This window comes from Chrysemys picta, chromosome 3, assembly GCF_011386835.1.
Source record: "Chrysemys picta bellii isolate R12L10 chromosome 3, ASM1138683v2, whole genome shotgun sequence".
Classification (NCBI taxonomy): Eukaryota; Metazoa; Chordata; order Testudines; family Emydidae; genus Chrysemys; species Chrysemys picta.
Window position 1 is genome coordinate 185,480,424 of NC_088793.1, and position 288,358 is coordinate 185,768,781.

At 43.1% G+C, this 288,358-nt stretch overlaps 1 protein-coding gene, 1 long non-coding RNA gene and 1 pseudogene across 12 annotated transcripts; all 3 read left to right on the forward strand.

Annotated features, from left to right (window-relative positions):
* Window positions 1–2,953: 2,953 nt before the first annotated feature.
* CCDC85A (coiled-coil domain containing 85A) lies at window positions 2,954–185,791 on the forward strand. 11 transcript variants are annotated; one of them, XM_065589608.1, is made up of 6 exons: window positions 2,954–2,998; window positions 8,796–9,720; window positions 151,405–151,481; window positions 173,235–173,354; window positions 178,944–179,042; window positions 183,722–185,791. In XM_065589608.1, exons 1-6 carry the CDS (start codon window positions 2,996–2,998, stop codon window positions 183,809–183,811), a joined length of 1,314 nt encoding a protein of 437 aa, XP_065445680.1. In that variant the 5' UTR covers window positions 2,954–2,995; the 3' UTR covers window positions 183,812–185,791. The 11 variants fall into 11 exon arrangements, 8 of the variants coding, with proteins under 8 accessions (XP_065445680.1, XP_065445681.1, XP_023966630.1 ...); XR_010599938.1 differs by lacking the exons at window positions 2,954–2,998; window positions 178,944–179,042 and adding exons at window positions 4,307–5,385; window positions 158,251–158,444; XM_005309005.4 differs by lacking the exon at window positions 2,954–2,998 and adding an exon at window positions 4,307–5,385.
* A 4,966-nt stretch (window positions 185,792–190,757) lies between these two features.
* On the forward strand, window positions 190,758–193,860 carry LOC101933280 (probable transmembrane reductase CYB561D1; annotated as a pseudogene).
* A 44,621-nt stretch (window positions 193,861–238,481) lies between these two features.
* LOC135982073 (uncharacterized) lies at window positions 238,482–254,565 on the forward strand. Its single transcript, XR_010599281.1, has 4 exons — window positions 238,482–239,165; window positions 249,414–249,521; window positions 252,700–252,748; window positions 253,546–254,565. It is a non-coding gene; the product is annotated as an uncharacterized LOC135982073 (long non-coding RNA).
* The last annotated feature ends 33,793 nt before the right edge of the window (window positions 254,566–288,358 follow it).

The window sequence follows — 288,358 nt, forward strand, 5'->3', positions numbered from 1 at the left end:
CTGTGACAGTGATTGCAGGATTCTGAGGGGTATATGCTATCCAGCAGTAAATGTCTTATGCCAGAGCCAGTCTTGCTTGTGACAGTTTGAGACTGTAACCACATGATCCACCATTATTTGCAAAGAGAAGAGAGAGAGTCTCAAGTACTTTCAGTGTGCTTTCAAGAGCAGTGGGCAGAACCCCCCTTTTATAGTCCTAAGCAGTATTGAATCACAGAATTAGAGGAGCTAAAGGCCTCTTAGCATTTCTCTCCCTGCCTATGCAGGATTGTTCTGGAGGGACTGGATGATGTAGTACAGTGAATCCAGTAGATTATCCACCAAACAGGTTCAGTTCATCCACTTCTGCCAATAGTAAAATTGAGATACATCAGATTACCTTACTTGGTGAGGAACATTGATGGACTATAAGGCTACACTTTCAAATCATCCACAAAAAAGATTAGTCCTAGTACAGGGTATTTACTTTTTTAGGGAAACTGGAAAATGTTTGGCTCTCACAACTCTACAATCACTCTCACAGTGTTGGGCACTTGGAATCTGAAATCCCAGCTAGCAATATATTGCAGGTGTACATAACTTCCCACAAAATGGTGTTGTAGCCAATTACACCAGATCTGAATTTGGCCCATAATGGTAAATTCTCTCTGTAAATGAAGGGTCAGGGCAAAGTGTATGAAATGCAGCTTTTTGTTGCTGGCAGTCTCAAACAAACAATTTCATTTGCTCCAGTAGAGAAAACGGGAGTACTAACAGGTAGGATGGTTTTGTGCAGTTATATTTCAATTTAAAATAGTTTATATAAATGTGTTTTGAACATTGGTTTCAAATCTCACCCTCCCATCACATTGTTCATTAGACTTCAAGGTTGCAAAATCTGAGTATCTTGGTATAGTTTGTAATGCACTGTAGAGAACAGTTCTGCTTGGCCAGGGGTCTAAGTAGGGTAACAAGAATAGAAGCAGCAGCAGCAACAAACAATAGTAATTAATCTTTAGCACTTACACAGTCTTGTTCGTGGAAATCAGTTGTAAAATGTTTAATGGAGAGAGTAATTAACCATTGGAACAATTTACCGAAGGTCCTGCTGGAGTCTACATCCCTGATGATTTTAAAATCAAGACTGGATGTTTTTCTACAAGATGTGCTCTAGGACAGTGGCTCTCAATCTTTCCAGACTTCGGTACCTCTTTCAGGAGTCTGATTTGTCTTATGTACCTCAAGTTTCATCTCACTTAAAAACTACTTGTTTACAAAATCAGATATAAAAATACAAAAGTGTCTCAGCACACTATTATTGAAAAAAGTGCTTACTTTCTCATTTTTACCCTATAATTATAAAATAAATCAATTGGAATATAAATATTGTACTTACATTTCAGTGTATAGTTTATAGAGCAGTATAAACAAGCCATTGTCTGTATGAAATTTTAGTTTGTATTGACTTTGCTAGTAATTTTTTTCTTTAACCTGGTGTAAGACTAGGCAAATATCTAGCTGAGTACATGTACCCCTAGTTGAGAACCACTGCTCTAGGAATTATTCTGGGGAAGTTCTAGATCAGTGGTGGACAAATTTTTTGGCCCATAGAAAGCTTAGAAAATTGGAGTTGGGGTGCATGAAGGGTGAAGGTTTCGGCTGAGGGTGCATGCTCTGGGGTGGGACTGGGGATGAGAGGTTTGGGGTACAGGAGGGTGCTCCGGGCTGGGATCAAGGGGTTTGGAGAGCAGGAGGGGGATCAGGGCTGGGGCAGAGGGTTGGGGCATGGGGAGAGGCTCATGGGTGCAGGCTCCGAGCAGCACTTACCTCAAGCGGCTCCCAGAAGCAGTGATATGTCCCTTCTCCAGCTCATACGCGGAGGCATGGCCAGGCGACTCTGAGCACTGCCCCATCTGCAGGCACTGCCTGTGCAGCTCTCATTGAAGCGCTGGAGGCGGCCATTGGAGCAAGTAGGAGCCAGAGCTGGGCCATGACATGGCTTTTGGGAGCTGCGTGGAGCGGCCCCCGACCCTGCGCCCCGGCCAGAGCACTGGAGCGGGGCCGAGCCGCGTGGTGCTCTGGAGTGGGGCCAAGCTGCGTGGTATGGCCCCAACCCTGCATCCCAGCCGGAGCAGGGCTAAGCCCTGTGTTGCGGTCCCAGACCAGTGCCCCCGCCGGAGTGCCAGAGCAGGGCCGAACCACATGATGCAGGCCCTGACCCCACTCCCCAGTGGGAGCTTGCAGATCAGCTTAAAATGTCTCACTGGCCGTAGTTTGCACACCCCTGTTCTGGATGTTCTAGATCAGAAGTTCTAGACCAGATGATCACAATAGTCCTTTACCGGCTTAGAATCTATGGGTCATTCCTTGAACGCCAATGACTCCTTCTCACCTCTTTGGGGGACAGATATCTTTTGCCCAGGGTTGGGATGAGGAGATGAGGCACTGAGGGGGGAGGGATAGCTCAGTGGTTTGAGCATTGTTCTGCTAAACCCAGGGTTGTGAGTTCAATCCTTTAGGGAACTGGGGTAAAAATCTGTCTGGGGATTGGTCCTGCTTTGAGCAGGGGGTTGGACTAGATGACCTCCTGAGGTCCCTTCCAACCCTGATATTCTATGAGATTAAGTAAAGTTGGTCAGTCTTCGATTCTACTACTTGCTCCCCTATCTCTCCCGACAATAGCTAGTGCCCAGGCTGGTAGCAGCTCCCAAATGAGGAATACCGCCCCTCCCTCCGTCCCCCTACCTTGCCATTGTAGGGGCCAAGGCTGGCTCTAGGCACCAGCAAAGCAAGCAGTTGCTTGGGGCGGCAGATTTGCAAGGGGCGCAAGAATCCAGCATGGAAGCTAAGAACCAACAGGGGCCCCTGGGAGCTGTAGTTCCTTGGTTAGTTTCCTGCCTATAGAGCCAGCCCTGGAGCAGGGAAAGAACTATATTTCCCAGCATTCCCTTGGCCACTAGCAACAGGAAGGGGTGTGGGAAAGGAGTATGGAACTGAAATCTGCAGCTTGCTGTGAATGGTAGGAACAGAGCCAGCTCTAGGTTTTTTGCCGCCCCCCACCTGCACTCCCCTGCTGCTCCAGCCCTGGGCTCTTCCCCCCCCCCCTTGCTGCCCCAGCCCTGGGCTCTTCCCCCCACCTGCACCTCCTGCTGCCCCAGTCCTGGGCTCTTCCCCCCCCCCCCGCACTCCCTGCCACCCCAGCTCTGGCCCCCACCCGCCCCAGCCCTGGACTCTTCCCCCCACACACATCTCCTGTCGCCCCAGCCCTGGGCTCTCCCCCAAAGAAGGAATTGGGGGGACTAAATGGATGGTGCACCTCTCTATCTGAAGCCTAGCAAGGGAGGTATGTGGATCCCACTAGAATTTAAAATGAAAAGTAAGGGAGGGGAGGCTCTGGACCTGGGCAGCTTTACATACAGTACCAAGCACTTAGGAGGATTTCCACTTCTGAGCCATGGAAGCAGAAATTGACTTTTCCTCTCCAGATATAGCTAATATTCAGAAATGGAATCTAGCACCTGCCTTCCAGATTTGAACACCCTCAAAATTCAGGAGTGCTCAAGCTCAATTTGGGCACCTGTTACTTCATTTCCCCCAAATCAAATATACTGATCCACTGCAACTTGCTGTAGAAAAAGTAGAATAAATTGAGCAAGAAATGCTTCCCAGTGGTTAGTAGGACTGGAATTGCTATTTTCAACAGCCATTGCTTTTTTTTTTTTTTAAAGTTTTAGTTTTATTTGTTTAAAAGAAAGACTGTGATAGTGCATTCCCCATAGAAACAAAGAGTGGAACAAAAGAATAATAAAGGCACCTCAACTTTTCTTCACTTATGTAGGACAGTCTTATAATGTGCATCCAGATATCCTCCAGTCACACAAGCTGAAAATTGTTCCGCTTTACTGCAGTTCTGTAACCATATGGGAAGCAATCCTGTCTGTGTTCTGTGCATCTCCAAAATTCCTGCTGAATGACCCGCCCTGGGAGCGAGTTACCAGTGACCCAGGGCTGGGGCAGCAGGGGTGTGCAGTTGGGAGGGGGAGATCCCAGGGCTGGGGTGGGGGGCAGCCAAAAATTTTTTTGCTTGGGGCAGCAAAAAACCTAGAGCGAGCCCTGGTAGGGGCAGGGCATTCAAGAGGGCTGAGAGGAGAGCGGAGCTGGCCGAGGAGCCCGCTGTGTGAAGCCAGTTGCACAGGCAGCGGAGTCATTGGCATGCGGCAGGTGGCGCCTGAGAGCCACGCTGGACTGTGGCTGGCGACTCCCTCCCAGTGGGCTCGCACATGGCACGCGCCTCTGTGAAAAGCCGCGCGCCGCTCTGGGTCAGCTCACTTGTGCCGGGAGAGCCTCAGCAGGAGGAGCGGCCCGTGAGTCTCCGGCTGCTGCTGCTGCAGGCGCTCCAAAGCTCCGCCGCCTTCCCCTTCCAGCCCCGAGTCCGATGCAGCCTCAGTGTCGCCCAGCGGGTACGCGCCGAGGAGGCATGCCAAGGAGCGGGGCGGCGGCAGCGGCACTGCCCTCTGCCTGCATCCCTCACCCTTACTGCTGCGCGGGCAGAGGGGGCGAGAAACCAGGCACCAGAAGCTGCGTCTGCTTTTAAGAGGCGTTTCCCCCTTTTCCCCGCGGGATCCTGGTCCCCAGCCTCCCGCCCTCCCCGTCCCATCCACTATGGTGCTTCAGCTTGGGACTTTGCACCCCTGTTCCTGTGCATGGCTCCATTGCGTGCCGGAGGAGAACTCGGTACCGTCAGAGCCCTAATTAGGAAGGATGGCTTCGGGGGATGAGCACAGCCTCAGGAGCGGCGAGGAGAGCCAGCTGCAGCTGACTTGCTGAGGAGGGTGTGATCCCCAGGCTGGCTGTGGGGGTCCCCCAGACTTCAGCCCACCTCCCCCGCTCTGTCAGGATCTGCGGTCCGGGTCCGGAAGATCCCCGCCTTGTATCAGCGCAGCAGCAGCAGCACATCGCGGCCAACTTGCTGGGAGAGAGCAGCCCCTGGACTGGGTTTCGGGGCTCCCCCCTCTCTGTGAGGCGCTGCTGTCCGGGCTGAGGAGCCCCTCCTCCCACTCCCTGAACCCAGCCGCAGCAGAGCCAGGGGCTGACTTGTTGGGGAGCGGGCAGAGCCCGGGCTGGCTTTGGGGTCCCCTCGTCTGCTGCCGGGGCGGCCGCGGGCAGGGAGGTTGGACTTGAGCTGCCACCATGTCTAAAGCGGCGGACAGCGGCGGGGCGGTCCCAGCCGAGGACCTGTCCAAGGTGTCCGACGAGGAGCTGCTGAAGTGGAGCAAGGAGGAGCTGATCCGCAGCCTGCGCAGGGCCGAGGCGGAGAAGATGAGCGCGATGCTGGACCACAGCAACCTCATCCGGGAGGTGAACCGCCGCCTGCAGCTCCACCTCGGCGAGATCCGCGGCCTCAAGGTGAGGGGCGGGGGCAGAGGGGGCCGGTGCCGCCTGGCACTGGGCAGGGCCCCTGCGCCTAGCCCGCTTCAGGTGCGGTGCTGGAAGGGTTTGGCTGCGGGGCTGAGCCCGCTGCCCCTGTGGTCTGTTGGTCTGTTCTATGCTTGGAGCAAATAAAATTTGGCAAGTCTCCTGGTGGTATTTTGCGGGAAGGTTTGGAGAAGAGAAGCACAGATTCCCCATGAGGTTAGGGGGATGGGGAATGATGAATGTGTCTCTCTCCCCCACATCCCTGGACTGGCAGAGGGCCTTCCGTGGGTTCAGGGATCTGCCCTTTCAAACGGGGGGGGGAGGGGATTTCCTATCTGCATGTGCATCATCCAGGGACAATTCCCCTACCTACCCAAATGTTTTTACTCAGTCATTATGTAGGTAAATTCTCACGGAGGGTTGATAGGTGTTTGGACAGAGTAAAACCTGAAAAAGGATGGCTGGATTCAGCCCACAATGAATAGGAGTTGCTTCTTTAAAAAAATCACTCAACTTTTATCTCCTCCCTAGAGCGTGCAGGAAACAGAAATGGCAAACTGTGTGCAGGGTGTAGAATGAGTATATGGTGCAATGTACATCAAAAACTTTTTTGTGGTGATGGGTACCTTTGATTCTTTGAATTCTTGCCCTCAAAATGTATAGATTTCAGTAGGTTTAAATGTTCTCATTTCAAGTGAAAGGATAAAATATATGATGCTGGATAGATTAAAAGATTGTTGTTTTTAAGATTTCCTGACTGTCGTGTTAACTCTATTGCTGTCTTAAGATTGTTTCTTACTTTATCAATAAAGCTTCTCACCAGGCTTCTGGGAAGCCTTGATCATTTTCAGTGTGCAGCACATAGTATTTATGCTTTCCAATCCTGGGACAGATTGTTGGAAACCTCTCTGATTTTGGGTTCACCAATACCATGCTTTGATTTCTTTAGTGAGAGCATGTCCTCTGATTAAACACTAATATTTTTCTGATTCCCTCCTTTAATTTTTTTTAAAAGCCAATTGCAGTTGAAACTCTTCTCGAGCAAGATGTTTTAACAAAATCTATCAGTTGGGCATATCTTCAGAGAGTTTCCACTTTTTGACGTGCTGTTTCTGTTTTAAGACCTGATCCAACCATTCTAAATGGAATATTTCCATTGACTTCAATGGGAGGCAGATCAGGCCTGTAATTATTTATTCCTAGATGTTTTAATGTTTTCTGGGTGAGAGGCATAATCACTCATGGATGCTCACCCTGCCTTTGAGAACTGCGGCTGTGTCATAGCTACAGCTATGATGTAACATGCCAAAGCTGTTATATGGAACAAAAATTTACTCCAGTTGGGATTTATATAGTTTATATAGCTCACAAACACTTTCCATCCTGTTATTCTGAGGGATGAAATTCTCAGGGAGTTCATTAACTGAGTTGAAACTGAGGGGTTATGAGGGGGTAATGAGAAGAGACACATAGGGAGAGGTATGGACTTATGAAATATTATCTGGGGAAGTTCTTGTCTGACAAAGTAGAGCAGATGCATACAGTTAGCCCATATTATGTACTGTGGTTAAGAAAAACCTCTTCTAATGCGCTAGAAATGGTGATTGATAATGGTGTAGAATAAAACAGAAAATCAGTGAGAGAGAGAAGACTTCATTCCCCTCCTCATATGTCCTGTTCTGCAAAGCATGACTAGACCTGTTTCCACTTTGGCGGTAAATGACATCTGTCTGCACTTCAGGAGGTGCTGGGGTCCCATCTGATGATACAATTATCTTAGTTAAAATAAAGCTAAGGTTCTAAATTACAAAAGCAATGCAAGGAAATGCAGAGTTTAGGCTGTTACTCTCTCTGCTGCTCTCTCCCTTGGTATTGCAGGGGTGTGGTTAGAGTGTATGGGCTTATATACCAGGTAAGTTTAATTAAGAAACCACATTGGAATGTGATAGTAACTTATCACTCATTCCCTATCTTAACTCTGAACTTTCTAAGCGATACTTTTATTTCCCCTTTTTTCTTCATATTTTTGAACTGGGACTTGAAAATGAATTTTCTTCTAATAATTCATAGGCCTGCTTTGTAATGTTTTAAGTATCCATTGTAGATGTTATTCATTACAGAAGCCTTCTTCTCTCTTTAAAAGCTTGAGCTTAGTTTCAGAAGGCTACATGGTTGTGATTTTCTAAGGTGTTTAAGGGAGTTAGGTGCCTACTCTCCACTGAATTTCAATGGGATTTGGGTACCTAGCTTCTACATCTTCCTTTAAAAATCTGAGCTTGTATAAACATTGCTGAATAAACATCCTTCTTTGCTACTAGGAAACAAAAAGAAAAAGGATTTTCCCTAATGCTAAAACATCATATGTGTAATTCATCTCTGTATTTCAAATAATACAGAAGAAAGGAAGAAGAGGGAAGTATAGGAAATGTATTTAAAGCGTGAGCATTTACAAAATAAATATGTGTCACAAATACACAGAATGTTACAAAAGCATTAAAAGGTGGAAAAGAATACCCTGAGTTGCAAATGATGAATATAATCATAGGCCAGATTATTAAAACTAGGAACAACTATAACGAATGCTTTTGCATCATGTCCTGCTATAGCAATATGGCCGTTATGTTCTTATGTTTTTGAATGTTTTTATTTTAGAGCATGAATGTTCAGTAGTTAGAGAAGGGTATGGGGTTTGTACTTCTTAGTCTTCTTTGAATTGAGACTATTAAGAGTTATTTATAGGAAATGATTTCATTTCAGAATGGCTGAACCAGTCTGGACTAAATCAAACCTGATCAGATTCTTTTGTCCAAAATTGGAATCAAACCAAATGAAACCCCAAACTCTTTTGTGCTCTGAAAAGTATGATTTTATATATATAAACCTTCCTTCAATCATCTATCTAGATATCTAGATATAGATTAGATTATAGATATAATAAAATCAAAGTATAATCATATATACAATCATTAATGCCTCTACACTTCCTGTTATTCAGCAATAACACAAAAGAGGACATTTCATGATAGTGGAAATCTTCTGAGAGAAGCTATGATAAATATATTTTTTCTATCGTGTTTGATATTAAAAGGTTATAGATGAGTTTTGGTAAAAAATTGAACTTTTCACACCATATCTGAAATTAACCTCTGAACCTTTGAGATTCATTCAGTGAGATGTTTAGTTTTGTGCTGCCTAATGTCTTTGTTTTACAGAAACATCATGCAGTCATATTAGGCCAATCGTACATACAAAATTGATTGACGTATGCTGATTGGAGCAGGATGGGGAAGTTAGATGACATGTCTCTAACAGCTCTGCTAATCGGCTTATGTAATGTTAACATTAGAATGAATATTAATTTTTAGACACGTCTCTCTAATTATTTTCTCTTTCTTTTAAAGGATATCAATCAGAAGTTGCAAGAAGATAACCAAGAACTGAGAGACCTTTGCTGTTTTCTGGATGATGATAGGCAGAAAGGCAAGAAGGTATCACGAGAGTGGCAGAGATTGGGCAGGTACAGTGCTGGGGTTATGCACAAAGAGGTTGCCTTATATTTACAGAAACTGAAAGAATTGGAAGTGAGACAAGAAGAAGTGGTTAAAGAAAACATGGAACTGAAAGAACTATGTGTTTTGCTGGATGAAGAGAAAAGTGGTGGAGCAGGCAGCAGGAGTTCCATTGACAGCCAAATCAGCCTCTGCCAGCTAAATGCAACAAGTACTTACATACGAGATGTTGGTGATGGGAGCAGCACCTCTAGCACTGGAAGTACGGACAGTCCAGACCATTATAAACACCATCCAAATACTAGTCCTGAACATCTCCAAAAAAGTAGGGGTGAGGGAAGCCCGGAGCATCAAAAACATAGGAGTGTTAGCCCAGAGCATCTCCAAAAACCTAAGAGTTCTGGAAGTCCCGACCACCAGAAGCATCTAAAAGGACCAAGTCCAGAACATCATAAAAATGTTGGCAAAGGTAGTCCTGAACAGCAAAAGCACACCAGTAGTAGTCCAGAAACTCTTCCAAAGCACATTTTAAGTAGTAGCCCTGAACATTTTCAAAAACATAGACCTAGTAGTAGCCCAGAGCATCAAAAGCACAGCAGTGGCAGCCCCGAACATCTTCAAAAACACACATTGAGTGGAAGCACAGAACATCTCCAGAAAGTGAGGGGGACAAGCCCTGAGCATCTCAAACAACATTATGGGGGGAGTCCGGAGCATCTCAAACATCTCAGTGGAGGCAGCAGAGAAGGTACCCTCAGAAGACAAGTAGCAGATGATATGTTACCTCATCACAGGAGTGTATACAATGGAATGAATGGTGGGTCAATATATTTACTGAAACTACATTAACAAAGACTACTGAAGTCGATGTAAGATTATACCAGCCACTTTTGAAAAGAACAATTACATGTAATGATAAAGCCAATAAGAGCTAGATATTATTATTATTATTTCATTATGAAGTGAGGCAGGCATAATGTAGCCATTCAGACATCTATCGGCCATTAGACTTAATAGATAAGTAAGGGATAATGCAACCATGTCACTTAAGTGTGTAAATGTCATGTCTGTGACAGATTAACAATTCTAGTCCCTGATCCTACAATGATAGTTATATAGACAGACCCTTATACCTATGTGGAATTACATTGAAGTCAGCTATTAGATAATAACAACTTCTGGTTAGGTCTGAGGCTGACTGGATGTGAGCCACCTATTTAAAGTTGAAAGCTTCCCCATCTCAGTGCCAGTTTCCTGCGCCCGCCCATCTTCTAGTTAAAAGATGAATCAGATAGCTTCCTGAAGGCCGTTACTTGGCCATAGCCCCTACAGTGTCCCAAACCCTATAGTTGGTATATATCTATTAATGAATTGAAAATAAAATGAACAGGATTAGAGAGAATTTTAAGTATTTTTTTCCTGCTCTTTAGTGTTCCAACTCCGGAAGCACATGCTTAAGTATCTTTCTGAATTGAGCCCTTGGTATTTTGGCAGGAGAAAAACATTATGGAAGCATCCTATAGAAATTAATAGACTACAATACCTTTTAAAATCAACCTATAGAACTCAATAAAATAGTCTACCTCTTTTATAGAATGGATGAAAAACCCATCTATAAATTCTATAGATCTTTCCAGTAATTTCCATAGAATCTGCTTGATTTAATTCCTTTTACATTCTATATGATGTTTTCATAAGGGAGGGCCTGAGTCTTAATTATGCAGTTATAAAACCCATTCCTCACCTCTTCTTACTCTGATTTGGAGTAGGGCATCCTACAACTCTGCCGACAATGGAAATTTTGCCTGAGTAAGGGGCTGAGGATAGGGTTTATAGGCCCCAGCTCTGAAAGGCCAGAGCCCTGCACCTGCATGGAGCCCATTGACTAAAATGGAACTCTGCACTGGCATAAAGGTCTTCCTGTGTGGATCTGCTTTTAGGATCAAGGCCATAATGAATTACATGCCTGGGTTGCAATCCTCATCAGCTTGTAACATTGCTCCCTCAAGTCAATCCATTTATAAATAATGCATGACTTACAAGAGGGTTTCGTTTATGAGATGACCTACTCCTCAGGCCTGTGGACTGGCTTATTCCTAGTGAAGTGTGGATTCACAACACCACCAAACCCCGAGGGATGGTTAAAATATGGAGATTTCCAATTAATTTTTAAAACAATTAATTAAAGTGAATATTTGAAAAATGAGAATGTAGATTTAAAGATATAGACATTTAAAAAACTTCTTATGCTTTATTAAAGTATATTTCCTTTTTCATTCAGTTTATTTCATTTAAAATGAATGAAAAACATTGAACCTCATAATATTTTAATGTAGTGATACATTTTCAAAGGACCTCCTTATTTGCAACCACGTTATTCGTGAATCTATCTACTTTGATACCTTAAATCATTTCTTAGCACACCCAAATATATATTTGCATGCTTGCAGACATAGATGCAGGTTTTCTGCGTGCAAATGGCCATGCTAACTAATATTCTACATACAAATAATCAGATCCCTTGAAAATTTGGCCAAGTTATTTCCAATGAAACTAGAGAAGTTGCAGGTTTAAACCTGAAGTGATTGGCATCTCTTGAGTAAAGTATTCCAGCTTTCCACAATTTGGACTGAAGTCATAATGAGCTGAAGGGAGGAGTTTGGGAGTCTCTCTGTTAACTGTTGAGCTGGATCAGACTTTACGTCCACTCAAAATGCTCCTTCAATCCTGCCCATTATCTAATCATGTTAGTGGAGGCCTTTGGTGCTCAAGGGCCTTCACTGTACTTTTCCTTTGTTTTTGTATAATATGACTTAAGCGTGAGTTAAGTAAGGTAATTGTGAGGTTCACGTTTGAAGTTAGTCTGACCCTGGGGCCATAGAAATCAATGGCAAACTCCTAATGACTTCAGTAGTGCAGGATTAAACCCTCTAAGTTAAAATTTAGGTAACTTTTCTGCTTCCGAACTATACTGTAACTGTTTTGTCAATTACTCTAAAAAAATTGCAAGATAGACATTGATAATAAAGAACTACATTTTCATAAGTGGCCTGTAAATCTGTGTTTGCACAATTCTATGCATACTGATACATGTGTAAAAAGCCTGCACATTTGAGTGCAGATTAGAGAATTGTGAATTAGATTACCCAGAATTTGAGTGCAAACTCAGGTTTTACATGTGCAAAGATGATGCAATTTACAAGCATGAATGTAGAGGGCCCTTGTGAAAACTTGCCCCAAAACATAGTGGAATAGAATAAAAATAATGCTATAATCATTGCATTAAAAAAATCAAACTTGTTATAGGTACTTGGGATCCTGTGTGGGTTAGATAAAAATCTAGATAAATTTCCATCTCAGTACAAGACAGCATGTGTTTGATCAAATATCAATGTATAGTGTATCTCATTGCGATATTATTTGTGACTATCATTTGTTTGACCAACAGGAATAAAATGTTTATGTTAGCGTATGATGAATAGAAAGGTTTAAAATCAATGGAAAGATACCCATTGACTGCAGTGGGCTTTGGATCGGGCTGTAATTCTGCCTGATGCCAAACCATCCTGTGATGTGCAATGGTCTCTCAGTTCTTACTGACTTCAGCGGGAGGTGAGGTTAGTTAGTGCTTTGCAAGATTGAGCCATATGTAGGGCTAGAAATTGTGTGTGTGTGTGAGAGAGAGAGTAAAATTTGGTATGCATATTACTCTAACATTAACATTTTGTGGATTTTTTTCTGCAGTGGGGACATGAACATCATTATTTCTGTAAAAACACAAAAGAGAAAAATCCTAACATACACACAAATGTTTGTTCCTTATTACAGTTGCGTTGTTTGCTTTGGATGTTGTTAATCTTTTACATTTATACTACAAATTTTGTCTAAGATTTCTAATTTGGCAGTTTCAAATAACATGGGCCTGAAGCAACATAGCAGATTATGGTCATGTCACTCTTATGTGACAGTTACCAGCCTGAACACAAAATGAGTTGTTTTTTTGTGGATATAAATCCATTTCCAATTTATAAATTGTGAAAAAATAGAAAATGCTTAGAATTAGAGGTGCTCCTTTTTTTGCTGAACATTATTTTGAAAAAAATGTATTATGCAGACTTGAAATGGACTAATTGCTCTTGGTATTTGGAAAGCACTTTTGTAAACAATCAACACATTTCTAGTCAAATGAAAGCTGCTATAGGTACTTTTCTTGCTGTCCAAAATTCTGCTGTCATTAATACTTGCATCACCTCTGATAGAGCAGTATAGTTAGTAGCACAGTTATGATGGCAGAATTTTGCCCTACTATATGTGTTATAATAAATACAAAAGGTATAAAAATAGCTTAAGAGTTTGATTGAAACCGACAAACACTGTGGAGTTAAGGCTGTTTTAGTAGGCTATTATAGGGGTAGCTGAATTGTATGATATTAAGTAAATATGCTGCAGTGTGTGGAATGGTATGTGTTGTAATTCTTAAGGCCTAGTTTTCTCTCAGATGCATGCTTAGGGCTCCCACTGAAGTTAATGGGAGCTGCTTGCACCTGAGAGCAGTATTTGTAGGCACAATTGGATAAGTAAAGGATGTTGTGTGTCAGCTTTAAGTTTAAATTTCTGTTTCCCCCCTCTTAATGCCAAAATATGATTGCATTTTGATATGTTTTTCATGTATTAATTTTCAAATTCTAATGATAATATTGTAAAAGTTTTAAAAAAGTAGAAGATAGGAAAATGTTCTATACATTAGGGTTACCATATTTCGAGCCTCCAAAAGGAGGACACTCCACCGGCCCCCGGCCCCACCCCCAGCCCCACCCACGCCCCAACTCCGCCCCTTCCTCAAAGTCCCCGCCCCAACTCCGCCCCCTCCCCTGCTTCCCGCGAACATTTGATTCGCGGGACGCCTGAAGCAGGTAAGGGGGGGTATGGGGGGAGGAGGAGCGGCCCAGGCTGCCCCCCCCTGGCGTTTCCAGCCTGGGCCGGCCCCCGGCCGAGCACCCCCTGGCCCCGCCGGCCCCCGGACTCCCGGCCGAGCATCCCCCCGCCCGCTCAGCGGCCCCCAGCCCCGCCGGCCCCCCGGCCCGGTCAGCACCCCCCGGCCCGGCCCCCGATCCCCGGCCGAGCACCCCCTGGCCCCGCCAGCCCCCAGACCCCCGGCCAAGCATCCCCCGGCCCGCTCAGCACCCCCCAGCCCCGCCGGCCCCCCGGCCCGCTCAGCACCCCCGGCCCGGACCCCGGCTGAGCACCCCCTGGCCCCCCCGGCCCGCTCAGCACCCCCCAGCCCCGCCTCCGGACCCCACTTCTCCTACCTGGGCTCCAGCTGAGCTGCTCCTCCCCGCTCAGAATGTAAGAGCCGAGCTGCTGGCTTCGGGCAGCCCTCCCCTGCCTCAGGACCCAGAGCTGGCTGGGCACGTCCCTTCCCCGGCTCCAGCTGAGCTGCTCGGCTCCGCCCCCTCAGACTTACAGAGCAGAGCTGCAGGAGCCAGCGTTACCGGCTTCGGGCAGCCCCCCCCCCCCCCGCCTCCGGACCCTGCACCGCGGGAGCAGCTCAGCTGGAGCCGGGTAGGAGAAGTGCCTGGCTGGGGGCTCGGGGTCCGGAGGCAGGGGGGGGGCTGCCCGAAGCCAGTAGCGCTGGCTCCTGCAGCTCTGCTCTGTAAATCTGAGAGAGGAGGAGTGGAGCAGAGCCACAGGGGGAGAGGAAGTGCCGGCCATTTTCCCGGACATGTGTGGCTTTTCGGCAATTCCCCCCGGACGGGGGTTTGATTGCTGAAAAGCTGGACATGTCCAGGAAAAACCGGACGTATGGTAACCCTACTATACATTCCACTGAAATGGGTCCCCTCATCTGCTCAAAAGTTTTGTGTGCTTAAATGCTCTGCTGAATTGGGGCCGGAGAGTAGAAATTGGCCCAGTGTTTGTAACTGAAAACCAGGGCCGCCCAGAGTATTCGGGGGGCCTGGGACAAAGCAATTTCGGGGGCCCCTTCCATAAAAAAAAGTTGCAATACTATAGAATACTATATTCTCGTGGGGGCCCCTCTGGGGCCCGGGCAAATTGCCCCACTTGCCCCCACCTCTGGGCAACTCTGCCAAAACATATACTTCATCTTAAGGATGTTAACCGAATACAACATATGTTGTAACAGTTAATATTTTACAGTGATCAGTCTTAAAGTGTTCTGCTTAATGATCACAGAACTATTTGCGGATAAGAAGACTGCAGAAATTATAGGACAAAATAGCAATGGTGAAATAAGTTTTACAGTAAACATTTATGGATTCTAGAAATAAGGTATGACAATCTTTAACTCTGACATAAGTATAGGTATTATATATGTCCCTCTATATAAATTAATATGCTTTGAGAGCTAGTAGTTTGAGTTGTTTTTTATTCTAAACGGTTTATTGTAAATCTCCCGTTTTCTGAATCTGTTTTAGTCTGGACTTTGATTTTTGTGTCAAAGGAAAATATCAAAGGCTTTTAGAGCTGCCTCTTGCTTCCTGTTGAGGTTATTAATGAGCCAAAGTAAAAGTGCTGACTAGCACTAACTGGTACATACTGCTGGAGGTATGGGAACTCATGTACAGAACAAGTGCAGCAGTATTTGTCTCAAGCAAAAATATTTGTAGGTTAAATGGACACACATCTTAAATTATGAACAATTACTGTTATAAATATGTTGCTTTTTGAGGAAAGACAGTGCATAGCAGAACATACTGCTTGTATGTGAACGAGCACAGAAGAAATTGCTCTGTGTCTTCAGGGAGAAAAGGTTGAATGGCAATACTGCAACTGATTTAATTGTTGTCTGATGGTAGTATGCAATGGCCAAAGAACAAAGCAATGGCATATGTTCTTGTGCAGGTTTATTTAAGGTAAAGTAACCCCCTTTAAAAAATCAAAGTTTTATCAGAGTCAGCACTCAGTGCTATTTAAGCTGCAACAATTATTTTCGTATACTGAAAATAGGTAATCATTTTGGTGTCTTAAATACTATGGTGTGGTAACTTGTTGGTAAATGCAGCCTTTTTAATGGAAACCACTGTACTCCTGTCAGTAGGGGTCTAATCTAGCACTACTTACTCAGGCAGGTAACCCTTACTCTTGCGAATAGTTTTGTTGACATCAATGGGACTATTTGGATGGTTCACATGAATAAGAGTTTCAGGATCAATCCAGTTTGACAGAACTTCTACTTGTCTACTTGTATGACGAGATAACTGGCTCTGTGGATGAGAGGAAAGCAGTGGACATGTTATTCTTTGTTTTTAGCAAAGTTTTTGATACGGTCTCCCACAATATTCTTGCCAGCAAGTTAAAGAAGTATGGGCTGGATGAATGGACTATAAGATGGATAGAAAGCTGGCTAGATTGTCGGGCTCAACAGGTAGTGATCAATGGCTCCATGTCTAGTTGGCAACCGGTATCAAGCAGAGTGCCCCAAGGGTCCGTCCTGGGGCTGGTTTTGTTCAATATCTTCATTAATGATGTGGAGGATGGCGTGGATTGCACCCTCAGCAAGTTTGCGGATGACACAAAACTGGGAGGAGTGGTAGATATGCTGGAGGGTAGGGATAGGCTACAGAGGGACCTAGAGAAATTGGAGGATTGGTCCAAAAGAAATCTGATGAGGTTCAACAAGGAGAAGTGCAGAGTCCTGCACTTAGGACGGAAGAATCCCATGCACTGCTACAGACTAGGGACTCAGTGGCTAGGCAGCAGTTCTGCAGAAAAGGACTTAGGGGTTACAGTGGACGAGAAGCTGGATATGAGTCAACAGTGTGCCCTTGTTGCTAAGAAGACTAACAGCATTTTGAACTGTATAAGTAGGGGCATTGCCAGCAGATCGAGGGACATGATCATTCCCCTCTATTCGGCATTGGTGAGGCCTCATCTGGAATACTGTATCCAGTTTTGGGCCCCACACTACAAGAACGATGCGGAAAAATTGGAAAGAGTCCAGCGGAGGGCAACAGAAATGATTAGGGGGCTGGAGCACATGATTTATGAGGAGAGGCTGAGGGGACTGGGATTATTTAGTCTGCAGAAGAGAAGAATGAGGGAGGATTTGATAGCTGCTTTCAACTACCTGAAAGGGGGTTCCAAAGAGGATGGATCTAGACTGTTCTGAGTGGTACCAGATGACAGAACAGGGAGTAATGGTCTCAAGTTGCAGTGGGGAAGTATATGGGTATCTACATGACTAGAATATGTTGAATTTGTTATAACAACAAAAACATTTTTGTGGGCTAGTGTGGTTAATGCTGGAGGTGCAGTTTGTAATATGAAGATTATGGAGCTTTTGGTTAGCTTCGTGTTACTGGAAAATTTGTGTGTAAACACTTTGGAGAGAATTGTAAGTACTGCCTTACATATTGTTAACCACACTGGAAATATTTTATTTATGCTTTAAATGTTTTAGTATCTGGTGAATCATCTTTCCAAAAATGACTCCATATCTTAATGTTGGTTTATAAAGCGGTCTAATCTAGTTTAAACAGTTGTCTGTATGTACTGGCACATCACCACTCTGATTACTAAAAGTTTAAAGATTGAACTGGGAATCATACAATAGCTGATACAACAATGCACATAAAAGTGGGAATCGCTACAAATGATTGCATTTAACAGCCCTCCATCCTTACACCAGTATAGATAAGAGCAGACAACAATGAAACATGCACAGTGCATGAATGCGCTATGTCCAGGCTGTATGCCTGTATTTCTGAAATGCTAGTAACCTTTTCTGAAAGGGTTCAGCTAAAAGTTCAGCACTATGCAAGAGGCACAAAATAAAGTGTGTAAATTTTTAAGACAGGCTTTACTGTAAGCTAACGAGAAATACCCATTTTAAGCCAACATTGGCCAAATTCCAAAGTTTATTGTTTAAGTTGGATAGTCACGCAAAGAAAAAATTTGGTGAGATTTTCATAAGCACTCATTGGCGACCTAACTCTGCTCCCATTGAAATCAATGTCAGTTTTATCATTGACTTCAGTGGAAGCAGAGTTAGGCCTACAGAATGATGTTCGAAGGAGATGTGGCCATGGTATTTTGGCTCAGCCAGCAATAATTCTTGTGTTGGGCCTTTGGAATAGCCCATGTCTGAATGCATGCACTTTCTCCATGCACACTGTGGCCTTATTTGTTAGGCTAGTATGGAAGAGGGCCCAGACCTCACCCCTGGCCCTTCTTATTTCATAGAATCATAGAATCATAGAATATCAGAGTTGGAAGGGACCTCAAGAGGTCATCTAATCCAACCCCCTGCTCAAAGCAGGACCAATTCCCAGCTAAATCATCCCAGCCAGGGCTTTGTCAAGCCGGGCCTTTAAAACCTCCAAGGAAGGAGACTCCACCACCTCCCTAGGTAATGCATTCCAGTGTTTCACTACCCTCCTAGTGAAATAGTATTTCCTGATATCCAACCTGGACCTCCCCCACTGCAACTTGAGACCATTGCTCCTTGTTCTGTCATCTGCCACCACTGAGAACAGCCGAGCTCCATCCTCTTTGGAACCCCCCTTCAGGTAGTTGAAGGCTGCTATCAAATCCCCCCTCATTCTTCTCTTCTGGAGACTAAACAATCCCAGTTCCCTCAGCCTCTCCTCATAAGTCATGTGCTCCAGACCCCTAATCATTTTTGTTGCCCTCCGCTGGACTCTTTCCAATTTTTCCACATCCTTCTTGTAGTGTGGGGCCCAAAACTGGACACAGTATTCCAGATGAGGCCTCACCAATGTCGAATAAAGGGGAATGATCACGTTCTTTGATCTGCTGGCAATGCCCCTACTTATACAGCCCAAAATGCCATTAGCCTTCTTGGCAACAAGAGCACACTGTTGACTCATATCCAGCTTCTCGTCCACTGTGACCCCTAGGTCCTTTTCTGCAGAACTGCTACCTAGCCATTCGGTCCCTAGTCTGTAGCAGTGCATGGGATTCTTCCGTCCTAAGTGCAAGACTCTGCACTTGTCCTTGTTGAACCTCATCAGGTTTTTTTTGGCCCAATCCTCTAATTTGTCTAGGTCCCTCTGTATCCGATCCCTACCCTCTAGTGTATCTACCACGCCTCCTAGTTTAGTGTCATCTGCAAACTTGCTGAGAGTGCAGTCCACACCATCCTCCAGATCATTAATAAAGATATTAAACAAAACCGGCCCCTGGACCGACCCTTGGGGCACTCCACTTGAAACCGGCTGCCAACTAGACATGGAGCCATTGATCACTACCCGTTGAGCCCGACGATCTAGTCAGCTTTCTATCCACCTTATAGTCCATTCATCCAGCCCATACTTCTTTAACTTGGCGGCAAGAATACTGTGGGAGACCGTATCAAAAGCTTTGCTAAAGTCAAGGAATAACACATCCACTGCTTTCCCCTCATCCACAGACCCAGTTATCTCAGCATAGAAGGCAATTAGGTTAGTCAGGCACGACTTCCCCTTCGTGAATCCATGCTGACTGTTCCTGATCACTTTCCTCTCCTCTAAATGTTTCATAATTGATTCCTTGAGGTCCTGCTCCATGATTTTTCCAGGGATTGAGGTGAGGCTGACTGGCCTGTAGTTCCCCGGATCCTCCTTCTTCCCCTTTTTAAAGATGGGCACTACATTAGCCTTTTTCCAGTCATCTGGGACCTCCCCCGATCGCCATGAGTTTTCAAAAATAATGGCTAATGGCTCTGCAATCTCACCTGCCAACTCCTTTAGCACCCTCGAATGCAGCGCATCCGGCCCCATGGACTTGTGCACGTCTAGTTTTTCTAAATGGTCCCGAACCACTTCTTTCTCCACAGAGGGCTGGTCACCTTCTCCCCATGCTGTACTGCCCAGTGCAGCAATCTGGGAGCTGACCTTGTGCGTGAAGACAGAGGCAAAAAAATCATTGAGTACATCAGCTTTTTCCACATCCTCGGTCACTAGGTTGCCTCCCTCATTCAGTAAGGGGCCCACACTTTCCTTGACTTTCTTCTTCTTGCTAACATACCTGAAGAAACCCTTCTTGTTACTCTTAACATCTCTTGCTAACTGCAACTCCAAGTGTGATTTGGCCTTCCTGATTTCACTCCTGCATGCCTGAGCAATATTTTTATACTCCTCCCTGGTCATTTGTCCAATCTTCCACTTCTTGTAAGCTTCTTTTTTGCGTTTAAGATCAGCAAGGATTTCACTGTTTAGCCAAGCTGGTCGCCTGCCATATTTACTATTCTTTCTACACATCGGGATGGTTTGTTCCTGCAGCCTCAATAAGGATTCTTTAAAATACAGCCAGCTCTCCTGAACCCCTTTGCCCTTCATGTTATTCTCCCAGGGGATCCTGCCCATCTGTTCCCTGAGGGAGTCAAAGTCTGCTTTTCTGAAGTCCAGGGTCCGTATTCTGCTGCTCTCCTTTCTTCCTTGTGTCAGGATCCTGAACTCGACCATCTCATGGTCACTGCCTCCCAGGTTCCCATCCAGTTTTGCTTCCCCTACTAATTCTTCCCTGTTTGTGAGTAGCAGGTCAAGAAAAGCTCTGCCCCTAGTTGGTTCCTCCAGCACTTGCACCACGAAATTGTCCCCTACACTTTCCAAAAATTTCCTGGATTGTCTGTGCATTTTTTTTTGTTCATAGCCAGGAATCAGGAATCCTTCAGGAGTATAGCAGTGGCAGCACTACAATGTCCTCGTGTTCAGGGAATATAAGGGATTGAATTTTGACTGGTTCCTGTGGGACATAAAGGGTGGGAGAAAGCTTATTGCACCTGTCTCTGTGCACCTTTGCACACCCACACAGGGCCAGCACAGTCTGGATTGACCTACATCAAGCCTGTTTGCCATCAGTTTCGCATCTCCACTTTATATGTATGGTAGTTGTGCTCATGACTGGTGGCCGAAATTGCACCAATTCAGGTTTTCTCTGATTTAAATAAACAGTAACCCTTTTAATTTGAGCATCAGACCTAGGGAATTGTTCTGTAAGTGCTGTAATGATTCCTGTCTGGGAATAAGAGAACAGTGGGCTCTGCAGTGTTACAGTATGTCTTAACCATACCTTTTAAGATCATGTAAAAATTTAATCTTGAGATTTATATTAAGGTTTATTAATGTTATACACTCCTCTCTCTCTGCTTCTGTCTCTTCCTTATATGTTTAAGGAACATGGTAAAACACATAATATAAATAAATGGATATGAAGCAATGGCATGTACTCGCATGGAATATTGTGCTTAATTTTGGTTCCCATACCTTGAGGAGGTTACAGCAGAGATGGGAAGCTTCAGGGCAGGACAACAAAGATGGTGGGGGAGGGGAGGGGAAGTAGAACTTACATAAGAGGAGAGACTGCAAAAAGCTAGGATTAATTGACTTTGAAAGGAAAAGAGTTGAGGGGACTTACCAATATTGAGGTAGATAAAATTACAAAGAGTATAGGAAAAGATTTTCAAGAGGCACAAATTGGAGTTAGGTGTCCAATCTTCATGGACTTCTAATTGGTGGTAGGCCTTTAACTGCCCTTTATGTCTTTGTAAACCTTCCCCAGAGTGAAAACAAACACTCCTCCTGTTGTGAACTGCCCCTCACTGTGAGATGCCAGGTCACTCAGTGAAGTGAATGGCAGGAGAGCATAAACCACATAAAATGAACCTTCCATTAAAGCAAATGCTACTTCATGCAGCGTGTAATCAGCCTCACCACAGGAGTTCACAGAGTGTAATACCCTAGCTGGATTTAAAAGGGGGCGAGTGACCAGCCATTATACGTGTTGTTATGCATGTTAAAATAGGGGTAGTTACACTTTGTGATTCAGGGCATCATGATGCTGATTGTCTCAGGCATTAGGAAAGAAATCTGCTCTTCCTCCATGTACAGCACTGTACAATTGGCTGGGGGTCTGATCCACTCCCATTGAACTCAATGGAAATTCTTGGGAGTTGGCTTGGCACCCAGGTGTCAGATGGATTTGTTGAAATTTCTCTGAAAACACAGACATGAGACCAATACTTGTTAGCCTGGTTGTCTGACTGGTGTGACAAATCCTATATCCTAGAAATTTTATTATCTAAGCCCTGTTTGGTCCCATGCATACTGCATCCTTCAAGAGATCCACGGACTACCCTGTATGTGATGGGAAAATGCCACCTAAGCAATATTTACAAACCATCTAAGGGCTCCACCAGTTCAACAGGAAAGGTTAGCAGGAGGGGAACTAAAAAACCAGGTGCTTGTGTATCTGGAGAATGGAGTTTAGCAAATAGTAAACCTAGTATATCTCATGAGTAAAAGGCCAGTGACATCTGCTAGAGCCAAAGGTGTCCCTGAGAATTCCTAGGTCCTGAGGACATTAATATTTGAAACCCCTTTAACCTTATACAAATGTTTTTCCTCCACTCTTCCTCTTCTTTTTCTTCTGCTTCACTCCCATCCTTTTCTGCTTTTCCTATGTGTCCCTGTCAGGCCTCCTTCCTCACTCCTTCTCATCTGTTGCTGTGCTGAATAAAAGTTAAAAAATATTTTGCCATCTGCTTTTTCTTGATGGGCTACTTCAACAGTAGTCCTGTCCTGTAGCAATACAGCCACTCTGGTCTCTGCTTTGCATGTGTTTTGTTCCTCACTATGAACTATTACTGTGTCCAGCAGCTGCTGCAAAGGCCCAGTGGCACCAAAGTGGAATCACTGATTATTAGAATGAGTGGGAATCACATCAAGGAAATAAGGCACTTTTAAAAGTATGCTTTATTTGAATTAACTTTCATGACTGGTGGACCCTCTGAGTCATTGTCACTTTCCCCAGGTGGGTATGGCTAGAGCTAGGCATGTTGCAATTATACAGAGGTATCTGCGCAGTCCTATCAATTCCAGACCAGCAAGTGCCCTGATGTTCCCAGTGTTTTACTTTTGCAGAACAGAATCTAACAGCTGTGCAGATTGTCTGGGTCATTTGAGGTGTGTGACTATCCAACTCATTTCAAGTATATATTAGAACTTAAATGAGGTTTGAAGACAGACTTCCAGAGGTGAAAAGCTAGCATATTAAATCACTGTGCCATGTTTAGTAGCACCTTTACACTTAGGCAATCCAATTCTCATTCAAATCCACTGACTTTGCTGGGATGACACTTGGGATGCATTTGAGCTATAGTTTCTTAATTGATTTTTATGTTATATTTTGATTTCAGATTAGTGACTAGGACGTTGTTTCAGCACCCATTGAAGTCTATGGAAAGGATCATTGATTTCAGTGGGAACCATCAGGAGCTTGGAGGATCTCCGAATGTTTGTCTACCTGAAGTATGCAGTAATATTTTGGGGCTGGGAGGGAAGGTCTGCCACAGCTCTTGAACTCTTAACTCAGTCCTTTATTCAAAGGAAGCTCCTGTTGATTTCAGAATTGGGTCTTATGCATCACGTTAAACTGAATTCTGGGTTTCTGTGTTGCAATGTAAAACATGCTTTTTAGATATATTTTGGTGATTAAATTGTCAGACTGTTTGAGGTCTGGCTGTTTTAATGCAGATCAGTAATATTATCATAATTCTACATAAGTGGTGCTTGCTTAACCTCTTCACTCTCTTCAGATTTATAATGCACATTAATCAAAAAGCCTCTTTTCTTTCCTTCTGCGTATGCTAACAGAATATTTCTTACTGCCCTGTTGAAATAATAGAGCCTTAAAAGAATGGCTGCCAGATGTAATAGGACCTGGAGTAGAATGGGTTAACAATGAGTAATGAGGAGCCCAAGTGGTCAGGTAAAGTGGAAATGAAAATACCGGCAGCCTGTGTTTACCATTCAAATGTAGAAATCATGCTGTACAGATGCTTTCTGGTGTTATATGGTGTTTAGGGATTCCAAGAATATATCTGTTTAGTGAGGTGTAATAAAATTGTGCATGCCTAGTTTTCATTGCTAGAGTGATTTTGTTTATTGGTTTTAGAGCTAGCAAGCATTACCTTAATTACTGAGCCAGAGAACTGCTAGGCTGAATTTAGTTCTTTCATGTCACATACAAAGATTTTTTTCCCTACCAAGAGAGCATTCAGCATTATGTTCAATTAGTGGTCTTGAAATAAACATTGTCCAGGTGGTGCTACTTGAATAGTTATAGTGTAGTCTCCATGAAGAGAATCAACTTGGAACTCAAGTTGCTCAATTTCTGAACGCTGCTGCTTTTTCCAGAGAGTAGTACATCTTCAAAATGCCATGTTCTAACTGTCACAGGATCAAAACTGATCCATGCTATGATGGGTCTGTGTGCAACCTTGCAATCTTGGATTTTAAGACTGTAGGAAGGTATATTTTCTAACCTTCAATATTTTTGTCTTTCTGAAGGTGCTTTGGAGTTTGGAGTCTCAAATGGAAAAAGGGTAAAATGCTGCACAATGGCATTTTGGGAAAATATTTTTGATAGGATGAGACTCCTTAATCTCTTAAACCACAGTTAGCACAATTCATTGCCACAAGATACCATTAAGACTAAGAGCTTAGTATGAATAAAAAGAGGATTTGCCATTTCTTGGGATTTTGACAACATATAGAGCTACAATAGTAGAGATGAAAACAAACAAACAAAAACTTCAAGGGTTTTGGAAGAAACCAAACCCTCCTGCTGGAGGGCATAAGCCAACCTCTGCTAATGGAGGTTTGGAGGAAACTTCACGGTGGGCTTATTCCATGACAGCCTACTACAGGGTATCTTGCATCTTCCTTTAACATAGCTGGTATTGGTCACTGTTTGAGACAGACTATAGGACTAGATGGATCCACAATGGAAATTCCTGTGTTTTTAGGTTACAGTTTTTGAAAAACGGCTCTTTCTTTTACCATACCTACGTGCATGTTTGTGATTTGTCTACACACTGGTTTTCTGGCTGTGGCCACTACATCACTGATGCTAGAGCCCTCTATTACAAAGGTAAAAGCATTTGTAAGTTATCCAGCAGTGATGATTTGGTTACTTATAGATACTTCTGGGGGAATTTTGCACCAAAAATTAAAAATTCTGTGCACAATATTTTAAAATTCTGCAAATTTGATTTGTCAAAATAACACTATATAATCATTCCAGTTTCAATTATTTTGATAATTTATTTCAAAATACCAGTCAGCAAGTATGTCTGTAACAATACAGACACACACAAAAAAAAATCCCCCAGGAAGAGTTAAAGAAACCTCTACAACAACCCAGTTCCTGTTTCTCTGCCCCCTCTCCTGCAGAACCCAGTCATGGAGTGCCCCCCAGCCCAGACACCCGTACCCCTGACCCCCAGAGAGTTCCCTGTCTTTTAACCAGTTCTCAGTCCATTAAAGGATCTTCCCTCTTATCCCATGACAACTTAATTTATGTAAGAACCTTTGGTGAGGGACCTTGTCAGAGGCTTTCTGGAAATCTAAGTACACTGTGTCCACTGGATCCTCCTTGTCCACATATTTGTTGACCCCCTGCAAAGAACTCTAATAGATTAGTAAGACATGATTTCCCTTTACAGAAAGAATGTTGACTTTTGCCCAACAATTTATGTTCTTCTATGTGTCTGACAATTTTATTCTTTACCATTGTTTCAACTAATTTGCCCGGTACTGACGTTAGACTTAGCAGTCTGTAATTGCCGGGATCACCTCTAGAGCCCTTTTTAAATATTGGTGTTACATTAGCTATCTTCCAGTCATTGGGTACAGAAGCCGATTTAAAGGACAGGTTACAAACCATAGTTAATAGTTCTGGAATTTCACATTTGAGTTCTTTCAGAACTCTTGGGTGAATGCCATCTGGTCCCGGTGACTTGTTACTGTTAAGTTTATCAATTAATTCCAAAACCTCCTCTAGTGACACTTCAATCTGTGACAATTCCTCAGATTTGTCACCCAGAAAGGACGGCTCAGGTTTGGAAATCTCCCTAACACCCTCAGCCGTGAAGACTGACGCAAAGACTTCATTTAGTTTTTCTGCAATGACTTTATCGTCTTTAAGTACTCCTTTTGTATCTAGATCGTCCAGGGGCCCCACTGGTTGTTTAGCAGGCTTCCTGCTTCTGATGTACTTAAAAACATTTTGTTATTACCTTTTGAGTTTTTGGCTAGCTGTTCTTCAAATTAGTTTCTTTAAATCTTGTATCTATATTGATATTACTTTTTGAGGTAACTAAGCAAAATAGTAGTCTCCAAGAAGATGTGAGATCTGGATTGGAGGTGTGCCCACTAGGTTATTTTGATCTCAAGATGTAGTCTACTATATGAAAAAGTTTGTAAACATTTGGATAGCAATTGGTCTTTTATTTTGTCTCAAGAGAGACTTGAAGGGGAAGGGATAGCTCAGTGGTTTGAGCATTGGCCTATTAAACCCAGGGTAGTGAGTTCAATCCTTGAGGGGGCCATTTAGGGATCTGGGGCAAAAATCTGTCTGGAGATTGGTCCTGCTTTGAGCAGGGAGTTGGACTAGATGATCTCCTGAGGTTCCTTCTAACCCTGATATTCTATGATTCTAACTCTGTGAAGTTCAAAAGCTTGTCCCTTCTACCAGCAGAAGTTGGTCTAATAAAAGATCTTCTTCAAGTGCTTGCTTGTATCAATTCCAATTAGGTGTGCACAAATGTCGGAAGATTTTTACCCTAGCAACTCTCGGTGGGTCGGCTGAGGCGCCCCCTGGAGTGACGCCGTTATGGCGCCCGATATATGCCCCTGCCGACCCAGCACCCCCTCAGTTCCTTCTTACCGCCCGTGATGGTCGTTGGAACTGTGGAGAGCTGTGTAGCGGACCTCCTCATCCCTAGCGTTCCTCGTTCTATTGCTAGTTCCTTAGTGTAGTTGTAATTAGTTTAGTAGTTAGCAAGTTTATAAGTTAGTAAATTTAGTGTATATAGTTGTAGATAAGTTGAGGATTCAGGGCTTATCCCCGTTCCTCTCACCCGGTACCGGGGCTCATGCCCAAGGCTCCAGGCTTCAAGCCTTGCACGGCTTTCCTCAAGCCTATGCCTATTGGAGACCCCCACGACTCCTGTCTGAAGTGCCTGGGGGAAGCTCATCAGCCTGACAAGTGCCGTATCTGTAAGGCTTTCAAGCCTAGGACGAAAAAGGAGCAGGACTTCAGATTAAAACAGCTCCTGATGGGAGCGATACTTAGCCCAGTGCCCCTGGCACCGCATGCAGATCAGGCACCATTGGTCCGCAGCGTGCCTCCGGCACCGAAGCGTCCTGGTCCTAGTAAGGCCCCTCAGCACCAGACAGCTCTGGCCCCGACGCAACAAAAGCCTGCTGCCCCCCCACAAGGGCATGCACCTCCTGCAGTCCCGGCAGAACAACTCGCCACGCCGGACCTGACCACAAACGCCCCGACTCCAGCACCGTCGATTCTCGAGCCCCAAGCGCCATTGAGTCCGGTGCAGATCAGCTCCCCAGTGCACACTGTGGTTGAGCTGGGCCTGCCATCGACCCTGGAGACTTTCTCCACCGCTTACGACCTGATCGCATTGACTGAGCCCGGACCCTCTCAGCCTCTGGCACCGCTGGTATGGGCTGTCCAATCGATTGGGAAGCCCTCATTCATGTGGCCTCCTCAGCAGAGTGAATCAGTTCGGCACAGCTCAAGGTCCCGTTCCCGGTCGTGCTCCCGGTCACGCAGATGGTCCCGCTCTCGGCGCCGCTCGCAGTCCCGGCACCGATCTCCATCTCGGCACCGGTCGGCTTGCACTCGGCACTGCTCCACGTCCCGAAGCTCGCCCTCTCAATACAATCGGTAGCGATCCAGCTCCCGGCACCGATCCTGGCACTGCTCATTGCGCAGCTGGTCGCGGCACCGCCTGCACCGTCGATCTTCATCGAGATCCAGATCGACCTCTCGGCACCGCTATGACCATTGGTGCTGCTCCAGGTCACGGTACCACTCGGGGCACCGGTCCCTGACCCCCAGATGTGCACCAGTGGACGGTGCCGCGCCACCTCAGCAAGTGCGCTCGGCACCGCCATGGCCTTCCCATCAGAACTCGGAGTCGTCCCAAGAAGGGAGCGCCTATAATGTCCAAGACCAGGATGCTGATGGTGCAAGCCAGGGACAGGACGAGACACATGGTCCCGACCAGGGTCCACCAAGCCCAAGGTGGTCCCTCAGGTGCCTCTCGCTCAGCTCATTCGGAGCCTAGGGTGCCTGAGGCAACGGTTAGCTGTCCTCCCCCGATACAGTTAGAGACAATGGCTTTACCACCTGAGCAGGCCGATGTCCCTCCAGTCGTGGACCTTGGACAACTGGACCCGCCCCAGCCTGACCTTCCCCAGGACCCACTGGTCCAGGGACTGTTGTCCTCATCTTCGCCTGACGAGGCTGTGGCAGGCACGTCCTTCTCTGGCCCTCCACCCATAGACCTGCGTGCTCAACAGGACCTCCTTCGTAGGGTGGCACAGAACATGAATCTGTAGGTGGAGGAGGTGGCAGAGATTGAGGACCCAGTTGTGGACTGTCAGCTGATGTCCCCACCCAGGTAGTTTTGCCCTTTATTAAAACTATCCAGGCCAATGCCAATACTATCTGGCAGTCCCTGGCGTCCATCCCTCCCACAGCGCAGGGGGTGGAAAGAAAAGACATGGTGCCAGCCAAAGACTACGAGTACTTGTATGTGCACCCCCAACCTTGCTCCCTCGTGGTATAATCCGTAAACAAGAGGGAAAGACGTGGCCAGCAAGCGCCCGTCCCTAAATCCAAGGGCACCAGGCGCCTGGATTTATTCGGGTGTAAAATTTACTCCTGTGGTGGACTACAGCTCAGGGTAGCTAACCAGCAAGCCTTCCTGAGCCGGTATAATTATAACACCTGGAACTTGATGGGGAAATTCAAAGAGGTGGTTCCCCAAGAGTCCAAGGAAGAGTTCGGATCCTTGCTTGAAGAGGGCAAGAAGGTGGCAAGGACATCTCTGCAGGCGTCTTTAGACGCAGCGGACTCGGCTGCTAGAACTCTACCCTCAGGGGTAGCCATGCGACGTATTTCCTGGCTGCAAGTGTCCGGCGTCCCACCGGAACTGCAGCAGACTATACAGGACCTTCCCTTTGAAGGACAAGGTCTCTTCTCGGAAAAGACTGGTCCCACACTGCAAAGTTTGAAGGATAGCCGGGCCACCATGCGCTCACTGGGTATGCATACCCCAATGACACAACGTAGGCCCTTCCGGCCCCAACCGCAGCACACTTACCCCAACCCTCGACCGCGACAAGACCCTCCTAGAAGGCATGGTTGCAGCACTAGGAGGCGTCAACCTGGTCCGCAGTCAGGCCAGAATCAGGGCCACCCAAGACCACCAGACAAAACTTTTGAAGCCGCGCTGGAGGACGGAGCACCAGTCTCCTCCCAGGATCCTTCCCTACCTTTCTCCAACCGCCTCTCCTTTTTCCTCCCTGCGTGGTCCCACATAACATCAGATTGCTGGGTCCTTCGCACGGTGAAAACAGGATACCACCTTCAGTTTCTTTCGCCCCCTCACCTTCCCACCCTCCCTCCCTGTCCCTCTTCAGGGACCCTTCTCACGAGCAACTCCTCTTGCAGAAGGTACAAAGGCTCCTGTCTGTTGGAGCGTGGAAGAGGTACCAAAGGACTTGAGGGACAGGGGGTTTTACTCCCGCTACTTCCTAATCCCCAAGGCAAAGGGGGGGCTTCGGCCCATCCTAGACCTACGCGGACTCAACAAATTCATGGTAAAGTTGAAGTTCCGCATGGTCACCCTGGGAACCATTATCCCATCCCTGGATCCTGGAGACTGGTACGCCGCCCTCGACATGAAGGACGCGTACTTCCACATAGCGATCTATCCGCCGCACAGGCGGTTCCTTCGCTTTGTGGTTGGACACCAACATTTCCAATTTGCTGTCCTCCCCTTCGGCCTGTCCACAGCGCCAAGGGTCTTCACAAAATGTATGGCCGTCGTAGCGGCCTGGCTCCGCAGACATCAGGTCCAAGTGTTTCCGTACCTCGACGACTGGGGTCGGTCCGAGCTACAGGTGCGGTCTCACATTCGCTTCGTCATCACCTGCTTCAGGCAGCTGGGCCTGCTGCTCAACACTGAAAAGTCCACTTTAGAGCCGATCCAAAGACTAGACTTCATTAGGGCAGTCCTGGACTCGAATCTCCCCAAGGCTTGCCTTCCACAGACCTGCTTTCAGTCCAGGATGACCATTATCCATGGCCTCCAAAGCTTCCCAACCTTGACAGCACGCATGTGCCTCGGTCTTCTGGGCCACATGGCCTCGTGCACCTTCGTGACCAAACATGCCAGATTACACTGGTCTACAATTTTTGAGAAGTCGTCTGCTTCAGAGATAAAATGTGCTATTTATTATGTATTTTGATGTGCTGAATTCAAATATCACAATTAAAACAACTGATTGGCTACTGTTTCTAAGATATTTAAATTTTTACATTTTATGTCTATGTATATTGTGTAGATAGTAGAGTTTTAATCATAAATTGTAAACCTAGGTCTTTTCATGTGTTTATGGTTGCTTTACATGATAATATTTCACCTATCCTGTTTATGTATCAGCAAAAGGGTTATATCAATAAAATTTATTATGAAACAAAAGGCAAAAAACTATTATGTACATAGTTTAGTCCTATTCAGTGTCTACTCGGCGCTTCTTGGCTTGTCTCTTGTATTCATTAAATGGAGCATCTCTTGTCACTATCCAGCAATAGTCTACAAGCATTGATGGGCTCCATTTGCCCTGATAGCGTTTCTCCATTGTTGCAATGTCCTGGTGAAATCGCTCGCCGTGCTCGTCGCTCACTGCTCCGCAGTTCGGTGGAAAAAAATCTAGATGAGAGTGCAAAAAATTTATCTTTAGTGACATGTTGCAACCAAGGCTTTTGTATGCCTTGAGGAGGTTTTCCACCAACAACCTGTAGTTGTTTGCCTTGTTGTTTCTGAGAAAATTTATTGCCACTAACGGGAAGGCTTTCCATGCCGTCTTTTCCTTGCCACGCAGTGCATGGTCAAATACATCATCTCGAAGAAGTTCATGAATCTGAGGACCAACAAAGACACCTTCCTTTATCTTAGCTTCACTTAACCTTGGAAATTTTCCACGGAGGTACTTGAAAGCTGCTTGTGTTTTGTCAGTGGCCTTGCCAAAGTTCTTCATCAGACCCAGCTTGATGTGTAAGGGTGGTAACAAAATCTTCCTTGATTCAGCAAGTGTTGGATGCTGAACACTTTTCCTCCCAGGCTCCAATGACTGTCGGAGTGGCCAATCTTTCTTGATGTAGTGGGAATCTCTTGCACGACTATCCCATTCGCAGAGAAAACAGCAGTACTTTGTGTGTCCACTCTGCAGACCAAGCAAGAGAGCAACAACCTTCAAATTGCCACAAAGCTGCCACTGATGTTGGTCATAGTTTGTGCACCTCAAAAGTTGTTTCATGTTGTCATAGGTTTCCTTCATATGGACTGCATGACCAACTGGAATTGATGGCAAAACATTGCCATTATGCAGTAAAACAGCTTTAAGACTCGTCTTCGATGAATCAATGAACAGTCTCCACTCATCTGGATCGTGAATGATGTTGAGGGCTGCCATCACACCATCGATGTTGTTGCAGGCTACAAGATCACCTTCCATGAAGAAGAATGGGACAAGATCCTTTTGACGGTCACGGAACATGGAAACCCTAACATCACCTGCCAGGAGATTCCACTGCTGTAGTCTGGAGCCCAACAGCTCTGCCTTACTCTTGGGTAGTTCCAAATCCCTGACAAGGTCATTCAGTTCACCTTGTGTTCTGAGGTGTGGTTCAGAGGAGGAGGATGGGAGAAAATGTGGGTCCTGTGCCATTGATGGTTCAGGACCAGAAGTTTCATCCTCTTACTCTTCCTCGTCTGACTCAAGTGAGAATGATTCTGGTGTATCAGGAACCGTCAGTCCTTCTCCGTGGGGTACTGGGCGTATAGCTGATGGAATGTTCGGATAATGCACAGTCCACTTTTTCTTCTTTGACACACCTTTCCCAAGTGGAGGCACCATGCAGAAGTAACAATTGCTGGTATGATCTGTTGGCTCTCTCCAAATCATTGGCACTGCAAAAGGCATAGATTTCCTTTTCCTGTTCAACCACTGGCGAAGATTTGTTGCACAAGTGTTGCAGCATATGTGTGGGGCCCACCTCTTGTCCTGATCTCCAATTTTGCAGCCAAAATAAAGGTGATAGGCTTTCTTAACCAAAGTGGTACTTTTGTGATGCAGAAGTCACTTCACCACAAACATAGCAGAAATTATCTGCATGGTTCACACAAGTATGAGGCATCTCTGCTCACTTTGGCTAAACAGAAATGTGTCCCTTTGCAAAATCAAACACTGACAAATAAAAGAGCACGACACTGTATGATTTCTAGAGCTGATATAGGGCAATTTGTTCAGCAGAGTGATGTAAGCTTTGTTATGATTGCATCATCCATGACTTCTAGGAATAACATGATGCAATTCATATCATGTATGACGCAATACCAGTTTCAGATTGCATCATTCATTGTTTTGCCTAAAAAGCAAGTACTGTCCAAACCCAGTCATAGATTTATTCATAGATCCAGTCAAAGATGTATTTTAGTCATTTCAGGTTTAAATTGAGATCCCTTCCCTTTATAACTCACTTATCCTCCGCCATTCCCAAATCAAGGGTCGTATATACTGACCCAATAGCATATCTTGAAAACTAGAGCCAATCAACAATTTTAAGCATCATTTTCATTCTTAGTGACCTAGAATTAGTAAAGTTTGACTACATTTATTTCAGAAGCATTTTGGCTGTAGAGCAGTGCTACGCCTCCGCCCGCTTCAGATCTGGCTCTCGTCAGTGTACCGTCCAGGCTGGGACAGTTTGGACACAGTACTCACGGTGCCTACGAAGGTATTGTCCTCTCTGAGTTGGTGGCTAAATCCCAACCATGTTTGCGGGGGAATACCATTCCATGCACCGCAACCTTCTCTAGTCCTCACCACGGATGCGTCCTCCCTGGGCTGGGGCGCTCACCTCGCGGACCTTTGCACTCAAGGCCTCTGGTCCGCGCAGGAAATATCCCTCCACATCAACGTCCAGGAACTGAGGGCAGTGCGCCTGGCGTGTCAGGTATTCTTTGAACACCTGCAAGGCCGTTGTGTCACTGTCTTCACAGACAACACAACGGCCATGTTTTACATCAACAAGCAAGGCGGAGCACAGTCGTCCCTACTATGCCAGGAAGCCATTCGCCTCTGGGAGTTCTGCATAGCCCAATCAATCTACCTGGTGGCGTCATTTCTCCCGGGAGTCCAGAACACCTTGGCAGATCGCCTCAGCAGATCCTTTATGACTCACAAGTGGTCAATATGTCCAGACGTCATTCATTCCATTTTCCGGATGTGGGGGTTTCCCCACATAGACCTCTTCGCCTCCCATGAGAATCTGAAGTGCCAAGTGTTCTGCTCTCTCCAGGGTTCGCTCCCCGGGCTCCCTGTCAGACGCCTTCCTGATACCGTGGAAAGACCAGCTGCTCTACGCCTTCCTTCTGTTTCCGTTGGTCCACAAGGTCCTTCTGAAGTTACGCAGGGACAAGGCCCGCCTAATCTTGGTCACACCAATGTGGCCCAGACAACATTGGTACACCACACTCCTCGATCTGTTGGTGACCAAGCCAATTCCTCTCCCATTGTGGCCAGACCTGATCACGGAGGATCACGGCAGGTTATGCCATCCGGACCTGCAGTCCCTTCATCTCACAGCATGGATGCTGCATGGCTGACACAATCTGAGCTGCGCTGCTCCAGTTTGATGCAGCAAGTCCTATTAGGAAGCAGAAAGCCCTCCACTAGGTCCACATACCTAGCCAAGTGGAAACGCTTCTCCTGCTGGTGTGCCCTGAAGGACGCTGTCCCCCTACAGGTTCCAATACCTACCATCCTAGATTACCTCTTGTCACTCAAATGACAAGGTCTAGCGGTATCACCTATCAAGGTACACCTGGCAGCGATTTCAGGCAAAAATGGCTGCTCGATTTTCTCCAATCCCATGGTCAACCGGTTCCTCAAGGGTTTGGAACGGCTGAATCTGGAAATCCGTCATTTGACCCCTACGTGGGACCTCAACCTCGTCCTCTCTAGACTCATAGGTCCCCCCTTTGAGCCGATGGCCACCTGCTCCCTTCTGTACCTTTCCTGGAAAACAGCTTTCCTCATCACTATCACATCAGCGAGACGAGTATCGGAGCTTCGAGGTCTTACATCGGATGCACCATACACGGTGTTCCATAAGGACAAGGTACAGCTGCGACCACACCCCGCCTTCCTCCCTAAGGTGGTGTCTGCCTTCCATGTCAACCAAGACATCTTCCTTCCGGTCTTCTTTCCAAAGCCCCACGCTTCACGACGGGAACAGCAGCTACATTCCCTAGACGTTCGCAGGACTCTCGCCTTTTATATCGAACGAACTAAGCCCTTTAGAAAGACATCCCAGATGTCTGTAGCAGTAGCAGACCGGATGAAAGGTCTCCCGGTCTCCTTGCAGCGAATTTCGTCTTGGATTACGTCTTGCATCCGTGCGTGACTTGGCGGGTGTCCCGACTACCCGGCTTACTGCCCATTCTACTCGGGCTCAAGCGTTGTCCTCCGCCTTTCTAGCTCATGTGCCCATACAGGAAATCTGCAGGGCAGCGATTTGGTCATCCGTACATACCTTCGCTTCCCACTATGCTATAGTGCAACAGTCCAGGGATGACGCAGCATTTGGTTCAGCGGTTCTTCAATCCGCAACATCTAACTCCGACCCCACCGCCTAGGTAAGGTTTGGGAATTACCTAATTGGAATCGATATGAGCAAGTACTCGAAGAAGAAAAGACGGTTACTCACCTTTGTAACTGTTGTTCTTCGAGATGTGTTGCTCATATCCATTCCAAACCCGCCCTCCTTCCCCACTGTCGGAGGAGCCGGCAAGAAGGAACTGAGGGGGCGCCGGGTCGGCAGGGGCATATATCGGGCGCCATAACGGCGCCACTCCAGGGGGCGCCTCAGCCGACCCACCGAGAGTTGCTAGGGTAAAAATCTTCCGACGATCGTGCATGCGGCGCGCGCACACCTAATTGGAATGGATATGAGCAACACATCTCGAAGAACAACAGTTACAAAGGTGAGTAACCGTCTTTTACCTCACATACCTCATCACTTTAATAAAATATGTGCAGATTCACAGTGAATAGAAAAATTTTTGTGGTTCAAACTGCATCAGGTTTGTTACAGAGCTAGTGTATTTTCAGTTCCCTATTTTGCTATATACTTGCCTATTTTGGAAAAGACTGTTGGAAAAGGGGATGGGATGGATCACTGTTTTGTTTTTTACCCCTATGATTCAGTGAGTACATTTCTCAGAAAGCCTGGTGTATATTTCTCTTACATCTGATCTGTATGAAATTTGCACTAGGTTATCCTGAAGGGTATTACAAATAATGCTGGCTGATGGAGGAGAAGAGACTGCAACATTTATAGTGTAGTTCTGTAAAAATCTAGTATGATTTTAAGTGGTGGTTTAAATTAGTCAAACACAGCAGCATTTAAAACTCTGTTAGGCATAACAGAGATTTATTACAGTTAATGAAAGGCTAATCAAAGCGAGCCCTGAGATAAACAGTACAACAAAGCAAACATGAACTAGTATAGTAAATAAAGAAGACCCAGTAGACATTTAAAAGACTTTGTGATCTTGGGAAGCACTCAATAAGTTTTCCAGAACTCCTATGACATAGCTTAGATTTAAAGTTTAAATGACATAGAACCAACTCGTTCCATTTAATCAGCAGAATCAGATTTGCCTTCCACGTGCTTCCAAATGTTTGGCTTCATGGCCCAATGCCTATGGCTGCATAGCTATGTTTCTTTTAGTGCATCTGTTTTTATGGGCTTATGAATTGTAAGGCTCTCCCTTGATCATTGCCTGGAAGTTTTAGAAATGTGAATTTACAACTAAGACCTAACATCTGTGGTGCTTTTTGAAACATTTCTGGACTGATTTGCTACCAAGTTACTCACATTTAAATAAACCTTACTTACGGTTGGGGTAATACATTGCTTGGTGACTCATATTCTATGTTGGTTTAGGATAGGAGTCTCTTTCAGTAGAGAATTTTACAGTGGATGAATCTAAGGATTTTAAAAATGCATCCCATGATTTTTGTTGTCTGAGGTCAACTGAATACTGAATACTGAAAAGATTGATAGATTTCAGAAAATATTGCCCAACTATGGATTATGTAGTATTTCACTGGAGTTAGTTAAACAAAACCAGTAAAACTAAACCTGTTGAAACAAATGTAGTGGGGCTAAAATTGGAACATTCTAACCTAGTTCCTGCAGTGCTCTTTTCAATGACATAATTTAACTGTTATTTTAGTATATTGTTTTCATTTCTGTTGTGGGACTTTGAATCATTTTAGGGTTTGCTATATTATTAAATCCATAAAAACAATGAAACATAAAACAAAGCATTCCAACAAAGTTTTTTTTCCTAACCAGATCTCGAACCACCAAGACCAAAGGCTCTGCAGTCTTAACTAAACAGCAGAAGACACCAGAATCAGTGTCTCCTCCAGGTACAGGTGCTTAGTATTCTTTGATTTATTCCTTGTTGGAACTTGATAAGAAATGAGGCCTGATACACTCTGCAATCAATATGCGGAATGCTACATTTCATCTAGTTGCTACTACAGAGCAGGTGTATAGTTTGGAGAGCTACGTAGACAAAGAGCATCTTGGATATATTCAACCAAACTCTGTTAGCTTTTGGGTATCTAGACTCATATCTCTTTTCATTTCCATATCAAGGTACTAACATGGAAAATGAGGAGAACTCATCTTTTAGAACCTACTGAAAAATTGTACTCAAGCTAGTAAAGATGAATCAGTGGATTAACTGAGAGCACGAAAATGACTGATCAGACTATTTTGGAATCACAGCTCTCAGAGTTATATCACCTCAAGACACCCAGTCATCCTGGTTTTGTTGAGAATTAGTTGGATAGTGCCAAGTCAATGTGTTGATCACAGTCCTGCTGTTACATCCAGGATTACAGACCCAAGGGACAGAGAAAAGATACTTGTGGAAGTCTAACAGCAAAAAGAGATTCTGGATAAAGGGAGCTGTGTTATCCTCTTTCTTGACATTTCTGCAACAATTCAGATTAAACAGAGGGTTTTTTTAAATACACACATAAACATTTATCAACAGCCACTTGGAAATGCATACTGTAGATTGTGAAACTAGGAGTCTGTTTCCAGGACAACACATTTTTATTCTGGTACTCTGTCATCTGAAGGTTTTTTATTTTAAAGCCAGCAAACTCAGTTGCTGGAAGGATTCTGATATCCATTTATACAAGAGGGTTGTTTGAGTGACTGAATTATATTCCAATGTGAAATCACTATTTTTTGCTTTGAGAACAAAATATTGGTTTGAATGTACTAATGTGCAAGAGCTCTATGTTTTATTAATGTGGCAAATCTCAGTTTTGTATGTTTCTTGTTATTATGGTTACATTTGGAAGAGATGTTTGTCAGCAGTTTGTCAGCAACAGTTTGTCAGCAACAGTTTGTTGCTGTTAGATATCAGTCTTATCACTTCCTTGCTCTAAGATTTCAAATATCTGCATAATGGAAAAATAGAATTAAATAGGTGACATTTGCCCCCAAATTTAATATTTTTAATAACATACTTTTACAAACCCTCAAATTATTTAACATTTCAGTGAATTTACATGAAATTCCATTTAATCTCCCCTGTTCCCCAGAAATTCTCTGCCTTCTTTGCAACCCCAAAATACGGAGTACTAATGAATGAGAACATGAAATTGAAATTGGCTGGAAAGAGACTACACTCCAGAGTGAAACTGAATGTATTTTCATTGTCCTAATTGAGAGAAATACGAAGAGTCAAAACAAACAGCACTAATAGTGAGAAATGTTGTGTCTCAGAGAATGAGGAGCTCCCTAAATCAAAACACTGACTCATCCAGTATTTCTTCTTTCCCTCTCATGGCACTCTAACCAATCTCCCCATTACTGTCATCATAATTGGGAGGGGCATTCCTTATGTGAAGCTGCTAGGTAGACAGACAGCAGACAGATGACATTCTCTTTGTTTGTCTCTCTTGATCTCACAGTGCTTTTTGCACTGTGACAGGCTGGTAGTGGAATGGAGAGATAGCATAAGTGAGGAGAGAGGCCGGTGGCACACAGGCTAGCCTCTTAGGGAGGGCAGCAGCAGGCCAAAATCAGGAGATGGTTTGAGTAAGTTGGGAACACAGGAGTTTGTGGCCAACTCTGGGAACTTTACAGGTGTAGACAGTTTTACCTGTGGTTATCAAAGCTGCTTTTATTAGTTACCTTCAGGAAAGGGCTTCCCAGGTTGGCCAGAGCAGAACAGAAACATTTGGCCATGACTCCTTTTAAGGTGATTCCTCAGTTCATGATGAAGCTTCCCTTGCAGCAGGATGTCTGGATATGTCCTGAATATCTGTTGTGCAATTCCTCCAATGTCATTATCATGAGCTTGATTCCCATGCATGACAATGAAGCCAGGCAGTCAGAAGGCCTGATTCTTATTTAAATTGTTCTGGCAGTGTAAAGGAGCTTCAGTGTAAATGAGAATAAGGCCCAGCGAGCCTGCTTTAAAGGAAGGAGTTATGTGGGTTTGGTGAATAAAAGGGTATTTCTCCCATCAACATCACTGTCACAGTGGCAGCTATTGGGCTCAATTCACCCTCACTGGCATAGGGAAAAGTTACATGCGCCTGCCTGTGCCAGCAGGGACAGCTGTGCCCCAGAGGGTTTCACTTTGGAGGATGAGCATGCTACAGGTTTCCTCTGGAGGAAGGCTGCTTTAAATTAAATTGGGGGCAGAGGAGCCCACTGGCAAAGGCTCCAGTGTGCTGGATCAGTGTGCTAGATCAGTGCCCCAACCATGATCCGTGCTTCCCATTTTGGGAACATGCTAGCCAACTGCAGAACTCACTGTGGACTTTCAACCACCCTAGATTATTTTGCCTAACCAAGGGCTGAGTCTAGCTACTGGATTAATAGGAATTCTACAGAGCTTCTGGGAGACTGCAGCTGCCTAGGTTAATTTCAACTGGATTGAGCATTTAATACTGTAAGTAGTAATGCCATCCAATCCTGCATTGTGAGCAGAAATTCTGTTAAAATATTGGTGTGATGGTCTGTCTGTTTCCTGTAGCAGAGATTGCTGAGGGCAATATTGGTTTATATTACAGGTTTTGCCATAGTTTGTGTTTTTGTGTGTTCAATAATAGATGCATGGAAGTAAATTGTCCTTGATAGCTATTCCGATAATGCTTGGCATTTTACTGTGTGCTGTTTTCTTTCAAGGTTTCTTTCAAGGTGCTGTGTACTTCCTGGCACCTCCTTGAGTGCCTCAGCTCTCTGAGAGATCAGGGCACTGCACACCAGTTAGGAAGCATTCCTTACCTGGTAGGATGGGGCCATTATAGCAGTTCAGCTCCTGTATCTTCTGTTTGCTCAATAATCCTTGTTTTTGTAAAGCCATCTTTTTTTAAAAGTATTGTGCAGAAAATTGAAAAATAAAAGATCAAGCAGCTACTGAAATAAACACACAATGTAGTATCATCCCCAGGGTAATGTCTACAGTGTGTTTAAGCAAAACAGCTGGCAAAAGTAGGAACTGAAAATCCCTAATATATTGGTCATCAGACTAATCTCGTTAATTAATTTTCTGGCAATCAGCAATTGTAGTAAGTCCGCTCCCTTCAGCCCCAGGATACATCCCCTGACCTGAAATTTGCTGCTCTGATTCTAATTGTATAAACTGACTGCTGCATTCCTCAGAGACCTGTTGAGCTGCTGACAGGCTCAAGTGAACACTGCGGTCTCCTGGATGGAAACAGTTGCAGTGGCCTGGGTGATTGGGGCACTGTAGCTTTGATTGTTTTTTACACCTGTGGCTTGGATGCTGTGACGAGCGATCTGAAAATCCTCTCCTCTTTTATGCCTTTTAGTTGCAGGCCCCAGTCTGCAAAGAGTTGACATAGGCATAACCTGAGGGTGCATATGTGTTTCAGGACCCGCTCTGTACCTGAATGAAAAAAGATATGAGTCCATTACAGTGTCACCTGGGGAGCCTTGGCTTCTAAGCTCCAGCTCGAGAAACTCATACTTTCAACTCTGAAGTCCCTTGTTAAGTCCCCAAGAAGGTGGCCATCAGACTGGTATTGCACAACTTTAGTTTGTGAGTGTTGATTTCAGTAGAACTGCTTGCATGCATAACATTATGTATGTGCGTAAGTCTTTGTAGGGTTGAGGCCTTGATGTTTCGATAGAGCTGCTGGTGAACTGATAAATCGAAGCTAGCCAGCTTCTCAGATCTAATCCTTTTCATCAGTTGATTTCAAGCGCTTTACAAAGGAGTTCAGTATCATTATCCCTGTTATACAGATGGGGAATCTGAGAGTGACTTGCCCAAGGTCACCCAGCAGCAAAGCTAGGTGTGGAACCCAGATATCCTGAGTCCCAGGCCAGTGCGCTGGCCACTAAGCAACACTATCTCCTCTTATAGGTCTTTTAAAGATAATATCTTAGGGGAAATAAAGCTTTACTATCATGCATAGAAAACCTCATTTTTAATCATTATCATGATATCAACATTATCAGTGTGTTTCCTTTTAAAATTAGTTTCTTAGGGAGATCTCTTTTTTTGCTAGGCCAAAGGGAAACTAAGCTACTTTCTAATTTTTGATGCAGAAAACCCATGAATAGATGGCAATGTGCTTGTAATGAGATTGTCTTAAAGATCCTTGCTCACAAGTAAAAAATGCAATTTAAGGCCCTCTCTCTCCCAAAAATCTTAATAAAGAAAGAATTGATGCTTTAAGTAAAAATTGGTGAAAGGATTACATGCTGTGATCATGTTTGCGAAGGCAGCTTTAATTTCTAATCTTGTTTCTCGTGACCTGTTTTTCATGTTACAGTGTAGTGCAACAACCTTAGTAATTGTACTACTACTATAGACAACTTCTGGTGGCTGTGTAAATCTTAGCCTCTGTAGTGACTGGTACTGTAACACCTCCTGTTATATGTACAGAAAGATACCGCAATTATTGCAGGTTCCTGTGATGTTTAATGTTGAATTTTTAATGGAATTTTTTATTATAAAGCCTGTTTGAGTGCAATTTAATCTCTCTAAATCATCCATAGATTAAATCTCAGATGAGGTTCCATTACTATATTAATCCTACATAAAAACTAGTGCAAACATCAGGTTATGTGTCCTGAGCATGATTTACCAACATTTTTGATGGTCTTTTAATTATCTATTTCTTAATTAGATTAGTCTGATTATTGACTCCTTGAAATATGTGCATATTTTAAGGATCACAAGGCAGTAGTTTTTCAGAAAGACTTCATTACGTTTTGTTTTACAGTCAGTATTTCTTGCAAGCTGAAGTGTAGAACAGATGGTGTCACTTATGATGTAACACTCTTGGATAAAGGTCTTTGCTGTAAAACATTCTGCAGAGACATATAATTTTCTCCTGTGAAAATATTCCTAATGTATTTAGTCAATTTTATAATAATAGTGTGGGCTTAAAGCATGTGTGCTACTAAAAACCTTTTACTGGGTATAGGTCAAATAATTAAATCATTGCCCCAATTTAAGATAAAATGAACAATAAGTGGTTAGAAGTTTAAAGTGCCTAATCAAAAAATAAGTAGTTTAATACAGACAGTGAAAATAGCACAAGAAATCAATTATTTTTAGCAAAACGCACATAAGAAATTCTCTAAGAGTCAAACTATCAAGGCTCATACCTCATCATTTTACTTTTAAGATAAATGCATTTGATATGGAAATCACTGAGAGACAACCACCATGGGACCCCCAATGTCATTTGTCAGAGAAGAATATATGTGATTCCTTCTTGTTTTGTGTTCAGTCTAGTTTTAAATATCCGAAGTGATAGTGCTTCTGCACTGCATGAGCATGTTCAGCTTGAGTTGTCAGTGAGCCATCCAGGTTGAAACCTCAGAGAAAGAAATTTAAATATACAGGACTGGACAGGCAGAGACTGGTCAGGCATGGGGAAACAGATTTGAAAGCCATCAGAATAAAGATGATAGTTAAATTTATGTGAATGGATGAGGTTGGCCAAGGCCAAGCAACAGAGTGGACAAGGACAAAGCCCTGTAGGTCCTTTGCAGAGGGAGTGAGAGAGAAATCATCAAAGGATACACTGAAAAGGTAAAGGGAAGGGAGTGGGGGCAATGAAAGCCGAGGGGGGACAGAATGTCCTGGAGAAGGGGGTGATCAACAATATCAAAAGCCATGGGAAGGTTGAGGCTGGAGTACAGGTGGGAACTTTGTATGCGGGGTAGGGCAGAAAGAGGAAATGGCAGGAATCTCACAGTGGTGGAGAGGGGAAATTGAGTGATATCAGGGAAGTCTCCTGTTGATAGAGAAAGGGGATTGATTTGGAGATATGGTAGTTCAGAGTGGAGGTGTAAAGAGACCTGTTGATTGCCATACTACTTATGAAGATTTCTAGGATGGACACTGCCTGGTATTTTAAAAATTAAAGCTGTACATTGTAAAGGAAATGACATTAAATGCCTTCCTCTGATTGAGCAGCTCCAGTACTTGATGAGATATTCTTTTGCTTCTCAATAATGTGATAGCCTTGTTTGTACAGAAAGTCTAGCACAGCTAAACAGTAGGTGGGATTATGTCCGTTTCTCTCAAAAATGCTGACAGACAATGCTCCTGTAGCTTCTGAGGTTTGAATTGTTAGTGAATACAGAATTGAGCCTAGTTCATTCCCTATATGCAGGATGGGGTTTGTTTGGAACTAGCCACCAGCTATATTGTTCAGTTCAGGCATGGATTTTTAGGGTTTTTTTTGGAGGGAGGATTTCAATTATGATGTTTTGGTCATTTACAATAAGAAATTAAAATTATACTGTTCTGACGCATATTGGTACATATGTAAATATGGAATTAACAGTGTTAAGCAAATTATTGTATGTTGACCATATATTGTTATATAATTAACATTTCCCTTTTTTTTAAAGTTATTTAAGTACAGCTTTAATATGGTGTGTGTTTTTGCTTGTATAATAACAAAACAAACTTCATATTAATGTAGGCATAGATCTTAATGCAGCATGTGTAAATCTGGAGATTATGGCATTTTCCCGATACACTTCATTTTGTTATTATACAAGCAGAGCTGAATGCTCTTTCTCTCTCTCTCTCATTGTAACCTGTCTATCCATGGTGCAGATACAGTACTTGTTTTTAACAGGGCTACTGCAGGCACTCCCTGTTCAGAGGTATCTTGCATTCGCCTAGGGCCGTTTAAAACCATTATTCCTTTTGGAACCATTTAGAAATGTTACATTCAGGACTGGCTCTAGGCACCAGCAAACCAAGCATGTGCTTGGGGCAGCACGATTCCAGGGGCGGCATTCCGGGAAGTTTTTTTTTTGCTTCCGCAGTTGCGCTCTCGGAGGTTTTTTTTTTTTTTTGGCTTGGGACAGCAAAAAACCTAGAGCTGGCCCTGGTTACATTGTGCTACTTACTGGCTTTTGCCCCATCTCATGATGATAATGATAAATAATGAGTGTAATAGAACTAAAGAACTATCCTTCATTAAAAACATTGCAATAATTAAAAGAATTAAAATAGTAAAACTACCTTTGAAAAAATAAAATCAAAGGGATCTAGAAAAAACAAAAGGGAAAAATGGGTAAAAGGACAGAGAGACATGAATATAGGGTCCACAATTCTTACAGTAACAAATAAACCTTCATAGCAAGAAGTTTTAAGGTGTTTTATAAAAGTCAGGGAGAGCTTGATGGAAATGGATTATAGGGAGAACCAATTCCCACATTTTAGACCCACCCTAAGAAGCAGAGGTAGGGAACTTAAATGATGGCTAGTGCCTGACCACAGAGACCCACCAACCTGAGGCTGAAGCTAGAATTGACTTTGAGACCATTAAGGGCTTTAAAAATCAAGGGTGCTATCTTAAAATCAATCCACTGCAGCAGGCAGCTGATGAGAAGCACACAGGGTGGCCCTTTCATGGTAATAGTAGCTATAGCCAGAGGGCATATGTGCTGTCCTGGCTGCATTCTGAACAAGCTGCCAGGACTGGAGAAACCCTGCTAAGTGAGGATTATAGTAACTGAGGCATGTGATCCTGAGGACAAGTGTTGCGGTTGTGAGGTCCTCACAGGATAAAGAGGGACCGGCAGGCCACCCCCCGCGGCTTGCCACCCCAAGCACGCGCTTGGTGCGCTGGTGCCTGGAGCTGCCCCTGCTCATTACTGTAATCCTGGCCCTGCCTTCTTCCACAGCCTTTCATAAAGCTACCTAGAAATAGCTTTCTAGTATTTAAAGAGGAGTTAGCAGCCGTGTTGACCACTAGCAGTTGGGAATTCCAAACTATGGGCTGTTTTCTGTTCTAGGAGTGCAGGAAGTGACATGGAGGGACCCAGCTACGTTCCCTCTTAAGGGCTCCTAGCCAGCACACACTGCTTTACAACCTTTATGGACATTCCCTGTTGGCCAGTGTAGTGGGAGGTTAGGAGGCCTGCTCCCTCCCTTACCTCTCCCTGACCGCTAGTACCTGTGGGAGTGCTAGGAAAGAGGAGGTCCTACTTTCCCATTAGAGCTCTGATCAGCTCCTGTGCAGGGGCATGGAGAGGGGGTTCTGTGTAGGAGCTGGTCAATGTCTTTATATTAGTAGCCCTAGCAGAGGAGTAGCCTAAAGCTGAAAAGGCTTACAGGAATTGAAGAGTCAGAGGCTGATTGAGTCAATTAAAGAGTGACTTGCTACAGAAAATTCCATCCAGGTGATCAGTTACCCTTTTGTTCCATTGGAACTATCGATTCCAGCATCATCAGGAAAGGCAGAGTGGGGCGCTAGCATTTTGGAGCAGTTATACCTAGGATTACGACCTGACCAATATTTGACCATCCTGGCTGCTTTTCTATGGATTTGCCAGTTGCCAGAAAAATAATTAAATCTGCTGGGTTATTTATGTGGGTCTAAAGATTTGCATTATTATCACAATGCACTGGGATATCTAATGTTAAAAGTTTCTGTGTCCAGGTAAAGATGCTGCAGTGTTCCCACGTCTTCAGTAAGAAAATGATGTTATCAATCTTATCTATATGTGTGTTCTCTCTGGATTCTATATATGGCTGTTGAAGGGGGAGGGAGGTTGCGGTGTTACCTTGTAGAGGGTAGGGTGTGCCTTTTTTGCATTTCAAAGGTGGTAACCTTAGTTATACTCTACCAAGTGACTCACTCCTTTAAACCCCCATGTGACACAGATCAAATTTTTTACATGTACAAAACTGGATTTTCTAACTGCTAGCCCTGCGAACTCAGCGTGGAGTATCCCAGTGTCAGACTTAGTTCTTTCTGGCTTGTACATCACAAGTAATACAAATTTGCCAACTGGAACCTGGTTAACAATTCTGATGATAATGTGCAAGTCAGGAAAGAATTAGCTTATTCTCCCTTTAGCAGTATGGGCTCTGCAGTATAAATAGCAAAGAGTGGTTAAAAACTAGTTTGTGTTTCTAGGAACTTAGTATGGCCTTCATCACTGCAGAAGCTGAGCGCCTTATAAACAGTGACAATACACCTGTGAGGTAGAGCAGTAGTGTTATCCCCAAGAGCTGGTACGTCTGCACTGGAGAGTGAGAGAGAGAGAGAGTTATAAGAGGTAATTTCCCAAGGCCCAGGTAGCATTGTCTGTTTTAGAGACATCATTCTTCTATTGTGAGGCTAGTGCTCAGGCATGTGCCTTCTCCCTATTCCTTTATCAAAGGAGGCGTAATTGGGCCCTGAGTATCAGTAGCATTGTCTTCTAGCTCAGAAAAAATACTGAGAAGAAATAAACTACACATTTCCTATTTAAAAATAGATCTGACCTGTCAAAGAAAAGCTAAATGAACAGAACAGTGAATGTTAAATTTGCTCTTAAATAGTGAATCACTTAGGGCCAAATCCTACTTGCCTTACTAAACTAAGTATTCCAATTACAGCAGCTGGTACTCTACTCATATGAATAAAGTGTATAGATTGTACTTTTCAGCATGCTCATTCTTTGATTGAAATATATAAATTTTACTTTAAAATCTTCACTATAAATGTAAGATGCTATGTAGTTTCAGAAATTTTTAGCAGCTGCCTATTGCACTGTTATAAATAATTAACAGCACATTCATCATAGATGATTCAGATTACTTGCCTGTCTTTAGTATCAGTTTGACCTTTAAAGTATTCTTCTGCAGTTGGATTGTAATTTAAAAACAACACGTAAAAGTCTATTTGTCAGTCTCTTTCAGACATTTCCATGTTCCCTATATATTATTCAAATAGCTTTGGTTTATTTGGGAGAATATCAATAGTATTTTTTAACAGTGACTTATTTTGCAGTGGGTGTTACAAGAAATTTTGTTTTTGATCTCTAACAGCCTTAAAAGGTCAGCAAATATATTTACTAGTGTTTATTCTGAAATGTATAAAATATATCATTTGACGAAAAATGTAGACTTGAAGAAAAATGTAGTACATTAATCAATGTGCTGTGAAAGGAAATATTAAATTGAAAATGTTATCGAAAATGAAGATCTTGGCCTTCGTGGAAAAAGTTTGTGTTAGTCACTCATTTTTCTTCCAAAAAGTAGAAAATCAGAAATATTTCAGCATATTGTTAAACTATTACCCAGCATGAGCAAAAATTAGTAAGAGGACAAAGTCTGTAAGACAGATTGCCTATTAAAGTTAAGGTGAGCAAAAATACTAATCTCAACAAATGAGGCATATATAAAATTACTCCGCTTGCACAATGATGGGAAAGTGATGATATTGATTAATATGGCCTGCTAGAAACTCTGTAAGGCATCAAGATATGAGGATCTGATTAGCATCACTTGCATTACCGTATTAGGAAATGCTCCAGGGCCTAACACAATGGAAGACTGATGACAGAGTCTAATGCTCCTCTGCAGCTTTCTAGCAGTTACATTATCCAGCAATCTACTGCAGTTTTTGAGTGCAAATACTGATTGAACTGGGCAGACTTAGGCAGACAAGCAACCAGAAAATGTCTCCCATAATGCACAAAGCCTTAAATGGAAGCACAGATTTGTAATGATAGGGTTGCCAACCCTCCAGGATTGGCCTGGAGTATCCAGGAATTAAAGATCAATCTTTAATTAAATGTCATGTGATGAAATCTCCAGGAATACATCCAACCCAAACTGGCAACCTTATGTAATGAACATTTTTTAATGTGCACTGACCTTTTAGGAATATGCACTATTAATATAAAACTTAACACAGAAAGCTCCTGTTGCTGCTTCCGAAGACCAACACTTTTCCTCTCTTACCTGGACTATTTTCTCATTATGTGCAAAATTCTAGAAAAGAATATTAATGTTGTAGTTTTTCTTCCTCTGAGAACAGGAGAACTCACTTTGGTATCATATCTAGGATAAGCTAATCTAGTTAGTGAAAGAATTTAGGGCCTGGTCCTGCATTTGTTTATGCAAGTAAGGATTTGAGGATTCCTATTGAGTCCACAGTCTCTTAGACCAGGGGTCGGCAACCTTTCGCACGTGGCCCATCAGGGTAATCCGCTGGCAGGCCATGAAACATTTTGTTTACATTGACCATCCGCAGGCATGGCCCCTCGCAGCTCCCAGTGGCTGCGGTTCATCGTTCCTGGCCGGTGGGAGCTGTGGGAAGCCGTGGGCTACGTGCCGAAGATTGCCGACCCCTGTCTTACTCATAGACTCATAGACTCATAGACTTTAAGGTCAGAAGGGACCATTATGATCATCTGGTCTGACCCCCTGCATGCTGCAGGCCATAAAACCGTCCCTACCCCTTCCCTGGACTCTGCTGTTGAAGTCCCCAATCCTGTTTTTAGTGACTGCAATCGGCAGAGACTCTCCTGCTAGAGATCCCTGCCCCATGCTGCGGAGGAAGGCGAAAAACCTCCAAAGGCTCAGCCAATCTGCCCTGGAGGAAAATTCCTTCCCGACCCCAAATGTGGCGATCAGTAAGACCCCGAGCATATAGGCAAGAGTCTCCAGCCCGACCCCGTTAGCCATTATACTATTTACCCACCATTGCTTGGCTTTCCTTGACTACTATGTTTTACCATTAAACCATTCCCTCCATAAACTTATCTAACTTTATCTTAAAACCAGACAGGTCCGTCGCCCCCACCGTTTCCCTCGGTAGGCCGTTCCAATATTTCACCCCTCTGACGGTCAGAAACCTTCGTCTAATTTCAAGTCTGAACTTCCCCACGGCCAGTTTGTATCCATTCGTTCTGGTATCCACGTTAGTACTAAGCTGGAATAATTCTTCTCCCTCCCTTGTATTAATCCCTCTAATATATTTAAAGATAGCAATCATATCCCCTCTCAGCCTTCGCTTTGTCAGACTAAACAACCCAAGCTCCTCTAGTCTCCTTTCGTACGACAGCTTTTCCATTCCTCTGATCATCCTAGTGGCCCTTCTCTGCACCCGTTCCAGTTTGAGTTCATCTTTTTTAAACATGGGAGACCAGAACTGCACACAGTACTCCAAATGAGGTCTCACCAGCGCCTTGTACAACGGAAGCAGGACCTCCTTATCCCTACTAGATATACCTCGCCTAATGCATCCCAAGACAGCATTGGCTTTTTTCACCGCCACGTCACATTGTCGACTCATAGTCATCCTGCGGTCTACAAGAACCCCTAGGTCCTTCTCCTCTTCCGTTACTTCTAACCAATGCGTCCCCATCTTGTAACTAAAATTGTTATTAGTCATCCCCAAATGCATCACCTTACACTTTTCACTATTAAATTTCATCTTATTTCTGATACTCCAATTCACAAGCTCATTCAAGTCTCCCTGCAGGATATCCCTGTCCTCCTCCGAATTTACAATGCCTCCCACCTTCGTATCATCTGCAAATTTTATCAACCCACTCCTGCAATCGGTTCCGAGGTCAGTTATAAATAGATTAAATAAAATGGGTCCCAAAACCGAACCTTGAGGCACTCCACTAGTAACCTCCCTCCAACCCGACAGTTCACCCTTTAATACAACCCGCTGCATTCTCCCCAGTAACCAATTCCTTATCCACTTCTGGATTTTCATATTGATCCCCATGTTTTTCAGTTTAACCAATAATTCCTCATGGGGTACAGTATCAAACGCTTTACTGAAATCCAGGTATATTAGGTCCACCGCATTTCCCTTATCTAATAAATCCGTTACTTTCTCAAAGAAGGAGATCAGATTCGTTTGGCACGATCTGCCCTTCGTAAAACCATGTTGTAATTTATCGCAATTGCCACTACCCTCCAGGTCCTCAACTAGTTTCTCTTTCAGAATTTTCTCTAACACCTTGCACACTACAGATGTTAGACTAACAGGCCTGTAGTTACCCGGATCACTTTTTTTCCCTTTCTTGAAAATAGGAACCACATTAGCTATTCTCCAGTCTAACGGGACCACCCCCGAGTTTACAGATTCATTAAATATTATCGCTAACGGGCCTGCTATTTCCCGCGCCAATTCCTTCAATATTCTCGGATGTAGATCGTCCGGTCCTCCCGACTTAGCCCCATTAAGGCGTTCAAGTTTTGTTTCCACCTCGGATACGGTAATCCCCCATCCCGAATGCCGCTCTATAGTGGTGCTAGTAACCCTAATACCTTCATTGGCCTCATTAAACACCGATGCAAAATATTCATTAAGATATTGCGCCATGCCTAGATTGTCTTTAATCTCCTCTCCGGCAATAGACTTCAGCGGTCCCACTTCTTCTTTCTTTGCTTTCTTCCTATTTATGTGGCTGTAAAACCTCTTACTATTGCTTTTAATTCCCCTCGCTAGGTCCAACTCTACACGGCCTTTGGCCTTTCTCACTCTATCTCTACATTCTCTGACTTCACTTAGGTACATTTCCTTACTGATCCCTCCCCTCTTCCACTCTTTATACGCTTTCTGTTTTTTCCTAATCGCCCCTTTGAGTCGGTCGCTCATCCAGCTCGGTCTAAATCTCTTGCTTAGTAATCTTTTTCCCTTTTTTGGAATACAGGCCTCCGACAGCTCATGCATCTTTAACTTAAAGTAATCCCAGGCTTCTTCTGCTTTTAAATCCATTAATACATTTGCCCAGTCCACTTCCCTTACCAGTCCCCTTAGTTTGTTAAAATTGGCCTTTTTAAAATTATAAACCCTAGTCTTTGATTTAATTCTGTTACTCCTTCCATGTATTTTAAACCGAATTAGCTCATGATCACTGGAGCCCAAATTGTCCCCTACTACCACTTCCTCAACAAGGTCCTCACTACTTGCCAGAATCAAATCTAAAATGGCCTCCCCCCTCGTCGGTTCAGTTACCACTTGATGGAGGAATTGATCAGCAAGCACTTCTAGGAACATCTGAGCCCTGTTATTGCTACTAGCGTTTGTTCCCCAATCTATATCCGGGAAGTTAAAGTCCCCCATAATTACACAGTTTCTGTTAGTAATTACTTCTCTAAACACATTAAATAGTTCCTTATCCATATCCTGGGTCGATCCCGGCGGTCTATAGCACACTCCAAGCACTATCCCCGGAGAGGCTCTAGTAGTCCTATTACCCAGTGTGAGTATTGCCCAGACAGACTCTGTGTTATCTAATCCATCCACTATTATTTCTTTACAGTTTATTTCACTATTGACATACATGGCCACCCCCCCACCTTTACCTTTGTTCCGGTCTTTCCTAAACAGCGCATACCCCTCCATACCTGTGTTCCAGTCTTGACTGCCATTCCACCACGTTTCCGTTATTCCAACGATATCCGGTTTCAGTTCCTGGACCAAGAGCTCCAATTCCTCCATTTTATTACCTAGGCTTCTGGCATTGGTGTATAAACACCCTAATGTATGTCGTTTAGCCCGTCTCCCATTAGCAGCACTATATGTTGCGGGCCTCCTTGTGTCCGTCCCCCCTGTCCTTCCTATGTCCAATCTCATCTCCCTGGCTATGTCTCCTCTCCTTTTACTCACCTTTTCCATACTGGAATCTGGCGTGGAGATTAACTGTGCATCTCCCAACCGTCTCCCCAAACTTCCTAGTTTAAAGCTCTTTTGATTAGATGAGCCAGCCTCCCTCCCAGAAGTCTATTTCCTTCCCTACTCAGGTGAAGCCCATCCCGCGAGAACAGGTGTCTGTCCCCGAAAGCCTCCCAGTGGCCATACATCCCAAAGCCCTCCTTATAGCACCACTCCCTTAGCCAACTATTTATTCTCACAATCCTATCAGCCCTTTGCTGCCCTTCCCTCGGAACAGTCTTAGACTGTTACAGAAACAATGTTGGCTGCATGACACCATAGAAATACTAATGGGCTGGGCCTTAAACTGCTTATTATAGGGGAACCTGGTAATGACTCCTATATTTAGGTTGCCTAATATTTTCCATTGTAAAGGAAACTTTTCTTTGAGAAGGTCTTGCATCCTTACTGATTTCAGCAGGCCTGTGATACTCAGCAGGGAGCATTTCCTTCTTCTACAGAATTGCGTTTTCTTTGTCCTATGAAATTCTACTCAGGTTTGCCTGAGTGTTAAATATCACCATTTCCCTCTCTCTGTTGAGTTCCTGCCAGCCTGCCCAAATCTTTGAACGTACCGAGGTCAGGCTCATGCTGCCGCCAAAGCAGCAGTGGCAGCAGCTCCCACTACATGGAGAAGACCAGGGAGCTCTCAGAACAGCTGTAGTGGAAGGAGGAAAAAAACTCACTGTGCTCCCCCATCCCTCCACTGTAAACACTAAGACCCAACATATGGCCATACTGGCACATTTACTTCCCACTCCTTCTGAGGTCACCACATGGGGCAGGAGAGAGAGGTTGATCAGCTGGGCTCCCCACAACTATGTTCTGGACTCAGCACAATGGCACTAGAGGCCAATCTCTCCCTCATGGGGCAACACATAGGAGAGGAACTCCCCAAACTGTGGGAGTGGGGATGGTGGTAGAGGGGGGAAGGAAAGAGTAAGGCTAGACTGGACTTATTCTTTAGTCCTGGCCATTCTCTGGGACCAGCACCAGGATCTAGCAACCAATTGTCACCTCTGGGAAAATAATGTTCTCTTGCTGCCTGTTCATCTGGTTGGTCCTGTAGCTCAAGTGTTACAGTACTAAAGGTTCATACCTCTAGCCTGATGATGATGTGCAATAGGGGGTTGTTAGAGGTGCACATAATAGAATTTGTTTTATCTTTTTCTTAAAAACCCCCCCAGGAAATCACACAAACACTTACACACACAAACCTATGATAAATAACATTATTTAGATTGAAAACTCAAACACTCAAAAGCTAGGAAAAACCAGAAGTAAGGTACCTTAATTCGGACCCTTTGTGCATCTGATACAGTCTTTAATTACATGAGGACATGCTACTTTTTCCACAGGACTCCCGCCTTATTCAGTGCACAGGATAGATGTGCAAGGGAGCAGAATTAAGGTTGAATAGGAATGCATGAATGTGGCTTTTCCTAACTTTTGAAGATAGGTTTAATATAGTTTTTTTTTCAGTGTGTGATATATTTAATGGTTGAAATAAACAAACTGTAGTGTCTGTGACAGGTTCCGGATTGTTAGCCTGAACTGCCCCTTAGAAAAGTTAGTATCTATATTATAGCCACTGCCACCAATGGTAGCAGTGGTACTGAGTTACTAGTGTAGTTGAGAGTCAGGTATTATTAACACTGTGCTATGCTCTGTGCCCCTGGCTGTGGGAGCTGCTGGTACTTCTGAGGAAGACCTCTATAGAAATCATATGGACCGTCCCGATGTGCACAAAAAATAGCACATATGGCAGGCGAACAGCTTGGCTTAACAGTGAAATCTTCGGTGAGCTTAAACACAAAAAGGAAGGTTACAAGAAGTGGAAACTTGGTCAGATGACTAGGAAGGAGTATAAAAATATTGCCCGAGCATGCAGGAAGGCCAAAACACAACTGGAGTTGCAGCTAGCAAGGGATGTGAAGGGTAACAAGAAGGGTTTCTACAGGTATGTTAGCAACAAGAAAAAGGTCAGGGAAAGTGTGGGACCCTTAATGAATGGGGGAGGCAACCTACTGACAGAGGATGTTGAAAAAGCTGAAGTACTCAAAGCTTTTTTTGCCTTGGTCTTCACAGACAAGGTCAGCTCCCACACTGCTGTCCTGGGCAACACAATATGGGGAGGAGGTGAGCAGCCCTCAGTGGTGAAAGAACAGGTTAAGGACTATTTAGAAAAGCTGGACATGCACAAGTCCATGGGTCTAGATCTGATGTGATTACAGAGTCATTGGCCATTATCTTTGAAAATGTGTGGTGATTGGGGGAGGTCCCGGACGATTGGAAAAAGGCAAATATAGTGCCCATCTTTAAAAAAGGGAAGAGGGAGAACCTGGGGAACTACAGAGTGGTCAGCCTCACCTCAGTCCCTGGAAAAATCATGGAGCAGATCCTCAAGAAAACCATTTTGAAGCACTTGGAGGAGAGGAAGGTGATAAGGAACAGTCAACATGGATTCACAAAGGGCAAGTCATGCCTGACCAACCTGATTGCCTTCTATGATGAGATAACTGGTTCTGTGGATATGGGGAAAACAGTGGAAACAATTCCTTTTTTTTAGCAAAGTTTTTGATACAGTCTCCCACAGTATTCTTGCCAGCAAGTTAAAAAAGTATGGATTGGATGAATGGACTGTAAGGTGGACAGAAAGCTGGCTAGACTGTCAGGCTCAATGGGTAGTGATCAACGGCTCGATGTCTAGTTGGCAGCCAGCATCAAGCGGAGTGCCCCAGTGTTCGGTCCTGGGTCTGGTTTTGTTCAACATCTTTATTAATGATCTGGACGATGGGATAGATTGCACCCTCAGCAAGTTTGTGGATGACACTAAGTTGGGGGGAGAGGGACCTAGACAAATTGGAGGATTGGGCCAAAAGAAATCTGATGAGGTTCAACAAGGACAAGTGCAGAGTCCTGCACTTAGAACAGAAGAATCCCATGCACTGCTATCGACTGGGGACCGATTGGCTAAGCAGCAGTTCTGCAGAAAAGGACCCGGAGATTACAGTGGATGAGAAGCTGGATATGAGTCAGCAGTGTGCCCTTGTTGCCAAGAAGGCTAACTGCATTTTGGGCTGCATTAGTAGGAGCATTGTCAGCAGATTGATGGAAGTGATTATTCCCCTCTATTTGGCCCACATCTGGAGTATTGCATCCAGTTTTGGTCCCCCCACTACAGAAAGGATATGGACAAATTGGAAGAATCCAACGGAGGGCAACATAAATGATCAGGCGGCCGGGGCACATGACTTACGAAGAGAGGCTGAGGGAACTGGGCTTGGTTAGTCTGCAAAAGAGAAGAGTGAGGGGGGATTTGATAGCAGCCTTCAATTACCTGAAACGGGGTTCCAAAGAGGATGGCGCTAGGCTGTTCTCAGTGGTGGCAGATGACAGAACAAGAAACAATGGTCTCAAGTTGCAGTGGGGGAGGTCTAGGTTGGATATTAGGAAACACTATTTCACTAGGAGGGTGGTGAAGCACTGGAATGGGTTACCTAGGAAGATGGTGGAATCTCCATCCTTAGAGGTTTTTAAGGCCCGGCTTGATAAAGCCCTGGATGGGATGATTTAGTTGGTGTTGGTCCTGCTCTGAGCAGGGGTTTGGACTAGATGACTTCCTGAGGTCTCTTCCAACCCTAATCTTCTATGATTCTTCTATGATTCTATCTCTGATGGGTTGGAAGGGGACGTTGTCACTTAAGCTACATTAGAGTCATGAGACTTAGATAACCAGATGACTTTTCACCTAATGAAAACCTCCTTTCCTAACTGAAAAATGACAATATAAGAACGATAAGAATGATCACGTTGGGTCAGACCAATGGTCCAACTAGTCCAGTGTCCTGTCTTCTGACAGTGGCCAGTGCCAGATGCTTCAGAGTGAATGAACTGAACAGGGCAATTATTGAGTGATACATCTCCTGTCGTCCTGTTGGTCCTGCTTTGAGCAGGGGTTTGGACTAGATGACTTCCTGAGGTCTCTTCCAACCCTAATATTCTATAGTTCTATGGCTTTATCTTCACTATGGATCAGAGTAAATGGAACAGATTCATGGAGAAGTTTGCATTCCATGTGCTGCTGCTGGTTCCAATTCCAACACTTTCTCTTCAGGTCTTGACACATGGGGATGAAAGTATTTTAAACCTTTTTAGAACAGCGTGCCACTATAGGGATCTGCTGGAAAGACAAAATGACCAACCGTGAGGTTCTCCAAAAATCAAATGCCACAAGCATCGAGGCAATGCTGATAAAAGACCAACTATGCTGGGTTGGACACATCATTAGGATGCCTGAACATCGACTCCCCAGAAAAATTTTCTATGGAGACGTGGCACAAGGATATCGGAATCAAGGCCACCCCAGAATGTGCTACAAGGACAGCATCAAGAACATCATACACTTTGATACAATAAAACCAGATGATCTCGAGAAGGCTGTGTCAACTAGATCAGCATGGTGACACACAACACTCAGAGCTTTCTAAGCCTTTGAAGAGGATAGAAATAATCGATTGTTAGGTGCAAGAGAAAAGCATCATATCACTGCTATAACTACCAAGATGCTCACCAATGACTTTGTCTGCCTGATCAGCTCAGATCAGCATACGTGTCACGCTTTGGACTTCAGAGTCACTCCAGAATCAACAAAAAGAGAGAGCATGAAAAGAGGGAGGCAGCGGGGAGGCAATGGGACACTACACTCCTAAAAATGTCTGTGTAGATGGGGAGGCACCGCTTGGGTGTGTAGAGAATTGTGCTGGGCATATATCCTAAGGTTATGGCTTGTCTTTACTCACATAAGCAAGCCACACTGTCTATACTGCTGTTTATACCTATTGCTAGGCGGGTGTGCAGTGCATATACTTTACACGCCACCGTAAGTGTAAATATTGCCTTAGGGTATGTCTTCACTACTTGCCATATCGGCGGGTAGCAATCGATTTATCTGGGATCGATATATCGCTTCTCATTAAGACGCGATATATCGATCCCCGAACGCGCTCACCCTCGACTCCGAAACTCCACCAGAGCGAGCGGCAGTAGCGCAGTCAACGGGGGGAGCCGCGGCCACCGATCCTGCGCTGTGTGGACCCAAGGTAATTTGATCCAAGATACTTCGACTTCAGCTACACTATTCGTGTAGCTGAAGTTGTGTATCTTGGATCGATCCCCTCCCCAGTGTAGATCAGCCCTTAGTGAGAGGCAGGCCCTGCCCTGAAAAGCCTATGTTCTAAACAGACAAGACAGACGAAGGATGGGCGATGAAGCAGGAAGCTTTTTTTGTTGTAACAGTAACTTTAGAAAAGAGCCAGAGATCCGTTAAGTTTGTCAGCCATACCTATACAGTCTGGAAAACCCACTGTACCTACTTTATTCACTCTCCTCATTTTGGCTGGAGACCCCACGTTGCAAAAGTATATTGACCATAGACTCCAGAGGATCTTATATAAGCCTACTTATGCAGCAGAGTTGGGAATTTACTTGGGCCCTGAACACAGGGAGGGGTATGTATGTGTGTGTGTGTGTGTGTGTGTGTGTGTGTGTGTGTGTGTGTGTATTGCTCTTACATGGCAGCCTCACCACATGGTTAGATGCTGGGTTATTTTTATTTTTCCCTAGGAGTATATAAGAAAAGAAGTCCAGTGTAGCTAGAATGATTTAGAACATGGCAAAACAGGTTGAATGCAACAGTACAAAAGAACAGAATATAGGCATTTAGTGGAGGATCCAGATGGCTCATGCTGCCTTGTTCTTTCAGCACTGTAGAGCTGCTTAAAATGTGCTGCTAAGCATAATCAGAATGATCCATCAGGCCAGAGACAATGCACATTACTCAAAAGTCAAAAATGGCTTAGTAGTTACATTTTTCTTATGTAAAAAGCAACAGAGGGTCCTGTGGCACCTCTAAGACTAACAGAAGTATTGGAGCATAAGCTTTCATGGGTGAATGCCCACTTCATCATCTTATGGTCCTCTTTTCTAATATATTAAACTTACCGTGCAAGTTGCCTAGCATCTTAGAGCCCAGTCCTTCAAGCATTTGCGTATGTGCCAAACTTTAAGCACATGAATGGCTCCATTGACTTCAGTGGGACTTTGCTCAAGTGCTTAAAATTAAGCATGTGTGTAAGTGTTTGCAGAATTGGGGCTTTGGTTCTTGTTTTAAAGGGCAGAACTGTGCAAAATATTCATAACAAAATTGGAATCACAAGAGACTCACCTGCACTGGAGGCCTTGTCTCTGGCTTGAAACTCAGGCCATGTTCACAGAAAGATTTCAATTAAGTTTGGCTTTTGGAATCTGTATCTCATGAATTGTGAAACAAATTCATGTGGATCAAAACCATAGAAAATGTTGTGAGAATCCCTGAGAAGAGAAATGATCCAGTCTTGTATAACTCTAGTAAAGAGCACAGACCCACTAATGCTAACCCTAATGAAAATTGACCACAGCATTTAACAGCATCTCAGTGTGACTCCCTTATTCTGCTGATCCTTGGGTGCACTGCCACATCCAGTTATATTAGTAATCTCAAAAGTAGTAATAAGATGCTGCACTTGTTACAGGTTGAAAAATAAAGAGTGTAATTAGTGCACTAGCAGACAAATAAGCAGCACTAACTCTGAGAAAAAGTTCCAGGTCCTTCAGACATCTCCTAACTTCTTATCTTTCCTTTGAGTTGTCCAATCACATGGCTATTAAATTTGCAGCTATTAAAATATGCTGAAATAGAGGTAGGGGTGAATATTGTAAGATGTAATTTTTCAAAAATTTCAGCCCTTGCAAATGTTTGAAGAGAGGCAAAGAGGTGAGGCTTTCTGAAGATAATACACTGAGCAACACTGTTATCAAGTGTCCGTTCCTTAATGACTTGGATATACAAAGGAGTAAGGTGGAATAAGAACACCCTTACAGTCCTGCACAGGCTACCCAAATGTTTGGTTCTAACGTTAGGAGTAAGTGGAGCTAGTTGCCTGTTTACTACTTCCTGGGTGAGGAGGAATAGGGAATGGTGAACCTTTGACTGCACCTCTTTTTCTTGAGGCCAGAGTGATCAAGCCAGCATCAGGTGATATATATGCCAGCAGTAGATTACTACACCCTTCCCACCTGCCTGGCAGCCAGGAGGAAGTGGAACTAAGCCCTGGTCTACACTATAAGTTTAGGTCAAATTTAGCAGTGTTAGATTGATTTAACCCTGCACCCATCCACACGACAAAGCCATTTTTGTCGACTTAAAGAGGTCTTAAAATCGATTTCTGTACTCCTCCCCAATGAGGGGATTAGCGCTGAAATCGACATCACCAGGTCGTATTTGGGGGTAGTGTGGATGCAATTCGATGGTATTGGCTTCCGGGAGCTATCCCAGAGTGCTCCATTGTGACCGCTCTGGACAGCACTCTCAACTCAGATGCACTGGCCAGGTAGACAGGAAAAGCCCCACGAACTTTTGAATTTTATTTCCTGTTTGGCCAGCGTGGCAAGCTGATCAGCACAGGTGACCATGCAGAGCTCATCAGCAGAGGTGACCACGGAGTCCCAGAATCGCAAAGGAGCTCCAGCATGGACCGAATGGGAGGTACTGCATCTGATCTCTGTATAGGGAGATGAATCCGTGTTATCAGAACTCCGTTCCAAAAGACGAAATGCCAAAATATTTGAAAAAAATCTCCAAGGGCATGAAGGACAGAGGCTATAACAGGGACCAGCAGCAGTGCCGTGTGAAACTTAAGGAGCTCAGGCAAGCCTAACAAAAAACCAAAGAGGCAAACAGCCACTCCGGGTCAGATCCCCAGACATGCCGCTTCTATCATGAGCTGCATGCAATTCTAGGGGGTGCCCCCACAACTACCCCACCCCTGTATGTGGACTGCTGCAAGGGAGTCTCACGCAACAGGGATAAGGAAGATGATGATGATGAGGAGGTTGAAGATAGCACACAGCAGCCAAGTGGAGAAACCATTCTCCCTGACAGCCAGGAACTATTTATCACCCCGGAGACATTACCCTCCCAACCCGGGCTCCCGGACCTTGAAGGCGGAGAAGGCCCCTCTGGTGAGTGTACCTTTGTAAATATAATACATGGTTTAAAAGCAAGCGTGTTTAATGATTAATTTGCCCTGAAGACGTGGGAGGTATTCGGGGCCACTAAAGCTACTGGAATGCAGTCAAGCAACATCCGTTCTTTATTTCTCTGTGTTATCCTCAGGAGAGTGATATCATTCATGGTCACCTGGTGAAATAGGGGAATTTTATTAAGGGGACATTCAGAGGTGGCCGTTCCTGCTGGGCTTTGTCCCTATGGCTGAAAAGAAATCATCCCCGCTGTTAGCCACGCAGTGGGGGGAGGGGTGAAGCGATCATCCCAGAGAATTGGCTGTGAGGGGAGGTTTAGTTGGGTTTGTGCTGCATGTTAACCCGAAAACCTTAGCCCCTCCTTTTAAATGGCCAACCCATTTTAAATGGTCAACCCAACTCTCCCTTTTTTTCCTCACGCAGCTGCAAATGTTTCAGCACTACCACTGTCATCTCCGTCCCAGAGGCTAGCACAGATAAGAAGGTGAAAAAAATGCACTCGCGATGAAATGTTCTTCGAGGTCATACAGTCCTCCTGCACTGAAAGAGCCCAGCAGAATGCATGGAGGCAAACAATGTCAAAGTCCAGGAAAGCACAAAATGAATGCAAGGACAGGAGGGACGTGCGAGATGAGAGGTGGCGGGAGCAAGAGGAGCGGTGGCGGCAGCATGATGAGAGGAGGCAGGAGGCAATGCTGAGGCTGCTGGAGGATCAAACTGATATGCTCCGGTGTATGGTTGAGGTGCAGGAAAGGCAGCAGAGCATAGACTGCTGCTGCAGCCCCTGTGTAACCAACTGCCCTCCTCCCCAAGTTCCATAGCCTCCTCATCCAGATGCCCAAGAACGTGGGAGGGGAAAGGGGGGCCTCTGGGCACCCAACCAGTCCACCCCAGAGGACTGCCCAAGCAACAGAAGGCTGCATTCAATAAGTTTTGAAGTGCAGTGTGGCCTTGTCCTTCCCTCCTCCACCACCCCACCCGGTGCTTCCCTCCTCCACCATCCCTTCCGGGCTACCTTGGCAGTTATCCCCCTATTTCTGTGACTAATTAATAAAGAATGCATGAATTTGAAACAAAAATGACTTTATTGCCTCTGCAAGCAGTGATCGAAGGTGGGAGGGGAGGGCGGTTGGCTTACAGGGAAATAGAGTGAACCAAGGGGGCAGGTTTTCATCAAGGAGAAACAAACAGAACTGTCACACCGTAGCCTGGCCAGTCATGAAACTAGTTTTCAAAGCTTCTCCAATGTGCAGTGCACCCTGCTGTGCTCTTCTAAACGCCCTGCTTTCGGGCTGCATGTAATCAACGGCCAGGCGATTTGCCTCAACCTCCCACCCCGCCAGAAACGTCTTCCCCCTTACTCTCACAGATATTGTGGAGCACACAGGAAGCAGTAATAACGATGGGAATATTGGTTTCGCTGAGGTCTAACCGAGTCAGTAAATTGCGCCAGCGCGCTTTTAAACGTCCAAATGCACATTCTACCATCATTCGGCACTTGCTCAGCCTATAGTTGAACAGCTCCTGACTACTGTCCAGGGTGCCTGTGTATGGCTTCATGAGCCATGGCATTAAGGGGTAGGCTGGGTCCCCAAGGATAACTATAGGCATTTCAACATCCCCAATGGTTATTTTCTGGTCTGGAAAGTAAATCCCTTGCTGCAGCTGTTCAGACAGACCAGGGTTCCTGAAGATTCGAGTGTCATGTACCTTTCCCGGCCATCACATGTTGATGTTGGTGAAACGTCTCTTGTGATCCACCAGTGCTTGCGGCACCATTGAAAAGTATCCCTTTTGGTTTATGTACTGGCTGCCTTGGTGCTCCAGTGCCAAGATAGGGATATGGGTTCCGTCTATCGCCTCACCACAGTTAGGGAATCCCATTGCAGCAAAGCCATCCATTATGACCTGCACATTTCCCAGAGACACTACTCTTGATAGCAGAAGCTCAGTGATTGCGTTGGCTACTGGGATCACAGCAGCCCCCACCGTAGATTTGCCCACTCCAAATTGATTCCTGACTGACCGGTAGCTGTCTGACGTTGCAAGCTTCTAGAGGGCTATTGCCATGTGCTTGTGAACTGTGAGGGCTGCTCTCATCTTGGTATTCTTGCGCTTCAGGGCAGGGGACAGCAAGTCAAAAAGTTCCATGAAAGTGCCCTTACGCATGCAAAAGTTTCGCAGCCACTGGGAATCATCCCAGACCTACAACACTATGCAGTCTCACCAGTCTGTGCTTCTTTCCCGGGCCCAGAATCGGTGTTCCACGGCATGAAGCTGCCCCATTACCACCATGATGTCCAAATTGCCAGGGCTCGTGCTTTGAGAGAAGTCTGTGTCCATGTCTTCATCACTCTCGTCACCACGCTGCCATCGCCTCCTTGCCTGCTTTTGCAGGTTCTGGTGCTGCATATACTGCAGGATAATGCACAGTGCTCATAATTGCCGCAGTGATCTGAGCGGGCTCCAGGCTTTCCGTGGTATGGCATCTGCAGGAGAGCAGAGTGGCAGCAGAAGCGTGACGATGGTTTGCAGCCCTATTGTACAGTCTGCTGCCAGCAGCACCCAGGACACAATAGCGGCGGCTGAGCTGAGCGGGCTGCAAGCTTGCCTTGGTATGGCGTCTGTGCGGAAAAAAGGCGTGAAATGATTGTTTGACCGTTGCTCTCACGGAGGGAGGAGTGACTGACGACATGTACCCAAAACCACCCACGACACATTTTTGCCCAATCAGGCAGTGGGAGCTCAACCCAGAATTCCAATGGGTGGTGGAGACTGTGGGAACTGTGGGATAGCTACCCACAGTGTAATGCTCCGAAAGTCGACGCTAGCCTCGGTACTGTGAACGCACCCCGCCGACTTAATGCGACTTAATGCACTTAGTGGGGACACACACAATCGACCGTATAAAATCGCTTCCTAAAAAATTGACTTCTATAAATTGACCTAATTTCGTAGTGTAGACATACCCTAAGAGGAGTGTCTGAATCATGATACCTAGCAAGGTTACTCTGCAGATGGAGCCAATTCACACCACCCTTTGCTGAAGGCTGTGCCTAAAGCCACAAGTCACCCCTAAAGTCATCCCTCCGATGAGTTTTTCAAATAATGCTGTGTTTAAGTTAGCAGGGTGTAATTAAAAAGAAAATCTGAAAAGTTTCTTAACAGTTGAAAACTGCCTGTCCCCCATTTTTGGATAACACAAGAATGACTGAACAGGTTTTCATGGATTTTTCCAAAATAATTCTGAGAAAATGAATGAAAAGGGGTGTTTGGATTGGAAGGGCCACCTCACTATTAACTGTCACATTGTTAGTGTGGCACTATGACATGGTGCATAAATGCACTGGAAATCCCCAAAGGACCAGAACAACCAGTAGGAAAAATCCTGACTCCACAAAACTGTGACAAAGCAGTATAGATTTGTTTAGATTTGCTGTTTGTGCATGTACTATGGAAACATCCATCCACATTTGATTAGGAGGAAGAAAATCCAGCATTGACAATACATTTTGAAAATAATGAAAGCTTCTTATTACATACTGTGTCTTAGTGATACAGTCGCTTAATAGATTAGGTCTTTAGCTAAGGTCTGAAAAACAATTCCCTACAGTTCAGAAAACAGATTGAGGATTTTTCCAGTCATTTATTATAAGTTTCTTGATAATTTTCAAAAAACATACTAACTAAATAATCTTACAAAGACAGAAAGTTGGAAAGCTTTCTTAAAAAAATTGTAATGCATAGAAAAAGTCATGAGGCTAAAGGCTAACACACAACCTGATTACCTCTAATCTCTCATCTTGTCTAAATGGTAATTCTGATAAATTTAACATCAACCAAAGACACTGTGGGGGTGGAAACCTTTCCTGGGAAATGCCCAAGAAGAGAAATGGATTTTTGAGTTAGATGAACAAAATTAAAAACAAATTTATTTTCAGTTCTTAAAAATTAAAGTTTAGAGGAGAGATCCTCTGCCTGGAGAAAAGACTATGGGCAGGTCTTCACTACGGGGGGGGGGGAATCGAAAGAGATACGCAAATTCAGCTAAGCGAATAGCGTAGCTGAATTCGAACTTTCGGAGCTGACTTACCCCGCTGTAAGGACGGCGGCAAAATCAACCTCCGCGGCTCCCCGTCGACGGCACTTACTCCCACCTCCTCTGGTGGAGTAAGAGCGTTGATTCGGGGATCGATTGTCGTGTCCCGACCAGACGCGATAATTCGATCCCCGAGAGATCAATTTCTACCCGCTGATTCAGGCGGGTAGTGTAGACCTAGCCTATGATAGTAGAAACTAGTTTAGTGAATGAAGATTGGAGACACTTAAAAAATCCTTTTGATGAGGCACAAAAAATTGCTTGTCAAAGGGATAATTAAGTTTTTTTTGTAACTCAGATTGCAATGTAAAATAAAATATGCTTCGAAAGAGGGGCCATATTGATAATAATTCTCTCTGCATTATGGGTAGTTCATGCTCCATGTATTGTAGATTTGGAATTCCCCATAAAGAAGATTGTTTTTTTTTTTTAAAACAAATGATTTGTGCTTCAAAGGGATAGTTACCAGTATAACAAAGTACCCAACTGAGTAAGCAGTTTGATACCTAGACTATAGTGTTGGTTAAACAAATAAACATTGTGACCGGGTACACAGGGTATATTTGAAATTACAGAAATTAGTGATGTAAAGAAGAAATAACACAAGGATGTAGGCAGGACGTTGTTATAGTGATAGGCAGAAGACCATGCGTGTGCAATAAATCAGTTTGTAAACAAGTTCTGGACAGACACTGGTGGACCAAACTGTGTATAGAGCTTGAAGTGTCATTGTTGTATGTGAGTAAGCACATAAGGCATTTGGTGTCATATGTCATAGTCTGTCATATTTCATGGGGCTGGAATAATGTCCTGTTAGTTTGCAAGGGTGGTCTCTGCTTTCCCTTTAATATTTTTCTTAAGCACTTGTTCAAAGTGCCAATATAATTGAATTGCTTTAGATGTGGTCTTCTGCCAAGAGTAGAACAGTATTGTGCACCCTGGGTCGAATTCAGCTCCCAGCCCCAGTGCCACTGGTGTAACTCTACTGAAATCTCCTTTACTCCAGCTGTGAATACTGTAACTGAGGGCAGACTTTTGGAAATACTATGCTCGTAAGTAAAGAGGTTGCATAGATGGTTGTTCTCTTTGTACTGGTGTCCATGTATTTCAAACAAATGGTGCTGGATGAGAAAATGTCATGTTGGGGGTACCTGTTCTTGGGTGCCTTGGAGAGAAGGGCTCTGACCTCAGTGAAGGCTAAGTCGCGACAGAAGTAATGGATCATCTATCAGATCATTGAAGTCAATGGAAAAAACTGCCACTGATTTCACTGGTTGTTGGACTAGGTTCTCAGACAAGAGCGAAAGGGGTTATGAGCCCTTTCCTAAACATTGCCATGAAGGAGTTGGTGAATATGGGCATGGGGAGAGCCAACTATGCTGAGGAATTCTTGGCTTTATAGGGGAAAATGAAAGCAAACAAGAGTCCGCCATAGAAATAAAAACGTAATTATACCAGTTGTAAAAAAATATAAGTGCTTGAAATAAGCAAAGAAGTCCCCATTTTAAAAATAGTTTTTCTAAATATTTCTAGTAGCGAATGCCCACAGACTCCCTTATGTTGACCTTTGGCCTTTTACACTCACCATAAGCAATATCTCAGGTGCCTTATACTATAAACCATGGTTGCTCAGAGTGATGCATGTGAAATACGGGCATTTAGCTGAATTGATCGGGCATCAAAAGAAAACAGCGTAGGCCAAATCCTCAATTGGTGTAAATGGACATAATTCCACTGAAGTCAGTGGAGTTACTCTGGTTTACACCAGCTGAAGATCTGGGGGGACTTCTCAATTAGTAGAGTCTGGAATTAGTCTTTTGCATGCACCTGATTTGTCAATCATATTTGGAAGATGATATGTCCAGAACATAGTCCTGAAGGTACTGAAAAGGATAAAGGGTGGGGTGGGGCCATGTATTTTCACAAAACATCCAAAAGATCATCACTGTCTCAAAAGCAGAAATAAAATTACTACTCAGCATGAAACTGACTCCTTGGGAATGAGAGTGATGTATGTTTGGAAGACTATGCTGGTAGTTCCAGAATGTTTTACTTAGGTTATTCATTACCTTCTTTTTGTTTGTTTTCTGTGAGACATAGTGTGACAGGTTGGATCACAGAAACCCTCTTGGGAGCTGCCACGCTATGTGCCAAGACTACTTCTGCCGCTGCTTTCCCTGCCAGCTCGGGACCCCAGCACCTTGTCTTGCTGAGCCAGACATTCCCGTCTGCTCCAACAAAGACTCAGGGCCTGAATTACTTGCTCCAAAGCTGCAGGTTTACCTGAAAGCAGCGAACAGAAGTGTTCCTGTCTTTAACACTCAGATGCCCAACTGCCAATGGGGTCTAAACCCAAATAAATCCGTTTTACCCTGTATAAAGCTTATACAGGGTAAACTCATAAATTGTTTGCCCTCTATAACACTGATAGAGAGATATGCACAGTTGTTTGCTCCCCCAGGTATTAATACATGCTCTGAGTTAATTAATAAGTAAAAGGTGATTTTATTAAATACAGAAAGTAGGATTTAAGTGGCACCAAGTAGACAGACAGAACAAAGTAAGTCACCAAGCAAAATAAAATAAAACGCACAAATCTATGTCTAATCAAACTGAATACAGATAAGATCCTCACCAGTTCCAGAATGCTCCCTTTTACAGACTAATCTTCTTTTAGCCTGGGTCCAGCAATCACTCACACTGTCCTTTCTTCCAGTTTCTTTCAAGTACCCTGGGTAGTGGAGAGGCTCTCTCTTTAGCCAGCTGAAGACAAAATGGAGGGGTCTCCCAGGGGTTTAAATAGATTTTCTCTTGTGGGTGGAGACCCCCTCCTCACTTCTATGCAAAGTCCAGCTCCAAGATGGAGTTCTGGAGTCACCTGGGCAAGTCACTTGTCCATACATGACTCACAGTTTCTTACCAGGTAGCAGCCATGGGTCACATGCTACCTTGAAGGTCCTCAAGTAGACTTCTTATGTGGGTTGGAGCATTCCAAGAGTCATTGTCCTTTAAGTGTCTCTTGATTAGGTACTTAACTTCAACATTCCTTGCTCCAGGAACTGACCAAATGCTCTACTAAGGTTATTTAGAAATCAAGCCAGTACACAGCCAATATTCATAACCTCGAATACAAAAATGATACATGCATACAAATAGGATTAATACATTCAGTAGATCATAACCTTTACGGAGATATGTTACATGGCATATGTAGCATAAAACACATTCTAAGCATATTTCCATAAAGCCTTATAAGAGGTACCGTCACACACAGAATGGCAAAAGTAGAGAGAAAATTTACTCTGGTACTAAGAGCTTGTTGGGTAGAAATCTTTTGTGATTTGTTTGCATAGGGATCTGAGCTTTGTTCTTGACAATGAGCTTTTGAAAAGAGACATCATATTCTTTGTTTCTCACCATAGTTGTTACTACCAGTGTGGGAAAAGATTAGGGTAAATAGAGAAGGAAGAGAGGGAAGAAAACAGTGACAGTTCTAAACATATGCCTGTTATGCCCTTTAGAACTGTAAAATAATAGGGATGATCAAGGGGGGATATTTCCTGGCTCCTAATGAGGTGTTATTTGTATTCCTCTTGTGACAAATACAGAAGGACCCCTAGGATTATGGGAAGAAGGGACACAAGAACTTGGGAAATGTTCAAAACTCCTCTTGAGAAAATGAAAATAAAACTGAATGGCAAATTTAAGATATGGGGGCTGTTCCTGCTCCCATTGAGGTCACTGGGAGTGTCACATTAGCTTCCCCTGGAACAGGATCAGGTCACGCTGTCTGAGATACTGTGATCTCTACTATTTGTATTCAGTTCACTGCTGCTCTTAAAAACTCTGCTTAACTGGATGGAGGTTTAATTAACTTCCGTGTTGAATATAAATATCACAGTAGTCACATGGATCAAATTGAATTTCTTTCCTGAAACAGGATTTCAGGGCTCTGCATTTTGCTTGCTGGCATATTTATCTTGTAAGAGGAGCTCTCCATCTGTAATAATTGTAATAATATGAGGTATGGAATGCTGCATCACTCTATACTGTACTGTGGAGAAAATGATTTTTGTGGCTCCATTCTACATATTGTATATTGATGGTTTGTGAAACAAAGATCTAGACAAAGAAGTGTCAAAATTACACAAATGTGGATATCTGGGGCCAGACTCTAGCCCAAGACACACACACACACACACACACACAAGTTCCATGCACATGAATAACCAAGGGCACAATTTAGCCCTCATTCTTTACTTTAAGTAAATTAATGGATGGTTGTTAGTTAATAGACATAAGCTGGTTGAGAGTGTGCTAAAATGGCTCCATTCTCATGTGACAGCTTAGTGGATCAGGAATTATATTTTAGCTTTTTACAATTTGGACGTGGTAAAATCTTGTGCATCTTTCTGCTTCTGCTGCTGCCGCCTTCTGCTCCTCCTCCTCCTCCTCCTCCTTCTGTATTCTAGATCTCATTTATTTCACTAATCAAAATACAGTCCTTTTTTCTCAATAGCAAGCTATACAAAATGACGATGTGATGGAAAGGGACATTTCCAAATGATGCTTAAATCAGCATTTGCATTTAGCTTAGACAGTTGTCTGGGAGAGAATCTAAATGTGGCAAAATTGCAAAGAGTTCACCTATGTAAGGGCTTCTTGTGAAAGGATTTTTAGAACAACCTTGAAGACCCTCCCCAAATGGGAAAATCTCTCTCCCTTCATTTCCAGATTATACCCTAAAATTGTTTAGAAAATGCAAATGTGTACTAATCGCTTTCAGTATCGTTGTTGTTGCTGCTTGTATGGTGTTACAGATGTTTAACATACAAGGCAGAGCTACTGTTCTAGGCTAATTTGAAGGCTGAAATAAAAGATAAGTTCTGTAAAGTTTAATTGGCTAAACTGTAGAATGTGATACTACCAATTCAATTAGTATATAAGTAAAAGGGTGAGCAGAGGAGAAGATGCCTGAAATCATTAAATTATGTTTGCTGAGGTAGAAAGTTTCAGTAGCTGAAATTGTTAAATAATTTTCTAAAAATCCAGTATGTACAAGAAATTGAGCAAGGTTTGATTTATTTTAAGCTCAGGTGAATATAATGTGAAAACCTATTGCAGGTTCTTGGAACTAGCCAGAGACCGCAGTCAGTTTAATAAAAGATACAGATACTTGTACCATGATAAAGTGTTGCTTCATGCATGAAATAGATGTCCTAGTTCCGTGTCAGTGATTTGGTGCTGTATTGCCCTAAAAACGTGCAACCAACACGCAGAATCAGTTTTTAGTGGATTATTCACTTATCACTTGTTTAGTTTGCACACTCTGGGATGTTATTTGATTGAAAAAATGACTGAAATACACTAAGAACGAAGTAAGAAAGATTTATTAAAATGTACTTTTCACAGCTATAGAACTTCAATATTTTCCTTGAGATATTTTAGGAACCCAGTCTTGTAGCCTTTTATGGAAGCCTGCTAAAATTAACATTGTGGCTTATTTTATTCTGATTCAATTTCAAGGTGGTGGTTCTGTTCTTTAAAGCCCTCAATGGGCCTAATTTGAACTCTCTCTGGGCAATCCACCTCATCCTGTGGGATCCCTCATAGTGGCTTCAGTTACTGGGACACTCATAGCAATCCTTAGTTTGAACTCTAGGGATTTGGGGGCAGAGCATGTGATGGACCCAGGGTAGTTAAACACCCACCTGCTAGAGATCAGGATGAGCCCAAGTTGTGCCTTGTTCTGAGCGTATTGTAAGAGCCATCTTTATACACTAGCTATCATGCAGTCCAGAGTGGCAGAGGGGCTCAGCAACATCTTCCTAGACAACAGAAACCAATGGCTGAAAATATGCAAAGATGGAGAATTTAGGTCCTATATGTCAATGCCCTTTGATTAAGGCCCTACCAAATTCATGTCCACGAAAAACGCATCATAGACCGTGAAATCTGGTCTTTTGTGTGCTTTTACCCTATAGTATACCGATTTCACGGGGAAACCAGAGTTTGTCAAATCGAGGGTCCTGACCCAAAAGGGAGTTGTGGGGGGGTCACAAGCTTATGTTACGGGGATCGTGGTATTGCCACTCTTACTTCTTTGCTGCCTTCAGAGCTGGGTGGCTGGAGAGTGGCGGCTGTTGGCCGGGTGCTCAGCTCTGCAGGCAGCAGCACAGAAATAATGGTGGCAATACCATACCATGCCATCCTTACTTCTGCACTGCTGCTGATGGTGGTTCTGCCTTCGGAGCTGGGCTTCTGGCCAGCAGCCGCCGCTCTACAGCTGCCCAGCTCTGAAGGCAGCGCCGCCACCTGCAGCAGCGCAGAAATAAGGGTAGCAGTACCACAACTCCCCATACAATAACCTTGTGACCCCCCACAACTCCTTTTTGAGTCAGGACCCCTACACTTACACCACCGTGAAATTTCAAATTTAAATAGCTGAAATCATGAAATTTATGATTTTAAAAATCCTATTACTGTGAAATTGACCAAAATGGACTGTGAATTTGGTAAAGCCCTACCTATGTTATATTTAGCTTCTATAATTTTTTTTATGTTCTACCTATAGTGACTACTGGCATGTTGATACATATAATATTTTAAAAATGACAACAAATAAACATCACAATCAAGGCATTCCTAAGCATCTGAAAATTATTTAAATGTGGACTTCAGTAGAAAGCAAGGTCTTGTCAGAACTCAGTATGTCCATGTGTAAGTGTGCAGTGAAATTAACATGTGTGAGCAGATGAATATGCTTATGTTTAATGCAGCTGTACTACCTCAAGCTATACTTTACTCATATTTTATAAGCTAAGCAGGGAGAGGCAGGGTCATTACTTGGATGGGCATCCTCTAAGGAAAACCCGAGGGCTGCAGGAAGGAAGTGATGTTGGTAATGCAGTACACAGCATTTTTCCTCTGAGTCAGTATTAAACATGATGAGAGTAGAGGATGAGAGATTAAATTGAAATACTTCTTACTTTTTGTTTTAAGTCCCAGACACTTTTTATGAGAATGGGAGAGTTTTCCAATGTTTTGTGTCCATACATTAACATGGATAATTACATTTTGCTTACCCACATTTCCCCTGTAAATTTTAACTGGATACATTATCATTCACTTCTTGTCATGAACTCTTGGGCAGTGCAGCAGTGTGCTATTAATGGTTACTTTTATGCAAAAGGCTGGCAAAATGGTTCAGCTATATCTAACTAGCCAAATTTTGTTCTTGGTTACAACTCCATTGAAGTCGTGTTTCCAAAATTATAGCAGAATTTGCCAGGTAAAGCTTGATACTAGTCTTCTTTATATTGACAGAATGTGAATGATCAAAAAAGGTTTGCTGAGACACTGAGCCTCCTGCAATTGTATTGCTACAAATCTTTACAATATCTTAATCATCTCAGATAGTGTTCATGTTAAAAATTAAACTACTTTTGTTCCATCCCCAATTCCCTGCCACAATCCATTATCAATTTTAACTTCTAAAGATTTTATATAACCATAAGTAAAGTGTCATCTGAGGCTGCAAATTGTCCTTGACTATGTCCGAAGGAGAACTCCACCTTCCTGAACTAATTGTTTTTCCCTCTTTCTTTGACTGGGTGCGTCACTGAAATAAATGCCCTGCACAGGTTTGTTCTTTCTCTGTCTTGAAAGCAGTTTCCAACACAGAACTGAAAAATCTTTTAAAAAATAATTTCAAAATTTTTGCGTTAGGTTTCTGCCCTTCATGGCTGGTAAAGTAAATAACCATACTGTAATTATGCAAACCCCTGTGGTCAATTATATGAGCCAATGTACCTCCATCTGACTCTGATCCGAAGGTATATCACAACTGATTATAGAATCATAGAATATCAGGGTTGGAAGGGACCTCAGGAGGCCATCTAGTCCAACTCCCTGCTCAAATCAGGACCAATCCCCAACTAAATCATCCGAGCCAGGGCTTTGTCAAGCCTGACCTTAAAAACCTCTAAGGAAGGAGATTCCACCACCTCCCTAGGTAACCCATTCCAGTGCTTCACCACCCTACTAGTCAAAAAGTTTTTCCTAATATCCAACCTAAACCTCCCCCACTGGAACTTGAGACGATTACTTCTTATTCTGTCATCTGGTACTACTGAGAACAGTCTAGATCCACCCTCTTTGGAACCCCCTTTCAGGTAGTTGAAAGCAGCTATCAAATCCCCCCTCATTCTTCTCTTCTGCAGACTAAACAATCCCAGTTCCCTCAACCTCTCCTCATAAGTCATATGCTCCAGCCCCCAATCATTTTTGTTGTCCTCCGCTGGCCTCTCTCCAATTTTTCCACATCCTTCTTGTAGTGTGGGGCCCAAAACTGGACACAGTACTCCAGATGAGGCCTCACCAATGTCGAATAGAGGGGAATGATCACATCCCTCGATCTGCTGGCAATGCCCCTACTTATACAGCCCAAAATGCTGTTAGCCTTCTTAGCAACAAGGGCACACTATTGACTCATATCCAGCTTCTCATCCACTGTAACCCCTACGTCCTTTTCTGAAGAACTGCTGCCTAGCCATTCGGTTCCTAGTCTGTAGCAGGGCATGGGATTCTTCTGTCCTAAGTGCAGGACTCTGCACTTCTCCTTGTTGAAGCTCATCAGATTTCTTTTGGCCCAATCCTCTAATTTGTGTAGGTCCCTCTGTATCCTATCCCTACTCTCTAGCATATCTACCACTCTTCCCAGTTTAGTGTCATCTGCAAACTTGCTGAGTGTGCAGTCCATACCATCCTCTACATCATTAATGAAGATATTGAACAAAACCGGCCCCAGGACCGACCCTTGGGGCACTCTGCTTGATACCGGCTGCCAACTAAACATGGAGCCATTTATCACTACCTGTTGAGCCCAATGATCTAGCCAGCTTTCTGTCCACCTTATAGTCCATTCATCCAGCCCATACTTCTTTAACTTGCCGTCAAGAATACTATGGGAGACCGAATCAGAAGCTTTGCTAAAGTCAAGGAATAACACGTCCACTGCTTTCTCCTCATCCACAGAGCCAGTTATCTCATCATAGAAGGCAATTATGTTAGTCAGGCATGACTTGCCCTTGGCGAATCCATGCTGACTGTTCCTGATCACTTTCCTCTCCTCTAAGTGCTTCAGAATTGATTCCTTGAGGACCTGCTCCATGATTTTTTCAGGGACTGAGGTGAGGCTGACTGGTCTGTAGTTCCCCGGATCCTCCTCCTTCCCTTTTTTAAAGATGGGCACTATATTAGCCTTTTTCCAGTCATCTGGGATATCCCAATCGCTATGTGTTTTCAAAGATAACACTGCTCTACAGCCAAAATGCGTCTGAAATAAATGTAGTCAAACGTTACTAATTCTGGGTCACTGAGAATGAAAATGATGCTTAAAATTGTTGATTGGCTCTAGTTTTCAAGATATGCTATTGGGTCAGTATATACGACCCTTGACTTGGGAATAGCAGAGGATAAGTGAGTTATAAAGGGAAGGGATCTCAATTTAAACCAGAAATGACTAAAATACATCTTTGACTGGATCTATGAATAAATCTATGACTGGGTTTGGACAGTACTTGCTTTTTAGGCAAAACAATGAATGATGCAATCTGAAGCTGGTATTGCGTCATACATGCTATGAATTGCATCATGTTATTCCTAGAAGTCATGGATGATGCAATCATAACGAAGCTTACATCACTCTGCTGAACAAATTGCCCTATATCAGCTCTAGAAATCATACAGTGTCATGCTCTCTTATTTGTCAGTGTTTGATTTTGCAAAGGGACACATTTCTGTTTAGCCAAAGTGAGCAGAGATGCCTTGTACTTGTGTGTACAGTGCAAATAACTTCTGCTATGTTTGTGGTGAAGTGACTTTTGCATCACAAAAGCGCACTATGGTTAAGAAAGCCTATCACCTTTCTTTTGGCTGCAAAATTGGAGATCAGGACAAGAAGTGGGCCCCACACATATGCTGCAACACTTGTGCAACAAATCTTCGCCAGTGGTTGAACAGGAAAAGGAAATTTTGCAGTGCCAATGATTTGGAGAGAGCCAACAGATCATACCAGCAATTGTTACTTCTGCATGGTTCCTCCAGTTGGGAAAGGTGTGTCAAAGAAGAAAAAGTGGACTGTGCATTATCCAAACATTACATCAGCTATACGCCCTGTACCCCACAGAGAAGGACTGCCGGCTCCTGATGCACCAGAATCAGTCTCACTTGAGTCAGACGAGGAAGAGGAAGAGGATGAAACTTCTGGTCCTGAACCATCAATGTCACAGGACCCACATTTTCTCCCATCCTCCTCCTCTGAACCACACCTCAGAACACAAGGTGAACTGAATGACCTTGTCAGGGATTTGGAACTACCCAAGAGTAAGGCAGAGCTGTGGGCTCCAGACTACAGCAGTGGAATCTCCTGGCAGGTGATGTTAGGGTTTCCATGTTCCGTGCCCATCAAAAGGATCTTGTCCCATTCTTCTTCATGGAAGGTGATCTTGTAGCCTGCAACAACATCGATGGTGTGATGGCAGCCCTCAACATCATTCACGATCCAGATGAGTGGAGAGTGTTCATTGATTCATCGAAGACGAGTCTTAAAGCCGTTTTACTGCATAATGGCAATGTTTTGCCATCAATTCCAGTTGGTCATGCAGTCCATATGAAGGAAACCTATGACAACATGAAACAACTTTTGAGGTGCATAAACTATGACCAACATCAGTGGCAGCTTTGTGGCGATTTGAAGGTTGTTGCTCTCTTGCTTGGTCTGAAGACTGGATCCACAAAGTACTGCTGTTTTCTCTGTGAATGGGATAGTCGTGCAAGAGATTCCCACTACATCAAGAAAGATTGGTCACTCCGACAGCCATTGGACCCTGGGAGGAAAAGTGTTCAGCATCCACCACTTGTTGAATCAAGGAAGATTTTGTTACCACCCTTACACATCAAGCTGGGTCTGATGAAGAACTTTGTCAAGGCCATTGACAAAACACAAACAGCTTTCAAGTACCTCCATGGAAAATTTCCAAGGTTAAGTGAAGCTAAGATAAAGGAAGGTGTCTTTGTTGGTCCTCAGATTCGTGAACTTCTTCGAGATGATGCATTTGATCATGCACTGCGTGGCACGGAAAAGACGGCATGGAAAGCCTTCCAGTTAGCGGCAATAAATTTTCTCAGAAACAACAAGGCAGACAACTACCGGTTGTTGGTGGAAAACCTCCTCAAGGCATACAAAAGCCTTGGTTGCAACATGTCACTAAAGATACATTTTTTGCACTCTCATCTAGATTTTTTTCCACCGAACTGCGGAGCAGTGAGCGACGAGCATGGCGAGCGATTTCACCAGGACATTGCAACAATGGAGAAACGCTATCAGGGCAAATGGAGCCCATCAGTACTTGCAGACTATTGCTGGACAGTGACAAGAGATGCTCCATTTAATGAATACAAGAGACAAGCCAAGAAGCGTCGAGTAGACACTGAATAGGACTAAACTATGTACATAATAGTTTTTTGCCTTTTGTTTCATAATGAATTTTATTTATATAACCCTTTTCTGATTTTTAAAGTGTTACATAAACAGAACAGGTGAAATATTATCATTTAAAGCAACCATAAACACATGAAAAGACCTAGGTTTACAATTTATGATTAAAACTCTACTATCTACACAATATACATAGACATAAAATATAAAAACTTAAATATCTTAGAAACAGTAGCCAATCAGTTGTTTTAATTGTCATATTTGAATTCAGCACATCAAAATATATAATAAATAGTACATTTTATCTCTGAAGCAGACGACTTCTCAAAAATTGTAGACCAGTGTAATGGCCAATGGCTGTGCAATCACATTTGCCAACTCTTTTAGCACCCTCGGATGCAGTGCATCGGGCCCCAGGGACTTGTGCTCATCCAGTTTTTCTAAATAGTCCTGAACCACTTCTTTCTCCACAGAGGGCTTGTTACCTCCTCCCCGTGCTGTGCTGCTCAGTGCAATAGTCTGGGAGCTGACCTTGTTCGTGAAGACAGAGGTAAAAAAAAAGCAATGAATACATTAGCTTTTTCCACATCCTCTGTCACTAGGTTGCCTCCCTCATTCAGTAAGGGGCTCACACTTTTCTTGACTTGTTGTTGCTAACATACCTGAAGAAACCCTTCTTGTTACTCTTAACATCTCTTGCTAGCTGCAACTCCAAGTGTGATTTGGCCTTCCTGATTTCACTCCTGCACGCCTGAGCAATATTTTTATACTCCTCCCTGGTCATTTGTCCAATCTTCCATTTCTTATAAGCTTCTTTTTTGTGTTTAATATCAGCAAGGGTTTCACTGTTAAGCCAAACTGATCGCCTGCCATATTTACTATTCTTTCTACACATGGGGATGGTTTGTTCCTGCAACCTCAATAAGGATTCTTTAAAATACAGCCAGCTCTCCTGGAGTCCTTTCTCTCTCATGTTATTCTCCCAGGGGATCCTGCCCATTAGTTCTCTAAGGGAGTCAAAGTCTGCTTTTCTGAAGTCCAGGGTCCGTATTCTGCTGCTTTCTTCCTTTCTTCCTTGTGTCAGGATCCTGAACTCGACCATCTCATGGTCACTGCTTCCCAGGTTCCCATCCACTTTTGCTTCCCCTACTAATTCTTCCCGGTTTGTGAGCAGCAGGTCAAGAAGAGCTCTAGTTGGTTCCTCTAGCACTTGCACCAGGAAATTGTCCCCTACACTTCCCAAAAACTTCCTGGATTGTTTATGCACCGCTGTATTGCTCTCCCAGCAGATATTAGGGTGTTTGAAGTCTCCCATGAGAACCAGGGCCTGTGATCGAGCAACTTCTGTTAGTTGCTAGAAGAAAGCCTCATCCACCTCATCCCCCGATCTGGTGGTCTATAGCACCCTTGTTGCTCACACTTCTAAACTTAATCCAGAGACTCTCAGGTTTTTCTGCATTTTCATACCGGAGCTCTGAGCAGTCATACTCCTCTCTTACATACAATGCAACTCCCCCACCTTTTCTGCCCTGCCTGTCCTTCCTGAACAGTTTATATCCATCCATGACAGTACTCCAGTCATGTGAGTTATCCCACCAAGTCTCTGTTATTCCAATCACATCATAAGTCCCTACCCGGGCCTTTTCCTTCCACAGGGAAGATGGACGAGAACACCACTTGCACCTCAAACTCCTTTATCCTTCTTCCCAGAGCCACGTAGTCTGCAAAAATGACCGCTCGAGGTCATTCTTGGCAGTGTCATTGGTGCCCACGTGGAGAAGCAGGAAGGGGTTGAGATCCGAGGGCTTGATGAGTTTCAGCAGTCTCTCCGTCACATTGTGTATCCTAGCTCCTGGCAGGCAGCAGACTTCTCGGTTTTCCTGGTCGGGACGGCAGATAGGTGACTCAGTCCCCCTGAGGAGAGAGTCCCTGACCACTACCACCTACCTCCTTCCCTTGGGAGAGGTGGTTGTGGAACCCTAGGACAGTGCATCTCATGCCTTCCAATGGGTGGAGTCTCCTTCTGCTCCCTTCCCTCAGCTGTATCATCTAGTCCCCTCTCTGCATTAGTACTGGTGGAGAGAACATGAAAACAATTGCTCACCTGTATCTGCATTGCTGGTACATGGACGCTCCTCTTTCTTCTTCTGGAGGTCACATGCTGCCAATTTTCTTCACCGTCCTTCTGTCCCCGCTGCACCGCCTGCTCTGATTCTTCAGAATGTTGTGCCCGTAGAAGCATATCCTGATGTCTGTCCAGGAACTGTCTGTCACTGGAAATTATTGACATCATTCTTGTTTAACAGCCAGTAAACCCAACAAGCCAAAAAATACCCCCAGTTCTGCTCGGTTAAAACCCCTCATGATTTTTTTATTGTCATCTTGGATTTATCAGAGTGATTAGTGTTTGGGATTTCATGACTACATCTGGCTTGCCTATCTGATGAACAGCTGTACTTATGAAAGAGACAGTTTTCTTAATGAGCCCTTGGCGTTCCGGTCTTCATCCTTGAAAAAAGTTGTAAAAAATGAATGAATATTGATAGTGCAGTAAATTCCTGTGTGTGTTAAAGGACTTAGCTGTGCAGTCACAAAACAACGATTTCAAATTAATGACTTCTGAACTGCAAAGTAATGAAACTCAAGTTATGGAAAAAAATTTCTATATTAGAGAAACTAATTCCAGGTTACATCTAGCTTTTTTTGGTCTCTGCCTGCAGTCATACTGTTGTGGGCTATTTAGGAGATCTCATAAATTAAGCTGAGTTCAGCCATGCTAGTACTTGAACATTACCATGTTTTTGTCCTAGTGGAGGAAACTCAGCTGGAATCAAGGCATCATTCTGTTTGGGAATAAAGATGGCCTTAAGGTTAAGGCACTGGTCTGAGATTTAGGAGCTCTGGGTTCACTTTCTAACTCTATCATAGACTTCCAGTATGACCAAATCACTCGGAGTTGGATTTTGGAAAGCATCCAACATTGATCTAACGCTGCTCCTATTGAAGTCAATGGTAAAACTCCAAGGAGAGCAGAGTTAGGCTAACACTGAATGCTTTTGTAAGTGCTATCCTTGATCTCACTGTATATCAGTGCCCCATCTGTAAAACAAGAGTAATAATCTTCCTTTTTCCTATCCTAAAACTGTCTTGTCTATTTAGACTCTTCAAGGCAGGGACTATCTCTTAATAGGTGTTCTGACAGTGATTAGCAAAATGGGCCTCTGATCTCAGCTGAGGATCTAGGTACTATCTTAATACTGATAACCACAACAATTTTGCCTCATACTAACATGATGATGTGTTAAAATGTCATCCAGCCGCACAAACCTTAGTAATATTCCCAAATCTCCAAAAGTAATTTTATGACTTGTTACCATCCTGCAAACAGCACTTTGGGAAGCGGGATCACCTCAGCAAAATCAAGATGGCTGGCAATCAGCCCAATCTCTATGGAACATCTCTGTGCTGCATGAAGCAATACTGGTGGTTTAGTAGGTCCATCAGAGTCAGGGCTGAACCAATTCCCTAGTAAGGTGGTTAGAGGTTCTGTACAGCTGGAGGTACCATTTGTTACTCTAGATGTACTTCAATGGTTGTAGATGTGCCCCTTGTATATAACTGGTTTGAAAGTTTTAATGTAATTTATATGGGTCCTACAGGCCAAGCAACTATAATAGGAAAATAACTTTTTGGACAAGTACAGAATGTATTATCAGGAAAATATGTAAATATATTATTACTTTTTGTAATGTAAATAATTCTTAAAATTGAAACTTCTGAATTGGTGGGAGACGTTTATGAGAAAGGGTAGAATGAGAGGAGACAATAGCATCATAGAAATGCAGGAATTGAAGGGACATCGATAGGTCATCTAGTCCAGTCCCTTGTTCTGAGGCAGGTCTAAGTATTATCTAGACCATCTCTGACAGGTGTTTATTTAACTTGTTCTTAACCCTGCCCCCCAATGACCGAGATTCCACAACTTCTTTAGGTAATTTGTTCCAGTGCTTAACTACCTTTACAGTTAGGACGTTTTTCCTAATGTCTAACCTCAATCTCTCTTGCTGCAATTTAAGTCCATTACTTCTTGTCCTGACCTCAGTGGATAAGGATAAGGAGAACAATTTATCACTCTCCTCTTTATAACAACATTTTATGTACTTGAAGATTGTTATCGTGTGCCTCCTCAGTCTTCTCTTCTCCAGAGTAAACAAACTCATTTTTTTCAACCTTTCCTTGTAGATCATGTTTTCTAGACCTTTAATCATTTTTGTTGCTCTCCTCTGGACTTTCTCCAATGTGTCCACTTTCCTGAAATGTGGTGCCCAAAACTGGACACCATATTCCCACTGAGGCCTGATCAGTGCTGAGTAGAGTGGAAGAATTACTCCTTGTGTCTTGCTTACACTCCTGCTTTACATTCCAGAATAGTGTTTGCTTTGTTGCAACAATGTTACATAGTTGACTCATATTTAGTTTGTGATCCACTATAACGCCAGATTCTTTTCTGCAGTACTCCTTCCTAGGCAGTCATTTCCCATTTTTCCTTCCTGAATTATGTACTTTGCATTTGTCCCTATTGAATTTCATCCTATTTATTTCATACAATTATTCCAATTTGTTAAGATCATTTTGAATTCTAATTCTGTCCTCCTAAGTTCTTGCAAATCATCCCAGGTTGGTATTGTCCACAGACTTTATAAGTGTACTCTCTATGCCATTTTCCAAATCATTTATGACTATATTGAACAGAACTGGACCCAGGACAGATCTCTGTATAGGACCCCACTCATATGCCCTTCCAGCTTGACTGTGAACCATTGATAAGTACTCTCTGTATATGGTTTTCCAACCAGTTGTGCACCCACTGTATAGTAGTTTTGTCTAGGCTGTATTTCCATAATTTGCTTATGAGAAGGTCATGTGAGACAGTATCAAAAGATTTAGGCTATGTCTACACTACTAATTTTTGTTAACAAAAGTGATGGTGACACCCAAAAGTCAACATAATAAAAATTGGACTCTCATGTTCACACTTGCTCCCTCTGTCAGCAGATCGCACCCACAATAGGGGCACCATCATCAACAGTGTGTGCATTGCACTGTGGGTAACTATTCTACAGGCCAGCTCGACACCTTATGTTGCTATGGAAGGCAGAGTGGATCGCATCACAGCACATCTTGGGACCTTACTAAATGTCCCATGATGCATTGCTTTGTGTCCTAGCAGTCCATGGGCTTCCAGCTTTCTTTTGCAGCATTTTTGCAACAGTCCTTCTTTGCTATGCGGTCAGGATAGGTATTGTGGGATACCTCCTGGAGGCCAATGAAAGTGATGAAATCAAGCATGGTGTCTACACTGATACTTTGTCAAGAAAAATATAGAGGAAAAAGACGTAAAGTCTCTTGTCAGGATGGATGTATTTAGTCGTCAAACTGGGCATTTTTCCCGACAAAAGTCTCATCACAGTGTGTATGCACTCACTGTTTCGTTGACAAAAAGCAGTTTTTGGTGACAAAACTTGGTAGTGAAGACATGGCCTTACTAAAATTGAGATATATCACATCTACTGCTTCCCCCCATCCACAAAGATTGTTAACCCTGTTATCACTTTCCTAGTTTATCGTCTTAGCTGAATCCCTCAAAGGATTTAGTCCTGGTGGGTAAAATTATCCTCTCACATGTATATACAGGGCTCCCATTTATGCCAGTGGGACTTGTGCGCATGCATTCATGAGCAGAGTTTGGTCTATTATGTATAGCTGAGGGTACATTATTCTTTTATTACATTTATACTTTGCACAGTATGCTTCATCACCGGTTTTTCCTTGCTGAAAAGATAAAGAAGTGGCAACCATCTAGGAGGAAGGTATAGTACTCTGGACATACTCTTTTGCTAATGATAGAAATGATGCATCCTGTTAACTCATTTAGGGAGGAAATCTGTCTTAAAATTGTTCAAAGAGTTCACTGGGGAGCTAGAATGTATTGTGCAGTATACTTGTGCTTTAACTGTACTGTGGAAAGTTTACTGCAGCTGTATCTTTACTTGTTATTGGATCATTTCAGAAAGGAACCAGAGATATACAGAAAGTGACATTACTCAGTTGACTGTTTCTAGACATCTCAGTTTCTGGAAGCCGTGGTGTGTCACCTCAATAAATGTTTCCACTTTCCATCATTATAGAGAAATAACAGAGTATGGCAGGATATTTTTATTATTGTATTTTCTTGGCATGAGAAGACCTTGAATGTGGGTGTTTTTGTTTTTGGATTTGTTTTTATTTTTGCTATGGTGTAAGGAGCCCTAGAGCACAAGGCCAGCGCCAGGATCACCTGAAGCAGTAGCAGAACTGAGTGCAAATACAGCAGTTTTTTGGGCCACTGAAGTTTTGCTTGCATTGTCTGCTGTTGAGGGATTTCTTATGTAGTGTTGTATTGGGAAAGTGCTCTTGGTGTTTCTTTAGGTCATTTTAATTTTAATAATGTCTGTAGATTGTGTATTCAGAATGAATTAAAATCATGAGTCTTTGAATGTGCATCAAATGGTTTGGGTAGATGTAAGGAGTGGCAGGAAGCGGTGGGAGTGACATTTCTCTGACAGACAAATATTTGGATGTTCAACTCCATTTAATGCTGTTCCGGTCAGGGTAGGGGAAAGGGTACTGGAATGACCGTTCAACCCCTTTTCTCAGAAAGAGAGAATATATGGCTGATTAAGCCCCAAATAACAAAACAGATGCTGATAAATTTGGTCTAGCAAGTGAATTAAGTTATCAAAACCACAGCAAAGTTCCCGTTTGATTTCAGTGGGAGAGGATTTCACCTAAATATCCTATATCCTGGTTCTGGACTTCTGCACCTGTGTAAACTGGCTTCCTTAGAGTTGGAATGGTTACTTATACTTGAACTAAGACTACTAGGAACTGGAAAAACAGCCCTGCCCCCCCACAGTGTTTTCTTTCAAATACACTGCATCTAAAGTTTTTTCATGGTCCCAGCAGGGTTTATTGTAGTTGCAGTGTAGTAATCTTAGCAATGCAACACTTTTTAGGCACAGAACAAAGAGACATGTACCTTTGAAAAGCTTGTGGGACACAACATGAGGGAAAAGGAAAGTTAGATGCAGTACAGGATTGCAAACTGCATCTTACATTCTTTAGCTTTGTACAACTCTGATATTTCATAGAAGAGGCAAAACTCCAGTGAACTGACTGGAAGGTACACTAGGCCAAAACCTGTTCACTGACACCAATGTACATTCAGAATAACTCAACTAGTTAGAATGGAGTCACTTTGGATTTACACTGATGTCACTGAGAGCAGATTTTAGTCTATGTAGAGAATTCAGAGAAAGTATCAGGTAATTTTATTCTACATTTTTAACCCGGAATGATGGAAAATAGAGAGTTCTTATAAACAGAATACCCAGAAACATTTGAAGTTACCACTTACATTCATACAAATAGTTTGATTTTTTTTCCTGAAACTAAATAAAAACCTTGCTACACTGAAGTCAACAAAATCATGAGTTTTTCAGGGAGGCTGAGAGTTAAGAAATGCAATGTACAGCTTCAGCAGGAACCAGATTAGATAAGCCTGATAAAGGCAGGAGGATAATGAAAGAAGCACGAGCAGGGGTAGATGGGCATCATACTCAACTATTAGTTGAATGAGTGGTTAAAAATGAGGAAACTGTATTGGAGTCAAGGTAGGGGAAGGAAATCAGCAAGATGCACTGTGACAAGAGCAGGTAATGCTCAGTGTGTGTGGAGAGAACATTTCCTTTGAAGAGCAGTAAACAGCATTATTTCTTCTGGCAAGTACATTGTGAAAATCTAAAACAGATCCCTTTACAAGAACACAATAAAAACAATGAGGGTGATGTTAGCATGGACATAAATGCAAGAAATTAATAGCAGATGCAAAGAAGGTGAATTGAAATAGAAATTCATAGCAATGGAGGATCTTATGGTTTGAGTTACACAAAGCAAGCTGGAGCTGCACCCTGCATTCGAGCACTAGAAAAAGAATATTCTTTCCAGAAGGAGTGGAAAGAATTCCACTGCAAATGTTAAGTATCAATATGTGGAAATTACTCAGCAAAATTCATCATATGAAAGATCTTCAATCACAGTAGATCAATAATTGCTGGAAGGTTCAAGCAGTGGATGCCAAAGTTGGATACTAAGCTACAGTAATATTGGAGATGTCATGTTGGAGGAGCTAGAGTGCATGTAAAATGTCTGAGAGTGTGTAGGGATGAAGTGGGTATTGATAGCACTAACATTTTGGAGAGTCATTTCATTTAGCTAAATAGAGTCTTGCTGAAATCAAGTAATTTTGCATACACTTAAGATTTTGGAGAAGGAAGGGGATAAAGATGAAGATGTCAGTTTGATGTTTACCTAGCCCAGTTTTCCTCTGACAGTAACTTCTTCATCTCTTCTTTCTTCCATTATAAGTGAGTCTGAGTACAAAGTTATTTATTAAGCTAACTGTAGCAGCAGCCAGCAAAACAGGGCTCCTTTGCTTGTGTATAACTGGTTTTTTCTTACTGCATTCACCCTCTAGTTCTTTTTCTAAAACAAAGTTGTTAAAATAATATGACAAATAATTCTGAAGAAGCTACAGTTAGGTAGGAAGAAAATTAATAGACTCCAAGGCCAAAAGGGACCATTATGATCATCTAGATTAACTTCCAGTATGATACAGAAAATAACTTTGAGTAAATCATTTTGAACCTCTAGACCTGCATTTCCTTTAGCATTGCCAGAGTACGGGTCAGAGGGACAGAGAAGAAAAAACACGATGAACTAAATTCAACCATTGCATGTCCCCTGCAATTATGGACTTGATAGTCACAGGTGCCAGCTTTTTCCTTTGCCTGGGGGTGCTGAGTGGGTGCCTATGGATAGCATAAAATATACCATGCTGATCCTAGTTATTCCCAAATACTGTATAGCAGTTAAAAACGTTGAAAGATTATATGTGAAATCCTTAGCTAATATAAGCTGGCTTCCACTGACTTCAGTGGAGCTGATTTACTTCAACTGAAGACATGACCCTATTTTTTGGAGTTTGGCCAATACTGAGCATTTCTGAAAGTCCCACAGTGAATGTGTGTTTTGTGTGAATGTGAAAATTGCTGGTTTTAGAATTCAGAAATTTACACATTGATCTTGGAGTGACTTTAACAGCTTTATTCCATGTGGTGCCTAATTTTTAAAGCTGGTACAACTGATGGGCCCCCAAAGTCATGCTTGCCTATTCGACCCATGAAACGAAGATGTACTTGTGTATGCAGATCAGGTAACTGCACACCTAACTGTCTTTTGGAGTGTGTACAAATGCCCCTTGACTCATCTAAGCGCGTGGCTTTGTGGGGGCATTAGCTGTGCTCTGGCTTTGAAGTCTACTTGCCCTACCATAATGTGCAGGTAGACTAAAAAAGACTATGTGCATATTGTGTAGCCTGATATACAAGAAAGGGCTTATTATAAATGCAAAGCTGATTAATACTGCAGCAGGAATGCATATGGACATTAAAGATAAGAGGCGTCAAATTGAGGACATACCTTCCCATTTTTCAGCATTTAGCTTTGGGGGTATAAAAACTAAGGTAGTCCAACACCAAAACTTTCTTCATGGGTAATATAGTTTTAAGTAATATGCTCATTTGGGATCATTTAGCCTGACTCGAAAATCTAGCGTGATGGTTTTCTGATAGATAGTCTGTATCCAGGCCTTTCCTGAGGATTTATGAAAAAATGCCAGTGTCACTTTCGTTTTTGTAAGCTGCATGCAAACTTGCAAGAAGAATGAACTATATTTCAGTTTTTACAGGATTTTTATCAGTTGCTGTTTTATTGGATTAGTGAGTTAACACCATTCGTATTCAGTTTTGTGCCTTAAAGGTTTAAAAGTAATGGTTAATAAAAGAGGGCGGGCACTTTTGCACTTCTCAAAAATGATAAAGGAAAACTCCAAACAAGACAGGAAACACCTATGTTGGGTTAAAACTACGTCTGTCAATTAATCGCAGTTAACTCACGCGATTAACTCAAAAATATTAGTCGCGATTAATCGCAGTTTTAATCGCACCGTTAAACAATAGAATACCAGTTGAAATTTATTAAATATTTTTTTCACCTCATACCAGTACTATAGTGCAGTGTCTTTATCGTGAAAGTGCAACTTACAAATGTAGATTTTTTTTTGCTATGTAACTGCACTCAAAAACAAAACAATGTAAAACTTTAGTGCCTACAAGCCCGCTCAGTCCTACTTCTTGTTCAGCCAATTTTCGAGACAAACAAGTTTGCTTACCTTTATGGGAGATCATGCTGCTTATTTACAATGTCACCAGAAAGGGAGAACATGCATTTTTGTCGCACTTTTGTAGCCGGCATTGCAAGGTATTTACGTGTCAGATATGCTAAACATTGATATGCCCCTTCATGCTTTAGCCACCATTCCGGAGGACATGCTTCCATGCTGATGACGCTTGTTAAAAAAATAATGCTTTAATTAAATTTGTGACTGGACTCCTTGGGAGAGAATTGTATATCTCCTGCTCTGTTTTACCCACATTCTGCCATATAATTCATGTTATAGCACTCTTGGATGATGCCCTAGCACGTTGTTCGTTTTAAGAGAACTTTCATTGCAGATTTGACAAAACGCAAAGAAGGTACCAATGTGAGATTTCTAAAGATAGCTATAGCACTCAACCCAAGGTTTAAGAATCTGAAGTGCCTTCCAAAATCTGAGAGGGATGAGATGTGGAGCATGCTTTCAGAAGACTTAAAAGAGCAACACTGCAATGCAGAAACTACGGAACCCGAACCACCAAAAGAGAAAATCAACCTTTTCCTGGTGGTATCTGACTCAGATGATGAAAATGAACATGCGTCGGTCAGCACTGCTTTGGATTGTTATCGAGCAGAACCCGTCATCAGCATGGATGCATGTCCTCTGAATGTTGGCTGAAGCATGAAGGGACTATGAATCTTTAGTGCATCTGGCTCATAAATATCTTGCAATGCCGGCTACAACAGTGCCATGTGAACGCTTGGTCTCATTTTCAGGTGACATCGTAAACAAGAAGTGGGCAGCATTATCTCTTGCAAATGTGGGGAGGGATAGCTCAGTGGTTTAAGCATTGGCTTGCTAAACCCAGGGTTGTGAGTTCAATCCTTGTGATTTGAGCATTGGCTTGCTAAACCCAGGGTTGTGAGGGGGGGCATTTAGGGAACTGGGGTAAAAATCTGAATGGGGGTTGGTCTTGTTTTGAGCAGGGGGTTGGACTAAATGCCCTCCTGAGGTCCCTTCCAACCCCAATATTCTATGATTGGCTGAACAAGAAATAGGACTGAGTAGACTTGTAAGCTCTAAAGTTTTACATTGTTTTATTTTTGAATGCAGTTTTTTTGGTACATAATTCTATATTTGTAAGTTCAACTTTCATGATAAAGAGATTGCATTACAGTACTTGTATAGGTGAATTGAAAAAATACTATATCTTTTGTTTTTACAGTGCAAATATTTGTAATAAAAATAAATATAAAATGAGCACTATATACTTTGTATTCTGTATTGTAATTTAAATCAATATATTTGAAAATGTAGAAAACATCCAAAAATGCTTCAATAAATGGTATTTTATTATTGTTTAACAGCGATTAATTTTTTTAATCGTGCGATTAATCACAATTTTTTTTAATCGCTTGACAGTCCTAGTTAAAACAGATCAGCCAGTATTTTACAGGTAATGGGCTAGATTTAGTCCATGTCTAGGTTGGATTCTACTAGCATACCTAAGGCCTGGGGTCCCCAGCAGTGAAATGTTGGCCAGGGGAAAGTTTTGATAGGACTAATGGGTCACAACTTCCCTTCTGCCAGGGGGCTTGCAGACAGCCAACAAATGTGAGCAGAGCTGGCTGGCGAAGGCGGTGCAGTCAGGGTAGTAGTAGGAATTCTCTGACTCAGCATATCCTAGCTTCATATGCTATGGACCTCATCGCCCCCAGTGGATATCGCAGCCATGTGCTCCTTGGCAGAAAACCAAGAGGAGTGTAAGTGGTAGCATCATGGTATATGCTTCCCCAATGAATCTTCTCTGGGGGCACAGAGAGCCAGACTTGAGACCAGTAGGTGTGACTTAGAAGTGTATCTATACAAATGTGACTTATATAGCCAAATATTCCTAGGTATTCTGTCTCATTTGGGAGGCTATGAATTTGTATGTACTTGTGTAGAAAGTGCTGCTTATTTGTATTCAGCATATTTTGGTTTTGTATTCAACATAATGTATTGTCTCTGGTGTAAGATACATTACCTTTTGTTTGTAAATTTCACTTGGCACAATGCTGAACACAGTATATCATTTCCCTATCTGCCTCCAGATAATAATTGTCACATGTCTGAAAATTCATAAACCAGAAGGATAAAGGGGATATAAATACAAGCAAAGTGTAGTGACAAGATTTAAACCAACAGGATATAGGATAGGAACAAATTTGTAAACTACAATCTCAATTTTTGTTGCCCAAATAAGAAAAAGTGTCTTTTAAAATAAATGACAAAAGCATGCAAAGAAAGTGGCATTCTGTAGCAGCAAAACAAAGGTAAAAAAATATAACTCAGAGCTAAATATTGGGGGTGTAGAGGTAACAATAAAACCTATATGAAGAATTAAAGAAATAAATAAAGACCAATAAATAAGAGGAAATGTAAAACGGGTGTCTTAGGGACCTTTGTGAAAAAGAAGCAAACATCCTTAGGAATAAGGCTGTAAAGTATGTAAATTCTTGATAGTGTTTGCTTAACTGGCAGAAGTATGCTTGAAAAAAATTCATCAGCAGCACTAATTTATTCAAAATCAGCTTACCTGAGATGGCAAATTTGTCAAATTTCACTTGAATTTGATGTGGAGTTATGGTATTTTATTAACCAACAGAAATTAAATTGTTTAAATATTGCAGCATAATGACCTATGGGTTTCATTTCTTGCCAGTGCTAGTAATAGTTTTTCTTTTTTTTCATGACTTATATAATGAATTCAGTGGGGATATGCATACTCTTCTCTGTTGTCATAGAAGCTTCACATCCACCTCGTGATTCAAGGAAATATGTCAATATCTTCCCCCTTTCTATGAGGATATGTAGTGGTGGGAAAAGAGTGGGACTCTTGAATTGTCAACAATTAAGCTAATTACTTATGGTAGCTAGATAATAGGATAAATGAAAAATGCTGCATGTCATGTACTAGACATGCTTGTAAGAAAGTGACTGATATTAATTTCCATGTTCTCAGTAAGTTAGAATTGTGAAAATAGGTGTAGTCATTCATTATGGGCTGCTGAATGCAGCAATCTCTTAGGGTACCTAGGAATAATCCTCTAATCCAGTAGAAGTCTGATCCTGAACCTATTGAATTCAGTGGGAGTTTTGCCATTGACTGCGATGGGCTCAGGATAAGATTCTAAAATGGCACAGAATCTTCTTGGTGATCTGAGAAGCATGTTTGGACTGTGATATCTCCCTTTCTTATCAAGGGGAGCTTCATGAGAACCAGGGACCCTCTATGGAAAGGGAAGACAACAATGCACAGCTCATTGTAGAGTCACACAAGACACTCCTTCCTTTTAGGACTATGTGAGAGTCACAAACTCAGATTTTCCCCCATGTTAGCGTGTTTGTTGTGACACTGCAGGGCAGGCCTGGGGGTTGTTATTTTATTATTTTTATTCTAATCCATGAATAGCTGACTGATTTGTTAACATAATGCTGTTTGCTTTTACTTTTGTACCACATACATTTAAATAATTTGCCATGTCCAAAGTGATGTCAAGTGTCAAGTGATGTCACTGGTCTCACAACTTTGTAATCAATAATGTTTGTGTTATTGAGCCAAACTTCACCCTTTTCTTCCCTTCTCCTTGCCCTGCCTCCTGGCTAATGAAGACACCTGTAATCTCTAACTGCACAGGCTTGCTGAATGACAATTCCCATCCTCCTTCATTTGCTCTAGTGTTTCCAGCAGGCAGGTCCATACTTATAACTTTTGCTTCCCACTGTTTGCCTGACAGATTTGAGTTTGGGCCCTCAAGCAATGGTTCAAATTGCACATAATATTCTGCTCCTTAACTTATGTACTCAACTTCATATTGTTGGGAATTGGATCAACAGATTCAAGTTACTTTCTGAGGGCCAGATTGTGTCTGTATGTGCTGGTTCAGAGGGGGCAAGGAGCCCCTTCCATTTCCCAACCTGATATAATCTCTGCTCTGAAGGTTTGGGGAAGGAGGTGGATCTATATCCCCTGGAGACTTCTCCATACAAGGATTCCCCAGCAGGGTTGATAATCCAGATTCCATAGTCTTTGCAGCACCGGAGATGTACACGGGAAGGCTTGGGACAGTGAATCAGGCCGCATATGTTTTACCCTTGCACCCACCATGCTGCAGCTGGCCACAATCACTTCAAAGCAAAAATAGGTGATATAACCTTGATATAACAGGCATTAGAAACTTGGTGAAATGGCAAAATTCAACAAAAAACTGTATTATCTGGTTACAAACTATACGAGAAAGATAAACTACACCAAAGAGGTGGGGACTAGTGTTGTATGTAAAGGATTTCATAGAATCTAATGAGATAACTATTGTGAGTGGAGAGAACCACACAGTTGAAACTATATGGATACAAGTCCTAAACGATAAGAAAGTAAACATATTAGTAGGGCTGTACTATTGGCCTGCAGTTTAAGAAATAGAAATTGAGCGCACAGTGTTGAAAGAAATCAATGAGGCAGCAAAATCTAATAAAATGGCAATAATGTGGGACTTCAACTACCCACCAGTAAAATAGTCAACCGTCAGAATGGGACAAAATTTAGTGAAACAATTTCTCGACAGTTTAGGTGTTCACTTATTGGAACAGTAATTTCTAGAGCACATATGAGGAGAAGCTACTGTTGACAATTATAAGTAACAGAAGAGCTAATTCAAGAAGTGATAATAGCTGAGCCACTGAATAATAGTGACCACAATGTAATTAGGTTCACCATCCAAGGGAACCAAAAGTCAGGGAACCAAAAAGTGACACAATTGCACTAAACTTCAGAAAAGGAGATTTCATTTTAATGAGGCTAGTCTAATAGGCACTAAAGTTAAAAGTAAGGGAAGTAATATCCGTAGAAGTGGCATGGATAGTACTTGAGGAAACAATAATAATAAGAGTCTCACAAAGCATGTGTAACGCTGAACAAAAAGGGAACAATGAAGGCAAGGAGTAAATCAATATGGCTAAATGGCAAAGTTGAGAGGCTATTCAAGCCAAGCAGAAATCCTTCAAAATTTGGAAATCTGACCCTAGTGAAGCAAGAGCATAAATTACAGCAGGCAATATGCAAGAAGGAAATTAGAAATTCCACTTGTGGGCCCACTGGAATCTCCAGAGGCTACGGAACAATTAAGGAAGGCAAGGGCATCACTGAGAAGCTAAACAATTTCTTTGCATCAGTCTTCACCACAGCATGTTGGAGAGATACCTGCCTAAGACCTGCACTTTTCTGATAATAAAGATGAGTTATTCTTGGAAACTGAAGTTTCAGAAGTAGTAGTATAGGAAAGAATTGATAATTTCAAAAGAAATAAAAGTCACCAGGCACAGGTGGTATATCTAGGAGAAATATGAAGAGGCTGAATTACTAATACAGATATCCAATCACTCATTAAAATGTTCCAGAGGACTGGAGAGTAGCAATTATTGTTCCTATACTTAAAAAAGGTTCTAGGGTTGATTTGGGAATTATAAACCAGTATGCTTTACATCTGCACCTGGCCCATTGGTTTGCACCTGGCCCATTGGTTGAAACAATAATTAAAAATAAAACAACAAAACTCCTGGAAGATAATGCAAGTTTTCTGCAAAGGAAAATGATGTCTCACTAATCTCTTAGAGTTCTCTAAAAGTGTTAATAAAGTAGTGGATAAAAGAGCACTGATTGACATAATTTATTTGGACTTCCAAAAGGTCCTGCAGAGGAGGCTATTAAATAAACTAATCGTGTGAGAGGCTTGGATCAAAAACTGGCTAGGAGACAGAAAGCAAAGAGTAGGATTAAATGGTCAATTTTTATCATGACAAAAGGTTAACAGCAGGTGCCTCAAGATTCTGTACTAGGTCTCGTGCTATTTAATATATTTATTAATAATCTAGAAGGGGGAGTGAGCAGTAAGGTAGCAAGTTTTGCAGATTACAAAAAGTTACTTAGGAAAAGTCAGGGCCAGAGAGGACTGTGAGGCGCTTCAGAGAGACCTAACCAAGCTAGATGAATGTGCAACATTATGGCAAATGAAATTCAGAGTTGATAAATACAAAATGATGAACATTGGGAGGAAAACTGTGAACTACTCATACACCTTATAGGGTTCTAAATTTACTGCATCAACTCTGGTATTACCTCGGTATCATTGTAGACACTCAGTGAAGAACGCTGCTCAATGTGGTCAAAAAAGCTAGCAAGATCTTAGAATGGGAGAATATTGTAATGCCTTTATATAAATAAGCCAGCCTCTTATTTATCCAACATCTGTCTAATGCAGGGTTTTTACACTTTCCATTGAAGCATCTGCTACTGGCCACTGTTGGAGATGGGATTCTGGACTAGAAGGATCTTGGGTCTGATCCAGTCTGGCAATTCCTATGTTCCTGAAGCAGTTTGATTGTCAATCATAAGTGCTAAATATTTCTTCTTTAGTGTCTGTGGACAGCAGCAGCAACATTAGCATCACTATATAGACTTCCCCAAACTTAAGGGGTGCTGGAATTTTTTTTTTTTGTAGAGTCCATCTACAGAAATAACATAGGGCCAGACTCCTGAAAGTGCACACTCATTTTTGTATGCATCTGTTAACAATCTGGCTGTGATGGGATTTACAGACCCCAGGCTAAACCACAGCAAGACCTGGAGTAGTACTGGGTGGGTAGGTCCCACCCCGCAGCAGCTGCAGGGCATGCTCCAGGTGGAGCTACAGGATGTTCCAGGAAGTGAGGCTGATGCCTGGAGCTGTGGGAAGAGCAACTGCAGTACTTGTGCGGCCACTTTACAATTAGTAATCAGGACCCTCCACCCTTTGGAGCTGGGAACCAAGGAGAGGCCAGAGGAGTGGATTATCCCCTGGCAGGCTAAACTGCTACAGACTGTGACCACGCCCCAAATAGAGGTGCTCCTGCCCAGTAGGAAGCGATCCAGCAGGGAGTAAAGTTTGGGATTGCTGGATGAAAAATTTCAGAGCAGCAGCCGTGTTAGTCTGTATCCACAAAAAGAACAGGAGTACTTGTGGCACCTTAGAGACTAACAAATTTATTAGAGCATAAGCTTTCGTGGACTACAGCATCCGAAGAAGTGGGCTGTGGTCCACGAAAGCTTATGCTCTAATAAATTTGTTAGTCTCTAAGGTGCCACAAGTACTCCTGTTCTTTTTGTGGATGAAAAATGAAATTCACTTCAATTTAGGCTTAAACAGTTTCGTTTAGCTCTTATGATGTATGTTTTAAAGACAATGCTATTATCACTCATGAATTACAATATACATGCAAAACCAGATAAGACAAAAAGGTAAATGGTCAAGTTGCCTTTCTTGGGGACAGTGTGACTCCTTTCAAATCTCTGGTCTCTGCTATGTTCACTCCGTGTCTTCTCCACTCTCTTATTGTCAAACATCTATCTTTTATCCCTTGTTCTGTAACTTTGTACACACTCAGTTTACCATGTTACCTCATCTGTGTGCTTATCTACTAGAAATCCCTAATTTCCCCTGCATAAATCACAATAACTATCCTAAACTAATACATTTTCCCCTATCCTGATAAAACTTACTTTTATCTGTCTGATTTCCAACCCCTCTCTTCTCTGCTGTCAACCCCACTGGCTCTTGTCTTATAGCAGTTATTCGTTCTTCTTATTGGTCTGTTTACGTAGCCTTGGGTTTTTACTTGTTAGCTTGTCTTGTTGGGGGGAGGGAAATACACCTGGAGCTAACAACTCCCTCTTGACACTCTGCTTCACCTTGCTATTTTATACTTCAGGCACACAAACCAGTTTCATATAGTACACTGCCCTGATGCTTTTTCTGCTAAGTTCTGAAATGCTGCAGCAGCAGAGAGACATAAAAAAGCAAACATTTCGTTATATTTTTTATAATACTATAAGTTATATTAATTTTTCTAACATTCAGTATATAAGAACAGCCATACTGGGTCAGATTTTTGGTCCATCTGTCCCAGTATCCTGTCTTCTGACAGTGACTGGTGCCAGATGCTTCAAAGGGAATGAACAGAACACAGCAATTATTGAGTGATCCATCCCCTGTCATCCAGTCCCAGCTTCTGGTAGTTGGTAGTTTAGTGACACCCAACCAGATGTGTCCCTGACCATCTTGGCTAATAGCGACTGATCCTCCATGAAAATATCTAATTACTTTTTGGACCCAGTTATACTTTTGGCCTTCACAATATCCCATGTCAGTGAGTTCCACAGGTTGACTGAGTGTTGTGTGAAGAAGGATTTCTTTTTGTGTTTTATAAACCTACTTGCTATTAATTTCATCAAGTGACCCCTAGTTCTTGTGTTATGTGAAGCGGTAAATAACACTTCTTTATTCACTTTATCTCCACCTTTTCATGACTTTATAGACCTCTATCATACACTCCTTAGTTGTCTCTTTTCCAAGCTGAAGAGTTCCAGTCTTTTTAATTTCTCCCCATATGGAAGCTGTTCCATATCCCTAATCATTTTTATTGCCCTTCTTTGTCCCCTACTTTGCTCCCATCCTCCCTCTGTCATGACAGAACCCTGAGGGAAAAGGAAGGGATGCACAAAGAAGGGGTGAGGCCTTCCAGAACAGAGAGATTACAAAGAACTGTGGAGCAACAGCCTGACCACTAGGCCAGCTGGGTTTCAGACTGACCTGCTACAGTGGACTGTTATTTGTTATGAGAAAGATTTTAAATAAAAATAAGCACATAACGAAAACAGTGAAGTGGCCCAGTAATAGTATCTGAAGCTCAGAGGGAAGGCAGCATTCATTACACTTGGTTATTATGTGCTAGGATCAAACAGGGCAAATGTGCTGGGATCAAAGGGGAAGAAGTACACTACGTAACAGATGCTTTTTAAAAAATTATACACTCAAATGATGAGGCGGAGAGTAATCTGCACTGCTCCATCTGGCAGCTGTGAGGAGAAAAATAACAGCACTTGAGAACGTTATTAATTAGGGCTGAAGTGGGCAGTTTCAAGTACTGCAAACTTCTAAAATAAAGACCAATTGGGGAACTAGTGAGTACTTAGCCTGGAGTGGCTTCCCAGAAGCTGCATTCAGGGAGTCAGACTGAGCAGCCAAACAAATAGTGGTTGACATTTCATGTCAGTCATAAGTTGGTTATAAAACAGATGTAAATGGTAAAGTAGGATAGTGTGCACCTATTTGGCATTCAGTGGGCATGAAAAACAATGTGCCAGCGGGGTGTAGTAGAATAAGCTACTGCCAGGAGGTAAAGAATACCCGCACCCCAGCTAAACAGGGAAAGTTCCAGTATTACCACTTATCCTGTTTTACTGAGTGATTTACACCCGTTCTATACCTATTCCACCACATTGCCATGCTGAATTTGGCATTGAGATTTCCTTTTAAACCCATCAGAGTTCTGCCCAGATAGTATATAGCAGGCAGAAATGTTTATTGTTGTTAAAGTAAATATATTAATTTTGTTATTTTTAAAAATACCATTGTGGGCCAAAATCTGTTCTCAGTATGTCCTATACAACCATATTGGGGCAAATTCACCCTTATGGTATTTCCACTGACTTCAATGGACTTACTCCAGAGATGTGTTTGGCCTGTTGTCTTGAGGTGTGACTGAGGGCAGAATTTGGCCCTCTGCCTGCACATTGAAAAGATTACAGCTGTTACAAAAGCCAGGATTCCCCTGGGATTCAGACTGGCACTAGATGGAGTGAGGACATAACTTTAGTTGTGGCTATTTTATGTTGGTTGCAAATTAAATTATATGATGACTTCCAGGTGTGTCCTCTTGATGTATGTGCTATGGAACCCTAGCCTGAGCTATTTTTCTGCTACAGTCACAACTTACTGAAGGTCACAGCCTGAGAGCAATATCCAAACATGCTGAGGAATGGTGAAAACTAAATTACTCAGATATCACATTGTGTCATTTTCTGCTGCACTGGCTATTGCTCCTCTGCCATCCTCTGTCAGTCTCTCTGACCTTTTGCCTTTGCTTTTGCTTCTTCCTTATAGGTGTCTTGTTGGAGTTCCCTATGTATAATTGGATGTATTATTATTAGCTAAATTGTAGCAGTGCTCAGAATGTTCCAGGCACTTGCCAAACACAAAGGAAGACAGTCTCTGCCCTGAACAATGCACAGTTTAAAAGACAGAGACAGAAGAATGGCAGTGGAGAGGTATACAGCAGACAAGCAAAGTGGTCAGGGAAATGATAAGTGCACGTCTTATTTGTAACATATTTGTTTGTTATGGATTTTAATTTTGTATATAGTTTAAAAGTTAAATATACTAAATTCCTGTTCTTCCTCCATAAATCAGCTCTTGCCCTTTCTTCCTTCCCTGCCCCACAGCTGTTCCCAGGTTTAGTCCCTGCAGTTCAGCACAGAGTAAAGAAGGGAATAAGTAGAAGACTTTGTCAGCTAGTTACTTGTAGGTGCTGTGGAAAAAGGTCTTCAGGAGGGATTTAAATTCTTGTCTGGAAAAATGAAAGCTTGGTGTTTGTTATTTGTCATCTTCTAGAAATGTAATAAACTCTAGGTAAAAGTCTGGGATATTACTATCCTCAGGTTGATAAAGCCTGTGCAGAAAGCATGCTCGCACCTTTAAATTACAAATGTGCAGCATTATAAACAAATCATGTGGAAGACAAGTTCTTATAACTTTCATCTCTTTCATTTATGATGCGCAATATCCTGCCTATTATTAAACAACCTGAAATGTGGCTAATAAAAATTAAAGCGGAATCTATTGGCATTACCCGAGACCTCCTACAGCCCTGGGTTCTCTGAATTCTCATTATGCCTAACATTACTATCTGGGAATGATGTTAGTATCAGTCAGACATTGTTTCCAGAAGCATCCCCCCCACCCCTCATTATGGTACCTCAAAACAAAAAACAGATACATGGATATAGGTGTTGTGAGCAGATACTTTCCAGTGGTGGCTCTGAGTATAAACAGAGAACATCAAACAATAAATTGACCCTAATCTTATCTCTCACTAGAAAAAAACTTCAAGAACCTTCTCCATGGTTCAATTAATACAGGGGGTGGCATTCTAGCCTCACAGGCATATTCTTATTTAACACCCAAGGCATAACTCTAATAAATGTCCATTTACTGAGATGAAAATGCATGCTGGCATGTGCCACTGTTCATCTCTGCTGGAAGTAGAGTGAACATAACATAAGAATGGCCATTCTGGGTCAGACCAAAGGTCCATTCAGCCCAGTATCCTGTCTACCGACAGCGGCCAATGCCAGGTGCCCCAGAGGGAGTGGACCTAACAGGCAATGATCAAGTGATCTTTCTCCTGCTGTCCATCACCACCCTCTGACAAACAAAGATTAGGACACCATTTCTTACCCATCCTGGCTAATAGCCATTAATGGACTTAACCTCCATGAATTTATCCAGCTCTTTTAAACCCTGTTATAGTCCTAGCCTTCACAACCTCCTCAGGCAAGGAGTTCCACAGGTTGATTGTGCGCTGTATGAAGAAGAACTTCCTTTTATTTGTTTTACACCTGCTGCCCATTAATTTCATTTGGTGGCCCCTCGTTCTTATATTATGGGAACAAGTAAATAACTTTTCCTTATTCACTTTCTCCACATCATTCACGATTTTATATACCTCTATCATATCCCCCCTTAGTTTCTTTTCCAAGCTGAAAAGTCCTAGCCTCTTTACTCTCTCCTCATATGGGACACAAACCAGTTTCATATAGGACCTGTTCCAAACCACTAATCATTTTAGTTGCCATTCTCTGGACTTTTTCTAATGCCAGTATATCTTTTTTGAGATGAGAAGACCACATCTGTATGCAGTATTCAAGATGTGGGTGTACCATGGATTTATATAAGGACAATAAGATATTCTCTGTCTTATTCTCTATCCCCTTTTTAATGATTCCTAACATCCTGCTTGCTTTTTTGACTGCAGCTGCACACTGTGTGGACTTCTTCAGAGAACTATCCACCATGACTCCACGATATTTTTCCTGATTTGTTGTAGCTAAATTAGCCCCCATCATATTGTATGTATAGTTGGGGTTATTTTTTCCAATGTGCATTACTTTACATTTATCCACATTAAATTTCATTTGCCATTTTGTTGCCCAATCACTTAGTTTTGTGAGATCCTTTCTGAAGTTGTTCACTGTCTACTTTAGTCTTAACTATCTTGAGCAGTTTAGTATCATCTGCAGACTTTGCCACCTCACTTTTTACCCCTTTCTCTAGATCATTTATGAATAAGTTGAATAGGATTGGTCCTAGGACTGACCCTTGGGGAACACCACTAGTTACCCCTCTCCATTCTGAAAATTTACCATTTATTCCTACCCTTTGTTCCCTGTCCTTTAACCAGTTCGCAATCCATGAAAGGATCTTCCCTCTTATCCCATGACAACTTAATTTATGAAGAGCCTTTGGTGAGGGACCTTGTTAGAGGCTTTCTGGAAATCTAAGTACACTATGTCCACTGGATCCCCCTTGTCCACATATTTGTTGACCCCTTCAAGGAACTCTAATAGATTAGTAAGACACAGTTTCCCTTTACAGAAACCATGTTGTCTTTTGCCCAACAATTTACGTTCTATGTGTTTGACAATTTTATTCTTTACTATTGTTTCAACTAATTTGCCTGGTCTGTAATTGCCGGGATTACCTCTAGAGCCTTTTTTAAATATTGGCGTTACATTAGCTATCTTCCAGTCATTGAGTACAGAAGCTGATTTAAAGGACAGGTTACAAACCATAGTTAATAGTTCCGCAATTTCACATTTGAGTTCTTTCAGAACTCTTGGGTGAATGCCATCTGGTCCCGGTGACTTGTTACTTTTAATTAATTCCAAAACCTCCTCTAGTGACACCTCAGTCCAGGGCCACCCAGAGGGGGGAGAGGGCAAGTGTTGGAAGTAATGTGAGTCACACTGCTCCAGGAGTCAGAGGGGTAGCCGTGTTAGTCTGAATCTGTAAAGAGCAACAGAGGGTCCTGTGGCACCTTTAAGACTAACAGAAGTATTGGGAGCATAAGCTTTCATGGGTAAGAACCTCACTTCTTCAGATGCAAGAGGAGGAGCACTGGGGAACATTCTGCCTCAAGGAAGGCAAAATACCTCCCAGAGCTCCTGGACAACCCCATTGAGACAGTCACCTTCGCTTCCCACTGTTACTTACAAAAGGGCTAGAAAGAATCGGGTTCTCTAAGAGTCATGTATTTTTCCCTCTGGATAAATGATTCCTTATAGTGATGATACAGGCTGTGAAGCCAGGCTTAATGAACCTTAGATCATCCTAGAATGCATCCCACCATTACTATTTCATAGTTGAAACTGCTGTGGTATGTATGGGAGAAAGAACACATACGTACAACAGGGTTGTAATTATCAGCATTAATATAATTTACAAATAAAATATTTTTGTTATTACAATTTTACTCTGACTAATGGAGGCAGTAAAAGTTTTTCAGCTAATGCAGCAGATTTTTCCTTCACCCAGATAAAGTCTTAAGGAAAATAGCACCATGACAGAATAGTATGGTGAGAATAGCTTAGTCTGTTGCCAAAATGAAATGAATAGCCAAATCAACTAAATGGAATGCTATACTTGGGATACATTGCTTGTCTCTATGAAAATGCATATAAATGTTAATACAAAGTGACTGATATAAGAGGATGTGAATGTGATATGTCACAAAATGGTCAATGCAGAAAGATGCAGTTTTCTTAAATACAAATGGGGGTGTGACGGGGTTGGGACTCATCCCCTGGCGCCTCCTACTGGTCGTCTCAGGAATTAGCTCTGTCCAGTGGAGTGCCCCCTCCTGGTGGTGTCCCGTCCATTGTCTCACCCTCGGTTGGCGTGTGGACCTGCGTCGCTCTCCGGCTTGCGGCGTCCTCTTCCGGACCACTGCCCTCTGGCAGTGCCCCTTAGTCCATCCATACCCCCTTCCGGGGGGGAGGTGTGTGTGTGTGTTACCAGGAGTCTTTGCACTGGCCTCAGTGGCGTGCCACAACCCCCAAGTCCCTCTTGCGTCAGGGGGCAGGTAGCAGTGTGACTCAGCCACTGCTCCACGGCTCGGTGCAGCACAAGGGGGAAAAGGGGAGACCCAGGCCCGCCTGCTACTCTGGGTCCTGACCCAGGGACCCTCTAACGGCAGCCTCTCAGCCCTCCTTCTCTCCCCTTGCCTTCAGCCTTCCCTGGGTCACTTCCCCTCTGACCCCATTGCACTCTCTAGGCCCTTCTACTCAGGGCCAGCAGGTATCAGACTGAAGCTCCCATCTGCTTCCCTGGGCCTGGCCTGCCCAGCACTGCGCTGTCCTGTGTGCTGGTCTCTTGCTCAGGAGACAGACCTTCCTCCCTGAAGGTCTAGGACAGACTGACTCTCTTCTCTCAGAGCAGCCTTTTTATAGGGCTGAGCCTGGCCCTGATTGGCGGTCTCCAATCCGGGCCCTGATTGGCTCGCAATACGCCCTTCTCTTATTGGCTGCCGGGCTGCACAGGCCTACTGGCCTGCTGCAGCCCCCTCTAGCATGGGGGTGGGGCAGACACTCCACCACAGGGGGAAAAGATTTTATAAGGAATATCACGTGAAGAGAAAATCACTTCCACTTAAAGAACTATCAGGTAAAAGAGATATAGACTCTGCTACGATGAGACATGTCTAGTTGTATCCAGCTTTGTAAGCCATTGGATGATGTGAAATTGTGAATCCACCTTAAAATTAATAATCACCAAGGATACTTTAAAAAGTTTTTCCCATTTATTTTAATGTTATTTACATATTTGTTAGTTTGTTGTTCTATTTCTCACTAGTATTTAAATTAATACTTGTTATTTGGGCAATGGCTTCTATTACCTGTGGTCTGGTTTAGTACATTGAGCAAATACAGATAATCACACAAGTCTAGAATCTGCCCGTGAGCTCTGGGGCTGTGCAGGGGAGGAAGGACTCCTCTCAGGCCCATGTGTGACTGCATGAGTCTTGCCTAGATGGTGGCCCCAGGTCTGGGGTGGAGTGAGGAGGGAACAGGAGCTGAATGTCCAATGCGTCCCCCAACACTCCCCCATGTGAGTGTGTATGTGTGTGAGAGGTATAGGAGTGGACAGAGCTATGCTCCTGCCAAAGGAGGGTGGTGCGGTATAAAGATCTCGAAAAAGGCTGTGGCAAAAGTACGCCTGACTGAGAGCAAGAGGAGTTTCCCTCTGAGACACAATTCCTTTCCAAGGCCCCTTGTGAGGCAGTGCAGTTATAGGCCACAGGGGCTCAACTGATAGAACCAAAGAAAGAAAGATAGAGATGTTTGAAATACAGCAAATAGTCCCCCTCAGAGTAAGCTGGTGGCATTTTATTTCCTCTCAACCTTTTACATCTAGATTATAAGATCTTTTGGGCCCTTTTTCAGCAAGGTCCTTAAGCATATGCTTCACTTTAAGCATGAGTCATCTCATTGAAGTCAAAGGGTACCAATGGTTTAAGTATCTTGCTGAATCAGGGCTCATGGCAAGACTGTTTCCTGCTTCTGCTATATATGTGAACAGCACTATGAGGCTCCAATCCCACGCTCTGCTTTCTTTCATTGCAGCTGCTGTTAAGCTTTTGGAGTGTGTCACTTCTATTGTGTTTCATGGGATTGTGGAATCCATACTGGTAGTTTGTTCTTCCAGGTCTTCAGTGTATCTTCCCAAGCCCGTTACCTTTGTTGTTACACTGTACAATGTAGAGTTTACATACCCCACTCCTTTTTGTAACTTGTTTGTTTCCCTTCCGCTTGCACTGGAAGTTCTGGATGGTTGCAAGTCACAATTCTGCTGGCACATCCAGGTTTTATGAGGTTCTCTGAAGTTTGGTTTACAGGTATTGCTTGTTTCACTTGCCTTGTCTTCATCAGGCATTTATTTCTTTGTTCTCTCCCCTCCCCTTTCCTGGGGTGTGTGATCTTATCTGTTACTAAATTAGTTCGATTTTGGGAAGAAGCTCTACCTAGAACACTAACAAGCCTGATGGCACCCACAAATGTTGTTAATTTGCTTTCTTTATGGAAGATAGGTGGTGGAAAAGGGCCCACTTACCCTTATTAGTCACCAACCTAGTCTCAAATGGAAGGAACACAGATTCCCAGAAGACATAAAATGGTGTGTGTATAACATGCTGGGTGGGTTGTGTTTAGCTCCAGCCAGCGAGGTCGCATGACGGTAATTGGCAAAATCAGAAGCCGGTGAATTACTCCTGTTCAAAGCAACAGAGGGTCCTGTGGCACCTTTAAGACTAACAGAAGTATTGGAGCATAAGCTTTCGTGGGTGAATGCCCACTTCATCATCTTGCGTCTGATAAAGTGGGCATTCACCCACGAAAGCTTATGCTCCAATACTTCTGTTATTCTTAAAGGTGCCACAGGACCCTCTGTTGCTTTTTACAGATTCAGACTAACACAGCTACCCCTCTGATACACTACTCCTGTTCAGAGGATCAGTAAAACAACAGTTTATTGCAGTGCATAGATGGCTACCCTGAATCATCTTGTGCAATTGCAGGATGGCTCTGGTGGCAGATGCAAAAGCTGCATACACCCAGTGTTCCCATCAATCCACCTGCTGCATAGCTGCTCTGAATGACTGGTCCAAGAATACATAGCAAATTAGTGGTAAGTGCAATAGAACTCAGACTCGCTGGATAAAAAGATTTTTGCTGTTTTTGACATTTGTTTCCATTTGGATGCAGAATGAAACCTAGACCATTCGAAATATTTCATGGAAAAACCAAGAGCTCTCCAATTCAGAATAGCCAATAGCTCCATGGTCAGGGCATTCATATGGGAGGTTCAAGTCCCTGGCTTAGCTGACTTTGAACAGGGTCTTGAACCTGAGTATCCCACATGAGCAGTCTAACCACTGGGCTATCTGCTATCTGGGTTAGATTGGTTTGACTTTCTGGTTTTGACCAGAAATTCCATCCTGGACCAGAGAAATGGTTTTGCCAAATTGGTACTTTCCAATGAAAAAATTGTTTGGTTGATAAGTTTCCAACTAGCTCTAAACATAACATGTTGCTGTTGGGAAAGGGAACAGCAGCCTACTGTGACTGGCAGACTATGAGGAGGGTCTGGTTCTTTGACTGCAGTACTTGCTTAGGGGTGATGGATTCTTTCATTTAAGCTTCTGTTCTGGTGTTGGGGTGAATTAATTAATTTGCGTGAGATAGGCAAACAATTTTTATGCCATTAAGTGGCCATTGGTAGAGAGCATTCTGCATTTTTTTCTGTTCCAATGATAGGGATCATGTGTGTTCAATTTCAGTTTCATTTCCAGTTTACAGGGTTTCAATGTTCATCTGTGCTTTTACAAGAATCAGAAATTCTGATCTGGTCAGATATCCCCAGATGAATGACATTGGCTTGGAGACAATAGGATATTATGGTCTCATAAGTCTGTTCGATGCAATGTGATTTTTTTTTATCTTTCTCTGAGGTGAAAAAGATTCTTAAATCAAAGTGATATGTATTGTCATAACATTGTTTGATATGATAGCTCTTCCTCAGTAGGGCCACTACTTTGCTTAGCTTTGGGAAGAAACTACAACACTGCCTCTTTTCTGTGGTAGTGATCAAGGTTAGCAACTATCAAAACTGCAAGAAATTCTCTCTCACTCCTAGCCCTTTGGCTAAATTCACTGATGGAATCAGAAACCATAACACAATTGAAATCAATGGGGTTATGCTGACTTAAGCAAGCCCTGAATTTGAACATTGCTGTCAACTTTCAAGAGAGCAGAATCCAGAGTTGCAGTGCAGTGAGTTAAACTGTCCCCACACGGTTCTCCTTTTGAAGATTCATGAGGCCACAACATGGATATTCTGTGGAACTCCCACTTGGTAGCATGGAAAATTCAAAAAAGTAATATTTTCATGTTGCAACAAAAATAATTAGTTCCTTCTGTCATCTCACTCAGCTCCACATAATGGCTCTGACAGGACTATTTCACTATAAGAAATCAGAGTCTAAAAATATCAAAAACAGATAGCTGTTGTTAAATAGATATTAGGTCACTTTTTTTTACTTCTAAAATGTAAATTTAGAAACTCATTAAATTGTGGTCCTCCTGGATTAGACATTTTAAAACAACTGCAGCGATTTCTCTGAGGGATTTTAAAATTTTGTTTATGTGATTAAGGACAAAATTAAGGGCATGATCCAAAGCCCATTAAAGTTAATGGAAAGACACTCATTAATTTCCAAGGGGCTTTGGATCAGATCTTAAGATTCTTTTTTCCAAAAAAGTTTCTTAACTTACATATTGGGGAGGTAATAACCTAGTATTACTTTCTAAAGGAAAACATGGCACTGATTCAATTTGGATGAAATATATTGTTTGTATACAGTGGTTTATAAGGCTCTAAATCTTGTAAATGCATTTTTATGTGTAGTAGGAGGCACAGACATTGCAGATGTAAGCACTCATCCTCAAAAAAGCAGTTCCTGTTAGCAGGTAACTTTCATTTAAGGCTCAGTTCAACTTGATTTAAAAGCAGAAGACCCTACACAAAGCTACAGAGGCAGAAAACATGCTCCTTGCCTGGTCAGATAATTAATCAAAAAATTGGTTGCTGTGACAAAATTGGTTCAGAACCAATCAGCCAACATATTCAAAAGTTACCTCTGATTTTGGGTTCCTCAGTGCTTGGTTGTTCAAGATGGCTTAGCGTGTGCACTGAAAGACTGAAGCATTCAGAATCAGCAGCTGTTTTTGAAAATTTTGGCAGCAAATTTCCACCGACCTCATTTTTAGATATGTTTTTTGCAGCTGAGCTCACAAATGCAAGTGATAAAAATCTTGGGAAGGAGTCTGTTCTCTTGAGATTTTCACCTCAATTTTACAGACTCAACGTTTGCTTAGTTTGGAGATGTTTCAGATAAACATCTTTTTTTTTTTTTTTTTTTAAATGGAGATATCCTATCTCCTAGAACTGGAAGGGACCTTGAAAGGTCATTGAGTCCAGCCCCCTGCCTTCACTAGCAGGACCAAGTACTGATTTTGCCCTAGATCCCTAAGTGGCCCCCTCAAGGATTGAACTCACAACCCTGGGTTTAGCAGGCCAATGCTCAAACCACTGAGCTATCCCTCTCCCCTGCTGTTCTTATGGATTCTTATTCAAACCCAAACCTTAACTTTCAACCATTCAAGTTAACTCATTGCTACTTATGACTTCCATTTACACTAGAAGGACAAAAGAGGGAACTTTATATTGATGCTTATGTCATTATATTGATTTTTACGTCAGTCCTTATGCACTTGAGTGCTGTGCAGCAGTGCACAAAATAAATATACAACCAGGGTGGTATTCAGCTATATTATTCACATTCTTCATCAAAGGCTCCATGCTTTTACACATGGTGAGCATGACTCATCAGATTTGTCTGCACTGCTCAGATAGCCCTTCCTTACCTTTTTCTTTCATGGTCTTTCAGCCAAAGCAAGTTGGATATTTAAATACTTTTAGAGCCACTGATAGTAAATAATAATGATCTGAACAAGGATATATTTTTGAGTACATTACTGCACTAAAATTCGTGCAAAAGTGTTTCATGTGAAGCTCAGATTTTTGTGATTTGCATTAGGCGGAGAATGAAACAACTCTTAACCCTGTAAATTGAAATGCTTATATAATGTAGAAATTTACAGTTCCATCATCATCTGTGGCACTTTTTTCCAAGCTCAGTGTTCTACCAGTGACTAATTTCACATATAGAGATTCTTGCACTTTCCGGGTGGTGTTGGTGCCTAGATGTTCCATGAAGCCTTATTTTGTAGAGAATATGAGCTTGCCACACAGTAATGAGTCACTTAGCTCATTTTAAGTTTACTCATTGTCAGAATATTCACTACCATTGATATTCCAAGTGAATCTGTATAGGGATTATTGACATAAGGTAAGTTAATCAGTCCCCTTATTGTGAAATAAGTTAAACATGGGCTTGTGTGCCTGCCTCAGTAATACGTACAGGTTACGTATGGCCGTTCTTATGTTCTTATACAGAATGTACCAAGCTAGAACATAAGAATGGCCGTACTGGGTCAGACCAAAGGTCCATCTAGTGCAGTATCCTGTCTACCGACATCGGCCAATGCCAGGTGCCCCAGAAGGAGTGAACCCAACAGGCAATGACCAAGTGATCTCTCTCCTGCCATCCATCTCCACCCTCTGACAAACAGAGGCTACGGACACCCTTCCTTACCCATCCTGGCTAATATCCATTAACGGACTTATCCTCCATGAATTTCCCTTTACAGAAACCATGTTGACTTTTGCCCAACAATTTATGTTCTTCTATGTGTCTGACAATTTTATTCTTTACTATTGTTTCAGCTAATTTGCCTGGTACTGATGTTAGACTTACCAGTCTGTAATTGCCGGGATCATCTCTAGAGCCCTTTTTAAACATTGGCGTTACATTAGCTATCTTCCAGTCATTGGGTACAGAAGCCGATTTAAAGGACAGGTTACAAACCATAGTTAATAGTTCCGCAACTTCACATTTGAATTCTTTCAGAACTCTTGGGTGAATGCCATCTGGTCCCGGTGACTTGTTACTGTTAAGTTTATCAATTAATTCCAAAATCTCCTTTAGTGACACCTCCATCTGTGACAATTCCTCTGATTTGTCACTTACAAAAGCCTGCTCAGGTTTGGGAATTTCCCTAACATCCTCAGCCATGAAGACTGAAGCAAAGAATCCATTTAGTTTCTCCACAATTACTTTATCGTCTTTAAGTACTCCTTTTGTATCTCGATCGTCCAGGGGCCCCACTGGTTGTTTAGCAGGCTTCCTGCTTCTGATGTACTTAAAAAAACATTTTGTTATTACCTTTTGAATTTTTGACTAGCCGTTCTTCAGACTCCTCTTTGGCTTTTCTTATTACATGTTTACACTTAATTAGGCAGTGTTTATGTTCCTTTCTATTTACCTCACTAGGATTTGACTTCCACTTTTTAAAAGATGCCTTTTTATCTCTCACTGCTTATTTTACATGGTTGTTAAGCCACTGTGGCTCTTTTTTAGTTCTTTTACTGTATTTTTTAATTTGGGGTATACATTTAAGTTGGGCCTCTATTATGGTGTCTTTGAAAAGCGTCCATGCAGCTTGCAGGGATTTCACTTTAGTCACTGTACCTTTTAATTTCTGTTTAACTAACCCCCTCATTTTTGCATAGTTCCCCTTTCTGAAATTAAATGCCACAGTGCTGGCTGTTGAGGTGTTCTTCCCACCGCAGGGATATTAAATGTTATTATCTTATGGTCACTATTTCCAAGCGGTCCTGTTATATTTACCTCTTGGACCAACTCCTGCGGTCCACTCAGGACTAAATCAAGAATTGCCTCTCTCCTTGTGGGTTCCTGTACCAGCTACTCCAAGAAGCAGTCATTTAAAGTATCAAGAAATTTTATCTCTGCATTTTGTCCTGAGGTGACATGTTCCCAGTCAATATGGGGATAATTGAAATCCTCCACTATTATTGAGTTCTTAATTTTGATAGCCTCTCTAATTTCCCTTAGCATTTCATTGTCACAATCACTGTCCTGGTCAGGTGGTCGATAATAGATCCCCAATGTTATATTCTTATTAGAGCATGAAATTACTATCCATAGAGATTCTATGGAACATGTGGATTCGCTTAAGATTTTTACTTCATTTGATTCTACATTTTCTTTCACATATATTGCCACTCCCCCCTCCCCCTCCCGCACAACCTCTTCTGTCCTTCTAGGTACTTCTAGAATTGTATTTGCATTTAATTTAACATGAAAATAATATTTCCAGAAGCAAACTGCAGCATTAAATTATTCCAAATCGTCACAGGTTTTCCATTTTAACAGCTGGATATTTACATGCTTCATTAATGTTATATGTTAACATTGCTTATAGCTACTAATGTTAATTTATTAAGGGATTGTTGGTACACTCGACTTTGACCTCTGGTGACCTATATTCACATTCTGATGGGGGTCATGAGTAAATTGAATTTTTTCCTAATTTCCAGTTATGCACATCATAAAACCACTATGCGCTTCAGTAAAGTGCTAAACAATCAGCAGTTTTCATTATACTACAAGGAAAGGAGTGATGCAAGTAAGGATTATCTAGTGCATTGGCAGAATAGTATTTGGGAACTTGCACTATGCATTGTGTCAAGACTACTTATTAGTCCATATATTTTGTGAACCTTTAGTGAATGATGTTTACCCTATTCTGTTCTGATTTTTTTTTATTTATAATATACCTACATCAAAGCAGAGCTTAGGCATTGTATATATGGTTCTGTCAGACAATAATTGGGCTTTATAATTAGATAACACAATTATTGTGTGAAAGGACCATAGTCTTCACAGCTTCCTCACTGAGTGCTTGGCTTCTCTTGTTACTATTTCGTTCAGTTTGTCTCTGGCGAGCACTGGGATCATGATTGTGCTGCAGGGAGGGAAAACATTTTGCACTTTACTTACCCCCTTGCACATCCATGCACCAACCTCCAGTTCCACTAACCAATGAAGGCCACTGGAAGTGCCTATACACCTTCAGAATGTCGAGCTATATTGAGTGCTCTGCAGAAACACAAACTTTATTTTCATTTTAAAAAGTAGCTACTATGTATATGCACCAATCGTTTTCCTCTAGCAAAAATGACATAAGGGTTGCTAGCATTTGGTTCTCCTGGGCAGCAGTTGCAAGATGTCATGGTCCTTCAGATGACTATTTCCCATTTAAAGCAAACTCTAAATACGTATATTGAAAAACAAAGAAGCCATTATAGCAGCTGTCACAGTACATGGGATAAAAAGTTCCTAAAATATACATTTCCAGGGTAGTCTTTGAAGGTTTGGAAGAGCTCTTTTATGTTCAAATCAGTAATATGAGGTACATTTTAGAATTCCATCCATGCACTGGATAGTGTACACTTTTGAGAGAGGACATACAGGAATGATTTTCTTTTCCTCTCTCCCCATTATTACACTATCTGGAAGGGAAAAGAAAACTTGAGATGAAGGTGTATTAAAATGAAAAAGTTCATCCCATTATGCGTAAGCACAGAGTTATTTGAACATATTGTAACTGATCAAAGCAGATTGCTGCTGAAATCAGGGGAGTCACAGACAGAAATTAATTTATGGCTCCTTGTTTTTCAGACCATAGACCCAGTTCTGCAAGGTACAATATGATCAGCCCTACTGAAGTCAGTGGGACTCCGCTGGAGTACAAGTGCTATTTGAAAGATCAGGGCCTATAGCTGGCTTCAGTTAGATGCATTGGGCCAGTTTAATCAGTTCCATGATACGTTCTGTAATTATATAAAAATGCATTTACAGTAGTTGCTGTTGTAAAGTCAGTATTTACCCAGAGTTACTGCAGGTATTTCAATATATCTAGAATGGAAAATAACTGTGGCATTTCAATTGTGTAAATGTTTACTTCTTAATGGCAGCTCCTGTAAGAAGTAATTTGGTAATCATTAATTAATAGGTTTTTAGAACTGTTGTCTCTGCCTGAAAGCAAGCCTGTGAGTGCAGTGTGAATTGTGTTGATAAATTGCATAGTCAACTGCTTGACCACACTTTGGTTTGATATGAAATATACTCAAGGGGCCAAATAACCAATTTTAGTCAGGTTTATTGCTCTAAGCCAATAATAATATAGTTACAGGACAAAGATTCTACACAATACCAATCCCCAGGAAGCCTCTTTTGCAGCAAAGTTACGTTCACCTTATGCAGGAGATATGTTCCCCAAGTTATAAATTTTAGCTGGTATTATTTATATGATGATTTTACTAGTTACACATTGTGATGCTCTGTACCTCCGGGGAACACCCAGCACCCCATGTTCATCCTTATAAAATGATTGTGTGGTATCCAGTGTAAAGTTTGTCATGTCAGGTGTCTTTGGAAGGTTAATGAGGCACTGAGCATTCCTGTCATAGTGATGTTATAGTAATTGTTGTTACAGTAATGTTATAGGTTGTAATTTCATGTATATAGTTATGAGGCTAGAAATGTGTCCTCATGGCTTAAAACAGGCCCAGACAAAATTCTCCAAGAGCAGAGGGGCAGTTCACACCTCATCAGGGCATGTATGGGACAAGTCCAGCTCAACCTATCAGGAACAAAGGACACAGGCCTAGGCAGCAACAAAGGATCTGTTGGACTCTCAAGTGAGTCACCGCCCTTCCTTTGGTCAGTTTGGACTACGATGAGGTAATGATCACCTGATCCTGAAGGGGGGGCAAAGCCAAGAGGGAAGAAATAACATGATAAAAGGGAGAGATGTTTGCCATGCTCTTCCTCTCTCATCCACCTCCATCTACAGACATCACCACCAAGCAACTGAAGTACTGATCAAAGGGGAGAGCCTGGCTGAAGAGCAACCAGCCAGCCTGGTGAGACGCATCTAAGTTTGTAAGGGCATTGAAAGTGTTAAGGTCAGCTTAGAATGTGTTTTGCTTTTATTTCATTTGAGCAAATCTGACTTGTTGTGCTTTGACTTATAATCACTTAAAATCTATCTTTGTAGTTAATACATTATTTTGTTTATTATTCCTGAAGCAGTGAGTTTGGTTTGAAGCATGTCAGAGACTCCCCTTGGGATAACAATCCTGATACATATCAATTTCTTTGTTAAATTGATGAACTCATATAAGCTTGCAGTGTCCAGCAGGCATAACTGGACGCTGCAAGACGGAGGTTCCTAGGGTTGTGTCTGGGATCAGAGATATTGGCTAGTGTCATTTGGTTGCACAATCCAAGGAGCAGCTTACATACCAGAGGCTGTGCGTGAACAGCCCAGGAGTGGGGGTTCTCACAGCAGAGCAGGGTAAGGCTGGCTCCCAGAGTCAAGGATTGGAGTGACCTAGCAGATCACCGGTCCGGATAACACCAGAGGGGAACGTCACACACATCTCTTGACATGTTACTAAAATCCAACCTATTTGTCCCAGTTCCCTAACTTCTTGTTCTGTTCCTTCCTTATCTTTGTTTTGGATACTAGCATTTCAGGTACTGGTCCATGGAGGTACTGCCCTAGCTTGTACTAAGACATAGAACAAATGTATCTTGATTTTGAAAAGTTTCCTGTCTGCTTATGCCCAAGTTTACTTAAAGGTGTTATGGGATACTTAGCATAAGAGAACAGGATTGTAGTAAAGATACAGGCCAATTTAGAAGTGCTATACTATTTGTGCTTAATGCTACTTGTGCTGAATGCATACTAACGTATATAGGGTGTGGCTAATAGATATTATCAATCTTATATATATTGACGGGGCAAGGCCAGATGGCTATAGAAAAGTAGTGGGAGATAGATATATTAGCCTCAGGCTAAACAAATCCCTGGTACCAGGATAAGTAAATGGCAGCAGCTCCAGATCCATTAAGATACCTGGGGCCAATTAAGAGCTTTCTAGAAGGCAGGGAGGACGCAAGGTTGATTGGCTGGCTGAAACTAGTTAAAAGCCTCCCAGTTAGTCAGGTGGGCGTACATGTCAGGAGCTGTGAGAAGTTGCGCTGTTGGAGAGACTGAGCTGTACACACCATATTAGGCACAAGGAAGGAGGCCCTGAGGTAAGGGTGAAGTGGAGCTTGAGGAAGTTGGGGCTGCTCTGGGGAAGTAGCCCAGGGAATTGTATGTGTCCTGTTCCTAAAAGGTCAGCTACCATAGGTGATACTATTAGGGTCCCTGGGCTGGAGTCCAGAGTAGAGGGCAGGCTCGGGCTCTCCCCCTTTGCCCTCCTGATTAATCACTGAGACTGGGAGACAACAGAGACTCTGCAAGGGAGGATAGCTTCTCCTCACCTTCCTCGCTGGCTTATGATGAAAATGGCTCAGTAGACTGTGACCCTTGTCTCTAGAGAGAGAAGGGTTAAGTAGAGGGTCACAGTGAGCCTCTGAGGCTAGCGAAATCTGCCAGGAAACACAGGACCCATAGAGACAAGGACAAAGCTTTGTCACAACATATATAGATAGATTAGATATATGGTAGCCAGCATATATTGGTCAACAATTGAATACAGTAATAAGGTGCACTAGTTTATTTGGTTTCAGTGGTGTTACACCAGCAGTGAATTTGTCCCTTATGGGTAGCAGTAATTTGATCTTGACATATTTTTTTTAATAAGATGCACTGATATTTCATGCACCATGCGTCTGACAAAGTGGGTATTCACCCACGAAAGCTTATGCTCCAATACGTCTGTTAGTCTATAAGGTTCCACAGGACTCTGTCGCTTTTTACTGATATTTCAGTTGACCTGGACTCATGGAAGATGCCTCCCCCACATGCTTAGATACTTAGGGCAAGATTCTGATGCCCTTAGGAATATCAGTGAAATCAATGGGACTACTTGAGCAGAAAGGTGCCAATCCTGCAAGTTACAATGCACAGGTAGTTGGTTCTCTGTACCCATACAAACCACCACTGAAATCAGCTTTGGTTTTACTTGCAGAATCAGCTCAGAAGGTACTACTTAGCATGAGTAAAAGTGGCAAAATCTGGCCTTATTAATTAATTATAAATAAAATTGCTGTTAAAAGTGTGCCTGTAAAACCATTTACCCAGAGTTAGCATGCCACATGACCATGATATATCCTATTCTCAGGAAAATACCTTCAGTATATCAGATACTGTGATGTGGAAACGCTGGGTAAATGGTGGCTTTTTAATAGTCACTTCTGTAAATGCATTATTATCTATTGTGTTGGATCACATTGTGGAGATGTGTTTAAATTATTTTCTATAAGTGCTTTGTATCTGCTATAGTCTCATCTATTAAGTATTTTAAAATAATTGATACATGACTAAAGTATGTTCTAATGAAGTTTATTTATTTAAAATTTCTATTAATAATTTCTTAATTATTAAATTATTCATGTTACTTCAATTTTACATGTTACTGAATATACTCTGCCATAATATGCAGCTACTTTCTCCCTGTACTGAGGGCAAGATTAATACTGAAACATTATGCATAATATCCAGTTCTAACAAGAAAAATAGGCATGAATCTCTATTAATTCTCAGTCCTGTTGCCTGTTTTGACTTTCCTGTCTTTAATACCTTCAAAGTGAAAGACCTGCAAATACAAAATTTTGTCCTAAATGAATTAAAATTCGTAAGCAATATACATTTTATGCTATAATTTTGTTTTGGTAAGAGCTATATCCACATAAAGGGCAAGGTTTTCAAAATTGCTCAGTGTTAGTCTAACTCTGTTCCTATTGGAATCAGTAGGAACTTTAGCAGTAGTGTGTCTTAAGTGGGTCAAAAGTTCAACAGAGACACTTTCATCACACCAGCTGTAGGTGATCTATTGGGGGAAAGAAACAGAGTATTGCAGTATATGTGACACAGCAGAGCTACATAAATATATATATTACTGTATAAAACATTTATCCTGTGTTAGTAGTGTTTACATTTAATCATTTTTATTGTATATTATGGGAGCCCTAATCAGTGCATTCTTGGAAAACAGATACTAAAAAATCTTGCAAGCGCTGCTTTTCCTGGAGTGAGATAATATTTGTCTGTAGTATGCATTAACAAAATGTGTTTGAGTGGAGGACACGTTGCAATAAACACATTTCTGCTTGTTTTACATGATGGTATTTAAGCTTTCTTAGGCGATCACATTAAAATAAATGATGAACACAATAGTTAGTGGTTCAGCAAGGCCCAGAATTCATTATAGCCCCCAGACTGAGTAGCTGGGGAGAGGCTCTGTGGGTAGTGTGAGAAACCTTACTCTCCTTAGTGTAGAGCCACTATGGAGTATATCCACAGAAGCTACTTCAGCCCAATCCAAGTCCGTAATCAAGAAACAGTCCCGTTGGTCTGTTCAATAGACATCATGACATTGTTTCAATCACTGATTTCACTATAGTTGTAATTTGTAGAACTCTTGTGGTTTTCTAAAACAGAAACAAGCAAGACAACAAAGAACACAGACCTTGTGTCTTTCTATATTCAGAGGAGAGATGCTGTTTCTCACCTCTGCCTGTGCTAAATAATTCAAATTAACTAATCAAAACCAATTTGGCACTCTCTGCTGTCATTGCATATTAATAAACTGTCTGAGCAGATTCCCATCATGGCTTATTTATGACTGGACCATTGTTTGAACTATTTTATTGTATAGGGCTGGATCAGTCAAGTGTCCTTAGATCAGTGTTTTCTCAATGACTGGTCTGTGAACTGACGCCAGTCCCTAAGATCTCCATGACACAGTTTAGGAAGACAACAAGTCAGTTCCAGATATCAAAAAGATTGAGAAATGTTTAGATCATTCATGTTTAGGTCATGGTGTCTAAAATATGTGGCCTAAATGGCTCCCTTCCATGGAGGATTTAGTGAGGTGAACTCTGTGTCTATGCATTACTTCTTCCTTTGAGGTGGGAGGAAGCAGTGAGATACATCATAGATTTATGATTGGGACTCTGAAGGTGGTGGCAGGAGGGAAGTCTGTCATATAGGAGTTCTTCCTCTCTCCAGCCTCAAAGTCCCACCTCAGTCCAAGAATACCTACCCACCTGGTGTTAGTGTGGAGTGGTTTCTAGACATTCCCAAAATGGCAAAATGTGATATTACCACCTTCTTTCATTGCTGTTGGGGCTATTAGCTTCTCCTTTATTCCCTTTGCCCTGTGCAGCACAAGGGAGCACCTGGGCCTTTTGTTATCCACATGTGGAAGGGGCAGTATCATTTCCCATAGCAGAAGTGTTTTTAAGACATTTTGAGAAGAGGAGCACTTCCATAAGGTGACAATCAGCTTTGAAAGTGCCCCTGTAAAGATAAGTTAAAAGTGGAGCTTGAACCATGTGTGTGCCCTTTGAAAGCATGCTTTGGTGCAACTCGGCCCAGATTCTCCCTTCCACTTCCTATCTTATCCTATCAGTGTTTCTGCTCTCCAAGCCTTGATCACATCCACACCATAAGGAAACCAGCATGCTCTGCTTCAGAGTAATATCACAAAAGAGACTTGTGTGGGAAAGTAGCTTTATAGTTTCCATCAGCTCTTCGCTGGCTTTTTCATTAGAAACAGTTTGAAATTTTCTAGCATCTCTGCCATTCAGTGGCACAGTTTTCAAGCTGAAACTTCAAAGTTGGGCAGGGTAGCATTTGCAAAAAATGAATCTCTGGTCAACAGCTGACTGCAAATGGAAAGGCAAAGAAACAGCCAAAACAGCAAAGACTCGGTGTGAATGACAGGTTATGGAGCCAAAGATAAAACAAATGGCAAAAAATAAGTAAGGCCAAATGTTGCTCTCATTTATGTCATTTTTAATCTCCAAAGCTCAATAGAGTTACGCTAGATTAATAGTATTGCAAGTGAGAACATAATTTGGCCCTTAAATGAAAGGGACATATAATTTAGATCCCTAGTATAAAATTAATCTTGGCACAAGTTACACTATTATTACTAAAATCTCCTATTCTTAAAACTGCATAAAAAGTTTCACACTTAGGGTACGTCTACATTTGAGCTCGGTGGTGTGAATCCCAGAGGGTTCTGGGCATGCCACCCTGGCTATACTGCTGTTTTTAGTGTGCTAAATCCAGGAGAACTAGTGTAGAAATGTCTACGCAAGCAGGGAATCGCACCTCCCAGCTCAAATGTAGCCATAGGGTGAAACTGTCTATCTAAAATTAAAGGTAGATATTGACTAGTAGAACTGAAGAGACTGATGAGTAGAGAGTACTTTATTATAAAATAATTTGTCCAGACAAACACTAAGAAATCACTGTTTTGTTTAGGTGTATATTGTGTAATAGATATTGGCATGATCACATTTGACCATACAGATCTAGGCCCCAGTTATGCAACGTCTTGCAAATGAGTGGACTTCTGCTCTTGCACAGAATTGCATTGACTTCTCTAGGACTCAGTGTGGGCTCAGCGGTCTGCCTGCATGCCAGAAAATTGCATTAGAATTCTAAGCTGGAATTCCTTCCACATACAGTACAGGTTAAAAATCCACTTTGAAAATCTCAGGCATATTAAGTTTAATTACACACACATTTTCAGAGGAATAAAATGATGTATGATTGATTGCCCTCTTCAGCTGTACAATCATTGCAGTAATGCATTTGATTTGAATATAGCAAGCCAAAAATTTCGGCTGAAATTTTAAATTCTGCCCTCACTTTGCTCCCACTTTCCCCAATTGGCAAGCACGGGTCCTCTCTGGCCTCCTCTTTATGTCCTTGTCCTAATGGGCTCTACTTCACCCCTTCCTTTCCTTTCTAGTGAGGAGTAGAGCCCACCACAAGTTCTTTATCTTATTTATCTTTGTGTTTCTACACTAGGTTGTTAAGAACAATCTGCTCTAAGCGCTGTACATAGCTGTGATGCCCCCAGAGTGGACTCTGAGAGTCAAATGCCAGCACCAGATTACTTCCCTCTCCATACCAGCCTCGCTGCGCTGGTTGGTGACTGCATCCTGTGCAGGAGTGCGGAGTAAGATACAGAATATTCAGAAGATTTGGGCCCAGTTTCTGCTAATTAGATTACACGCCTGCCCATGACACTGATCTTTAACATAATATGACCTGTTTTTCTACTTAGAAAAATATGGATGTAGTTAATGCTGATGCATTGGACAGAGAGATAAAAGAGGTGAACACAGACGTATAAACAAGGGGACAGAACTTTATATCTGCTTTGAATTTTTTAGGGCAAAATGCCATAGTTCAATACATTCCTTCTGTACTAATTGTTATGGGAGGGAACCACAAATGAAAGTAGGCTAACAATAGAATACATGTTTAATTATATTATATACATGTTTAATGATAAATTCTGAACAAAAACGTGGTTCATATTGGTAAAAGTAGCAACAGAGGGCCTGAGTCGGCCCTCAGATGTATGCATGCAACGACTTTTAAAATTGAAAGCAGAGGTTCTCAAACTGTGGTCCATGGACCACCAGTGGTCCGCGAGCTCCATTCAGGTGGTCCACAGTTAGTTCCCTCTAAGGTGCGTGCCTGGGCGGCCGCACACGAGAAAATGAAGGGCCACCCATCTACCTAGTTAGTGGAGCCGCGCAGCTAATTAGGTGCCTGGACCCTGGAGAAGATGCACATGTAAAGTGAGGTGGTGGCCTTGGGGGGAATAGGAGGTAGGTGGGAGGGGGCAGTGGGGTGAGAAGAAGGGGTGGGGGGAATTTGGGATTGCAGGGCTGCAGCGGCCAGAGAAACAGGTGAGTTTCCCCAGCTGCAGGGCTGTGGCTGCTGGGGAGAGATGGCCCTACTTCCCAGCCTCAGCTCTGTGGCTGCTGTGGTGGGGGAGAGACCCCGCTCCTTCCCAGCTCCAGATTGGGGGCTGCTGCAGTGGGGAAGAGAGGGAGAGACCCCCCCCCTCCGTCCCAGCCCCAGATCAGGGGCTGCTGCAGTGGGGTAGAGAGGGCACATCCATCGCATTAGAAAGGTAAAACTACTGATATGAAAATATGAGTTGTGTGCTTTTATTTGTAGAACAAAAAAAGTTAATTATTATAACTTTTTTTTATATAGTGCTTTTATCCAAAGCGTTTTACAATAGTTAGCTAATGGTACAAATAACATTTGGAAAGATCATTAAGTGGTCTGCTGAGACTCTCAGCAATTTTCAAGTGGTCAGCAGAAAAAAAAAAGTTTGAGAACAACTGGTCTAAAGGCCATAATTTGGCCCATAATCTGTTAACAAGTTGATTTATTATAAATCTACATTTGCAGTGTACAGCGAATACCCTAATGCTCTACAGAATAAAATACACACATGCACACACCATAAAAATGGGCCTCTTGCAGAACTGGATCCCTGTGTACAGGTGGAAAATGTACAATTAACTTGTTAACCAATATCTCTCATATGTTGCATCTATAGGTATTTTCCTACATATACAGCAAAGTACATATTTCTTCTAGAGATTTTCCTTAATATATCTAACATGGTAAAGGCAAACTTTGTTAAGCATGACAATAGTTGCTGTACTTTAATGCTGATTTTACTACAGTATATGATGGGAGTCAAGGGATAAAACTTCTTACTGGGATCATTGCCTGTGTTTCAGTGTCCTATGTACATTATGACTTTCCCTATCAAATAGAATATTCTGTAGTTCTCAGATCATTACAAAACATTATCTTGGTTAAAACCCTCTAAAATGCCTCATGAGACCTCATCCAAAATGGGGATTTCCTGAAAATTGTGGAAGATTTTGTGTTTGATGTTTTTGTTTCAAAATGTAGAAGGCTCAGTAAAGATCATTCCTTACTGCATTTCAGTAAACACTATACCAGCATTAATTAATTAAATATGTGGTCTTTGTTTGATTTGGTGATGTATGTGCTTAACATGCAGTATGTAGTAGGTGATGTATCTTATTAGATTAGTGGTAAATTTAATTCAGTATATGATGCATATGATTCAATAGTCAATGTTTTCTGATTTAATAACAAAATGCCATTGGTTTGATAAGTGACATACTTGATAACATTAATCAACAACTTTAGGATTGAGACATTTTGTACTGGATACATTATGATTTTAAAGGAGGAAAGACTTCAAGAGGATTTGTAGTATGAGATATTCGGTGACATATATGATACTCCTTCAGTATCTGTTTCCCAGTATGAAAAACAAGTTTTACAAGAAAATGTAAACAAAGTATTTTAAAACTTAATGTATATTCATGCACTCTTGAGTTGCTATAATATTTCTGGATTCTGAATTGGAAGGAGATTTGCATTCTTTTTCATGTAAAGGCAGTTGTCTGAATCAGCAGATTTGGTAGAATGCTTTTACAGCTGGAAGATAAAAGACAAAGTAAATGTATAATTATTATAGCCCTGTAGGCTGATTTTTACAAGAATAATGGTGGTTCCCTGTCTTAGTGATGAAGGACTTTTCTTTCTCTACCCTTTGAGTGTTTTACACATTGTAATGTAATTGCTACTGGATAAGTGAGCACAATACAATACACAGAGGCCAGCATTTTTCCATGTTCATTAATTTTGGATATCTGTTTGTGGGTGCCTGACTTGAGACGTCTAGAAGCTGATTTTCAAAGATACTGAATGCCTGCAACTCCTCAGAAATTCAGGCCTTGATGTCAGTGGAATTCATCTTATGGGCCGGGAAATCCACTGCAAGACAGGTGGAATTTGAAGACTTCAGGGCTGTGGATTTTGTCATTTGGCAGAGTGCATAGAAATGGATGGTTAATCGCATGATGAAATTGCTACCATGTTTAGCTCTAACATAGCTGCCTTGCTGGAGTGTCTGCAGAGAAGCTGAGGATTAAATAGATGCGGAGAGCTACCTTCTTACTACTAGAGAAGGTCCCTCCAGGTCAGGTGTAAGGCACATATGGTACAATAGCTTTGAGAAGTAAGCATAGATGCTTATCTGTTTTGTGGCTAAAGAGGGCTCTAGCAGCCAGAGCCTCTCCTCTCCTTCCCCCCCCCTCAACCCTGCAGCTTCAAATCACTGGCCAGGCAGCCTCCTGCAGCTCTAGAGCTCCTCCTTCCTTCTCCCCCTCCCCTGCTGCCCAGCGTGCCGCTCCCTGGGGAGAGCCAGGGCACGGCTGTTCTAACCTGCTTTTGCAGGGGGGAGAGAACTGCCCCGCAGCAGGGAAAACAGAGTTTAGCTCCTGTCTAGAGCCCCGGTGTCTGTTTCCTCACGGGGCACTAGTCGTTCCCTCGCTGGAATGGAGTGGGGGCAGAGGGAGGGTGACTACGGGGTACTTGACCGATGAAAAGGACGCCTGGCAGCAATAGCCATGCCCAGCCTGCTGCTGGGCACTGGGGGATAGATTTTGGGGAAGATTTAAAAAAACAGCCCCAGACAGATGATGGTTAGAGGCTTTGGGGGGTCCACCCCATTAATGTCTTCTGAAGTCTCCCCACCCCCAGGCCCTCTGAGCCAGTTGTGGCTGTGTCCAGATGCCCCCTGGAGTGTGCTGCGGAGCGGCATGGTAAGGGAGCCAGGGGGTTGGAGAAGGGGCAGGGGGGTTCTGGAGGGGGCAGTCAGGGGACAGGGAGCAGGGGGGGTAGATGGGTTGGGGGTTCTGGGGGGGGCAGTCAGGGCACAGGGAGTGGTTGGATGGGCGTGGGAGTCCTGGGGGTCTGTCTGGGGGCGGGAGTGTGGATAAGGGTCGGGGCAGTCAGGGGACAGGTAGGGGGTAAGGTCCTAGGGGGGCAGTTAGGGTGGGGGGTCTCAGGAGGGGGCAGTCAGGGGACAAGGAGTGGGGGTGGGTGGGTTGGGGATTCTGAGGGGAGCAGTCAGGGGGCGGGAAGTGGGAGGGAGTGGATGGGGGCAGGGTGGGGGTGGGGCTAGGGTGGGGCTCCCCCCCCCCCCGTATCCTCTTTTTTGATTGTTGAAATATGGTAACCCTAGGCGGTGGGGACTCAGAAGGAAAAAGGTTGAAAACCCCTGAGTTATGCTGTACTTTTACTTGTATGCACACACATGCAAAGAAGTGAAAAGAAAAGGATCGCAAAGATACCAAGAGAGATTGCATCTGAATGTGACATTTTTTGTAAGCACAACAGGCAGCTTGTCAGACCACACCAGGTATGGAAATATGTTTCAGTTTGCAACACATTGTTACGTTGTCAGCTTAATAACAATGAGTTTCACAGACTCTGGTTAGTGATACTGTTGACTAGGTTTCTAAAATACTTCATATATTAATCCCACTATTTTAAATAAAACATTGTAAAATATCACACAGGCAGTAAGTATCGTGCTGTAATAAATGTGACGTCTTAAGTTCTATAATTCAGCTATGATAGATCTTTCAAACTAAAATATTTTCAATTGTGATTTTAATGCTCTCATTTAATACTCTGAAAGGCAGTTACTAGCTAAAGGAATGAATTAGCTATGTGGCATTGTTAACAGCAGGTATTACACGTGCTATTACATGAGCCACTATCAGAACTTTAGAAAATTAGGAAACCTCATTGCATAGTCAATTACTGTGAAACAATAATGTTTGTTACCCACAGTTAACAATTTTATTAGCCAATGCTTTGATGCTAAATTTGAGGGATCACAATACTTCAGAAGAAACTCTTGTCTGTAGTCATGACTATTTTTGAGGGTCGCCGTATTAAAAAAATCAATTTTTCTGTTTTGGTTTATAGTCAATTCTTTACCAGTTATAACGTAAGAAGCATTTTGCTCAGTGGTTAAAAAATTAGATTAAATAGACAAGATGACTTACCCAAAATAAAAAATTATTATTTATTACTTATTTCCTCTCTGCTTTTACTTTTTTCAAACATCTACATTCCTTTGGCTTCCATAGTAACAGATTTGTTTCATTTGTTAGTTTAATTTGAGGTCAAGTTTTCTCTTTTTTTCCCATTCTCTAAGCTTCAAAACCAAATATGAGCTTATTTCTCAGTCGCTTCCTAACAAAAGCATGTGGGGACAAAAGTTCACATCTACTGAAAACTGCTCCTCCTATATCTCCCCTACTTTATATTCTTACAAGAGCTGAGCAAGGACTGATATTTACACTCAATACACAAATAATAACCTGTCTTTATTAACATGTAAAATAATTCAGTGATTATTATAATAAAATCAACAGAAATGATTGAATGATTACAGGGCATATATTGCTTACGGAATATCAGTACATCAAGCTAATAGAGATCAGTTGAAGATAAGTGTTCATATGTTAGGGACTGGATGGCTCTGGAAATTGATAAGGGGAAACAGGTCCTTTCACTCTTTGACTGCTAGTTTAAATCCAGTAGGTGTCAGCTGGGACTGGATGCCATTGCTGTTCAGCCAGTGTCTTCTCCGTGGCCATTGTGAAACAAAAGGCTGGTCTCAGTCTTGTTATATCAATAGAGAAGAGTCCATGTAGCAAAAACCATCATGATGCTTTGGCACCCTTGCTTGAAGTTTCAGCACAGGGCCAAGTGCTGAATAAGCTTGGAGACTGAGGCACAGTAACAACATGCCATGGTGAAGATGGCACTGCCAAAATTATATCTATTCTCTGGTCAGTAGAGGATGTTACTTCCAGGGCTGACAGTATGTCACCTTTCACAAGCATTTAACCTCGGTATTGCAATATCACAATGGTAGGTGCCTTATAAAAAACCCAGATCTGTCTATCTGTTCAGGGTTGTGTTCTGGTCATCACAGTTTGAGTGCCTCACAAGTTAAGGAGAATGGAATAGTGAAATCTCCAATGGGCTTCATAGGGCCTTTGGCCCCTGCCCCTTCTCAGCTTATAAAAAGCATTGCTTGGGGTAGGGATTTTTGGGGAGATGGGTGCACTTGTTGAAAAGACAATACTTAAATTCACTCACAGTTGTAAGGAATTATCTAAAAGGTGATTATTGTCAAGGACTTAAAGGCCACAAAGCACAATGCAATGCCCCTTTGCTCAATATACAGCTAATAGGCCCCGTTGCGCACTGAGGGTAAATGCTGCAGTTTAGCTTGGTGTGTAAAGAATCTATTGTAACTTTGAGCAATGAAGTTAGCTGTATGATATAAGGATGATGTGAAGGCTTCAAGGATCTTGTGCTAGTCAGAAAAAGAATCCGTCTTCCTAGTCTTAAAAAGAATCTATCTTCCTATAATAATTTCCTTCTGATTACAAAGTATATTTTGTGTCTATATTATTTTTGTCTGTCCATTAAAATTTTAAACTCCATAGAGCAAGGAGTGTCTTCCTATGTTTTGTGTATGTGGCTAAGTACAAAGTCATGGTATAACAAGTACTGTTGGAAAACTCAGCCATCTGTGCAGACTGGCTCAATGGGCATTCCCTTACCGCAAGGAGCAAAGCTAAGCCCAGGAATATTGTGAGTTATTGAACCTGGAAAGAATCCATCCATGGACCTTTTTGTAACAGTCAGGAATGGGAAGATGTAGACATTGAGGTGGAAAAACTGTCAGTCACATACTTACTTTAGCTTTGCAGCCTATGTGGTGTCTTAAAGAAAGGTGTCAGAGAGGCCTGTTCTTACACCCTTTTGTGCTGGCTTTTTTTTTTCAGTAAAAGAAGCAAACATAATTCAGATTACTACTTTTCTAGCCCCACTTGCTCCCTTAGTGACTGATCATATGAAGTGCTGAGTACTCTAATGGTAGTTGAGGGCACTTAGCTCAAGATCTCGTAGGAGCAAGTCCTGAATTCTCAAGTCAAGGAAATCTTGGCTATCTGTAAATCTGCAATTTTCCATAAAAGAGCCATTCCCTCATTCAGACGTGGTCTGTCAGTGCTGACAGCTAAGAATCTAGTCTTCGACAGAGTTGGAGGTGGTGATCAGTTTCTGTTCTGCCTGATAATTCTTCTGCTTCAGTTGTTATTGCAGAGTCTAGTTGAAGTTTGTTTATGCTACTGGAAAAAAGTAGGCTTGTAATCTCCCTCAGACATTGGCATGTTTCCAGGAAGAAGAGTGTTTGCATGTCAACTGTCTCAGGGATTCAGTGTGTAGTAATTGCTACTATTAGAGGAATAAGAGAGAAGGACATTTGTTTAGTCTCCCATCACCACATACTGAGATTTTTTTTTCAGTCTGCATTAGGAATCTTTATTTTTGTTGAGCTCTTGACCAGCAGTCCTCAACAAAGGACTACTTGCACATGATGAGTAGACCAGGGTCACGCAAAAGCCTGCCCCTGAGTTATATGCCCCAATTTTTTGCCCCTGTGGAGTCAGAAACAGCTCCCAGTTAGACTCCTGTTTAGGTGGAAAGGTTTATTTTTGGGTGGGAAAAGTCCACAGTGAATTTCTATGGAGGAGTTTTTTTGCTTGGGGTGCTGCCTCTTACGTTTCTTAGGAAGTTTTCAGATGCATATGAGATTATTACCAGAGCATGAAAAATCTCTGTGCTGTGAGGCAAATTTCTACTGCTGACAAGAGCCAGAAAAACAGGAAATTTAGCGCTCTAGTTCTTGACAGGTAGCCCTTCAGCCTTGTACTGAGAGCGGTCTCTGCCCTTCTTGTGTAAAACATGATGTAGAAAGTGGCTGGGAATGAGAGAAATGGGTTTCCTGGTGCTATCCCACAACTACAGCACACTCTGTGGATGAGCATAATAGCAAGGCCCTTCCTACCATTGAACTCAGAGACAACCGGAGGTGATGTAGGGAGACTGAAGCCAGCAGCCAAACCTGATGACACCACAGTAAGCATTGCCACAGGCACCAGTGGATACAGCATTGATGCAATGGGAATTGCAATAATTCTTAATCCTGGCATAGGGTGAGTATGTCCCTGCTTCAGTAATTTGCTTCCTCTAACCCCACCTTTGGTTTGTGGCTGGGGCTGGTTGAAAATCTTCTGTCAAATCTATTTTTAGATGGAAAAATGGGTTTTGATTTTTTTATGTTTTTTTGTCTCAAGTTTCTAAGGTTTGTAACCTGTCCTTTAAATCGGCTTCTGTACCCAATGACTGGAAGTTAGCTAATGTAACACCAATATTTAAAAAGGGCTCTAGAGGTGATCCCGGCAATTACAGACGGGTAAGTCTAACATCTGTACCGGGCAAATTAGTCGAAACAATAGTTAAGAATAAAATTGTCCGACACATAGAAAAACATAAACTGTTGAGCAATAGACAACATGGTTTCTGTAAAGGGAAATCGTGTCTTACTAATCTATTAGAATTCTTTGAAGGGGTCAACAAACATGTGGACAAGGGGGATCCAGTGGACATAGTGTACTTAGATTTCCAGAAAGCCTTTGACAAGGTCCCTCACCAAAGGCTCTTATGTAAATTAAGCTGCCATGGGATAAAAGGGAAGGTCCTTTCATGGATTGAGAACTGGTTAAAAGACAGGGAACAAAGGGTAGGAATAAATGGTAAATTCTCAGAATGGAGAGGGGTAACTAGTGGTGTTCCCCAAGGGTCAGTCCTCGGACCGATCCTATTCAACTTATTCATAAATGATCTGGAGAAAGGGATAAACAGTGAGGTGGCAAAGTTTGCAGATGATACTAAACTGCTAAAAGAAGAACAGGAGTACTTGTGGCACCTTAGAGACTAACAAATTTATTAGAGCATAAGCTTTCGTGGACTACAGCCCACTTCTTCGGATGCATAAAGATAGATAGTTAAGTCCAAAGCAGACTGTGAAGAACTTCAAAAAGATCTCACAAAACTAAGTGATTGGGCAACAAAATGGCAAATGAAATTTAATGTGGATAAATGTAAAGTAATGCACATTGGAAAAAATAACCCCAACTATACATACAATATGATGGGGGCTAATTTAGCTACAAGAAGTCAGGAAAAAGATCTTGGAGTCATCGCGGATAGTTCTCTGAAAATGTCCACGCAGTGTGCAGAGGCGGTCAAGAAAGCAAACAGGATGTTAGGAATCATTAAAAAGGGGATAGAGAATAAGATTGAGAATATATTATTGCCCTTATATAAATCAATGGTACGCCCTCATCTCGAATGTGTACAGATGTGGTCTCCTCATCTCAAAAAAGATATACTGGCACTAGAAAAGGTTCAGAAAAGGGCAACTAAAATGATTAAGGGTTTGGAATGGGTCCCATATGAGGAGAGATTAAAGAGGCTAGGACTCTTCAGCTTGGAAAAGAGGAGACTAAGGGGGGATATGATAGAGGTATATAAAATCATGAGTGATGTGGAGAAAGTGGATAAGGAAAAGTTATTTACTTATTCCCATAATACAAGAACTAGGGGTCATCAAATGAAATTAATAGGCAGCAGGTTTAAAACAAATAAAAGGAAGTTCTTCTTCACGCAGCGCACAGTCAACTTGTGGAACTCCTTACCTGAGAAGGTTGTGAAGGCTAGGACTATAACAGAGTTTAAAAGAGAACTGGATAAATTCATGGTGGTTAAGTCCATTAATGGCTATTAGCCAGGACGGGTAAGGAATGATGTCCCTAGCCTCTGTCTGTCAGAGGATGGAGATGGATGGTAGGAGAGAGATCATTTGATCATTGCCTGTTAGGTTCACTCCCTCTGGGGCACCTGGCATTGGCCACTGTCGGTAGACAGGATACTGGGCTAGATGGACCTTTGGTCTGACCCGGTACGGCCTTTCTTATGTTATGTTCCACAAAGAAAAAACCCATGTTGTGACCAGCTCTAGTTCTGTCAGTGAAGGAGGGACAATCCAGAAAATAGTTAGCTTATCAAGACAAGGTTAAAAGGTAACTTGAACACAGTCCATAAGTACCGAGAGAAGATTTCTGATAGCAGAGGATTCTTTAATCCTGTGCACAAATGTATAATAAGCTCCAATGGCTAGCAGTTGAAGTTAGTAAAGTTCAAATTGGAAATAAGCACAAATTTAACAGTGAGGGTAACTAACCATTGGAACAATGTACCAAGGGATGTGATTGATTCCCCTAGAGATGGAAAAATGTATTCATCACTTTAAATCAAGATTGGAAGTCTTTCTAACTGCTCTAGTTCAACCAAAAGTTATTAGAGTCACAGAGTGAAAATTTGTGTTCTGTGACATACAGAAGATCAGACTAACAAATCATAATGGTGTCTTCTGGTTTAAAATAGCTGAATCCTTTTAATTGCTTTTCCCCATTATCTTCAAGCTCCTCAGGGTGCTATCTGCATTCTGATCTAGTACCTACCCTGCTAGATCAATTACAGAACCTTTCTGTCTATCTAGATACTTCTATCGCTGTACTATCTGAGCTCAAACTTACTTAATAAAATGAGAGGTTGTCTTTTTATTGTCTTTTTAATGAGTTATGATGGATATATGTATATGATATCATCTGATTTGCAATTCCCCTCTGACCCATTGCAATTCATCCTTGAAGTCATAACTGCCTTTTATCATACAGGACTCTGGGAATAGTGATATCTTTTTGTTTTTATCCTAAAAATTCACCGGAGACGTCTTTCCAGCCTGTAGCTTTTGGGAGAGTAAAATGTCAGCATTTTTGTTTTTTCTAGAACTTTCATTTTTTACAAAACTACTATATTTTTTCATATGTATTAATAAAATGGTTATGATAGCTATGAGTAGATTGTTGGTTCTATCATCCTAAAGTATTTCCCCAAATTATTAAACCACAGTTATTGAAATGTGCTGTGTGAAGTATAAAGCAATCTAATATGTAGAAATGTCTAGCCTGGCTACTTAGGTTTGTGTCATTACATGTAATGTGAGGAATCTCCCGTGGTTTGGATCAGGCCCTTTGAGCTCTTTTCTTAGACTGTAAATTCTTGAGAGCTAAGTAGCTGTATAACACCTACCACAATGGGGCCCCTACCTTGAATGGAACCTCTGGGCACTACTGTAATATAAACTTCAATAATAATAGTAATAGTCATGTACTGCTGGTAACAGCACTCTAAAAAGAGGCTATTTCTCCATAAAGATTGCAGCAGGTATGGGTCTCTGTTCTGTCTACATTGCACTATGAACTCTGGAGGATATTATTGTTTCCATTATCCATTGTAGCTTAAAGTAGAGTTCAGTTATTTAGGAAAGGGAGCTGCTTGCCCACTATTGAAAGATCCAGGAAATAAGGAAGAGAGACTTTGTTTAAAATATATGTTTGTGTCAGCAGGATAATAGAGGTAACCAGCTGTGATCTCTCTTACGGAAAAGTCCTGTACAATGTAATAGACAAAGGCTATAATTTTCTAGAATTTTGGAAGCCTCCAATAGTGTTTAATACAGGACGACATCCCTGTTTATAGAAAAGGGACAAAAAAAGATACAAAATAAAACCTAGAGAAGCCAGAATGGAAATCATTTTGTAGTACATTTTATAGGTTTAAGAGTAATTTCTGTAGAATCCTACTGATTTAATCCCCATTGAATTAAATTGCACTTTTCCATAAGGGATTGAGAAGGTAGTCGAGACCAACTCACCAGTCCTCGGTAGGTAGCAACATACCATGGTTTTGAAAGCCTTCAACAGAAACAGCTCATTGCAGAAAGATGGTACAGTCAGAAATTGCTAGCTGGGTTATTTTTGGCTGGGAATTACAAAAAAGTATGTACTGACAGATCTGTATTTATGTATCTGTTCATAGTCATTTATTTAGAGCCATTCCTAAATATATTTGATTACTTCTCCTATGCAGTAGGTGGTATAGCTTAGAGGGATTGGTTAGATAAACTATTTGCATCTGAATAGTAAGGAGGAGAAGATGATAGTCTGTGTTAAAGAACCTGGGATTTTGGTTGGGTTTGATAGATGGCTGGCAGAGAGATGCAGCAGCTGAATGGCTGCTAGGGGAGGATGTAGTGCTGACATAAGGTGGCCGCAGCCTGCCCTCGACTGGGAGGTATGTGGTCTGTAGTGAGCCAGTGCAGACTGGAAAGTGGGTGGTGCTGGCCAAGAAATGGACATGGCCAGGTGGCTGGGGGACATGTGAGTCAGCATATCCATCTCATCAACCTCTGCTGTGTGGAAATTAAAGCTGCTACAACCAAGGGAGGGCAGGCGACAGCATCACCACCTGCTCTCCCTTGGGATGAATTCCCCTAGTGTGCAGAGGCCATGTCTGACTCAGGGAGGTGCAATTTACATCCTCCATGTGCCAGCTTCAATAAATCTTCCCCTCTAACTGCTCTACAATTTGAAATTATACATAGAAGGATAAGAGAAACATAGCCGTGTTTTATGTATGACTGATCTCATTTGCCTTTGCATCTGTACCAAGCTATTTCTGATTAAATCATGACACTGCAGAGAAAACTGCACAAGGGTCTGTGATTTGGATTTAAGGTTTACAGAGATGGCAAACTAAAAGGTTATACTGATATCTCAGTCTCCTTAATAAAGTGCTATCACTGATTGGACTGGCTGGTGAACAAGATGTATTCATTGAGGGGTCAGATCCTTAGCTGGTGTAAATCAGCATAGCTGTATTGACATCAGTGGAGTAATGCTGATTTAACCAGCTGAGGATCTGGCCCCAAGCACTTGGTAAACAATATACTTGCCAGCTCTCATATTCTGGCATGGAGCTCCTATATTTGGGACTCCCTCCCTGTTTCTTGAAGAGCCTTATGTTTCTATTTCCACCAAATATAGCTCTAAGTCAGATGGAATTTTCTTCTGGTTTTTTGTTTTTTTTTTTTACTCACTCGCTTCCTCTTTCTCCAGAAGTATAAAATATGTGTGTTTATAACAAATGGAGACTGCAAGAGATATTTCTCAGTGAACTGAACAAATGCACATACCTCAAAGAACACAGCAAAAGACTGGGACTCTCCAGGATAGACTTAGAGAGATTTTTAAGCTGAGGTGTGAAGTTTCAGGAAATCTTGATTAAAACCCTGCACTTTGATAACACACCTCTATTGTGTTCAAATAAGCAAGTGCTTAAATCCATCCGTTCCATATGATCCAGATGGAGGGCTCCCTCCATGCAGATCTCCCCTGTTTAGCTGGAGGAAGGATACATCACCAACTACCACAGCATGTTATGTTAATAACTAGTATTTTATGAAGGACCAGATTGTGGTGCCTTTGTTTGCATTGAACAATATCTCGCTCCTACCGTAGATCCATTTATATCAATTACACTATTTGTGGTTAAATCAGTATGATTAAGGGTATCATAATCTAGGCTAAATATTGGATTACAGAGAATCCTAAATGTTCAAAAGTGACTAGTGACTTTGAGGTCCCCAACTTTTGGGTGTCACCCTGACGACATAAAGGGGCCTGATTTTTCAGAAGTTCTGAGCACTGTTTCTTGGAAAACCAGATCTCTTTGAGATGTCTCAAGCTGGGCACCTAAAATCACTAGTTGCTATTGAACAGTTATACCGTTGTCTTTTAAAAACAGCAAATTTTGCTGTTCAAATCTGTCTGCTCTTGCAATCACATGTGCAGTGTAAAGTGCTGTGGGGTCTGCAGATGAAAAGCCCATTATATTCTGATATTTTTTTCATTTTACTTAGGGTAACTCTGCTTCATTCAAATCATTTGCCACCATTATCAAAGAATTAATTCTGGAACAGCGACAGAGGAAAATATAAGAGCGAAACCAAGAGAAAACACCTGAAAGCAGCTGGAAGTAGATGATGTGGAGCACTGGGATAGCACATACACTTTAAAAATATTTCATTCTTTACATAGTTGAAGTTAGAGCCCTTCACTTAGCTTGGTACACTGACCAGCTAAACACCATCCTTCAGGGTCACTTGGACACAGTGCTGTTTATTTGCATTTTTACATGTTAGCCTTGTACAGTACTTTAGTGAAAATGAACCCTTTCCTAGAAGGCTTTTCTTTGCTGCTTGATATAAATGTAATGTGGTTGGCACATCCATTTCATCTAGGATCACCAGATATCCCATTTTTAAAGGGACAGTCCCGTACTTAAGCCCTCCTGCAAGTGTCCCGAAGTTTCTTAAAAATGGGCAAATTGTCCTGTATTTTCTGTCTCCCACACCCCATCAGTACTGGCAGGTCCTGCTGCTGGCCAGATCCCAGTGGTGAGTGGCAGAGTCCAGTGGCCGACAATGGGGGTGGATATGCAAGGCTGGTGGCGGGGCAAAGCTGCAGTACGCAGGGCCGGCCATTCCCCTGCCAGTCCGTCAGTGCAGCCCCTGCTGCGTGCTGGCTCTCGGGCAGCAGGTCCCCGCCCCCTGTCCTGTTTCTGGCTTACACTGGCTGCACGCTGCATGCTGCGGTGGCTGGTGAGTGCAGGCAGATGGCAGGCAATGGCTGGTTATGTGTCGCCTCTACGATCCACCCATCGGCCCTTTACGTACTCCCTGTCTTGCTGTCCTCTCCCTGCTTTGCCCCTTCAGCACCCCCATCCCCGCTGCTCCTCTATATCCCCTCCGGCGGGGCGCATTTCGCTCCCAGCACTATGCAGAGAACCAGCCCCTGGTCGGAGCGCTCAGCTCATCAACAGCCTGGCCAGCTGGCTTCTTCCTTCCCCCACTGCCTCTGGCTGGGCCGGGGGCCCCGGGAAAGCCCAAGACCTCTGGCCCGGGCGCTGGCCAGGAGGAGACGAGCCCTGCATGGGCCAAAGCCCCAACAGTGCTGGCATGGGGAAGCCTCTCTGCCCCTTAGCTAAGCTCTGGAGTGGAGGAGGAAAAGCGATTTCCAGCCTGTTTGCACCCGACCCTGCAGGCTCCACATCAGCCTCCCAGGCAAGGGCTTAGCACCCTTTTCACCCACTCTGTCCCCTAGGCACCCTCCCCTGCTGAGCCACCTCTCTGGCTGGGTTTGCTGAAGCCCCTGCAGTCAGCTTCGCTGGTGCACAATGCAGTCTTAGGGCTTAACCCCTTCATGCCCACGCCGTAGTTGGGGGACAGGAGGCAACTGGATGTGGCTATGTTAACTGCTTTTCGACACTGTGTGGGCAGGAAGGGACAAGCTGCTTCCAGCCAGAGCGGAGTGTGTGTGTGTGGGGGGAAGAGATGAGCTCTGCAAAGACATGGGCCAGGTCATCCCTTTCCTCCTCACCCCCTGCCCCGCAGCTGGAAGCTGCTCCCATCTCTTCTATTCCACACAGTGCCGAAAGGCTGCTGCTGGCCATATTCTGGTATGAACCCTGGCAGAAATCTGGGGAGGGGGAGGGCATGTGACCCTGTGTGCCCTCCCCCCCATGTTGCCTTGGGAAGACGTGGCGCCAGGTACCAGGAGAGGTGGGTCCGTCCTGGGGGCCCAGCCAGGCATGGAGGGTGGAAAGTGCCGGGCAGAGAGGGTCAGGTCAATCGGTCAACCCCCGTGCGAGAGAGGTGTACGGGAGTGTGTGTGTGTCACCTCTCCTCGTGTGAACCCTAAAGCCTTAAAGATAAAAAGGGAAATTCTGGGGACTTGGTTTACAGGGATCCTCTAAGTTACATCAGTACGTGTGTCCTGGATATGAGTCGACAGTGTGCCCTTGTTGCCAAGAAGGCTAACGACATTTTGGGCTGTATAAGTAGGGGCATTGCCATCACATCGAGGGACGTGATCATTCCCCTCTATTCAACATTGGTGAGGCCTCATCTGGAGTACTGTGTCCAGTTTTGGGCCCCACACTACAAGAAGGATGTGGAAAAATTGGAAAGAGTCCAGCGGAGGGCAACAAAAATGATTAGGGGGCTGGAGCACATGATTTATGAGGAGAGGCTGAGGGCACTGGGATTGTTTAGTCTGCAGAAGAGAAGAATGAGGGGGGATTTGATAGCCGCTTTCAACTATCTGAAAGGGGGTTCCAGAGAGGATGGATCTAGTCTGTTCTCAGTGGTACCAGATGACAGAACAAAGAGTAATGGTCTCAAGTTGTAGTGGGGGAGGTTTAGGTTGGATATTAGGAAAAACTTTTTCACTGGGAGGGTGGTGAAGCACTGGAATGGGTTACCTAAGGAGGTGGTGGAATCTCCTTCCTTAGAGGTTTTTAAGGTCAGGCTTGACAAAGCCCTGGCTGGTATGATTTAGTTGGGAATTGGTCCTGATTTGAGCAGGGGGTTGGACTAGATGATCTCCTGAGGTCCCTTCCAACCCTGATATTCTATGATTCAGTGATACCTGAACACTAAAGACTTTAGTTGGACTAAAGCAATTCACTCCTCAGGACTGTGTCCACGTACAGAGAATGGGAGACACTGACATTCCATCAATCCCAAGGCCCCTGTATTGGCAGGGAATTGATTAGGTGAGATATGCCCAGTTGATCCAAGTGGGTGAATTACCATGTGCTGTTGAGGAAGATGAAAAATCGGAACTGGGGCCGCCGCCCTGGGGCCCGAGCCGGGCCGGGCTGGAGCTGCTGGGGCCGGGGGTGCTCGGCCGGGGCCGGTCTGGTGCGCTCGGCTGGAACTGGGGCCGCCGCCCTGGGGCCAGAGCCAGGCCGGAGCTGCTGGGGCCGGGGCCGGTGCGCTTAGCCGGAACCAGGGCCGCCGCCCTGGGACCGGAGCTGCTGGGGCCGAGGGTGCTCGGCCGGCGCCGCTCAGCCGGGGCTGGGCTGGCGCGCTCAGCCGGAACCGGGGCCAGTGCCCCGGGGCCCGAACTGAGCCGGACCAGAGCTGCTGGGGCCAGGGCCGGAGCCACTGGGGCCGCCGGGCGCTGCTCGGCCCGGGCCGGAGGGAGCTGCTCGGCCAGGGCCGTGCCTCCCCGGAGCTCTCCTGCCCCCCCCACCCCAGCTTACCTGCTGCTGCCGCCTGCATGCCCCTGCTTCTTTTCAGACTTCCCGCAAAGATCTGATTCGCGGGAAGCAGGGGATGGGGAAGAGCAGGTGGGCAGAGCGTTCAGGGGAGGGGAGGAGGGGGAAGACAGCTGAGGGGCTGGACAGCGTGGTAAGGCTGCAGGGGCTGCAGGGGATGGAGGGAGCTGTGAAGGGGCTTTGGCTGCCGAGCGGCAGCTTTTCGGTCTATAAATAGCCGACCAGGGGGAAATCCTGGACATTTTTAGATTTTTAAAAATCCTTCCCGGACGGCTATTTATAGACCGAAAAACCGGACATGTCCGCGGAAATCCGGACATATGGTAGCCCTATTATAGCAGTATAGCTGATTCCTATACGAGAAAGGGAATAAGCTGTATTGTATGAGCACTTTTATGCTGATATACCTGTGTTCACTCTAGAGCTTGAAGAAGTACTAAAACTTTTGCTAAAAAAAAATAAAATTCCCCCCCCCCCCCCCCCACCCCTCAACTGAAATAGTTATACTGGTACAAAATTGTGTGCAGATGAGGCCTGAAATAGTGGTTTTAAGTTTCATTTCACAACCACACTCTGATTCTTTCTCTTAACAGTGGTTTGTAGCATGTGATCCATTAGGATTTAATCATTTCTCCCTTTTTTGACCCAGTGTTTGTCACTTTATTTGTTAAATTACATGAACTGCTTTTCAGCCAGTATCCTCATTTTGCCCCTTGGACTCTTTCCAGTGGCTTTAATGGGCATTAGGTTAGGCCCTTTATATAGATAAGGGGGCACACTGCTTGTGCAATGCAAAGGGACCTTGGTGGATATGAGAGTCAGATCCAGCAATGCTTTACACTTTGAACTTTCTGTATATGCATATCTCAGTTAATTAATTCAGAGTCTCATTCAAAGCACACTGAAGTCAATGGAAAGACTTTTTGGGCCTGATTCTTATTTGCACTAAGTTTCCTCTGTACTGTTCTGGCACTACCATAGTGATGTCAAGGGACCTTAGTGTAAATGAGAATCAGGCCCACTGACTTCAGTGGGGTGTGGCTGAAGCCCTGGTAGGGTATTGAAAAATAAAAACAAAGTTATTAGTATAACTCATCACTACTACTTGGTCCTCTATCATAGATGCCAATGTATTACATTTTATATGTCAAAAACCGTGTTTGAATTTTTATATGCTAGCACTTTTCTTGTTTTCATGTGATTAAAATCACATGTGCAATGCTTATAGACGTCTTATAATTTAGCTAAATTTCACACTTGACCTCCAAAAAACATGTCTGTGAGCTATGGAATTACATCCAATGTAAATTTTAAGTTTCTATCCCCAAAATGCTGAAGCACTAGATTTGATTTTTTTTTAAAGTTACAATTTTTTATAATGGTCAAAGTGTTTGTTTATTCCATTCATTTGTTAAAAAGGCTACATCATTTTTTGCTCAGTGTTTTTTTAAAAAAATTCTGGGACTAAGAACAAACTTGGAAAAATTAAATCCAAAAGGTAAAAAAAAGTCTGAGGGAGTCTGAATAACAGTCTTTTCCTGTTAAGAATAAAGTTGGCTGTGCAACTTTAACTAAAGGAGTCATTTTGAGGTCCTCCAATCAACTCATCTTTTGTAACCGAAATCTTTGGGGGAAATGAAGCATAAATCTGAAATCCAGAGTTAATTTGTACTGCTCTTTAGAAAGTCTGATTCATTATTTCAATACAAAATTGTGCATTGGCAATGTTTGTAATACAGCTAGAAAGAAACTCTTGGAAATGTTTATAGCTCTGACCATAAAGCAGAATAACTTTTCTTTTTACTACTAATGATCTATGTTTCCATGACTGAGAATTGAAATAAGGATTTAAAATGTCACATCTCTGCAAATTCCATGAGCAAGCACTACCATTGTCAAATACGGTAATTAAACAGGAAAAGCAACCTAGGAGTGATTGTCCTCATCCACCTCCCCATCACTTGTCTAATAGCGATATGATTATTTTATAACTACAATATCATGTAATTGTTTTAGGTCATTGACTACAAATAAAATGTAAACATTCTACAAACATGGCAAATAAATAATGTACTGGCTTGGTTTATTGAATGAACGGCTCTATGTTTGCGGTGGGTGAGTATTAGAGGGCGGGTGTATGATGAGTAGGCATAAGAGGGTTTTTGATCTGGAGGTTGAGTTTTGGTTAGAATCATGGGGAAGAATATAAGGTTGTTTAAATGTGTTTTATGTTATTTTATACTTGTACATTTAGGTTAGCGATTATATGAACTGTATGGATATTTGGAATATTGTCTTTCTTAACTGGGTTCTTTTAGGTAGCTAAATGGGTGGTGTTCTTTGTAGGGTTTGTTTGTTACTGTGAGATTCCTTGGTGTCCAGGACATATATTTTAATTGTAATAGTAAGTCTGAACTGTAACTTAAATTACAAAAGGTTTTTGTTTGTTGCATGAACAAGACCAGATCTAACTAGTCTCTTTGGCATTGTGCTTGTCATTTTCTTTCTACCCATCCCAGTATCTTTCTTTGATCTCAGTTGCTAAGATGATTTCTTTATCCAGATGAAAATTTTACGATCAATATTGTACTTAATACATTTATATACTAGGTTTTTTATGTGGTATGATCTGTGTTTGAAAGCCCTCTTCAAGTCCCAGGAGATTACTTTAGTGTTGTATGGTTTAGAATGCCAGCAGATGTATTTAATTCACCTAAGATGGCATTTTCCACAGTGTGTTTTAATCTATTTAATGGGTATTTTCAGCCATCCCCAAACACTTTTTCTTGTTCTGGATGGGATGGCATATGTTAATTTACAAAGCTCTGTTCAGAAGTGAATGTTTGGGATTCCTGGCACTTTCAAAAGCTTTTTACTACAAAGGAGAGTTTTTGGCACACAAAAAATAATCGCATTAGGCCCAAGCTTCCTTGCCCAAGTTATTCTTATATAGGAGTGAAATTTTGCCTTTAAGGGTCAGGTTGTTTGTCTGCCCCTCGCCATGGAAGAGGCTGGTGTTTAGCTGCATAAACCCAGAAATATCCTATAATCCACTTGGATTACTGTATCAATAGTTAAACTCTCAACCCATCTCATTTTTGGACATTTATGTGCTTCAGGCTATTAAGTCCAGCAAGTGGCTTTTTGATTTAGCAGAGTCTGAAAATCTGTACCTTCCTTGATCAGAGGTGTAGTTATTACTTCTGTATCCAGCGCTGTGAGGTGCTGAGCAACTACAATTGCATGAGCTCAGCACCTCATTGGATTTGGCGATCAGATGTTAAGACATAACTGTTTTCCTTTTGCAGAGTCATCCTATATGACAAACATGTATGGAACAATGGCACTCTGTTTCTGTACAGTTGGGTGGGAGAAGGAAGAGTTGATGCTGGAGGGTAGTCAGTAGCTGGTTCATAGGAACTGGCTTATGCTTCTGTATTGTTAATATATTTTGTAGAGCCAGGGGGCCTCTTCAGTTAGGAGTTGTTTTTTAATAACAATAATAAATACAAATGAAACAGATAGGAATTTTAAAGCTGTGACACAAACTGAAGATTATTTCCCTAGACCTGATGCTTTCTTTTTCTCCCATCCATGTGCTTCTCTCCATGCCCTATTTGTGGAGCCCTCCCCACCAGGGCCAGCTCCAGGCACCAGCCTAGCAAGCAGGTGCCTGGGGCAGCCAATGAAGAGGGGGGCACCACATCCGGCCCTTTTGGCGGCAATTCGGCGGCGGGGCCGTCACTCCCTTTGGGAGCAAAGGACCTGCCGCCGAATTGCCGCCGTAGAATGAAGCGGTGGTAGAGCTGCCGCCGCAATCGCAGCTTTTTTTTTTTTTTTTTTTTTTTGTGCTGCTTGGGGTGGCAAAAATGCTAGAGCCGGCCCTGCTCCCCTTAGTTATCTCTTGCCCCTGGACCAATTCTTAATCCTTTCTCTGATTTAGTAGCCCTTTCCATTTAGTGATCCTCCCGCTACTAATCCTGCTGTCCCTCATCCCAGCCTGTGTCCTTGTTTCCTTCTTCAGCTCTTCTTCTCTTACTGAGGCTGCTCTAAAGCTCAGTTTTGTGTCTTTCCAATGAGTTCAATGGGCTTTGGATCAAGCCCATTCTGAACACCAGTCTTGCTTGCTGCATTCAAAGAGCAGTGGGTGCATCTTGAGGCAGGGAAGCATTGCTAAAGAGTAAAGGAGAGCATGTTGGTATATGGAACTAACTACTCAGTGAAATAAGAAAGGCCAGAAAGACCTCTAACAATCCTGAAGCACACAAAATCAATTCTGGAACAAACCTCAACTAGTGAGAAGAGTTTAGCAATGGCATAATGGGTTCGATTTTTCTCAGTTTTCGTTGATAACCTGGCAGATGCATTTTGCGCAGACGGAAGCTGAGCTGAAAGCATATCAAGTAACCCTGTGAGAAAAGCATCATGAATGTCAACCCATGAGTCAACAAAAAGCCTGTATCAATGGTGTGAATGTTACAGCAGGCCCTCATAGTGGCATTGTTATGCAACTGTTAAAAATAAATCTTACATATAACTTTAGAGGAGAAGTTGGAATCAAGACTACCACATATTATGTCTGGTCTTAGATCTAGTGATGATTTCCTAGCCATTGAGGTGCACTTTTGTAGTAGAGGCTTTTTGCCAAGAGCTATGAGAGGGGTTTGAAAGCAGAGCTTTTGTTAGAGCTGAATTCATCTGGAGGAAATTTTGTTGCATCCAAAGTTTTATGTGCAACAATAAATCTCCTACGCCAAGACAGTAGAATCAATATTGTTCTTAAGTAAAATATAAATATGCTTATCCTCAACAGAAAGTAGAAACCCAAGCCTGTATTTTTAATAACCTGTCTCAAAGGCAACATCTAAATAGTGAATAAGAGTGTGGCTTAGAACAAATCTTTGAGGGACTCCTTAAGTGACATCAGCAGGAGTCAAAGAAAAGTCTGCTACTGAAACAGAATTATGCTGTCAAGTTGAGTAGGAGCAAAACTAATGCACTCTGTCATTGACATTCAAAAGGATGTCATCATCTACAGTGTCAAAGTAGCACTTAAGTCCAGACAAATGCAAACACACAGACAACCCCAGTCAGACTCCATCGATAAACCATTAAAGCCTTGACTATAGCAGAGTCAAGACTCTGAAAAAATACAAGCCTCTGACTGCAACAAGTAGAGATAATTTGCAATTAAAAGCTGCAACTGAGAAAACACTAGTCGTGTAAGAAAATTTGGATACAAATGTCTAATTCTAGAGACATATAATTACTTACATGTCTGGATCCCATGTGTGTTGAAAACAGGAGGTACAGCACCTGTTGCCTGAGAAACAAAAATAACTGTTTTGATCGAAATAATAAAATCTGAAGGATATATTCTAGTTAAAAAAGTATAAAGCTTACAAGCACTAAGACTTAATTTTGAAATAATCAGAGCAGTATCCATGGAACCGAGTTTAGTGAATTGACAAACAAAACCAAAAATAACCACCCCCACCAACAAAAGAAGTTATATTGTTAGTTACAGGAAAAAACTGAATAGTTGTGACCAATAATCACAGATGAGAGTGCTCAGTTTTACTGCAGCATAATTTAAGACAAATAATTTTTCTTGTCAAAAGAGCAATAATCTGAGTGATACAAAACTCGATGGTTTTTCCTGCCGTAGGTGTTCTAGAAAACATGCTTTACCAGACACTTTCACAATAAACAGTTGCTAAACATTTTGCTGAGCTTAATACAGTTCTCCCTTAGGCAAACCTCAATTTTATCTATATGATAGTGCTAGCCTTAATATTGTTGGGTTTCAGAGGAATTTCACTATACTTTAACAAGAAGCTCTCTAGGATTAAAGAATGTCATACAAGGGACGCAACTCTAATAGGGCTAGTGGAAATACAGAGTAGCTTCAATGAATTTATACCAGTGTAAATAAGAACAGGATGTCAAGTATCGGAGGGGTAGCCGTGTTAGTCTGAATCTGTAAAAAGCAACAGAGGGTCCTGTGGCACCTTTAAGACTAACAAAAGTATTGGGAGCATAAGCTTTCGTGGGTAAGAACCTCACTTCTTCAGATGCAAGTAATAGAAATCTCCAGAGGCAGGTATAAATCAGTATGGAGATAACGGGGTTAGTTCAATCAGGGAGGGTGAGGCGCTCTGCTAGCCGTTGAGGTGTGAACGCCAAGGGAGAAGAAACTGCTTCTGTAGTTGGATAGCCATTCACAGTCTTTGTTTAATCCTGATCTGATGGTGTCAAATTTGCAAATGAACTGGAGCTCAGCAGTTTCTCTGGTCCCGAAGTTTTTTTGCTGTAAGATGGCTACCTTTACATCTGCTATTGTGTGGCCAGGGAGGTTGAAGTGTTCTCCTACGGGTTTTTGTATATTGCCATTCCTGATATCTGACTTGTGTCCATTAATCACTCTTGCGTAGTGACTGTCCAGTTTGGCCAATGTACATAGCAGAGGGGCATTGCTGGCACATGATGGCATATATAACATTGGTGGACGTGCAGGTGAATGAGCCAGTGATGTTGTAGCTGATCTGGTTAGGTCCTGTGATGGTGTTGCTGGTGTAGATATGTGGGCAGAGTTGGCATCGAGGTTTGTTGCATGGGTTGGTTCCTGAGTTACAGTTGTTATGGTGTGGTGCGTGGTTGTTGGTGAGAATATGCTGAAGGTTGGTGGGTTGTCTGTGGGCGAGGACTGGCCTGCCTCCCAAGGTCTGTGAAGTGAGGGGTCATTGTCCAGTATGGGTTGTAGATCACTGATGAATGATCATCAGTGATCTACAACACCATCACAGGACCTAACCAGATCAGCTACAACATCACTGACTTCTGTTAGTCTTAAAGGTGCCACAGGACCCTAAGAACAGGATGTTGACAATATATAGTAACTAGATTTTAAAATAGGCTGGATATGGTTATAACATTTCTAGTTATGGCTGTTAATATAGGAGTAATCAATCATGCTTTGAGCTGTTACTTGGTCACTGTAAGGTACAAGGGAAAAGATTTATATTCTGTAATATTAGATAGTTGGCTATGTGCAGATTCTCACCTTTCATCCGGTGAGATATTAGTTGTCATTGCCAGGAGATGGATTTAATTGACCTGGTCTGATATGATATTGCAAATCTTATGTTCCTGCCCAAAGTAGTACAGTGAAAGCAAGGTTACACGTACCCTTCACGTTTTTGTAATAGCTTTCCAAAGACTACAGCCAGCATCTTAAAGGCTTTCCCTATTGTTTGAGCCTTCTGCAAATATTTTAAATTAAACCAAATTCATCAGCTACCTATATATCTTGGCACACAGTTCTTTGCTGATATAACTAGATGGCTCCACTGACTTCAATGTAATTTTACCCATTTACACCACTTGAGAATTTCTGACTGTATTTAAAATATGGTCACCACATTCATCAGAATATAACAAGGCTTATTTAGATCCTGGAACACTCCAGGTAAATTATGATTATCAAATAGAGCTAATCAGAAAGTTTTGATGAAAACCAAAACAAGATTATTTTAACATTTTCCATAAAATTTTATTTTTCCACTTCTGGCCAGCCTTATTACAAGATTCCTCCGAATTTAACAGAACTGCACATCAGCAAAGGAACTATCAGCCAGCTCCTTAATTGTACAAAATAAAACCTCTATTCAAAAAGGAGCTGCGTAATGAACAATGGTCACATATATATATAGACACAACTGTTGTCAGCACAACTCAAACTCAGCACCTTAAGCACTAAAAACCGGAGCTCTAATGCTTGAGTTAAAGATGTTTTTTGCTGTCTAATTAGCAGACTGTTAGAGTCAGTTGGGCCAGTCACTAAAGGGAAACATGACCACATGCACTAATGGCTTATCCAAGGCCTATTGAAGTCAATGGAAAACCTACTATTGACTTCAGTTAGCATTGAATCAGGGCCTAAGCCATATTCATAGTATGAGAAAGCCCTAGGGGAAAAAAAAACAGAACAAAGGGAAGCTGTCTTAAAAAATAGAATTTAATGTGACATCCTCAACCATTCTAAAATGGAGGAAATCTAGTTTAAAGAACATTACAAAAGTATTTGATGTAGGGAGATCAGTCATAGACATACTGAAAATGGATATTCTGTAAGACAAAAAAAAGTCAAGAATATGTATGTGGGAATAACATCAGGCTCTAACATAGTTTGACTCAAACCAAAAATATCTAGCAGTTTCAAGAATTCTGATATCATAAGAGAAAAACGATCAGCTACATAAATACTGAAGTCCTCTAATAACATGTTAGACTAACTGATACAGAATGAGGGCAGATTGACTCATAATTTCTATAAAAACATTGTATTAAGTTTTTGAGGATGATAAATTACCACATATAATACACTGTTATTATACAGATAATCCAGAATTTAGTTTTATTCCCAGAATGGAGTGAGGCACAATGACTACACTTCCAACTATGTTAACAGCATGTGGAGCTGATGTAAAAAGGAACATTTGAGGAACTGTGTGTGGTGAAACTACAAAGATTCTCATCTTCACCGAGCAGATCCATTACATCTGAATACAGCAGAGCAGTACATCTGAATATACTTGCAGATTGGAAGAAGACTCTTAAGGTCTGTCTCCACTGCAATAAAACACCCCTGGCTGGCCTGTGTCAGCTGACTAGGCTCACAGGACTTGGGCTGCAGGGCTATAAAATTGCAGTGTAAATATATGGGCTCAAGGGAGACCCTTTCCCCCTCACAGGGTCTCAGAGCCGAGGCTTTAGCCTGAGCCTGGACATCTACTCTGCAATTTTATAACCCCAGAGCCGGAGTCCCACGAGCTCGAGTCAATTGACACGGGCCAGCAGCAGATGTTTTATTGCAATGTAGACATACCCTGTAAAACACCAAGGAAACAATCCTGTGTCTTTGGGGGGCTGTGAAAAAGTATGAGAGGAGAGGAAAGTGATCAGGAACAGTCAGCATGGATTCACCAAGGGCAAGTCATGCCTAACTAACCTAATTGCCTTCTATGATGAGGTAACTGGGTTCTGTGGATGAGGGGAAAGCAGTGGATGTGTTATTCCTTGACTTTAGCAAAGCTTTTGATATGGCTTCCCAAAGTATTCTTTCTAGCAAGTTAAAGAAGTATGGGCTGGATGAATGGACTATAAGGTGGATAGAAAGCTGGCTAGATCATTGGGCTCAATGGGTAGTGATCAATGGCTCCATATCTAGTTGCAGCTGGTATCAATCAGAGTGCCCCAAGGGTTGGTCCTGGGGCTGACATTGTTCAATATCTTCATTAATGATCAGGAGGATGGCGTGGACTGCACCCTCATCAGGTTTGCAGATGACACTAAACTATGAGGAGTGGTAGATACGCTGGAGGGTAGGGATAGGATACAGAGAGACCTAGACAAATTAGAGGATTGGGCCAAAAGAAATCTGATGAGGTTCAACAAGGACAAGTGCAGAGTCCTGCACTTAGGACAGAAGAATCGCATGCACTTCTACAGACTAGGGACTGAGTGGCTAGGCAGCAATTCTGCAGAAAAGGACGTAGGGGTTACAGTGGACGAAAAGCTGGATATAAGTCAACAGTGTGTCCTTGTTGCCAAGAAGGCTAGTGACATTTTGGGCTGTATCAGTAGGAGCACTGCCAGCAGATTGAGGGACGTGATCATTCCCCTCTATTTGACATTGGTGAGGCCTCATCTGGAGTACCGTGTCCAGTTTTGGGCCCCACACTACGAGAAGGATGTGGAAAAATTGGAAAGATTCCAGCAGAGGGCAACAAAGATGATTAGGGGGCTGGAGCACATGACTTATGATGAGAGACTGAGGGGACTGGGATTATTTAGTCTGCAGAAGAGAAGAATGGGTGGGGGGGATTTGATAGCCGCTTTCAACTACCTGAAAGCGGGTTCCAAAAGGATGGATCTAGACTGTTCTCAAGTGGTACCAGGTGACAGAACAAAGAGTAATGGTCTCAAGTTGCAGTGGGGGAGGTTTAGGTTGGATATTAGGAAAAAAAAATTTGCTAGGAGGGTGGTGAAGCACTGGAATGGGTTACCTAGGGAGGTGGTGGAATCTTCTTCCTTAGAGGTTTTTAAGGTCAGGCTTGCCAAAGCCCTGGCTGGGATGATTTAGTTGGGGATTGGTCCTGCTTTGAGCCGGGGGTTGGATTAGATGACCTCCTGAGGTCCCTTCCAACCCTGATATTCTATTCTGATTGTATGACCTAACAGCCATCTGCATGTTTTGTGTTCATGGCTTTAATGAATAATACTATAATTTTAAAATACACATTTATTTGACAGGGATCATATTTAATGAAGTAGAATGGAACTCAGTCAAGATTGCTGCTTTAGTAGAACAAATATCTAAAAACAGAATATTGGACCATGGGAGAAGCAGAAATAATGCAACCAAACATGAAGCTAGAAGTTCCCACACTGGATCTGACCAGTGGTACATTAGTGGGGAAAGATGGATCAGCATTCACGTCGCACTCCCCATCAGTACTCAGCCCAAGCCGGAGAAGCTAATGATCCAACCAGCAGACCAAATTCAGCGATGAATCCTGGTCATGTGCCACCTGAGACACATTGCACATAAACTAAGGGCTTGTCTACACTACGTACTGGATTGACGGGCAGCGATCGATCCAGCGGGGGTTGATTTATCACATCTAGTATAGACGCGATAAATCGACCGCTGAGTGCTCTCCCGTCGACTCCAGTACTCCACCAGAACGAGGAGTGCAAGTGGAGTCGACAGGAGAGCGCCAGCCATCGACTTACCGCAGTGAAGACACCGCGGTAAGTAGATCTAAGTACATCGACTTCAGCTACGCTATTCACGTAGCTGAAGTTGCGTATCTTAGATCGACCCTGCACAGTAGTGTAGACAAGCCCGAAGAAGAAGTGGTCCATCTACTCCAGTATCCTGTCTCTGGGTCAAAATCCTGTTTAGTTCTTGAGCAAAAACAAGTTGTTTGATCTTATCTAAGTCCTCATTTGGCCGTAACATCACGGACAGGTTTACGCTGATATTCAGAACATAGAATAATAGAATCATAGACTATTAGGGTTGGAAGAGACCTCTGGAAGTCATCAAGTCCAATCCTGTGCTCAAAGCAGGACCAACACCAACTCAATCATCCCAGCTTAGGCTTTGTCAAGCTTTGTCATGACAATAGAGCTTTTACTGGTATTAATACAAATATTTTTCCATTATTTATTAGTTGTTTTAAGACTGAGGGAGCTCAGATCAGATGTGTTTGGGAGTTAATATTCTATATGTAAGCAGCTGTGCAACCAAAGATTAAGATTTGTTTTGTAGTAAATGGAGGTCTTTTGCCGTGCATTAGAAATCCTAAGAACTACATGGATAATAAATTAATGTACTTACAGAAGCATAAAACACAAATGGCTTTACTAATTACATCAGCTGAAAATCATCTTGTTTGTCCAATGATTATCAATTTGTCTTTCAAAACAATTATTGTCTGATATTTTGTGGTGGGGTAATTTGCCCCTTATAGGCTGTGAGCCACCTTGCCATGTGACATGGCCTTTTAAGGCTTTAAGGGTTCGAACCTAATGGGGACAGAGAGAAAGCGGTCCTAGGAATAAATGATGCTTGGGAGGAAATCCTGTCATTATATCTTTAAGAATCTGAGGCCAGGAGTCTTTCAGAAGGGGCGGTAAAGGCTCCTCTCTCCCCTCCAAATAACTGGGAATGAGCTGGGAAAAGAGGTCCAGTATAAATGCTGTCTCCTCTCTCATGGCAGGTCAGATGCCTGCAGACACTGTAGGGAGTAAAAAGGCTCCTGTAGGGCCCTAAATTAGAAGCAGTAAGACACCAGCAGGAGAAGGCTGCCTGCTGGATTCTCCTAGCCTAAGGATTAATTGAGGATAAAGGGGCCAGCAGAGGGAGAAGTTAGTTAACGCCCTACAGCTGGCAAAATTATAACCCGACCCCAAGGAGGAGAGCTGGGGGGGGGGCTCCTGCAGTAAGGAGAGACAGTGACTGAAGCACAACACCAGCTCCAGGAAGGAAGGTGCGGGGGCTCCTGAACTGGGACAAAGAGCTGACTGGGCCTTTTATTGGGACCACAGCATGGAGATCTGGAGCAACAAAGTAAGTCACCCATTGTAGAAAACTGAATAAATCATCCCCAGGAAGGGGGTACATGTTCTTGAGCCAATCCAAGTCTGGTAATTGAAAGAACACGAGGGTGGAGTGCCTTGGCAGGGCCATAAGGGGACATGGCTTACCTCTTGACAGATATATTGGAGCATCTTGCAAAATGCTAGACTGGGAGGCAACACTAATATAGCTCTGGTCAGTGTTACAGCTACAGTTCTCGTAATGCCTTTGGCTGTGCTGCACTGAATATAGGGTGGATGAAATCCTGCTCCATAGCAATCATTGGGAATTTTTCCACTGACTTCAATGGAGAAAAATTTCACCCTGTGTAATTTATGGTGTCCATTTTACAACATAACTTGAGTATATTAATTTATACTTCAATATATGTATTTGTAATAATTAAAGGCACCAGGACTACTCATTTCAGTTAGCATTTGCTAGATCAGGCCCTTGGTATCTGGCCTAATTGTTAGTATTAATGAGATTGGTAGGTAGGGTTACCATATTTAGTGCCTCCGAAAGGAGGACACTTTAAAGGGGCCCCAGCCCCGCCCCCGCTCCCGCCCCCACCCCAACTCCGCTCCCTCCCCAAAGTCTCCGCCCCCTCCCCTGCTTCCCGCGAACATTTGAGTCGCGGGAAGCCTGAAGCAGGTAAAGGGGGGTGTGGGGGGAGGAGGCGCGGCCCACCCCCGGCACCGCAGGTCCCCAGCCCGTCCCCCGAGCCCCCGGCCCGGCCCGGCACCGCCGGCCGAGCCCCCGACCCGGCACCCGAGCCCCCGGCCTGGCACCCGAGCCCCCGGCACCCGAGCCCCCGAGCACCGCCGGCCGAGCCCCCGAGCCCCCGGCCTGGCACCCGGCACCCGAGCCCCCGGCCCGGCACCCGGCCTGGCACCCGGCACCCGAGCCGCCGGCCGAGCCCCTGAGCCCCCGGCCCAGCCCGGCACCGCCGGCCAGGCCCCCCGAGCCGCTGGCCCGGCACCGCCGGCCGGGCCCCCCGAGTCCCCGGCCCAGCACCGGCCCCCCGAGCACCGCCGGCCGAGCCCCCGAGCCCCCGGCCCGGCACCCGAGCCCCCGGCCCGGCCCGGCACCGGGCCCCCCGAGCACCGCCGGCCGAGCCCCCGAGCCCCCGGCCCGGCACCCGGCACCCAAGCCGCCGGCCCGGCACCGCATGTCCGATTTTCCTGCACATGTCCGGCTTTTTGGGATTTCCCCCCGGACGGGGATTTGGAGCCCAAAAAGCCGGACATGTCCGGGAAAATCCGGACGTATGGTAACCCTATTGGTAGGGAGATTAAAATAAATCTTTCATACTATGGAAGGGTTGAAAAACTAGGAGATTTTACACTAGATGCTCAGATAATGTAAATCAACATTGACTTCAGTAGAGTAGATTTACACCAACTATGATTCTGGTCCTTAAGATATAAAGTATAAAACAAAGGAATAAATAAGAGAGGTGAAAATCTTTTACAAATATAATATGTATGTATGTGGTGCTAGAGTAGAAAATGGCAGAAGCAAAAAGCATCAAGAGAAAAAGTGAATTCAACAGACAATGGCAGGGGTTGGCTAGGGTTACCATACGTCCGGATTTCCCCGGACATGTCCGGATTTTTGGTCCCCAAATCCCCGTCCGGGGGGAATTGCCAAAAAGCCGGACATGTCTGGGGAAATAGGGAGGCTAGGATCTCCGAATCTGTGTGTGTGGGTCGCCTGCTGTAACATCATCTCGGTGTGACACTCGGCTCCTGCCCAGGGCATGCTGGGAGCTGTAGTCCGGCCGGGCCTCGCTCTCCAGGGAGAGCCGGGAGGGGGGAGTGGCTGAGAACTACAACTCCCAGCGGCCCCTGTGACGCGACCAACCTGCCCCTGTGAGGCAGACCCTGCGCCGCCGGAGCAGAGCAGCTGGAGCCCGGGAGGGGAAGTGCCCGGCTGGTGGCGCAGGGTCCGGAGGCAAGGGGGCTGCCGAAGCCCATAGCGCTCGGGCAGCTCGGCTCTTAAACAGAGCCTAAGAGTCGGGAGGAGCAGAGCATTTGGAGCCCGGGAGGGGAAGTGCCCGGCTGGGGGCGCAGGGTCCGGAGGCAAGGGGGCTGCTGAAGCTGGAGCACTCGGGCAGCTCGGCTCTTAGACAGAGCCGAAGAGTCAGGGGAGGAGCAGAGCAACTGGAGCCCGGGAGGGGAAGTGCCCGGCCGGGGGCGCAGGGTCCGGAGGCATAGGGGCTGCCCAAAGCCCGAACGCTACCGGCTTCACGGGTTTGCCGGGCAGCCTCCAGACCCTGCGCCCCCAGCTGGGCTCTTCCCCTCCCGGGCTCCAGCTGTGCTGGGGAAGCGCCGGCCGGGGGCGCAGGGTCTGGGGGCTGCCCGGCAAACTGTGAAGCCGGTAGCGCTTGGGCAGCCCTTTTCGCGTGGCTGGGAGGGAGGAGGGGGAGTTAGGGCAGGGACTTTGGGGGAATGGGCGGAGTAGGGGCGGGGCCGGGGGTGGGAAAGGGGCGGGGCCAGGGCCCGTGGAGTGTCCTCTTTTTTTATTTTTTAAATATGGTAACCCTAGGGTTGGCAAGAGCATGATGTTCAAAAGGAGCAGCACTGAGTCCAGAAGCCTCCTCTTGCTGTGGAAATCTGCAAATCAACCCCCTTGAGAAGATGGTACTGTAGGAGGGGGAGGAGTACATAGTTTTTCCCCAAGAAGAGTTTTGTTGGAAGGGAAGGATGTACTGTGAACTATTTCCCAAAATAACTGCCCTTAGGGCAGTGCCGTAACAAGGGCAAGGCGAGTGAGGCACATGCCTCAGGCACACAAAGCCGAGGGGTGCAGAAAGTGGTGGAGAAAAAGGAAAAAAAAAAACAACAACCGCTGGCTGGCACAGAGATATTTATAACCCAGGTGATCTCCGCCCCACCTGCCACCCCCCCCCAAGTGTCCCCCGGCCCCAACTTGCTTCCCCCGCCCCCTTCACCCCTGGCCTGGAGCACAGCAATTCCGTGCTTCCTCCCTGCAGTAACTGCTGCCACAGGGTCCTAGTGCCCCCCATCTCACTGCCAGGGCAGACTGACTCTGAGCCTGCCCTTCTCCCTCAGACCCTTTCATTTTCCAATGGGACCCTCCAGCAGCACACAGTCCCCCTGCTCACAGTCACCGCGCCTGCCCCATTCTGGGCAAGGAGGCAACCCCTTCCCTCACCCCCAGTGAAGCTACAGTCGGGGGCAACAGCAGGGGAGGAGGCGCACGCAGCACCCCACGGCACCCACCGCAGGGGAGGCAAGGGAGATTCCTGGACCTGAGAGGGGTCCTAGGAGCACATGCAGTGACAGTGGTGTGGATGAGTGTGCTGCTGGGGGGGCAGGAAAGGGGGGGCTCCTCCCCCAGAGCTTGCTGCTGCCGGCAGGGAAAGGGCTGGTGGGAGTCCTCCTCTCTGGCCCTGTCCCGGAGCAGCCTGCCTGCACCCCAAACTCATCCCCAGCCCTGCCCCACCCCAGAGCCCACACCCCCAGCCAGAGCTTTCACCCCCCCACCGCACCCTCAACCCTAGCCCTGAGCTCCTCCAGCACCCCAAACACCTTATCCCCAGTCCCAGCCAGAGCCCTCACACCCTACACTCCTACTCTCACTCTGAGCCCCTCCCACACTCCAAACCCCTCATCTGCAGCCGCAACCCACAGCCCTCACCCCTGCACCCCTTCCCTCTGCACACCTCCCATCCCCAAACTCCCTCCCAGAGCCTGCACCCCAATCCCCTGCCCCAGCCTAAGGCCTGCACCCCAGACCTCCTCCCTCACCCAAACTCCCTCCCAGAGCCTTGGGTGCATGGGGGGGGCAGAGTTTGGGTGGGGGGGGCAGTTTCTGGGCACCACCAAAATTTCTACAAACCTGCCATCCCTGATCCTGCCTGCAAGCCTGAACTCCCAGCATTTTCAGGACACATGCTGATCCCTAATGGCCACTGCTGCTATCCAGCACCTCCGTCCTCTCTTAACCTGTGAGTCCCTCTCTGGATTGGAACTGGACTGGTACCAGCCCAAGCAGTCAAAAATCATGAGTTGACCCCCCAAAATCACAGGTTCTACCACTGCCCCTTCATTCATTCCTCGGCGGCAATTCAGCGGCAGTCCCTTCCCTCCGAGAGGGACTGAGGGACCTGCTGCCAAATTGCTGCCAAAGAGCCACCCCTGGGGGAGGGCACAATTTTATATTCTTGCCTCGGGCACAAAAATACCTAGTTACAGCTCTGCCTTAGGATGGGGAAGGTACTGCGTGAGACTGTTGTGAATGCTGCTACCACAAGGGGTGGGTTACAGAGAAGGAAGGAAGGTCATGAGATGGGAGGTCCTCTTAGAAGGATGTGGTTAGTTTTGGATAAGCTTTGCAACTTCAGTGCTTATCTAAACCAAACTTTGGGACTCTTCAGAGACTCATCCAGCACTAGTTAATACAACACTTGCAGAGCACAGCATATAAAACCTCAGATTACCTTTCTCCCTCTGTTTTTATGTATAGTCCACTAGCTCACTGTGTACTAATCATTTCTGACAAATGACTTTATATTGCCTTCATGTTCTGTAACTTCATAGGAACTACATATGTTTGCATATTTTAAGGGAGGGTTTCTCAAACTTCATTGCACCGCGACCCCCTTCTGACAACAAAAATTAGTACACAGCCCCAGGAGGAGGGACCGAAGCCTAAGCTCGCCGGAGCCCTACTACCCTGGGTAGGAGGGCCAAAGCTCAAACCCCACTGCTCCATGCCGGGGGCCTGTAACCTGAGCCCCGCCGCCCAGGCCGAAGCCCTCGAGCTTTGGCTTCGGCCCTAGGCGGTGGGGCTTGGCCTTTAGCCCCGGGCCCCAGCAAGTCTAAGCCAGCCCTGGCAACGCCATTAAAATGGGGTTGCAACCCACTTTATGGTCCCGACCAACAGTTTCAGAACTGCTGTTTTAGGGCTTGTATTCATGGAGACACTCAGGAAAGTTAATCAGAATTAAATAAAGGTATGAATTTAAAGTGGATTAGTTAAATTGTATTACCCCCCCTGTGGACGCTCTAATTCAGAAGTAAAATGGCCCTTAGTCTACTACTTCCTCATAAGGGTGGTAAGTGAAACTTAGTCTACTAGAGAGACAAGGTAGGTGAGGTAATAGCTTTTGTTGGAAACATATTTGCTCACCCACCTTGTCTCTCTAGTATCCTGGGACCACATAACTACAGCTACATTACATTCCCAAAAAAAAGAACAGGAGTACTTGTGGCACCTTAGGGACTAACAAATTTATTAGAGCATAAGCTTTCGTAGACTACAGCCCACTTCTCAATTTCATGAGGTTGATGGATTTCCATTCCATACGGCTAAATGCAGTGCCTTGCATAATGACAGGTTTCAGAGTAGCAGCCGTGTTAGTCTGTATCTGCAAAAAGAAGAACAGGAGTACTTGTGGCACCTTAGAGACTAACAAATTTATTAGAGCATAAGCTTTCGTGGACTACGAAGTGGGCTGTAGTCCACGAAAGCTTATGCTCTAATAAATTTGTTAGTCTCTAAGGTGCCACAAGTACTCCTGTTCTTCTTTTTGCGGATACAGACTAACACGGCTGCTACTCTGAAACCTAACATTACATTCCCAGTCGACTGTCATTTTTATTTCATGGACTGGCTGGCACGTGAAGTGACTTGGATATATTAGGGATCTAGAGTGCCAAATGCACAGCTAATTTAAATTGGGGAACTCCAGTGAAGTCAGTGGAGCCATTGGGTTTATGCCAGTTGAACACCTGACCCAACATGTCCACAGACACACCCTTTCGAGACCAAAGAGCTAATTCTCCACTCTATTCCATGAGTAGATGGCTGGTGTAATTCTAACTAAAGTCACTAGAGTACACCAGCATAAAAATGGTGTAGAGGATTAGTGAATCAGGCCCCAGAGAAGGGCTGACTTCTGTTAAATTAATAGGGGCTGGTAGAGTCACAGTTATGCTCTTGTACCGAGAATTAGTCTTTTGTATTATAATTAAACTACACCTCATTCCATGAACATTTTCTTTAGAGGCAGTTTTCTACCTGCAGAGCTTCCATATGAGCCAAGATATGCATGGTCATCTGTATTGGAAAATTCTGATTTTTGGCTTTTGTTCTCCTTATGGACCAAATCCTGCTCCCATTTAAGTCATTAGGAAAACTGTTTGCTTCAGTGGGAGGAGAATTGACCATATGTGACTCTCTCGAGGGTGGAAGTGAGCCCATGGGGTTGATGTATGCTTATTTTTTGAATTTCATACCTGAGGGAAATCCTGCTTTTCTTTTTCACTTGAGGCCAATGAAAATATTTGTGTGAATTGGGTGAGCAGGATGGGATGAGCAGGATTTACCTCTGTGATTGGCTCTTGCTATAGAACAAACTCTTTTATGTCCATGCTTGTGCAAAAGTGATCCCATAGTTCACTGTATTATTCTTGTGTTTCTAAAATTGTATGTCGTTACATAGCACAGCAAATTCAGAAAGCTTAGGGTAGGTATTAGCAGAAATTGATCTTCATTGCCTTTCTTCAGGACTTTTATTGTGTTGTAGTGTAGAAGCAACTGCCTTGTCATTTAAAGCAGTGGTTCTCAAACTTGGGACGCCGCTTGTTCAGGGAAAGCCCCTGGCGGGCCGGGCCAGTTTGTTTACCTGCCGCATCTGCAGGTTCGGCCGATCGCGGCTCCCACTGGCCGTGGTTCACTGCTCCAGGCCAATGGGGGCTGCGGGAAGCGCCGCGGGATGAGGGATGTGCCCGCCCGCCAGGGGCTTTCCCTGAACAAGCAGCGGCCCAAGTTTGAGAACCACTGATTTAAAGTACAGTAGTTTAGACTCAAAATCAACAAGGAATTAGGCTCATTCTGCCAAGTCTTAATGTTTTAGACTACTTATAGTATCAGCACTTACTGGTATTATCTTAGAGAGAAACAGAACTGAATGTCGTAAGGTACATTTAAGAGGAGATATCTGCTGTGGTTACACCAAATCAGAAATCTCCTGTCTTATATAGGCACTGATGCTAGTGCACAAAAGCAGACCTGTGTATAATGTGAGTTTTTTCTTTTTAATTTTAGACTCAACCTTGTCCTATGTTAGGCAGCTGGAGGCAAGAGTAAGACAGCTGGAGGAGGAAAATCGCATGCTACCCCAGGTGGGTGACTTCCTGTTGATAGGAACAGTAGCTCCTAGCTAGATAGTAACACTCATATATTAGTGTTTAACATCAGTATTTTCTGCAGTGGGACATTGATATAATTGAACTCTCACAGTGATCAAAGACTCTCATTACAGTAATCAAAGCCTCTAGCATCTTTTATTTTCATTTCTCATTGCTGATTATAGTGGAGCATTTCTACTGGTGTATTTGAGATCATGACAAAACTTCAGAGCATTTTTTTTTCCTTTACAAGTGTTGATACCTTGTAAGAACTCACTGGGGGCTGAAACTTATGTTATAATTAACAATTAAGACATTTAAAATTACAAACAACTGACCTTTGACAGTCCTAGTTTCATCTTAAGAGTGAATTTCTGTCTTTATATCTTTCTAAAATATAAACCTTTTGTTTGGCTGTTCATATGTTATTACTGGGCAAAATGTAGCAAGTTTCAAATGCTATTTCTGCAGTCAACTAAAACCTTACTTTGATTCAAAAATGGAAATTTGTCAAGCAATTAAAATAATAAATTGGTTATTGTAATTTTTTTGGAGGGATGTATTAGGTGCTTAATGGGGAGACTGAAATTACATTTTAAAAATAAACAAACATCAAGAGAATTGGAGTTAGCTCTCCTTGGTACATGCTTTTCTTTTTATTTTAATTGTTTTTATTTATTAGCAATGAATTAATAATATTTGCATTTTTCAAATATATGTTAATTTTTTATTGACTAACGCATCTTGCTATTATATTTCATTTAAAAATACTGTGGAAATCAATAACTTTTCAAAATGAAATATCTTGTTCATTTAAAAAAAATAGCCATGTAATGCTGGTTCATTGTACTGACTCAGAATACTATCACTTGTATGTAAAATCGAAGATAGTGGTAAAGGGAAGGGGCAGCGATATTCATATACTCTGATTTAATCATTTTTATAAAGTATAGAGACAAATGCATTAGTTACAAGAATGGCTCAGGATCAAAGTTGGTGATGTCTTTGCTAAAGCCGATTTTAAGCAAAGTTTTGTCTAATAGTTAAAGGAGTGATCTTGGTTCTATTCTTTGTTCTGCCACTAACTAGTTATGTGACCTTGAGCAAGTGATTTAACTTCTCTGTACCTTAGTTTACTCATCTGAAAAATGGGCATATAATACTTACCACCTGCAAGGGGTAATGAGGATTATCATATATAAAATAACATTTGCAGAGCATTTGAGATGGAAGATACTCTGTGATGCAGAGTATTATTGTCTTGCCAAGCAAGATGTTCAAGGCAAATGAAAATGATTGACCTAAAAACATAATCTGTGATTTGTCTAGGTGTGGTGAAGCAGTAGTAGGAGATGGAGATAGGTCATTCAGGAAACACTTTAGGGCCAAAATTTTTCGAGTTACTAGTGGTTTTGTTTGTCTCCATTTTAAGGTGCACACCTGAGACACTGTAAAGGGGTCTGATTTTTCAGAAAGTGCAGAACTCCCAACCTCTGAAAATCATGGCCCTTTAAGATCTCTCATGTTGGGTATCCAAAATCACTAGTCAGTTCTAAAAATAGTGCCTAAAAGTCTACAATAGGGGCAGTGGTGTTTTTGGTGGGGGGTGTAGGGGGCGGGGGCACAAACTGAGGGAAATGCAAGAGGAATAATTAAGTAGGCAACAAAGTCTGCATCTTGCCAAAAATATATGCTTTATGGCCAAATGTGTGTCTATATCTTGGCTTGGTTTATTGGTTCTAGAAGCTAACCAAACACCTGTGAACACTTTATCATTAGAAATGATGAGAATGACATGTGTTGGTCTTTCATAGCATGTCTGCTCATCCTAGGAATTTCATTGCTTTCAATACAGGAAGGAAGCATAGTCAACAGCTAGCCCATTCTGAAGTCATACTCCGGTATGTTAGTGTTTCATTTATATGAGACAGTAGGGACCCAGCCAGCATGTTCTATAAAGAATATTCTGGGGCTTCAGGTGAGTTGGTGAAAGACTCTTGTTCAGGCAATATTCTATCTGATCTGTTTTTCTACCTTCAAAGTTACTAAGGTTAAAAAGGGCAGTAGTGGCTAACCTTGTCTGTTGTCTGGGTTGGTTGTCATTATGGGAAACATGCTAACTATGCTCTGGACACTTGCCAGGCTGAAACAGAAATAGAAAGACATAGAATGGGATTTTGATTTTCAAAAGCTCTCTCCACATTGGTCTAACTCTCTTTCTGATGAAGGCGATGGGAGTTTTATGAGGGTTAGGCTGACTCTCAGTGCTTTTGACAATTCCACTCCAAGCATACAACATCAAATGAAGTTCCTTTTCTGATACAGGTATAAAAACTCCATCTGTTTTGTGGGAAGGGAATGTCTTTTTGTAAAAACAAAAAACAACAACAAAACCCTCTGTTATTCAGTTGCATCCGAAGAAGTGAGGTTTTTACTCACGAAAGCTTATGCCCAAATAAATCTGTTAGTCTTTAAGGTGCCACCAGACTCCTTGTTGTTCCTGTTATTCAGTGGCACTCACCATGCAGGACAACAGGGATTTTAAAGCTCCAGGACTATACATATTAGAAGAGAGTGAGAGAGGTGAACTGTTATTGATACACTTGTTAATAACTATTCTATCCCTGAATGAGTATGATCAGTGCTACTTACGATGCTTATTTTTTCCTGCCTGCTCATCTCTCTTCTTCTGCTATGCCTCCTCTCTTCCTTTTTAACCCCTTTCCTCCCCTGACCTATTTCTCCTCTTCTAGATATGCATTACTCAAACCAACTTGTGTAATGGTGTGACCATTTATACCCTGCATAGAGCACAAAACCCCTTGGCAACCTATTAGTTATCTCCCCTTTTCCTTTGCTTTTCTTGTCTTTTTCTTACATATTTGTTTTTATTTCAACCCCCCTCTACCTGTAACTTAATGGTGTTATTAATATTTAGCAGCAGGCACCTCTTCAGAGAAAAGTGTTTCAATGATGACATCTTCACTGTCCAAATTGAATTCTGAGCTCTAGTTTGCTGCACTATGAGAAGAGATTACAGTGGCTAGGGAAAAAAACAATAGCTACAGTGAGTCAATATTTCAGTCTGATCAGGGAATAGAAATGGTATAAAAATGCTCCTATTCATTTAAGACTGCAAAAGTCTCCCAACATTTGCTCGCATACTGGTTGATTGCATTCTAGTACGTTTAAGAGTTATGAGAAGCTGCAGACAAGTTGTAAATTTACTTTGTTGATGGGGGCAGCAATTAGCATGTATTTGTTTTCAGATGGCGAACAAAAGATATAATCCAAGCACATTCAATATATGGCCACAGATATGAGTTTTGGGAAAGAAAGCAGATGTTTTCCAAGACTTACAGCATGCAACAGGGTCTTCCTACCAGTTGCCAAACTACATTGGATAGGCATGAGGAAACAGTATATTATAGGTTAATATCAGTGCTTCTCAAACACAAAAGTATGTAACAATGCTTGCAAGTGGTGTACATAGAGAGACACAATTTGTGGAAGGATGTTTGTGGGTGGTGTAATTCGAACCAAGAAAGATCTGGCATATAATAAGACTCTAAGAGATCTGTGGTTTGGCCCATGGCTGTTCTGCGCAATTCACAGAAGCACAAAATATTTATGATGATTTTGGTAGATCAGAAAGAAAGCAGACTTAGGAATCAGTAATGTCAGACTTCTTTTCAGGAGATTCATGGTTAGATATAATATTACTGGAAGAGTGTATCCAGTATGCATGTATGTTTAAGCAACTTGGTTTATACAGCGATTATTTTCTCCTATATATTCCGGGCAAGTTTAGAATTCCTGTTTAAGCCTTACCAGAAACTTGCCATGAAGAATAATATCTCTGCACCATCTTATCTGAAGTTTTATTTCATGTTTTTGTTTGTCTTGTCTATCTTTAATTTAATATCTTCAGTGCAAGGAATTTGTCTTAGTCCAGGTCTACACTTAAAACTTTTGTCACTGTGATAATGTTGGGGTATAATTTTTTAAAACCTTTTTATACTGGCAAAGCCCTAGTGTTATACCAGCAAAAAAGTGCTTTTGCTGGGATAGCTTGTTTTGTTTGAGAAAACCAATATAAGCTATGTTGGCAAAAGCACTTCCTTTGCTGGTGTAAACTGCATCTACACTAGGCAGGTTTGCCAGTGTGCCAGTAGTTATACTAGCAAACCTTTTCTAGTGTAGCTTACTGTATAGACTAGTTTCAGTCCTTTATGTAAAAAAGGCACAACTCTTGTGTGAAATAGTCGCTATTGTTATGTCAGATTGTGGGAGGTGGATTGAAAGTTCTAATGGCCACCTTTCACATGACAGTACACGGCTCTGTGAATGCTGAACAGAATGGAGTTGCTTGTTTCAGATAGAAGCTGACTCTGGTTTGCCTTCTATCACTTGGCTGTAAAGTTAAGAATAAAATTATTTATATAAGAAAAGCTTTTTTCATTACTGTGACGACCAACACAACTCCCATTAAAATTATTAGTATTTGTCACTTGTATTACGGAATTCTCAGCCAGGTTCTGGCCCCATTGTTCTAGACACTGTGTGAGCATATAGTAAAGTCTAGAGAGAGTTGCAGTTGCTTAATCCTAAAATCAGTTCCCCAAGACTTTTCACTGATATTTACTTGACTAAAATTTTGATTCATTTCAGCAGTGTTCATGTCTCTGTTCCAGACAAGTTTCCAGTAAATTAGGACTGCATTTTCTTGGCCTAAAATAGAAGAATCTGGGTGGCTAGAGCACATGCACAAGGTAGTAGAATAGAAAGGATAAAAAAAACGAGTGGTTGAACAGAAGTCCCCTTCTGTTTTAATTAATGGGTAGGTGAGAAAGGTGGGGTGGTTAAGAGCATAGAGTGGGAATCTGCTTGGGAAATCTCTGAATGTTTGGAGGGAGAGGCTGCTACAAAAATTAGGCCCTTATTTGCAGACTTTTTTGTCCCCATGCATAAAAGCAGAGAGTGTGATCTGACCTCACATCTTTATTGCATGCAGTAAATAACATGCGTAATATTGTAACCACAGTCCTTAACCAAAGAGTTGCAATTAATGAGTTGGCTGTATTACAATGCAATATGTTATAAGATGCACCATACAAAAACAACCTATGCATCACCCTTCTCATGTGCCTTTTCTGCTGTTAGTCTCTACCTATTGATCAGCTCTTGTGCACAGAATTTTAGGCTATCTCTGGTAGTACATTCTGCAGTTAGCAGAGACATAATGCTTGCTTGTACTGAGACATTTTGCAGTAGTCAAGAAGCTTTTTAAAGACAAAACTGGATTCATGCTTCATTTACATCAATATTACATTGATGTAAATCCATTAGGCGACATTCTGATCTCAGTTATGTTGGTGGATGTCTAGAACAGTGGTTCTCAAGACGGGGTACGTTTACCCCTGGGGATATGCAGAGATCTTCCAGGGGGTACATCAACTCATCTAGATATTTGCCTAGTTTTACAACAGGCTATATAAAAAGCACTAGTAAAGTCAGTACAAACTAAAATTTAATACAGACAATGACTTGTTTATACTGCTCTATAAACTATACACTGAAATGCAAGTTCAATATTTATATTCCAATTGATTTATTTTATAATTATATGATAAAAATGAGAAAGTAAGCAATTTTTCAATAATAGGGTGCTGTGACACTTTTGTATTTTTATGTCTGATTTTCTAAGCCAGTAGTTTTTTCAGTGAGGTCAAATTTGGGGTACTCAAGACTAATCAGATTCCTGAAAGGGGTACAGTAGTCTGGAAAGATTGAGAGCTACTGATCTAGAATAACTCCACTGATTAGGCAATCATTATTCCAGATTTGCCCTCATGTGTAACTGTGAACAAAATCTGTCCCATTGATTCCTTATCTACACTGGTGTGCAATCAGAATCAGGCCTCCAAAAGTCAGTTAAATGAAAAGGAAGCTTGTGAATTGAATAGGTTGATTATATTTCTAGGGGTGATGATAACATCATATGTTGAAACAACACAAGTGTACATGTGCCGTGTAGTCAGTGAATGTATTTGGTAAGAATATTCCTGGCAAGCCACTCTCTTCTTCTTATATTAGTTCCATTTTAAGTTGTATGGTAGAGAGAAGGAAGCATGTTAGGATTAGAATGGAAAAAAAGTCTCTGTTTATCTAATAATTTGGCTACAAGTCCCACCTTGTAATGAAATAGGAAGCCAGAGGCAAATATTGCCAAGACAACCAAGTCTGGACAAACAAAAAGAATGTCGTTGTTGCCAGAAGTTTATATGAGTGTACAAGAGCTAGAGGAATTGAATTCTCAACTTCCATGGCAACGCAGCATAAAGCTGACAAGGCAGAGCTTATGCACAGGGTAGCTAATGAGTCAGTGAAAGAATCTATGAGGTTATCTAGCACACTGTTTCTTTCTGTGCATTCTGTCCTTTCTTTTCAGTTTCTTGATTCTTGGGTCTTTTTATTTTATTTATTTATTTATTTATTATTGTTATCATAGTGCCGAAGGCCCCTGTTGAGGCATGGGATCCATTGTGCGAGGTGCTATTCAGACACATAGGAGACAATTTCTGCCCCAAAGAATTTATGATCTAAATAGACAAGACACAGACGGTAATAGACAAACAACAAATAAGCAACTGTCTAAAGTACAGACCACGTAACTATTTATTCCTTCCCCATCCACACTCTGCCCAGGTGCCACAGCCACAGTGCATTGTTGCTGCTCCTCTAACACTTCTTTCTTCTTCAGAAACTGCAGAGCTACAATTCATTTACAAATTTAGCACCATTAATTTGGGCTTGAATAAGGACTGGGAGTGGCTGGCTCACTACAAAAGCAATTTCCCCTCTCTTGGAATTGACACCTCCTCATCAATTATTGGGAGTGGACCACATCCACCCTGACTGAATTGGCCTTGTTAACACTGGTTCTCCACTTGTAAGGTAACTCCCTTCTCTTCATGTGTCAGTATATTTATGCCTGCATCTGTAATTTTCACTCCATGCATTTGAAGAAGTGGGTTTGTTACACAAAAAAACTTATGCCCAAATAAATCTGTTAATCTTTAAGGTGCCACCGGACTCCTCGTTTTTTTTGTAGCCTCAAGTCTTTTTGTCTGTTGTTGTAATAGTCAGCAAAAGAGATTTTAAAGAACTTCCCTAAAAACTTTTCTTTTTTTAATTTTTTTTTTTTGGAACTCAGTCACAGCACTCAGGGAGCCCAGGCTGGTGGATTGGGGGGCTCCCTTTACACTGTACTGCTGTAACCAGCCTGCCAAGCACTCTCCCAAGCTCCAGCACACATACAGGTAGGCCATTTCCAGATGGCACCCCAGGGGGAACCCGTCACAGTGGGGAAGTGAATGGGTTTCAAAATCAGGCAGTGATTGAACTGGAGTGGGAGTTACCCAGCAGGAAGAATATGCTTCCCTATCCAGGCCCCTTGCCTTTGGGAGTAAATGTTCCTGAAGAACAAGGTCTTTACATTTGCTGAAGTAGGATGTCCTATGCCAAGTGAGCAATTGGTGCAGACCCCAGTGGATAGGAAAAAATGTATTTTCTCTGAAGCAAGCTTTGGAGGTGAATACGGCTGTCCTCTGAGTAGCAGTGTATTGTGTCTCTTCCTTTTTGGCTATTCTTGCATGTGTCATGGATAGCCAAAGCTAGTGAGATAGTAAACAACAAGCTTTCTTGAATGGAGGCTGGCTGACAAAATGAATGTATGTTGAGTTCTGATACAGTGCATAATATGCTACAGTGGATTTTCATTAATGGCCATGTTTATCAATAGTGTAGGCAGAAAAATGATATTTTATGGTGGCTCAAGTAGCCAAAAGGCCTAGGATTAGCTTTCTACTTAAAGGAGCAAGCTGTTCCATGCACTGTTACATAAGAGCCTTTACTGTGTGACTTAGATATTTGTGAAGTGCACTTACACCTGTGCACTGTGGAAATAGAGTCTGAGTTTCCCCAATTTTCTGGGGTCAACGCCAGGGAGATGCAAGGTTTCTGTTTATTTTATTTTATTTTATTTTATTTTATTCCTAGAGCAATATGGTGAAGCTGTGCTAGATTTTCCTCTGTTTCCTGTTGATTAAAGAGCTGCTTTGGGTGACCTGGCATTAGGAATTCAATAGGTTTACTTACAATAGAAAATAAGTTCACATGTTTATTGATTCCATCTCTCTCTGCTGTAGGTACCCCAGAGGGAATGAACAGAACAGGTAATCATCAAGTGATCCATCCCCTGTCGCTCATTCCCAGCTTCTGGCAAACAGAGGCTAGGAACACCATTCCTGCCCATCCTGGCTAATAGCCATTGATGGACCTATCCTCCATGAATTTATCTAGTTCTTTTTTGAACCCTGTTATGGTCTTGGCCTTCACAACATCCTCTGGCAAGGAGTTCCACAGGTTGACTGTGCATTGTGTGAAGAAATACTTCCTTTTGTTTGTTTTAAACCTGCTGTCTATTAATTTCATTTGGTGACCCCTAGTTCTTGTGTTATGAGAAATAGTAAACAACACTTCCTTATCTCTACACCAGTCATGATTTTATATACCTCAATCATATCTCCACTTAGCCATCTCTTTTCCAAGCTGAAAAGTCCCACTCTTATTAATCTCTCCTCATACGGAAGCCATTCTATACCCCTAATCAATTTTGTTGCCTTTTTCTGAACCTTTTCCAATTCCAATATATCTTTTTTGAGATGGGGCTACCACATTTGCACACAGTATTCAAGATGTGGGCATACCATGGATTTCTATAGAGGCAACATGATATTTTCTGTCCTATTATCTATCCCTTTCTTAATGGAGAACTATCCACAATGACTCCAAGATCTCTTCCTTGAGTGGTAACAGCTAATTTAGACCCCATCATTTTATATGTATAGCTGGGATTATGCTTTCCAATGTGCATTATGGATGATTGGAAAAAGGCAAATATAGTGCCCATATTTTAAAAAGGGAAGAAAAAGAACCCGGGGAACTACAGTCGGGTCAGCCTCACCCTCAGTCCCTGGAAAAATCATGGAGCAGGTCCTTAAGGAAACCATTTTGAAGCACTTGGAGGAGAGGAAGGTGATCAGGAACAGTCAACGTGGATTCACCAAGGGCACATCATGCCTGATCAACCTGATTGCCTTCTATGATGAGATAACTGGCTCTGTGGATATGGGGAAAGCAGAGAACGTGATATATCTTGACTTTAGCAAAGTTTTTGATACAGTCTCCCACAGTATTTTTGCCAGCGAGTTAAAGAAGTCTGGGTTGGATGAATGGACTATAAGGTGGATAGAAAGCTGGCTAGGTCATTGGGCTCAACGGGTAGTGATCAATGGCTCTATGTCTAGTTGGCAGCCGGTATCAAGCAGAGTACCTCAGGGGTCGGCCCTGGGGCTGATTTTGTTCAAAATCTTTATTAATGATCTGGATGATGGGAGGGTTCCAAAGAGGATGGATCTAGACTGTTCTCAGTGGTAGCAGATGACAGAACAAGAAGTAATGGTCTGAAGTTGCAGTGTGGGAGGTTTAGGTTGGATATTAGGAAAACCTTATTCACTAGGAGGGTAGTGAAGCACTGGAATGAGTTACCTAGGGAGGTGGTGGAATCTCCTTCCTTAGAGGTTTTTAAGGTCAGGCTTGACAAAGCCCTGGCTGGGATGATTTAGTTGGGAATTGGTCCTGATTTGAGCAGGGGTTTTGACTAGATGACCTCCTGAGGTCCCTTCCAACCCTGATAGTCTATGATTCTATGATTCTCAGGCTCATAATGGAGTCAACAGTGCACAGTAGTGACCATAGGAATTGCCATAGTGGATCAGACCAGCGGTCAGTCTATTTCAGTGTCTGACAGGAGCCAGAACCAGCTGCCTCAGAATAAGGTGCAAGAGGTCCTGTAGTTATGGGGTGACGGAACCCTGACTGCACTGATTTTAACAAAGAAGCAAGGACCTGCTTCTAAATGATTTCTTCCATGGGGGTGGAATTCAGGCCACTCCACAACTCTCATGTGGCAGGCTCCTGGCCACCCTAAGAAGTTCCTATTGTAATTAGTAACTATGTAGGTACCTCTTGTGGGCATTTACTAGAGAATTCCAACTGCTGTGCTACAGAATCATCCAAGACTTCACTTGGCATCCATCAATCATCAGAATACCAAGACTTTTACCCAGCTTCACTTTCAATATAAGAATCAGCTTTAATTTTTTTACATTTTCCAAACACAGATCATGATTTTCAAAAGTGACTAGAAGTTTTGTTTGCCTCAGTTTTGGGGTGTCTTTTTTGAGACACTTCAAAGGGGCTTGATTCTCAAAAAGTGCTGAGCACTTTCCTTCTGAAAATTGGTCCCCTTTTGGAGGTCTCAGATTGGACACCCAAAAATGGAGGCACTCGCAATTGCTACAGTAAAATCTATTTTATCCGGCATGTTGAGGGAATTGGGGGTGCCAGTAAGTGAAAAATGACAGTTAACTAAGAGGAAGGGAGTTTGGGTGTGTGTGTGGGGGGTGTGGGACTGAGAGTTGGGGCATGGGAGGGGGTGTGGAGCACGGGTTCTGGGAGGGAGTCTGGGTGCAGGAGGGGTCTCGGGCCAGCAGGTTGGGGCACAGGAGGTGATGGGGGTGTCGAATCTGGGGGGTGCTCACCTCGGGCGACTCCCCGCAAGTGGCAACCTGTCCCGGCTGCTCTTAGGTGGAGGTGTGGCAGGCGGCTCCTCGTGCTGCCACCGCCCCAAGCGCTAGCTCCACAGCTTCCACTGACTGGGAACCGCGGCCAATGAGAGCTGCGGGGGCAGCACCTGTGGCCAGAGGCAATGTGCAGAGCTGCCTGCCGCACCTCAGCCTAAGACCAGCCAGGACAGGTCATCACTTGTAGGAAGCTGCTCGAGCTGAGCAGCCCTCAGATCTGGCACCCCAGACCTCCTCCCACATCCCAACCCACTGCCCCGAGCCCCCTCCCACACCCAAACTCCCTCCCAGAACCTGTGCTCCACACCCCCTCCCATACCCCAGCCTCTTGCCAGCCCCGCGCCAACCAGACTATAAACCAGAATTTCAATGAAGATCAGAAATACCGGTTTATAGAGCTTTCCGGTTGGTGAAGTGCCAGATAAAACAGTTTTTACTGTAGTTTCTTTAGAAAACCTTGATCTTATCCTTTATTTATTAGTTCACAAGCATCCCTAGTAACTCCTCTCAGTAGAAGGTCAGTCTGATGGTACAGCACTGCCACTATTTGCCAGAAATGGCCCAGACCAAAACCCCTGATAAGGAAGTACACCAAAGTTGGTAGCACTGAGATCCGCAACCAGTTCTTTGACTCTTAACCCGTTATCTACTTATTGGGCCAAACCAAAGCCTGAGCTCCAAACTTTGGAACACTTGATGTCCAGATCCAAAATGAAATACTGAGGTCTATCTTTAGAGTCTATTCTCACAAGGTAAACAATTTTGGGCAAGTCTTTGTAAGCCACATTGAGCTGCTCAGATGGATGGCAATCAGGGGCAATAAAGCACCTTTTGTAGCGCATAGGAACCTGTTGCCTCTTGTGAAAGGACAAAAAGAGGATGGATGCCTGAGGGAGAAGGATTCATTTTTCAAACACTTCTTATGAATGTGTGCATTGGATTTGCCTTGAGAACTGTGGTTGCTTTGACCCATAAATGTTCACAACTAGTTCTCATGTTCAGTTGGGGACAGTGATGGGGGTAAGTATTCTGTGCGTACACAGAAGTGACTTCCTGGAAGAAATCATAGCGCCTGCAAGAAGGCATGGACTCTGACAGCAGCACAACTCACAGGACTCATATTTTCTGGAATATGGGAGGTTTTAGATGCCTGTGCTGCATCTTGTATTTTCCTTGCTTTTAATATCAATATTTATTTTACACAGTTTGAAATTGGCCAGCGTTTTCACTGGCCATGGGGTCAGTAAAGAAACTGAAAATATTGACTCATAACAAAACAAAGGGACCTGAGAGAATTTTTCCCAAAACAGAATTGCTCCAATCTATTTTATTACTCCTTTCCTCCCTCCCTTTCAACTTGAAACTTATTTCCTTTTCAAAAGGGTAGCTTTAGGCTTGTTCAGTAACTAGCAGATCTATAAATTTTTACTTTGGATTTATTTTTATATAAAGTTATATAAATTCCCTTCCCAAATTGATACCAGTATATCGCTTTGGAGAACTGTAAGATTCACTATGTATTGTGGTAAATACATTTGTATGTCAGTGTTATCAGCCCAATTACTAGGTTCATATGCCATCAGTTACAATTGTTTTAATCACTTTCTCATAAAAAAGAAAAATCCCAACATCCTTTGAAAAGATGAATGTACAGGATGAGATGAGTGAGAACCTAAACTGGTTTCAAATGCTGATCTAAACACTCATTTACATGTTTTCAGCATACAATTTATGATGTCTATATAGAAGCATTCTCATTTCTGTAGCTATGCTTTTATTTCTAGGATTTTTCACATATGGGGCTCAATCCCACAATCTCAGTGTGCTGTGAATTCCCAGGAAGTCTCAGGATCAGGCCCCTTGTCTGTAATAATCAGACAATTCTCTGTTCTCTTCAGCTTGTGCAGTCATTTACACTTTGCACTGGTGTAAATATCTATATCAGGTGTAACATAATGGAGATGCAGGCCCAAAATGTTTTCATAAAATCACTCAGAACATACAAACGCAGGCTGTTTCTTATGCAATATTGTCAGGGAATTCAGTTGCATGTCACTTCCCTGTGCCTGTTCTCTCCCCTCCCTCGCCCCCCCCCCCTCCGGCCCCATTTGTCTTTTCTATTTAGATTGCAGCCTCTTTGGGAGAGAGAGACTGTCTCATATTATGTGTTTGCACAGGACCTAGCACAATGAGGCACTGATTTTCATTGGAGGCTCTTGGTACTATTAACTATTATGATTATAACAGAAATGCATTCCCATTTCTACAGAAAAAATAATTAGGGAATTTTGTATATAATACAGTGTTTCCAAGAAAAAAATGTTGGAAGGAGACATATTTTCCTGTATTTTAGCAACTTCTAAATGCTTTCCTTTGTTTTGCTTTGCTTTGCATGGTTTTCTTCCTTTTTAAATTAAGTTCTGTGTGAAGGATGAAAACAGCAAGGGATCATATTAGAACAGGTCAAGTTGAAAAGATCATCAGTACCTCCTAAGTGTATTACATAGCTGTTTCTCTCTGTGGTGTTATTGGGTTGCTATTGCAAGACTGAATTTTTAGCATTTCACCGAAGTAGGCTGCTAGATAAGGTTACCTCAACACAGCAGTTTTGCCTTTTGCTTCCTATCGTCGTTATAGGAACTACTTTGAATACTGCAACTTGAGGTGCTCAAACAGCAAATGTTTACTTAGCTAGTGAAGTTATTGCAGCACAATGCCAACTCTAAGTCCCTATTGAAAAGAATTACTAACTGTTGTTGTTTGTTGTTTAAATGCTTAGATCAGTGGCTATTATGATTTCACTATTTCTATTACAGAAGTATCTAAAGGCCCCAGCTAAGCACATATGCCATGTCTACACTAGGGATGCTTTACTATACTGGAAAAGTGCTTCTAGTGTTGATGCAGCTTTTACTGGCTTCTGTCTATGCAGCTATGTCAGTCAAGATTCACACCTCTGGCCGGCATAGCTATGCTGGATGAAGTCTATAGTGTAGACATGGTCAGCGTGAGAGACAGCCCCTGCCTTGTAGAGTTTACAAATGTAAATGATCAAGACAGACGAAGGGTGAGAGGTGAAACAGAAGAAGAGTGGGGAGTGACTTACCAAGGTCTCACTGTAGATCAGTGGCAGAGCCAGGACTACAACCCAGCTTTCCTCAGTGCAGGGATCGGTAACCTTTGGCATGCGGCTCACCAGGGTAAGCACACTGGCGGGCCGGGCCAGTTTGTTTATCTGTTGCATCCGCAGGTTTGGCTGATCACGGCTCCCACTGGCCACAGTTCGCCACTCCAGGCTAATGGGGGCTGCGGGAAGCGGCAACCAGCACATCCCTCAGCCCGCGCCGTTTTCCACAGCCCCCATTGGCTTGGGACGGCGAACCACGGCCAGTGGGAGCCGCGATTGGCCAAACCTGCAGATGCGGCAGGTAAACAAACCGGCCCGGCCCACCAGGGTACTTACCCTGGCGAGCCGCGTGCCAAATGTTGCCGATCCCTGCCTCAGTGCTTCATCCACTAGATCATGCTGGTCCCCAAACTCTTTTTGCTTGGGTAGCCCCTTAGGACACATCTACACTGCAGTAAAAGACCTGTGGCATGGCCGAGGCTGGCCCAGGTCAGCTGACTCAGGCGCATGGGGCTCACACTGTGGGGCTAACAATTGCAGTGTGGATGTTCAGGTTTGGGCTGGAGCCTGCACGGAGGGTGAGTCTCAGAGCCTGGGGTCCAGCCTGAGCCCAAGCTTCTACAGTGCAATTTTTGCCCTGCAGCCTAAACCCCGCGAGACTGAGGATAGGTCTACACTATGGGGTTAAGTCGACCTAAGTTACGCAATAAGATGAATGACATAGCTGGAATCGACGTAGCTTAGGTCAACTTAGTGCGGTGTCAACAAGAGAAACTCTCCTGTTGACTTACCTTACGCTTCTCATTGTGGTGGAGTTGACAGGAGAGCTATCTGTGATCAATTTAGCGGATCTTTACTAGACTTACTAACTTGACCCCAAGTAGATCGGCTGCCACAGCATCAATCCCTGGTAAGTATAGACATACCCTGAGGTCAGTTGATCCAGGCTCTGAAACTTGGTGCCTGCAGGTTTTTTATTGCAGTGTAGTGCATCTTCTCATGCCAGGCCAGCTGCTACTCTCTTGGCTTTCCCTCTCCATTTTTGTTTCTGTATCATTGTTTGTTGGTTTTTTTCTTTTTGAGTTTTTGTATTGTTACATTTTTTAAGATTCCTCTCATAGAATATCAGGGTTGGAAGGGACCTCAGGAGGTCATCTAGTCTAACCCCCTACTCAAAGCAGGACCAATCCCCAGACATATTTTTGACCCAGATTCCTAAATGGCCCCCTCAAGGCTTGAACTCACCACCCTGGGTTTAGGAGACCAATGCTCAAACCACTGAGCTATCCCTTCCCATTTTCCTCACTGCCTCATTATCATAGAATCATAGAATCATAGAATATCAGAGTTGGAAGGGAACTCAAGAGGTCATCTAGTCCAACCCCCTGCTCAAAGCAGGACCAATTCCCAGCTAAATCATCCCAGCCAGGGCTTTGTCAAGCCGGGCCTTAAAAACCTCCAAGGAAGGAGACTCCACCACTTCCCTAGGTAACACATTCCAGTGTTTCACCACCCTCCTAGTGAAATAGTTTTTCCTGATATCCAACCTGGACCTCCCCCACTGCAACTTGAGACCATTGCTCCTTGTTCTGTCATCTGCCACCACTGAGAACAGCCGAGCTCCATCCTCTTTGGAACCCCCTTCAGGTAGTTGAAGGCTGCTATCAAATCCCCCCTCATTCTTCTCTTCTGGAGACTAAACAATCCCAGTTCCCTCAGCCTCTCCTCATAAGTCATGTGCTCCAGACCCCTAATCATTTTTGTTGCCCTCCGCTGGACCATTTCCAATTTTTCCACATCCTTCTTGTAGTGTGGGGCCCAAAACTGGACACAGTATTCCAGATGAGGCCTCACCAATGTCGAATAAAGGGGAACGATCACGTTCCTCGATCTGCTGGCAATGCCCCTACTTATACAGCCCAAAATACCGTTAGCCTTCTTGGCAACAAGAGCTCACTGTTGACTCATATCCAGCTTCTCGTCCACTGTGACCCCTAGGTCCTTTTCTGCAGAACTGCTACCTAGCCATTCGGTCCCTAGTCTGTAGCAGTGCATGGGATTCTTCCGTCCTAAGTGCAGGACTCTGCACTTGTCCTTGTTGAACCTCATCAGGTTTTTTTCGGCCCAATCCTCTAATTTGTCTAGGTCCCTCTGTATCCGATCCCTACCCTCTAGTGTATCTACCACGCCTCCTAGTTTAGTGTCATCTGCAAACTTGCTGAGAGTGCAGTCCACACCATCCTCCAGATCATTAATAAAGATATTAAACAAAACCGGCCCCAGGACCGACCCTTGGGGCACTCCGCTTGAAACTGGCTGCCAACTAGACATGGAGCCATTGATCACTACCCGTTGAGCCCGACGATCTAGCCAGCTTTCTATCCACCTTACAGTCCATTCATCCAGCCCATACTTCTTTAACTTGGCGGCAAGAATACTGTGGGAGACCGTATCAAAAGCTTTGCTAAAGTCAAGGAATAACACATCCACTGCTTTTCCCTCATCCACAGACCCAGTTATCGCATCATAGAAGGCAATTAGGTTAGTCAGCCACGACTTCCCCTTCGTGAATCCATGCTGACTGTTCCTGATCACTTTCCTCTCCTCTAAATGTTTCATAATTGATTCCTTGAGGACCTGCTTCATGATTTTTCCAGGGACTGAGGTGAGGCTGACTGGCCTGTAGTTCCCCGGATCCTCCTTCTTCCCTTTTTTAAAGATGGGCACTACATTAGCCTTTTTCCAGTCATCTGGGACCTCCCCCGATCGCCATGAGTTTTCAAAAATAATGGCTAATGGCTCTGCAATCTCACCCGCCAACTCCTTTAGCACCCTCGGATGCAGCGCATCCGGCCCCATGGACTTGTGCACGTCCAGTTTTTCTAAATAGTCTCGAACCACTTCTTTCTCCACAGAGGGTTGGTCACCTTCTCCCCATGCTGTACTGCCCAGTGCAGCAATCTGGGAGCTGACCTTGTGCGTGAAGACAGAGGCAAAAAAATCATTGAGTACATTAGCTTTTTCCACATCCTCGGTCACTAGGTTGCCTCCCTCATTCAGTAAGGGGCCCACACTTTCCTTGATTTTCTTCTTGTTGCTAACATACCTGAAGAAACCCTTCTTGTTACTCTTAACATCTCTTGCTAACTGCAACTCCAAGTGTGATTTGGCCTTCCTGATTTCACTCCTGCATGCCTGAGCAATATTTTTATACTCCTCCCTGGTCATTTGTCCAATCTTCCACTTCTTGTAAGCCTTCTTGTAAGCTTCTTTTTTGCGTTTAAGATCAGCAAGGATTTCACTGTTTAGGCAAGCTGGTCACCTGCATATTTACTATTCTTTCTACACCTCGGGATGGTTTGTTCCTGCAACCTCAATAAGGATTCTTTAAAATACAGCCAGCTCTCCTGGACCCCTTTGCCCTTCATGTTATTCTCCCAGGGGATCCTGCCCATCTGTTCCCTGAGGGAGTCAAAGTCTGCTTTTCTGACTACATTCCCCTACTCACTGGAAGTCTACACTCCTCTGAGTGGGAGAAGATCCACTGATGCCACCCATGGCATTTTTGAATGCCACAGGCCACAAGTAAAGAGAATGGACTTGCCAAGCTGCCGTCTGAGCCATATCTCCATAAATGGGAGCTACTTCCAAGGCTGGTAACATTTGATGCCATTGCACAAGCAGCGAGAGAATGCAGGTGACTTTCGAGGACCCACCTGTCACTTTATCTTTAGCAGACTGCATATGTTTAAAGTGGGAAAAGGATAAATCAGGAGTCATGTATCTCCCCACTCACACTGCCCCTCTCCGAATAAGACACAGCAGTATTTGGGCTGCAAATTCTACAGGGGAATGTTCCAAAATTAAACTCTTCCCAGTCAATTTAACTGTAATTAAAATATCCACCCCCACTCATGGAAACATTTTGATTGAGGTTAGGCATTCTCAAAACCTAGTGTGACAGACACAGTGACTTCCTGCAAAATCCTGGAAAAAAAAACCTTACTGAATTAAGTTTAAGTACCTTTGGAGTCCATTGTATTCAAAATGCAAAATTTGTGTTAATGTGCAATTCTATGTAACTTCAGTAGGGGAGATGTGACCAGTGTAAACCCTGGGAAGTGTTATGAGGATCAAAGGACTATTTAAAACAATGAGCCAGACAAAAATGAACTTATGGGACAAACAAAGCTAGGTGGGTTTCCCAGAAAATCTCTAGGGAGAGATGTAGGCAAATATATCCTCTCTGGGTACACAAGAGCTCATCTTTTGAAGCTTAGCCCTGAGGAGGGGAGCTTTGCTGATTACCTGTTCCCAGGGTCCCAAGGTCAAAGACCCACACTGTATAAATGAAAACAACAAGGAGTCTGGTGGCACCTTAAAGACTAACAGATTTATTTGGGCATAAGCTTTCGTGAGTAAAAACCTCACTTCTTCGGATGCATAGAGTGAAAGTTACAGATGCAGGCATTATATACTGACACATGGAGAGCAGGGAGTTACTTCGCAAGTGGAGAACCAGTGCTGACAGGACCAATTCAATCAGGGTGGATGTAGTCCACTCCCAATAATATATGAGGAGGTGTCAATTCCAGGAGAGGAAAAGCTGCTTCTGTAATGAGCCAGCCACTCCCAGTCCCTATTCAAGCCCAGATTAATGGTGTTGAATTTGCAAATGAATTTTAGTTCTGCTGTTTCTCTTTGAAGTCTGTTTCTGAAGTTTTTTTGTTCAATGATAGTGACTTTTAAATCTGTAATAGAATGACCAGGGAGATTGAAGTGTTCACTTACTGGCTTATGTATGTTACCATTCCTGATGTCCGATTTGTGTCCATTTATTCTTTTGCGGATGGACTGTCCGGTTTGGCCAATGTACATGGCAGAGGGGCATTGCTGGCACATGATGGCATATATAACATTAGTGGATGTGCAGGTGAATGAGCCCTTGATGGTGTGGCTGATGTGGTTGGGTCCTCTGATGCTGTTGCCAGAGTGGATATCGGGACAGAGTAGGCAACGAGGTTTGCTACAGGGATAGGTTCCTGGGTTGGTGTTTCTGTGGTGTGGTGTGTAGTTGCTGGTGAGTATTTGCTTCAGGTTGGGGGGTTGTCTGTAAGCGAGGACTGGCCTGCCTCCCAAGGTCTGTGAGAGTGAGGGATCATTTTCCAGGATAGGTTGTAGATCGTGGATAATGCGCTGGAGAGGTTTTAGCTGGGGGCTGTATGTGATGGCCAGTGGTGTTCTGTTATTGTCCTTGTTGGGCCTGTCCTGTAGTAGGTGATTTCTGGGTACCCGTCTTGCTCTGTCAGTCTGTTTCCTCACTTCCCCAGGTGGGTTTGTAGTTTTACGAATGCTTGATAAAGATCTTGTAGGTGTTTGGCTCTGTCTGAGGGGTTGGAGCAAATTCGGTTGTATCTTAGGGCTGAGGAAGCGTTGTTCTAAGTCAGCCATGGAGAACAACGCTTCCTCAGCTCTCGTCCCCTAGTGCCCCTCCTCTACTTGCGCTACATTGATGACATCTTCATCATATGGACCCACGGAAAGGAGGCCCTAGGAGAATTCCACCTGGACTTCAACAATTTCCACCCCACCATCAACCTCAGCCTGGACCAGTCCACACAAGAGATCCACTTCCTGGACACTACAGTACAAATAAGTGATGGTCACATAAACACCACCCTATACCGGAAACCTACTGACCGCTATACGTACCTACATGCCTCCAGCTTCCATCCAAGACACATCACACGATCCATTGTCTACAGCCAAGCCCTAATATACAACCGAATTTGCTCCAACCCCTCAGACAGAGACAAACACCTACAAGATCTTTATCTAGCATTCGTAAAACTACAATACCCACCTGGGGAAGTGAGGAAACAGATTGACAGAGCAAGACGGGTACCCAGAAATCACCTACTACAGGACAGGCCCAACAAGGACAATAACAGAACACCACTGGCCATCACATACAGCCCCCAGCTAAAACCTCTCCAGCGCATTATCCACGATCTACAACCTATCCTGGAAAATGATCCCTCACTCTCACAGACCTTGGGAGGCAGGCCAGTCCTCGCTTACAGACAACTCCCCTACCTGAAGCAAATACTCACCAGCAACTACACACCACACCACAGAAACACCAACCCAGGAACCTATCCCTGTAGCAAACCTCGTTGCCTACTCTGTCCCCATATCTACTCTGGCAACAGCATCAGAGGACCCAACCACATCAGCTACACCATCAAGGGCTCATTCACCTGCACATCCACTAATGTTATATATGCCATCATGTGCCAGCAATGCCCCTCTGCCATGTACATTGGCCAAACCGGACAGTCCATCCGCAAAAGAATAAATGGACACAAATCGGACATCAGGAATGGTAACATACATAAGCCAGTAAGTGAACACTTCAATCTCCCTGGTCATTCTATTACAGATTTAAGTCACTATCATTGAACAAAAAATCTTCAGAAACAGACTTCAAAGAGAAACAGCAGAACTAAAATTCATTTGCAAATTCAGCACCATTAATCTGGGCTTGAATAGGAACTGGGAGTGGCTGGCTCATTACAGAAGCAGCTTTTCCTCTCCTGGAATTGACACCTCCTCATCTATTATTGGGAGTGGACTACATCCACCCTGATTGAATTGGCCCTGTCAACACTGGTTCTCCACTTGCGAAGTAACTCCCTGCTCTCCATGTGTCAGTATATAATGCCTGCATCTGTAACTTTCACTCTATGCATCCGAAGAAGTGAGGTTTTTACTCACGAAAGCTTATGCCCAAATAAATCTGTTAGTCTTTAAGGTGCCACCAGACTCCTTGTTGTTTTTGTAGATACAGACTAACACGGCTACCCCCTGATACTTGACTGTATAAATGCGTGACTTTGAGTCCTGGGTGTGCTTGTTCTGAACAAAAGCTGTTCTGAACTTGTGACCGCAGAAAAAACCCTTGGTGGGATTTCATGGACTGAATCCTTCCTGAGCCCTTGCTGGAATTGGGATGATTTCTGCTAAGCTTATTGGCATGTGTGTAGGTTTTGTTTATTGTTGTAATACGTTTCCTCTATAATGCCTTCACCTTGAAAATATATGTGTTTGCTCAGAATGGGCTGTGTGGAAACTTTTAATTGAGGGCAATTGTTCTGTGTATAGCCTCTGAGGAGAAAGCAAAGCAGGCCTGCTTAGGTAGCCTGACTTGCTGGGAACTCACTGTAGGCAGGGAACTGTGCAGCTTGGAAAAACCCTTGTCAGGAGGGAGAGAGACACAGGTCTCTTCCCAAGAGAGGTGACGGCTGAGGAGCTGGACCATGGAGGTAAAAACAGGTGCAGTTGCCCTGAACTGTGACACCTATATTTGGGGCCCAAACTGTTTACCTTTAAGCTTCACAACACCTTTCTGAAGACTGTCGGTAAGTAGTAGTATCCTAATTTCCCAGATGGGAAAACTGAGCCACAGAGTTTCAGTGACATGCTCAAGATTTCAGTGAGGCTCCAGTACAGCAAGATGCTCTGCACAGACAGACCTTGGTAGAACACCTTGCAGATGCTAAGTTAGTGGCAAAGCTGAGAATAGAGCCAAAGCATCTGATTCTGCCTTGTGCTCTAACCACTTAACCAGGTTTCCTCTCTGTGATAGTAGGTGACCACCAACAAGGGTAAAGAGTATCTTTAGAGAATCAAACTCAGGCAGTTTGATCAATGTAGCTGATGTATTTTAGACTTAATTCAGGTCTTTTTATTACTGAAAGTAGCACAAGCATGGCACAGAGATAGGCAAAGGTTTTGAATGAAATATGCCCTCCATGCTCACATGATAAACTGACTTTTTAAAAAATGTACATCTGCTTAATTAGTTACAAACACCTTTCATTATTAAATAGTTTTTAATTTTCTACTAAGGCTCCCCTTAGGATGCCATCAGGGGCGGATGGGAGTTACTGCTCTCCAAACCATCCAGCTAGCTTCAGTGGACATGTCTCACCTTCTCAGCAGCCTGAAGCAGTGGTAAATGCTATTAAGGTAACACACACTCCCATACAGTATATGCAGAATGTTACGTATGTTGTTTGACATATGTTCCATTGTACTTAGAGCAATATCACTGCAATATCTTTGTATACAACATTATTTTTTGTTTCAATCATGTACTTAAGAGTGTGAGCTCTTTGGGTCAGGGACTATCTCCATTGTGAGCGTACAGTGTCTAACACAATGGGCCCCATTGTGTTCCCATAATAAATGATACATATTTTCTTTTATGACTATGATGAAGGGTGGGACAAGCAATCTGTGGACTTGATGTATTCTCTGCTACAGTATAAGGTGAATAATATGAATATCACAAACATTTTTTTATAAAAATGAAACCAAATTATACAGGGCACATGCATGGTATGGACTTTGTCATGTGATTTCAGAGAGTGTGATATACCTACTATGGAGTGCTGAAAACGATTCACCATAATCTCTTCAGTTCTCATGCTAACTTTGGTCCAGATTGTGAACCTCTTTCTTACTTTGGTGAGCACACAGGAAGTAGTCCTGTTGACTTCTAAGGAATTATGTGAGCAGAGGGCTCACAGTCTGGCCCTTTGTGACTTTAACAGCAACTACTTCCCTTAATGAAACAAAATGTTACAATGACCTATCAGGAGGTATCTAGCATATCATGAGATTTCACATGTCATCTGTGCAAGTACATGGTCCCACCACTATATATGCATCAGCTATGCAATAGAAATCTTTTCTCCTTTTGGGACAGTTTGGACAATTGTGTTAACTAATTGACAGAGAAAGGCATGACCTAATGGTCTGAGCATAGAATCAGGAACAGTGATAACCTTCTGTGAGATGTGGGCAAATCATTCTTACACAGCTTACTCATTTGAAAACAGGAATAATACTCACTGTAACTCCTTACCTGCCATACCAGGAAATGATGTAAGGATAAATTAGTTACTTAAGGAGCTTAGTTTTGCACTCCTCAGTCAGACAAAAGTGCCAGTGAAGTCTGTGAAGTCATGTGGATGGGTGACATTGAGTTCTCCTACATAAAGCTTGAGTAAACAGCTTTTATGCTGGTTAAATGTGTAGGCGTTGTGGCAGTGAAAGCCATTCCTTCAGCAGAATGTCAGGGTTCGGGCAGTCTCTCCGCATCCACTACTCTAGTTTAGGATTAGCTTCCTGCCACCTGCACATAATTGAGGTTCCTGTGGCTGCTCCCCTAGTCTGCCCTGCCACCATCTACACCCAGTCTGCTTGTGGGCAGTACACATCCCAGCCCTGTAGTATCCAGGGGTGGGGAAGCCATTCAGTTTCCTCTATGCTTGAGAAGTGCATGTTTCAGCAGCACCAAAGGTCTTGTGTGTGCCCTCCACAGATGGGTGAATTTCACCTGCTGTCATTATGGAAAACAAAGCTGCACAAAACAACTTAGCCTAGAGATCATGTGGATTTACAAAATAAGATTATTGTAGTTATCTTTGTATAGCCTCTGACAAATCGCTTTGATTGGAACAGTTATCAACATGCTTTTGATAGTGTCTGATAGCTAGTTGGTGTAAGTGGATGTGTTTACAGTGGTAAAGTACTCATTAGGGTTATTAAAATGGTTAGATGTATACAAAATTTAGTTTTCTGTGATGTGATGCCCCTGCTTTTATCCTGATAGGAATTGTATTAGCAGGCAGAAATAGAGAGGAATGATGCTACGCATTTCCCTGTGTGTGCTAAATGTTATCCAGTTAAATAAAATTTCTTCCTTTCAGCCAGACTGAAAAATGTACATGAGTCCTGATCCCTTGAACAGAGGTGGTCACAAACAACACACAAGGCAACTCCCTCCACTGCCCTGTCTCCAAGAGTCAGCTCACTTGGACCTCTGTCTCTCTTGGGCCTGGTCTGTACTGGAAAGTTACCGGTATAACTGTTTCGGTTAGAGGTGGTACAAGCCCTAGTATGAACACAGTTATACTAGCATACAGGTGCCTTTTCCTGGTAGAGCTTATTCCCTTTCTATATAGGAATAGCTATGCCAGTAGAAGGCCCCTTTATACCAACAACACTCTGTCTACAGTAATGGGATTGTTCCACTTTAACTACACTGGTATCTATAAACTGGAGAAGAATTGTACATAGATAAGCCTGAGACTCTCCTGGAATCTCTGTACTTAAACGCAGTCCCTTGTTGCTGCCTCAGCCCCTGTGCAAGGCCTTGTCTACTTTAGAAATTTTTACTGATTTTTTTTTTAAACTACACTAGTCTAGTTGAATCAGTAAAAACTGCTATAACTGCATTACAATAACAGTATAAAAATGCTTATTCTGGTGTAGCTTATTCCAATACAGGAAAGGGAATAAGCTATACCAGTATTAATCCTTTTTGATCAATATAACTTTGTGTGTGTGTGTGTGTGTGTGTGTGTGTGTGTGTGTGTGTGTGTGTGTGTGTACGTGCGTACACTGGTATAATTATTTGATTAAAAAGTCACCCTCTCTCCCCACTTGACATGGTTATGCTAGTAAAACTTCTGCAGGAATGTCTGCACTAAGGAAAGTTAAGGTGAATCAGCTAAATGCGTGAAGTCAGTGTAAGCACATTAAACCCCTGTGTGGATGATGTCACTCAGGAGTAAAGTGGTCTTAATTTGCTGTAACTGAATCCTTTACTCCTGAGTGAGAGCATCCACATGGGGGGTAATGTACTTTAATTTGTGCATGTTAACGTCATATCTTTAGTTGGTTTACAAGTCCTAACAGTAGACCAGGCCTAAGGCTCCTGATTTAGGATCACTGAGGTATGTCTACACAGGGATAAAAGATCTGTGGCATGGCAGGAGCTAGCCTGGGTCAGCCGATTTGCGCTTGTGGAGCTTGGGCTGTCGGGGCTCAAAATCTCTGTGGAGACATTCAGGCTTGGGCTGGAGCCCAAGCTGTGGGACCCTCCACCATCACAGGGTCCCAAAGTTTGGGCTGCAATCTGAGCCTGAACGTCTACGTTGCGATTTTTCAGCTTATAACATGAGCTCTGGGAGTTCGAGCCAGCTGACCCAGGCCAGCCGTGGGTTTTTTATCCCTATGTAGACATACCCACAGTGTAAAGTGAAGTTGGCCACTGTGCAGATGCTCCGCAACATAAAGGAATTTTGGAAAATTTTACTTTCCATCCAGGAGTAACTTAACCCCCACAAACCCTTTAATAACTGTCTAGATAGGGCAAGTTATATCCTTAGTGTTTGTACCTCAGTGACTCAGAACATAGAAGAGAGTAGCACATATATAGTTAGCAAAAATAAAATAAATTAGAACTTTGTTTTCCTCAAAACTGAAGTCTCTTAAACATTAAGTTGATTTTAAATACAATTCTCCGGAGCACACAAAAAGTCAGCTCCTATATGGTGTATCTCAGAAAGGTGCCCCCAAAAGCTTCAGTTTAGTAAAGCACTTGAGCACATGCTTAAGTTAAGCATGTGTTTTAAATTCCATGGACTTCAAAGTTAAGTGTGTGTGTGTAAGTGCTCTCCTGAATCAGGATCCTCGCCTGAATCCAAATCCCAAAGACATAGTCCAAAGCACATTGATGTCAATGGGCCCATCATTTTTGTACGTATTTACAGGAAGAAAATGACTAATTAGCCAGTAAAATGGAAAGCATAGGTACCACTCTTGCTTGTGACAAGTAGAACATTTGCACTAAGTCCTCAGTCCTAAATGGGAAGAGGTTAACTTTTAGGAACTGATATTAATTTAAATTAAATTAAATTGAGTGAATGGCATGGATTTTTTGTATTTGAATCTAATCCATTGAGTGTTTGTACATATGAAATAACTGTGTGAACATTTCATATGGAATCACAGGCTTTTATGTTATGGCCAGAATTGTTTTATCACCCCAAAGCCATATTTCCATGTAGAGATACAGTAGAACCTCAGAGTTACGGACACCTTGGGAATGGGGGTTGTCCGTAACTCTGAAATTATAGTAACTCTGAAAAAGACATGATGGACTTCAGACATGGGGGAATTGGGGCTGCACCGCAGGGTGGGGGGGCGGGATCAGGACTCCCAGCAGGGTGTGTGTGTTGCAGCTTCTGACCTTAGGGGCCACCAAGGCTTCCAGCAGGGGACTCAGGGCTTCTGCCCCCCTGGAGCACCAGGGCTCAGGGCTTTAGACCTGGGGGAAGCGCTGGGACTTGGGTTTCAGCTTAGCCCCACAGCTTAGCTCCTGGTTTCAGCCTCGCGGGGGGCGTTGTGGCTCAGGGCTTCACCCTGAAGCTCCGTTTCTGGTTTCTGCCCTGTGGGAAGTGCCAGACCGCTCCTGGTTTCAGCAGGGGGGTGGTGCCAGGCAGAGGCGCTGACTTTCTGTGTTCCCGGGGGGTGCTCAACCACCACTCCACCCCAGGCCCTGCCCCCACTACACCCTTCCCCCAAACCCCCAACTCTGCCACACCATTTCCCATCTTGCCTCTCCCTGCCCCCGCTCTGCCCTTGCCACCATTCTGCCCCTTCCTGCCTCCACTCCTCCCTCTCATCCCCAACACCTCTTGTACACCACTGAACAGCTGACCGCGGTGGGTGGGGGGCGCTGGGAGAGAGGGAGAGGAGCTGATTGGTGGGGCCTGCCAATGGGCTGAGCACCAACTATTTTTTTTCCGTGGATGCTCCAGCCCTGGAGCACCCATGGAGTTGGTGCCTATAGGACCAGGGATTGGGGCTTCAGCTTTGCAGCTCTGTTCCTGGCTTCAGCTGGGGCAGGGCACTGGGGCTTGGGCTTCAGCCCAGCAGCTCCACCCCTGGTTTCAGCAGGAGGGAGTGGGGGGGATAGGGGCTTTAGCTACAGGGTGAGCGCTGGGGCTGAAACCAGCATTCCCCTCGTAGCTCAAGCCCCAGCACCCCTGGGGCTGAAATCGGGAGCAGAGCTGTGGGGCTGAAGCCCCAAGCCCTGGCACCCCCTGCAGAGCTGAAGCCAGGAATGGAGCCGTGGTGCTCTCGAGGGTCAGAAGCCCTGAGCCCCGCCCCCACCTGGAGCCCGACCCCCCCCCCCCCCCAACCTTGCAGCTGCAGCCCCAACCCTCCAGTGGCTGAGGCCCAGAGCCTCGGGTCTAATGCCCTGAGGCAGTACAGTATTTGCTTTTTTCTTCTTTTTTCTATGTGCTACTGTCTGATTGACTTCCAGTTTCACAGGGTGTCTGGTTGATTGGTAAGTCCCTAACTCTGGTGTTCATATCCTTTAGGTTCTACAGTATACATGTTCCATGTAGGTTATAGTACTGATGTAAGGTACAGCCCTTTTCATAGCTTAAGGCCAAAAGAGACCATTCTGGTCATCTGTTCTGACCTCCTGCATAACAAAGGCAATAGAACCTCACCCAGTAATTTCTGCATCAAGTTTTTAAATCTTGTCCAATTTCATTGTATACTGGAGGAAATTGTGTGCTGACTACATACTCTGATCTGCTTCATTACACTTAAATCTATTATCCAATTACACATGCATATTCTTACACTGAAAAGGCCTTTTTAGAGGTTAAATTTCTTAATGTTCTTTTTGTAGTTGAAGAACAAATTCCATTTGTAAAATAAAATTTACTCTTTTTTTAACATACCCAGGTCTTGGAAGCTCAGGAAAATATAGATCGGCAGCATGGTAAAGAATATGATCATGACCTTAGTGAGACAGAAAAAGCTATAGTCAGAGAAATGTGCAATGTAAGTTTAATGTGCTTAATTTTGTATTCTGTACTGAAACCTGAAACAATATTTGTACCAAGGTTATCAATATTTAAAAATTGCTGACAATGTGCCTTTAAAGTTTTCATATAAAAATGAAGCCAATTACACTCTGATTTTTCAATAATATAATTTACTGAATTTTTATGAACTAAATAATCATTACACTTTGGTCAGCATATTTTATGTTATAATATATAAATATATCTCTATAAAGAGAGAAAGTGGTCCAGTGGATAAGACACTAGAATGGGACTCAGGAGACCTTTTTTATTCTCAGCTTTGTCATCAAGACTAGGATGTTAAAAGATGGCTAATCTCTGTGTGACATTGGGCAGGTATATTGACATCTTGGTGCCTCCATTTCATCATCTATAAAATGCTAGTGATAATTACCCACCTGTACACGGAGCTTTGTGATTTATGGATAAAAAATATTTTCTAAATGATAAATATTGTTATAGTAATCCATAAAACTTCCCAATAGTTATGTAATTTCATGTCTGAAATGTTCATGTATTATATCTGACACAACCATTTCTTCCCAATGCACTTATGTTTTGAGTTTTAAATTTAACATGTTTGTTTAAAAATACTTTTCTTTCTTTTTTTTCCATCTGCTCAGCACGGAAAAGCTAAATGTTTTTACTCCATTATTAGATATGTTCTTTAAACTTTTTAAATGTTTGTTTCTCCTTGGTTTCAGAGTAGCAGCCATGCTACCAATGTTATATATACCATCATGTGCCAGCAATGCCCCTCTGCCATGTACATTGGCCAAACCGGACAGTCTCTACGTAAAAGAATAAATGGACACAAATCAGACGTCAAGAATTATAACATTCAAAAACCAGTTAGAGAACACTTCAATCTCCCTGGCCCCTCGATTACAGACCTAAAAGTCACAATATTACAAGAAAAAAAACTTCAAAAAACGACTCCAATGAGAGACTGCTGAATTAGAATTAATTTGCAAATTGGACACCATTATATTAGGCTTGAATAAAGACTGGGAGTGGCTGGGCCATTATACAAACTAAAACTATTTCCCCATGCTTCCCCACAGTTCCTCACATCTTCTTGTCAATTTCTGGAAATGGGCCATTTTCATTACCACTACAAACAGTTCTTTTTCTCTCCTGCTGATAATAGCTCACCTTAACTGATCACTCTACTTATATGGTAACTGATCACTCTCCTTGTATGGTAACACCCATTGTTTCATGATCTCTGTGTATATATATATCTTCCTACTGTATTTTCCACTGCATGCATCCAATGAAGTGGGCTGTAGCCCATGAAAGCTTATGCTCAAATAAATTTGTTAGTCTCTAAGGTGCCACAAGTACTCCTGTTTCTCCTTGGGTTATCCATGTGTATTCAGATGAAAAGCAAACCTTTGATTAGCTAATTATTCTTTTGTTTTAATTCTCACTGTAGTTTCCTAGGGCTTACAGAATCATTACTTTGCTCCTGTTTTTGTTTTGGTTTTTTTTAGGTGAAATGTTTGTCATGTGATCATTTTGCCTCTGTATTCTGGGTCAGGGTTTTCAATAGTCACTGCTGATTTTTTGGGGTACCTTAATTTTTGGGTGTTCAGTTTGGGACATCTTAAAAGGACCTGATTTTCAGAGGGTAGGTGGGCACTCTAACTGTTGAGATCCCAAAGTCACTAGTCAAGTCTGAAAATTTTGGTTTTGTTTTTAAAATTTTTATCTACTATGTGGTTTTTCAGTTTATAAAATGTCTGCATCACAGAATATGAAGGCCTTGTAATGTTTTCAGCACACTTTCCATCCCTAAGGATTCCCCTAACTTACACTAAGGGGCACATTCTCCCCTCAGGATGCATGTGTATTCCACACTAATGATGGAAATTATGCCAGTTCCTCAAGAGGAAAAGACACCATTTCTAACACATCCTCCTTTTATTCACATTGGGTGTCTACATAACTTTTAAATAGGCCTTTTACTTTGCTTTTGTAAACTGCTTAGTACAGTGAAACGTGTGGTTTTGATTGGAGCCTCTAGCCACTGTCTTATCACAAGTAACAGTCATAGGTACATTTGGAGTTATTCTCTCATATTAGCTACTGTGATCTGGCTTTCAAAAGCATGAGAACTTCCGCCCAGCTTGCTGCATCATAAATCTGCGGTGCTCCAGCATGCTGCACACTCAGGGTACATCTACACTACAGGGGGGAGTCGATTTAAGATACGCAAATTCAGCTACGTGAATAGCGTAGCTGAATTCGACGTATCGCAGCCGACTTACCCCGCTGTGAGGACGGCGGCAAAATCGACTTCTGCGGCTTTCTGTCGACGGCGCTTACTCCCACCTCCGCTGGTGGAGTAAGAGCATCGATTCGGGGATCGATTGTCGCGTCCCGACGGGACGCGATAAATCGATCCCCGAGAGGTCGATTTCTACCCGCCAATTCAGGCAGGTAGTGTAGACCTAGCCTAACTGTCCAGGTGGACCCTGCTATACTGCTCACAAAGTTCCCTAGTGCTTATTGACATACTACTGTTTGTATCAAGAGTACATCAGGGCGCACTAGGAAACTTCTAGCGTGCCACAGCAGCGTCCGCTTTGCTATTTGGTGCCTGCCTTGCTGGAGCACTGTAGAGTTACTGTGTAGCAAGCTGGGGCATATCTGCTTGTTTAGACATGCCCACACAAATGAGGTTCCACATACAATTACTTGATTGAGGGCAAATGTGCCTTTGTGGGTATTTGCAGCCACTCCTGAGATGTTTGGCCCACATTACTCTGTCTTCAGAAAGGTGCCAGTGAAAATCCTAACTAGTACCAAACTCAATATGCTGGAGTAGCTTCAAGGCCCGTATATAGGTTGCTTTCCACACGTAAGCAAAGATGGCTGCTGATGGTGATGAGAGATCCCATGTGGTTGGCCGATTTAGATTCTGATATTAACCCCCATGCACCTGTTGAAAAGGGTTTTGAACAAGGATCTATCACCTCTCAGGTGAGGGCTCTAACCACTGAGCTATGGGATAGTCTGATGTGAGTCTCCCTCAATCTTGCCTGTTGAAGCTGTTCCACTTTGCTAAATAATTGAAGTCACTGGGCTGGAGACAGTGTGAGAATGGCTCTATAGCCTGGTGGATAGGGCACTCATCTGGGATCCAGTCCCTCTGCTCCAATGACGCTCTGGAAAAATAAAGAGGAACTGGGCATCTTTCACTTCCTAACCACTGGGCTAAAAGTTATGAGGGAACTGCTTCTTAATCCTTACAATTGCTAGGTGACTAGGGAACTTTTACAGCAAAAAGTTTGGTGCCAACTAAGTTTGAGGGTTAGGGGGCAGCCGAGTGGGGATTTTGTGAATCCCAGTGGCACCTAAATCTGGGACTTTGGGACCTAAAGTGCTAGCTAAGTGCCTAAGTCCCAGATTTAGGCACCACTGTGATTCACAGCCTCCCACTCACCTACCGCCTAACCCTGCAGGCGCCTACGTTTTTGCAGTAAAAGTCACCTATGTTTCTGCCTCTCAGCATGTGCACTGCTGCCTCACTCTAGAGGCATCGGGACACTTAAGTCCCTTTGTGAAACTAGCCTATAGGTGTCAATTACTGTGCTAGAGGTATGACGCTGATCTCTGGTTATCGACATTTTCCCATGATCTTTACTGTTACTGTTTTGTTAGGAACAGCCTTTTTTGTTCATTCCACCCATCTCCTTCAAATCAGACATGGGCTCAGGCGACAATGTGGGACCAATTTGGAACATAAAATTCAGAGGGTGTTGGGCTCTGGAATCTTGGTTTGGGCCCATCCCACTGGTCCAAAGCCAAATCTCTTCACAGCCCTGTGCTTGAATTTGTACTCCCATATTTCATCTTTATTTCTGACCCTGTCTTGCTTCTATTTCTCTTTCTAATAACCAATCTTGTCCAATGATCCATTTCTTGCTTCTTGGTGGCCCACAGAGAGATGCAAAGTCACGTGTTGCTAACTGTTCTTGTTTCCTGTTTGTAAACTTCATTAAAAGCCAACTAAGAATACACTAAATGCTTTCCTAATATTACCTTTCTGTGCTAAGAATTGTTGTAGTTGTGGCATGTATTTAATACAATCATGAATGGGAATAGAGGTGAGGACAAGGAGCAAATCTGTTCACATGTAGTCCACACTATGAAAAATCTTGAACATTCTCATTCATGTATGACCCTGATCCAGCAAAGGCACTGGAGCATGTGCTTAACTTTAAGTATAAGACCACTTCCGTTGATTTCAGTGGGACTACTCATGTTCTTAAAGCTAAGCACTGGCTTAAACTCTTTTCTGCATTGGGGTCTGTGTGCCTGAAATTGACTTTGATGGGAGTTTTGCCTAATAAACAATTGCATAAAGATTTCCAAACATGACCCTTGTTTTCAGGACAGACATTGCTCCTGAACAGACTTCTAGTTAACAGATGGGCAAAAATGAAGATACTGTATTTCATTCCAAATTTATTTTTCCTTCTTACTGTGTCTCTCTGCCTCTATTTCTGTCTATGCTGCATAGTGTGTGTGTGTGTGTGTGTGTGTGTGTGTGTGTGTGTGTGTGTGTGTGTATAATGCATACAGATACACAAATCCACTTTTGGTTGGATGATATAGCTGACATATCTTTCTATCACTTGCCTTTAGGTTGTATGGCGGAAGCTTGGAGATGCTGCAGGTTCATGTCCTGGAATTAGACAACATTTGTCAGGAAATCAGTATAAAGGACCTATGTAAAAGGACCTGAGTGTCACCTCTCTCAGAAGATAGAATTTAAATGGCCAGTGACGGATAGAGGGAACTTATTCTATCCACAGTAACTTCTCAGCCGACAACAGGATGTCTACATGAAGTATACATGACTTCTTTGAAACAGTGGTGAAGGGGTTAAAAAAAAAGTGGATAAACTGACCTAAACTCAATACTCTCCAACTGAAAAGTGGGTAAACTCTGCTTACTCTTGACTACACTACTGCTTTGAAAATTGGCACAGCTTCTTCATAAAAGTCTTTCAGACAACAGTTATGTACCCTAGACTTCTTGCACTGTCATTTCAGTATACTATATAGTTAAACTCTGCCTCTTAGCCATGGCATTGTCATTCAAAAATACACACTCAGAATGAAAAGATCTGAATGCTTCTTATTTAAAACCTAATTGGTATTTTTCAGGAGATACACAAACATGATTTTTTTTAAAGATCATTACGATGAACCTTCATTGAGTCTGAATGAATTTTCCATTGGGTTTAGCAGGAATTTTTCACCAGAGTGGAGAGAGACCAAAAAACTGTACCTTCAGTCATCACAGTTACAAGAAAGTCAGTTACTTGGTAGCTCACACTTCAGTCTACAGTATTAGTTAATGGTGCTTAGGCAATTTGCAGCTGAAATTATTATTTTTTTTAGAATACTTGCATTTTGAGGTGCTAAAAAGACCATAAAATCTCCTAACCAGCCAGTAGTGTAGCAAAAACTACAGTAAATGTAGTAAAACACAATTTCTTTCTAAATGAAAGTGAAGATAGACTTTTTTCATTCTCTTTGGTGCACGCCTCCTGGAGACATACATGATGGGCACCATCCCGTGAATAGAACATTGAGGTAACAATATTTAAGACCTCAAACCAAAACCACCATCAGAGTTCTTTTCTGAGAGCATTTTCCAATTGCCAATGCTAATTTCTACCACTTAGTTTAGAGACATGCTGTTTTATTTAGCAAAAATATGAATCTAAAAGATTGCACTGCTTTTATGAAAAGCTTTCCTTGCCTACTGTAGTGTTCTTTCAAAGAAAACTTTTATTCTTCTCAAAGCATGTCTTTAATTTATTCTGAGGCTAAAAGCTCTTGTTCAGATTGCCTGAGTTTTGACCAGGAGGTGCCCTAGATGTGCTTAGTTTAATTTTTTTCTATGTGTATAACATTAGATTGTGTGTATTGAAATGCTGTGATAGGTATTTCTTGTATATTTAAATGCAACAATACTTTCTTGTATGAATGTGCGACAGGCTTGTGACTGAATGCTGTTGCTTAACTTTTTACCATAGCTGAGCATCAAAAAATAGGAATGCAACAATTCCCAGGTTTTGGGTTTGTTCTTGATTACTAAAATTTGATTCAAAGGTGATATTCTCTGTTTTTTGTGGGCTTGCTATATGTTGTATTACTGGTTTGTTGGTAGTGGAATGTAGCTGGGCTGATGTGCAACCTTTTTTATATGGTACTGTAAAATCAGCTTCCTGTCTTCAGAAAACTATTATGGATTAATTTGTGGCAGTAATTATATCCGTTCTGTCATTTTATTTGGTACCATTCAACATAGTTGTAAGGCCTCCAATCCTGCATTCCTTTCTCAGGCACAACTCTTGTTGATTCCTTTTCCTTGAGTGAGGACTGCAGAATCTGGCTTTTAATTTTGAAACATGGCATTTTTTAAATTATTATATATAAAAATGCTTCTTACATTTCCATATTTTTCTCTCAAGCAGTTTTATCATTAAACTTAAATTGTTGTATTCCTATAATATGTGGGGAGGGGGAAGTAAAACAGTAGTATTTACCTGCAGGGGCTAATTCAAGGGACACTGGTCTTTTGACATTAAAACTTGTGTAAATTTTGATACTGTATTAAAACTATTTTTTTACAGTTCTGCATACAATTGGGTATCAAGTATCTGTGTTCATCTTAGCAATGGTAATAAATTATTTAATCCCATAGTTGTTTGCTTTCTTTTAATGATGCATTTCATGAGATATGTAAACCAGATGCCAAAAGCAAATTCTGTTCACTGAGAGATCTATTCTAGATACTTCTTGTATAGTAGTTACATTAGCTAGCTCTATCTCCCACGACAGTCAGTGGAAGAACTGGATGCTCAAAAATAGAAATTCCGGCCCCTTAACTTGTCTTGTCTACTCCCTACTGCTTAGGTTCTGCTGCTTAAATACACTGTCCCAGATCCTACTGTGTGGTGGTGTTGGTTTATGTCAGATAGCTGGCACAGAACAATTTATCATTCTGATATAGCTGGGCATGGGAGGATCATCTCAGTGTAGGGAGAATTACTTGTGATGGAGAGCCAACATGGTGGCTTTTATTCCATCCACTCCTTCCTGCTGGTGGCATATGGAGAGCAGCCATGAGAACTAGAGACTAGCCAAGGATTCTGTATGGGATGGTGAGCACAGTCTGCCCTGTTGGTCCATGGGTTCCACTGGCAAATGGCTTAATTTAAAGCAGCCTTGTTGTGCATGAGTTCAGATTGGTATACAGCTGGTCCAGAATGAAAGAAGCCCAGGGTTACTTCTGAGACTATTCCAGGAGTCTTTGGCTATAACTGAGGATTGAAATCAGTATCTTTGGGCAAATGTCCTGTGAGATTGTCCTAGTGCTTCTGAATAGGCATTGGTTTTTTTGTTAAACAGTCACTTCCTATTGAGAAAAGAAAATTACTGGAGCTAAATCCTTTTTCATTGTAATAAGCATGCACTCAGAAATGTTTCTGAACAGAAAGAAAAATACTTCATAGATTTGCCCTGGATTTTAGGTTCTTTATTGCTCATTACTATCTTTTGGCTAGTGCCCTCAATCCCATAATATACATTGGTCAACAAAGAAGAAAATTAGGATAAAAATAGCACAATTCAGAATGTAAAACTATATATATATCGGCTTCAGCTTCTTCCCTTTATGAAAGGACTTATCAGGGTAGCCATCTTCCATCTGCATATCTGTGCTGAGGTCCAGAAGGAGCAACATCTTACTACTTGTGTGTAGTGAAACTAATAGAATTTTAAGAACAGTCATTTTATCCTAATCTCTAATCTGAGAGACGTTAACATATATTTTGGGAATCATTTAGCCTTTAACTGTGCTTCACTATGTAAAAAATGGCCCTAACTGAAGTAATATTCTCCTTATATGTACTCAGTGTCCTATCTGCTGACTTCAGTGCCAAAAGGAGTTTTTGCTGGTTTTTACTCCTATTATCACTTCAGGGTCAAGTGCAAGTTCTGGTCTTTCGTGTTAGAAAACAATGCTATTGATGGTAAAGTTCCAACAGTTGCACCTCATACTAATTATTTATTATTAAAACAAGTCAGAGAGGTAAAGTGACTTGTCCAAGGTCACCAAGCAGTGAGTGGCAGAGTCAGAAATAGAGTAGGGGAAGATCCATGCCATTCTCCTACTGTGGCTAATCTCTCTCTACTTCCCTCCGTCATGTCTTTTAAAGGACACTCTTCGGGGGGTGAGAGTGGGAATACTTCAGTTTCTTGATGATTTGTTTGTGTCCTGGAAACATCATGATATGACTGACACTTTCACAAAGGGAAGAGACTGAATGAATCACAATGGTCCACCAAGCACTGGGTTCAATTAAACATAGGCTCATAGATGGAAATACTTAAGGAATCAGTTTTGTTAATCACTGTGCCTGCCTAGCTGCCATTCATTGGGAGTTATCCAGGCACATTCATGACTGCCATACCCCGCTGAAAGTTGGCCTTACTTTTGCAAGTTTCTCTCAGCATGGGGCTGACTTTAAAAAAAGCACATGGGCACATCCCTGTAGTGGGGCAACTGCCCCACTCCGATAAGCAGGGGTTAAAAGCAGCCAAGCTAGCTGGAGGGAAAAGGGCTAGCTGCCTGAGAGGAAGGTACCTGAACTGGAGCAGTGCTGGGGAATAGGGAAAAGGAGCTGGGGAGCTCCAGCCTGGTAAAACCCCAGGCTGCAGGCCTTGGTGAAGGCCTACAAAAGGTACTGGGGCTGCAGAGGGGCAGCCCAAGAATAGGCAAAGGCAGTAGGTCCTAACCCCTTGCCAAGGATGAGTGGCCATTACAGACTGCAGTCTGCCCCAGTGAGCGGGGGCTAGATGATAACTGGCAGTAGCCACTGAGGCAAGGTGAGTTTAGAGGGTTGGGGGTTCCCCTGGGAGGGGAGGCCCAGATTGTGGATTACTGCTGGGGGCAGAACCCTGAAGGTAAGAGGCATTGGGGGGCCAAGAGGGACATGGGGGCCAGCGGCAGGTGAGACACCGGCCTGCAGAGGGCACTCTGGACTGGACAAGAACTAATTCGCAGGACGACCAGCAGGAGGTGCCGTGCCGGTGAGTCTCGCTTCACTACAATCCCATAAACTCCAATATGTTCTGTAAACAGAGAAACAAAAGAATAAAGTTTCATATAATTTAACAGAAATAAAAATATATTTGTAAATTTTTAAAGGGAAATTCACTGAAAACAGACTCTGCCTGAAGTTGGAAAATCTTACCTGAGCCGTCCTCACTTTGGTGAGCTGTTTCCTGCCCTGCAGTGGGACTACTTGGGTGCTTGAAAACTATGTGCAAAAAGAAAGGTTTGCAGGATCAAATCAGATTCACTTTGTACATTTAAATATCCCCTGGTGCCTGAGAGCTAAGTGGCTAGAGACAATGGCCTTCCTCTTTTCCTACAGAGTACACTGAGATTGCATAGTAGGAAGATAACAATCTGTTCCTGCCATGCCATAAACCCAGCATGAGTGGAAAGCTAGTGGATTTATGGGCCTAGATAAAGAGCCAAGTAGTGACCCTCATGTGACAGGTTGGGTCACAGAGACCCCCTTGGGACTGCCACCTGATGTGCTGAGACTAGCTCTGAGCCCATTTTCCCTGCCAGCTTGGGACTTTGGAACCCTGCCTCGTTGAGCCAGACATGCCAGTCTGCTCCAACACAGACTCAGGGGTCTGAACCACATCCCCCCAAAACTGCAGACTTAATTGAAAATGGCTTAGAAAGTGCTCCTGTCTCTAGTACCCAGATACCCAGTTCCCAATGGGATCCAAACCCCAAATAAATCCATTTTACTCTGTATAAACCTTATACAGGGTAAACTCAAATTGTCCACCTTCTATAACACTGAAAGAGAGAGATGAACAGCTGTTTTCTCCCCCAGGAATTAATTACTTACTTTGGGTCAATTAATAAGCAAAAGTGATTTTATTAAATATAAAAAGTAGGATTTAAGTGGTTCCAAGTAATAACAGACAGAACAAAGTAAGTTACCAAGCAAAATAAAATAAAACACTCAAGTCTAAGCCTAATACAGTAGGAAACTGAATGCAGATAAAATCTCACCCTCAGAGATATTCCAATAATCTTCTTTCACAGACTGGACTCCTTCCTAGTCTGGGCCCAATCCTTTCCCCTGATACAGTTCTTGTTAGCTCAGGTGGTAGCTAGGGGATTTCTCATGACTGCCACCCCCTTTGTTCTGTTCCACCCCCTTTTATAGTTTTGACACAAGGCAGGAATCTTTTGTCTCTCTGGGTCTCCACTCCTCTTTCTAAATGGAAAAGCACGAGGTTTAAGATGGATTCCAGTACTAGATGACATGGTCACATATCCTGTGAGATCCCAAACCTTCATTCTTCCCGGCCTGACTCACAGGAAGACTTGCAAGTAAACAGAACAATCTACAGTCAATTGTCCTGGTTAATGGTGTTAGCCCAAAACAGTTTAACTATGGTCTACACAGATCAGAAGATGGGCTGTCTGCAGATCCCACCCCCTCCCGCATCTATCATTGGGTGATTTATTAAGCCAGAGGCAGAATAAGATGTAACACACAAATATTTATTATGCCACTAGTCAGTAAACTAGACAAGGACCCCTTTCAGACAATAAACAACATAAGCAAGACACACTCAGTTGTTAACAGTTACCAGAACATGAAGCTTATAGCCCTTAAACCCCCTTAACCTATGGATGTAAAACAGGGGAAAACCACAATGGGTATTACAATACCATATCCTGAAGACAGGGACACAATGACAAAAACTCAGGATACCAACAGGGATAGTGGTGAAAATCAGGGGTGCTGGACACCAAACAGGAACTCAGGAACTGGGTATTCTTATCCCTCTGGACAGGTCCCCTGGGTAGGTCTTCTCCCTCTTTGGGCAAATCTAAGATGGACATTACATAAAACAGGTCAGAAACAGATTTTATCCAACAATGGGAGCCATCAAGATTCCAAACCATCATTAATGGCCCACACTTTGCATAATTACAATAGGACCTCAGTTATATTTCATATTTCCTGTTTCAGATACAAGAATGATACATTTATACAAATAGGATGACCACCCTCAGTAGATTATAAGCTTTGTAATGATACCTTACAAGAGACCTTTTGCATGAAGCATATTCCAGTTACATTATATTCACTCTCATTAGCATATTTTCGTAAAATCATATGGAGTGCAACATCACACCTCAGATCCAGCCAGTGTTCTCTTTGCTGTTCTCTAGTTGCCTGAGTAGCCTGACAAAAGAATGATGAATGAGCCATTGGTGTGTCGGATGCTTGTTTGCCCTCAGGGTCTCAGCATGTGAAATTGTCTTTTCGTATATGACTATTCAGTGACTAACACAGTGACAATATGTTCCCAGGACACTCTGGTGGCTGGGCCGAAATAAAAAAGGACTCCACATTCCCAGGCAATGAGATGAAAAGCAGGAATCCTTTCAGATCTTTCTGCAAGCTGAGTCAGTCCCAAGTTACCAATTGATTTGACCAGTCATGGTCACCTACATCCCTTCATTACTATGGACAGGCAGGCCAAGAGTAGGCAATTGCCTCCCGTTCATTCTTTAACAACAAAATCCCCTGCCTGGAAGCAAGGAGTTAGTTGCCTTTATGTTCATCTACAATCATTTCCTAGCACCCTGGTTCTCAATAGCGTTCTGCCTCTGCCTACCCGAAGCCATCCTGCTCTTCTCGCCCGAGAACTTGCCGTTCTGCCTTTGCTCCCACCAGGTGAAAGTGTGGCTGCACTGGACCGCGCAGACGCTAGTGGTTGTGGCTGCCACGCTGGGCCTGGCCTTCATCATCTCCATCAAGAATCGGAGCGAGCTCCCACACTTGGTTTCCTGACATAGCCTCCTGGGAGTCCTGACTCTGGCTGCCACCTGCGGGCAGGCTCTGTGCGGACTTAGCCTGCGCTTCCCCCAGCTGCTGAGGATCTCCTTTGTGGCACGGCTGAGGCTGTACCATGTCACATGTGGCCTGGTTGTGTGTCTGCTGGCCACCTTCACTGTAGTCCTCGGGATTTGCTCTGACTGGTTCCAGGCACAGATCAAAGGGGTAGCTTGGTATTTCTGCCTGGCACTGCCCTTCTACCCTGCCCTGGTGATCATGAACCAGACTGCGGGCGTTCACCTACCAAAGAAAAGGGTGCGTGTCTGAACTCCGGCCTCCCCTTCTCCTTGTGCCTCTTCCCACCCCAGGTCTGAGCTCCCACCTGCCCATCCCCCTCTCTTCTCCTCCCTACCATCGTCCCCCCATCCCCCGGGTCTGAATTCCGGCCTGCCCATCCCCCTCTCTCCCATCCCACCACCCCGGGTCTGAGCTCCTGCCTGCCCTTCTGCCTTTGTTCCACAGTGCACGGGTGCATTGTGGCTAGTCCCTTCGCTCCCTGTACTAATGAGCATTTCCCCTTGTGTTTTTAGCAGAGCTGCCCTGTGGGCGTAGGTCCTGAGCTGGCGGATCACAGCTAAGATAGACACTTAATGTCTTTTTGTTCAGGTTTTGGACCCAGGGCTCGATTTCAAGCTCCTGGCTCACACTGGAGTCCCTGCCCCTTAGCACTGCAGCTCAGCTGGTCCTGCCCCTGGATGAGTTCCTTTGCTTTCGGGTGCAAAGCCCTGGCCCATATTTGCAGGCAGAACTCCACTGGCCATCTCTGCTTGTCGTTCAACCCCTGGGGCTGCTGGGATTGTAAATGAGGCAGAAGAGCGCCTGGGTGCAATAGGTCCCAGGTTCTCTTCAAACTGGATTAATTATTGTTCCTAATGTTACTCTGGGCTTCCCGTTGCCCTCTCCCCCTGTGATGCCCCCCAGCCCCGTCCCATGCAGGCCCTCACAGAGCCAAGGCTTTTCCTAGGCAGGAGGGTTGGATTTTGTGGTAGTTGGGCCCCCCCAAGGGCCCAGCAGGCTGAGGGAGCAGTTGGAAGGATATGGGGCCTTTTGCCTGGATTCTCGCCAATGTGGGGTGTGAAATGGGCCTGTGTGAAATGAGTTGGTGGTCTAGCTATGCCTGAGGCATGCGGGTAAGCACCTAGATCCTATGGTGAGGATAGCGCCATAGACAGGTGGCATTGGGTGTGGAAACTTGCACTATTGCTGCGCAGGCTGTACCCATCCAGTGGGTAAGCAAAGGTCTTGGCTCTGCATGGTCTCTTTGACAAACACTGAGTTAACTTTAGCTAAGGATGGGGTGGGGGGATCCTGGGGAGGTGGTTGCTTGGCACCCTCCACGTCCTGTGAAGCCCCCTCAGAGAAGTGGCTGTTTCAAAGGCCAGTTGCAGCACTTGACTTCTGCTCTTGATTGTCCCCTGCTGCAGTGGCAGGTCTGTATCTGCGTGTCGCTTTGGGGCAGAGGCCATGGGTTAGCTCAGTGGGTTATAATGGGAAAGAACCAAGTTTGCAGTGTCCCTGGGGTTTTCGTGGGCTGGGGATGGCTTTGCAGGTGTAGCCCAGGGGTAGGTTTACTAGCTGTGGGGGCTTCGTAACTCGCAATGACTTGGGCTTTGGACCTGGGCTCCACTGAAAATTTAGGTCAGCATAGCTCCAGAGCTTGTGAGCGCCATGGCTGTGCTGACTGCACCCCCGGTGTTGACACAGCTGGGGTGACAGAAGCAGTTTTTCATCAGGCTAGCTACCATCACTCGGGTAGGTGGTGTTCCTATGCCAATGGAAAAGCCCCTTCCGTCTGTAGGCTGCATTGACACTGCGGGTGTGTGCTGGCATTGCTGCGGCGATGGAGCTGTGTTGCTATAGTCCCCATAGTGTAGACGTAGCCTTAGTCAGCAGCAAAGCTCCTAGGGCCATGTTTGGGGTGGGAGCTGATTGACTCATACTGTTCCCATTTTTAACGATTTCAACGGCAGGACTTGCGGCGGGCGTCTGTCTCCAGTATCTCAGGGAAGGTGCCCCACTGGCTTGCATTTCATTTTCCTTTTGGGGGTGATGCCAGTTCACCCTCTTCCTTTTCCTCCACTGCTGTCTCACCGGCATCCAAGGAACCTGCACAGCTCTGGGGAGAGGCCCCTGTTTGGAGGGAGTGCTTGGTTAAATCACACATTTAACCCCTTCTTTCCTGAATAGTTGTTGGGGTGGGGCAGTTGTGAAGGGGGTGAAGGACCAGAGCAGAGAACAGGAGCCTGAGGTGCTAACTAGCTGGCACTGCACCAACAGAATGTCCAATGTCATGCCCCCCACACCTCCCCGTATGCGTCACCAGTGGGGTTTTCACCTGGGACCCACAGCACCGCAGCCCTGGCTAAAGAGTAGCTCTGCTAGGCTGCTATCCTTCCTGAGGATCAGCTACTATGCTAGTGTGGGGACACATGCAGTGAGCAGACTATCACTGCATGGGTGGGGGTGGCAGCAGGGGCAAGGCAGATGTGCTACCGGGGTGGAGACCCATGGAAGGGCTGTGATACCCTTTGATGGCTCTTGCTGTGAACGTGCTGCTGAAACCCTTGTGCCGTCTTTTGCTCAGTCCCACTCGACTGGAAAATTAAAGAGCGTGCAGATTCTTTTGTGCACTCAGGGTTTGGTTGCCAGCTATCCTTTCCCTCCCCAAGGACTCACTCCTCTTTCTGAAACTCCACCTGCAGTTTCACTCTGGATTAACCCTGTGAAGCTGGCAGGAGCAATCCTTGCACTTCCCAAGCTCAGGACATTCCTCCTTTTAGCTGCTTTCTGAGTGGCTCTGGCTTGTTTAACCCAACTGACTCCCCTCTCTCTGTTGTGTTATGGGTCCAAAAAGCTGGGCCAAGTCCCTGCCCTGTGGGCTAAAGGCATTGGCTTTGGCTGCCGCTTGGCGGTGGGAATGTCTTCCATCTCAGGGAACTAATGAAGTGCAATTCAACATTGAGGCCTCATCTGGAGTACTGTGTCCAGTTTTGGGCCCCGCGCTACAAGAAGGATGTGAAAAAATTGGAAAGAGTCCAGCGGAGGGCAACAAAAATGATTAGGGGCTGGAACACATGACTTATAAGGAGAGGCTGAGGGAACTGGGGTTATTTAGTCTGCAGAAGAGAAGAATGAGGGGGAATTTGATAGCTGCTTTCAACTACCTGAAAGGGGGTTCCAAAGAGGATGGATCTAGATAGTTCTTAGTAGTACCAGATGACAGAACAAGGAATAAGGGTCTCAAGTTGCAGTGGGGGAGGTTTAAGTCGGATATTAGGAAAAACTTTTTCACTAGGAGGGTGGTGAAGCACTGGAATGGGTTACCTAGGGAAGTGGTGGAATCTCCTTCCTTAGAGGTTTTTAACGTCAGGCTTGACAACGCCCTGGCTGGGATGATTTAGTTGGGGTTGGTCCTGCTTTGAGCAGAGGGTTGGACTAGATGACCTCCTGAGGTCCCTTCCAACCCTGATATTCTATGATTTTATGATTCAAAGAAGTGCCCAAATACTAATGAATGATTTACCATTTCTCTGGAATAGAACATTTAATCTCCACTAGAAGAGATAATTATCATAGAACAGGTGTGGCCAAATTGCAGTTCACGAGCTGCATGTGGCACTTTTAAAATGCAGCTTTCAGAGCTTGGGGCTTCTGCCCTGCAGGAGGTGCAGGGGCTCAGGGCTTCAACCCCACTGGGTGAACCAGGGCTCGGGGCTTCAACCCCCAGGAGGAGGCATGCTGGTGGTCAGGGCTGCAGCCCCGCAGGGACGAGCTGGTGCACAGGGCTGCAGCCTGGTGGGAGGAACTGGTGCTTGGGGTTCCATCCCTGCAGGATGTGTCCGGGCTCAGGGCTTCAGCTGCACATGCATATTATAACAGGAAATTACATTATGTAGTGCTGTGAGGACCTCATGTGCTTGGGATCTCCCTGCATTATGCACAATACAGGCTGTGTTTACTATTCATAAGTTGGATTTCCATAGTTTTTGATTTAAGTGTTTACCCTATGTTAATTTTGTGGATGACAACGACATCTTCAAATTGTAAGAAACGCAAGTATGAAGAAGAAAAAATGAAGTTTTAGGCCAGAATGGGAGGAAGCTTTTGCATTCACTGTTAAAGGTGGAAACCCCTGTGTCTTATTTGCAATGCATCACTCTCTCACTACAAAGTGAGCAACTTGAAACGTCACCATGAAACAAATCACAATAACTTTTTGTCTAAATAGCTTCCTGAATCAGAATTAAGGCAAAACAAGCTAACCGCATTAAAATTACACCTAAACAGTCAACAATCACTACTTTCGGCATTCAGTAAGGAAGCTGATACAATGACAGAAGCTAGTTTTGTTATGTCATGGAATGTCGCTTGTGCTAAACATCCATATTGCGATGGAGGATTTGTTAAGAAAAATATTGCAGAAGTGGGTGCAATTTTAGAGCCAAGTAACACAAAACTTCAACGACTAATAAAGCACATTCCAATTTTGTGCCACACTGTGGAGAGATGGATTTCCCAGGTCAGTGCTGATGTTACAAGCAAGATGCAAAATGATCTGAAGAATTCTCTAGCATTCAGCCTAGCTGTCGATGAATCTAGAGATATACAAGATAAACCACAACTAGCTGTATTTTTTCGCTATGTTTCCATGGATGTAATTGTGAAAGAAGGGATGTTGGAGTTACTGGTGTGAAAAGAAACAACTCGCCGTGTTGACATAACAAATGAACTTGACAAAGCATTGACAGATGCAGATGTACCACTGGATAAACTTGTCGGTGTTGCAATGGATGGAGCACCTGCAATGGTGGGAAAAAACGTAGGCCTTATTTAACTCTTGAAAAGTGATCCCACATTTCCAGAGTTTCTCCCTGTTCATTGCATCATCCATCGTGAACACCTCACAGGCAGTTACAAAAATTGTCCTATAAATTGTCAATTTCATCCGCTCAAATGGGAAGACTCATTGACAGTTCAAAAATTTCATTGAAGATCTAGATCTTGAAGACAAACCTAACCACATCTCTTTCTACTGTATTGTGAGTTGGCTATCAACCAGCAATGTCTTAATTGGCTTTGTGGAACTGTTGAAGCCTAGCAATGTTTTCCTTGAAGAAAAGGAGAAGTCCTAGCCACAACTGAAATGGATCTGATGTTTTTCACTGATATTATGCAGCATCTGCAAACTCTCAACTTGGCACTCCAAAGGAAGGATAAGATTGCTTCTGTCCTTAGACAGACAGTCTTCAGCGTCCAGAACAAGTTAAAGCTTCTGCAAAGAGACAGTGTCAAGAATAGGGTAAACATTCCCTGAAATTGAAGTAGAAGATCACAAACTCAAGGAATACAGAGGTAAATTACAACGTCTGCTTGATGACTTTCAGGCTAGGTTTGAAAACTTGCAGAAGCTGAGATCCTGCTTTGCCTTTCTTGTAAACCCATTCATGGTTGATGTGATCAATGACAGCTGTCCAATTCCCAAAACCATGGGTACAGAAACATCTACTGTAGAAATGGAACTATTGGACCTAAAGATGATGCATAAATCATAGTCTACAATTGAGTTCTGGAAGTAAGTGCCAGGAATGAAGTATCCTCAACTCAAGAAGACTAGTGTGTGACTCATTTCAATTTTCTGCACAACATACTGCTGTGAATCACTCTAGTTCGTGATGAAGTTCATAAAATAGAAACATCGTGCAGTCCTTACAAATCAACATTTCCTCTGTACCGCCTTGACAACATATCAATGAGATTTTCTAAGATTTACAACCAGGATGGAGACCCACAAAGCCTCTAGCACTAGCAGTAATTAGCTGTGATACAAGAAGTAGGATGTTACTGTTTTAAAAAAACGCATGTGTAAAGGTTGTGTGTGTCTTGCAGCTCTCGAACTTCTGAAGAGTATCATATGGGCTCAAAGGGTCAGTAAGTTTGGCCACCCTTGTCAGGTTCTTATTCAATGCAGTAGCCTTGATATTTTGGCTCTGGTGAAGATGTTGAAGTAAATGATTACATAATTTATTTAGAAGTCTTCAGACAACTAGGACAATGTGAGAAAAAAAGTACATCACTGGAAATCTAACACTAAATGGAATGAAAAAAAGGGGACTGTATGAAAAGAGGGACAGGTGCAATCATTACTAGACTCGTTACTACAGATGATTAAAAAAGAGACTAATGATTCTTCCTTAGTCTTTTATGTCAATTGCAATATAATTCATTTCCTAAATTTGTCACTTGTGGCTAGAGCAATGGAAGGGTCCTAAGAAAAAGACTCAACCAGAGAGATTAAAAGAGAGAAATACCTGTAACTTGTCTAAGAGGAAGTGGGGAAGGTGATTTAATTCATGTTGAGGTCTGCTCAATGGACTATGTTAAACAAGGTAGCTGGTTTGCAGGACCTCGATCCTTATCCCAGTGCATTAGGTAAAGATTTTCAAAAGTGACTAGTGATTTGGGGTGCTTTGGTTTTCAGATGTCCACATAGAGACACCTTAAAAGGCCTGATTTCCAGAAAGCAGTAATCCAAAAATCAAGCTCCTTTAAGATGTCTGTAGCTGAGCACCCAAAAAGCAAGGCTTTCAAACTCACTAATCGCTTTGGAAAATCTTGACCAGAGCCCCCCCATCATAAAACCAGCATCGTGTTCTCAGCAGAGAGGCCAACTAATGAATGGGTGAAGAAGCTAAACAATTCTCTCGGTTCTGGAAATGGCCCAGCAGATTAAGATGAGGCTCACAGGGAGGATGGTGTGAAGATGTTTGAACTCTGCTGGACCTCATTAGAGCAGGGCTGTCAATCTGTCCCCTTTCATTGGCACTAAGCTTCACAATAATAGAAGCAAATATACTCTAAAGAGACTCTAAATTAGCAGAAAAACAACCAAACAAATAACCTCCCCCCACAAACAACCAGAAAAGGTAGTTTGTAGAATTGCTGCATATGCATGATGAAAATTAACAGAGCACCACAGAGCACACCCAAAGCAGCCTTGAAAAGCCAAGGAAAAGTGCACCAGAAAATGTTACCATGGGAACAGTTCCTGTACTCTAGCTAAGAAAATGGACCAATAATATAAATGGTAACAGGTCTCACTCTCTGCAACCAAACTACAAACAACTGAAAACTAAAAAACAATCCAGATAGAAAGGAGAAGCAAATCAGCTAAACTGTTAAATTAATCTGGAATTAGAGTCCCCTTCCATGTCTACATACATCTCTCCACCCTCAAAAAATGCTTAGAAAAAATAATTTTAATTTCAGCATATACAGCCAATACAAACCCCACATACTGTATTAATTCATCCAACGTGTTTTTCGGATTCTCTGCAGGAAACTTTGAACTCAGATCAACTGTATTCAGGAGGGAGTCTTAATAATTGCTCCATCTAGCTGAGTCTAAACAAACTAGGACAAGGACACAATTAACATTTTATTTGACATTATCTGCAAAATAGCAATATTGGGTGGACTTTACAGTCACACGTACTGCATTTCTTGGAAAAAATGTTTGTAGTTGTAATACTGTAAATTAATTAGATCCTTAGGCCATGGTTCAGGAAGGGCAATTAAGCAGATGTTAACTTTAAGCACATGCTTAAGCGCTGTCCTGAATAGGGATTTTTTTCTTGAATGAGACCGTATAAATTGTGAAACAAATTTTAAAACAGTATTTTATTCTTACATTTTGAAGAGGCTAGTCTCATCGTGCATTAATATTTAAATAAAATGCTCTCTTCTCTCACATCATTTTCAGATTTTGATATTCTCCTGTTTTTACAATCTGGTTTGTGTGGGGATTTTACTCTGTGCAATTTCCCTTAGTTTTTAATTACAGATGCTAGAATTTTCTACTCTGACATTTTCTACTCTGACATTGGCTGTGTGAAATGTGGTTCTATTGTTTCTTTCTCTAATTGTTGTACCAAATACACCAGGGGGAACATTTTCACCCTTCCCCCCCTCATTGGATTCAACCATACAACTGATCTGCACTCTGAATACTTCAGAGGGAATTAGAGGAAAGAGCTGTATGTAGGTTCAGAACAAAGTACAGAGGAAGGATTTTCCCTGCAGACAGGGAGGAAATAATATTTCCATTTTCACAGATGGGGAAACGGAGACGCAAAGTGGCAAAGGCCAACATTTTTCCTATCTGGCTGCCTAACTTCAGGCATCTAATTATATATTTAACAACCTAAGTGACATGATTTTCAAAAGTGCTGAGCACCTACCATTCCCATTGGGCCTGATGCCACAATGTGATGAGAAGTTGAGGATGCTCTGCCCCTTACAGGAAGCCCTTGGAATATTGCAGAATAAGGTCCAATGACTTCAGCTTTAGGCAGCCAAGCATAAATTCTTCACAGGGAGACGTTTTTGTTTTGCTATGTTACCTGTGGGTCAGTAAGTTACATACAGAGCTGGTAGTGACGCCTACAATTAAGGTTACCCAACACTTATCATTATGAGAGCTATGCTGGGTGTCTGCCTCAGACGGAAATTTTTTTGAAGTCCTCAGCCAAAATGGTTCAGCTGTTTCAGAGGACGAGGTTAGGGGAAAAAAGACACTGTTGCCCAAGTTAAAAAATTCTGATACCTGGTTAACTCAGATGCTCCTAGCACTTCCATGCTTTTGGAGCAGGTGCTTGAAATTTGGGGTTACCCTGCTGTGACGTTATTGACATAAACTGTGACCGTATAGATCATTGTTGCAACCACTGTTATATATTTGCAGCAAATCATGTACAAAAGAGGCCATGTAAGGTGTTTATGGAGAGGTTGTAATTTGCTGGTTATGATTATGCTATCTGTATGTGTGTATCATTTTTGTATCTGAAGTTATGAATATTGGCTATGTACTTGTATCTCAATGTGCTTGATTCTAAGTAGCATCAGTGAAGAATTTGGTCAGCTTCTTGAGAAAGGACTATACTGAGTAACTGCCCAGTCAAGAAACACTTAACTGACAATGGACCTTGGGAGACTCCAATCTTCAGGGACGTTCAAGGTAGCATGTGAGCAATGGCTGCCACCTGCAAACTGAGTCATGCATGGACATGTGACTCCATCTTGCTGCTGTGATTTTCCACAGTAAAAACAAATGGGTTTCCTTCCACATGGCAGAGGATATAAAAGGCCCTGGAAACCCCCCATTTTGTCTTCAATCCTGCTTCTTACCTCTGGAGGAACCTTGCTACAAACTGAAGCTCTGAACAAAGGACTGAATGACCTGTCCAAGCTGTGGATGTACTCCAGAGACTTGATTTGAACCTGCAGTTTATTCCATCACTGCTACAAGCTTTAACCAAGAACTTTGCCATTACTGTATGTAATTGATTGCATTTAACCCATTTAAGCTTTCATCTATATTTCTTTCTTTTTATGAATAAACCTTTAGAGTTTAGATTCTAAAGAATTGGCAACAGCGTGATTTGTGGGTAAACTCTGATTTCTATATTGACCTGGGTCTGGGGCTTGGTCCTTTGGGATTGGGAGAACCTTTTTTCTTTTACTGGGGTATTGGTTTTCATAACCATTCATACCTATAAGAAGTGGCTGCTGCTGGTGATACTGGGAAACTGGAGTGTCTAAGGGAATTGCTTGTATGACTTCTGGTTAGCCAGTGAGGTGAGACCGAGCTCCACTCTGTTTGGCTGGTTTGGTGTGCCTTAGAAGTGGAGGAAACCCAGCCTTGGGCTGTGACTGCCCTGATCTAAGCAATTTGTCCTGAATTGATACTCTCAGTAGGGTCCCCCCAAGAGGCCGCTTCATTACACCTGCTATCAGGGCCATGCCTTTTGTCATCCCCATGAAAGTCTGCCCAAATTTGTCCAACTTAGAAGCCTCTGAAAAAATCTCAGTTCTTACATCCTCAGTAGAGACTTGTTAGAGTTCGGCAGCTAAATGCGCCAAAGGTTTTGGCTGCTCTGAGCATGCTCCTTCATGGGGCTGCAGGGTTGAGCAGGATTTTCCATGCAATTTTTCTTCTTGGTGGCTCAGGGCTGCTGTGGCACCAAGCACAGGAAATGAGAGCAGGGAGTCTGTGCTCTCAATGCTCCCTGTACTGGTGGCCAGGCAATGAAAATGACCAGCCTTATTGGAATTCAGATGGGGAGACAGAAACTAAACGGAGAATAGAGCTAGAGGGAGAGAAGGATTTGAGGAGTGGGTTGGGGAGTGGTCAGCAGAAAGGGAGGGGAAATGAGTCGAAGGAGGGATAGGAGCAGAGAAGGATGGGGACAGCAGCCAGGTGGGGTGAAACCGGAGAGCAGTTCTAGGTGGATCTGATTTTTGTTGATGCCAGACTGTGAAGTGCTTAAGTTCTGGAAAGGAAAGACTTTTCAGTGATACCTAGTTATGAGTTAGGAAAAGTTGCAAAATCAGACACCAGGGCCCTGGAGAGGACCAGAAGTCTGTTGGATTGGGAATTATCTCCTGTTGTGGAATGTGTCATTCAAGTACTTCCTTACAGAGTATAGATTAACTTGAAGATCTTCTCCCCTACCGAGTAGAGGCCAACAAATTAATTTTTATAAGGGGGGTGACAGGACTTGTGATTTTGGGAATGGGTGATGGACAGCCTAATGCTTCCATTCCATATGGCTGGGGGATGTTGAGTATCCTTCCGTAGGATGCTATTTCTGAACAGATTTGCCTGCCGATGAGGACAGCATTATTATGTTGTTTTCAGGATTATCTGGTGTCAGAGTTGGTGTTTGTACAGCCCTGTAATAAAAAGGCAGTACCTATGAGCTGATTTAGTGTGGAGTGGTGAGGGGGAGGAGTTGATGCTCATATGCCATTACTCAGAAGTTTGTGTTTTTTTTCTCCAACCTTTGACTATACTCACTATGGCTCGGGTGTGGAAGTTCTGTAACATCACTGCAAACTATCTGTGTAAATATCACTCCTCTCTGAGGTTTTCTGATTGGAGCTGGCACCAGAAAGAAAGATAAGTCTTCCAGGAAATGGAAAGAAGTGGTCTCTTCAAGGAAACTAGAAGTTACAAATGGCATAAGGACTTTAAATCTCAAGCCACCTAAGTTGGTTTCTGTCTCACTGAATCACAATCCCGTCTTCTATTACACGCTGTCTCACAGCATCTCTGTCATTTAAGGCCCTCCAGAAATGTTAGATCAATGGTCCACATAACTTCACCTCTCTGTGTCAGGGGAAAAATGCTTTTCCAGCAGCACTGCTTGCAGCATTTAAGAACACAAAAGCTAGTAAGGTCAGAAGGAGAACATTCATTAGAGATGCCTTCATAGCTGAATACATAAAAAGAACCCATCATGCTCACTGAGCTTGTTTATGACAATTCTGAGATATGTGTTAGGGCCACTACAAAATTCATGCACAGTTAAGAGAAACAGTGAACCATGCCATATCCAGAGCCTGGAAGTTAGCAACAGCTTACCACACAATATACAGAATTGTACCAAAAAACTCAGTGGGGGCTGCAAGGATTCACACCAGCTCTGGATCTGACCTTTGGTACCAGAGTTCTTTATTACACAACAGTTTCCACAAACAAAGGAATTATAGAGCTGAATTGTATCATGTCATGGGGTAGGTACCCTCTGGAGAGGAGTTGGGCCAGAAACTCTCTGAAGTGAACATCATAGAATTTCCTGGAAAGTCTTCCCTCAAGTGGCAGGGACATAGGCGCTACAGTGAAGGCAGGACACTTGCAGTGTGTAAAAGGGGGGCTATGGGTGCAGAGACCAACTTATGATAGCTTTGAGCATGAGCAACTTATGCATGAATATTTATAAATTGAGGAAGGATCAACAGTGTGATGCCAGCGACAACCAACTGAGCTGTTGGAGTTTGACTTCATCATACTGCTTTACCTGGCTGCAGGAGAAAACAGCCACAGGCACCAAGCAAGGAAAGTAATGAGTTTTAATGGTAGATAATAATTCAGGTGCCATAATAGATTCATTTAGGGTCTTTCCATTTATGGTTTGTACTTTTGTTCTCTATCTCTGAACCTGGTCTCACTTCAAATATAAAACAGCTTCTATTAAAAGAAATGGACCATATCCTGTTGGGGTTGAATGGGGTTGTTAAGTGGGCAAATTAGAGCAAGATTTGGTTTTTGTGTTTATAGGCTTTCATTTCTTATCCAAGAATAAAATGAAACTACAAAGGGTGGGGAGGGGAGATGCATGTTTGGAGAAGCTTGCCCAGGCTTGAGCACACCATAAACTCATTTACCTATGTTACGATCCATGTGGGGTGACATTTCTCCATGTCCACTGAGGCTGCAGAAAGAACACCAATGCCTCTACTGTGCCTAGAATGGGTATGATGCCCTTGTGTGGAATTCTGAATTCTTTGCCGATGGCAGAGGTGGACTCCAGGCAGGCTCTCCAGAAAGTGAGGTGGGTTAGAGTAAGATCAGAGAGGTGGGAGTGTGAGACCACTGGGTATTTGGTTATGTGGATACAAATCTCTGTGTAGGGGATCCACAAGGATTCCATACACTGCTCCAAATGAGGAACTGGAATAGCAGCCCCAGAGGGGCTGTAGAACTACCCAACACCATGCCTGGGCAGGTAGGCATATGGAAGATCCTATTTGCATGCCAAACAGGGCCTATTTACTTGGCTTTTGTGTTGGGGGAAGAAGGGAATTTCCATTCATATTGTCCCTAACAACATGTCCCAAGATAGCACTATTACTTCTTCACTTTTCTGAGCAGTATATTCACTCAAAAATGTTAAAAAATAATTCTAAAAATGTAATCAAAAGCTAACAAATCTTGCCTATTCATATCAATACTGCTAATTTGTATGGTAACATTCAATGGAGCCTGCTATGAACTGATTCAAGTTTAACATATGCACCTTCTGAACCTTCTAGTACCTGCAGCTAAATAGGATACTTTACACCTGGAATCCTTAATCCCCATTTAAAAGGACTCCAATTCTTTTGAATTTAGCTACAGTACTGTAAATAAAATATGTGTACCGGTTTAAGAAACCAAAACAATAAAATATTTTACTGCCCAGAAATGACTTATTACTGTAAATTAGGTTTATCACAAAAATGCATGTCCTACTTAATTGTCCTACTAAAAGATTTAAATGAAAAACCTTAAAAATAAGGATAAATAATTAATCTTGGTCTCTGCAGATCTCATTAATAAATTTAGGGGAAAGTAAGGGATATAAAGTGCTGTGTCTTTCATCCAGTTTCGCTATGGAGGAGAAAAGATATATAATTAGTGCATTACAGTTAATTTGCATGGAGGGAAATATCAGATTAGTAAATCTCAGTGTGTCAAAGAAAATTAGAAATTATTTAGGTCCTGATCCAAAGGCAATAGGAGTTTTTCCATTGGCTTCAGTAGGCTTAGGACCAAGCCCCAAATGAAGACTTCTATTGGCCGATTCTTCACGCTTTACTCACGCAGAGTAGCAGTCCCGTGAGTACTCCCACTGAAGTAAATCAGACTGCTTGTGTTAGTGAGTACCGCTCACCATGTGTAAGGGCTGCAGAATCAGGCTCAGAGTAACTTCGTATGGATCCCAGCTGCCCAGTTCAGATTTGCATCTGAACTTCAGGAGTGTTCAGATTTGGAGGTTTTATTCAGGCCCAATTCATCAGATCTTTTCCCCTCACCAATGGGCACTGCAGCAGAAACACAGAGGATGAAAGCAAATAAACTGAGTAGATGGTGCCAATTTCATGGTTAATTTCTGGACCCTAAGCACACTTGTAAATTACACAGTAATTACCTTTCTCCATTGGTGCTCCATTGTCCCTTGCAAAAATGCTTTGTAAACCCTGTACTCAGTAGTGATTGCCCTTTTCTGACCATTGCCGTAGCACTTCTAGCTTTACCTTTTGATCTCAGAGTAGGAAAGCTTTGACACATGGCTTCAGAGCTATTTCTCTAGGTTTGCAATCTGCTGCTGGATTTATTGGTACACTACACTCCATAGCAGCAAGTTCTCCAGAGAACATTTCCCCCCAGTTTAAAAATGTGGGGGTGGCTCATGAGTGCAAGAGACTGGACTTCCACAGGAGCTGGACCTAGATCCTGCAGCTCACTCTTCTAATATAGCATATAAGGGTGGGCAGAGACCTCACCACATTCAGGACTAAATAAAAAATTAATCTCTTTAATTTAGCTTCACCTCAAGACGTTCTACTCTCTTCCCCCCCACACACACGACAACACAAAATCCTTCCCTTCTGTGGGACTGTCTCTCTCACACAGACAAATAAACAAAAATACCTATAAATGAAGGAAGGTCTTTCTCCTACACGCTGGAAAGGAAGAGAGATTCTTGTGTCTTTTTAAAACGCTTGGGTGGCATATGGGTGATGACGTCAGGTATATGGTGATGTTTGGTGTATATAGGTAGGTTAGATAGACAGAGGAGTTAAGAAAATTCACGTGACTCAGACAAGTGATTTTTCCAATGTTAAGGAACAAAATGAACTTGTTATTTTCCCCCAAATACTGGCCTTGACTATATACACAAATTATTATACTTACAAGTATGTGTACTGTATTTAACTAGAACTCACACCTTGCCTCTTCAGCAATGCTCACTGGACTTCAGCTAGACTAAAAGCAGCTAATCTTTCACACAGGTCATCTGAGATTTGAACTCTGGCAAAGAGGCTTCAGACCATGGTTTTCATGGAAAGCCTTGCACGCGTGCTACTGTTTGAAGCAAGCCCCAAAGCTGCTGAGAAGTGCTTCAAACCACTGATATCCAGAACTCAAACTCCTGAAAGCAATGGAATTGTCAAAGCTACTAGCATGCTGCTGAAATAACTGAGCAGCCCTGGGAATAAAGTAACTCCATCACAATCCTACTCTAGCTGTGACTTTCTTGTCATACCAAAGTATCAGAGGGAAAGAGGAGAAAGAGTAGATGGGGTGATATTGTGCTGTGAATTAAAATTAAATGTATGAAGTGAGGCTGAGATTTTCAAAGGAGACTAAGGCAGTTAGGTGTCCAACCCAACTGAATTTCATCCAACTCCTAATTCCCTTAGGCACCTTTGAAAATTAAAATTCTTCCACTTAAACACTGAAGACAGTTCTTGGTCCTAAAATGATTGGAATGCTATATTTGTCATGGTTATGGGGCTAGCTGCACCTCTGTCCCCTTACTGGTCTCCCCACCTCACGTCTTGGACCTTTAGACCTTGCCTGCTTTGGGATGGGATTTTGCAATTCTCCCCCTTAGACCAGGACTTGGCTACACCATGAGTACCAAGCCAACTTCTTCTTACTGAGCAGGCCTATCTTGATTTGAACACCTGCTTGGGTCTCCCTTTGTGAACCTGGGACCCATGGAACTGCCCAACAGCCTTCTTAAAATGAAGTATATTTACTGAGCAGTTGGAACAAAGCATTTGAGAAGAAAGGATTTGGAAAAGCCAAGCTACATGCATATTTAGTCTCATCTCATTTTATGTTTTGCTACAAGCTAAATTAGATTGGCTTTCTTCTCATATTACAGGCGCTGAACTGAACCAATCCACATTAGAATTTCCTGTGTCCCATCCTGGTCACAACTGCCAGCATGGCTTGCTTTCTTCTCCTCCCCCTCAATTGTCTGTGAGAGTTTGTCAGTCTGTCTCTCTCTGTCTCCAGACACTTTCAAACCATAACAGCTCTATTGAGTTTGCAAAGACAAATCATTGCTGAGTGCAATTGTGAATATTTTTGTGATATGGTCGCTTGTTCACTAGGAACTGGACTGAGACTATCACCTCCTTGTATATAAGCTAGTGAATGGCCATGAGATGGTAATGTCTTTTGGTCAGAATAAATTCTTTGAATGACTTCTTTCCTCTTGTGCTGCACAAGTGCAACCACAATCAACCACATTTTGGTTTCCTGATGAGAAGCAGTGGAGACTTGGCCGAAACCACTATACTGATTTTTTTTTCTTGGGACTGTCCATCACAGGCACCAATGTAGCACTGTGTGGTGTCACACTAATGGAGAGGCCATTCTTTAAACTAGAACAAAGAGCACCAGAAAGACTTACTGCTACCCTCAACATACCAGCAGAAACTCTACCCTTTTTCTTCTTCGCCGTCATTAGCACTATAGATTAACTGTCAGGAAGACAAATGCACATGACTGTTGTGGGCTGTCACCAAGTGTGTAACAGCCTGATACAGAAGCTCCACTGCAAACAACTTGTAGCCATTCGTCACAGTTTCAGGGAACCTACAGCTGTATTCCCTCTTAGTATTCCCTCATAGGCACCACTTTAGTCTCCCAGCTGTCAGTTTATGTGGGTCGAGATCCACATCTCACTCCCTTCTGACTGGGTTTTAAGGCTGCACAGCTCCCTAGATTACACTGAAATATCCTCAGCAAACCAGTTTGCCTGAAAAGGGCAGTGCTTCCACTTCGCTTTCTCTCCAAGGGCTATGATCAGGGTATTGCCCACAGTTATAAGCTACTACATGGCTCCTTCTAAGCAAGCACATTTACTCTAAAGGTAAAAACATTGCAGAGAAAACATATTGAAAACAATACATGAATCTACATGCATGCTAAAAGCTTCCCAGAAGTCACTTATCAGTCTTATGGGGCCCTAGTAGGTCAAGTGCTTCCAACACTTCCACAAGGATTGAGGCCCCCCCCCGACCCTCTGGACAAAAGGTCCTGTCCATTTGCTGGCTCAGAAACAGGCCCCGAGTCAGTTTAAAATCAGGATATTTATCCAACTGTCATTTATTTGTCACCTGGTCTCTGAAGAAAGTAGTCTGAACTAGTATATGGAAGCTTCCCCAGGGGATGGTACCTCTGAGGGGCTGGGAGGAGTATGGGGATGGTACAACTTGGCTGATTGGCTTTAATCACCATGGTGTTTTCAGTTCCTGGACGAGCTGTGGTAGCCCTCCCTCATGGGCTAGAACACACTTATACATAAACCATTCCTTTACAACAAAGGACCCTAAAGATACTTGATATGGTTGCAATGTCTGTCATACCGCCCCTCTAGAGACATTACATACAATCCAGGCCCATAGTTCATATATAAACTTAATACAATAAGGTCTTTTAAGGACTTTGCAGGAAATTGCCATATCTGTCAAACTGTGTACAACATTTGAAAGTATTTATATCAGTTACACTGTGGGTTGTATATACGCTAGTGAATGGCCATGAAATGGCAATGTCTTATGATCACAATAAATTCATTGAATGACTGTGTGCAATTGTGAATATTTTTGTGATATGATCACCTGTTCACTAGGAACTGGACTGAGACTATCGTTGCCAGGGTATGTTGTGAAGCCAAAAGTCTGTGTTCAAAAAAAGAATTAGATAAGTTCATGGATGGTAGGTCCAACAATGGCTATTAGCCAAGATGGTCAGGAATACAAGCCCATGCTTTGGGTGTCCCTAGCCTCTGATTACCAGAAGCTGGGAGTAGATGACAGAGTAAGGATCACTCAATGATTTTCTGTTCTGATCATTCCCTCTGAAGCGTCTGGCATTGGCTACTATTGGAAGACAAGATACTGGGCTAGATAGAACCGTTGGTCTGACCCAGTATGGCCATTCTTATGATCTGCCAGGTGGGTTGACCACAATGAAAACTTTCTATATAGAATCAGAACAGATACTGAGTGTGTCCAGTAACTACCACACCCTCATTCTGGGTGTTTCTGGACCCTTCTAGCTGAGTTGCCCTACTCTGCAATCCATGACTCTTCCCCATCGCTTCTCTCCCTTTCTATGAAAAAAGATAAAGTCAAATGCTGCAGTATAAAGCATGTGGGTTACATGATGTCACAAAGGAAGTCTGTAGATAAGTCACAAATTGAACCCTGCAGCTAAATCTGGTGCACTAAGCTATTCTCTGAACCTGTTAGTGTTTCACTTGCAACCCTGAAGTCTGAACTCAGGGCTTGATGGGTTAAAAAGCTTTTTAGTTCACCATTAGGAGATTTGAAACATATTAGAAACCACTAGAAGGATGGGAAAATACCCTACTCTGTTTTGTTTCTACAAGGGCTGTGAATGAAAATATTGCCTACGCCACATAACTAAGCGCAATCCAGCCACTGATTGGCTGAAATGCTAGAGGCAGACTGCAAGGTTTCACTATATCACCTAAATCTATTCCCTAATTTCATTTTGGGGCCTAGACGTCTTAATACTCAGCAGCTAATATTTTCTAATTACTCTTTGCAAACATTCAGGCCATGATCGTCCAATGAGCTCTGCTTGGGCACCCCCTGTGTCTGCATAGTTCAGTGGGCTCTGAGTGGATGCGTGGGTCTAGTGTGTGGAGCTCATTGCAGGATCAAGGGTTGGTTTCCAGGGTTTAGACCTATATTTACACTATTCGAGAAATCGATTATTAGATTACCCATTATAAACATGATAGTTTATAGTTAGGCAAACAACAGACTTTCTGGTTGGTACCCTATGTACTTGTCAATGGGAATCTGGATTTTAGAGGAGGCAAAAAAGTCTGCCTTGACTGTGCAATAAGATTCAACTGTGAACTAATTCTTGATTATCAAAGAATTATAAGGGTAAAAAGGAAAATCATTTTCTGAACTAAAAATCCAGTGCTGCCTTAGATTCTGTGAACAGCTTCCACTGGTTTTTGAATATGTCAAAAAATAGCATCTAACCATCTCTTGAACTTTTCTCAGAAGAACTTCCAGGTGACCATATACCTGATATTTCTTCTGCCTAATGCCTCTTCATTGTCAGGAAAGAACTAAAAATAGTGAGAGAAGATGGCTTCTCATAACATTCAAACCATGATTTGACCTTTCTAAGACTATTGAAACTACGCCCATAGTGGAAAATACGACGTTATCTTTGATCTTAGTGCAAAATTGGTGTCCAATTCCAGTCTCTTCTTTCCCTCTCTCTTTGAGATACTAATAGGGCAGTAGAAAAAGTTGATGCTTATTTTAGACATATGCTCCTGGGAGAGGGACCATGTGACTGGTTTCATAAAAGCTTATGACTCAGCAGATATATTGGGGGCTGAAGGGTTAGAGGGTGGAAAAAAACCCCAAAGGGCATCAATTCTCAGGTTTGGCTGAACTGTACTTATTTAATGGGGAGAAGCAAATGTGGTTTTACAACAACTTTGAGGCTCCCCAATTCTGGAGCTGGCTACGCACAGGAGCAGTCTTGGAATAAGCCAGAGCACCCTCAGGATTGTTCTTAACTGTGTTACGTTGCCTATAAGGGCACATTCCAGCAATTGGCAATAGTCGGAGCATTGAGATAGTCCAGCCTCACATCTTTTTCTCCAACCATGAAGCAACAGAAGCTGTGATGGGGGCCAGCAAGTGCCCACATTATACTGTCTCTACATCACCTGCAGGTTCCCCTTACGCTGGAGGAATTCCAATGTGTTGAGTTTTTCCAGACTTTATGTGAGGAAAGATCCATTCTTCACTGAGAAACATACCCTAAAAAGGTCTCTCTTAAAATAACTGCCATATATACTTAGAGCTGCTGGGATAAACACAGTGATTGTAGGGGGCGCAGTGGGAGAGGAATGCTGGTTCCAGCCCACAGAGAGGTGACAGCTGGAGTCCTAAGTCCTAAAGAGGTCCCCTTGAGGAGACCCTGGAGCAGACAAAGGAGCAGTTTGCCCTGGAACTGTGACTGTTACCATTATCAGCCACGTACTGTTCCTACGGTGTGGTTGTTCAATGTTGTCAGATCAGCTGCTAATTCAGACTGTTTCCTTCTGCACTCACTTGTAATCTTCTTCACTAGGTAAAAATGTCAGCAGCACCACATTCCAACCGGAGTTAGAAAAGCACTTAGAAGAGGGGTAGGTTATAAATTTCAAGCAGGTGGGCAGAGCTACAGGGGTCAGATTGCTCCCTTCCATCTCACAATGTTACTGATGCTATGTATTGGAATGTTGGACTCCAGCTGTTCTTACTGTTCCATGTACAGACTGAAGGCCTGCTCCTCTGAATGCATTTGGATGTTTGGCCAGTAAGCACACTGGAAGTATGGTCAGACCTTAATTTAAATCTCCTATATTTCTGCCCCCCCAAATAGCCCTGCACCTGTTGACTGCAGGGAGAGCAGTATTCCCCCAAGGCAGCACTTTATACAAGCATACCTAGATTAGATTAACAGATTAATTTGTTTGAAGGACAGAAGAGACCTTTATAATACTTAAGTCTGCATTACACAGGACACAGATTACATGCAGAAATTTCTGCTTGTAGCCCACAGCTTGCAGATAACCCAACAATCTATAGAATGGCTGCCTTCTCTTTTCACTTATGATTAAAATTTTGTCAGGGTTATTTTTAATAAAAGTCACAGACAGGTCATGGGCAATAAACAAAAATTCATGGAAGCCTGTGACCTGTCCCTGACTTTTACTAAAAATAACCATGACTAAATGGGGTGAGCCTGAGCCCTACTGCAGGAGGAAAGGGAGGTAGGGTCCAGCACCCACTGCCACTGTGGCTGGGAGCTCCAGGTCCCTCTGCTGCCTGTGGCGGTTGGGAACTCTGGGTCCTCCCGCCGCCTGCAATGGCTCAGAGCTCTGGGTTCCCCCAGGACGGCTGGGAGCTGCAGGGGTCTCCAGCAGCTGACAGCTCCAGTCCTGCTGCCCCAGGGCTGAAGTGGAAAATGTTATGGAGGTCACCGAGTCCATGACTTCTGTGACTTCTGTGACATAATCTTAGCCTTACTTATGATTTGGTATTCTGAGTGTAGGGCTTTTGTATCGGGGAATTTTTAAGGATATCAGATTTCAAACACAGATTTTGTCTTTTCTTTAAATGTTTGCAATCATCAGACATGTTTTCATTTAAAATGTCTTCCCCTTCACTGTCCAACTTCCCTTTCATCTTGGTCCTGCACTAAAACCTTACGTCCACATTCCCTTACTCACCTTCTGTAATTCTCCCCTCCTGTTTCCTGCATTCCACACCCTAACTTCCCCCTCCTTTTTGCCCTCCCTCTTGAGTCGATCTTGTGCAATGAGTTGCTTTGAACAGAAATATTTAGGATTAATGGTCATGGGAATGTTTATCTGTCAGCAGAGTCTGAATCATAGACTCATAGGACTTGAAGGGACCTTGAGAGGACATCTAGTCCAGTCCCGTGCACTCATGGCAGGGCTAAGTATTATCTAGACCATTCCTGACAGGTGTTTGTCTAACCTGCTCTTAAAAATCTCCAATGATGGAGATTCCACAACCTCCTTAGGCAATTTATTCCAGTACTTAACCACTCTGACAGATAGGAAGTTTTTCCTAATGTCCAACCTAAACCTCCCTTGCTGCAATTTAAGGCCATTGCTTCTTGTCCTATCCTCAGATGTTAAGAAGGACAATTTTTCTCCCTCCTCCTTGTAACAACCTTTTATATACTTGAAAACTGTTATCATGTCTCCTCTCAGTCTTCTCTTTTCCAGACTAAACAAACCCAAATTTTTCAATCTTCCCTCATAGGTCACGTTTTTAGACCTTTAATCATTTTTGTTGCTCTTCTTTGAAGAATGAAACCTTCTTCTTCAGAGAAACTCTTGAGGATTTGGTCTCCTTCCAAATGGCTACCATCTCCCATTATTTTTGGTGGGGTTGAGGCCACAGGTTTCCCCGCTTTAAGGTGCCCTCTTTCAAAATGGCCACCTTCCATTATTCCTGATTGAAGTGAAGCAAGCTGCTCTCAAAGAAGGTGGAGGCCTCCCTGCCCTTTATGCTATCAGGAGGAGGAGCCAGTGAGGAGAAGGTGAATAGAAAAGGACATTTTAGCCAAGGACAACCTGTAACCTCTGCCCCATTGGTGACAATAGGAAAAACAGCTATTTTGGAAGAAGGCATTTCTTTGTAGAATTGCCTGTCAGAGAATATTATTCTTCAACCTCTGCTGAAGGAGAAACTTTCAGTTATGAAGAAAACCAAAAAAATGTGCCTATTAATCCTCAAAAGATTTTTTCCATTGTAGTCTATGCACAAGATATCAGGGAGTTTTAATTACATGGGAAGCTTGAATAGTCTGCATTTTTCCATTAAGATCATTCAGGGGAAAAGTCTGACAAGTGGAAAATTTCTTAAAGGACTTATACTAAAATTAATTTTAATAATGTAAAATATTTGCTTACAAATTCATTCAGTACTCAAAGAGTAAATGTAATTTTGGGGACTATAAGTTATAACTTTCCTTCATAATAAAGAGGGTGAACAGCTGTTTTAAGTGTAAAACTCATCTCAGCCTTAAGTGGTGCCATGGAATCCACAATAAGAAGATTTAGGAATACTAGCTTAGACACAGACTCTCTCTCATACATTTGCCCCAACAGTAGCATATTTGCCCTGGATACCTTTGGATCATTGTTTCTAGTTGAAACCTGAGATCAAGTTGTAAAGAATGAAAAAAGGTTTTGAACTTTTTATTTTGAAGTACTGTAGATAAAATATGCAGCAGATAATGTATGATATCATGGACTATGTAGATGTATATTTCCCTGAAACATGGCACAGAACAAAATGTTCCTAGTGTTTGTATTATGGAGAGTGGTATTAATTTGGTTAAGAATATATTTAGATTAATTATGTAAATATTTTTAGGGAATTGTTTAAATGCAATCACAGTGTGGATGAGAACCTGAACATCTTTGGCAAAGCTTCCATGAACTCAGTGGGTGTATTTCCTTAGTAAAGACTGAGGCCCTTATGCAGGAGGGGACTTAAGTGTGTAAGTAACTTTAAACATATAGTCTCCTTGATGGCTCACATGCTTCAGGGTAGGTCCTTGCTTACATACCTTTCTGAATCAGAACCTGGGCTTTAGGAGTTGGCTCAATAATTGTTATACTTCACCTGACCCTCAGTACCACATTAAGTGACAGCTTAAGTACTGGGAACTGCTCAATAAGATTTTGGTCAGAGGACGCTAGGAGGGTAGAAATATTTATTCATGAATCCTTTAGGGAATTAGACATTTAGAGTACAGGAAAGTGTTATTAAGTGGACCTCAATACAACTATTTACTGAATTACTCCACTTCATAGTCTCACACTAATGAAGCCAGCTCTATAATTTTCACAAGAGCCCATTCTCATATGACAAAATAACATTGGCCATTAAAATGATGATAATAGTTTCACTGTTCAAAGGAGTCTTTGCAAATCTGTCAGAAAAAGTCTAATAGGACACAGTGAAAAGGTTCTGCTAGGACATTTAATATTTTGTGAAAACATTCAGCCACTCAATACAAAAGTTTAATGTACTTTTTGTATTTCACTAGTACCATACCCTACACATTAGTACTGTGCATTATGAGTAAAATCCTGACCCCATTAGAATCAGTGGCAAAATCTCCATTGACTTCAATGGGGCCAGGATTTCTCTTTAAGAATATAAGAACGACCATTCTTGGTCAGACCAATGATCCATCTAGCCCACTATCCTTTCTTCAACAGTGGCAAATGCCAGATACTTCAAAGGGCATGATCAGATCAGGGCAATCATCAAGTGATCCATCCCTTGTTATCCAGTCCCAGCAGCTGGCAGCCAGAGGCTTAGGGACACCTGGAGCATGGGGTTGCATCCTGACCATCTTGCTAATAGCCACTGATGGACCTGTATCCATGAACCAACCCAATTCTTTTTGGTACCCAGTTATAGTTTTGGCCTTTACAACATCCCCTGGCAATGAGTTCCACATGTTGACTGTGCATTGTGTAAAGACGTACTTCCTTTTGTTTGTTTTAAACCTGCTGCCTATTAATTTCATTTGGTGACCCTGGATTCTGTGTTATGTGAAGAGATAAATATTCCTTATTCACTTTCTCCACACCATTCATGACTGTATAGACATCTTGCATAGCCTCCCTTAGATGTCTCTTTTTTAAGCTGAACAGTCTCAGTCTTTTTAATCTCTCCTCATAGGGAAGCTATTCTATACCCTTAATCATTGTTGCTGCCCTTCTCTGTATGTTTTCCATTTCTAATATATATTTGTTTGAGAGCGCCACACAGTATTCAAGATGTGGATGCACCATGGATTTATATTGTGGCATTATGATCTTTTCTTTTATTAAAAAGAAGAACAGGAGGACTTGTGGCACCTTAGAGACTAACAAATTTATTAGAGCATAAGCTTTCGTGGACTACAGCCCACTTCTTCGGATGCATCCGAAGAAGTGGGCTGTAGTCCACGAAAGCTTATGCTCTAATAAATTTGTTAGTCTCTAAGGTGCCACAAGTCCTCCTGTTCTTCTTTTTGCGGATACAGACTAACACGGCTGCTACTCTGAAACTTTTCTTTTATTATTTATCCCTTTCCTAATGGTTCCTAACATTCTGTTAGCTTTTTTGACTGCCACTTCACACTGAGTGGATGTTTTCAGAGAACTATGAACAATGACTCCAAGATCTCTTTTTTGAGTGGTATCAGCTAATTTAGACCCCTTCATTTTGTATGTTTAGTTGGGATTATGTTTTTCAATATACATTACTTTGCAATTGTCAACATTGACTTTCATCTGCCATTTTCTTGCCTAGTCACCCAGTTTTGTGAGAGCACTTTGTAACTCTTCATAGTCTGCTGTGGACTTAACTATCTTCAGTAATTTTGCATCTGTAAACATTGTTTACCCTTTTTTCCAGATCATTTATGCATAAGCTGAACAGCACTGGTTCCCGTACAGATTCTTGGGGGAACCTGCTATTTATCCCTCTCCATTCAGAAAACTGACAATTTATTCCTACACTCTGTTTCCTGTCTTTTAACCACTTACTGATCCATGAGAGGACCTTATCTCTTATCCCATGACTATTTACTTTGCTTAACAGCCTTTGGTGAGGGTCCTTGTCAAAGGCTTTCTGAAAGTCCAAGTATGCTATATGCTCTGGATCACCCTTGTTTGCATGGTTCTTGACACCCTCTAAGAATTATAATAGATTGGTTAGACATGATTTCCCTTTACAAAAGCTGTGTTGACTCTTCCCCAGCAAATTGTATTCATTTATGTGTGATAATTCTGTTCTTTACTATAGTTTAAACCAATTTGCCTTTGCCTGAAGTTAGGTTTTCCGGCCTGTAACTGCCAAGATCGCCTCTGGAGCCTTCTTAAAAATTGGAGTCACACTAGGTATCCTCCAGTCATTGGGTACACAAGCTGATTTAAGTGATAGTTATATGCCTCAGTTAGTAGTTCTGCAATTTCATGTGAGGTTCATTCAGAACTTTGTGACACCTTAAAGACTAACAGATTTATTTGGGCATAAGCTTTCATGGGTAGCTTATTCCCAAATTACTCTGTTAGTCTTTAAGGTGCCACCAGACTCCTTGTTGCTTTTGTGGATACAGACTAAAACGGCTACCCCTCTGATACTTGATATTCAGAACGTTGTGGGCACAGCCCTGCAACTTACACACAAGCAATCCTTACTCATTCAAGTCATTGATCTGAAGTGAGGCCCTCTATTTGCACCAGATGTTCTAGTTTTTTAGCCTACAGAAGACAGTTTTTATTGCACACAAATGTTCCAATTATAATCCCATTGGAATCAATAGAAGAGCTCCAATTAACTTCCAGGGGAGCAGTATCAGACACTCAAACAAGGAGCTCATATTTGTAAGAGAAGAGTATATACTGTCCTTGAGTGTCAGGGTTCTTACTTTGTACTCACGATGCACAGTGAGAATTATGCATAAAGTGACCTGTGGTGCATAAGGGATCTCTGTGGTCTCAAAGCAGGTGAATATGTGTTTGGATACGGTAAATTAAAAGGCTATTTTTTTTAAAAGTGCATATGCGGGCTAATCGAGGACATGGCCTTTTGGTGTGCACTGTCTGAGTTGTTGATTTAGCTAAAATGGAAGTGACTCTGGCAATTGTATGTACAGTTAGCAATACAGACCTTTTTTTTCCAGATCGTATAAATCCTCTGACAACTCAGGAGAAGGACTCCAGAGTTTTAGAGATGGGCCCTTTTACCTTCAGTCCTTTAACAAACATGCTCAGGTTGGTTTGAGAAGTCTCACCTCAGACACTAGTGAAATTTGGGTCTTAATCTTTTCCTTACTTATCATCAGTAAACTAAGAGTGCCATTGTTATTGCCTGTATTTCTGCCTCAGGGAAGGAGAAGGCTGATGTTTTTTCAAGGCTAGTCAGACATTCTCAGTAGCACTCCTAATTTAAGGCAGCCAGGCTTACTGTGCTTGGTTTACTGTCCTTGGAACTTTATTTGTGCATAAGGTGAGCATAATATGGCAGTATGACCCAGATCTGAAATCAATGAGAGTTTTTTCTTTTTGGAGTGTTTCTTGACCAGTGGGCTCTGGATCAGGACCTAAAAGAATACACTTCAATTGAAGTTAACTTTGTGAGTAGGGCTGGCTGACTCAGATAGAGCTGGGATGTGGGTGGCACTGGCTAGTGCCACTGTCTGGCAGACTTCCAGCTGCACATTGGTTGTGCTGGAGGAAGTTAGCATAACCCAATGAGAGTCTCTGACCCTCAGTGTCAAAGCACAGCAGCTACTAACATCTACAGATCATTGTCATGTAGAATCTTAACATTGCATCCTTCTATTAACAGAACTGGATGATAAGTTTACCTATTACTGTAACTTATGTAACTGAAGTGCAGTAGTATGTATGCCAATAAAAGAACTACAACACAACTAAACTACCCCATAATTACTGCATAGGATTTTCTAATATGTACCCATATCAAAAATATAATTACAGTGTATCTAGTGGCGATCGGTGGAAGTCCCGGATGATTGGAAAAAGGCGAATATAGTGCCCATATTTTAAAAAGGGAAGAAAGAGATCTACAGACTGGTCAGCCTCACTTCAGTCCCCGTCAAAATCATAGAGCAGGTCCTTGAAGAATCCATTTTGAAGCACTTGGAGTAGAGGAAGGTGATCAGGAACAGTCAACATGGATTCACCCAGGGCAAGTTACGCATGATCAACCTGATTGCCTTCTATGATGAGATAACTGGCTCTGTGGATATGGGGATAGCGGTGGATGAGATATAGCTTGACTTTCGCAAAGCTTTTGATACGGTCTCCCACACAATTCTTGCCAGCAAGTTAAAGTAGTATGGATTGGATGAATGGCCTATAAATATGGCTAGAAAGCTGACTAGATTGTCGGGCTCAACAGGTAGTGATCAATGGCTCGATGTCTAGTTGGCAGCCGATATCAAATGGAGTGCCCCAGGGGTCGGTCCTGGGACTGGTTTTGTTCAATATCTTTATTAATGATCTGGATGGTGGGATGAATTTCACCCTCAGCAAGTTTGCAGATGAGACTAAGCTGGGGGGAGAGGTAGATAAGCTGGAGGGTAGGGATAGGGTCCAGAGTGACCTAGACAAATTGGCGGATTGCGCCAAAAGAAATCTGATGAGGTTCAACAAGTACAAGTGCAGAGTCCTGCACTTAGGAAGGAAGATTCCCATGCACCGCTACAGGCTGGGGACCGACTGGCTAAGCAGTAGTTCTGCAGAAAAGGACCTGGGGGTTACAGTGGATGAGAAGCTGGATATGAGTCAGCAGACTACCTTTGTTGCCAAGAAGGCCATCGACATATTGTGCTGTATTAGGAGGAGCATTGCCAGCAGATCGAGGGACGTGATTATTCCCTTCTATTCCACACTGGTGAGGCCACACCTGGAGTATTGTGTCCAGTTTTGGTCCCCCCCCACTACAGCAGGGATGTGGACAGATTGGAGAGACTCCAGTGGAGGGCAATGAAAATGATTAGTGGGCTGGGGTACATGGCTTACGAGGAGAGGCTGAGGGAACTGGGGTTTTTTAGTCTGCAGAAGAGAAGAGTGAGGAGGGATTTGATAGCAGCCTTCAACTACCTGAAGTGGGGCTCCAAAAAGGATGGAGCTCAGCTAGTCTCAGTGGTGGCAGATGACAGAACAGGGAGCAATGGTCTCAAGTTGCAGTGGGGAGGTCAAGGTTGGATATTAGGAAACACTATTTTACTAGGAGGTTGGTGAAGCATGGAAATGGGTTTCCTAGGGAGGTAGTGGAATCTCCATCCTTAGTGGTTTTTAAGGCCCAGCTTGACAAAGCCCTGGTTGGATGGTGTTGGTTCTGCTTTGAGCAGGGGGTTGGACTAGATGACCTCCTTAGTCTCTTCCAGCCCGAATATTCTATGATTCTAGACCATATGTCACGGGTCTCACTCATCCTAAATTCAAATTGGTATATTTTGGAGTGGAACATGATCACCTCAACTTTTGGCACAACTCTGGTGCTATTGGTTCTCAGATCTAAGAGAGAGAAAGAGAGAGAGAGAGAGAGATTAAGAATGATCATTCTTGTTTCATCATGTTTGCATTTAAAAATCACACGCCAGATCCTCACTGAAGCTATATCAATTTACACCAGCTCAGGATATGGTCCCATATATACAGGACAGATAAAACATTTATAAGAGTTGTAGAATGTTAATATTTAGCCTGTAAATTCATTTAAAAATGAAATTGCATATACTGCAATGAATAATTTTTCCATATTAGCACTGTAACTTGTTCCTTAAATTCTTCAAATCAGAGGTATCTAAACAAAACAAGCAAAAGCCTGGGGGGACCCTGACACAATTGCCAATACAAAAGGATAGTGTCTAGAACAAATATACCTAAGGTCAACAAATGCTGTATGCAGTGCTGTTGTAGATGTGTTGGTCCCAGGATATTAGAGAGACAAGGTGGGTGAGATATCTTTAATTGGACCAACTTCTGTTGGTGAAAGAGACAAGCTTTCGAGCGTACACATAGGGTATGTCTACACTACGAAATTAGGTCGAATTTATAGAAGCCGGTTTTATAGAAATCAGTTGTATACAGCCAATTGTGTGTGTCCCCACATAAAATGCTCTAAGTGCTCTAGTCGGCGGACCGCATCCACAGTACTGAGGCTAGCGTCGACTTCCGGAGCATTGCACTATGGGTAGCTATGGGTTCCTGCAGTCTCCGCCGCCCATTGGAATTCTGGGTTCAGATCCCAATGCCTGAATGATGCAAAACAGTGTCACGGGGGGTTCTGGGTACATGTCGTCAGGCCCCTCCCCCTCCATCAGAGCACCGGCAGACAATCGATTCGCGCCTTTTTACCTGGGTTACCTGTGCAGACAACATACCACGGCAAGCATGGAGCCCGCTCAGATCAGTTCACTGTCACCATATGTCATCTGGGTGCCGGCAGACGTGGTACTGCATTGCTACACAGCAGCAGCAGCTAACTGCCTTTTGGCGGTAGACGGTGCAGCATGACTGGTAGCCGTGGGGCTGGTAGCTGTAGGGCTGCATTGCACCAGCCCCTTGCCTTTTGGTAGAAGATGGTATATTACGACTGGTAACCGTCGTCTTTGTACTGCAGTGGCTGTCAATCATGGGCACCTGAGCAGACATGCTACTGTCTCGATGATGATGGCTATCAGTCGTAGTATGCTATTTTCTGCCAATTGCCTAGTATTGTCTGCTAAGCACCCGGAAGAGGCCGAGGGTGATCAGGGTGCTGGCAGACGTGGGGCTGGCAGATGTAGGGCTGCATTGCTACACAGCAGCAGCCCCTTGCCTTTTGGTAGAAGATGGCATATTATGACTGGTATCCATCGTCATCGTACTGCAGTGGCTGTCAGTCATGCTGCACCGTCGGCTGCCAGCTTAAGATGTAAAAAATAGATTTGTTCTGTATTCATTTGCTTCCCCTCCCTCCGTGAAATCAACGGCCTGCTAAACCCAGGGTTTTCAGTTTAATCTTTGGGGGGACCATTCTGTGTGACAGTTGTTTGCGTTTCTCCCTGATGCACAGCCACCTTTCTTGATTTTAATTCCCTGTACCTGTAGCCATGTCGTCACTCGGCCCTCCCTCCCTCCCTCCTTCCCCTGGTCTGTCAGATACTAGTTTTGCGCCTTTTTTCAGATCAGGCGCCATAGCTAGCACTGGGATCATGCAGCCCGCTCAGATCACCGCAGCAATTATGAGCACTATGAACACCACGTGCATTCTCCTGGAGTATATGCAGAGCCAGGACATGCCAAGGTGAAACCTGGACCAGCCAAGGAGGTGATTGCAGCGCGGCGACGAGAGTGATGAGGAAATTGACATGGACATAGACCTCTCACAAGGAAGGCACAGGCCCCAGCAATGTGGAAATCATGGTGTTACTGGCGCAGGTTCATGCCGTGGAATGCCGATTCTGGGCATGGGAAACAAGCACAGACTGGTGGGACCGCATCGTGCTGCAGGTGTGGGACGATTCCTAGTGGCTGCGAAACTTTCGCATGCGTAAGGGCACTTTCATGGAACTTTGTGACTTGCTTTCCCCTGCCCTGAAGCGCCAGAATACCAGGATGAGAGCAGCCCTCACAGTTGAGAAGCGAGTGGCGATAGCCCTGTGGAAGCTTGCAACGCCAGACAGCTACCGGTCAATTGGGAATCAATTTGGAGTGGGCAAATCTACTGTGGGGGCTGCTGTGATCCAAGTTGCCAGGGCAATGAAAGACCTGGTGATATCAAGGGTAGTGACTCTGGGAAACGTGCAGGCAATAGTGGATGGTTTTGCTGAAATGGGATTCCCAAACTGTGGTGGGGCCATAGACGGAACCCATATCCCTATCTTGGCACCGGAGCACCAAGCTACCGAATACATAAACCGCAAGGGGTACTTTTCAATGCTGCTGCAAGCCCTGGTGGATCACAAGGGACGTTTCACCAACATCAACGTGGGATGGCCAGGAAAGGTACATGATGCTCCCGTCTTCAGGCACTCTGGTCTGTTTCGAAAGCTGGAGGAAGGGACTTTCTTCCCGGACCAGAAAGTAACCGTTGGGGATGTTGAAATGCCTATCGTGATCCTTGGGGACCCAGCCTACCCCATAATGCCATGGCTCATGAAGCCGTACATAGGCAGCCTGGACAGGAGTCAGGACCTGTTCAACTACAGGCTGAGCAAGTGCCGAATGGTGGTGGAATGTGCATTTGGACGTTTAAAAGCGCGCTGGCGCAGCTTACTAACTCACTCAGATCTCAGCGAAAAGAATATCCCCATTGTTATTGCTGCTTGCTGTGCGCTCCACAATATCTGTGAGAGTAAGGGGGAGACATTTATGGCGGGGTGGGAGGTTGAGGTAAATCGCCTGGCCGCTGATTACGCGCAGCCAGACACCAGGGCGGTTAGAGGAGCACAGCAGGGTGTGGTGCGCATCAGAGAAGCTTTGAAAACGAGTTTTGTGACTGGCCAGGCTACGGTGTGAAACTTCTGTTTGTTTCTCCTTGATGAACCCTCCGCCTCCCCCACCCGGTTCACTCTACTTCCCTGTAAACCAACCACCCCACCCTCCCCTCCCCACTTTGAGCACCGCTTGCAGAGGCAATAAAGTCATTGTTATTTCACATTCATGCATTCTTTATTAATTCCTCACACAACTAGGGGGATAATTGCCAAGGTAGCCCGGGATGGGTGGGGGAGGAGGGAAGGAAAAGGACACTCTGCATTTTAAAACTTTAACTCTTATTGAAGGCCAGCCTTCTGATGCTTGGGCAATCATGTGGGGTGGAGTGACTGGGTGGCCGGAGGCCCCCCCACCGTGTTCTTGGGCGTGTGGGTGAGGAGGCTATGGAACTTGGGGAGGAGGGCTGTTGGTTACACAGGGGCTGTAGCGGCAGTCTCTGCTCCTGCTGCCTTTCCTGCGGCTCAACCATACGCTGGAGCATATCAGTTTGATGCTCCAGCAGATGGAGCATCGACTCTTGCCTTCTGTCTGCAAGCTGACGCCACCTATCATCTTCAGCCTGCAACTTGCTCTGTTCATCCCGCGATTCAGCCCGCCACCTCTCGTCTCGTTCATATTGTGCTTTTCTCATGTCTGACATTGACTGCCTCCACGCATTCTGCTGTGCTCTATCAGCCTGGGAGGACATCGGGAGCTCCGTGAACATATCGTCCCGCGTCCTCCGTTTTCTCTTTCTAATGTTCACTAGCCTCTGTGAAGGAGAAACATTTGCAGCTGGTGGAGGAGAAGGGAGAGGTGGTTAAAAAAGACACATTTTAGAGAACAATGGGTACACTCTTTCGTTACAAGGTCGCATTTTTCCTCTTATAGAGAGGGTCTGCCGGTTTGCTGTGAGAGATCACTCACGCAGTGCCAGGCAACAGATTTCGGCTTGCAGGCAGCCATGTTAAGCCACAGTCTTTTGCCTTTTTTAACCTTCTTAACATGTAGGAATGGTTTCAAACAGCAGCGCCCTCATTTCCCATATCAAGGATGAATTGGGTTGGCCATTTAAAATGGGTTTTCAATGTAAAAGGAGGGGCTGTGGTTTCCGGGTTAACATGCAGCACAAACCCAACTAAACCCCCTCCCCCCTCAGACCCAATTCTCTGGGATGATCACTTCACCCCTCCTCCCCCCACCGCATGGCTAACAGCGGGGAACATTTCTGTTCCTTTAATAAAATCAACCCATTTCAACCAGGTGACCGTGAATGATATCACTCTCCTGAGGATAACAAAGAGCGATACGGAATGGATGTTGTCTGCATGCCAGCAAACACCGGGACCATACGCTACAATGCTTTGTTATGCAACGATTCCAGACTACATGCTACTGGCCTGGCGTGGTAAAGTGTCCTACCATGGCGGACGGGATAAGGCAGCCCTCCCCAGAAACCTTTTGCAAAGGCTTTGGGAGTACATGAAGGAGAGCTTTCTGGAGATGTCCCTGGAGGATTTCCGCTCCATCCCCATACACGTTAACAGACTTTTCCAGTAGCTGTACTGGCCGCGATTGCCAGGGCACATTAATCATTAATCATTAAACACGCTTGCTTTTAAACCATGTGTAATATTTACAAAGGTACACTCACCAGAGATCCCTTGTGTGCCCTCAGGGTCTTGGGTGAGTTCGGGGGTTACTGGTTCCAGGTCCAGGGTGACAAACATATCCTGGCTGTTGGGGAAACCAGTTTCTCCGCTTCCTTGCTGCTGTGAGCTACCTACAGTACCTCCATCCTCATCTTCCTTGTTCCCCGAACCCTCTTCCCTGTGTGTTTCTCCAGTGAGGGAGTCATAGCACACGGTTGGGGTAGTGGTGGCTGCACCCCCTAGAATGGCATGCAGCTCCGCATAGAAGTGGCAAGTTTGCGGCTCTGCCCCGGACCTTCCATTTGCTTCTCTGGCTTTGTGGTAGGCTTGCCGTAGCTCCTTAATTTTCACGCGGCACTGCTGTGTGTCCCTGTTATGGCCTCTGTCCTTCATGGCCTTGGAGACCTTTTCTAATATTTTGCCATTTCTTTTATTGCTACGGAGTTCAGCTAGCACTGATTCATCTCCCCATATGGTGAGCAGATCCCGTACTTCTCCCGTTCGGTCCATGCTGGAGCTCTTTTGCGATCCTGGGACTCCATCACGGTTACCTGTGCTGATGAGCTTTGCGTGGTCACCTGTGCTCTCCACGCTGAGCAAACAGGAAATGAAATTCAAACATTCGTGGGGCTTTTCCTGTCTACCTGGTCAGTGCATCTGAGTTGAGAGTGCTGTCCAGAGCGGTCACAATGAAGCACTGTGGGATAGCTCCCAGAGGCCAATAACATCGAATTCCGTCCACACTACCCCAATTCCGACCCGCAAAGGCCGATTTTATCGCTAATCCCCTCGTCGGAGGTGGTGTAAAGAAACCGGTTTAAAGGGCCCTTTAAGTCGAAAGAAAGGGCTTCGTCGTGTGAACGTGTCCAGGCTTAATTCGATTTAATGCTGCTAAAGTCAACCTAAACTTGTAGTGTAGACCAGGCCAAGCTTTCGAGCGTACACATAACTCTTCTTCAGGTCTGGGAAATGTACTCAGGGTGTCACAGCAAATACAAGGTGGAGCAGATTGTTTAGCATAAGTAATTAATATGTTTCAAGGGACCATGCAAGGTGAAGTGATCCATTAACACTGATCCAGTCATAGAGAGTGTAAGGGGAGGATGCTGAAGGGTGGGGTGAGGGGTTAGTGGGTTATAGATTGTTATAAACCATAAATCCAGTGGCTGGTAGACACTAAAAATCATGGACTGAATACAAAGTTAGGAGTTTAAAAGCTCCCAGGCTTGTCTTTTCAAAGTGTCATGCAGGTTTCCTTTGAGGATGAGCACTGAGAGGTCAGCTATAGAGTGATCACTTTGTGAAAAGTGTCCACCCACAGGTGATATGGTGTTTTTGTCTTTTATAATTTTTGTGTGTGAGTTCATTCAAGGGAATAGTGATTGTCTCATTTCAACCACATAGTTGTTGGTGGTGCACAGTTAGTGCACTGGATGAGGTACACCACATATTGTAGAACCCATGGATCTTGAAAGGTGTGTTGTGGGGGGGTGATGATCATTGTAGCAATAGAGATATGTCTACAGGTTTTGCATGTGTTGTTCTGGCAGGGTCTGGTGCTGCTTTGAGTTGGTGTGTCCTTGTTTGTGGGGAGCTTGCTTCTGATGATGAGGTTGGGAAGGGGTTGTCTGAAGACTAGAAGAGGGGGTTCAGAAAAGATTCCTTTTAGTATGTGGTTCCCATCTAACATGGGTTGTAATTGTTTTATGATACCCTGTATGGATTCCCATGTGGCGTGTAAGTGACAACTAGGGGTGAGCGGTTGAAGGGGGTTTTATTAGTCAAAAGAATAGGTATAGGTGTTTAGGTGGCCCATTCCATGATGAGATCTACTTTTCTGTGAAGTGTCCTTGTTTGGTCAAGGCGGGTTTAAGTATGTTAAGGTATATGTCCTGCGCTTTCTCTTCAGAGCATATTCTGTGGTATCTGAGAGCCTGGCTCTGGATAACAGATTTCTTTGCATGTATTATGTGGTTACTAGATCTATGAAGGTAGATGTGGTGATCTGTGGGTTTCTTGTATATAGTAGTCTGTAGGGTTCCATTGTTGAATCTGATTGTGGTGGTCCGGGAAGTTGATTCTAATTTGGGAGTGCTCGAGAGGGAGTTAATGGGTGGGTGGCAGTTGTTGAAGTTGTGATGGAAATCTGACGGAATTTAGGTCATCTGTCCAAAGGACGAAAATATCACTGATTTTGTGGTGCATTTGTCCAGAAATTCTTCCTCAAGGTGGCTGAGGAAGAGACTGGCATATTAGGGAACCATCCTAGTACCCATAGCTGTTCCAATGGTTTGAACAAAGTGTTTGTTGTTGAATATAAAATTGTTATGAGTGAGGATGAAATAGATGAGTTTGGTGATGCATTCGTGGGTAGCTATCTGAGTGTTGTCCATTGTCTTGTAAATATTTGAGAGAGGCAGCAATGCTGCCATTGTGAGGACTGTTGGTGTATAGAGATGATGGTGGCAAAATAGTGTTCTGAGGGAGGTAGTTAATGTTGTGGAGGAAGCTGACAGTGTCCTGGAGGAAGCTGGCTCTTTGTGTGGTGAGTGGTTTGAGGATGTTTTATTTGAGTCCCGATATTCCTTCAGTAAGAGTGCTGTGGCCAGATATGATGGGTCTGCCTGGATTACTTGTTTAGGTAACTTGGGAAGCATGTAGAAGATCCCTGGGGTGGGTTCATGGGGGATGATGTTGTAGAGTTGTCTGGGGAAGTATTTGATGATATCCTTGAATTCCTGGGTAAATTGTAGTATAGGGTTTTCTCTGAGTTCTTTATAGTAGGTATTGTTGGAGAGTTGTTGGTTGGCCTTGTTAGCATAGTCATCACAGTAGAGGACTACAATGGTGCCCCCTTTGCTGGCTTGAGCACTATCTGGTAGTTGGATTTAAGGACTAAATAGCTGTCCTCTCTGAAGTGGAGAGATTGTGGTGAATATGATATTTGTTAAGGATTTCACACACAATATTTTCCTGAAGCAATCAATGTAATGTTCAAGAGTGTGATTTCGTCCGCTATGAGGTGTACAGTAAGATGATTCTTTTTTCTTCTGACTGTCAGTGGGGATGTGATAAACTCACACAGAAACTCTTACAGAAAAATGGTAAAAGAAAGACAAAAACACCATCTCACCTATGGGTGAACATTTTGCACAATCTATAACCCAATAACACCCATCCCCTCAGGTTTCTCACCCACCCCACGACTTAATGGGCCACTTCACCTTGAATGGTCCCTTGAAACAAGTTAGCTACTTATGCTAAACAATGTGTCCCACCTTGTATCTTGCTGTGACACTGAGTACATTTTCCAGACTTGAAGAAGAGCTCTGTGTAGCTCAAAAGCGTGTCTCTTCTCACCAATAGACGTTGGTCCAATACAAGATATTATCTCTGATATTGTCTCTGAAAAGTCAACAAAGTGATTCATGCTGTGGTAAGACTTATTTATCACTTTGACCCGAGGTCACAGAGGAAGTCTGTGGCAGTACTGGTTATTAAATACAGGGCTCCTGAGTTGTAGTTCAGTGTCTTAGCCACTAGACACCTTTCCTTCCTAAAACTACAGACCATACTTCCAAAATATGGCAGCCATTCAGTCAATAGTTATCCCCGCATTGCGACTTGATTAACATAACTAATCCATTTAAGTGTATTGCAACACAGATATTGTAGGCTTTTGAATAACTGCAGTTTATTACAGGCAGATATTATTCTGTACTATTGAGGTACCAGAATGTTCCAAAGACACAATCTCTGCTTGAGCTACTATATTCTAAAATTTAACATGTCACTATGCCAACCAATGTACTAGAAGCACAGGACTAGAATTATGTTCTACTGTGAGTTCTCTTCAATATAAAATGAAGTTACACTATGATTGTGGAAACTGAATTAGAGGGTAAATGAGAGCAGGCACTTCTTTAAGATGGACAGCAGCATAAGATATATGCTTTGCAATTACCAGAACCCAAACAAATAAAAGGCCTGGGACAAAAATAACATGCAAAGAGAATTAAAACATGAGCTTTTCAGTTTGTTTTATTGGTGACTTTTAGCACCTATTTCCATTCATTAACTTGGAATGTGCCATTTAAAAAAAATGGCATGAGGATTTTCTATCATTTAATGCCACATAGGAAAAGAACTAGTCCCTTGAAAATAACTTCAGTAACACTATGATAAATCATGTGCTATGCATCTTACTATACACAATTAACTGAGTGTACAGCAACCATAAAAATCAAAGATGAAGAAAAAAAACGTCGAACGCAGATCATTAAAAATTTATTCTAAATCATATTTACTGCACTTTAGTTCTAAGACATTTTCAGTCACTATAGAAAAAAACCTGAATGGCCAAACTCATAAATCAGAATGATTGCAAGATGGAAACACAATTAGCCTAATTACCTCATGCAATCCATTATGGATGGGGAAAAATGTTAGGCAAACTGCTGAATTCTGAACAATTAAATTTTGCCTAAATGGTTTCTGTATAAACTGCATATTAGCTATATTCATAGTTTTTATTTTACATCATATGGGTCTCAAATCTTGTGGCATGAAGAACAACATAGCTTCACACCTGAAGTTATACACATAGCTATAATATTAAAAGAGAGAGCTGTAAAATTGCATTGAGACAACACATCAGACATACCCTAGAAGTGACCTCCCTTTACAGGGAAATAGAGGTGACCATAATAAAGCAAAATAATATTGATGAAGTGCTAGGGTTATAGACATAATTGAAATATAGCATACATTGCACTTACTCTGGCAATCTATTAGACACTGCAGGTGTTATTTAGAATTGTTTTTCAAAAACAAAGTTTCAAGGAGTTATTCTAAGTTTTGTACTTAAAGAGCAATTCTGGGTACCTGGAAATAGTAAGAGTTCTTCTGCTATGGTAGATGAGGTAGATAGGGGGCTTTGAAAAATCTCTTACTCTAGCTATAATACATACTGTAGAGTTGCTATTTGCTAGGCAGAGATTCTGATAACCTTACTCGTGGTGAGTAACGTCTTGAGGGACAGCACAGAACTTACAGCTTGGGGGTAGGAAAAGTCCAGGGCTGTCTGTCACCAGCTGTCTATGACCAACAGCACTGCCCAGAATCTCTGCTGGGCTGCATACTGTGGGCCCTCTCCTGACATGTCTCTCCCACCCCAGCCCTGCCCCTAGCATACCCCTTTTACAGAAGTTTTCAAGGGAGTCCTCAGAGGACAGCCTGCAGCTGTCTTCTTCAGTTCCCGCATCAGGGGAATTCTTATCTATGGACTGGGGTTTTTAGAGTTCCTTTTATTAAGTGCACAGAGGCTGGCCAGAGATAAGAATCTTACCCAATGACTTCAGTGGGACTAGTGACATTGTAAGATAGTACAGAAGATGAGAAAGGTTATCTGAATCTAGGTATAGTGGATTTTCTACGCAGTATCTCAATCTTTAACAATTGCAAAGATGTATAATAAACATAAATAAATGCAAATGTATGGGATTTACTGAATGTTAAAACCCAAGGACCTGATTCTCCTCACATTTATGCTGTTTTTAGTCTTATGTAACACCATAAACTTCTGTACTGTTACCCCTCCCATTGATACCCATGGAATCTGGAGTAGAATATAGCCTTGAAATGATGCAGCTCATTCTTAACAGAGTGCATCTATTCTTATTGCCTGAGGAATGAGTATGTTCAGAGAAAGTGGTACCTATTATAAAACAATTGGGCACAGCAATTCCTAAAAAAAGTGTCACCTGGACACTGGTCAGCAGCCAAACAGGGAGCCAAAGAGTACAAGCATATAACCAGCAAAAGTAACCAGAGTAGTGCTCAGTAGAAAAATTGGATATTCCTCAACATTAGATGGCTAGAATAACTCACTAATCCCATGTCTAGTTAAATTACAAGTGAACAAAACAGAGCTGCCCCCTGGTTTTATCTATATGTGTTTTGCTTCCCCAAGCATGGCAGTCAGGTGGCTTTTGGCACCGCTGGTCATGCCGATTCGGCGGCATGCCTGCAGGAGTTCCACTGGTGCTGCGCCTTCGGCGTCCCCACCGCTGATTCCGTGGGACTGGCGGACCTCCCGCAAGCATGCCGCCAAAGGCAGCCTAACTGCCACTCTCACAGCGACCGGCAGGCTGCCCCTCGCAGCTTGCCGCCCCAGGCACGTGCTTGCTGCGCTGGTGCCTGGAGCTGCCCCTGGATAAAACAATTTTATAAACTATCAGAGAAATTCAGTATTTTGCATTTCCTCTGTCAGGTTCAGAGGGTTAAAAAACAAAAGAATATTTTGTTGTTCTTTTACCTTAGATTTTCAAAGAGTTCCATGGGATTTAGAGCAGTGGTTTTCAAACTTTATTTCTGGTGACCCAGTTGAAGAAAACTGTTGATGACCGCAAGCCAATGGAGCTAGGGATGAGGCAGAGGGTTGGGGTGTGGGGGTGAGGGCTGCGAGGTGGGGCTGGGAATGAGGGGCTCAGGACTGGGGCAGGGGGTTGGGGTGTGGGAGGGGGTCAGGGATCTGTGCTGGGGGTTCAGGCTCTGGGGTGGGGCCTGGGATGAGGGGTTTGGGGTGCAGGAAAGGGATCTGGGTTTGAGGGGGGGCAGGCTCAGGGCTGGGGATTGGAGCATGGGGTTGGGGCGGCTCCTGGTAGGCAGTGCAGCTGGGGTGCAGAGGCAGGCTTCACGCCTATCTTGGAACCACGGACCGTGCTGGGCCCTGGAAGTGGTCAGCAGGAAGTCCAGTTCCTAGGTGGAGGTGTGCAAGTGGCTCCGTGTGGCTCTTGCCCACAGGCACCCCGCCCCCCCCAACTCCCACTGGCCGGGAGCCGGCCAATGGGGATGTGGATCTGATGCTTGGGGTGGGGGCAGCACATGGAGCCCCGTGGCCTCCCCGCCTAGGAGCCAGACCTGCTGTTGGCTGCTTCCGGAGCACAACATGGTGTTGGAACAGGTAGGTACTAGCCTGCCTTAGCTGGGCAGCACCACCAATGGGACTTTTAATGGCCTGGTCGGTGGTACTGACCAGAGCTGCCACAACCAAGTGCCTTACATTCCGTGACCCAGTACTGGTTCACAACCCACAGTTTGAAAACCACCAATTTAGAGAAGCTACTGGATAGAACTTCCATTGACTTCAATGGAATTAGTTTATCTTATTCCTGTATAGCGCTTTGAAAATAGAGAGGTACAACAGGGATAGTTTGCACATGAATAATTTATAGCATTGAATACAAGTCATTCCTCTACTTACAAGGGCATAAATTCATTCCACATCATACTGAGATCCATCAAATGTCTTGCTACAACTTTTTGCTTTCACAAATAAGTAGCTGAGCATTATACATACAGCTCCCCTGCACATAAATTGCTGATAACTAAATATGATGTATGCATGTTTTGACAGGTAATTACATGGTAAATATGCTCTATGAAGACAGTATATAAGATGTTGGCAAATACCAACAATATAATTTGTACTAACATCAGGAATGAGTACAGGTTGGCAACTGCTCTCTGTAACGGAGTGGACTCACCCCTGCGGCACCTCCTGCTGGGTCCAGTCTGTGGGAATTAGCTCTTCCAGTGTCTTGGGGTGCCCCCTGCAGGCTGGTGATCCTCCTTGTCATTGGCCCTGTGTTCCTCCCAGGACCCCGGTGCCCCTTTCTCTGGGTGCTGTCCCCTGGCAATACCCCAACAGTTCTGGGTCTCCCCCTCCCAGGGGAACCCCCACCCAGTACCCCCACTTCGCCTTAGTCTTAGCTACTGCCCAGTCTCCATCTAGCCCCATTCACTGGGGCAGACTGCAGTATCAGCCACTCATCACAGGCAAAGGGGTTCGGACCTGCTGCCTCTGCCTACCTGTGGGCTGCCCCCTGCAACCCTACACCTACTAGGCTTTGCCAGGCCTGCAGCCTGGGGCTTTCCTAGGCTGGAGCTCCCAGCTCCTCTGGTACCTTCCCCAGCCCTGCTCCCAATCTAGGTGTCTGGTAAAGCTCCCTGCAGCCAGGCCCTTCTCTCTCTGAACACAGAGAGAGAGAGTGAGCCCTTGCTCCTGGCTCCCAGCCTTTATAGGGCCAGCTGGCCCCCGACTGGGGCATGGCCCAGCTGCGGCTGCTTCCCCAATCAGCCCAGGTTTTTCTTTCACAGCCGGCCAGCCCTCTCCCAGGGCTGGTTCCAACCCTATCAGGGCTGGAGTGGGTCACCACCTCGCTACACTCTCATTTCAAATTCAAGGGGCCCACTTCTGCTCTAGTGGTGCAGTAACACCAGGGCAACCCTAATGCACAAATCACATGTATGAAATCCAGGGCAGAATTTGAAGACTTTGAAGTGTTACGCTGGTGTGCATTGTTTTGCTGGTGTGCATTGTTTGTTTATAGGTTCATCAATGGCTATTAGCCAGGATGGGCAGGAATGGTGTCCCTTGCCTCTGTTTGCCAGAAGCTGAGAATGAGCGGCAGGAGACGATTACTTGTTCTGTTCATTCCCTCTGAGGCACCTGGCACTGGCCACTGTTGGAAGACAGGATATTGGGCTAGATGGACCTTCGGTCTGACCCAGTATGGCCGTTCTTATGTTGGTCTATGGGATTTTTTTTTTTTTAAACTGGTGAGGATGTACTATCTGGAAAGGAGCCAGCTTGATTCTCAGCTCCCTGGTTGAGTTGGCAGGGCTGGCAGTTAGGAAAAAAATGCTTCTTTTTCCTTCTAACCTAAGCTTATCTGACATGGCATCACTGACAGACACGTGGGGCTGCAAAATGCCATTTTTCTAGAGCACTTTTCAGAGAAGATCTGCGCCTTGGCCTAGAGTTCCTCCTGTGCCAATCTTTCCTATGTTGCAGAGGATGGGAGATTGCTTAAGGGTGCCAGAGCAAAACTCTAGCCCTTTCCCAACCCTGAAATATTCCCAACACTGAGCAGGAAGTGGTGAGGGCTTCTCACCTATGGAGCTAGTACATTTAAATTATGTATGTATTAGTTCTAGGATACCCCCCCAAGTCACAAATGTTATTAGGAATTACTAACAGAGAAAGCAGAGTCATTAAGGGCACTATTCCATAATCAGACCTAATTTGGGACAGGAATGGCTGTTCCTGGTCATGTGCCTCTTCAGGCACAACAAAAAGTTCATGGGAGAAATGATGCGGGCCTTTTCCCATGGTATTATTGTACCTTTAAGAGTTCCTATATTAGTTCCCTCATCCTGGCTTTAAAAAAGAGGAAAGGAATTTCCTTTTCCATTATCCATATTCTTGTGAGGATCCTCCTAACAAAGAGAAGAACTTTTAAAATACTCCCACCAAAAGCCAAAACCAGAGCAAGAAACCCAAACATTGAATCAGAATGTAAATGAAGGATCTAAGCCTTCAAGCTGCTGAGTGTTTTTTAGAGGTACTGGGCCCACTGAACATTCGCTAACATCAGTGGGAGTTGAGGGGGCTTAGCACCTGTTGGAAATACATGGCACCATGCAGCATTGGGCCTTTACTGAACATAAGGAGGCAGCTGCATTTCCAGGATTGAAGTCAAAGCTTTGCCCAGGAAAAAAAAAATGTGCCTGCAAAACTCATTTGTGAAAGGGTATATTGAGGATTTCCACATGGAAATACCCATTTGTGCACACAGTAATCATTTGCACATATACATGCAAGATTTGTGCACATGACTGTTGTATGCAGGCAGCAGTACTGAAACATTTTCTGCTTGGTAGTTTCACTGTATTTCTTGATAGATTATTGCAAGTTTTCTTCAAAGGGATTTATTTTGTGACTTTCCTCCACCCTCTCCCACTCTATCCCCTAACCTGTTCTCCTCTTCCTTCCTCCTCTTTCATCAGCAAATGCTGCTGATTACAGGGGTAAGACTCAGTTTGCAAAAATGTGCCAGAGCAAGCGGAATGCTCCCTTTGTCCTTCAGCACTCTCTTCCGCTGTGAATCACGGTTTAGATTTCAAGGTGGAAAACACTTTTCAACATGTGAAAAATAACTGTCTTTAGCTGATATTAAAATCAGCAAAACCTTGCAGATGAAAGCAGAGTTTTCCCTCCTTATTCACTGCCATGAGGAAAAATTCACTAGGTTTGCTTGAGGAACAACTATACAAATCAAACCAGCAGGGGCTGCCAAGGTATGGGCTCTTTATTATGCTAACAAGTAAGACATTTGCATCTAGAAAACTTCCTTCTGACTAGTTCCTTAACGAGAGAGCTTGGTATGAAACAATGAGTAAAATAAAGAAATGGTATTGAGCTATAATTATCTAAAGATGACCCTAGTGACTGATTGTTTATGTATAATTTTGGCATAGAATAACAACTCCAGGTCTTCCTGTCAAACATATAGAAAGGATTTTTGTTGAGGCTATCAAAATATTCTTGGCTGTAGCATGAGTGAATGTGGGAGCTCTCAGGCTTCCAAGATTTAAGATTCACCAAAACTCCAACCTTGTTCCACTTGGGCCCTAAGATCTAAAGAGTGGGATATCTGTTTGTTTGTCAATATGCAAGAGTGACTGTACCTTGCTCATCATTATGATATCAGAAATAAGGAGGTAGCTCCTTGCTGAGTGATTCCCTCTCTCTCCTCCATCCCACAGTGGTGAGGAGCCGTTTGCTTCACTTATTGAAGCTTGGGGGATTTATTTTAATTGCTAGAGTAAAGCTAGGGTATAGTGTTGGATTCTGTATTTGCATTTGGAGGTGGTGACATTGGTGATCATCCGGAGCTCTTGAGGAAGGAATTCCACTACTGTAGGCAAGCCTCCGAGAAAGCTCAGTCTGCAGCTGTCATGATTCTTTGGGCCAGGTTCTATAGTTCAGTAGGACAGCTTTGTATCAGTCTCCAGTGCAAAGCTGCATTTAAGCAAGTGGATCTGGCCTGTGTAGGATTATCCCTGTGTAAGGGAATTCTCAGGTGGCACAAAGCCTACAGCCGTTCCAGTCCCTTGCATACTGATATGTCAGAGTACAAAAGGGGGCATGGTTGGATTGTCCCTAAACCCCAGCAATATCTAGAATGGCCCCTTCGAGATCCTGGCAGCTAGTGTAGTTTACAGCAACCTTCAGATTGCACTCATTTGAGCTTGGAGACAGAGCTAATATGGAGGTAGGCAAGGTTTGGGTGGGCCAAAGACACCTCTACCTCGATATAATGCTGTCCTCGGGAGCCAAAAAATCTTACCGCATTATAGGTGAAACCGCGTTATATTGAACTTGCTTTGATCCACCAGAGTGAGCAGCCCCCTCCACCCCCCGGAGCACTGCTTTACCGCATTATATCCAAATTCGTGTTATATTGGGTCGCGTTATATTGAAGTAGCAGTGTAGCTGGTCTAAAGTCACCTTTGCGGACACCTGATTTTGTGCCTGAATTTGTTGTGAATAGTTTCATGTTCCTAAGGATCACAGCTGTCATGGAAGATATTGATTACAGAAGGAGAGTTGGTCCCTTGATCCACTGTTCAATGGGGAACCAGCATAATGACCAAACATAGAGGTGAAGGCATTTACAGGGATTTTGTGTTCATTCTCAGGTATAGGTCACCACAATATCTAGCCTAGGGGTCAAAGAGACATAGATCACTGATCCCATCAGCTTCTGTCTGAACAGGGTGACCAGATGTTCCGATTTTATAGGGACAGTCCCGATTTTGGGGACTTTTTCTTATATAGGCACCTATTACCCCCCACCCCGGTCCCGATTTTTTACACTTGCTGTCTGGTCACAACTATGTCTGAAGAGGATGAAGTCTCGTAGCAGAAAGGTGGCAGAAAATATTTCTAGCAGCAGTTGCTATTTTGATATTCATATTCAGCAAGGAATCCAGGCGTACCCAGAAGCTCCGCACTGTGTCATGTATGGGATTGCATTGCTCATTAGGCAGCTGATTTTCCTGCCTTGGTAGAACAGGTAGTTATGAGCAGAGAGGTGCATTTGCAACCAAAGGCACAAGGATAGTTTGACAGGCCAGGCAGTATACATTTAATGTTGCCAAGAACTGATGTACTGCTGTCCCAGTGATGGAGGCAAAGTAGGAAGCATTTCGTTTAGAGAGAGAGGGAAGAATATATGCAATGATAAAATGAGCACTAAAATGATTCCCTAACTGTGTGAAAGTACAGCGGCGTTTACAGGGGCTGACAGGAAACAAATGGAGGTTTTTTTCATATGAAAGAACGAAGGAGAGACTGGGCAGGTGCTAAAGCTTTTGCCCAACCAGAACTACAGTAAAGTGAGGTTACTTGGTAACTAGGGATGAGCAGGGGAGGAAAAGGGAAGCCTAGCTATTTTGTCAGAGGCTTTGTAAAATACATGTGACGCTTCAAGGACTGCAGCTGCTCTCACAGTGGTTTAACTCCATTGATTTCAGCCGATCAGCATCAACATAATTGCTCAGAATCAGGCACTATAGGCCAGCTTCTTAGCTAGTGTAAATTTAAGTCAATGGAGTTACACCTATGAGGATCTGGCCCTTTGGTTTTAATTAAAATGGACAAAATTCTGCTCACTATTATAGTCATACTACCCCTAAGAACACAGTGGTGCAGCAATTTGCAGAGCAGAAGCAAACTAGCGTGGTGCAGTGTATTTTTTGTATGGCTGATTTCTTGAAACAGTAGCAGCTTAATATTGCTTACTCAGAGCAAGTGAACTGTCGTTAGGTTATTTGAAATCTGTCTGACTAAAGGCTCGAAAGTGTGCAAAATCACATTGATCTGTGACTGAAACGGCCATTCATTCTCTTTATCCAGTCATAATAATCTGCTTATTCCATATATATTTTGGTCATCAAAGAAATACCATTTACACTGCTGCTAACAAACATGTATTATTGCAGGAAATTTTAGCTGCCAGCTGCAATGGCAGACAAACCACTTGCCAATTGCTGTCATCCAAACAGTCATGAGCCAGTAGGACAGGCTGTGATCCCAGAAGCCCAAACGGACTGACAGACATGGGATTCAACCACTGCAGAGGGATTTCTTTTGGAGTAGCTTTCTGCAACTCTCAGAAATAAATCTGTCAGAAAGACAGGAGATGTAAAATAATGTGTGAGCAAGAGGCATTCTAATAGCAACGTTGTCAGTGAAAGCTGGATAGCCTAGTATGTATCTAATCCTGCTGCCAAAGCAAATTTCCCCACTGTATGTAATTTAGTTATCAAAGAGTGGTACTCCTCTAGGGATAGCTCAGTGGTTTGAGTGTTTGCCTACTAAACCCAGGGTTGTAAGCTCAATCCTTGAGGGGGCCACTTAGGGATCGGGGGCAAAATAAGTACTTGGTCCTGCTAGTGAAGGCAGGGGGCTGGACTTGATGACCTTTCGGGGTCTGTTCTAGGAGATAGGATATCTCCATATATTCTACAGAGGGGTCACTGGCTATGGTTATCAGGTTGTTAATTGTTTAATGAGTGCCTTCAAAACTTCAGTAAAATATTAAACTTGTCCAAAAGATATTAGCAGTAGGAGAGCGATGTTTTGTTATCAGCCATTGTGGTTTATACTCTACAGTGTTTTGCTTGTAGAATAAAGCACTAGATGAACAGTCTATCATCCACATGTGATAGAAATAGTTTAAGACTTGGTAGTTTATAATTAAAAGAACCAAAGTCAGAAAAAATCTTCAGTTCTCAATTGGCCGGTATTATTGTTAATGAGAATAATAAATTAAGTATAACACCATCGATCTAAGGATCACAAGTTGCTTTACAAAGACTAATGGCCACATTCTGTTCTCATTTATTCCCATGCAACGACTTCCATTTCAGCGGGGTTACACAGCTGTGAGAGTAGAATTCAGCTTTAGACATTTGATCCAAAGCCCAAAGAAGTCAATGGAAAGACTCCCATTTATTCAATAAGATTTGGTTCAGACCTCACTATATTAAGTTCAGCTTTCTACCATAGGTAAACATTACTGTATCCATTTTTACATGAGTAAACTGGATCCAAGAGTGCTTAAGGATTCCTTTAGGCTCTTTTGAATATCCCTGTTTAAAGGACTTCTCCATGGTCATACAAGTAATCAATGGCAGAACGAGCAATGGAACTATCTTCATGTCCTCTGTGGTGATTAGACTTCATTGGAATCCAGAGGAAAAAAGAAGTGGCTGAATTGCTGTTTAACTAAAGCACTTGTATAGACTCAGCCACTATGGGATCTATGCTATGGTAGGGCTTTTCCCTAGCGTTGAAGTACACACTGCCACACCCTTTAAATAGGTTTATTGTCCAAGAAAACCAACCAGTCCTGCAGCTCACCTGTTGTCTCAGGGTTTCACAGCCATCCCTCCCAGGAGTCTCTGCTGCTTCTTGCAGCTTTCCAGTCAACATCCTTCTCTGCCAGACCTTATTCAGCCAGCTATGTTACTCTTCTGAAACAGCAGTACTAAGGCAATTTTCCTAGCCTGTTGCTCCAGGAATCCCTCAGAAGCATTGACATTATTCTGCTAGGGTTCCTTTTCCCCAGCACAGCCTGTTGCAACAGCTGGGTCTCTTCCTAGCCTCTGACAGCCTTTTTAGCCCCAGATGTAGCCCTGCCCCATCTTAATTGGCTCAGTTGGGCCCATCTGCTCTAACACAGGAGAACTGGGCTTGGTCTACTCACAGGACCCAGCATTCCTGTGACAGGATTATTCAAGATATGCAGTGTTGCCTTGAACCTCACATTACCAATGACCCCCACATGCATGTAATAATCAAGACTAAAGTGAATTGCAATGGTGGTGGTGGAGGGGCACCTGCTGATACCACTGTTACAGCCTATCAGTCTGTCTTGGGTCATACCACAAGGACATTCAAGGGTCAGGGTTTAAGCAGCAGCCTTCCAGTACAGGGCAGAGCGGCCTAGCAGCCAGAGCCAATACCACAGCCCTTGCGTTCAGAGCAGCGCGGCCTAGCGGCCAAAGCCAATACTGAGGCCCTTGCATTCAGGGCAGTGCGGCCTAGTGGCCAATACCCAGGGGCCATTAGCACAGGGGTGGTGGCTCAGGCCCACCCCACTACACCAGGCCCTGTACTCAGAGCTCTGACAGTGGGTCTGCGAGGAATCCCATCGAAACACGCTGACCTCATACGGATGGGAGATACCATTCGATCACGCTCCCTGGGTCACTTCCTACTGAGCTTCCTGAATCTGCAGTCCATGTGGCATTGGGGTCTCCGGGCTCCTCAGCGCAAGTAACTCCCTGTGACACTGGTGGTGACAGATCTCCGTTTCGGACATCAGGATCTCTGGCTCCCGCCGGCAAAGGTACTTCTTCTCCAGCAGTCCACCCAGACTGAGCTGGGCTGCTCCCTTTTATACTAGCACAGCACTTGGATCATGTCCAGTACGGTCTGAGAGGTGGGACTTCCTCTGCCCACAGTGTGGGGTTAAGCCCTTCCAGCCCAGTGCGGGCTATTCAGGCCAAATCACAGGTACCTATTGAATTTCTGGGGAAATGGGCATGAATTGTAATGGGTAGTGCGCACTATGTGAGATGTGTGAAATCCTGTGCTTGTCCTGGCCACGTGGGCTGCACTGCCTATGCATGACAGGCAGATTAAAGGATGGCAGGATTTGCATAGCTTCTCTTCGGTTGCATCAGCATCTCCATTCTATTTTAATTAAATGTTTCTATTAAAAAATCATTTCTTAGTACTAGGGAACAAAATGCTCCATTTTAAAATATAATAAGTTCAAAGGCAACTTCATGGGTGAATTATTGATATACATTAATAGCATAGCGATTTGTGGTGCGTATAGGTGAACAAAGTATAACCCCCTCAAAATGTGCTAATCAAATAGCTACTGGTCTATATAAAAAAACCTAACAGGACTACCAGTGGACACAGTCTCATCATTTGCCTGTGTAGAAATGATCATGGAACCACAAATTGTGGAACAGTTTCAAAGTAGCACACTTTAAACCTTGTAAAAAAACACTTAATGAAGTGAAACATGAATCGATGTTAAATTTTGTATAGTGCCTCAGTCATACTGATTGCTATTGCCAGTGACTTTTAATATAGATCTGTTAAACAACTATAAAACTTGTTGAGGTTGAAATGATAGGTGGTAAATATTAATGAGGTTCAAAGGCTGAATTACTATGTTTGCTTAAAGTACCAGATTCTTTTTTCTAATCTGTTGTTTTTTATAATGGGAGAGCATCAATGGGAATCTTTAGGACATGTGAATGAAATCTTGCTTAGTTTCATGTGAGTTCACTGAAAAAGAGGCAAATTGTACCTGGTGGCTGGTACCATGTGAATGCTATGGAATTCTTTCTTTTATTGGCTTTATTTCCAGTGTATCCAATGATAGACATGAAGATGCCGCTTAGACTTACTGCTAGAACTAACTCCAAGTGTCATATTTACTGAAGTATTTGAATTTCTCTCTAAGGAAACACAAAAACATTAAATAGGAGGACAGAGAGTCCTGGATACAGTGGAAATGGAGTGGTGCTGGGCAGAGTCCCGTGAGTACCACCGAGCAGAACTAGGCAGGGTTCTGAGTGTCCTAGTGTGAATGGTAGATGAGCTCGGGGGCGGGAAGGCGGTGATAGATCCATGACTATAATGGAGCCACCAACCATTTTCCCCGTGGACTTAAAGGGACAGATTCTCAGGCATGGGACTCAAGGCATTGGAGCAAAGATAGATTTCTGTGATCTTTCTGCCCCCATGATCCTGATGGCAGCTTCTCTAACTTACATTAACCTGTAATAGCTTGTTTCCGGCCCCCAGCATGCCCCCTACCATCCCCTATACTGTGGAGAGGGGAGAAATGGGTGTTTGGCAAAGAGCTGGCTCTATGCCAGATAGAGATTTGCCTTAGGGCCGGTAAGGCAGGTTTCTGGCCTTTGGAGGTTGAGGCTTTGGTTAGGAATGTGACTGTAAAATTGGCATTCCCTTACTTAATCAGGTGAGGGGACAGCTATTTTTCCCTGCTTTGTGGACTGCATTGGGGTTTAGGCATAAGATAGACAGCAGTGAGCATGCCTGGTGGCAGAAATATAGGTGTCCACAGGACTTTTACAGTGAACATTTAAGCACTGTTTGAGTTTAGGCACCTACAGGGTGTGCTGGCAGCAGCCACGCAGGAGTTTTGTGGATCACAGTGGCACCTAAATCTGGGACTATGCCCCTAAATCTGAGGTTTGGTTCCCGCAATACTTTTGTGGATCTGGGCCTAACTCCCTGAATACTGAGCACTAGGCTCACATTAGCAGCAAGGAGACCCAGCTGGCAACTGACAGTGATGCTGCCTCTTAAATCCTCCCCAATACTTAATGGCAACTACTTCATTTAAATTAATATTTAGCGCTGATCGTTCCTGTTAGCCCCACAGAGTTGACACAGCTGTGGGAGGAGATAGGCTCTGTTTCAGCTCGTGCTTCATCAACACAATTGTAAACCAAATCCTTGATGCAAAACCTTTTGCCTTTGCCCCAATTATCACCAGTACGGTGGTAGTGCTAGTTACTTGGGACAACAACATTATAATGGCTTGTCAACACTGGTTCCCCACTTCTAAGGTAACTCTCTTCTCTTCATGTGTCAGTATATTTATGCTTGCATCAGTAATTTTCACTCCATGCATCTGAAGAAGTGGGGATTTTAACCCACAAAATGCCCAAATAAATCTGTTAGTCTTTAAGGTGCCACTGGACCCCTCATTGTTTTTGTGGATACAGACTAACATGGCTACCCCTCTGATACGTAACATTATAATGATTATACTGCCAACCTCTGAGTAACACACCTCAGTTGGGTCAGCGCTACTGAGGATGAGGTGCAGACCAAAAGAATACAGCTTGGCATTCATCTCCCAAGATGCATTTGGCAGTCAGTTAGTTTACTTGTAACCAGGGTACAGTTGACCTGGAAGTGACAGAGATGATTAATATGCAGCCCCCATTCCCATGATGCTATTTTCAGAGTCACTTTTTAGAGTGAACTGAAGTCTGAACTATGAAACAGTGACTCTGTGATGAAAGGAATTTCTTCACTTGACCAGAGCTAATAATCAGCCCTAAAGCTGCATTTCATAGAGATGTAAGACGGCATTGGTATTATTTTTTCCCAGGGTGCACTGCTAATCCATCAGCACTTTTTACTTCAAAATATTCTGAGAACAGCACAAGGTCACAGTTACAATAGTGAGAAGAATGCTTTCCAAGGGAGAAAACTGATTGGCTAGTGATTTATATGGGACCGGGTTTGCTACAGTAGTTGTTTGTAACAGTGAAACAGAGTATAATTTAGCGGTAGTTAGTTTTAGTACAATAAAAGCTAGATCCTGGCTCCAGTCTGGTCCCCTAGTGAGACATTTGTGATTTTGTAACCACTCAAGGATGCTGACTCCTTTCTCTCTGCTGCATGAAAATATACAGTACTCTGCACCGCAGCTGTAGGATGCATGCACAAACACACTAAAGCTGTTATACAGGAATAGCGAGATGCATATGATCAAGTAGGCACTACTGCAATATAAAATCAATACAAATCAGCCTAAGAGATTTAATTTTGCATTTCAATAACATAGCATCTATCTATCCACTTTACATACATTATTGATACATATATAGCAAAATATTGCAATGCAAGATTACACACACACACACACACACACACACACACACACACACACACACACACACACACACACACACTTCCTAGGTGACAAATACCATAGTTATATGGTGTAGGAAAATAATAGGTTAGAAGCTGTGTTGAACCTGTCAATATAGTATGTCTTTAGTTAGTCCAATGATGATCACATACTTAACAACTGGAGTGTAAAATGTTTCTTATCTAATAAAAGAGCAGCCACTTTAAAGCATACTCTTCCACAACAACAATTAAAAAGATAGCAGCACACAGGGGATCTGCTAAAGATAGCACAGCCTAGGGTTATTAGCCTACATTTTTTTATATGTTTTGATATTGATGAATAGAAGAATTTAAAGGCCAGCATGGACCCAAGTGGGTTATTTTAAAATCACAACAGATTTCATTCTTATTAGCTGTATAGGGGCAAATCCATACTCCATTGTTTGCTCTGGGTAGCAGGTTGAGTGATTGACTGATGTGCAGTTGGGTGGGGAGAATGATAGGTAGATGTGCTTGTGGGTGGGAATGATGTGTTGATGTGCAGATATGGGAGAAATCCTCCCTTTCCATGTCATGGAATGGCTGTGGAACCATTTTGTGGATGCTGCTCTGGCTCAGTGGCTGGAATAAGGTCTGTGGCCCCTTATATGTTTACTCAGCCCCTCATGGAAAAGGGGGAGAATCAGACATGACAAACCTGTGAAAAAAATGCAGAAATTGGGCTTGTTTTTGGCTTAATTGGCTTTTGAGTTGCTTGTTGGCTAGTTTTTGGCTTGTAGCTTATTGCTTGTTTGGCTTGTAGCTTGTTGCTTCTTTTTTTTGATCGGTTCCCAGCAAGTAGGAGCAAGGGGTGGCAAGCAAGGGCAAGGGGGGGAGAGAGAGTCAGGGATACACAGTGGGCCCACCACAGATAACATTCACTTGGACTGCACATCGGGGGGATCTAGTCACATAGAGTGTTGGGGTTCTTAGGGATTGGCTTGTTTTTGCCTTGTTTTGAAATGGAATTAGCTTGATTTTTGGCTTATTGTGAAAGTCAGGTGCTTATTTACCACATGAAAGTTGGCAACTGCGGGGAGGATCTGTGAAGCGATTGAATACCTCTACATCCTTCCAGAGACCCTGCCCTGTTCCTGCAGTGATTCTGCTGCCAAGGGTGCTTCTGTGGCTCAGGTGATGGGCAGGATTTGCTCCAAAGTGAAGAAATAGTTTTCTCAACCATTATGATGGAAACTATCATATTCTTCAGATAGTTTCCCAGTACCTCAGACTCTTCCTGTTCATTATGCATATGCCTTACATTTGCATACAGACTCTTAAAGACTTACAGGAGGGACAAATCCTGCCCAGACCTGCCCCTCCCACCGCACACAGTCTGTTCCAGTCCCACTGCATATTATGGGCTGTGACCCTCTGCAGTCAGTTCACAGTACTGCAGTGCTGGGAAACACAGATCCCTGAGCCCCAGCAGGGAGGAGAAGTTTGGTGTCAAGGGGAGTATTGGGGCCAGTGGATGCATGCAGTCATGGATCCACTGGGTAGTCCTGCGTCCTTAACCCCTTTGTATAGGGGGCACAGAAACTGTAGTTGCTTCTGCTCTACTCTGGCTACAGTAGCAACTGAAGAGCGTGGCCTTGTGAGTGGATTAGGTGTACCTGCACACATGATGATGATGTCCTTTATTTAAGAATTTATGTTTTTACAAATATGACTTTTTAATACATGTCAATATAGATATTATATTTCCTGGCCTCTTTGTTACAGTTGGACTCTTATGATCATCTTAAATTCTGTTTCATTTTTAATAGGAAGTTCACAACATTTCTGTTACTCAAAATCTCTGACACTGAGAATGGAGAATAAATTGCATGGAATAGTAAAGGGCTTAGCATTGTACAGATCTGACCCTTTATAAATAGGGCTGCCGATCAATACCTGATGGTTTACTGAATTTAATCAAATTCCAGATAGCCAAATGTGTATCTTAAGAAGGCATTGACCTTGTATAGCTCTCCTTCCACGTGAATGCTATCTGCTGTGTGAGTGGTTCAAAATCAATAACCACTGGCATTGTCCTTTGAGGACTTGTGTATTTATAAGGGTGATGTTGTAAGGCATGGCAATATTCTGCTGACGGATGACTCAGTGCTTATATAGGTAAGGGGGGGGGGATTACTTGATAACTCTAAAATTCACTAATAATGAATGAGAAAAAAAATGTTGGAGATGCAATTTTATCCATTTAGAGCCTGATTTTGCTCCCCTCTCACCATGCATAGCACCTGCTCTGTAAATAGCACACTGAAATGGACTGCAAGAGCAGCTTGGAGAAGGTGGAATGTTCCTACCGCTACCATTCCATGTGCATATCTGCCATGCCCCCTCTCCAGCATCTGTCTGATAGCTGACTTCAGCTGGAGTACATGTTAGGTATTACCTCTCTAGCTAAGCTTCTTTGCAGAGTGAGATATTGGTCAGAGTGAGTGAGTGTGGTAGAATTAGGCCCTTGGAGAATGAATGTGCTCTTCTTGATGACTGATTTATCGCAGAAAAAAATTAAAGGAGTGAAATCAACACTTTATTTTATTTATTTATTTTTTATTTTGACAGTCCAAAAGAGTTACGTTTGCCAAGTAGTGTTTTTCAAGCTTGATGCTGGTTTGTTTGGTTTGCCTATAAAAGCTACGCTACAAGTCCCTCAGAGAATGCTCACAAAGCTCCCACTGAATAACACATACCCTCCTGGTTCCTTCTTTCTTCCTTTTTCTTTAGATGGGTTTGGCTTAACATTCCCTTGCTTTATGAGCTGCCTTCCTCTTAGACTGTTACTTTGATTTCAGAGAACATGTCTCACAACTAGGTCTGTTCACAATTTGAACAAAACATTTCCCAGCAGACCTTGATGCACAGTGGGAGCTCAGCAAGTGGGGAGACTGGTGTATCATGGAAGAGAATGGGGGCATGAGGAAGCCAAATTACAACTCATATGAGGCACCACAGAGGCATTTTGGAATCAAAATATTTTGGTTCAGGGGCAAATATTTTAATTTTTTTCACTGAAATGTTTATATCTTCTATGGAATTTTTTGAAAAAAGTGATCCCCCTCTCCCCTTGTCTTTATTTTCCTTTGGAAACAATTTTAACACATTTTAATTTAATTTAATTTAATTTTTAAACAATTTTCCAATCATTTCTATTTATATATGTACTGCGTGTAAATTGGTCAGCAGTAAGCAATGAGTTTTATGGATGGTTATCATATTAATGGTGAAGAAACGTGTGTAGTCCTTTCGAAGTCAATGGCAGTACTCGTACTTTACAGTCACATGTTTGCTTTCCTGGCTTGCCCAACTGTAGACATCAAACTTTGAAAACTTCTCCCTGCCATTTTAATTTTACATTTCTACATTTTGATTCTGGAACTACAGTACATATCAAGGGCTAAATCATTGTGAATAAGTAGAGAATATTCTATATGCACTTCCTGGGAGATGTTTTGATGAACCAACTTATGCAGAATTACTGCTGTGTAAGTTAGATTTAAAAATTAATAGCCTTCCGAAAGAATAGTAATGTCTCTTTTTTTTAAGCAGCCCTACAATATAGAATGCATAGATGGCTAGAAATGTGCATCTATGAGAGAAATTCAAATGTCTTTTTGTCTGATGCATCATAGCAGTAAGAAAAGCAATGTGTACAATTGCATAAATGTGTAACTGCAAATTTATGGTAACTTTTTTCTTCTTAATGTTTCATATATTAGTAGGTTCAGTGGGTATCCTCATAATATGTAATGTGATTAATTCTAATGACAAAAGATATTCATGCAGATAGGCTTTACAGCTAATGAGCAGGGTGCATAAAATATGCTCTGCCATTTAATGAAGGTAATATTGTCATCTGACATTTTTGTGAATTCCTGTGGAACTTATTTTGCATTAATTTCTATTAATGCTATTGGAATTGGTGAATTATCCACTTTTTGACTGAAATTTGAATGCTGGGATGGGAATTTGTTGTGTAGGTTGGATGTTTCTTTTACACCATTCTAAGATGTGCAAAAGGTAAATTATTCTTTTCATGTATTATTTTGAAGGCATACTAAATTATTCTATTAGTATTTGCCATTCTATTAATTTATTTTGGAATGATTACATGTGAATGGCTGCAAGAAATTAGCCTTCTGTAAGTTATTGTGTTTTGTTTTTCAGTGAAAATCACCCTTCACTCAATACAAGACAAAAAACAAACAAAATAACACCATAAAGCCTCTTATCCTACCTCTGAATAGCAGGCTGTTAAAGAGATCTGCATAGTATTTTTCTTTTACTTCTGTAGGTTGTTAATATACATAACACAGGCTTGATTATGCCCATAGCTCTGCAATGTGAAACCGCAGCACCTCTGGGGACACACTAGGCTAGGGTGACCAGCTGTCCAGATTTTATAGGGACAGTCCTGATTTTGGGGGCTTTTTCTTATATAGGCACCTATTACTCCACACCCCTGTCCCGATTTTTCACACTTGCTATCTGGTCACCCTACACTAGGCACTATGTACACATATGACAGATCTGGAACACCTGGAGGCTGTGGGCACAGACTATTACCTCTTTCTGCAGGCTGGTAAGTGTGGGTTGGGGAAGGAGCCCTGACTTGCCTTCTCCCTCCCTTCTCCAACTAGTCTATGGCTCTTGGTACCTTCCAGTCTCTTCTGACAGAAGTCATCTTCACTTTCATATATTTTCTCTAGACTGCGCCTTTGTCTGTGCACACATGCGAAGATCTAGATAAGAATAAGAATCTCCCTTACATTCTGAGGGTGTTACCTTGATTTTAAGACTGAGCATCCAGAAGTGAGCAAGCATTGTGTACCTACTACTCCTCTCTGAAGGGAAGAGCGCCCCTGCCCCCGCAGATCAGCTGGAGCAACTGAGCTGGTCTGGGGACTGTCAGAATTTCTGGTTGGTGTGGTCCAGTGGCAAAGGTACTTTCTCAATGCAACAAGAGGGAGCAAGTAGAGAATCATGCCTCTCAGAGTATGTCTACACTGCTAATTAAGGTGTAATTATAGTGCAGGTAAGCATATATGCCTTACTCTACTGAGCATGAGTAACAACAGCTGTTAAGATATGGCAGCACAGGCTAGCCACCCCAGTACAAGCCCACTGTGGGTGACTGCTTGGTGGCAAGCACACGCTGAAGTCCAGGCCACTGCATGTTCACTACTATTGTCACCTGCACCAGCTAGATTAAAGCTAGCACAGCTGGGCTTACTAGTACTACAATTATACCTTAATTGGTCGTGTAGAGGTACCCCCTGAGGCACAGCTCCTTCCCTGCAGTTCTCCTGGGATGGCACCCTTACTCAGGGTTTGTGGCAAAAGCTATACTCTAACCTAAAATTCTGCCTACAATCTAGCCCACAGAAGTTAGTGGGGATAGGATCAGGCCCCAAGTGAACATTTTTTAATCCAACAAACTCCAGATGACACTTTTATCCATTCTGCAGTTAATAGCTGAAATGATTTTCTCTTCATTGCTCTATTTAGGAGGCTACGATCAAGTAACAATTGCATAGTCCCATCTCATTGCTTTTCTCAGGCTGTGTATACATTTATCATGTAAACTGCAGGAAATTTTGGAAGGCAAATGTGCTATTGGTTTCACAGTTTTATCAATTTCATTATGATGTTGCTCGTTCTATGGCTCATTCCATTCAGTACATTCCTCAATAAGCTCCTCTTTTATAAGAAGGTCTTCTATTCATGTTAAGCATCAGTTCTTTGTAAAAGCCTCATCTTCAATGGGATTGAATTCCTAACCCTGAGAAGGTACATCAATGGCGTAGAACTCTAGATCATCATCAGTTCAGTCATAAACAGGCAGAAAAATTCATTTCCTGTGAATCTGAATTTTGAAATCTCTGTAAGAGAACAAAGGCACCATTGTTTTTATTAAGTCCATTGACTTAAGGCAGTTTATTACAGCAACCCAGGTAGCCTTGCTGCTGTTAAGCTTCACACAATATCAGTGTTTCTATCAAAGCCTCTCATTTTCAGGGGTATTTAACCTGGTCATTAGAATCAGATGAAGGGTGAAAGTCAATTTATAGAACCAGGTGAGTTTCTAGAAGTAGATTTATATGTATTTGTGTTTTATCCTTATACTCACTGATCAAAACTTCAGCCTTTTTTCAGTTAAAATCAGGAAAAACGACATAACAACAACAACAAAAAAACCCTGTGACTTTTCAAAATAAAAGGGCATGTTCCTGTATGCATTCCACAAGTCTGTCCATAGTAGGTAGGGAGTAATGCTAACATTTTCAGCCTCAAGTGCACCTAAATGCATAAATGCTTTTGTACATGCCTGATGTAAATTCCCTTCTCCCTTGATAAAAGCATATGTTGGGGACTTTTATGTTTCTAAAAAAGCATCTAAATGTCTGAAGATTAACCCATACGGACAGAGTCCTTCTGGCTCCATTCTCCCACCACTGCATTCAAACAACACCCATTGATTTCCATGATTGTATGCAGTGGTGGAAGAGTTGGGTCTTTGGTAATCTGTTTCTAAAAGAGGAAATGATTGGAGATACAAGTACAGTAGATATTTTCCAGGATCTCTTTTTGGGTTGGATCACAGAAACCCCCTTGGGAGGTGCCACCCGATGCGCAAAGACTACCCCTGCTCCTGTTTTTCCTGCCAGCTCAGGACTCCAGCACCCTGTCTTGCTGAGCCAGCCACTCCTGTCTGGCTCTAACACAGATCCAGGGTCTGAATCACTTGTCCCAAAGCTGCAAGTTTACCTGAAAACAGCTCACAGTAGTGTTTAAAAATAAAAATAATGTTCTATAGTGTGCAGCTTTATATTATTTCTTCTGACTTTCCCAGATTCCAAGAGGAGGTGGTGTAAGAACAAAGCTCATTTTGGAACTGAAATCCTCTTTTTGTGAGACAAGAGAGGAAGGATCTGAGAAAATATCCGAAGATCATGAGGAAGTAAGACATATATTCTATGATTCTATGATACCATTATAGAAAAAAAGACTGGTCTTTCACATTATTTGAACTCTGATTTGGTATTTGATATATGTCAAAGTATATCTTGGAACATTAAAAATAAATATGAACCTCTTTCTAAACACATTGGGGATGTCAGTTGAATATGCCTTAATAATTATTACACTTCCATTCTCTAACTCCTTGCTTTGAAAACTGTTTTGAGATAATCTGAGTCTGAATGTTACTGAGTAGATTCAAATTTTATTTTATATCAAAGATATTAAAGCTGCTCATAACTGTTTTCTTGAATGAGATTTTCATTCAAAATGAAAATGTATGAATAAAACATGTTTAATAAAAACTAGAAACTGAAATCTGTTTTTTTTATTGTAAGTGATGTCTGAAAACAATATTTTAACCAAAAATTGTTTGTTCAAATCAAAATATTTTCTGTATCATCTTTCCTTTGAAAAACTAAAACATGTTTATGGGAAATGTTAAGAAAAAATTCCCACTATAAATAATTTCTCTTTTCTGACCAGCAGTAAAGTTTATCCCATTGATAAGTGAGGACACAAACTAAAAACACCCTAATTCCAGCCACACTCAATTTTAATTCAGACCTGCAGGTAATCACAGAATATAAGAATTGGAAGGGACCTCAGGAGATCATCTAGTCCAACCCACTGCTTAAAGCAGGACCATTCCCCAGACAGATTTTTGCCCCAGATCCCTAAATGGCCCCCTCAAGGATTGAGTTTACAACCCTGGGGGTAATAGGGCAATGCTCAAACCACGGCGTTATCCCTCCCTCTCTTATATGCTATACATAATCTTGTCCTTAGACTGTAAACTTCTGGAATATAACAAAAATGCCTAGAAGCACTGGCCTATTGTATTCTCATGCTCAGATTTTCTACTGAGAATTCTCCAAAGTTCCTGAAGGGAACACTGTAGTTATCTCATAGTTACAGCAAAAAATGTTACTTTGAGCACCTGTAAATGGCACAAAACCAGCCTTAAGGCTTGATTTGGTAGCCATTACTTTTCATACTTAATCACATGAATGGCCCCATTGACTTCTTAATGGGTCTAAACAAATGAAGAGTTTGGTTCATTAGGCCAAGGCACAGATTAGACCTAGATACTGGGCTGACTCGGAGCTGTGCTCCGTGCAGTTCAGGAAGGAATGCGGCAAAGATTATTTAAGTCATCTCCTGATTCTGGGACTCATTCCCATGAAAAGGTTAAAACATCTGCTGCCCTGAAGCCAGGAATAGTTAGAATCGGGAGACACCCAACTCATGCTACCATTTTTTCCCTGGCTACACTCCTAGTGGAGGGGACATGGCACAGGAGCTGCTATGGTGGCTCTATGTCACACAGGAACACACCAGGAGTGATACAAAGCATCAAAGAGTTAATAAACTAGTGGGTTTTTCCAGATAGTAAAAGGCTTTCCTATGTTAATACAAAATGGTGTTTTGGGGCCAGCCATGTGCAGAAATAGTGATTTTGCAAAATAGACTTTTTTTTTCTAATATGCTGCAAAAAAGTTTTAGTTGTTGTGGCTCTAGGATTTTTGCCGCCCAAAGCAAAAACAATGTTGGCTGCCCCCCCCCTTATATAATTACCCCCCCCTTATATAATTACCCCCCCCTGGCCCCGCCTCAACTCCACCCCTTCCCCAAATCCCCAGCCCTGCCTCCTCCCCCCAGGCTCTCAAGCCTGGGAGGGAGGGAGGGAGGGAGGGGGAGAAGCGGCGCCACGCCGCAGCCACTCGGAGTCTCCCCCTCCCTCCCAGGTTTGAGAGCCTGGGAGGGAGGGGGAGACTCCGAGTGGCCGCGGCGCGGGCGCTGCTTCTCCCCCTCCCTCCCAGGCGCCCAAGCCTGGGAGGGAGGGGGAGCAGCGGTGCGCAAAACGGCCGCTCGGGATCTCCTCCTCCCTCCCAGGTTTGAGAGCCTGGGAGGGAGGGCGAGTAGCGGCACGTGAATCAGCTGTTTCGCGCGCCGTGGCAGCAGCAGCGGAGGTGAGCTAGGGCGGCCAGGGCACATTTTTAGGGGCGGCATTCTGGCGCTGGCCATGCCACCCCTAAAAATGTGCTGCCCCAAGCACCAGCTTGTTTTGCTGGTGCCTAGAGCCGGCCCTGTTGCCCACACATTACTTATATGGAGTGTTTTGAAATACATTGGCCCCAATTTTGAGACAGTGACTGGTGATTTTGGGTACCCAAAGTTTAGGCTCCCAGTTTGAGACACACAAATGGGGCTGCTTTTCAGGGAGTGTGTGTTCAGGAATTTCAGGCCCCCGGAAGATGACTGAAGCTGGGCTCCCAAAAATGGAGGCATTTGATTTTAATAATAAATAATAGAATCCAGTGATCATATATCTTATTTCCTGTGTTATCTGCCTTGAAAAGTGTCTTATATTTCTAAATTAGTGGGCATGTTTCTAATAATTTCTCTTTTCCATTAAATGGTTCTATAAATGACTTAATATTTTATAAAGTGTTTTAGGTAATTGACTGTTGTAATGTTGCCTGCAAAGCTGCTGTATATTACTTAGGACTTTGGTATGGACTGTAAGACAGAAGTTCCTAAATTTATCTTGGGCTCTTGATATGAAAATAGTAACAATTACTTTTAACAACAAACCGCCAAACCACATATTGTATATTTAAAAATTGAAACCTTGTCTGAAAATTTAGTAATGTACTGTACCACTCAACTAGTTCTTTGTAACGGTTCTCTACAGGACTTCACAGCTAGCAGAAGGTACAGAAGTAAGGATAATGGATAATCTCTATCAGTTGTAAGCATGGTAGCATTAGGGTTTATATTCTGTAGGCAATATGCTCACACAGGCCTGAACTGGTCTGAACATAACATAAGAATGGCCATACTGGGTTAGACCAAAGGTCCATCTAGCCCAGTATCCTGTCTTCTGACAGGCCAATGCCAGGTGCCCCAGAGGGAATGAACAGAACAGGTAATCATCAAGTGATCCACCCCCTGTCACCCATTCCCAGTAGAGGTCAGTGGTACACATGAATTCTTACATGCTAGCACTTAGATCATAGGTTTCCAAACAATGATCTAGTGAACACTAGTTGCCTGCTGAGCACTTGAGGAGAGCTAACTAGTTGTACGGTGCTGACTCTCCTTTTTGTTTACAGCAGAAAGAAACAGAACAGCTAGGAGGGACAGATGAAATGAAGAGCAAAGGTAAACAGCATCATTAATGCTTTCCAAAATGGACAAAACAAGTATCACTCTAAAACCAGTTAAAACTACATAAAGATTTTCCTAATATTGCATTTCCATGTCAGCAATTGCTGTGATTACCACGGCGATGTTAAACAATCCTGAATGTGAGGGAAGATGGTCCATATGATGGACAGTGACTGGTGATGTGATCCCCAGCCAATCTGTATTACGGTATGATCCACGCCATTGAATTCCAGACTCTCCCTGCTGCCCATTAGCTTCTGTGGAGACAGACATTCAAAGTCAGTGGCCTGCTGGTTCCAGTAGGGAAGAATCATTCAGTGTTCATGGCCCTTGATAGCTCTGTAACAGTTTAAAATATTTGAGAACACCCCTGGCTTTGACAGTGAAGGGATGAGAGCTACCTAAAGCCCTAATCCTACAAACAGTTCCATGCATGTGGATCTCCACACCAGAACAGAGTCCCAGTGACTTCACTGGGGATTTGCCCATGCAGAGCATTTCTGAAGGCCTAAAACTACAGACAGGTCAGGCTGGAAGAATACCACAGACTATTCACTTTTTAAAATTCCTGGCATACATTCTATATACAACAGGTGACTGTATTTTCTGGCTCTTTAAATTCTGCATTATGTGCAAAACACCTTCCAATATTTTCAACTTAAATCACAACACAGTTAGCAAAACATCACTAAATTCAATTGTTTAGCAGATGGAATTTGATGTATCACTAATAAATCAAGAAATGTCTTTACACAGCTTCTAGATAATGAAATGTTGTTGTTTTTTTACAGGATCAAAACAGACCCACCATCCTGGAAGAAAACAGGCAGATGAGAACAGCAGAACAGTTCCTAAAAAAAATGATAAATGACAAACTTGCTTAAACCCTGCACTTGCAATTTACTTGAAGAAAATGTACAGGGAGTGAAAAGACAGGACATCTGTTTTATGTTAGTCCCACAGTGACCTGCTTATTCGTCTATAGGCATCTCCACCTGTTCCATTAATAGGCATGGATCTTGTAATATTCCCCCTTCATCCATTCTAAACTGGATGGAGCTTTCTGAAGCCAAGAGCTGCTGTCTCATAAAAGTCTCATTTAGCACAAACAAAGTAGTTTAGTGTGAAACTCTGCACCTTACCCCTGCCAAGGCCAATGGATGGAGCAGATTGGGGCCTTCTGGGGAGCCATTTCCTGGGAGAGCAGACAGCTTTGGGAACTGCCTAGGCAAGCAGCAGGGATGTGGTCACCTATGTCTTGATTTTTGCACACAGAAGCCCTGATTTATCCTTGGGATGGCCCCATGTTTGTAAGCAATAAAATTCACGAACCAAATAAATAAAAAGCAACATGTACCCAGCAAACAGTGCACTGGAGGAAGTGAAGGCTGCTTCTGCATAGGTGCAAGGGAACCCCACCTCACCCCTGGAACAATCCCACAGTGCAGCAGTCTGCACTCCTTGAAATAAGGGTTAGGTGCCTATTAGCATAGCAATAAGCACTGCATATCCTGGTGGTGGAAGGTCTGGGTTGGGGGCCTGGTCTTCAGAGTGCTGGTAAGCACCAAGAAAAGCAGTTCTGTGGGGGATACAAACTAGCTCTCTGAAGACATGTAACAAATGTCCTTGTTGGGTGCACAACCTAGAGTGCCCTTGTGGGTGCACAACCTAGAGTGCCCTTGGAGATTTTGGCCCAGATTCTCAAAGGCATTTTAAGTACCTAACATTGATCTGGGTCCTTGTGCCTTAACTTTAGGGAGGGGGTTGGCTGCATGAGGGATGAAGCAACACGCCCTCAGAAAGCTCCCAGCAGCATGTTACTCTTAATGTATTTCTGTGCATGTTTGATATTTGCAATACGCTGGTTGTCCCAAAACATATTATAACAGAAAGAAAATTGATTTTTCCAGTCCTTTAATTTCATAAAGTAAATAGAAAAAGAATTGCATTGTCAGTGCTTTGCACTTTCAGTGCAGTAAGCACAATGCAGTTGAAATCCTGGACCCAGACCACAGGATAATTGGGTTTCAAAACTCAGGTGACTACAGTGAAAACTCTGGGCCAAATGTACTTGGCCTGCCAAGAAGCCTGTGGGAATTGAAAAAATGCTAATAAATAAATAAATGGTGCAGTCATCTGCTAAGTCAGGCCAGCACAGGGAAGGGGCTTGTGTACAGGCTGAGGAAGCAGAGCCATGTCCTTGAAATTCTGCAAAGACTGCAGATCCATGGCCAAAATCCCCCCAATCTCAGGGCATCTGTACAGTGTGATGGCCTTACAGCCCTGGCTTATTTCAAGGATTGTTCCGTGAAAGTTCATGTAAGTGTTGACAATTGTGCATGGTCTGTAGCACATAGAGCACTATTCTATTGAGGTTCTTATATTGTGCCTATCACTATGGTATCTGAACTACTTGAGTAGGACTCCACTTACATCTGCTGCAGGGGAAGAAGTCCCCCTGACCCAACCCTTTTAAATGTAAAATTAGTCTTTAAGTTTGGGGCAGTGAGGAAGGCTGTGGTGGTAAGACTGGGGCTTTTTGGGGGCAGGGGGGAGGGAGGAAGAAAATATTTCATCTGCCATCTTGACAACCCTAAAGCCTGCCCTGATTGCCTATAAGAAGCACTGAAAGACTTCTGTGGGTAGGTAGGTACCACAATGGAGGGATAATGGATGTCAAAGAAGCAGCAGACTTCCCAAGGAAGAGAGTGAGATTGAAAGTGTGAATTAATTGGCTGGAGAACAGGGAAACAGGACAAATGCTAGCTCAGTGCAGATAGATGGACAACAGCCCAGAAAGAGGGAAGAGCCAGTGAAGCTGACAGCATCTGAAGCAGCAGCATTGTGAGAGTCCATTTCTGAAATGCCTGAGGGTCCCATGTGTGCATCCCATCCCCTAGCTATGAAAGCTACTGCCACTGCTTTGGCACAAGACTCATCTCTTGCATATACACATATAACACGTTCAAATTCCCCCAGGAATTCCATCACTTGAACTAACAGAGAGAGAAAAAAATTGGAGAAATTATTATGCAGCACTTCCCATGCACAAGCAGCATCAACAGTACAAACCAGGCTCTTATACCTGGCTCCCATATGCACAACTGTGAAGGTGGGCAGCTGGCCAGGAACAGAAACACATATAGTGAAAGGATAGATTAATTAACATGACACCCCCAACAACTGCATGCCCTACATTAACAGAATTCTTATGACTGCAAAATTAACCACTCAAAAGTTATGATATATCAGAATTAAGGTTGCCTGTGCGATATTGGTACCTAATTAATATTTTGTTTTCTCCTTGCTATTCAGTATGTAACCCTAGGACTTATTTACTGCATGCTATTCTGACCCTGCTCTGAAGACAGAATTATTAATTTTCTCATGGGCTTTTCTATGGCACTCATCACTATAGTATCTGAGTAGTTCACGATTATTAATTTATTTGTTTTCACAACACTCCAGTGAGATCAGGGGGGTATTATTCCCATTTTGCAGATGGGGAGCTGAGAGAAAAAGATTAAAGTCAAAAGTAGACACTAATTTTGGGTGCCTGATTTGAGCTACTTAGGACCTAATTTTTCATTAGCCTTTTAGCATTATATAGCACTTTATACGTTCAAAGCACAGCTTCCATTGACTTCAGTTGCAGCTGTGAGTGCTTCTCTGCTCACCCTGCTGGTTCCTAGTCCCAGTCTCCTGGTTCTGCCTCCTCCAAACTCTATCTCCCAGTCCATTCCTCCTGTCCCGCAGGTCTGGCTCTTGTCCCTTCATTTGATTCAGAGGCCTCCTCCTCCACACTGCCTGGATGTCAGCAGAGGAGTATTGAGAGGACAGGACAGACAGGTTCTCAGTTCCAATGCCTGGACCTGATACAGCGCAGATTAGCTGGGAACTACAATTGTGGGGACTATCTTGCTCATCTCTCTACAGCTCTGGGTTGGAGCACAGTCATTGCAAATGGAATTTTCAGGAATTAAGCAGTGAAGCTCTAGCAAGTGTCTATTGAGCATATGCATAGTGAAAAATCCCATGATTTTCAAAGGCTTATAACGTGGCTAAAAGGGTAACTTCCTACCAAAACTCAAGTCCCTATTCCAAAGCAGGGGGCACTAGGGTTGGTCAAAAAAAAGATCACCAGAATTTTTTAATGTGGTCAAAACAATGTATTTTTCCCTAACCTGGGGCTCAGAAATAGGTGAACCATTTTGGCTGAAATTTTTTAAAAAGTTGAGCATGAGGCAGACACTCAGCATGGAAAATTTCAGCCCAAACAATTAAAATGTGGCAAAGTTTTAAGCAAATGAAACCAAGTTATTATAATGGGATGTGTTGGGCAACCTTAACAATGAGTGGTGCTATCAGCTTTGTCTATAATAATGAACTGATTCAAAAGAAAATCATAGGGTGACTGTCACCTATTTATACAAAAAATAATCTTTTATGTTTGAAAAGCAGCAAAATACAAACCAATGAAACATAAATGCTGTATGAACATGTAAGTGAGCGAGTGAGACTTTCCAACTGGGAGACATACCAGAGAGCCTCATTGCATTTGTCTTTTGGTCCCCCTAGCATGCTAAACATATGTTCATGCAGCCATAGGTTCTGTCAAGCAAAATAACTGATGGCCAATATCTTACTTTTCAGTACTGTCATTTATTTTGTAATTTGCTCTTTCCCCTTACTAGCAGTTGTTTCAGAATTGGCCTTGTGAAGGGGCAGATGCAGATTTCAGAGGACTCACTGGTGGCCTGTCACCCACCTGTCACTCAGTGCAGGGCTTCTTAAGTCATAGGCAATGGTGTTGGATCTGGCATGAAGAATATTGCCTTGAGAACTGAAAGCAGCTGCCAGCTGAAACAGCAGCAGTCTCGTTCCATGCATCTTTGACTGGTAATGAATGTTCTGATGTCACTTTAACAAGATTTGTCAAGGTGCACCTTCCTGCCTCTTTCTTTCCAGCTGTAAGTGCTGTATTGCACTCTCCTGTTCACAAGTATAAGATGGTGGATTAAAGCGGAGGTGACAAGTTGGCTTCTCTCTCTGTGGCTGCTGGTTGGGTTCTTACGCAAGTGATTCTGTATGTTATGTGACATGGATCAGTCAGGAGCAAGGCAGTAGAAATTCTAAATGAATAAGGAGGAAACTTTCATTTTTATGTCACGGCACAGGTATGATAGTCTCGTCAGCCTTTTGCTGTCAGGCATGTGCATCAGTGGGACATGCTTCATCCCATGACAGTCTGGGGGAAATGTCAGTGTCAATTTATGAATTTCAGTTTGTTTTGTGAGTGCCCTTTTAGACTGTAACCTTTATTATGAGTTAAAGCATCCATTGGGTAGCAAAGGCTTGACCTCTAGTTGACAGGTTCTGTCTGAGAAGCTGTGACAGAGCAACCCAGGGCCATGAACACTGAATGACTCTTTCCTATTGGAACCAGCAGAGCCACTGACTTTGAATGTCTGTCTATACAAAAGCTGATGAGTAGCAGGAAGAGCCTGGAATTTCCCCGGCAGAAGCACATGGTCAACAAGAGGGACTGAGATTGCTTTTTAAAAGGGATGCTTCTCTATGCAAGAGAGGCAAGTCCATCAGCACATGCAGAAGATTGGGCTGAGCAGGCAAGAAGAACCACTTGGCCTAAGGGCTTAGACCAAACCCAGGACTCACAGGAAAGGTGAGGTCAGATTGAGGAGGACTGAGTTCAGGATTTTGTTGTTTTGCATAAATCTGTAGCTCTTTTGTGCTTTTGCAAGTGAAGTGTTTGTGAATAAGAAATTCCTTTACTAAGCATGTGTTCATGTCTTCTCTGCCACATAGTCCCTAAAGGGTATAACTAGGGAACTTGAGCTTCCACAGCCAGGTGGACTCTGGGGGAATGTGTCAAAAAGACTGGGGCCTCAAGCTGGCTGCGGCACTGGTTTTGGGATCTAGGCAGCTGGACTGCAGGGTCCCACTGCCCAAGAAGGGTATCAGACATGAGGTCTGCACCTCAGAATGGACTTGAGAGACCCAGAGCTAGGAATAATAATCAGTTGCTACCTAGACCAACGGGACTTAGAAGCATGTGGGATTCAGTGACTGGATTTAATAACAGACTGATATCTGGCTAGAGATGGGGACTGAGGCCAGATAGTGACACTGAGCTGATGATGCAGAGTTTAGATACTACAATAGCAAGTGCTTTATAAACAAAAACACCTGTGATGGGTTCAGTCACAGAGACTCCCCTCGAGACTGTCACTCGATGACTTGGGATACCACTGAACACACCCCTCCTGCCAGAACAGGCGCCCCTCCACTCCTGTCTTGCTAAGTTAGACACTCCAGTCAGCTCCAGCACAGACCTATAGGTTGGGCCAGGCCTCTCTGCCGTTCACTGAAACCGAGATTCACTCAGCCCAGGGGCTTCTCAGTTAACAGGGACTTTCCTAGTGCCCAGTGTTCAGCCTTTCTGGGAGCCTGAACCCCAAATATATCTGATTTACTCTGTATAAATCTTATACAGGGTAAATTCATAAATTGTCCGACCTCTATAATACCGATAGAGAGATATGCACAGCTGTTTGCTCCCCCAGGTGTTAATCACTTATTCTGGGTTTATTCTTATTGTTCTGGAGGAGGGATAGCTCAGTGGTTTGAGCATTAGCCTGTTAAATCTACAGTTATGAGTTCAATCCTTGAGGAGGCCATCTAGGGCAAAAATCTGTCAGGGGATTAGTCCCGCTTTGAGCAGGGGGTTGGACTAGATGAGGTCCCTTCCAACCCTGGTATTCTATTCTATTAATAAACAAAAGTGATTTTATTAAGTATAAAAAGTAGGATTTAAGTAGTTTCAAGTAATAGACAGAACAAAGTAAGTTATAAAGCAAAAACATGGTAGTCTAAGCCTAGTACATTAAGAAACTTATTACAGGTAATATCTCACGCTCAGAGGTGTTCCAATAAGTTTCTTTCACAGACTAGACGCCTTCCTAGTTTGGGCCCAATCCTTTCCCCTAGTACAGCCCTTGTTAGTTCCAGCAGACATCTTGGGTGGTAAGCAGGGGTTTTCTCATGACTGACAGCCCCTTTGTCCTGCTCCACCCCCTTTTATAGCTTTGGCACAAGGCGGGAATCTTCTGTCTCTCTGGGTCCCCACCTCTCCTTCTAAATGTACCAGATTTAAGATGGATTTCATTATCAGGTGACATGGTCACATGTCACTGTAAGACCCCTCATCTCAATTCCCCATGGGCTGGCCCACAGGTACACAGGAAGGCTTTCAAGTAACTAAGGCCATTTACAACTCATTGTTTCTGGAGCACCTTTAATGGCCTCCACTTAATATGTTTACATCAGTGATACAAGTTTATATCTTATTCTACTAACTCCAGACATAGAAATAATACATGCAAACAAAAAGGATTAACATACTCAGTAGATTATAAGCTTTGTAATGATAGCTTACAAGAGACCTTTTGCATAAACCATATTACAGTTACATCATATTCACATTCATAAGCATATTTTCATAAAGCATATGGAGTGCAATGTCACAACACCTATGAGCTGTAGCTAGGTAGATGCTGGTAAACAGACAGAACAGCAGTATTCAATGACACTGAAGGTTTTATCAAAAGTCATAAATCATGACCATCTCTGAAATACAGAAAATGTTGCTTAAATGTTTGACAGACAGGCAGATGTACCCTCCTGAGCAACTGACCATCAGATTTCCCTCAACTTTATCACATGCAAACAGAAAATCCTATTCCTCATCTGTATTTTGATTCCCTTAGAGGTTTTCTTCCTGATGGTCTGGGCAAATATCCACACTCCTTTTCAATGCCAAAGCAGCTTTGGCTGTCAGAGCCGAGATCAACTGTCACAATACATGTAGGCTGACAGACCACTATGGGTGCAGATTGCAAGGGATTTGCATTGTTTCACAACTCTGCCTCTAGCAATGTCTTTGCTACTGCCAGTATTCTCACAGCGAGCTGGTGGTCATTTGCCACATTTTCAGGCTGCAGTTGTTCTTTTGCTTGGGACAATGAGTCAAATAATTAGGCTGTGTTGTCAAACAGTAAAACAGATGTGGCGCACTTGGAAGATGGAGGATTTCTCTTTTCCTCTTACTGCCACATGAACTGCTCTGCCAGTGGGGTTGCTATCTCTGAACAAGCTGTTATTTAAATGCTGGTTTGAAAGCATCACTGGAACTCCTTGTAACAATATGGACTTCAGCCTCTATGTTCTGGAAGTAGAGTGAACACTAGAAGCCCACCGTAACATTGCAGATTTCAGTATGAAAATGTGATCTGCAAAATGCAGATGATCAGAAGTCCTGTGCAACAAAGGTGGATTTCTAGCCACCATGCGGCTCCCTTTATGTAATTGTTACAGAAATAGTCTATAGCTGTGCTGGTCACCCAGAAAAGGGATTTTCCCTAAATAACAGTGCTATAGCACTCTCTCTTGGCAAGAGCAGTAGACTCACAGACTCCCTCCAGATGAAACTGCTTAAGCCTCTCAGTGATGATGACCTGGATCAGAAATGGGCAGCTCTATCATCTATGCTTTTTATTGCTCTCAAATCTTGGATGCTGTTCTCATTCAGCTAAAATGGAAGAGTCTCAGCCATAATCTAATAAGAACATGTATTCTGGTGATTCCAAATCCAGATCTAGGAAATAGCATCTCTCTTAACAATTCATATCTGGATTCATTGTTTCTCTTCCGCTCCAGTCAAAATTCGGTGGTTCTATTTTAGATGATTCCAAGGCCAAAAGTGACCATTGTGATCATCTAATCTGCCTTCCTGTATAACATAGGCTATAAAACTTGCTCCAAATAATTTTTAGAACATGTCTTTTAGAAAAACATCCAATCTTGATTTAAAAATTGTCAGTGGTAGAGAAATCACCACAACCCTTGATAAATTGTTCCAATGCTTAATCACCATCACTGTTAAAAATTTACATCTGATTTCCAGTCTGAATTTGTCTCATTTCAAATTCCAGCCATTGGATTGTGTTATACCTTTCATAAAAACATAGAAGATTAGGGTTGGAAGAGACTTTAGGAGGTTATCTAGTCCAACCCCCTGCTCAAAGCAGGACCAACCCCAACTAAATCTCTGCTATATTGAAGAGCCCATTATCAAATATTTATTCCCCATGTAGGTACTTATAGGCTGTAATCAAGTTACCTGTTTACATTCTATTTGCTAAACTAAAGAGAGAGACACAAGGAGCTCCATCACTATAAGGAATGTTTTCTAATCTTTAATCATTCCTGTGGCTCTTCTCTGAACCATCTTCATTTTTCTTCTTGAATTGTGTATACCAGAACTGTACACAGTATTCCAGTAGTGGTCTCACCAGTGCCAAACACAAAGGTAAAATAACTCAAGATTCCCCTGTTTATGCGTCCAAGGATTGCATTAGCAATTTTGACCACAGCATTGTACTGGAAACTCCAGTTTAGCTGATTATGCACCCCCTCTCATCCCCCCAGAAAAAAAACTTTCAAAGTCACTGCTTCCCACATTAGATTTTCCCCATCCAGTAGGTATGTCATACATTCTTTGTTGCTAGATATATAGAGTTAGCCATATTAAAATGCATACTGTTTGCTTGCCCCCAGCTTACCAAGAGATTCAGCTTGTTCTGTATGAGTGATCTGTCCTGTGCATTATTTACCCTTCCTCACTTTTTGTGCCATCTGCAAATGTTATCCTTTTGATAGTTTAGCTGACCCAGTTTATAAGGAAGTAGAATGAAAGTTCCAAAGTGTTTCAGTGTGAAGCCATACCAGAGTGTGCACTGCAATTCCAGTTGTAGTGAATTCCTGCTGAGTTGATATGTGAAAAAAAAGTTCATTTTAGGAGGGGTCCAGTGTATCTAATCAGAGTGACAAACATCAGATGATTCACTGTAGTCCTGTTAACTTCTTGACATAATACTACACTTTATTTACAAAAAAACCGATACTTCAGAAAGCGCCAATACTAAAATATCTGTAAATGAACAGTAAAGTGTTCTGGCTTGTTCCACACAGCCAGATGCTCTTTCATCACTCACTGTCTTTGCTCACCTAACCTTAACACTGCCTCCCCAAACTTATAAACATAGATAAAGAGGTCCCAATAAAATGTCCAGGAACCCAGCAAATCAATTAGCAAAGGAGAACACAATGGCAGACCTTACTGTCTCTTTGAAGCAATAGATCAAGATCGTCAGTTTCTCAGCTCCTCTTTGTTACCTGGCCTTGGGTTGGGTAGGGAGAACTGATTCAATAGAAAACTGGTGGATGCCACCCTATGCACATTGTTATTGCTCTTCTCAGGGACCTTCACCCTGTGTCTTTTATTTATATCCCTCTCTAATGACTTATATCTTTAGTTAACCCTTGCTCTGCCTAGCTCACTGAGTTTTATTATATTACAATGGTGCTTTTATTATGTCTTTTAATCCCCTTCTCACTAATCCCTGTACCTTCTCATACACACACATCCCTGGCTTGCAAAATAGTAAATATTACTTCTCAGCAAGGCCAGCACAATAAATGTCTTGGCCAATCCAATCTGGAAATATGCTGAGTCCGCTGAAGTAAGGAAACTTACTTAAAGGACATAAAGGACAGGAAAATAATTAGAAAGCAAAACTTCAAAAGCCATTTTCAGATTTTTACCAAACTTAACAGAGGAAGAAAATAAGCTCTTTCCTGGGCTAAGATACAGCATTCAGAACTTCAGGGGGATAGATTTCCTTTCAGAGAAGGTATGTGAGGTGTGTGTGTAAGGTTTAGCAATGGAGTGCTACTTCTGCTCCACAATAAATTGCTTTAATTGCAAGCATTTTTACTGTAACAACTTAAAAACAATTTTTTACCCACAGGTGATACGGTGTTTTTGTTTTTAATCATTTTCCTATGTGAGTTCACTCAAGAGTGTAGTGATTGTCTGGTTTCTCCTACATAGTTGTTATTAGGGCATTTAGTGCACTGGATGAGGTATACCACATGTTGTGATAGGCATGTATAGAACCCAAGGAAACCCTTGAAAAGTTTTGTGGGATGGGTGATCATTGTAGCAGTGGAGACATGTCTGCAGGTTTTGCTTCTGTTGTGCTGGCAGGGTCTGGTGCCACTTTGAATTGGTGTGTCCTGGTCTGTAGGGATGAGCTTGGGAGAGATTGCGGGGGTTGTTTGAAGGCCAGAAGTGGAGGTTCAAGAAAAATTTCTTTCAGGATAGGGTCCCCATCGAATATGGGTTGTAGTTCTTTGTGGCCACTTCACCTTGAATGGTCCCTTGAAATATTTGTTAACTACTTAAGCTAAACAATCTGTTACACCTTATATTTAGCTGTTGCACTCTGAGTAAGTTTCCCAGACCTGAAGAAGAGCTCTGTGAAAGCTCAAAAGCTTGTCTCTCTCACTAACAGAAGTTGGGCCAATAAAATATATTATTTCACCCATCTTGCCTCTTAGGGAAAAAAAAGGCAGCCAACTGTTCATCTGATGCATAGTGCTCAGCATGGAATGTTCAAACTATATCAAAATGTACATTTTTCATTTGGAAAAACAATCTCATGGTCATCAGTTTTGCTGAGCTTGGTGGAGGTGATGAGGGCCAGAGAAGAGCCTGGATACATAGAAGAATAGAGAATACATAGCTATCAGCACAGTGGGAGGTTTCCAAAGGCACAAATGGGAGTTAGGGGCACCACTCCCAATGACTTTAAATGGGGGGGGGGGGTCCTTTTGTGTCTGTCAATATCTCCGTCATAATATATAGCAATTACATGCACTAATTCAGTATATAAAGCAGAGTACATAGCTCACTGCATTTTTCCAATGTTTAGTATTAAAATTTGTACCTCTAAACTGCTACATCTATTGGACTAAATTTTGGTGGTAGTGATGTGGGTTTTTTTTGGGGGGTGGGGGCAGGGTTGGTAATCAGGAGTATGGGGGGAAGACAAATAGAGGAGACCAGGGAATAATACAAGGCTGTAAACTCAGTCAACCAATATCAGTGCATATCTATATCTTGTAGGAAAGACAATAGCAGAAGGAAAAATATGGTACAGTAGCAACAATGTGTGAATTCTCCTAACCACAAGACTATCATTGCTACTGCACACCAATTTCACATGCTCCATTATACATTGATTTCTATCAAAGTAATTTTAGCTCATCAGATTAAATGTAGCAGATGAAATCAAACAAAGGCATATGCTGTCTGAATGGCTACTGCCCTGTCAGGAGGCAGTCAGTCACTCTGATAGGGTAACTGAAAATGAATTGGTCTGCAGGTCAGAGGCTTTTCTTCCGAAGGTGTCAGTTCAGCAAATGTGATGGGTGTGGCAATGCCTGTTCACAGCATGGGACACATTTAACATAACATCTGAACCATGAAGAGGTAAAAGGATGGTTCAGGAGATCGGTAATAGGTACAAAGCCTTTCACTGTTAAATCACTGTTTTGGTTTTGGCCTAGGTCAGTAGTAACTGAAAGTCATTGACATCTGATGATTTCGAAGTGCTATATGAAATGACATGGTAGTCTCAGGTTAAATGTGCACTCCACAAAAACAGGTTTCAGCGTAGCAGCCGTGTTAATCTGTATCCACAAAAAGAACAGGAGTAGTCTCTAAGGTGCCACAAGTACTCCTGTTCTCTTTCCACAAAAACAGCATCCTTCTTAGCAACAAAGGCCAATGACTGTGGATAGAGTTTCAAGAGATGATCGCTTCAAGAGGGGAGGTATAGGGAAGCATGCACTACTTTGGTCTGTGGATAAATAGAGGCCCTCAGACTCCAGTATGATCATTCCTTCTCTGAAGGGAAAGAATACTGCATATTCACAGATGATGCTGAGACCTGGCAGAGTAGGCATGGGAGTAAATCCCTAGAGGTAGGATCACCCCCGGAGCCAGTCAGGATTAAGGAAACAGTAAATGGAGGTTAGCTAGGACCAGGGTTTCCCCCTCATCCTCAATTGGCTGAACTGTGTTTTCTCTTTTTATTAGTGCTCTGTTCAGATACAAACAAGAACCAGAAAGGCTTCAAACAGGTCACTCATCCCTGAGTGAAGTGACTGAAGAGAACCCATCACACTCCTGAGCTCAACCTCATTATGAAGGAAAAGTCCCTCATTTTATACCCAAATGATCATCAATATAAAAAATCACAGCAGACTGAATGATGGGGTGCCAGAGGAACAGCAGCAATACTTACACCTTCATTAAATGACCTCGGTCCACTAAGAGGAGACTGTAGTTGTCCAGGTACCACAGAAGTCTTGTTAAAGATGATAGATGCAAAATTGAGCAGAAATGAATTAAATTACCTGAGGAAGTGATTGCTGCTTATTCAGTATGTAATTATTGTAATCTGCAGCAAGAGAACCCTCCCTGATTCCACGGATGGATGAAAGACAGATGTTAGTAACATGAACGATGTCTTCTTGGCACTGCTTTCAAACTAGCCCTGGCCACATGGATCAAGGCAACGGGTTGTGGGGTGCAAGTTTTGCTTGTAAAACCAAAGAAAATGATTGGTTTCTGGGATTTTTTGGGGTGGGAATTTGCAAGTCTAAGTCTCAGGAGACTTGGGGAGTTTCCACACGTGAGCCCACAGGGAAGTGTACTGCAGAGTTAATATGGGGTGTGTGCATGTGTTACAAGAAAGCATGAGCAGGCCCAGTAGTAGCTGCTGGCTTTATTCCATGGCTGGGGCTCACTGAGCATGCCTGGAAATCTGTGCTAGTAGTAAGTAGGGGCTGTTGGCGTGTATCTAATGTGGTAATAGATATAGACTTCATAGAATAATCTTCTTCTTCTTAGCTTATGTGCAACAAGCTTCGAGTGGCACATGACCAGGATTCTTCTCTGATTTTGGTCCACTGGTTGGATTATTAGCTTCCCCGGCCCAGGCCAGGTACTGACACAGAGCGCGACATGAACGCTGATCCATGCCCCTCATATTATAAGCTGATAATATATATCACAGGTCAGTACACTCCACTATATAATTAATATGCATAATTAACAAACCAAGAGCTGATCATGCAGAAGATTATTTTACACCTGTTAACCACTGTGTCACTCATACAGCAGATTCAATGCAACATATACTTTACAACGCACACTTGAATTTTGGCCCATTTAACTCACGGTCGCTGTTTCTTTCAATATGATAATTAATTAACTCTGTTGATATCATTATAATTATCTCTGCCAGTCAGTGTCTCTCTTTCAATTTAGCCTTGTTCTAGTCCTAAATGGGAAAGGGGAGGCAGTATTTTATATCTCAGTGGATTATTTCCAGGTATATTAGTAGCATTTTAGCAATGTGATTACAGGGTTTAATAGCCTGATTTAATTCCTGTGATAGTCATGTTAATAACAATGTCTTTTAAGAAATCCATTAGAAGTCTGTGATGATAATTTAAAAGTAAAGCCAAACACACTTTTTCCCATTCAATTCAAATCATGTTAGTAACTTTTAGTGGATATATTAAATATATGCTGTCATCACTGGATGTGTTACACAATCAAAATTAGGTTCACATTTCATTAATAATATAAATGGTATCCACTACACTGAAATGGCCTCCCAACTACAGTAGCATTTTTTTTTAAACAGAAAAACTTCCACAGGGTTACAGGACACTGTACAATAGCGCTCAATGGGCCACTGTCTGTAATCTATATTTAAATTACACAGAAAAATGACATTAAAGGAACATTATTAGAGTTATAAAGTCAAGCAGTTAGAAGTTAGGAACTCGCAGAAATCAGGTTGCTCTGTAACCTTAATTTGGTTCTCTTGTGCATATGTATTATCAGACAATCTTTAATTGTATGATCACATACTATTTTTTCCACCTGACCTCTGCCTCATTCAGTGTACAGGGTAGATAGGGCTCATTTTGTTGCTCAGTGTGTGGCCCTATGCATGATATATTGCACACTGTTCAAGCCCTGCTCTGAAGACAGAATTATTAATTTCCTCTTGGATTTTTTTAATGTTGCTTGTCACCAAGTGTTTCACAAATATGAATTTATTTTCACAACACTCCTGTGAAGTGAGGGGGTATGATTGTCCCTACTGTACAGATGAGATTAAGGTCAAAAGTAACAATTTAAGACAATTTGGACCTGATTTTTCAGCCTTCTTAGTATTATGTAACACTTTGTATGATCAAAGTACATCCCCCATTGACTTCAGCTGCAGTTGTGAGTGCTCAGCTCTTCTGCAAATCACATTCCAGGGTTTCAAGTCAGACACCCAGAAAAAAGAGAACACACAATTGTGAAAAGTTTTATTCACGTTACTTGCCCAGCATCACATAGAAACTCACTGGCAGAGGCATAGGGCAGCATTAAACTGCCATAGTCATGAGACCCTCCTTTCTCTTACTGCAATCCCCTTCCTCATTCACTACACAAATTCAAACTTGTGCAACAAATGAGGCAGGTTACAGACAGTCTCCTTCATTAGAGCTCCCTGGTTCATTCCCAGATCAGGTCCATTCTGTGCACTGAATAAAGAAGGGATTTGTGGAAAAATAGTATATGATCATAAAATTAAAGACTGTATCATAAGTATAAGGGGGGCTAATTAAGGTTGCATGGACAATCTTAATTCTGGGATTTCCTAACTTTTCTGTTATGTCATATTAACATTGTATGTGTGTGATTTCCTAGGTTTTAAAAAAATCAAATTTCATGTAGTATCATATTAACCCATCCCACATGGGTTATCAGCAGCACTGGAACCTTTAGATCTGCTGCATAGACTTCTGCCACTTGAGCTAATGAAATAACTGAGAGCAGTAGGTTGACATACTCTATGTAGATCTCAGAGTAGCAGCCGTGTTAGTCTGTATCCGCAAAAAGAACAGGAGTACTTGTGGAACCTTAGAGACTAACAAATTTATTAGAGCATAAGCTTTCGTGGACTACAGCACACTTCTTCGGATGCATAGGCACTGCATTTAGCCGTATGGAGTGGAAATCCATCAACCTCATGAAAAAACTCGTACAGATACAGACAGACATCATCTGATATGCATCCGAAGAAGTGGGCTGTAGTCCACGAAAGCTTATGCTCTAATAAATTTGTTAGTCTCTAAGGTGCCACAAGTACTCCTGTTCTTTCTATGTAGATCAGCACTTACTTAGCAAATAGCTGTGGAACTCAATGGCAGACAGCAGGGTGATGGTGAGACTCAGGAATCCTGGATTCCATTCCAGGCTCTGGAAGCAAGTGTTCTCTAGTGGGCAGAGGCTTCTGCCCATCCACCCCCCACCCTCCAAGCTTGACCTCTCATGTCCCATCCCCTCCAACCTGCCCTTGTCCAGTCAAAGGGGTGAACATAGGGGTACAGATTGCCACTCTGAAAAGGCAAATTTCACCTCCTTGAAAATATGTTATTAGTTTGAGCCAAGAGAGGAGGAAATGGGGTGGAGGATCCTTCAAAATAACCGTTTTTTCCCTCCTGATAGGATCAGTTCGTACAAACCAACAAACAAGCCCATTTCTATTTCTGCTGAGTGGTATTCCTCAATAATTAAAAGACTGACACAAAGGTCACCGTGGTCAGAAACTTTCATTGACTTCAGTGGATGGATTTTGGTTCAGGCCCACATCGTAGGAGGACATTTCATGTCTAGAATATTTTTCCTTAAACAAAGCAATTATATTTTATTATAAAGATATAGCCCAGCCCACACACTCCCCAAATCTCTCGGTCCATTCAAGCTCAGCTGAGAGATTGATTGTTTCTTAATTAACATATAGAGCTAGATGCTGGCTTGGCTATACTAAGGCCTGCAGTGATAGTCACAGTAAGGAGCCTGCTCCCAACCTGGCACTAGGCAGTTCTAGCATGGCCTTTATGTAAAGTCCCTCTGCATAGGAGAATATTGTACTCCAAATGGGATGGGGAGAGGCAGGGAGAAGGGGGAACCCCCCCTTCCATGTTGGCCAGCAGAGCCAAACTACTGCACAAGGTATAGTAGTTTATGCACTCCCTTGTAGCAGTGATGAGCTCCAGGAGACAAGCACCTTATTCCATGAATGCTCCCACAGTGGAAGTAAGATACTCCTTAATGTGAGGAAATAATGGTGGCAGCATTTTGGCCTTATAAGATATCTTTTAAGGGTCTATGTTTCCAGGTGCTCTCCAAAAGGATAAACACAGAGAAGACAAACTGACTTATCCTCCAGTCTAACCAAAACACAGGGGATAGAGAAGCATGCACCTGACTCTGGATGATGAAGTTAAACCCCATTGCTATTCATATATCACTTGGGAAAAACAAACTACCAAAAGCTATTTTTAACTAAATATTTAAGTGCTTGCTCCTCAGATCCAGCCAGAGGCCAATTCAGTCCCAAATATCAGGTAGAACAGTGCTCCAGTCATGCCCCCTTTCAGTTCTACAAGCATAAGATCATGGACAGATCACCAGGTGGTGTAAGTCAGTACAGCTCTGTGACTTCAGTGAAGCTACCTTGATTTACACCAGCTGAGGACCTGGCCCCTGATGTTTGAGATCTGAGTATATTTTTATAGATAGCAGCCACCCTAAGATTTTTAAAATCTCCTTTGCTTCTATTTTGATGTATTGTGTATAGTTCAGAATATTCAGTGCAATCTGGCCTTTTCCAATTTCTCATCTGACTGGCCAGCCATGCCACATTTTTTCTTGTTTACAGCCTTGCTAATCTGGAGTACAAGGAAGAGATGAAAATGCCAGATAACCTATATACTGTACAAAATATCGAAAGGTCAGAGTAATTGGACACACTTCTATAGCTCACAGAATACATCAAATAACACCGCATTCCATGCCCAGTAAACAAATTAATGTTTACTGGTTCAAAATTTTGAGGAAAAAAGCATTCAATAGGAAATGGTGAAAACCTTAACTCATTCATGGGAGAATATTCAAGGTATAACAAATAACATGAAACACACCAAAGAGCAGATCGCCAGCTCTCATCTTCCCCTTTTGTGCTCTTCCTTAAGCGGGCAGCTGTGGCATTTCTTTGTATAAAGAGTATGTAGGGGTAGGATCAGAATGCTTGAATCTACTCTAATTTACACCCGCTGTCCAGAGGATTTAGGAAGCACCAAGATGGATTTAAGCCACCTTTGCTTTCTATTTCAAGTCCTATGTGGAGTGTACCTGAGGATCTGTCCCGCAGATGTGAGTGGTTCTATTTGAATTTGAAATATTTTTCTCCCAATATGGGATTGATCCTGCAAAAGTCTCTTTCAGATAAGGAGTCCTATTGATTTCAGGTAGGGAGTGATCAATTATGGCAATGAGGTTTCTAGCATCAGCCCCTGCTTCAGTACTCTGGCTTCCACTCTCTGTCATGAAGATGTTGGTGAAAAATCAAAACCTTTCAATGTTTAGAAAAGATTTAGCTTCATTTAGGGGATGTTTGGTGTGACGGGTTTGGTCACAGAGACCCCATTGGGACTGTCACCTGATGTGCTGGAATTACCTCTGAGCCCATTTTCCCTTCCCATTTGGGACTCCAGAACCCTGCCTTGTTGAGCCGGACATGCTAACCTGCTGCAACACAGACACGGGTCTGGTCTACACCCCCAAAGCTGCAGACTTTAACCAAAAACTGCTCAGCAGGTCACCTATCTCCAACACCTAGACACGCAGTTCCCAATGGGATCCAACCCGCCAAAAATCTGTTTTACTCTGTATAAAGCGTATACAGGGTAAACTCATAAATTGTCCACCCTCTATAAGGCTGATAGAGAGATATGCACAGCTGTTTGCTCCCCCAGGTATTAATCACTTACTCTTGGTTCATTAATAAATAAAAGTGATTTTATTAAGTATAAATAGTAGGATTTAAGTGGTTCCAAGTAATAATAGACAGAACAAAGTAAGTTACCAAGCAAAATAAAGCAAAAGCACACAAGTCTAAGCATAATGGAATCTGCATCCCTAGAGGTTTTTAAGGCCGGGCTTGACAAAGCCTTGGTTGGGATGATTTAGTTGGTGTTGGTCCTGCTTTGAGCAGGGGGTTGAAGAAGGTCTCTTCCAACCCTGATATTCTATGATTCTATGATTCTATTATAATACATTAAGAAATACATGATCTGATTACAGATAATATCTCACCCTCATAGATGTTCCAATAAGCTTCTTTCACGGATTAGACTCCTTCCTAGTCTGGGCCCAATCCTTTACCTTGGTACAGTCCTTGTTAGTTCCAGCAGACATCTTAGGTGGAAAACAGGGGCTTTCTCATGACTGGCAGCCCCCTTTGTTCTGTTCCACCCCCTTTTATAGCTTTGGCACAAGTGGGAATCTTTTGTCTTTCTCGGTCCCCACCCCTCCTTCTAAATGGAGAAGTACCAGATTTAAGATGGATTCCAGTATCAGGTGAAATGATCACATGTCCTGTGAGACCCAATTCTTCATTACCCATGGACTGGCCCACATGTACCCAGGAAGGCTTGCAGGTAAATAAACCATCTACAACCAATTGTCCTAGTCAATGGGAGCCATCAAGATTCTAAACCACCATTAATGGCCCACACTTTGCATAATTACAATAGGACCTCAGAGTTATACTTTATATTTCTAGCTTCAGATACAAGAATGATACGTGCATACAAATAGGATGAACACACTCAGTAGATTATAAGCTTTGTAATGATACCTTACTAGAGACCTTTTGTATAAAGCATATTCCAGTTATATCATATTCATAAGCATATTTCCATAAAGCATATGGAGTGCAACATCACATTTGGGTCAGTATTTTGGTTTTACTTTCTACATTCTGGTTTGATCATCTTTGGTTATAATCTTGTGAGTCTCCATTCAAGAGAGAGTGAATACAATTTTAAAAAACATGCTTTAGTCCTACTGAAAATTTTACCCACAGTCTCTCTTCTCATACACGTGTAAATCAAGAGCAACCCCATTCAAATCAATGAATTTACACCAGTGCCAGATTAGTATAAATAAGAGAAAAGTCAGACCCAAGATCTTTACATTGTGATTGTATTGTGAGTTCTCATATCCTTATCCTGTAAAGACAAGCACATGCATAACTTTATGCACATGCCTAGTCACATCAACTTCCATGGGACTGCTCATGTGTGTAAAACTAATTCTTTCAGCAAGGAAACAGAAGAGTTGCTTTAGCATGACTGCCCACCGTTGCTGGAATCCCTAGGTGAGTCAACATGGTCAAGAATCACATTCTTTTATTACAGGAGCAGTCTTACAATGGGAGTTTTGCCTGATGAGGACTAGGATATGTAAGATTTCATACTAAATCTGTTACGTAGTGTCTATATTTCCACAAGTGACAATTGTCTGTTTGTTAATGGGTTCCTGGCTTAGCCTGGATTAAAGACATCTGAAATACTTATCCAACTTCTTTGACCTTTTGTTAGTAAGAAAGTCACATGATGCACCAATCTGCAGGTATCTGTATGTTGATTCTTAATTGTGCAATGTGATCATCAGTTTCTTCGTAACCATCTGCAATGACCTAACTTTGTCCTCCAATTCATCTCTCACCACATACAAACTCTGCAGAGAAAGTTGCAATGGAGGCTGAACTATTATTGAAAGCCTCTGCTTTAATAATAGGGGGGAGGGATAGCTCAGTGGTTTGAGCATTGGCCTGCTAAACCCAGGGTTGTGAGTTCAATCCTTGAGGGGGCCACTTGGGGATCTAGGGAAAAATCAGTACTTGGTCCTGCTAGTGAAGGCAGGGGGCTGGACTCAATGACCTTTCAAGGTCCCTTCCAGTTCTAGGAGATGGGATATCTCCATTAATTATTATTATGGGATAATGTCTTGGGGCCCACTGGGGCTGCACAAGTGTAATTTATAGCAGATATGGGCACTCAGCGTAAGCCTGTGCTGCATAGTCTATTTCTGTTATAGTTCTGAAATAAGTATAAAACATAGCTAGGCTTAGAAGAATTAGATTTTTATCTGTAAATGTCAGTAAACCTCAATTTCATGGTGAAAACCAAGGAAAAAATATTTCCATCAATAATCAAAATTTACAGATAGGCAAGGTAAGAAAAATGCTGCTTGAGGTCTCAGCTTGATATAAGCATATTTATTTTGTATATTTGGATGTGATGTTGACAATTTCTTTTTCTAATAGTTATAAAGCTTTAACTATTTGAATCTCAACATCTACTCTCATGAAATAGTTCTGACCCCCCCCCCCACACCCATAATTTTGTGCAACTGTGAAAAAGCTGTTAAAATTCAGGGGGGGGGGAAGCTTTAAATAATCAATATTATCCATCAAAATTATAAAATACTAAAAATCAAATTCTGCCAAGCCTAAGTATAGCATGAGCCCTGATTCCCTTTGAGACTCGTGTAGCTAAGAAAAAGTTGTCCCATTAGGGCTTGATCCTATGAAGTGCTAGTCCCCCTGTAGAGTATTGAACACCCTCAGAGCCAATTGAGATCAGGAAGAGTAGGTGGTGTGCTGCACCCCACAGCAGTGCTCAGCACCTTGCAGGATTGAGCCCTTAGTGCACATAGCAATAGAGCTTTTCAGTTGTTACAGTACATTGAATCAGTAGGTGCTCTCACTGCACCAGGTCTGAGAGAGCACCGCTTAGTGCTTTCCCAAGCTACAGAGATGAGTGAGATCTGTGCCCCCCTGCTCAACTCCCCTTACTCTAACCCCTGGATGATTCCCAAGTCTAATATGTGTTCTATGGAATAAATAAGGTGTTAGAGCTGTGTGAAAACTTTCACCTATCCATGAAGCTGGCACATAAATAAAAGTGACAATAACAAACAAAAAGGGACAGGGTGAGGAGCTGGCAGATGATGACAATTCAACACATCTCCCAGGCAGCCTCTGCCAGTGGAGCACCAATGGCTCTTGGGACACACTTTAAAATTGCCATCTCTCCAATGGAGACTTCAGTCTTCAGTGCCCTTCTGCCTGGTACATCAGAACCTGTGACTACATATGGAAATATGAAAATCAGACTTTTTACACTGAAACAAGTCTGGGAAATGTTTTAAAGACTGCATGTGAAATCTTTGGGCCAGAACCTGGCTCCAAATATGGCTGCTGCTTGCTGACACAAAGCTGGTTTAGCTGGCCATCTAGGAGTCACATGGCATGGAGGAATGCTCAGGTGGCACGAGGGTCTCTCTTTGGCTGTGAAACAGTCTAAGGCCATTGCAGCAGGATACAAGTTAGAGCAGCCCTGAAGCTGCTGCACCAGGAGCTGAACTGCTCCCCAGCTGACTGCAGGGTGGGGCTGGGTGTAAAGATAACATACAACCACAATCATCCCTCCTGGGGTCTAACATGAGCAGAGCTCAGTTGTACCTGGAGATCTAGCCTTTCAACTCTAAAATGATGATAATTAAGTTTATTTTTTGACATAGCTGAGGGGTGCATGTGAAATAAATCTTTTTGGATACATCCAAATGCCAGAATGTTGACTGGATTCATGCAGACACTCTGCTAGTATATCTCATGATATTAGCTCCCTAGCTTGAATTCATATCTTCAGGGTAAAAATTCTTGCATTCATAACTGCTGCTTAAGCATGTACATGTTTGTACATGGAATGATAATTTTGGATGTGAATGTGAAAGTGTGAAATATAATTTGTTTTTGGTCTGTCCAAAGTAAGGTCTTATATTTCCTAGTGTGGCAATCCAGATAGAAACAGCTTAACTCTGATGACTTATTACAGGTTTGTCTCTTTGCCCTATCCAATAAAACTTTATTAGAAATGCTCTTCTACGGTAACATGCAATATGCTGTTCAATGTATTTCCCTGTCAGATCAGAGTATCATGAGATTGTAAATGTGCATTTCACTTTGTTTTATCAGACCAAATGATAGGAAAAAGTCTAAATAAACCAGACAAACTTGATGGATAGTGAGGCTAAATCCGCAAGATGGTAAAGAGATTGGTTTGTATACACTCTTCCCCACAGCACTTAATTGCATTAGGGCTCTAAAATAGACCTATTTCCAGTTTGTTATGCTTGACTAGTAAGAAAGGTCTGTGCGGCAAGTGAAGTTTCACATATTTTTCTTTTACTCTGAAGGAATTATTATTTTGATTCTAGCTTAAAGAATAAGCCTCAAGAAACACAAGCAAAGCAAATGTGACCAATCATCTCCTATAAATGGTGTAAACAGATAATAAGATGGAAGAACCTCTATTTTCTACACTAATTATGATCAGAGAGAAAGTCATAGAGGTGGCTTTATTCTCAGAAATAATCTATAATTTATCCAACACTATGTCACAGAAAGAATCCCACATGATTTGTCTCTTTGAATTTTGTATTAAGATCTCCAAATTCTCAGTAGTCTGTTTCTCTGAATCCTTGGCATCATCTCTGAATCTGAGGCCTTGAACCTCCAGGCCCTGAATGTCCACTTCTGGTGTCCACAATTCAAAAAGGATGTTGATAAATTGGAAATGGTTCAGAGAAAAGCCATAAGAATGATTAAAAGGATTCACAAACATGCTTTATAGCAGGGATCTCAAACTCAAATGGCCACAAGGGCCACATGAGGACTAGTACATTGGCCTGGGGGCCGCATCACTGACACCACCACCCTCTGCTGCCTCCTGCCCTGCCCCCACCCCACCCCTTCCATGAGGTCCCACCCCTGCCCCGCCTCTTCCCACCCCTTCCCTGCCACCATTCCAGCCCCTTCCCCAAAGTCCCCACCCCAACTCCGCCCCCTCCCTGCCCCTATTCCAACCCCTTCCCCAAATCCCCACCCTTGCCCTGCGTCTTCTCCGCCTCTTCCCCTGGAAAGAACTTTGGCAGTGGGAAGCACCTGCAAGTAGGCAGAGGAGCAGGGATGCGGTGCTCTGGTGGGGTGGCGGGTGAGGGTAGCTTGGTGGCAGCAGGAAATAACTCGGGGGGGCGGGGGATGCTTGGCGGGCGGCAGCAAATAACTCCATGGGCCGCAAGCGGCCTGCAGGCTGCATGTTTGAGACCCCTGCTTTATAGTGGTAGACTCAAGGAGTTCAATGTATTTAGCTTAACAAAGAGGAGGTTAAGATGTGATTTGATTATAGTCTATAAGTATCTACACGGGGAACAAATATTTGATAATGGGCTCTTCAATCTATCAGATAAAGGTATAGCACAATCTACTGGCTGGAAGTCAACGCTAGAGAAATTCAGACAGGAAATAAGGTGTACATTTTTAACAGTGAGTAATTAGCCATTGGGATAGTTTACCAAGGGTCATGGTGTCTTCTCCATCACTGATACTTTTAAAATCAAGATTCAATGTTTTTCTAAAAGATAAGCTCCAGGAATTATTTAGGGAAAATTCTATGGCATGTGTAAAATAGGAGGGCAGACTAGATGATCACAATGGTCCCTTCTGGCTTTGAAATCTATGAAGATAAAAGGGGAAAATTGAGAGACATCATGGTAATGGTCTATTATAGTCCACCAAATCAGGAAGAGGAGGTGGATGAGACATTTCTAGAACAAGTAACAGAAATATCAAAATACAAGATCTGCTAGTAATGGGGGACTTTGTCTGGGTAGTTAAAGTAAAACAGCAAATTGCAAAAGTAACCAGGGGGACAGCCATTTTAAAGGTTTCAGAGTAGCAGCCGTGTTAGTCTGTATCCGCAAAAAGAAGAACAGGAGTACTTGTGGCACCTTAGAGACTAACAAATTTATTAGAGCATAAGCTTTCGTGGACTACAGCCCACTTCTTCGGATGCATATCATTTTAAACATGATTCTGGCCAGCAGGGAGGAATTGGTTGTGATTCAGAAGGTGGAAGACAGTTTGGATGAAAGTAATCATGAAATGCTAGATTTCATGATTCTAAGGTAAGGAAGGAGTGAGAGCAGCAGAATAAACACAACTGACTTAAAAAAAATCCCAGACTTTAGCAAGCCTTAGAGAACTTTTAGGTAAGATCTCATGCAAAGAAAATCTAGAGGATAAGAGGAGGTTAGAAAAGCTGGCAGTTTCTCAAGGGGACAGTATTAAAGGCACAGCTGTAAACTATCCCAATGTGAAAGAAAGGCAGGAAGAATAGTAAAGACCATTACGGCTCTATTAGGAGCTCTTCAATTACCTGAAAATCAAAATGGAATCCTACAAAAAGTGGAAACATGGAGAAATTGCTAAGTATCAGCACAAACAAATAGCACAAATATTCAGGGACAAAAATCAGAAAGGTTAAAGCAAAAAATGAGTTATACCTAGTAACCAAAGAGGCAATAAGAAGAGATTCTAATCATCAGAGTAGTGAAGTTCTGGAACAGCCTTCCAAGGAGAGGAGTGTTGGCAAAATACCTAACTGGTTTAAAGACTGAACTTGATAAGTTTATGGAGTGGATGGTATGATGAGACTGCTTACAACGGCATTTAGCCCATCTGTGACTGCTAGCAGCAAATATCTCCAATGGCTGATGATGGGACACTACATGTGTAGTGGGTTCTGAGTTACTACAGACATTTCTTTCCCAGGTGTCTGGCTGGTGAGTCTTGCCCACATGTTCAGGGTCTAACTGAACACTATATCTGAGGTTGGGAAGGAATTTCCCCTCACATCAGATTTGCAGAGACTGGGGGGGTTTCTCGCCTTCTTCTGCAGCATGGTGGATTATTTGTAACTTGAAGTCTTGAAATCATGATTTGAGGACTTGAGTAACTCAGCCAGAGGTTATGGGTCTATTACAAGAGTGGGTGGGTGAGGTTCTGTGGCCTGCACTGTGCAGGAGGTCAGACTAAATGATCATGGTCATCCCTTCTGGCCTTGAAGTCTATTAGTCTACATACATTAGGAGCAAGAGAAAGGTGAAGCAAAGTGTAGGCCCTCTACTTAGTGTAGAAGAAGAGCTAAAAGCTGATGACATCGAGAAGGTTGAAGTGTTTAATGCCTATTTTGCTTCAGTCTTCACTAAAAAGGTTAATGATGACCATATATTAATTATGTTGACTATGAATAAGAGTGAAGGAACACAAGCCAAAATAGGGAAAGAAGAGGTTAAAGAATATTTAGATAAGTCAGATGTATTCAAGTTGGCAGGACCTGATGAAGTTCATCCTAGGTACTTAAAGAATTCACTGAAGCAATCTTGTCACTGTTAGCATTTATCTTTTTGAATTCATGGAAAATGGGTGAGGTATCCTTACCACAGAAGGGCAAACATAGTACCTATCTTTAAAAGGAGGAACAAAGAGGACCCGGGAAATTATAGACCAGTCAGATTAACTTTGATACCTTGAAAGATACTGAAACCAATTATTAAACAATCGATTTATAATCACCTAGAGGATAATAGGAGTATAAGAAATAGCCAGCATTGATTTGTCAAGAACAAATCATACCAAACCAACCTAATTTTGTTCTTTGACAGGGTCATTGGCCTAGTGCAGAGGTGGGCAAACTATGGCCCGTGAGCCACATCCGGCCCTCGGGACCGTCCTGCCCGGCTCTTGAGCTCTGGGCAGCAGGGCCGTGAGCTCCTGCCAGGCAGCGCAGCTGCAAGAGCCGCCATGTGTAATGTATTAAATTGCTCCCTGTAGGAATGTGCTACTTATGGAGCACCAGGACTGGCAGCCATAAGTAGTACACTGTAAGTAGCACATTCCTACGGTGAGCAATTTAATACACTACACCTGCCCTCCATACAGTTTTGGAACCCTGATGTGACCCTCAGGCCAAAAAGTTTGCTCACCCCCGGCCTAGTCGATGGAGGGAAGCAGTAGAGATGATATTTCTTGATTTTAATAAAGTTTTTGACACAGTCCCATATGATCCTCTCATAAGCTAACTAGGAAAATGTGGTCTAGATGAAATTGCCATAAGGTGTGGGCGGAGGGATAGCTCAGTGGTTTGTGCATTGGCCTGCTAAACCCAGGGTTGTGAATTCAATGCTTGAGGGGGCCACTTAGGGATCTGGGGCAAAATCAGTATTTGGTCTTGCTAGTCAAGGCAAGGGGCTAGACTTGATGACCTTCAAGGTCCTTTCCAGTTCTAGGAGATAGAATATCTCCATTAATTTAAAAGCCACACTTAAAGAATACTTATGAATGGTTCATTGTCAAACTGTGAGGGTATATCTAGTGCGGTCCCACATAGGATCAGTCCAGGGTCTGTTACTATTCAGTATTTTCATTAATGACTTCAGTAATGGAGTGGAGAGTTTGCTTATAAAATCTGCAGATGAAAGCAAACGTGGGGTGGGGGGGGATTGCAAACATTTAGGTGGCAAGACACCTGCACGGGGGGAGTCTCACGCAACACGGAGGAGGATTTTGTGGATGATGATGAGGAGGAGAGTGCACAGCAGGCAAGCAGTGAATCCGTTCTCCCCGGCAGCCAGGACCTTTTCATCACCCTGGAGCTAATACCCTCCCAAGGCGGGATCTCCGAACCTGAAGGCGGAGAAGGCCCCTCTGGTGCGTGCACATTTGTAACTACAGTACAGGGTTTAAAAGCAATAGTGTTTAATGTTTGCCCTGGAGACTTGGGATGCTTTCGTGGCCAGTACAGCTACTGGAAAAGTCTGTTAATGTGTCTGGGATGGAGCGGGAATCCTCCAGGGACAACTCCATGAAGCTCTCCTGGAGGTACTCTGAAAGCCTTGGCAGAAGGTTTCTGGGGAGGGTGCCTTATTTCATCCTCCAAGGTAGGACACTTTACCATGCCTAGCCAGTAGTCTGTAATCATTGCAGCACAAAGCATGGCAGCGAATGGTCCTGGGTTTTGTTCGCATTCATGCAACATTTGGTCTATATCTTCCTATGTTAGCCTCAGGAGAGTGATATCATTCATGGGTACCTGGTTGAAATAAGGGAATGGGGGGGAGGGATAGCTCAGTGGTTTGAGCATTGGCCTGCTAAATGCAGGGTTGTGAGTTCAATCCTTGAGGGGACCACTTAGGGATCTGGGGCAAAATCAGTACTTGGTCCTGCTCATGAAGGCAGGGGGCTGGACTTGATGACCTTTCAAGGTCCCTTCCAATTCTAGGAGATGGGATATTTCCATTAATTTAATTAATTATTTATTTTTTGTAAAGGAACAGTAAAAGGACCCCATTCATGCTGGGTTGTTTGGGTTTGGCTAAAAGGGATCATCCCTGAGAATAGCCACGCGGCACGGGGAGGGGAAGGAATCATCCCAAATAGCTATGCGGAGGGGTGGGGAGAGGTGTGTGCTGCACATCCACCCAAAAACCACAGCCCCTCCGTTTAAATGGCAAACCCAACTGGCATTGCTTGCTATGGGAAAGGAGAGTGCTGCAGTTTGAAAACATTCCCACATGTTATCAAGGCATTAGAATCCAAACCCGTGTACCTTTTGGCTTACCATGGCTGCCTGGAAACCGAATTCTGTTGCCCAGTCATGTGTGATGTGTCACCATACTGGCAGGCACTCAATATAAAAGGCAAAATGTGACTTTGTACATAAAGCACATGTGCTGTCTGCAGTGAATTGCTTGAATCACTGTGAAAGAGTCTCCTTTTTGTTCTCAGAAATGTATCATCTTAAATTTTACTCTCCCTTTTTATCCCCCGGCAGATGCAAATGTTTCTATGTTCCCCCTATCATCTCCATCCCTGAAGTTATCGCAGATTAGAAGGCAAAAAAAACCACACTAGTGTTGACATGTTTTCCAAGCTCATGCAATCCTCCCACACTGATAGGGCACAGCTGAATGCATGGAGGCATTCAGTGGCAAAGTCCAGGAAAGCATTAAGTGACTGCAATGAGAAGAGGCAGGATGCAATGCTGAGGCTAATGGGGGAGCAAACAGACAAGCTCAGGCATCTGGTGAAGCTGCAGGAAAGCCAACAAGAACACAGACCACCGCTGTATCCACTGTATAACCACCTGCCCTCCTCCCCAAGTTCCATATCCTCCTCACCCAGGCGCCCAAGAACGTGGGGGGGGGAGGGCTCCGGGCACCCAGCCACTGCACTCCAGAGGATGACCCAAGCAACAGAAGGCTGTCATTCAAACAGCTTTGATTTGTACTGTGGCTACAATAAGCAATGTGGCCTCGTCCTCCCCTCCTCCCCCACCCCACCCTACCCCTGCTGGGATACCTTATCAGTTATCTCCCTTTTTTTTAATTAATAAAAAAAGAATGCATGGTTTCAAAACAATAGTGACTTTATTTCCTTTGCGAGCTGTGATCGAAGGGGGGAGTTTGGTTGGCTTACAGGGAGTTAAAATCAACAAAAGGGGCAGGTTTGCATCAAGGAGAAACACACACAACTGTCACACCATAGCCTGGCCAGTCATGAAACTGGTTTTCAAAGCCTCTCTGATGCGCAGCATGCCTACCTGTGCTCTTCTAATCACCCTGGTGTCTGGCTGTTCAAAATTGGCAGCCAGGTGATTTGCTTCAACCTCCCACCCCATCATAAACGTCTCTCCCTTACTCTCACAGATATTATGGAGCACATAGCAAGTAGTAATAACAATGGGAATATTGGTTGCGCTGAGGTCTAACCTAGTCAGCAAACAGTGCCAGCGAGCTTTTAAACATCCAAAGGCACATTCTACCACCATTCTGCACTTGCTCAGTCTATAGTTGTACTGCTCCTTACTACTGTCCAGGCAGCCTGTGTATGGCTTCATGAGCCATGGAATCAAGGGGTAGGCTGGGTCTCCAAGGACAACTATTGGCATTTCAACACTCCCAACAGAAATTTTCTGGTCTAGGAAGTAAATCCCTTCTTGCAGCTGCTCAAACAGCCCGGAGGTCCTAAAGATGTGAGCGTCATGCACCTTTCCCGGCCATCCCACGTTGATGTCGGTGAAATGTCCCTTGTGATCCACCAGTGCTTGCAGCACCATTGAGAAGTACCCCTTGCGATTTACGTACTGGTTGGGAAGGTGGTCCGGTGCCAAGATAGGGATATGTGTTCCGTCTATCGCCCCACCACAGTTAGGGAAACCCATTGCAGCAAAGCCATTCACTATGACCTGCACATTTCCCAGAGTTACTACCCTTGATAGCAGTGACTGCACTGGCTACTTGGATCACAATAGCCCCCACAGTAGATTTGATCACTCCAAATTGATTCCCGACTGACTGGTAGCAGTGAGGCATTGCAAGCTTCCACAGTGCTATCGTCACTCGCTTCTCAACAGTCAAGGCAGCTCTCATCTTGGTATTCCTGTGCTTCAGGGCAGGGGAAAGCAACTCACAGAGTTCCAGGAAAGTGGCCTTATGCATGCGAAAGTTTCGCAGCCACTGGGAATCCTCCAATACTTGCAACACTATGCGGTCCCACCAGTCTGTGCTTGTTTGCCTGGCCCAGCATCGGTGTTCCACTGTCTCAACCAGCCCCACTGCTGCCATAATGTCCCAATTGCCACAGCCTGTGCTTTCAGGAAGGTCTCTGTCCATGTCCTCATCACAATCGTCCTCGTGCTGCCGTCGCTTAGCCAGGTTCTGCACATACTGCAGTATAATGCGCAAGGTGTTTACAATGCTCGAACAGCAGCGGTGAGCTGTGCGGGCTCCATGCTTCCCACTTTAATGCGCTTAGTGGGGACATACACAATTGACTGTATAAAATCGCTTTCTAAAAATCGACCTAATTTTGTAGTGTAGACATACCCTTAGAAAGGAAAAAAAAAATCAAATGCACAACTACATAATGGGATTTAGCCCTGGTCTACACTGGGGGAGGGGGAATCGATCTAAGTTATGCAACTTCAGCTACGTGAATAACGTAGCTGAAGTTGACATACTTAGACCTACTCACCACAGTGTCTTCACTGCAGTGATTCAACTTCTGTCGCTCCCCCGTCGACTCTGCCTGCGCCTCTCGTGGCAGTGTAGTACAGGAGTTGATGGGTGAGCACTCGGGGGTAGATTTATCACGTCTAGACTAGACGCGATAAATCGACCCCTGCTGGATCGATCGCTGCCCGGCGATCCGGGGGGTAGTATACACATTCCCTAACTTGCTCAGTGGCAGTACTGCTGAAAAGGATCTGGGGTTTATAGTGGATCGAAAAATGAATGAGAGTCAACAATGCAATGCAGTTGCTAAAAAGGCTAATATCATTCTGGGGTGTATTAGCGGGAGGGTCATATAGAAGTCCTGGTAAATAATTGTCCCATTCTTGCTAGCACTGGTGAAGCTTCAGCTGGAGTACTGTGTCTAATTCCAGGTGCCACACTTTAGGAAAGATGTGGATAAATTGGAGAGAATCCAAGGGAGAGCAATAAGAACACGCAAGGTTTATAAGTCCTGAACTATGAAGTTTAAAAAATACCTGTGCATGTTTAGTCTTCAGAAGAGAAGAATGGTGGGGAGGGATCTGATACCAGTCTTCAAATATATTAAGGGCTCTTTGAAAGAGGACTGTGACCACAAGTAGTAATGGGCTTGATCTGCAACATGGGAGATTTAGGATAGATATTAGGAAAAACTTTCTAACTATAAGGGTAGTTAAACTCTGGAATTTGCTTCCAAATGAGGTTGTGGAATTCCTGTTATCAGAGGTTTTTAAAAACAGGTTGGACAAACACCTGTGCAGGATGGTCTAGATATACTTAGTCCTGCTTCAACATACGGGGCTGGATTAGATGACCTCTTAAGTTCCCTTCCAGCCCTACATTCGTATGATTCTATGAATATATCTGGGCTTGACTTTAGAAATACATCTTTACAAGCTGTCTGCATTGGTGTATTCTTTTTTCACCATGATAATCAATAAGTAATTTCTCTCTCTACTTTGAAGGAAAGCAATGTAACTTAGAAAGTATTGGCATTAGCTCAGGTTGCTTACATTTAAAACTATATATAATCAGTGCCAAGAAGAAATATAGTAAAATATTAGTTGTATTTGGTTCATTACACTGTAGTTTATTAACACTAGATTTAATTAAGTTTAGAGACAATGCTATTTGTCTCCTGCAACAGCTGAGTAGAAAAGTAGGGCAACTTCCAGCAATATTTGTATTTAATCTCTTTAGGGAACAGAGAGAGATATATTGTGCTTTCCAATAGTGTACATTAGGGAAAGAGCTTCTGGGAAATCCTATTTAATGTTGGGTTGAAAAGACAGACAATATGAGTTTCTTAAAATATATAAAGACAGAGATACCAAACCTATAAACACTTATGTAGAAGCCTGGGAAACAAGCAGGAAGAATTGGAAGTCCTGTCACAGTCAAAGAACTACGATGTGATTGGAATAACAGAGACTTGGTGGGGTAGCTCACATGACTGGAGCACTGTCATGGATAGGTATAAACTGTTCAGGAAGGATAGGCAGGGGAGGAAAGGTGGAGGAGTTGCATTGTATGTAAGAGAGTGGTATGATTGCTCAGAGCTCCAGTATGGAACTGGAGAAAAGCCTATTGAGAGTCTTTGGGTTAAGTTTAGAAGTGAGAGCAACAAGAGTAATGTCGTGGTGGGCATGTGCTATAGACCACCGGATCAGGAGGATGAGGTAGACGGGGCTTTATTCGGACAATTAACTGAAGTTTCCAGAACACAGGCCCTGGTTCTAATGGGGGATTTCAATCACCCTGACATCTGCTGGGAGAGCAATACAGCAGTGCACAGACAATCCAGGAAGTTTTTTGGAGAGTATTGGGGACAACTTCCTGGTGCAACTACTGGAGGAACCAACCAGGGGCCATTCTGCTCTTGACCTGCTGCTTACAAACAGGGAAGAATTGGTAGGGGACGTAGAATTGGGTGGCAACCTGGGCAGCAGTGACCATGAGATGGTCAAGTTCAGGATCCTGACAAAAGGAAGAAAGGAAAGCAGCAGAATACAGACTCTGGACTTCAGAAAAGCGGACTTTTATTCCCTTAGGGAACTGATGGGCAGGATCCCCTGGGAGGCTAATATGAGGGGGAAAGGAGTCCAGGAAAGCTGGCTGTATTTTAAAGAAGCCTTATTGAGGGTGCAGGAACAAACCATCCTGATGTGAAGAAAAAATAGCAAATATGCCAGGCGACCAGCTTGGTTTAACAGTGAAATCTTTGGTGAGCTTAAACACAGAAAGGAAGCTTACAAGAAATGGAAACTTGGACAGATGACTAGGGAGGAGTATAAAAATATTGCTCGCGCATGCAGGGATATAATCAGGAAGGCCAAAACACAACTGGAATTGCAGCTAGCAAGGGATGTGAATATTGCCACCTCACTGTTTACCCCTTTTCTCAAGGTCATTTATGAATATGTTGAATAGTACTGGTCCCAGTACAGACCCCTGGGGGATACCACTATTTACCTCTCTCCATTCTGAAAACTAACCATTTATTCCTACCCTTTGTTTCCTATCTTTTAACCAGTTACCGATCCCATGAGAGGACCTTCCCTCTTATCCCATGACAGCTTACTTTGCTTAGGAGCCTTTGGTGAGGGACCTTGTCAAAAACTTTCTGAAAATCTATGTACACTATATCCACTGGATCCCCCTTGTCCACATGCTTGTGGACCCTCTCAAAGAATTCAAGTAGATTGGTGAGGGATAATTTCCCTTTACAAAAAACATGTTGACACTTCCCCAACAAATCATGTCCATCTATGTGTCTGATAATTCTGTTCTTTACTATAGTTTCAACCAGTTTGCCTGGTAGGTTTACTGGTCTGTAATTGCTGAGATCACCTCGGGAGCCTTTTTTAAAATTTGGTATCACATTTAGATATTCTCCAGTCATCTGGTACAGAAACTGATATAAATGATAAGTTAAATACCACAGTTAGTAGTTGTGCAATTTCACATTTGAGTTCCTTCAGAACTCTTGGGTGAATGCCATTTGGTCTTGGTGACTTATTACTGTTTAGATTATCAATTTATTCCAAAACCTCCTCTACTGACACCTCAATCCTGGACAGTTCCTCAGATTTGTCACCTAAAAAGAATGGCTCAGGTTTGGGAATCTCCTTCACATCCTCAGCCGTGAAGACAGATGCCAAGAATTCATTTAGTTTCTCTGCAATGGCCTTATCGTCCTTGAATGCTCCTTTAGCATTTTGATCGTTCAGTGGCCCCACTGGTTATTTAGCAGGCTTCCTGATTCTGATGTACTTAAGCATTTTTTGCTATTACTTTTTGAGTCTTCGGCTAGCTGTTCTTCAAATTTCTAACCTTCTAATTATATTTTTGCATGTCACTTGCCCCAGTTTTCTATTTTATCATGTCCTTTCTATTTTCCTCACTAGGATTTAACTTCCACTTTTTAAAGGATGCCTTTTTGCCTCTCACTGCTTCTTTTACTTTGGTGTTTAGCCACAGTGGCACTTTTTTGGTCCTCTTACTAAGTTTTTTAATTTGGGGGTACACATTTAAATTTGAGCCTCTATTATGATGTCTTAAAAAAGTTTCCATACAGCTTGCAGGGATTTCACTTTTGGCACTATCCCTTTTAATTTCTGTTTAATTAACTTCTCATTTTCTTATGATATTGCCACTATTACCAAACAATTCAGCTATATTCACCTCTTGGACTACATCCTGTGATCCATTTAGGACTAAATCAAGAATTGCCTCTCCTCTTGTGGGTTCCAGGACTTGACATTTAGAGTGTCAAGAAACTTTATCTCTGCATCCTGTCCTGAGGTGACATGCACCCATTCAATATGGAGATATTTGAAATCCCCTATTATTATTACGTTTTTTTATTTTTATAGTTTCTCTAATCTTCCTGAGCATTTCGCTGTCACTATCACCATTGTGGTCAGATGGCAAGAAAATCCTAGGGCGTCCTTGCAATTCAGTTACTTCACTTTTTAAAGAAACAAACTTAAGTTGTAGCTTCTAAAATATACACTTTTTTTAAAAAGAGAGGTGGGAGGGTTTTTCTACCTGTAAACTTAGTCCCTTTGTTGCTGGTAGTCTTTGGTCACTGGCTGTCTTTTTGTCCTATATCTCAGTGTTGGGGTGAGGTAGGAGCGTGACCTGTGTGGTGTCTTGCTGGCTTTATGCAGTGTGTAAAGTTAATTGGGGGAGAAGGAGGTGTGCGGGGAGGGGTTGGAGTGTGTCTGCAGACACTGCGCTTCCAGGAGTCAAAGTGCCTCTGTCCCGCTTTCCTGATTTCTGGTCGGAGGCCCTGCAGGGAGCTAAAGAGAGAACTGATGTCTCCATATAGGCGAGCATGAACCTTGGACGCAGCCTGCATGCCGTGTCCTCCTAGGAGCCCTGTCATCCTGCCCTGTTTTGTGCATGTCAGGGAGAAACTGTTTCAATGACCTTATTATTCAACAAAGGAATATATCCTTAGAGATTCTAGGGTACAGTTTGGTTCATTTAAGATTTTTTTCTTCATTTGACTCTACACTTTCTTTCACATACAATGCCATTCCCCCACCAGCACAACCTGTTCTGTCCTTCTGATATGTTTTGTACCCTGGTATTACTGTGTCCCATTGATTATCCTCATTCCACCAAGTTTCTGAGATGCCTGTTATATCAATATCCTCATTTAATATGAGGCACTCTAGTTCATCCTTATTATTATTTAGACTTCTAGCATTGGTATATAAGCACTTAAAAAAATTGTCACTTTTCAGCTATCTGCCATTATGTGATGTAATTCAACGGGAATCTTGTTC

Bases quoted from the DNA above. Each gene is read 5' to 3' on its own strand.
- CCDC85A (XM_005309005.4), top strand. From the start codon at position 5,170: ATGTCTAAAGCGGCGGACAGCGGCGGGGCGGTCCCAGCCGAGGACCTG. The intron at 9,721-151,404 runs GTGGGTCAATAT...TTTTAATTTTAG, and splicing joins TGTATACAATGGAATGAATG to ACTCAACCTTGTCCTATGTT. The intron at 151,482-173,234 runs GTGGGTGACTTC...TTTTCTACTAAG, and splicing joins AAAATCGCATGCTACCCCAG to GCTCCCCTTAGGATGCCATC.